Source organism: Vespa mandarinia, chromosome 11 (genome assembly GCF_050613455.1).
Source record: "Vespa mandarinia isolate Hongniang chromosome 11, ASM5061345v1, whole genome shotgun sequence".
NCBI lineage: Eukaryota > Metazoa > Arthropoda > Insecta > Hymenoptera > Vespidae > Vespa > Vespa mandarinia.
The window spans coordinates 7,502,403-7,746,308 of record NC_140820.1 but is presented as its reverse complement, the minus strand read 5'-3'; the positions used below and the strand labels follow the sequence as shown (position 1 = coordinate 7,746,308).

General features: G+C 31.3%; 18 protein-coding genes, 1 long non-coding RNA gene and 1 pseudogene across 50 annotated transcripts; 8 read left to right on the top strand and 12 right to left on the bottom strand.

Moving 5' to 3' along the window:
- Positions 1-18,285: 18,285 nt before the first annotated feature.
- LOC118449145 (histone-lysine N-methyltransferase SETMAR-like) lies at positions 18,286-25,656 on the bottom strand. The gene is made up of 4 exons (XM_085660364.1): positions 25,572-25,656; positions 22,169-22,290; positions 18,653-19,044; positions 18,286-18,550 (listed from the first exon to the last, which is right to left on the bottom strand). The coding sequence occupies exons 1-4, from the start codon at positions 25,654-25,656 to the stop codon at positions 18,286-18,288; spliced, it is 864 nt and encodes a 287-aa protein (XP_085516490.1).
- Positions 25,657-28,504: 2,848 nt separating this feature from the next.
- LOC118449143 (venom serine protease-like) lies at positions 28,505-31,146 on the bottom strand. Its single transcript, XM_035883368.2, has 8 exons — positions 31,027-31,146; positions 30,729-30,949; positions 30,308-30,514; positions 30,022-30,226; positions 29,735-29,929; positions 29,521-29,672; positions 29,292-29,448; positions 28,505-28,844 (listed from the first exon to the last, which is right to left on the bottom strand). The coding sequence occupies exons 1-8, from the start codon at positions 31,034-31,036 to the stop codon at positions 28,819-28,821; spliced, it is 1,173 nt and encodes a 390-aa protein (XP_035739261.2). The 5' UTR covers positions 31,037-31,146; the 3' UTR covers positions 28,505-28,818.
- A 2,014-nt stretch (positions 31,147-33,160) lies between these two features.
- On the bottom strand, positions 33,161-33,742 carry LOC118449136 (uncharacterized; annotated as a pseudogene).
- Positions 33,743-34,146: 404 nt separating this feature from the next.
- Positions 34,147-34,838, bottom strand: LOC118449144 (uncharacterized). The gene has a single exon (XM_035883369.2). It carries the CDS (start codon positions 34,836-34,838, stop codon positions 34,254-34,256), a length of 585 nt encoding a protein of 194 aa, XP_035739262.1. The 3' UTR covers positions 34,147-34,253.
- A 15,392-nt stretch (positions 34,839-50,230) lies between these two features.
- LOC118449142 (glutathione hydrolase 1 proenzyme) lies at positions 50,231-57,425 on the top strand. 2 transcript variants are annotated; one of them, XM_035883357.2, is made up of 11 exons: positions 50,231-50,329; positions 52,647-52,791; positions 52,942-53,066; positions 53,434-53,573; positions 53,839-54,071; positions 54,151-54,311; positions 54,537-54,757; positions 55,328-55,523; positions 55,624-55,789; positions 56,649-56,795; positions 56,961-57,425. In XM_035883357.2, the coding sequence occupies exons 1-11, from the start codon at positions 50,322-50,324 to the stop codon at positions 57,147-57,149; spliced, it is 1,731 nt and encodes a 576-aa protein (XP_035739250.2). In that variant the 5' UTR covers positions 50,231-50,321; the 3' UTR covers positions 57,150-57,425. The 2 variants fall into 2 exon arrangements, with proteins under 2 accessions (XP_035739250.2, XP_035739251.2); XM_035883358.2 differs by lacking the exon at positions 50,231-50,329 and adding an exon at positions 51,756-51,778.
- A 590-nt stretch (positions 57,426-58,015) lies between these two features.
- On the bottom strand, positions 58,016-64,015 carry mus201 (rad2 superfamily protein mus201). Of its 2 annotated transcripts, XM_085660274.1 has the most exons (11): positions 63,714-64,015; positions 62,672-62,698; positions 62,410-62,527; positions 62,100-62,275; positions 61,428-61,853; positions 61,139-61,352; positions 59,812-61,046; positions 59,623-59,721; positions 59,328-59,541; positions 59,007-59,243; positions 58,016-58,922 (listed from the first exon to the last, which is right to left on the bottom strand). In XM_085660274.1, the coding sequence occupies exons 3-11, from the start codon at positions 62,495-62,497 to the stop codon at positions 58,267-58,269; spliced, it is 3,345 nt and encodes a 1,114-aa protein (XP_085516400.1). In that variant the 5' UTR covers positions 62,498-62,527; positions 62,672-62,698; positions 63,714-64,015; the 3' UTR covers positions 58,016-58,266. The 2 variants fall into 2 exon arrangements, with proteins under 2 accessions (XP_085516400.1, XP_035739249.1); XM_035883356.2 differs by lacking the exon at positions 63,714-64,015 and having other exon boundaries at positions 62,672-63,038.
- A 370-nt stretch (positions 64,016-64,385) lies between these two features.
- Positions 64,386-70,332, top strand: Su(H) (recombining binding protein suppressor of hairless). Of its 5 annotated transcripts, none has more exons than XM_085660231.1 (3): positions 64,386-65,412; positions 66,214-66,345; positions 66,986-70,332. In XM_085660231.1, exon 3 carries the CDS (start codon positions 67,087-67,089, stop codon positions 68,605-68,607), a length of 1,521 nt encoding a protein of 506 aa, XP_085516357.1. In that variant the 5' UTR covers positions 64,386-65,412; positions 66,214-66,345; positions 66,986-67,086; the 3' UTR covers positions 68,608-70,332. The 5 variants fall into 5 exon arrangements, with proteins under 5 accessions (XP_085516357.1, XP_085516355.1, XP_035739213.1 ...); XM_085660229.1 differs by lacking the exon at positions 66,214-66,345 and having other exon boundaries at positions 64,386-64,846; positions 65,147-65,412; positions 66,986-70,327; XM_035883320.2 differs by lacking the exon at positions 66,214-66,345 and having other exon boundaries at positions 66,970-70,332.
- Positions 70,333-70,493: 161 nt separating this feature from the next.
- ck (unconventional myosin-VIIa ck) lies at positions 70,494-87,184 on the bottom strand. 4 transcript variants are annotated; one of them, XM_035883303.2, is made up of 28 exons: positions 85,538-85,897; positions 83,449-83,495; positions 80,679-80,792; positions 80,454-80,600; positions 80,114-80,298; positions 79,860-79,981; positions 79,526-79,782; positions 79,230-79,395; positions 79,003-79,133; positions 78,522-78,917; positions 78,071-78,451; positions 77,813-77,968; positions 77,123-77,716; positions 76,840-77,049; positions 76,563-76,760; positions 76,272-76,448; positions 75,158-76,198; positions 74,832-75,076; positions 74,404-74,764; positions 74,005-74,123; positions 73,527-73,923; positions 73,252-73,434; positions 72,979-73,180; positions 72,726-72,854; positions 72,551-72,647; positions 72,342-72,439; positions 72,077-72,246; positions 70,494-71,987 (listed from the first exon to the last, which is right to left on the bottom strand). In XM_035883303.2, exons 2-28 carry the CDS (start codon positions 83,464-83,466, stop codon positions 71,781-71,783), a joined length of 6,501 nt encoding a protein of 2,166 aa, XP_035739196.2. In that variant the 5' UTR covers positions 83,467-83,495; positions 85,538-85,897; the 3' UTR covers positions 70,494-71,780. The 4 variants fall into 4 exon arrangements, 3 of the variants coding, with proteins under 3 accessions (XP_035739196.2, XP_035739193.2, XP_035739192.2); XM_035883300.2 differs by lacking the exon at positions 85,538-85,897 and adding an exon at positions 84,012-84,030; XM_035883299.2 differs by lacking the exon at positions 85,538-85,897 and adding an exon at positions 86,707-87,180 and having other exon boundaries at positions 70,907-71,987.
- On the top strand, positions 84,072-87,250 carry LOC118449107 (uncharacterized). The gene is made up of 3 exons (XR_014982718.1): positions 84,072-85,555; positions 85,671-85,728; positions 87,110-87,250. It is a non-coding gene; the product is annotated as an uncharacterized LOC118449107 (long non-coding RNA).
- A 2,749-nt stretch (positions 87,251-89,999) lies between these two features.
- Positions 90,000-92,761, bottom strand: Wdfy2 (WD repeat and FYVE domain containing 2). 2 transcript variants are annotated; one of them, XM_085660232.1, is made up of 8 exons: positions 92,468-92,761; positions 91,954-92,095; positions 91,670-91,875; positions 91,331-91,570; positions 91,013-91,151; positions 90,731-90,930; positions 90,520-90,662; positions 90,000-90,190 (listed from the first exon to the last, which is right to left on the bottom strand). In XM_085660232.1, the coding sequence occupies exons 1-7, from the start codon at positions 92,626-92,628 to the stop codon at positions 90,524-90,526; spliced, it is 1,227 nt and encodes a 408-aa protein (XP_085516358.1). In that variant the 5' UTR covers positions 92,629-92,761; the 3' UTR covers positions 90,000-90,190; positions 90,520-90,523. The 2 variants fall into 2 exon arrangements, with proteins under 2 accessions (XP_085516358.1, XP_035739218.1); XM_035883325.2 differs by having other exon boundaries at positions 90,000-90,662; positions 92,468-92,760.
- A 332-nt stretch (positions 92,762-93,093) lies between these two features.
- On the top strand, positions 93,094-99,049 carry HPS4 (Hermansky-Pudlak syndrome 4 protein). 3 transcript variants are annotated; one of them, XM_085660224.1, is made up of 9 exons: positions 93,094-93,491; positions 94,046-94,280; positions 94,379-94,609; positions 94,685-94,786; positions 94,856-94,924; positions 95,002-95,172; positions 95,231-96,589; positions 96,666-96,892; positions 97,018-99,048. In XM_085660224.1, exons 1-9 carry the CDS (start codon positions 93,484-93,486, stop codon positions 97,190-97,192), a joined length of 2,577 nt encoding a protein of 858 aa, XP_085516350.1. In that variant the 5' UTR covers positions 93,094-93,483; the 3' UTR covers positions 97,193-99,048. The 3 variants fall into 3 exon arrangements, with proteins under 3 accessions (XP_085516350.1, XP_085516349.1, XP_035739202.2); XM_085660223.1 differs by lacking the exon at positions 93,094-93,491 and adding an exon at positions 93,538-93,722 and having other exon boundaries at positions 97,018-99,049; XM_035883309.2 differs by lacking the exon at positions 93,094-93,491 and adding an exon at positions 93,539-93,722 and having other exon boundaries at positions 94,685-94,779; positions 94,855-94,924; positions 97,018-99,049.
- A 253-nt stretch (positions 99,050-99,302) lies between these two features.
- On the top strand, positions 99,303-105,544 carry Gprk1 (G protein-coupled receptor kinase 1). 3 transcript variants are annotated; one of them, XM_085660226.1, is made up of 16 exons: positions 99,303-99,425; positions 100,144-100,554; positions 101,760-101,836; positions 101,906-101,979; positions 102,076-102,177; positions 102,270-102,344; positions 102,416-102,477; positions 102,550-102,601; positions 102,675-102,866; positions 102,950-103,257; positions 103,359-103,533; positions 103,618-103,995; positions 104,070-104,127; positions 104,211-104,359; positions 104,483-104,575; positions 104,716-105,544. In XM_085660226.1, exons 2-16 carry the CDS (start codon positions 100,442-100,444, stop codon positions 104,872-104,874), a joined length of 2,067 nt encoding a protein of 688 aa, XP_085516352.1. In that variant the 5' UTR covers positions 99,303-99,425; positions 100,144-100,441; the 3' UTR covers positions 104,875-105,544. The 3 variants fall into 3 exon arrangements, with proteins under 3 accessions (XP_085516352.1, XP_035739207.1, XP_035739208.1); XM_035883314.2 differs by adding an exon at positions 100,982-101,036 and having other exon boundaries at positions 99,305-100,554; XM_035883315.2 differs by lacking the exons at positions 99,303-99,425; positions 100,144-100,554; positions 101,760-101,836; positions 101,906-101,979 and adding an exon at positions 101,995-102,013.
- A 317-nt stretch (positions 105,545-105,861) lies between these two features.
- On the bottom strand, positions 105,862-110,182 carry LOC118449103 (uncharacterized). 3 transcript variants are annotated; one of them, XM_035883317.2, is made up of 8 exons: positions 109,998-110,182; positions 109,320-109,475; positions 108,832-109,164; positions 108,408-108,578; positions 108,142-108,326; positions 106,659-106,824; positions 106,382-106,541; positions 105,862-106,274 (listed from the first exon to the last, which is right to left on the bottom strand). In XM_035883317.2, exons 1-8 carry the CDS (start codon positions 110,067-110,069, stop codon positions 105,862-105,864), a joined length of 1,656 nt encoding a protein of 551 aa, XP_035739210.1. In that variant the 5' UTR covers positions 110,070-110,182. The 3 variants fall into 3 exon arrangements, with proteins under 3 accessions (XP_035739210.1, XP_085516353.1, XP_085516354.1); XM_085660227.1 differs by having other exon boundaries at positions 108,468-108,578; XM_085660228.1 differs by having other exon boundaries at positions 105,972-106,192.
- Positions 110,183-110,334: 152 nt separating this feature from the next.
- mRpL50 (mitochondrial ribosomal protein L50) lies at positions 110,335-114,292 on the bottom strand. Of its 2 annotated transcripts, none has more exons than XM_085660426.1 (5): positions 114,153-114,292; positions 113,730-113,845; positions 111,610-111,812; positions 110,975-111,094; positions 110,335-110,766 (listed from the first exon to the last, which is right to left on the bottom strand). In XM_085660426.1, exons 1-5 carry the CDS (start codon positions 114,177-114,179, stop codon positions 110,630-110,632), a joined length of 603 nt encoding a protein of 200 aa, XP_085516552.1. In that variant the 5' UTR covers positions 114,180-114,292; the 3' UTR covers positions 110,335-110,629. The 2 variants fall into 2 exon arrangements, with proteins under 2 accessions (XP_085516552.1, XP_035739220.2); XM_035883327.2 differs by having other exon boundaries at positions 114,124-114,259.
- Positions 114,293-114,411: 119 nt separating this feature from the next.
- On the top strand, positions 114,412-132,972 carry skd (mediator complex subunit skuld). Of its 5 annotated transcripts, none has more exons than XM_085660422.1 (17): positions 114,412-114,548; positions 119,804-120,143; positions 122,304-122,472; positions 122,577-122,719; positions 122,790-123,219; positions 124,553-124,702; positions 126,013-126,580; positions 126,661-126,867; positions 126,945-128,660; positions 128,775-129,129; positions 129,212-129,504; positions 129,608-129,799; positions 129,946-130,257; positions 130,334-130,672; positions 130,764-131,048; positions 131,139-131,410; positions 131,506-132,972. In XM_085660422.1, the coding sequence occupies exons 1-17, from the start codon at positions 114,480-114,482 to the stop codon at positions 131,636-131,638; spliced, it is 5,973 nt and encodes a 1,990-aa protein (XP_085516548.1). In that variant the 5' UTR covers positions 114,412-114,479; the 3' UTR covers positions 131,639-132,972. The 5 variants fall into 5 exon arrangements, with proteins under 5 accessions (XP_085516548.1, XP_085516547.1, XP_035739199.1 ...); XM_085660421.1 differs by having other exon boundaries at positions 129,913-130,257; XM_035883306.2 differs by having other exon boundaries at positions 122,574-122,719.
- Positions 132,973-133,169: 197 nt separating this feature from the next.
- C1GalTA (Glycoprotein-N-acetylgalactosamine 3-beta-galactosyltransferase 1) lies at positions 133,170-139,206 on the bottom strand. Of its 6 annotated transcripts, XM_085660424.1 has the most exons (8): positions 138,922-139,189; positions 138,741-138,830; positions 138,019-138,337; positions 136,564-136,755; positions 136,235-136,410; positions 135,933-136,140; positions 135,437-135,575; positions 133,170-135,266 (listed from the first exon to the last, which is right to left on the bottom strand). In XM_085660424.1, exons 4-8 carry the CDS (start codon positions 136,592-136,594, stop codon positions 134,723-134,725), a joined length of 1,098 nt encoding a protein of 365 aa, XP_085516550.1. In that variant the 5' UTR covers positions 136,595-136,755; positions 138,019-138,337; positions 138,741-138,830; positions 138,922-139,189; the 3' UTR covers positions 133,170-134,722. The 6 variants fall into 6 exon arrangements, with proteins under 6 accessions (XP_085516550.1, XP_035739166.1, XP_035739168.1 ...); XM_035883273.2 differs by lacking the exon at positions 138,019-138,337 and having other exon boundaries at positions 138,741-138,958; positions 139,153-139,206; XM_035883275.2 differs by lacking the exon at positions 138,019-138,337 and having other exon boundaries at positions 138,741-138,958; positions 139,138-139,202.
- Positions 139,207-139,684: 478 nt separating this feature from the next.
- On the top strand, positions 139,685-141,095 carry bug (thioredoxin domain-containing protein bug). The gene is made up of 4 exons (XM_035883277.2): positions 139,685-139,995; positions 140,091-140,287; positions 140,365-140,591; positions 140,660-141,095. Exons 1-4 carry the CDS (start codon positions 139,950-139,952, stop codon positions 141,012-141,014), a joined length of 825 nt encoding a protein of 274 aa, XP_035739170.1. The 5' UTR covers positions 139,685-139,949; the 3' UTR covers positions 141,015-141,095.
- Positions 141,096-141,568: 473 nt separating this feature from the next.
- Positions 141,569-146,021, top strand: LOC118449090 (uncharacterized). 4 transcript variants are annotated; one of them, XM_035883289.2, is made up of 8 exons: positions 141,569-141,770; positions 142,093-142,233; positions 142,372-142,474; positions 142,545-142,879; positions 143,186-143,554; positions 143,673-144,027; positions 144,103-144,401; positions 144,516-146,021. In XM_035883289.2, the coding sequence occupies exons 2-8, from the start codon at positions 142,108-142,110 to the stop codon at positions 145,062-145,064; spliced, it is 2,136 nt and encodes a 711-aa protein (XP_035739182.2). In that variant the 5' UTR covers positions 141,569-141,770; positions 142,093-142,107; the 3' UTR covers positions 145,065-146,021. The 4 variants fall into 4 exon arrangements, with proteins under 4 accessions (XP_035739182.2, XP_035739181.2, XP_035739180.2 ...); XM_035883288.2 differs by having other exon boundaries at positions 142,033-142,233; XM_035883287.2 differs by having other exon boundaries at positions 141,569-142,233; positions 142,545-142,864; positions 144,516-146,020.
- A 535-nt stretch (positions 146,022-146,556) lies between these two features.
- On the bottom strand, positions 146,557-150,110 carry LOC118449091 (ESF1 homolog). The gene is made up of 8 exons (XM_035883290.2): positions 149,845-150,110; positions 148,970-149,613; positions 148,699-148,877; positions 148,237-148,341; positions 147,964-148,164; positions 147,670-147,892; positions 146,823-147,589; positions 146,557-146,752 (listed from the first exon to the last, which is right to left on the bottom strand). The coding sequence occupies exons 2-8, from the start codon at positions 149,598-149,600 to the stop codon at positions 146,633-146,635; spliced, it is 2,226 nt and encodes a 741-aa protein (XP_035739183.2). The 5' UTR covers positions 149,601-149,613; positions 149,845-150,110; the 3' UTR covers positions 146,557-146,632.
- Positions 150,111-151,781: 1,671 nt separating this feature from the next.
- On the bottom strand, positions 151,782-239,402 carry LOC118449084 (uncharacterized). Of its 3 annotated transcripts, none has more exons than XM_035883268.2 (4): positions 237,080-239,401; positions 165,611-166,574; positions 164,775-164,834; positions 151,782-154,749 (listed from the first exon to the last, which is right to left on the bottom strand). In XM_035883268.2, the coding sequence occupies exons 1-4, from the start codon at positions 237,443-237,445 to the stop codon at positions 154,556-154,558; spliced, it is 1,584 nt and encodes a 527-aa protein (XP_035739161.1). In that variant the 5' UTR covers positions 237,446-239,401; the 3' UTR covers positions 151,782-154,555. The 3 variants fall into 3 exon arrangements, with proteins under 3 accessions (XP_035739161.1, XP_035739162.1, XP_085516284.1); XM_035883269.2 differs by having other exon boundaries at positions 165,611-166,571; XM_085660158.1 differs by lacking the exon at positions 164,775-164,834 and having other exon boundaries at positions 237,080-239,402.
- Positions 239,403-243,906: the final 4,504 nt, after the last annotated feature.

The following is a 243,906-nucleotide window of genomic DNA, read 5'->3' as shown; positions in this document are numbered from 1 at the left end:
ATGAATATTTATTTTTTAACAATTCTGAAGTCATACTAAAGTTCCTTTCCATAAAATAAATTTTTTACAGAAGAAGCAATATTGGAGATGATATATCTATTTATAGATAAATTATGCTTTCTATGAAGAACTTGACATGGAAAATATAGAGAGATGTCATGAAGTTTACAGGTACAGTTTATTTTATATATTGTTACGCGCAACCATGCGTTTAAACCATTATTAATATTAATTTGAATGGAGCATCGCGAAATTCACAACAAATTATCAAGTACAGATTTAGACAAATTTTCTTTGCAATTTATTAATCAAAGATTTCGAGTTCGTATTTTGGTAGAATAAAATCTTCCAGATGTAATGGGAATCACGAAAATGATAAAATTCAAATCTTTGATGATAATTACAGCCTAAATGTGGCTTCCTTTCAAATTTCCTATTTGAACGATAAGAATATAGTTCATAAAATGAAAGAATTTTTAATAAGATTTTCTGTAGAAAAACCTTTGGAGATTGAATGCGAAACATGCAGACTAGCTTTATGAAATGTATGGGGTGAACAGCGTCGGAAACAACAAAATATGTGAAAGAAAGTCATATACTTCTTGTAAAAATATAATTGAGTCAATTCGGTATTCTGGTTTTATAGGAAATATAAGTTTGAAGTGGAGAATTGATAAAAAAGCTATTTTAATTTTTTAAAAGGCCATTTAGACTTTTCTTTAGTAGACACTCTTATACCTTCAGTAACAATATAATTGCTCCATATAGAATCTCTTTTGATGCATCTAAGCAGAACGATAAATACATCTCTACTTCTGCTGCATTTAATTCCCATATAATTCCCAACATTCTATTGGGTTGGCAACTAAGTGATTGCGGATTTCAAATAAGAAGGAAACGAAAAAATCCACAATCACTTAGTTGCCAACCCAATAAATGCTTTTCCTTTTGTGTACTTTTTTCATTATGCTGTGGTCAATGAGGTCAATGTGGTCAGAGAAAATTCAGTCTTTTCTTTTCCTTTATGTAATTTAGCATATTCTCTTGAACCTGATACTTACCGAAAAATATTATGAACTACTGCTCTTCGAAATTGGGAACATTCTTTTATTTCTTCCCAAACTGTTCCATTAGCAGCAGTTTCAATGAGTTTGTCCATTACATCATTCTCATTTTCGGAGCTCAATAATTTCTTTCTCTTTTGCCTTCTGCATTTAATTAAAATATTTTCCTTTTCGTTATTCGTGTCTGAGGACTCTAATTTGTTGGTTATATGCAGTAGTATCATTATTCTTTTTATGTAATCTTCAGTTTCAGAAAGTTTTTGTTCATTGAAATCCGAACATTCTTCGTTTATGTTATTTATTTTTTTTAATAAAGTCATATTATAATAAAAATATGTTATATTATATTATATTATTGTATTTAAATGCTTGCACATTTTTAAAACATATATTTACTACAGAATAATACACTAACTACAAAACACAAAATTTATGTCAAAGTATTATTGGTTTACTTTTTATTTCTTCAAATTAGCATTTATAACTTGAAATGCAACGGAAACACTTTAGAACTTTTATACTGTGATGTTCTCTCCTGGAACTATAAACTTTTATTGTGAATCTTACCATGTAATATTGTTATCAACTATTTACGTGTCTAACTTGGTAGAGCCTTCTTTAAATCATGTAACAAAGAGACAGAAGATAAAAAAAATGTTTAGAAGAACTGAAGACATTGGTTTACTTCCTGTTCTAAAAATTTTTGAATTTAAATATATTACGTCATCGATCGTATCAATGACGAACCATTTACCGATCTAGTAACTATAAAATTTGTGAATTCCATTTTTGTAGAATGATTTTGCAAAATTCATTTCAAAAAACTTAAGCAGTTCTTCGTTGACATTTGCTTCATTTTTTAATTTTTTTTTCTTCAAAAAATTTTGCAGAGAGAGAAACAGGTAATAATCGAATAGTGCTAGATCCGGAAAGTATGGTGATGTGACAGAATTTCCCAGTCTAGCTCTGTAATTTTTTGACGAATCACTAAAGCAGCATGTGACTTGGCTTTCTCGTGGTGCTATATGATTTACTTCTTGTTGACCAGCGCCAGTCTCTTTTCCTTGAGTGCTTCTTTCAAATCATTCATTTGTTGACAATGCATTTCTGAATTTAGTCGTCCTTTGGGTTTGAGAAGCTTATAGTGTATTAGTCCTTGAACGTTCCAATATATACATAGCATTCTTTTATTGAGGCTCAAGCTCGGTTTCGAGGTGGAGGGGAAAGATTGCCCAGCCTCACAGTATACTCTTTTTCTCGCAATATTCTCAAACATAATTTACTTTTCATTACCGGTTATCTTCCGGCCTAAGAACGGTTCGTCTGCCGTAGAGTATAGTATAATAGAATGGTTCCGAGCAAAGAGGTGTAAATGACGACTTGGTCATGTAAAGTTTTTTCATAAACCCATCTGAAATATTTATATACCAATCCAAATATCCAAATATGGTCCGAAAGGATTTGTTGTATTGAATCAAGCTTTTCCGCAATCTGCAATGTTATCAAAAAAGGATTTTGTATAATGTTCCTAATAATATCATTATCGATTATAGATAGTCTCCTAGAGCATGGCTTGTCATTAAGGTCGAAATTACCTACTTCAAATTTTTCAAACCATCTCCTGAATATTCTATCGGAAATTGTATCTACACCAAAAACGTTCACCAAATTTGTACACGTTTCTATAGCATTTCTATCTTGTTGGAATTCATACATAATGCCGTAAATAAACTTTATTAATAGACATGTTTACTCGAACGAATCTCACTAAATACTGAGATAATGAAATCATTTAATATACATCTATTTAATATATATCAATCACATTACGGCCAATAACGTAGGCACTTTATAAAATGACCGAGCATATATATAGAATATAATGCGTTCGAAAAGATATTATACAAAACAGCTTTAACAAATTTCGGTCAATCTATAAAATGTCCGGTCATTATACAGAATGTCTAAGGTAGATGTATTGAATCATTAAATTAAAAAATATGTTTGTTATTGAGACAATTCCTTAGTCAAAATCAGCATACAATTATTATAATCATAATTAATCGTAAGGATCATTTATTGGAACAAAGCAAAGAACTGTAACACTTGGTATTACAAAGCTAATAATGGTTTTGCAATTGCATTTCTTATATTACATTCCTTGTGACCCTGACACGCTATTGTAAGATGTCGCCTTCTTCAATTTCTTTCAGAGAAATCAGTTTGCTATCCGTCTTTGCAGTAACAGCAGTTAAGTCTAATAATCTTTCTTTGCAAGGATGTATTGCTGCACATGTGTACTAGTGCTAGCCATGTTTAGAACACAGTGCGTATTAGTCATCATCCACACTCTTCACCACTGCTAGAATGTTGTTGGGGGACATACGAGCCCTGTTGATGTCAGGATTTGATAGACGACGGACTGTCGTTCCCACTACAACTGGAAAAAATTTGTTCTATGTACCCTTTAACATTTTCTTAACCTGATTTTCGAGATATTAGTTTGAAATCTATGATAGCGTCGAATTTTTAACCCTGAAATATTCCCTTCGAGTAAAATCTTCATCAAGTTATTCGGATACACTAATTTGCCAAAGACGATTATCTTCTCTCTTATTATTATCTTTATCTCACCAGCACCATTCATATAATCAATAATTCACTCTATTATTCTTTAATGATTCATTATGATCATATATTTTTAGAGATGCCGAACAAGTACTTACGTTACGCAAATTGATAGAGAAATATTAACGCGCTTCAAAATATATTGATAAAATGAAGGAAGTCAGAAAATGGAAATTGTAAAATGGAAATAAATAAATGAGTAAATAAAGGAGAAAAGAAAGAAAGGAACGAACGAACGAACGAACAAAGGAAAGGAAAATGATAGAATGAAGAAAAGAAGAAGAAGGAAAGGAAGAGGAAGAAATATGAAATACATATTTCAAGATCCGATTACAATTTGTTCTGTCTATTTAATAAACACAAAGAAAGATAGGAAAAAATTTTGGTGCAGAGTGATCAGGAAAGAAAAAAACAATGGGAATAAAAGAAATAATAGACAGACAAATGAACATCTTATATAAGATGTAGCTATTGATTGCGCAAACTTCTAATCCCTAGAAAAACATTTTTCTCCACTATTTGCAAGATTTTCTCATAAAACAATATGAATTTTCGTGTCCGAGATATCGTAGCTGCTTAGTACGGCGACTATTCTTTTATCTTTCCACACTAATAATAGAATATCATCTGATCGATAGGCAGCAACAGTATTATTTTTCGTTACAGCTGATTTTTTAATCACAGTTGGTATATATTTTCTGTTTGTTTTAAGGGTACCAATTAAATAGCAACTTAGTTTTAAAAGCTCCTGCGCTAATGGGATCCCTGTAAAATATCTATCTGTAAAGATATGATATCCCTTTGTCTCAGGAATTGCGTTCAAGAGCTTGTGATATAATTGTAAAACAATCGTTGAACTGACAGGGAGGTCTAGACGGATGAGACATTCTGTACTAACACTTCCGTAGTAGGGAAGCATAACATATATATACCCTGTATGTGCGTCTAATAACACATAAATACGTATTCCCCATTTGGTGGGCTTTTGGGGATTGTATGTTAACACGTTGACTGCCACGTCACCCATATTCGGGTGACAGTAGAATTTCTGATTGGGGCACGTCACCCGTATTGGGGTGACGCTTATTTGACTACTTGCGAAGGATATTCATATGTGTTTGAAAAGATATTTCGCAGAGAAAGTAACAAAATTATTGAATATTAATTAATATAAACTATATTTATTAATATAAACTTAAATTTATAATGAATATACATTAATATAGAAGTAGTTGAATACCAAACTTTCGGTACCACTTGATTCCTTTTCTAATCGTGATGGTATAAGGTATCATTTGGTCGGAATAATATATACCACATTTTCCTACATTATATTCAATAACAACTAGTGGTTTCAGTGTTGCAGATGTCTGTTGGCTTGGAGAAACAGCACGAATGCTACGATTTTTTTTTATTTGGTACCATGATAGGAGCATGTTTTGTTGATAAAATTCTCACGTCCCGCGTATCTCTCCATTTGAGTACCACAATCCCGTTATCATCTTCTTTGGATATCATCTCCCCTTTTCTTAGTTTGCAATGAAGAATATCTTTTGGGAGGAATTTTTTGTTATTCCTAAATGTTCCCACAACATGGGTTTTAGGCGTGATATCGCTAACTCATAACTCGTATAAAAATTATCAATATACAATGTTCGTCCTTAGTAGAAAAGTTTCTCTGCTAGCTGATACATACATTGTGTGCCAATCTCGTTTCTCTAACACCATCAACTGATTTACCAGAGTAAATTTTCATCGCCCATGTATATCCCGTGCTTGAGCATAATTGAAATAATTTGATTCCGTATTTGTGCGCTTTATTTGGTATATATTGTTTGAAGATGAGTCTTCCGCGCCATGGAATCAACGTTTCATCAATAACAATGTGTTCTCCAGGCGTGAATATTTTTTGATACTTTCCCACCAGTTCATCGAACAGTGGACGTATTTTTCCAAGTCGATCGTTACGGGCAATGGACACATTATTGGCAAAATAAAAATTATTCAATAGTAACTCGAATCTATTTCGTGACATTATAGTACCCGGTAATTGAAAATTATACAGTGGGCTTTTCGACCAATAATTGGCAATGGAGTTTACTTTTACAACTCCCATATATAAAATCAGTCCCAAGAATTTTTTTATTTCTTCGGGATTAGTGGGTTTCCACTTATGCATCCGTAAACATGACGTTAGGTCAGATTTATTTAACTTTTGTTCCGCGTATTTATTTGTTTCTGATACAAGTAAGCCTATTATTTCGTCATCAATGAACAGCTCAAACACATCATATGGATTAACATCACTTGGTAATTGCCTAATGAGGCCGCCCGTCCCGGAAAAAGAAAATGACTTCTGCCGACCACTAAATTCATTCCATTCACCAAATTCAATTGTATTTTCCTCGGTATCATCAGTTCTTCTTTCTTCATCAATGACCAATTCTTACAAAATCTCGTCAATGGAATCTTCATTACATTCAGTATCACTACGATTGCACTGATCAATATCCGAATTGGAATCAGACGATGTAATTCTACTTACATTTCTATTTCTAGGAAATCTGATTTCTTCCTCATCGCTGCTATCTGAATTTGTGTAAGCCTCGTAAAAGCTTTCTTGTTCACTGCTATTTGACTCTCTAACAAATAAGTTTTCCATTTTTCTTTTCAACATTTCAACGAATTAGGATAGAAATTTTATGTTATATCGTTCGTTACTCGGCAAAGGGTCAAACTGATCCTGTACAATGGCGAGATGAGAGACAATTGCGAAGTAATGAAAATAAATGAACAAGCATGATACCATGGAAACAAACGGAGCAAGAGATTATTCTTGCAACAACCAGCGATTCGCATTCTTAAAATATCGGTGGGAATACCCAGCAGAATACGTCTCGTACAGCGGTACGCGTGGCCTGAAGGAGATTTTACTGAAAACGTGTGTGGCAGTCAACGTGTTAAAAAACTAACTTTGCCCTTAAATTTGACAATAGATTCATCGATTGATATTTCTCTATCCGGTGTAAAATGTTCTTGGAATTTATCATCAATGTAATCGATAAAATTGCTCACTTTTTAGATTCTTGTCGTTATATTTGGATTTCTGGAAATATTCTCATTCAAATGTAACATCCAAAATATTTGAAGAAATTTTTTCCTTCGAAATATATTTCCAACAAATGTTTCTAGCATGTTCTTTAGTCCAATAACATTTCATATTAGCAACTGGTATAGTACCCATGTTAAGGATTACGCCCAAAAAAGCTATTAATTCTTCTTTCGTCACATCGACCAAGTTGTTCCATATTGATCGATTAGATAAATTCTGCTGTTCTATTTTATTTTTAGCATATTTATTTGTTTCTAATACAATTTTTTCAAGCACTGTATCTGTGAAAAAGGATCTGAAAAAGTCGATAGATTCCATGCAATGAATAGGTATATTAGTTCAACAATTTTAGATCCCGTTGAAAAATTAATTTTTGATTGCGGCTGATCTTTGTGCATAACGTTTCTCCATGTAGTAAATTCATTTATACTACTGTTCTCATTATCGTCATTTTCTTCTACTTCACTATCACTAGATATTACTATTTGTCTCATTCGTCGTTTTAATGGAACTATATTACTATCAGAATTAGTATTAACGTCACTTTCTATATGAAAGTCAGTATTCAAGGAATCAAAAAAAAACTCTTCATCGCTATTTTCAGTTTCATGATACACTTCTTTTGATAACTTTCTTTTTGCCATTTTGGAGTATTATTTCTAAAATATCTTAAGAAGCGAGAATGGCTAATTACAGTAATTACAGTTGAACACAATTTGTGAAATATTATTTGGAATTCTACGAAGTATATAATTTCTTTACAATCGAGAGGCATCTGATTCGCCACGGCGTTTTGCATAGTGAGTAAGAGATGATATCATTTGTTTAAACTGAGTTTTTTTGTTAACAATTGAAATAAGCACCGTACTGGTTCGTAAATAGGTTCTTTAGACATTCAGTTTCATTTAAAGGAAGTATAAATTGATACATGGATGAATACAATGTAAAATTAGTATAGTTCTTTGCTGTGGTGGCTGAGAGCAGACATACGACAGGAACGGTAAGAAAGCTTTGGTAGCTGATACGACCCCAAAGGGTTAAACCACATTTAGACAAGATGCTCTTCTTTTGACAAGAAATACGTAAGTTGAGGTAACTCATAACTGTTTCTTGAGTAATATTACAGTATTTGCGTTATAGTTATTGAATCATGCAGTTTCGTCCTTCATGCCCAATGTCTAAATGAATACTAGGTAAAATATAAAAAAGTTTGTTTTGACAAAATACAAGAAGGATTTTGATTCGTCTATAATTCGTTTGATTAGTTTCTCCTTACCGGTAATGTTAACAAGGTCAAACCGTTCCAAAAGCCAATAGTTTATAGCCAATAATTTATTCTACTATATATTATTACTATTTAAAAAAAAAAGAAAAAGAGAGAAAGAACAAACAAATGTACAATTACATAAAAAATAATATTATTTCGTAATAAATTAATGCTCAGTATGAAAGTTAGTATTTACACTCTGAACCAGTGCACTGTTTGCAATTAATCGTTCCTGTAGTTTGAAGAAGGTATCTTGGAAATTGTTAAATATCTTTAAAAAATTTTTCATTTTATTTCGTTTTCTTAAAATAAATGAAGAAAAATCATTGAAACAACAGTGGGCACAGTTTAGAAATAGGATGAGGAAGGTTTCCCATAGAAAATCTATATCTTCGTCTGAACGTCGGCATCGCGGGTAATTCTTGGAAGAACATTGGCAACAAATCCCATAGTTTAGCTCGCGATGTGATGTTAATTGTTCTCCTTAATCAATACCAAGCTTCCCAGCGGAATAATTGGATGTTACAGAATACATAACTGCTCGGCTTTATCACTTTTTGAAATCTTGTTATAAACGCAGCAAAAATTATCAGCGTGAAAGACAACTGAGCGGCGCAATTGGAACGTTCAGGACGGCGATCAATAGATAAGAAAATGAAAATTCTCTCCTTGTTTAAATTACACACACAAATAAATGCACATCAAGAAATATGATTCCTTATACATTAAATACATTAAATACCTTATACATACATTAAATCCTACAATTCATGTTACGATTCATGTTAGACATGGCATATGTTAGACATAGTTTGACAATTACAGAATTTTCAAGAGTTAATTTGGATACTGTGATGACTCGTAAATGTTGTAATCAATCTCTAAGTCACGGACACGTCCCCATTTTTTCAACATCCGATAGCTTTGTATACCCAAAAAAATTATCTTTTTGAATTAGATTTTATATAGGAGAGACTCATTTCCCCACACATACCATTTATGGTATGTTTTTGTCTCGGTAAATAATATTGTACATTTATTACTAAGAAATATTGATATTGATCACTGCATCAGTGTTCACATCAAAAGAAAAAAAATTCATAGATTAAACTACTTAAACTTTAGCTTAATAAACAATATTAATATGCGATATTAATGCAATATTTAACTCTCTACAATTTTTACGATATTATAATTGATAGAGATATAGACTAAAAGTTCTATATTCCACGTATCACACTAAAATTCTTGTCTTATAGTTGATACTTTTATTTTACATTATTTGTAAACTGCTATAAAGTGTTATCCTAGTCTTACGTTTTTGATGATGTAGTTTATTATTTTAAAAAAATTATTAAACTATTTATATGAAGAAATCATTAGTTTTCAGAATATTTTGATTTAAAATTTGTGAGTTTTCAACTGAAACATTGTTCTGTATTTTTCATAAAAGAACACGATGAATTAAATATCGTGAAAACCATATTTCGAACTATGAATTATGCATAGATATTTTATACTATAACAAATACCAAAACATGTGCACTGTAAGTCATGTTATTTATGGCTTTATTTCGGATTCATTCAAATATCAAAAAACAATAAAAAGTGAGAAAGAAGACAAAACTTTCTCTCTCTGCTTTTATTCATAAACTGTTCAGAGCGTTTTATTAAGGATTAAAAATAATAATCGTACAGTTTCTCTTCGGAAAAAACCCATGTATGAATGTGCAGCTTCAGATCCAATGGGAACCTGACAAACTTAAAAAAAAACTGATTTCTTAAAGCAAACTAAAATAAATAAACAATAATATATTATAATTATTATATAAACATAATTAATTATATTAAATCGTGGTAAAATAATCCTTTTCATTCGAATACCGTGAATTCAAATCCAAAAAATTCATCAACAGATCGGTGCAGTCTCCATTTAGTTCATCATCACTACTCCCACTAATAGCCCGTAATTTCTTTTTAGGAATAATAATATCACTTTCATTATTATAAATTTGACTTAATCATCAGTCCACGATTCCGAGTCAGTTTCACTCCAAATATTAGGCATTGTTTTCACCGTTATTTAACAGAAAAAAAGAAAATAGATTTGAAATATGTAATATTATTACAACAATTAAAAATTATATGCTCCGCAAACGCAACGCGCTTCTAAATTTGTGCTGGACGCACAAATTCTAGTGATTTAGAACAGCGTTATTACAACAGCGTAGTCTTGGCATAAAAAAAAACAGGGGCGCTATCGCGCTCTTCGCATTTTTGGCACAACATAAAAAGAGCGCGATAGCGCTCCTCAGTAGTCAAACGGTTAAAAGTCACGATGCGAACATAAGTACGTTTTGGAGGATTCACAATTGTTCCCAATAATGTAGCTGAATTCCATGAGACGTTGATGGAGTGTTTTCTTCCACAGAGTCATTATCAGTCTTGTTCATGTAACAAGGTTCCAGTCTGTCAACTGAGACGCTTTTTTTCGTCGTTGACATTTATTTTGTAGATTCTGACCGTCAGTCGCTCAGCGACTTTGTACGGACCTTGATATGGTGTCTCTAGAGGAGCTTTTATATGGTCTGCGTAGCCAGACGTGTGAACATGTGCTGAAATTCTTAAGTTGGTGGTTGATCTGCCGAAACAAAAAATTCTCCAGGTATTCTTAGACATGTACTGTATAGCATCTCTGCTAGACTAGCCTGGATATCTTCTTTGAATGGTCTTAAGACCAAGTAAAACGGTTGGCAGTATGTTGAGCTAGGGTTTGGATAAATACATGAGTCCTCCCTTCAAAATTCTGTATATACATTCGACGATGCTATTCAATTGCGGATAGTAAGCTGTTGTGCGGTTTTTTCGGCTCCCACAAGTTGAACCAGAGCTTGAAAAAAAGTAGATTCAAATAATGGATCTTGATCAGAGATAATTGTTATTGGAGAACCGTATCGTCCAATCCAGTGGTTGAAAAATTCTGTCGCGATAGTATCAGCGGTCATGTCCATGATGGGAACCGCTTCTGGCCATCTGAAGAATCGATCGATCATTGTGAGACAGTATTGGTAGCCTTTTACGTTTGGTAAAGTGATGATGACTAGGTGTAAATGATTGAATCTTGAGTCGGGAATATCGATGTGATTTGATTGAAGACTAGTGTGACGGTGTATTTTGACTCTCTAGTGAACTATGCATTCACGAGACCATTGTGTTGCATTTTTTTATATTCTAGGGTAGACAAATTTTTCTCTGAGTAGTCTTGATGTAGTTCTACCACTTGGATGGGTAAGGTTATGGATGACTTTGAAAGCTATTCTACGTAATGATATCGAAATATACGGTTTTACGATTCCGGAGGTGATGTCATAGTATATTTTGATACCTGGTTCAGCTTCTAGTTCTTGCAGATACAACGATGTTGAGTTTTGGATCAGATTTCTTAACTCTAGATCGTTAAGCTGTTCGTTGTGAATTTTTTTTGGGCTAAGTGCTATTGGTATATTTATTGCGTTTACGCGTGAGAGAGCGTCGGCAACTATATTATCCTCATCTTTTACGTGTTCTAGGTCAATGAAGAATTGTGAAATGTAGTCTAATTGCCTGATTTGTCATTCTGCCAAGTTTTTGCTTTAATGCGTATATGAACAGTTTGTGATTAGTTCTGATAGTAAAATGTCGACAGTCTAATAGATGGTGGAAAAACTTAATTGAATCGAAAATGACGAGTAACTCACGGTCGTAAGTACTGTAACATTGTTCTGTTGAAATGAGTTTTCGTGAGAAGAACCTAAATGATTTCCACTCATCGTCAATCAGCTGTTCGATTTTCGCCATTAATGAAGCGTCCGTGGTGAGTGTCAAAGGTGCTGTTGGTGATAGATAAGAAAGGAGAGTTAGATCTGCTAGGTTTTGTTTACAAGTTTCAAATACTTTGTCAGCCTCTGTTGTCCACTGAATTTTCGATTTGTCATTTTTAATCGAGCGTTTGAGATAGATGCTGAGAGGTAGTTAAATGTGTGCTGCTTGAGCTTTGCATCTCCTATAATAGTTGATCATATCGAGGAAGCATCTGAATTTTTCAATAGTTCCGGTTTTTGTGTAGTTGAGTATCGCGTTTACTCGTTCGTCGACTAGTGTATGATCTTGAGAATTGATACTATAACCCAGAAAATTGACTTCTGTTTGGCCTAAAACGCACTTGTTGTTGTTGATGCTAAGTGAATAGGTCATCAGAAGTTCAAAGACTGTTTGAAGATGTTCTTGATGTTCTTGTTCGTTTTTTGACATGATGAGGATGTCATCTATATAGACAAAAACGAAGTCGAGATCTCGAAAAATTGCGTTCATGAATCTCTGGAAAGTTTGTGTAGCGTTTTTGAGCCCAAAAGGCATGACGACATATTCTAAAAGTCCCCAGGGTGTGATAATTGCTGTTCTTTGTATGTCGTTGGAATGCATTAATACTTGGTAGTAAGCTTTTTCCAGGTCGAACTTGGTATAAATGCAGGTACCCATTAGTCGTAGAAAAAAATCTGTTATGAGTGGTGATGGGTACATTTCCTGTTCTGAACTTTCGTTAAGACACCTGTAATCGCCGCAGAGTCTCCATTCGTTGTTGTTTTTCTGTGTCATGTGTATGGGGCTTGCATACGGATTGAAGGTCTGATTATGTCTTTTTCTAGCATATTTGTGAGTTGAACTTTTGCGGCTTCCACTTTTTCTCCCCCGAGCTTGCGGGCGCATGCTGTAACTGGATCCTTTGGTACGCTGAGTGTACTGAATGTTGGTGAGATTTGGTTTGCTTGAAGATTTTGTGATCTCTATATGAGCCGTTTATTTTGAAAGTGGCCTAAGTCCATTTATCTTCAAATCGAGATATTTAAGGGTTTGCATTTTAATGAATTTAAAAACATACGTATAGGATACTAATGAGTCATACTGCTTAAGTCTATCTAAGGGTCTTAAATTTATAGTTCCTATTAAAATAGTGGCAATTATTAAGTGAATAATATGCGTTTTCTTATCAAGAATGGAGTTAGGTCACTTTCAAAATTAACAACCAGATTCATTATAAAATTTGAAGGTCCCCAAGTCCATTCAACATAATTTAAGATGTTTCAAATTGAAAAAAACAATACTCAATTTATTTTACATATCTTTAAAACACTTCGAAAACATAATTTATGCGATTCAAAACATTTTTTAACTACATAACGTACAAAATTACAAACATAAATTTATAACAATACAATTTACTACTCATCTACATTTTATGTGTGTGAAAGGGATTTGAAGAAATCATGATGTTCCGGTGGTATATATCGTAATAGGTCAATTATGTCCTTGAATTTTGCTGTTGTAATTTGTCTGATATTTTTATACAGTGGTGTCAATACAAAATTTTCGAACTTTCTTGGTCTACCCCGACGTGGTAATAAATTCAGGACTTTAAAATTTTCATTTTCATTCATTGATGTCTTATAGAAAATTGTATACGGTTTATTTTTGACAAAACGCATCCAACATATTTTTAATCAGTTTATTGATTCTCCATCAGAATTCTTTAACCTTTTAAAAATTACGTCTTCTAATAATTTTGTTAATACAAAATCTTCTTATCTCATTTCATTTACTATAAAGTTATTACCTTTCCGACACTTTTTAATAATCTTGTAATAATCTTGGGAAACGAACAGTAAATTATTTTTTTTTAATGGCATTTCTAACACGTCAAAATTTCTATCATTTGGTAAAAACGAATGTCCTGATATTAAAAATTTGTGATCTATGATTTCCACATTATTTTCCAAAGTTTGGACAATTTTTAACCACATTAAAGCTACTTTAATGTTTCTATTTTGCCCGGCGCACATGTCACTGTAAGCTATAATGTGTCTTTCACTTCTTAAATTTTTAACATGTTTTAGGATGCATGAAACAATTTCTTGAACACCTCTAGATGCAATAGTTTCATCTCAAACGTACATGTAAACATTATCGTTATGAAAATTGTGAATACCCAAATTTAGAACATACATATTGCGTTTGTAATATGCTACTGAGGTAATCAACTTGAGGTAATGCTTTTTGCAAGTCGAACGAGAAAGCGAAATAATAATCTAAATTACGTGATACTTGCTCCTGATCTTGTTTTAGTGAATTCCTAGCTGATTCTGCTAGTCTTAAATGGACATCGTGTTCTTCTGTAAGTTTATTCTTTTCTTCATCATCATTCGATGCTTTAATTTTGATGTTTAATAAGTCGCATTTTTGACATGTATCTTTACGCGGTTGGTGGAAATGTAAATCAAAATCTTTGTTAAATATTTTTCTGTAAGTCCACTCATTAACGGCTTTTATTTTATTTTCCTCGCAATGAACCTCGTATAAATTAAACATTTTCCTAAGAGTTAGATCAGGATGTAGATATTAGGATTCTATTAGAATTATGAGATCTGGTATAATGGGATTCAAATTTAGGAAAAGTTTTAATATGGTTTTGAGCGTGCTTTTTCCCTTCCTCAGATAATTTTCTTGATGATCCAATCATTATTAAATACTAATTAATTCAAATTACCTTCATCACTGCCTTCAGACATTATCAATAGTAAATATCTTGATTTAAGTATAAATTCAGTTAGGCCACTTTCAAACTACACGGTTCAATTATTGAACTAACTCTGAAAACTTATGTGTTAAGAATTATCGTATTTGCTCGGAATATAAGCAACCTGAAATGCTTTACTGATAAATAACATGAAGTTGTACATGTAACCATGGCAACCGGAAAAAATTGACAAATGATAGGCCACTTTCAAAATAAACGGGTCATATAGTTGTTTAACAGCTCGACGTATGCTGTCAATAGTGTTGAGTTGATTGTTGAGATGTTGTATGTGCGAGTGGCCAGAGTTTCTCCTTTTGTTGAAAGTGAAGTAAAAGGATCAATCAAATGTTGATTCTTTAAATCAATGAACAGATTGAAATGCATCAGAAAGTCTGCTCCGATTATTGCAGTCTGAACATCGATAATAATAGACCAGAAGAGATTTCTGCATAAATTGAGATCCAGTTGAATGGTTTTACAGTCGTATGTGTTAATGGCTGATGCATTGGCTACGTACAAAGCGAATGGATCTTTTTCCAACTGTTTATGACCATAATTAGCAAAAATGATAGATACCACTGATTCAGAGTCTATTAGCAATTTTTGGTTAGTGTTAAATATGTGTAATGTGTAATGCATATGTGTAAGCGCAGTTCCTCAGATAACAGTTCGTTACTCCTATTCCCAACTGCCCGGATTGATGACAGCAATTTGTTTCCCTAATTGGTAGTGTAAGAGCTGTAAATTTGCATGGCTAAACATACTGTCGAGTGTCATTTCCCCACCTGTTGTAGTAAAAACAGTAACTGTTGCGATTCGGTGTTACCGACCTGTTCCTATTCGTAGGAGCCTTGATTGTATTTGATGTGATGCTGCATATTATTATGTAACTGCTGCTGTTGTTGCTGTAATTGAACATCAAGTAATTGTTTTTGGGTTTGTTACCGACTTACTTGTAGATTGTTGATTTCTTGCTGACAGATTTTTAGAGTAATCTTGATCTCCTGTAGCTGCTGCTCTATTTGAGTTAGATTTGTTGCCTGTGACAGTTCTCGATTATGTATCGCGTATACCGAGTCATTTTCCATGTTGAGTACGAGTCGGTCTGTGATTTCCGCTACGTTATTGAGATCGTTGAGGTTGAATAAAACCAGGAGATATGGACGTACCCAGGTTGGAAAACACTCTTTCCATAACTGGTATAAAGCTTCCTCCTCCATTGCACCTCTGGCAAGGTTGCGCATCTTTGGAAGAAATTGGAATTTTTGTCGCCAAGTATCATTTCTTTGAGTAATTTATACAGTTGGATCTATCTTAAATCAGAAAATCAAATGAAAATAGCGTTTTTGATTGTTTGATACTTATCTTGTACTAGTGATGCATTGATGGTGTCCCAAAGTTGCTTAAAGATGTTGAATAGAAATGCCTTGAGTGTCTGGTTATACTTCTAGTTATCACTGGTAATACGATTGGCGATGAAATCTGCTTCTGCAATGGCAAACTACATTCCGTGGCAAATTGGAATAGGTTGAGATTAGCTGTAAAGATATGTTGCGTACGTTGACGTTCCCATTCTGTGGCTGGAGCGTTGGTTTTCGCTAGAGTCTCCGCTGGCGAAGTTGATCAGTTGTTAGTGCGTGGATTGATTTCTACTGGAAAATTCGGCCAATGAATTGTTGCCTGTTGTTTTGTTATTTAACAGAGCATTGTTGAGGTTTTTGTCATAACACGAAAGAATAAATCCTGGGAGTCGCCTAGAGATGTTCTTTCGTGTGATAACATTGTGTGAGTTTTTTTAGTCGGAATTCTCAGCATGTGTTATTATGTGATCATTTTCGCGGCTTCCTTTTTATTTTTTTAAAATGGCTGACAGCGTCATCTTATAAATGAGTAATTTTTTTTAACACGAATTAACCATTTGGTATCACGTCAGGGTCACCAATTATGGTTTCGAGGGTTCTTACCACTAAATAAATAAAATCAGATGACTAATCAGCAATATATAAATGTTTATTCTCATCTAATTAATTATTATTATTAGTTTTATTATTAATTTATTAATATTTTAATTAATTAAAATTTAATTAACAGTACAGGATTGCTCGTGACATTGTAAAGGGGATTTACGTAGGTTGTCGTAGATTGTGAAGTGGCGCAGGTAATTCCATAACCATGGGTTTTTCCCTTCGCTACTGGCATAGGATGATGCAAGCATATGGATAGCTACTGGATATCACTCTTATACATGGAGTGAACGTAAAGTTACTTATAATACATAGGATGTACGTAAAGCTGCGTATACATATTATAATATTTATAATAAAGAAAGTTTCCAATACATTGGACTCGAATTATGCGCAAAGAATGATTAATAATAAATGAATACAATGTCTTCATATGTGTATTTGATAAAGAAAATCCCCAAAATAGTTTAATAGAATGATCGATTATAATAGTTAATTATAAAATAGAACGATTGATATAAATGGTTAATAAAACGACTCCCCATATGACAGATACAAGGTTAACAATTACGCTCGTTAATTATATAAAGTATGAGAGTAGCACTAGACATAATACATGCAATTACACCTTGATCCATAGGATGTCTTAATGATGTTATATCGGCGGCATATATATATATAGGCGGCAAAAAGAAGACTTAGAAACTCATCTTTTTCATTTAAGATATCACAGAATGCATAGCTTGTTGCGTTATCTATCAACAATAAAATTTTCTCTCGCTTGCCGGTTTTTAATTATTATTATTTTACGGGCAACACAAAAATAGTTGAAAACCATTCAATAAAAATGTTAGAATTTACATCCTTGAAACATCGAAGTCTGGACGTTCGCACAGACAAGAGCCATGATTCGATCTTTACCGACTTTATGACACTGTGCTGAACGTTCATGTTGACATACCAAAGTTCTTTCAAGTCTTTCGCGAAAATGATTTCTATAACAAACCAGTTTCATCTGCATTATACACATTTTCCAGCAGTTAATTTTCTTTCCTTAGTAATTCTATAAACTCGTTTTTAAAGATTTCAGCTGCAGGTTTATCCGACGATAGTTTTTCGCTTGACATACACAGTCCACGAATATCACGAATAATGTGATTTGAAATTTGCTAACCAATCCGATGATGCTTTGAAATTACAATCTCCATTCACTTTTTGATTATACCCTAAAGCTTTTCTACATACGATAAGCCCCGATATAAATTCTCCTCTGTCTCTCTTTTGATAAAACCATTTATACATAGCCATGTCAAGAATTTTATTATTAAGTTGGAAACTATGAAAATAAAAAACGAAAAGCGCAATTTTTCACATTATTTATTATATTCAATTGAAATAATTTCCATTTACAACTTTTTGTCAACAATTGGGCAAATCATATATGCTTTTTTGAAAAAAATCTTTATTTTTAGAGTTAATAAATAATTCAAAATCTTTTATAATATCATTTTGGTTATTGTATTTTTTTTCTCTTAAAAATAATACATAATTACGAAAAAGGTAATAATCGATCGGTGAAATATCGGGTGAATATGGAGGATGTGGTAAAATTTCATATTGTAGAGAAGTTAATTTGTCAGTTAATTTGAAGCTTTATGTAATCGTGCGTTATCATGCAGTAATATTGCGCCGTGCCGATTAAGCAATGCTGGTTGTTTTTTCATAAGTTTCTCATGCATGACATCAATTTCACAATAAAACATCGCTGTTATAGTTTCGCCTGGTTGTAAAAAGAAATAATGGATCACTCCTTGGGCATTCCACCTTATGGTGACCATAATTTTTTTTTGATGAAATTTCGGTTTCGGGGTATGTCCTGGGGGTGTATTTTTATCTACCCATTGGCTTGATCGTTTTCGATTATCATACAAAATCCGATTTTCATCACAAGTGATGATTTAGTGTAAAAATGGCAATCGTGTATTGCGAAGCAACAAAGATGCGCACTTGCTTTTGCGGTCGATCATCTGCAGTTGCGTCAATTCGTGCGGCATATATGAGTCCAATTTTTTGACTTCACTTATTGCACGCAAATGTTTTAACACAACTGTATGACTAGTTCCTAGTTTAGACCCAAGTGTTCGACTAGTTGTGTGTGGATCGGATTCCACAGTCGTCCTTAATTCTTCGTTATCAATATGGGCCGGTGGTCTTCCTCGAGGCTCATTGACGATACTCAAATTGCCAGAACGAAATTTTTGGAACCAATATCGAGCATTTTTTTCATTGATGGATCTATCTCCGAATGCCTGATTAATATTTCTTGAAGCTTGAGCTGCGGTATGATTTAATTTAAACTCGTACAAGAAGAGTAGATGTAAATCGCGTTTTGTTTTCATCTGGTTTAGGATAAAAATAAAATAAAAATGGGATACAAACACGAAAAAATTTTACAAAATGAGTAAGAAGAATGACTTTAAGCTTTATAAATTAAAATATCGAGCGCACGTTACAATGTATCTCTCTTAGTCGCAGCTGAACACAGACTAAACAAAAAACGCCCGTTTCATAGTTTCCAACCTAATATTAGCAGATTTCATACTTTTTTTTATGCACTGTGATGAATTCACTATGAAACTTTAGTGTGAAACTTTATTGTAATTCAGAATTTCATACTTTCGTCTTTTAATATCATAAACTGTTGATTTTCTAATTCCACAAGATGCTACATTTCAATTATTGTTTCACCACTATTTAATCTAGTTAGTATTTCACGTTTCGTTTGAATTGATAAAATGTTACGCTTACGTTTCGGTATACTGGTTTATAGAGTAAAGATCAATCGACAATAATGTATTAATATTCTAGCTTATCTCTGACTGCCACATGTGGTCAATATTGATCCAGGTAACCGATGTTCTACTGTATCATAGTTGGAAAAACGAATGCATTTTTACAGAAACATAACATTTACTAACTTTCATTCGTAATAATTCACACACAATCTAGGTGTTTTCTATATTCCATGAATATTATAAACATATTTTGAACGTTTATTACATGTTTCTTTATACTTATTATCATTACATATATAAATGCAACATCTAGTACGTTTTCGGAAATTTGTATCATATTCTCTGTTTCTTTTCAATTTTCTGCCACTCTTTTCAATGACTACTGCTATATGCTAATGCAATAAAATTTCTTAAGTTTCAAATATTGTATCACTTCTTTCAATAATATTACCTAGTAATTACCAGACTAATTTTTCTAAAAAAATCTTTCTTCTTATTTTCATCAAGTAGCCACTTTCGCATATAAGTTATTTTTTATCCATATAACATGTACATTATAAGTAGTCTATCAGAAAGATTGAAGATACTCAAAGATGTGAATAACAATTGTTTAAGGAACAAATCGAGATTTATACAGTGAGATTAGAGGATATATATAACAAATTTGATTCCAGTGATCGAATACCAACATCTTCCGAGATTTTGGTATCATATTGGTATTTGTTTTAATATGTAAGAAATTTATTGTAAGATCAAATAAGATATATTAGAAGATAGAAATAGATCAGCAAGATATCAATAGATCAAGATGAGTAAAAAATAGGTATTAAGAACTATCAAACGTTTACATTAGTTCACCCTAAGTCATCCACCCCAACGACTTGTTATATTCTGGTTTTTACGTCTCTCGAATGTCTTCTCGACATAGATAGTTACCATGGTTTTTATTTTGTATTTCTTGACGTTCACAACCAACAAACACGACAAAGCCATACGCACATACAACCTCGGTAGCTCGGTTACCTTACAAACATTAAACATTGCTATTAGGTAAATCTTTGTAATACCGATGTTACGTAAAAATCTTTGTAATACGATTATTATACGTAATTTTAATTATTCTCAACTTTCAAAAATGTATGTTTTGTGGTTAGTAATAATACTTTTATTTTTGGTTTACCTAGTAAGAAGTGAGAATGCAGTGGTCTGATTTATAATGCAGTGAGGTAAACATGGTTATTTTATATTTATATTATTTTGCTATTTCCGGTACTCTCTTTTGTTCGCCCGGATGGTTGTAATCAAGGTTGTTTTTGTATAAGTAATTTTTTTGGAAGTGGTATACTAGTGAAAAAAGTTATCTATAGTTATATTCTATCTCAGCTCATATGGATCGACTAATTTAAAGACTACAAATTCCCTCAAAGATATCGAAGATTTTTTATCTTTATTCAAGGAGTTTTTATCTTTATTCAAATATGAAAAACTATTTATAATGTACATATTTTAGTTTAATATTGGCTGCTATCAAAATTTTATGCCTAATTTATGTAACTTATACATTGTGCAAAACAACATCGAACTTTCATAGGAAACAATTATATATCAATTGAAAGATTTTCATATGGCTTCTAAGCTTGATATGGTTATAACACGCTTGACTATTGTCTATAAATTTACTCCATGTTTCGAATATTAAAACAAACTTATCTGTACGTAAATGTTTATATCGTTGTTCTTTTATCAAAATGTATGAATCTAAAAATGTCCATAAATTTATCTCTATTGCATTTGTAAAAAAAAGTAAGCCCCATTTCTTGAACTATAAATACGAAACGTTCATTGATTTTACTTGATATGCTCTCCGAATATACAAAATTGCTACAAAAGCATACAATTAACCAGTTGAAATTGTCTATCATCTAAATCTTGTCATATCTAAATCCCTTTTCAAAATTCGACGCGCTTACAATTTTTTATATTTTGAATTATGTTTCTATTGATTATCAATCAGAATTGATTATTTACATGACCTAACATAATACTTTTTGTCGCAATAGATCCTGCGACGTCATCTGCCACTAGATCCGCCTATTTGCAATTTTTTACAATTAACTATCAAATTAGCCGACTCATCAATTTGACGGTATCCATAGAAATAGATATACATCATACAAAATTTTGAAATTACACAGCTGAGATAGAATATATAGATTTGAGTATATAGGATGTTCAAAAATTTTGTATTTCAATATTTACATTCAATATTTATGCAATACATAGAACACACTATACTGAATAAAAAAGTCTTAATAAATATAGGTCGAAAAATCAACTGTTTCTGAGATTTTTGTATGTTATTATTACGATTGACTTACTATTGGCTTTTCGATTTACAGAAGGAGTTTTACATGTTCTTCTTCCATTTCGCTTGGCATCTTCTTCTTATAGAATCACGAACCTTTTCGAATGATCTCTGTCGGATCATTTCATAAGCATTGCAGATTTGGTTTTGTAATTCCTCTAAGTTATTTATCGGCGAAGAATACACTTTGCTTTTCAAATATCCCCGAAAAAAGAAATCAAAGGCTTGAAATCGGGAGATCCAGGAGACCACGAAACTGTCCACCACGTCCAATCCACCTTTAACTGAACACCATGTTTAAATACTTTCTCACATCACGCATAAAATGAGATGAAACCATGAGCCATCATGCAAGTAACATACCAATAATCTGTTTGCCAAAGGCATATCGTCCAAGTACTGAGGTAATATAGTAATCAAGAAATTGAGATAAACCAACTTGGGAGTATTACAAGACCAGTAAAGTGATTTCCTATAATACACATCTAAACATTTAACGAAAAACGATGTTGGTGATTTGTTTGAATAAATACCTAAGTATAAATTCTTTTCTGTCTATACATGATTATTATGGAAATTTATAATTTTATTTTGTGTAAATGAAGCTTCATTGGTAAATAAAATCCAAGAAAGAAAATTCAGATTCGAAACACTCTTTACGCATAACCACTGTGAAAATTCTATTCTTGATAGTTCAGCGAAATGAGTACTTATATTCGTTAGAAATGGTATGGATAAAATAACTGCTCATGGCGCATTCTCTAAACGAGAGTAGTACCGATTCCTTCGACATCGAATATTCTTTTTACGTTTCAGGATTTTCTTCTACAATCTTTAAAATGTAATTCTCCGTATTTGGCATCAATATAAACCTAGGTCTGCTAGAGTTTCAATTACCATGACCATACATAAAATGCATATTTACCATTTCTTCATTAGAGTAATAAGCTGACATTTTAAATATGATGTTTTGTAACTGTATAATACCAAATTATCGATGTAATCTTAGAAATTGAATGGAGACATCGTACGCGTTGATAGAACCCAATAAAGGGTTCAATTATTTATATATTTTTTAATGGTTAAACTATAATATCGTACGGATTTTGATATAATTACCAATAATCATTAAATAACATAAAGTAGTATTGCAACTTTTATGGGTATGTTTAGTATATTAGAAATTGATTCCGGATCATTTGACTGGTTATGAAGTAAATATTGTTTTTTCAAAAGGAATTGTCAATTTATTGTAAGAAATAATGTAGAACATAACTTTTAAGTAATAATAAAATAACCAATTATATATTTTCATTTTTATATGTATTATAAACAAGACATAAATATAATAGAACATAACATAAGCAGAAGATTATAGAGGCAGCGTTTACTTCATTTAGAAGTAAATGAAGGATGTTTTTGTTATCTTAATTGCATTTTTTGCAAATGATAGGTTTCTTCTTTATGCAGTTATCGTAGACATATTTTTTACAAATCACACAAGATTTAATTGTTTTATTATCTTTGCAAAATCGTATCTGGCATATTTTCCGCGAATGCAAAATATTACATTGGCCTTGATGTTTCTTATACGTATTTTTTTTCTTTTTGAAGAAATTTGACATTTTTTTGCTCAAAAGAGTTTGCCGGGATAGACTTCGGCAAACTCTTCTGCTAATTATAATAGAAATTGTTATCTTGATATATTTTGTCTACTTGTTTCCTTATAAAGGATCCATTGATACCGGCCATATCAAGTATGTTGAAAAAAACTGGCACAGACTATTCTAGGATTTAAACTTGATGCTAACCATTGATCGGTAACATCGACGCTGACTTTGATTTTATTATAATACGCAACTGTCTTGGGTATTCACTTTCTATCGTTATTGATTTTTACACGTTTATGCTTCGAACTTTGTATTATAACTTTTTGCTTAGTTTGGATTTATAAATTTTTAGAGTACAATTATTTTATTTATTAATTATTATCGAGAAATGTTTCATTTTGTCTTTTGTTGATTTCGACAGTTTAGACAATTCTCTTCTGTTACTCCGAATAGTTCTAACTAATGTTGTTTGTTTTATTAACAATTTTGTCATTAATAATGCACTCGTGAAAAAGTTGTCTGTCGTAATATGTCTCCAACATTAAGTAAATGGTTCGACCAGTTTGAGAACAACAAATTCACCGAGTGGTATTGGGTAGGATTCGAAAAAATATTTGTATTCTTTTATTGTTATTCGATGCCTTGGTCAGCAGTATATTATTGAGATGTTGATGTCATGATTATTAAAAATGACATTGATTGTAGTGGCTTATATTTTATGTGTTTGATAAGAGTTTATTTCTGAGTGTTTAGTATTACTTTTGATAAATATTCCCAAACCACCATCGGATACGGAATACTGCAATACTATACTTTGCTATAATTCATGAGAATGATCTCTGAACTTCTTGTTCAATAAATATCAGAAGTATTTACATTATACAAAATATAAAATGCTGCAAGAGAGAATCATAAACTTATATCTGTCCAAAATTTCAGCTCAGCAGGTTAAATATGTATAGCTGCATGCATAACAATTATTTAAAAAAAAAGATAAAAGAAAAACAAAAAATCAGGATGAGAAATTGGATATTAAAAAGAGCTCGGTATTCATTTTCATTGCTATTAAATTTCTTCTTTTTATATCCCAAAAAGGAAAGGAAAAATCTTCCTATCACAAAATCAATCTAAATATTTCTTTCCTTTGCTCAGCACTTTTTCTCCATCATCTTTGATCGATGAAATCTCATAAAATATCTCGAATTCCGTTGGAAGTTGAAGATTGCTGTTCTAAAAAAAGAAAATAAGAGTTGACATATATTTTTTCAATATGTGAATACTGTTATGGTAAATTAGTTTAATTTTCCGGACATTATTCCAGATGTGTTTACATGAAAATCACTCTTGCAAAAAATGTCGCAAATTACTTTGTAAAGTATCCGCATCTTAACAAATGAAAAAATTTTATTAGAAGTAAATATATTTGCACCATTTATAGAAACAATATCGTTCAGATTGATATTATATTCGTGAAAAACATTCGATCCTACATTTTTTTAATGCTACAGTTTTATGGCGACCAAATAATTCTTTTACATTTAATATTTGCAATACAATATTGAGACCTTCGTCAAGAAATTATATATTAGTCCTTCAAAATGAAAGATTTATTCATATTACAGCATCTATATTTAGACATATCTTTCCACTTATCTTACAGCGTACTTTTATCATCCATTAGAGAAAATAGTCTACCGTGATAGATTTAATTTTACACATGCTTCCGTCAATTTTTGTTCGTTAATTTTATTCTTTTTTCTGCTTAAACTTTTCAAGTATTCTTTTATGATATTCTTTCTCTAATTGCCCTTTTGTAAATTCATTCAGGTAAATATCACTTAAATACGTTTTTGAATTCATTGATATAATAGAATAAATACTAAAAAGTATGGTAATTAGAATATAGAAATAATTTTGTAAATAAGTACAACATAAACATAATTATAGAATATTTTAATAAATAGAAAATAAATTAAACTTGTAATTAAATTGGTTTCCTGAGAACACTATTCATCACGAAATACCGCTGAATACTGAACCCTTCTATAATATCAGTACAACCGTAGTTAGTTTATTTATATTTATCATTTGTATGAGGTCTTCCAGGCATAATATCATAATTTTATTTACATGATTTTACTAGAATATATTCTTACAGGATAGCAAGAGATTCTGGGTAGGAATGATCTTTTGATGCCATATCAATGATGCCATTGCTACTTTTAATGCCTCTGGTAACATTATTCTTATTATGTACGCTTTTTGGATAAAACTCCTGTCATCAGAAAAAGCTGTCGCCAAAGAGGATAGAGGCTCCTGTCAGAAGAGTATAATAATTGTTTATTGGCTTAAAGATAATTGGTTCTGATTCAAAAATCTTTATGCAAGGATGGCATCAAGTTTGAGAAGGCTAATTTGGCACCACTAAGATTCTCTTACTCACTTGAGATTTTTCTCAAGATTTTTGGAATGAAAACTAATGGCGGGAACGCATAAAAGAATCATAAGCTTCAGTTAATAGTGAAATGCGTCAGCTGTCATCGCACCCGGACCTTTCTTCTACCAAATATACTTATTGCACTTTATGTTTACGAATAAGTCTATTTCCGGATTACTTAATTTACTACAGGTTTTATTAAATGCTTCCTAATTTAACTCGTATTCGGTTTTTGGTCTCCTAGATTCAAAATCCGCAATCTAACTTTCTTTGGATTGAATATACAATAGGCAAATATCCAGATATTTCTTTCCTCACACCATGTCCAAATTCCTTTTGCTGTATTGTTTAGTTTTTTAAATTAAGTACTTCTCATGCGATTAATACAGACAATCGCTGTTATATTATTAACTCTTTGCACTCGAGGCCTTTTTCGTTTGCACGAACCAGCAACTCGAAACAATTTCGGCTAAATTAGGGAAACATTTTACAAGTATTTTAAAATCATTTATAAACAAACAAACGTATACAAATAATAAAATTTCACCAATTTATTTATTTTTATATCGAAAACAATAAAATTTGATAAATATTACACTTTGTAATTAGTTTTCGTGTGATATTTCGTAAAACAATGCCCAAGATGCATCCTAAGTTTACCAGGACACGTATCACAGTAATACGTTACTTCCCGCCTACCTCCAAGCATGTTACGGTCAGAGCAAATCTTGCAGTCCCTTTTCGGCCCTTTTAGTACTATGTGAAGCTTCTCATTTAGTCGGGTTTCATCGAAGTGCGACGTAAACGCTTGCTCACGATGCTGGTGATATGATCCTCTCAATTGTGTCACCTCTCGTAGTCAAATAAATGACATATTCACTGCCAAGATTATTTCAAACGAATGCTATACTGAAACTAACTAAACTGAGCTAAGATTTGGCTAAAAATGTACGAAAATTATAAAAATTGGCACGAAAGTATTTTTGAGAGAGATATCTTATCACACATCGTGAATAAGCAGATCAAGTTACAAAATACCGTAGCAGCGTCGCTTGAATTAACACTTCAAATCTGCCGGGCGCCGCTCGAGTTGACACTTCAAATCAGCCGGGCGCCATATTGGCGTCGCTTGAATACAAAGGGTTAATCCGTAGAAGAATATCGCAATTTCGTCTATTATTTACAAAACATTTTAATCCAAAAAATGCAGTAAGTAATTGGAAACTCTTTATCAACTTTACTCTAAAAATCATTTGTGCTCTGCCTATCACAATGAGCTTCTAACCCATTAGCGACGCATCTGTAAATGTTTCCAGACAAAAACTCGGAGTTCTTATTTTAGGCTTAGACGCACTTTTTACGTCGTTTTCCCCCAAGAAAAATCTTCCTGCAATATAGGAGACAACCTCATTCGAGATTCGTAGTTGTTTCCGTTTTACCTTAGAGCATGAGTTTTTTCGTATTCTAGATCCTTTAAGTGAATCCAGCCATACTTTACTGCAGGGCAACACAAGCTTAAAGTCCCTATTAACGAAGTAAAGTCCCTGATTTGACAATATTTTGCTTTTTTATATTTTTTAACTAATTGCACAATGTTAGTTTTTTTTACTTCTGGAAGTTGGACCTCCATTCTAACTGAATTTAGTATAAAACCTACAAATTTTATCTCTATTTTTGGTAACAACTGGCTTTTAATTATAAAGTCTAGGCTTTCTAAAATTACGTAAGTCTGCCGTATATTATCAAGACATCTTCCGTTTCACCTATAAGTCATATATCGTTTAAGTATTTTACCAAGATGTAACCCTGTGCTCTCAGCCTTACAAAAACCGGTTTTAAAATTCTTTGAAAACGTAAGGTGCTATGTTAAACCTAAAAGACATACACGTAAACTCATAGAGTTTTCTGCCAAATCTATCGCAAGTATATCGTATCTCGTTTATCAATTAGAATTAAGTGGTATGTGTCTTTTAATCGAGTGTCACCATAAGACAATATTTCTTTATCAAGTCTCTAACCATTCTTATGTCTTTTATTTTGAAGTGTTCCGTCGTAATGAACTTATTAGATCTTTTAAATTTTAAATCAGACGCTGCTAGCTTCGGAATGAGAAAAATTTTAATATATTATTAATGGATTGAATATCTTGTAAAAGAAGAAGTATAACGTTAGAAACAAAAAGCAAGATTCTTGTATTAAATAAAAATTACGAGCTACGTATATAAATCATCGAATAATGTAAACCATTTGAATTAATTCAAATAAATATGTAACCGTATACGTAATAGATACAAACTGCGGAAGCACTTTCCTACTCAAATCAATGTTACGTCATTATTTACAATCTTACAGATAACGAGACATTATTTACTAGACAATCAATGTTGATGCATTCTTTTGGATTAAAATAATCTTTATTGAGGATGTTGCTTTTATCACGTTTAAAGAATTAAAAATCAACTGATAGCTTCAAATAATTAAAAATTTCGTTTAATTATTACTATTTATTATTATTTTATTTTTAATTTAGGTATTGAAAAAAATAAGATCATAAAGATATTGAATCACAATTAAGGTCATAAATCAAAATCATTTGGACGATAAGTTAGATCTTTCTCAATCAATCGCAGAGTTTGTTAGGAAAAGGAATTAATTTCTTCATAAGTAAAAATTATAAATTTCATATTAAACACTTTAATGTGAGTTAATATTCAGTTAATGTTAAATTCACACTTGTAATTATAGTAAGCTGTACATTCTATCATGCTATTTTCATCAAGCTCTATTGTACCTCGGATGCTTAAATAGATGATTGAGAATATTAAGCATAATGTAGATTATGCTCGTGAGTTCACTCGTCACGAACAAATTGTTAGACATCCACTTTATATTCCGTGTTAAGATATTTATTTGATATTTAAGTCAAAAAACTTATTTTTCATTCAAACTTTGTCTTGTATAATAATTTAATACGCCTGACAGTATGTTTCTTCTGTGAAAAGAAAGTATATGTGTAAATATATCAATGTCTTAAGACTAAGAAAAATATTTTTGACAAGACAAATGTAATTAATATTACAATAATTACATTAATAATATACACCATTGGATTATGACAAAATACGTATGTATTTATAGATTGTTAGATAAGATAGAATAGAAAATATATTTATCTATCGAATTGGAAATTTAAATTTATTAATAGAAAGTTATGCAACACATGTTAATAATTAAATTATACACTTATAAAATATACACTTATATACAATTATAAAACATATATATTATTGAGTTAATTATTTATAGATTTTAAGATAAGATAAATCAATAAGATTTTTTTATCGAATTAAAAATTGAAATGTATTCCTAGACAAAAAAAAAACAAAAATGATCGAGTAGCCTGTTATGAATCGATGGAATTAAAATTTGAAAATCTTACCAGGTGTTGACCTTCTAATAAAATCTAAATAACTAGTAACTCTTAAGTTAACACCAGGAGCTTCATCGGCACATGTTTTTCCATAATTGATAACTCCAAGAAGAAAAACACGATTGCTTCTTGGATTTTGCCATAAAATTGGACCACCACTGTCGAACTGTATGATTAAAACGTTTGAAGATTATTTTTTTTATTTAATAATCGATAAAAATCGATCAATCAAATTTACCTGACAAGCATCCTTTCCTATATCAAATGTACAAAGTTGCTTACATGTAGCCAGAAAGTGATACTTGATACATTCCTTCATTGAAATTACATGCAAATCGACTTTTCTTAAAACGTCAGACTTGATACCATAAAATTTCGTATGACCCCAACCTATGAAAATTATTTTATAATATTTATTATACAAAATAAAAATAAAGACTCGAAATACCAACCTACAGCTGTAACAACAGTGCCTGTAAAGTTTCGCCACGTGTAATAAAACGGAAGACAAGCTGGACCAATTCTCATGGAATATTCTAATCTCTTCTGCAATTTAATAACCGCTAAATCGTTCAATTTTGGCCTATAATTCGGATGTACGATTATATCATCGATAAGGTAAAGTCGAGTCGTCTTTGTATTATTAACTAAAGATTACATTAAACCAAAACAACAATAATTTCAATAATTTGATTTTAAACAAATTTGTTATTCAAAATTTTTATTTGTTCAAACGTACTTGTCCGTATATTATGTTCTCCAACAATAACTCCTAAAATATATAAACTCTTTTTATACAACGCAACGCAATGAGCCGCCGTTAATACATGTTGTGGAGTTATTATAGTTGCACCACAATAAAGAAAACGTGTATCAAGATGTACTATACCAGCCATCATAGGATATTCATTTACTCCTGTTTCAACACCGCCTACGATTCTCGACTGTAAACAAACATTTGAAATATCATTAATAGATCATTAAATAAATCATCGATGAATTGTGTTCTAATTATGTTTACCTACCGGATTCTTCCAACCACATCTACATTTCTCTTTGACTACTCTGAGAATACATCGAAATTTACCTCCATAAGTATTGTATCTCGAATGGAATTTTATAGTCATTTTCGATGCTATCGATTCCACTGTGAACGAATTTAATCCACAGAAAACGTACTCGATGTCATCGTCGACTTTGACTTTCATAAAATCCAATGAACAATTTGAACTCTATTGATGATGGAATTTATTTATTATTTTGTCTAATTTTCACGTTTTAGTAAAGTCCAATAAATCATTGACTTATTTTTGTTCAACTTTTGCATACAATCCGAACTGAATTTATTTTATTAACAAGGTGTTGATCGATTTATCCCAGAAATTACACATAACAAACTTATTTAATAATAGTAATAACAATATTAATAATAAAGTGAGATCTTACTGGAGGAATATCGAAAATTGTACAATTCAATTTAATTCGACCACTGCTCCTAGCACGCCACCAACAATTATGCTCTCCCATGTAATAATTTGGATAATCAGGATTATACACATAATAATTAACATTTGGTTTTAATTCTTGGTTGTAGTCACAATTGAAATCGACAGTATTCTTGGATTCTATGATCTTTAATAGCATGCAAAGTATTGAAAAAAAATTACCTGTAAACAAAATTATTAGAAATTAATAGAGGAAAATAGAGAAAAAATTAGTACAAAAGTTTGAGTTTTGGAAATACCTAGCTTCATAACGATGATGGTCTTAAAGAAAAAGAAGACTTGGGTACTATCAATGGAGATATAATACTAAAACGATATCTGTGACGTTCCTTCCTATTTCGTTGCTTTTTATATTCTAACTTGAAGTAAACGTTACACGAAAAGCTATAATTTCGCAGACAGTGCTATCACAATTACCTTCATTTTCGTACTTACAATTCATTCTCGTGAATAAATGTAAATTTACGGCAATAGTGGTAAATATTATTGCAATTGTATATATTTACTATTTTTTTTGACATACATACATTTACATATATATTTTCATCGTCGCGTAAATGTTCAATAACAACTTACTCGCATTGACTTTTTATCTTATTATGCATTTTTATTTACATTTGTATAGTCAATAATTCATATCAATTTCGTGCACGTCTTATCTTTATTACTTCTTTTCGTTTTATTTTTGCAAAAATAAATTATTAGTATCTATTATTATTACTATTATTTTTGTGTTGAAGACACACTATTATGGTTAGATTCTTGTTAATGCTCCAGAGACCTTAGTCCGACTGATGCATGATTTACTGCAGGAATGTTCTGACTGTGTGGCGGATGTCAATAATAACTGCCTTCTGCATTTTTGATATTACGTTTGATTCCAAGTGTAATGAAGTAAGATCATCTTTAAAAATCTTTGGTATGATGCCAATACTTGACAATATGACTAGAACTATTCGGACAATGTTTAAATTCCACATTGTTTTTATCTCTACAACTAATTCCGAGTATTTTGATATTTTTTCATGATGAATTCTAATCATATTACGGCTGAGAAATACAGCTATTCAATTAGGATGGCTACTATTGTTATGTCTGGCCTGTTGTGTTCTCTGGTATGGCCGGTGTGTATTTTTTTATCATATTATATTTTAATGTTTTCTGTTTCAATTACAGGTTCAGAAGCATATGAATAATAACGCGGTTGTTGATCTTGCTATTGACTTGAGACTTGGTGATGTCTCAAAGAATGATTAAGAAAGAGATGACAAAGAATGTTTATAATAGTTGGACTTATTTTATATATAGGCAGAATTTCTAGAAACCATGAGTGAGGAAAGGAATTAAAACATTTTTGATAATTTATATAGCAAGCATAGAGATTTCTGGAGATTTTAGTTGCTTAATCTAGTACTACTTGATCAATAGTTAATTATTTTTTACACACTTTTGCTGACACACTCTTTTTGCTTTTCTGCCATGATATTGTTTGTTGCTAGGTGTTCATATATGACGTTGGAGATGCATGCTGTAACTATTTTATTGATAGTATTTAAACAGGTTATTGGTCTGCCTTTTGATGGATCACCATTGAATGTCATCGACTTCAGTAGTAAGTAATTTCCTGGATTAAGGAAACTGGGAATAAATCAGAATATTTGAGGCATTCGAAGAATAGTTCTACTATTTTTCCGTGTATATAGTAAGTCGCTTGTACCAGAAATTGTATACTCTGTCTGGTCCAGGGACTTTCCAATTATGCTTCTTTCAGTTGAATGTTGCTAATCTAATCGATTGAGTCCCATTACTGGCAGGCTCATATGTCTTTGTATTTTTTGTTCTATCCATCTTGAATTGTTATGTTTTTCATCAGCAGATCAAAGTAAAGACCAATACTCATCAACTCGTTCTATGGGAAAAAGATCATTAGGACCATTATTATTTCTGGGTTTTGTTTGAAATTTCTGTAGAATTTTTTCTCGTTATTTTTAAAAGTTCTGTTCCTAACTTTTCTTTGCTTTAATGTCAGATATTTCTTCCTCTTCTGAACTTGTATTGCTAATTTTTATTGCAGGGTATTATTTGGTAGCTCTTCATTTCTTTCATATCGTGAGTGGATATTATGGTTCAGATAAATTTAACTTTGTGTTTATGTCTTTTGGATAGATAATTCGTTTTTAAATAATTTTTAACTAGTTCTTAAGTCTGCTGTTTTCAATCCGCTTTAACACTAAACCTATTGACATTTCATGTATACCTAATCCTACCATGAGCGATCAAATGACCGTTTCAAAATTTAATATAGATAGAGATTTTAGCCAATTGGATAGTAAACAAAATATTTGTTTTCAATTTAGAAAAGTTTATTTACATTTATGCATTTTCAGCACATTTTTTACAAATTACAATATATTGTATTGCACATTTTCCACATACGTATCTTTTACATTTTATACAAATTTTGTTATTCTTATTGACTTTACAATATCTTATTTCCGTCCAGATGATATTTCATATCTATATAGCATATTTATAACTGTATTTGTTATTGTTTCTGATGAATATTCTTTGCTTAGGTGTCTCTCCTTCTGATATTCGGTCCCAAGCTCTTCTGTCAATTGAAATAAAAATTCTTGCCTCGATATTTCTTTACCCGTCGTTTCTTTGTATAAAATCCAAGCATATATCCCGGCTAAATATAAGATATTGAAAAATACCTGTAAAGGCTTTGACATTTAGATTTTATACAATATTTTCTGACCATTTGAACAGTTACATCTACACCGAATTTTGTGCTATTGTAAAATCTAATTGTCTCTGGAATACGAGTGTCACTTTTTTCAATTTCAACGGATAAATGCATTGAACTATCAATACTTTTTTATTGGGTTTAGCTTTGTAAATTGTAAGAATAAAATCATTCAATTTGTATAATATTGTTGAGAAGCATGTCATACTAACCTTTGCCTGTCTCGCTAATTTTGGTAGCTCCATTTCATTTCTACGAATAGTTCCAACAAGCGTAATTTTTTTTGCTTGAAATTTACTCGCTAATGACAAGCTTGTAAAGAAATTGTTAGTTGTTATAATTCTCTCATGACCTGTATATGGTTCTGCTAATCTAAAAGTTACAAACTTCCCAAGTAGAACCGATGATTCTCTCCCTTCCTCTTTTCCCAAATATGGAAAGCCGTTTATTATATACTTACTACCTATGTCGGAAACCAACCAGATTTATTGGGCACATATTAAGTAAATCTACAACGTGCTTTTGTTAGAAACTATTGTTCATCTGTAGAAAAATATGCTCTTAGTTTATAACAGTTTTGACTGTTTTCAACAAATTTGTACCGAACTTCAGAGATCAAAACGAACTTATCGTTTTGTAAACGTTGACTTCATTAATTTTTGTTGTCAAACTGAATAAATCTCATGATTTCTGTAAAGTCATTTAGGCTCATAGTTATCAAGAAAAATGACGGACCCCATTTCTTGTTCTATAAATGTGATTAATCCATATTTTTATCTCATATGCGCCACGCGCAAATAGAAGTCCAATAAATGCATATAATTTTGCAATAGATAAATTCCATTTCGTTTTTAACACTCGAATTGCCTCTAATTCCATATATTTTCTTACATGTTTAATCATGTTATGATCAATAATTAAGGAAAATGTCGACTCAACTCTACCCTTTATAATATTTCGTTTAGCGTATCTTGCCGATCCTGATATTTCTTTGAAAATATTATAAATCGGTGTTCTTCCACGATTAAACCCTTTTTTTATTTTTTGCCGAACAGTTCCGTCCGTAGCAATTCCAATCTCTTCTTCATTCTCACTTTCGGAACTAACTATAAATCTCTTTCTCTTTTGTCCTCTTCTTATATTCAAAATATTCTCTTCGTCCGTATCGCTGTCAAATAAATCATAATTATTTTCCTCTGTATTATTATCAATATCGGAAACTTCTTGGTTATTTTCCGAACAATCCTCGTCGATATTATTTATTTTGCCTAATAAATTGATATTCCTCAAATGTCTTGACATTTTTGGGGATGAATATACAAATGATAAAGTAAAAACTAAAATATAAAATATAAATCAAACGGAGCAAAAAGATGGAGAATATAAAAAAAATTCAAATGTAAACATACCACAAAATATTGTTGGCTCTGTTCACTTTGTTGAAACTAGCACTTATAACACATAATAATCTCTATTATATACTCTGTGAAATTTTGATGTTCTCTATTCGCTAGACCATATTGTCGTATAAAAAAAGCTAGGCATTTGTTCCAATCGCGTGTTTGTTTCCACTATAATTCCACAATTACATTGTGCTTTTGAGAAAACGTAGTTCTCCTGATTATCTTCATCATGGATACTATTGATTTGTTTTCTTGCTGAGTGTCTTCGGCGATAATAATTTAGTGGAAAATTATTGTGGTCTTGGATTAGACCATTTTTATCACAATAAATGAATAGTTCCGATGGAATGTAGCCTGAATTTAATTTACTCAGAATTGAATCTTCTTCTTGTGAAATAAGGTCTGTAATTAAGCTATTGTTTATACGATCAATGTTACTAAAATATTTTCTGGTTATTTTGAGAGAAAAACAATCAATTCTATTGATGTTGGTATTGTAAATGGTCTCGTTTTTTATTCTCTTTTTATAATCTGATTAAGCGGTTCTGTGCGTTCTTAGACATGATCTCAAGCAAGATCTTTCAAATCTTCTTATTTTTTCCATTATAGTTGGACCTATATTCCATAATGTAGGAGCTGCATAAGTTAAAATAGGTCTCACCAGTAGTCCATAGCATATTATGTTGGCTTTAGTAGCAAGATTTTTATTGTAAAAAATTCTCAAATTCAGCTTGAAAACTTTTTTTGCTTTATCTAATTGAATCGAGTAATGTTTATTCATTCTTAACAGATGATCTAGATGAACTCCCAAATATTTCACGACGCGTTTCTTTAGTATCTCAGTTAATTCGTTGGTGTGGATATCAATAGCTGTTAATTTTAAACTATCTATTTTTTTAACTGCAGAGTATTTGATTTGATTTGTCTTCTGAAAAAAATTAATTTTCTTTTACTTGGGTTGATTTTTAAATTCCAGTTTTTGTAATAACTATTTATATCGTTGATAACTGCCTGTAATGTGTATCTGATTTTATCTACATCCTTGTCTGCTTTATAAATTATTAAATCGTCTGTATAAGCGATTAAGTGTCATTTATCCGAGTTGTTCATGCCAAACTTGTTGATTAGTTCACTGTTGAATATGTTGAATATGTTGGATTGATGATGTGACGGTTCCTTGCTGTAACCCCTCTGTTATTTTGAAGGGCTTCGATGAGAAATTGGTGCCGTCCCACGTGCGAAATATCTTCCCCTCAATCATGTTAGCAATCAGTAGAATTAAACCCATAGGAAATTTATAGTCGTCTAGCTTATGTATAAGTCTGTTTTTCCATATAGAGTTGAACGCTTTTTCTAAGTCTAATAGTACAGCACCAATAGCGTATTCATTATGTAAATAGTTATTCAGATCGGAAGTTAGTTCGTGTATAGCATGCGTAGTGGATAAATTAGATTTAAATCCAAATTTATTATTCGGAATGATGTTATGAGTATTAACAGGTTAAATGCCACGGGGGTCACCGGTGACCGACACTTAACTTGGCTGTGATGCCATGGGGGCCATCGGTAACCGGTGTACCCAGATTGAAAAAAAAATAAAAAATTTAGACAAATGACAATACTTATAATTTTTTATTATTATCATAGTTGATGTAGTGATGTGAAAAAATGAATGCAGTATAAAACATCTGAAAATAGTTTTATTTATACATGTAATATAGTTTTATTATGCGCGCACGTTACGATGTATCGTATTGAAACATTCTAAACAAAGAAAGAGTGAACCATCACAGTCTTTATAATATGTCACGACTTTTTTACTACAGTTTTTTGCAATTATTCTTCCTAGCTTCCTTGAATTTTTTTGGTAACAAATTTTACAAAATCTTCGCACCATTCGAGCTTTTCCCGGCATTGCTTTTAATTCATGTCGTGGTCTTCTTAGCAAGCTTTCACGTGGAGAAATGGAAACTTCAGCATCATTATCACGACATTTTGTTAAATACAATGCAACTTTCATTCTGAAGTCGGAAATTTGAATATCTTTACTTGTTACCTGTTTGAATAATATCATTGAATTTATCATACATGTATTCAATAACAGTTCTATTGCTAATTTTCTATACCACTTTAAAGTTTTGCGTAGTGGTGAATTATAATTAAGCTATCATTTGGTCTGATAAATCGCCTAATGATTTTCCTAGATTATATTCCACAACCATTTTTGGTTTTTCACACAAATAAAATTTCTTATGTACAGTAGTCATTTCTGCCGAATATTTCGTTGAAAACATCAATACGTCTCTCTTGTCTTTCCATTTTAAAATTGTTATTCTGAATTTATTTTCGCGAGCAATGAGTTTTCCACGTTTTAATTTTTTGGATACTACTTCTACTGAATTTCCACGTCGATTTTTCCATAATGTACCCATTAAATGTGTATTCTTTGCTATTAACTTTTCTGCCAGATCAACACTCGTATACCAGTTGTCTATGCAGACAGTATGCCCTTTACCCAATATATCTTTGCAAAGAGACATTACAATCTCGGACGATACGGTTCCTGCTGTTTTATCTCTATTTTTTTCTTTTCCCGAGTATACTTGAAAAGAATAAATATATCCTGCACCACAACATAATCTAAAAACTTTAATTCCATATCAATGCGGTTTCAGTTTCAAATATTGTCGAAATATTATGCGGCCTTGGAAGGGAACCAATGATTCGTCTATGCATAATATTTCATCTGGATTGTAGTATTCTTTAAAATTTCTGTTTAATATGTCGATAATGTAAATAATTTTGGATAATCTATTACTAGAATCGTTTTCTTCATTGTTACTAAAATGAATGAACCATAAAAGTAATTCAAATCGATTTCTTGGCATCACTGTACTTGGGAATATCTGGTAATATTTTTCATTTCTACTCCAATAAAGGTGAATTTTGGGTAATTGCACTAATCTCATCCATATAATTAAGCCAAAAAATCTTTTTATTTCATTTGGATTTGTTTCAATCCATCTATCAAGATGACGTGATCGCTGTTCTGATACTATTTTCGCAGCATATTTATTTGTTTGGTTTGCAATTATTTCAAATATTTCATTCGAAACAAAAAAACAATAAAAACTATGCGGTTCAGTAAATTAAAAAATTTTAGAATAATGTGTATTTATCCCCAATGAATTAGAAAATATAATCTTTGGTTAATTACACGAAGGTATATGCGAATTTATATCACGTACCTCTTCTTGTGTATTATTTTCGTCATTATTACCGTCATCTTCAAATTCGCTTTCACTATATGATTCAATTCGACGGCGACGTACTGAATATGATATTATCAAATCAGACAAACTGCTCGAGGAACTTTCCTCACTATCTGACAACACTTGGCATCGTTTGGAAGGATTTGGTAAAAATATATCATCAGTTGAATTGCTTGACGCAGAATCTTCATTTGAAATCATAACTTTATGGGCTAACTAAAAAATTAAATAGGAGATACGAAATACAAAAATTTTTGTAGTATATAAATAATAGAGTATATAAGTATATAAGTATATAATAGAGGTTCTTACCTGATTGTTTAACACTCCAGTAATAATAAAATCGTGACATTATTACTCAACAACGCGAAGAAGCAATATGAGATAATTGACGATCGCGCGAAATCGTACTCCAGCGTCACAGGGATCACCAGTGATCCCCGCCGCAATTAACATGCCAAACATGTTTATACGCTGTAACTTATCTATTGCAGATAATATTTCAACATTATATGTATCGCTAAATAGAAAATTCATCGTGATGCCACGGACAATCCTGGTAAAATTGGCGTGGCATTCAATCTGTTAAGAATCATATATCACCATTAGAAATATTTACCCTTGGAAACCTATTGGATATTAGCTAACAAAGCGCATAGATAAAAAACACATGGCCACCTTTGTTTGGGTTTAGACATTCTTAGTAAAGTATCTAGGTTTCAATAATATGTCAAGCCGGCCAATAAATAAATAGTGAAAGTAGACACCTAGGCGTGACAAGCCAAGGATTGTCTGGCGCCTAGCTTTGAAATATCCATTGACACCCTCTAATCTATATGATCACTAGAACAAAGGGGGCATATTGGGGGAGGATATAACTATCCCCAGTCAATGGGCATTTATTCTTTCCCTTTCCATGCTCAGATCATACTTCAACTCCGCCCTTTTTATTCCGTTTCCTAATCTCACTACAGTCTTCGTGGATAGTTTTAAAGACACTAAAAATTCAGTCAAATTACATCTTTCAGACTCACGACATCTAAGCTCTCAAGTCTTATTATACATCACTCCTTCAGAAACAGTCAACGACTAACTACTACACATCATTATACGAAACACATAAACAATTGTAACTTATTTTATCAAATATACGGTGATAACTTCAACGCACGCAAAGGCTGAGCGCGTTTCGACAAATTTCGGGTGGGCCGTCAGTTGTTTGTTTCGACCAAATACCCTGGCTTTTTTCGACACAAAATCTGAAGAGCGCGAAAGTGGCTTGTGGTCCGCAAATGGTTAAATTACAGTAGTAAAAATACAAAAAAGAATATTGATGGTTATAACCAGAATTTACATCATATTTACCTTTTCTCCAAATCCCTCTTTTCTTCCTTTCATCGCCATCTCTACTTCCTCTTATTTTCCTTTCCTGTCTGCTTGGGCGGATACAGCAAAAGCTATATAGATCTTCCTATATATAAATACGAATATCGAAACCGTAATGTAAATCCAAGCAATTAGTCTAAGCCTAAATATTAGAAATTGATAGTCCAATTTTTCTTTCGCCTTTTTTCTATATACTATAATATTCTAGGCTATGATTGCACTTAATGATTTGCGCTTAACGAATTCCACTTAAAACTATAGGAGTTAACATATAGACTTAACACATTGCACACCGGCTAAATATCAGCCACTAAAAGTCTGAATACCGGCCTCATTTGCTTGTTTCTGAAAAATGAGTAGCTAAGTAAAGTAAACGATGGCAAATGCATACGCATTGATATGTAAGACAAGCATATATACAGGCAAAAAATCCGGCGATCAAGCGATGAATTAAAAATCCCGTATTATCGCGGAGCCGGCGCGCAATGTGTTAAGTGCAATTGTTAGACCGAATATTAAGATAGACTAGAAGAGCTCACGCGGAGCCATTAGTTGTGAGGTTTATGGTTTCGTCCTTTGTTATTCTGTTTTTTTTACATTGTTTTAAAAATTAATTATATTTATTTTCTAGTTGTATGTTCTATTTAAAGAGTCAAATAAACGTATATTTTAGAAGAAAAAATACAAATTAAGCGCCGTATCACAAGACGCCAGTTTTTTTTTAATATTTTTTCATTATTTTTCAGTACTATTATTATTACCAAGAAAAATATTATAATAATATGCAGAAAACCTCTATATTTGAATTCTTGTTTTTTTTAGTTTTGTTTTTTTAGATTTGAACTTTGTATATATGTGTTGTGTGCGGGTGCGCGCATGCTCCACGGAGAAACCAAGGTAACTCACTCGGGCATTTTAATGAGCTTTGGACAGATGATAACTATGATAAAAATAAGGAAATATATGTCCAGTCGTTCATATCAACGGATCTAAATTTCTAAGATGTTCTTAAAATTAAAAAAAATTTATGGTTCCTTTTATATTTTATTGATTAGAAACGCAGAAATTCTATAAGCAATGTGTAGCACATTAGCAACCATCTAGATTAGATAGTCAATAAAACTGAGTAGTAAAATATTTTATGACAAATTAAGTCATATCACATTGTTATACCAGTTTTTGTTCGAGTTCTTTTCCGGTGGTCGGCCGATGTGCATATATAATATAGTTAAAAAATTATTAACCCTTAACGCTCCGCGTATTTCTCGAGTACTGCCTATCAGCAACTCCGGCACATTTTTGGAGCAGAACGCCTGAGATAAAGGAAGCCTTATTTTGAGTGGAAATGATTACACGTCCTTGTGAATGCATCTGATTTTATTTGTTTTATAAATATGCATTTTCCTATTGTAAATAAAAGATCAATTTTAAATTTTGTAATTCACCATGGTATGATATCTTTGGAAACAATCTTCCATGTACATTCTGGATTTACTTGGGCAAGTGTCATAGTAATCATTTGTTTAACGTCTACTATCCATTTGTTTCCTTTTAGAGCACACAACGCAATCCCTCTTTGCACCTTTTCTCATTATGTGAAGTTTTCCGTTTAGTCTGATTTCAGAAATTGATGTAGAAACTCTTGTTCTATCGTGACGAAAATCTCCTACGAGTTGATCGACTAAAATTTTTCTATATTGTAACTGCATCAATGCTTTCTCATTTTTATTGCGCTGTACAGTTTTATAGAGAATGTATGAATTAATTATTGATATCTCCATTCCCAGAAAAACAATTTCCGCCACCACTTAAGCGATTTCTTCAAAAAACATTAACTAGAGGCATATTGATTAGCCCGATCAACTCCACCCATCGACTTTGTGTACCCGACAACTACACTTGGCTTTTCGATTACTTCGTTTATACCACCTCGTATAAATCTTCTAATGGTTATCATTTCAGCATTATGCCAGTTGCTCAATAACAATACTATCCTCTTATCCCTCCAAGCTAAAAGCATTATATTTTCTTGTTTGTATGCGACAGTTCTTTTTTCATATAATTTTTGCTGCCAACGTAGCACCGTAGTTACAACAGCGTAGTATAGTGTAATGCTGCACACACACACACACATTTTAAAATCCTACATAGATACTAGAATAAAAGTTAGAGTGATCCTATCTCAAACAGATACACCGGAACCGGATCTACTCTACTTTATTGACTATGTTAAACAATTAGCTATATCTTTTTATAAATTGCAACTTATATACAACATCCTTATCAAGGACTTGACAAAAATTGGAAGCCATAATGGGCCTTTTAAAATTGAGTACAAATTACCTGAGTACAAAATCTATCAAGCCCTAAAATTATTCAATGAATTAAACGAAAACATGGTAAAATTCTTACATTATATACTATATATTTATATACACAAAGGGAAATTATGAAAGAACATTACGATCGTATATTTCTTCGTAGTTTCGTCTACATTCAGATGTAACTATTATTATAAGTTACGTAACATGTACTGAATATCGAACTACGACAAAGACAGAATACCATGTAAGGAAAATGAATATTTTTTCATATAAGGCCAAAAAACTAAATAAAGCCTACTAGGTAAAAGCTACATAATACTATATAACTGTTATTTTTAATTCAGGAATCGTAGGTTCGAGGCCAAATGATTCCAGTGATTTCTTTACTTCATGTAAATGAAAATTATCAACAAATTTATTTTTTTTTTTCATTATTTGACAGTTTAATAAGGTGTTACTATCCAATCTCCTATATTTATTTCTTCCACTGATGATTGACGTTAGTTTTACGGTGATACGTGCTAGATAGGACACAGCAGCAGTATAATTTGGTGTAATGACAAATGCATATAAAGTATATACTTTCGTCGATTTTTTTTCCAATATAATAATTAGTGAACATACACTTATATATTATATACTATTTTTATAAAGATCAAAACACGAGTTCGTTTCCACATTATCTACGAGGTTTTTCTCCCAGCACTATTTTTTTAAGGTTTCCTCTATAGGAGTAATTTATTTTATATTGTTACTATTATTACTATTATTGTAGGATATGTGTGTGTGTATATATGAGATAAGCCTATAGACAGTTAGACAAGGGATGTAAGGTTCTAGAGTTAGTTAACTGTGTTTGTGTGTATATAACAAATCGATCAGCAGTCGAACAGAGAGATCTGTCCTTTGTAAGGTGCATTGTTGATGAAAGATAAAGAAGGAGCTGAGAGAGAGAGAGAGAGAAAGAAAGAGAGAGAGAGAGAAAAAGAGAGAGAGAGAAAGAGAGAGAGAGAGAAAGAGAGAGAGAGAGAGAAGCAACGAAACAAAGAATAGGACAAAAAGTGATAAGGATTACCGAATGCATATGTATGAATGTGAGTATGAATAAAAAAGACTATTGGGCGTTCATGAGAAAAAAACCACGAAAAGACAGTCTTAAGTAAACCATGGAGAATTCAATTATATTTCACTTACACCCTACCATATTCCACATTATTGTAATAATAATATATAATAATATAATATAGTAAATATATATCTACACACACACGTAATCTGTCAGATAGCTATCTGATCTTGTGCTCTGACTTTTTATCTAAATGTACTATTATTTAAAATAGGTATTCATCATTAACATATACCGGCTATTTTAATATACTATTTCTAGCAAAACTAGTCAGAATGACTGGTGTAAAAAAAATCCTTATTAAGGCTTCCAATTTTTATTCATACTTAAAACATGACAAAAAAGTTGATTAATATCGATTTTAATAGATAAATAGATTCACAGACATTATCAAGAAACAAAACGCTCAATTGTTTACAGTTTGTCTATCACAATTTTTACATATGTAGATTTTTCTGTGTGTACATTTTCCGCATACACTTTTTTTGCATGTATTGCAAATTTTTGTAGTCTTATTGTTGTTGCAATATCCTATTTGACACCATTTGCGTACAGGAACCGTGCCACTTGTAGTTGGTAGGTCGACTTCGTGTGGTTTTTGCCTTGAAGTCTGATATTCTGAAGCAAGCTCTTCTGCTAATCGAAACAAAAAGTCTTTACGTGTGATATTTTCTCCTGTTGTATTTTTGTACAATATCCAGCAATTTATTCCGGCTAAATCTAAAATATTGAAGAAGACTCGAAGTGACCACTTTCTGGAACTTGATTTCACGGTATATTTTCGTGCCATTTGATCAGTGACAACGACGCCAAATTTAGTTCTATTATAAAACGATACAGTTTCAGGTAATTTCTTAGCAGTTTTATCAATTGTGACGTGTTTATGCTTTGTACTTAGTATAAGTACTTTTTTATTTGGTTTGCTCTTGTAAACGGTAAGTGTGCATCCATTGGATTGATATAACAACGTTGAGAAACGAGCTATGCCGTCTTTTTTCAGTTTGCAGGTTTTCGGCATTTCCCTCTTGTTTGCGCGTATTGTTCCAAGCAACGAGGTATTTTTAAATCTTAATTTTAACGCCAAAGAAAAACTTGTAAAAAAATTATCGGTTGTCACAGTTCGACCCGTCATGGTATACGGTTCAAGAAGTTTCATTACAATAAATTCACTTAGGGGGGTTGATGCATCTCGAGCCTCGTCTTTTCCTGAATACGGAAACCCACTTACCACATATTTCGTCTGTACATCAGACGCCAGCCAAAATTTTATGCCAAATTTATGGGGTTTGTTTGGCATATACTGGGTAAATCTGCATCTAGCTTTCATTGAAAAGAGTTGCTCATCCACGGTAATATAAGCTCCCAATTTGAAGCAATTTTGACTGTTTTCAATAAATTTGTCCCAAATTGATGAGACTAAAGCGAATTTGTCTCTTTGCAAACGTCGACTCCTCTGATTTTTTTTGTCGAAACGAATATATTGCAGAATCTCAGTAAAATCGCCATATGTAATGCATCGGTCTCATTATTCTCCAGAAATCATATTTCTGTGTCGATAAAACATTGCAGTACCCAATTGCAGTACATCAATTGTTATAGCTTCCCCAATGTCTTTTTTTACAGAATTTCTTCATAGAAACGTGCACCAGTCATTTTGACTGGTACTGGTATAAGTGTCAATAACAAAAAATATATTTGTATATATATAAATATATATATATAAATATATATAAATAAATATATATAAAATATATTTGTATATATATATATATAAATATATTACATATAATGTAATATTAAGTTCATAAAATGTATTCTCTATTTGTAGCTATAAAAATCACAACATCATTTCGGAAAGCAAATATTACAGTAGTAATTTTGAATTTAAATTGCATGACTAGTCAAAATGACTGGTCTGGTAAATCTAGTGTTAAGAAGGGATCTTTATAAGTGCCAGGCAGCACCTTCAAGTCTTCAGTTGACAATGGTACACTTTTGAGTAAATGTTGAATTTCATGCACGTCGTATTTCACGATGATTATACATAATGAACAAAGAATGTGCATTAAATGTTGTCAAAATATCATTCATTCGTGTTCGGAAACCATCTATATCATTCGTAAAGTATATGGCAATGAATTCATAAATGATACACAGATTAAAGAATAACTTAAACGATTTAAAAGTGGTCGTACATCAGTTAAGAGCAAATCTCGTTCTGGAAAACCCAAAATAACGGCTAAAAATATGTAACTAATTCGAGTTTTAATTAATAAACCTCAGTTAATAATAAAAGACGGTAAATAAAGAGTATTACAAAGAAGTTTTGAAACTATTACTTGCAATGAAAATGAAACGGCCAAATTTGTGGAAAAGATTTGAAGGGCAAAAAGAAGCGTGACAAAGCGGCTGTTAACTATACCAAAATTTGAATATAAAGAATGTTTCCGAAAATCGCCGAAAGAAGATTGTAACTTCCCAAAGAGAGTACTTTGAAGGGGACATTATCGCTATTAATCAAATTTAGTTCTTTTTTATGTTATAGCACAAGGTCGGATAGTTATCTGACAGATCATATATACATACAGAGTTTCTACGGAACTAGGTCGAACTATATCTTTAAAAGAATTGGAAGTAGCGAAAAATGTCATATGACAAAATTAAATGGTAATATGTTACATATAATGGCTATATAATTCTATGAAACTTTCATCCATTTTTATGCATCGATGAAGTTGCAAAGTGCAATTGAACTTTTTTGTAAATAAACCACTAATTTTGAATTAATCGACGCAGTTTTTAACAATGTTATGTCTAAAAATTGTTAGTTTAGGTGTTATTTTAGTTTTAAACATGCTGAATTGTTTCAATGTTTAAATACATTTAAACGAACGCCTAAAAAAGAGAGAGAGATTATTATTATTATTATTATTATTATTATTTCTTTTTCTTTTATTATTATTTTTATTATTATTATTATTATTATTATTATTATTATTATTATTATTATTATTATTATTATTATTATTATTATTATTATTATCATTATTATTATTATTAAAATTTATATACTAATTATTACATGTTCAATTATATTTTTTATTCTTTATGCATTTGTGTAAAACAAATACGTGCCGACACATATCTGACACAAATTACTACAAGACGCAGACTATCACCAAAAAAGATATAATATATGAAAAACTGAAAAGTGTAAGTTTACAGCCTACTAACACTATTTACTTTAATCCACGTGAAACCGATTGTTACACAAGCTTATACTTCGATTATCGCACGGCTTAAATTGCATTCCTTGCTATAATCCTATTAGTTTTAACTAAAGAACATAAAATGACAATTGTTAACAATTTGTTTCTGATACGTTTCGATTAACAGATAGTTAAAAATAATCAAATAGATTGTGAATCTATGATGGCCACCAGTGATTATCAATAAAATAAATACACTATTGATAATAATATAATCTTATTTAATGAAAATGATACTGCGGTTCTCAAAATAAAACATTGAAAATCGTTTTCATTTCCTATTTTGTACATGAGCGATGAGAGAAGAGTAAAGAAAAACTGGTAAAAAAGCTTAAGTACATTCAGGTGAGTTAGATTTACCACCTCAGCTTATAAAACCATTCTTACGAATTACAGCTTTAAAGTAGATAAGATGTTAATAACTGTAGATAAGATTAATATTTTAGATATTCTAGATTCATAGTTATTCCAGATTCATAGAACAATTTTTTAAAAATCTCCAATAACGTCAGATAAGACATAACAATACATTAAAAAATAAATATTTTTATTATTTATTAAATACACCAACATAGTATGTATATATACTAGACATATATATATATATATATATATATAAGTTATTAATCAAATATTACAACAGAAATTTAGTTTAGTAACATAAATACATGATACAGTTCATTGAATTAATAAAAAACTACAAGTAACTATATTAAACTATTAAAAATATTTTTTATATTATGTAGCACACAAAAAGAATATTTTTATTCAGTAATATTTATCATAAAGAAACCTTCACCGCTATTAATATATATTAATAATTAAAGCATATACATGCTTTATTTAGGGAAATTATTAATGCTTAAGGATTAATAAATATTATAAATATTAGAGAATAGATAATATTACAGAAAATAAAAACAAAGAAAAATCATTAAATTTTCATAAAACTTACTATTTATTTTCATTTAAAATCTCTCTCTCTCTCTCTCTCTCTCTCTCTCCCTCTCTCTCTCTCTCTCTCTCTCTCTCTCTCTCTCTCTCTCTCTCTCTCTCTCTCTCTCTCTCTCTCTCTCTCTCTCTCTCTCTCTCTCTCTCTCTCTCTCTCTCTCTCTCTCTCTCTCTCTCTCTCTCTCTCTCTCTCTCTCTCTCTCTCTCTCTCTCTCTCTCTCTCTCTCTCTCTCTCTCTCTCTCTCTCTCTCTCTCTCTCTCTCTCTCTCTCTCTCTCTCTCTCTCTCTCTTGTGGCAGCACTTTGAAAATAAACTATTTTGGAACAATTTTTCTGACAATCTGCAACATAAAAATTGTAAATTCTTTAATATAAATAAGTGTTCAATAATGTTATTGAATAAGCAATACTTCTATTTACCATATATAAAATATAAGTAATTAAACATTACATATCTATTGATGCATCTTAAATACATCATTATTTTAACATGAAATTTAATTAAGTGTAAATTCTACATTTAGAATTATTATCAGTTATATAAACAACAAAAAACACTATAACAACAAGTTATATAAATAACAAGAAACAAATGACTTGGATAATTGACAAGTTAATCTGCGATTGAACCCCAAGGAGTAAACTTTGCGAGTCTATAATGGTATCCTACATTAATTAATTCTTTTTATTTTACTTTTATTTAAATGATTTATATTGCATGTGTACGAATTTATCATAATTTTACTAGTAATTATTAATTCAATAATAATCATGTATAATATTTATTCTTGTAATTCAAACAATAGTTCAATTATTTAAACATTACAAAATTAATAATATACTTTGAACATAAAGTATTTATAATGTGAAACTCTACTAATTGTAATGTCAAACTTTGTATCGATGCTGATATAAATAAAAAATGAACATGTAAATAACTTTAATAATTCTCGAGTCAGTCTTCTGCTAAATTAAATTCTCTATATCAATTTTTGTACTCTTATATTATGCTGTGCTAAAAGAAATTTTCTGACAAACTGCATGCAACATGAAATAATAAAAAATAATTGTATGTTCTTTAGTGCAAATCGACGTATATAATAAGATGAACATTAAAAAATATCTGCTTTCTATGCTAACAATGTCGTCTCATAAATGAAAAAACACAAGCAGTTTATAATATAATTTTATTTTTAAGTAAATAACATTAAGTTTACAAAATTATAGTGTTAATATGACTAACAAGATTTAATATTATTACATATTATTTTTACTATTTTAATCCTGTGGAATAAAAATTGTTGGGATGTTATAATATATAACTTTGGAATAATGTTTTTAACATGAAATGACAATAACTATATACTATTTCATAATAAACCTTTAATTTTATTCATTACTTCGTGTAAATGGTTATAGGTTATCCGTATGATTAATATGATTGATTTGTAGCCGAATTTATTTTTCTATCAAAAAAAGAACCGCGAAGGAATTAAAAACTGTAAATGTAGATACATTTACAGTCATTAATAAAATTAGAACCACTATAATCAAATTCAGTTAACTTTAATCAACAATTAACTCAATTCAGTAATGTAACTCTATATGTCATTCTTAACCTATATTTTCGTGATATCAATAACCATTTTAAAAAATTTATAAATATGGAACAGACAGAATATTAATTAAAATAAATTATAATAATGCATATGTATATGCATTTTACTACTATTTACACTGGCTACGAGTTAATCATTGATTCAAGTTATCGAATTTGGCGAAGTAACCATTAGTAAAAAACCAATGATATCTATCAAAAAGCAAACAGTGTTAGTAAATATCAGTTTTTTATTATGCTTATTTGTAAATTACGAAAACAGAACATAATATTTGTATTAAAAGATAAATAGTTTTTAATTTAAATGTATAATAAATATCCATTACATGAAATTATCGTAGAATAATAAAACATTAACAGAAAATTTTGTATTTCTCTCATAGCATTAGCGCTTTGCACGCAAAATATTTTCAACTTCATAATAAATTATAAAGATGAGAAAACTACCATTATTGGCCTGTTTCTTCTAAATAAATATTATTGGTTAGTTATTTGCTTTTAATTAGATATCATTGGCTGTTTACCACATTTTCACTTATCAAACATCACTGTTATAATTATAACAATTCGCTGTAGAATATAATGGCTGTAGATGTACATACATACATGTTATGCCGTTAGAGCGGCTGATGCGTACATGGAAAGACCATCTGTACGTCGATATAATTGGTGCGTGAAACGGAACACTTTAAAGTTACCATGACAATATATTCCCCTAGGCTCGATATTTTATCAACCAATCATATCGTATTTGTGACCGTCTATCATTCAATTTAAAAAATGCACAATTCAAATTACTATTGCATCATATTATAATATTTGATTTATAAAATTAAAAGCAATTTATATAAAATTCTTGCATTCTTTTATTTAATTTAAATTTTTTATTATTACTCTTTATAACGATTATAATTTTATAATATATTACTGCATAAAAGTGAAAGGGAATTACTTTATATTTACAAACTATATATTTCATCGATTTATTTTATTAAAATTTTAACGCATATAATTTAAAAATAAACTTCAATCTTGACATTTTATGATAATATATGCAAAGAATCTGGTGGAGAAAGTATTCTTTAAACCTAAGAATTTCGACACAGCAGTTCAACGAAATGTTATAAAATTCATGAACATGTTCCAATGAATTATAAAGCGAAATTTTGAAAATAAGCAAATATGAAATTGATAAAAACAAAAGTAGTGAATAATGTGATACTAAATAAATAATATAAAATGTCATAAAGGAGAAACAATAAATAAAATTTTTTAATTATTTTTATCTTGAAAATTTATTATTATCTTGAAAAAGAATGTTAATAAAAATGAACAAGATACAATCAGCATCCTACCGTGTTATAAAAGAAACAGTCAACTCAAGGAAATGTTTAGTCGACGTTAGACGTTTCTCAGTGGCACATTCGCTCCCGCAACATGATCGGGTTGGTAAATTTCTCCTTCTTCGTTCTTGACACGCCTAAGGAAAGTGATTTAATTATCGACTTTTGAAATACTATTGCAACATAGTGCACGTAACGTAAATGTATTCTTTTTTATTTACAAATGTTTATTTACCGTTCTATATTTAGTTAAAGGGAATTTTATAAATTGTCCAAAAACACTTATGTTCTACAATGTAATTAATTCTCGTGTATTCGAAAAGTATTGTGATCAATATCTATTTAATTAATGTTAGTTTAATCTATATTATTTCATTCAATATGAATTATTCGAGCAAATGTTTTCATTATCACGATTGATGCTCAACATTTAGTATGAGACTGATATCTGTATTGTTATCTTCAACATTATTCGATAAATGTATATTTCGCAATATGCAATGATTTAACGAGATATAAGAAAGATCATATATAGAAGGTGACTGAAATAATATCTTATTCTGATGCTACTGGGATATTTTTATCTAATTATCGGAAATTATAGTTAAGTGTTTAGTTAGTATTAAGTCGACAGTTATAAAATAAAGAAAAGTATTACATACATTTATCCATTAAGAGATAATTTTTTTTAGGAAATTCTATGAAAAACAACATTATTAATTCAAATAGAAAAACATTTGATATAACGCGAATATCATTGATTTTGATGTAATATCATTTTCGGAAATTCTTATGATTTAGCATAATAATATAATAATAATAATTAATTTCTGATAAAAAAAGATGTTTAAACACATAAATTCTCTGATAAAATGAATCCAGTAAGGTAAAAGTAATCCATGTCGTTAAAAAATTCTCATGCTTTTACACAATCGTTTTCATCGTTATGGTCGGCGATAAAAAAAAAATAAAAATAGATCTGTGAAAGATAAACAAGGTTGTTGGTAAACATATCTTTTTACAATTTTGTAACTCGTAAGGTTCGTATGTCTTTTTTATAGAAAGGAAACTTCGGCAAATTTATTCGAATCGTTGATTAATTTTTCGAACTTTCTAGGAATATAACAGTATCTAGTTTACGGATAAGTATGCAGTAAAGCAAATCAAATGAAGTGTATAGGAGTTATGTAATCCTTGTGATTTGCATAGTAAACGCTTTCAAGTATATGTGTGATTGCGTGTACGAATCATTCATTTTATACCGATAGATGCGCACTGCATGTTGAATTGCATTAGAAACGCACTCGTATATGTGTACACGTGCCAATATAGAGAGGATGGTTATAGAATTCGTAGATATTTTATTTTTAAATAAAAACTTGCAAGAAATAGTATTTACAGATATATTCAATTACAAACATCATTAAATTATAACGACTGATAATTAAAATAATATTTATCTGATGGCATATTTGTGACTAAAGATATTTTTATTACGATTTCATTTTTCAATGACCTCGATACGCCATTGTCATGCTTAATCATGTATCTGTAATAACTTTTTCCATATATCAAATAAGTATAAGCTTATACAGTCATTAAATGTTTATACCTAAAATATCTTTGCTATTTTTAAAGATAAAAAAATTTATAAAAAAAATATTATTTAATCTAAAAGGAATATTCTGATTAATTTTGTTCAAGGTTATTGATTTTGTTTTAAATATATCATCATATTTTTATTATTATAGTGTTTTAACTTATAAAAATATAATTCTAGAAATTTATTGAAAAATGTTTACAGAAGTTTTAAATTAAAAAAAAAAATTCTATAACATAAATATTTTGTTTTTTAAATAATCTTGAACAAGAAAGTAATGTTTAGCAAAAATAAGAAAATCTAAAATGTAGGCATCTGGTTTACGTACAATTTATTTTTCAAAGCGATTGAAATGATTCCCATTAAATAAAACAATAGCAATATATTTAATTTAGAAAATGATCGAAAGACTTGTTGAGAATTAAGATAATATATAATATCTTACTTATAATTCATTAAGTATATCTACAAGTACATTTATAGTTAATTGGTATCATTTCGAACATCTTTTACAATATATTTATTGCATACATTTTTTATAGACAATAAGTCTACATTTTAGATACTCGTTTCTTTTAAATATCACTCTTTTTTATTTAGTCATCTAAAGATCAAAATATTAAAATCATAGAATTCATCTTTTGCATATATTATTGCTCAATATATTATCTATACAGATTCTGTATCTTATAACTATATTTGTATGTATACAATGTATATATTTCTATATATTATAATCGATATAAAAAGATCGTATATAAAAACGATAAGTTACGCATTATTTAATATTACTAACACATTTTTTATTATGTCGTACAGAGCGAAGAAGAAAGTTCTCCTATTTGGTGTATGTGTCCTGTTAATCATATCTGTAATATTAGCCATCATTATAATATTAATTATTCAACGAGAAGGATGCGACATCAAATTCAATAGTCTTTCGGAACTTGGACGATACAGGCAGGTAATTATCGCTCAATGACGCTTTTGAATTGATAAACTTACAAATGACAATAAGTGAAACGAAGATAGAAAGTGCAACTTCACTGGCAATATCAATGAAAAGAGAATGGATCTTACTGCAAGTCGCGATAATCGATGATCATACAAACAGGCAGCCGTATCGACGAATGGACGGGAATGCGCTCAAATAGGCAGCGATATATTGAAAAAAAATGGAAGTGCAGTTGATGCTGCGATAGCTACTCTTCTTTGCGAGGGGGTAGCTTCGTTGCACAGGTACGTCTTTGAAATTTCTTTTTCTTTTTCATTTGTAGACACGATTGTAGGCAATTCATATAAACATATATAATAAAAAATGTAACAAACAATTATTTCTGAAACTACTTGAGATATCCATTTTGAATCTTTACGATTTGTATAAAATTCATATTATTCAATTTGTATAAAATACCACTTTGTTTTTTCAAAAGGCAAATACCTTAGTTTTATGAGAAAAAAGAAACTCTAATCAAGTAAAATTTTGTATCATTATTTATAATTATTTGTACTCATTTTTTTCTTTTTCTTATTTTTATAATTTATTTATTTTTTACGTGGTATGAGACAAATTTAACATGGATCACTTTTTATTTTTAATTAAAAGTATGGGATTGGGTGGTGGTTTCCTGATGACAATATGGGATGCAAAAAATGGAAGGGCCGACTACTTGGATGCAAGAGAAACGGCTCCTGCCGCAGCCAAGGAAAATATGTTTCACGGAGATGCACATTTGTCGATGTACGGTAAGTAAATATTTTTTAATTTTATTTTTTTTCACGTTATGAAATCAAATACGTACGATTTTTACAATATTACTCGATTAAGAAAAATATATACAAAATTTATTATTATCGTCCGTACTAGTTCCTTTCTTAAATCTCGAAAAAATTCAAACTATTTTCTTTAATCTAGAAGAAATAAATCAATTCGAAAAAATATGCGAATAATACATCAATTATTCAATATCAACAATAACCTCTTGTTTACATGTATTCGTTATTTTTACAGGTGGTTTGGCGGTAGCTGTGCCAGGCGAATTACGAGGATACTGGGAAGCTCATAAAAAATATGGCAAATTAAAATGGAGAGAATTATTCGAGCCGACGATAGCATTGTGTTTAAGAGGCTCCGTTATTAACGATTATCTTTATGCCTATCTCATTAACAAAGAATCTAAAATTAAAGCAGAAAGTACTTTAGCCGACATTCTTATCAATCCTGCTACTAAACGGCCATGGAAGGTAAGTTAACGTTTTAACTAATACATACGACGAATCAATTTATTACAATAGTGTTCAAATAAATTTGATTTCTCTTTAGGTAGGTGAAAAAATAAAAAGACCAAAATTAGCAAAAACGTTAAGACTAATAGCAAATAATGGACCAGATATATTTTATAACGGTAGCATGACCGATGAAATGGTTACTGAAATTCAATCTTTTAAAGGTATAATAACCAGAGAGGACTTTGAAACTTATAGGTTTGTGTATACTACTTCGACTAATTTCCATTAAATATCGTAACGTACACATGAACATTCACACATGTTATCAATCAATCACTATCTTAGAATTTGAATTAATTAATACAATAAAGAGATAATTTATTAAGATATACATATTGCTTGTTTCATGCTAATAAAATTATTGATGTAGACTTTTTCTTCCGAGCTGACAATATTTCTAACATGGATATTTTATTACAGTGTCAAGTGGAAAAAACCGATCGAAATTAATGTCGATGATTTAACAATCTATACAGCACCTCCACCTGGTTCTGGAGTAATTCTTGCGTTCATTATCAACATTCTTCAAAATATTGTATCAATTAATAACCAGAATATTATGTGGCATCGCATCGTTGAGGCGTTCAAATGGGCTTACGCAAAAAGAACTGAGTTGGGTGACCCTGAATTTGTCCATATTGGTGAGTTGCTAAGAAAATGTGTAAATCATTTAGTTAACAAAGTAATTGAATGTTAAATTCAGCTAAAGATAAGATAACATAATTATGACATCTCTCACTCCCCCTCCTCTCTCTCCCCCTCCCCTCCTCTCTCTCCCCCTCCCCTCCTCTCTCTCCCCCTCCCCTCCTCTCTCTCTCTCTGACCGAAGGTACATAATATCGATTCTTACCGACTAAGATAGATATAGATAGTTCATTCGATAAGATTATATGAATTAAAAATAGATAAATTAATTTATCGACCAAATCTTAAAAATTAATTTAATACCATTTTTATTGTCGATTTGATTCTTTTTTCTACAATTACAGCTAGATGAAGAATTGCACTATATTAACACTATTCAATGTTTTCATCTTTCCCAGGAAAATTACGAGGTTAATCGTTTCTTCCTAGGAAAGTTAATTGATCATAACGTAATCATATGACTCGTTAAAATAGAGCAGACGAAATAATTTATGAAAGAATTGACTTATCATCCTTACAACTTCTGTTATACAATTATGAACGAGTTTACTTTTTAATTGTTACAGAACGTTTGTTAACTAATCTAACGTCTAAGGATTATGCAAAAATAATCAAAAATGAAATCAATGACTACGAAACGAGTAACGATCCTAAACACTACGGCGCCGTTACGGCAACAACTATGGATTCTGGAACAGCTCATGTTTCTGTGTTGGCGCCTGATGGTTCTGCGGTATCGGTGACTTCTACGATCAATCAGGTGTAAGTCTGTCGATCGACTTTTATGATGTAATAACAAGATTTTAAATCGATTTAAAAAGTAACAAATAATGACTTTATCTGATTTTCTTTATCATATTAGTTTCGGAGCAATGATTCGTTCGAAATCTACCGGTATAATATTCAATGATGAAATGGACGACTTCAGTTCACCTGATATAACTAACGGGTTTGAAGTTCCTCCATCACCAGCAAATTTTATTCGACCAGGCAAGAGGCCTTTAAGTTCTATGAGCCCAACGATAGTGGTAAATATCTTCTACTTAGATCCTGTTTGTACATTATATCCATATGTCCAATACATTTATTCAATAACTGTTTGCGATACTTGTAGCAATGCTAACTTCGAAAATTTATGATAGCAAGACACGTAATAATAGAGGCATTCATAGCGCATGTTCATAAGTATTAAATCGGTCACATACACGCGCGCGTGCATTATGTGTATATTGCGAAAGTGAACGGAAAATTTATAGAGAGAAACTTCAAGTACCAATAACCAGCACAAAGAAAATAGTTACATAGACACGGTAAAATATACTCAATTCTAAGAATCATTATATTAAACGATGTAATTGCGTTGCATTCACAATGATTATAGGTTTAACTATATTGCTTATGGTTCTCTACATATGTGTCTTTCGTAATCGGTCAGACGCATTCACAAAGTCATCTAACAAAGGATAATGAACATGTACATAAAGACGCACATAGATCAATCGATTATGGAAGATTTTCTAATTAAATGAGAACTGTTAATGAAACATATAACAATGTACAGTAAATCAGAAGTCTACATTTTTATATATACTTGATAGATCAAGTGACTGAGGCCATTATTTATAATACCCGATCATTTTAAATAGTGAAATCGCGCAACCTGATGAATATTGATTAATTTATTAAATGGAACAAAGCTCAATTCTCTTTGAGCAATTCGATTTTTTGAACATTGTAATAAATTTCGACATTAGAGTTGTATCTTTTTACATAGTTTTCTATAATAAATTTATTACGGTCATTCATAAATGTATTAATCACTAAGTCCATAACATATATTATTATTAATAATTATTAATAAAAATATTGTATCAACATTGATTTCAGATAGGTAAAGATAAAGTAGTTCGATTAGTAATCGGTGCCGCGGGCGGTACAAAAATCACGACCGCTATTGCTACCTGTATGATTTTAAATCTGTGGGGTGGATACAATATAAAGGAAACGATCGATTCTTATAGAATTCATCATCAGGTAATAATATTATCAAATTACTATAAAATTAACATCATTATTTATTTATTTTTCCTTTTTTAATAAAAACGAATATTTTAAGATGAAGTTTCATATAAAAGAACATAAATAGATAAATTATATAAAATATAAGATAAAATTAATAAAAGTTTCTTTTTTATATAGTTATTACCGATGACAGCTCAAACAGAAAAAGGTTTTTGTCCCGATATCATACAATATTTGCGTGAAGTTAAACATAATGTATCGACCTTTACGGGAATAGGAAGTGCTATCACAGCAGTGGCAAATGATGAAAATGGTATAACAGCGAATTCAGATTATCGAAGGCAAGGAAGTGTGGCTGGATTTTGATTTGTATCCTTCTGCTTTAGTATCATTTAAATGCCTTTCATACAGAAAGTGCACAAATAGTTAATTTTTATGCACAATTCTTTTTTTTTTAAGTGAATCAAAATATAAAACAAGTAAAATATGAAATAATTAAAATTGTATAAAAAATTTTATTCCTAGACTGAAAACAAAAATAATTAAATATTCATAAAATATTCATAAAACAAAAATAAACTATACATTAATTCATAACATCAAAAAATGTTAAAAAACAAACGAACAACAAAAAGCGAATAAAAACTAAATGAACTGTATATAAATAGTACCTTAAAAATCGAAATAATTATCTTTTCATGACAGTACTACAAATATTCATTATAAACTGTGATTTTATTGTATTATCTAATAAAACAAGAAACCCGTAATTATTTCAAATAATATTATGTATATTAGTATGATAGAACACTAATTTGATTATATGTTAATATAAATGCATTTACCATACACACACATTACAGAATATGCTGAGACATAATATTTTAACATTTGAACTCGTTATATATTTTTTAATAAACTGATACACATTTTTCCTGTTTGCATTCATTGAAATTCATTATACAGTACTTTTAAATAACGTAATAAAGAGGTACCACTTGATAAGGTAAAAAAATGAAACAATGTATAAACAATATATGTATGCACATTCATTAGAGATAGTTGCACTTAAATAGTTGTTTAATAATGTTTACAGACTTATATTCCTAATGTGTGACTTTAGATGAATGGAATCGATTGAATTAAAAGTATAGAAAATGGTTTTATAAAAAAATATATTATATTTTTAGAAACAATTCAATAATAATAAATACAGTTTTACTTTATTCATCGACATATGAAAGAATAATTACTCGCGACATATAAAAGAATAATTCATGCGAAAATATATTGTTATTTGATACTCTTTGTATGTGAAACAAAACAAATACCTGTGTAAGATCCTCAACTCAATAACGACTTCATTGTCGATTTCACATTTCGTAAAATAAAAGTAAAAACTTGTATGGTAATTAAATATAAATTGTACAATACGAATATATATTACATAGTGTTGCATTTATAAATTCTATCATTTACTTTTCTAATTGCTATCGCTACTTTCAGAAAGTTTCGCTTCTTGTACTATTTTTCGAACATTACGTTTAATCTTTTTTGTTTTATCTAATCCAGATTTTGATTTTCTAAATACTTCTATTGCGTGCATCTTTTTTTTCAAAGAATTTGCTTTGTCCTTTTCTCTCTGTGGTATATATTCTTTGATACTTTTTTTATTATCATCGTTAGATACATTAGGTGTCAACTTTTCATTTATACTGTTAGATTTAATAGGATTTACATCGTCGTCATTCTCTTTTTTATTTTGTTTTTTACGTACTCGCTTGTTACCACTTTTTTCCATCTTATTATTCATATCAGTTTCACTAATATCCAACTCTACATTCTCACTATTTAAGCTATTAACAGCTTTTTTAATTCTTTTACTTAGATTCATTTCTATAGATTTTGGTATTGCTTTTAACTTAAAATATGATTCTATTGTTTGTTGCTGTTTAGATTCTTCCATTCTTTTAATTACCGGCTTTATTATCTCATTAAATTTATTCTTACTCCATCCAAACTTTAAGGTCGTATAATCTGACAATAAAATCATATTAGGTCGACCCCATGTAAATTTTTCTTTTGATTCATCTATTGAAGGAAACATATATGCTTGTACAACAGCTTGACTTGGAAAACCTGTAAATCATATTTCAATAAATATAATCATCTCTAAATAAAAGAGAGTAATCGATAATTAACTACGTATAGCAATAGGATTACCTTTCTCGATTTTTATATTTCGTAACTTGTTACGTAAACTTTTTTTACTAGAATCTATAGCTTTATCTTTTTGTATCCATAAATAGAAATTAATTAAACCATGTAATAAGTTATCTCCTTGCGTTGGAAATGCAGCTAATATTTCAAGTGCCGTTACAGGTCCAATACCAGGTATACCTGTAGTATAATCACTTCCAACCAAAAGAGCTAATTGTATCAATTGGTGACGAGTCAATTCTAAGAAAATATATATATCAAAATTATTACACTTTTATGATATTTAAAAATTAATTTCCCAAGGTATACATTTATCATACTTACTAAAATGATGTTGTATATCACAAAATTGAAATTGCAATACTTTCTTGTTGTTATTAAAGAAATTTTTGTAAACACATTGTCCTCCAAAAAGCCAAATATCGGAATCATCTGTAATCGTTCCATCAGTAAGTTTAATCTGTTCTAAATAAGCACACTGAGCTTCTGCTTCCATTGGTGCAATAACATATGGTATACCAAATAAACGTAAAAGCTCCTATAAAATCATATAACATTCTATAATTTTCAGAATTGAATGAGAAATTTCTTATTGAAAAAATTGACCATTAAGTTTTACCTGAGCCTCAATTCTTATTTGATCAGATATGTCTGTAGCTTGCCTCTCCAATTTACTGATATTTTCCGTGAGTTGTTTCTGTTCATCTTCTAGATTTGCCTACATTTAGAAAATCTACCTAAGCACGAGTCAATAGGAAATAAGATAATTATAATCTTTCAGATCGAATAACGTTTTGATTTACCATACCTTTAACTCTAAAAGTTCAGTCTCATTTGTAGGTAAAACTTTTTTTTCATTCATTGTATCCTCAGATAATTTAGCTGTATCAGAAGCAACTTCTGCATTTATAAAAATATTGCTTTTTTGAATCTTCTTAATTTGATCTTCGTCCACGTTACTTGATTGAAATATATGAGCATGTCCTTCTTCATGCAAATCTGTCTTTTTATCTAATGAAGTTTTGTAAAAGTTGCAACTTTTCAATGTTGAAATTTCTGAAACTTCATTGTCTTTGTTATCATTTTGTTTATTTAAATCTTGAGAAACACTTGTTGAAATAGTCCGCTCTATCAATGGAGAGATAACAGATTCGGTAGATTGTGAAAATATATCTTGACTTGATTCTTTAAATACATCTGCGAATATATCATTTTCAATTTTTTCATTGGATTTAAATGATATTTCAATAACATGTTTTTTAGTAATTTCTTTTGAAATACTTGAATTAGGTATTGGAACATCTGGTATTTCAATAAATTCATCAGAATCTGAGTCAGTCGTATGTTTATCTAATGTTATAGGGACAACAATAGGTTGTGAGTGACACTCAATTTTCTCTTCATCTGAAATTAATTTATCATTGTCTTCTACAAACTGAAAATTACTACTATTATTTTCTGTAGAAATATCCAAATTAGAATCTTCTAATGGATATATAGGTATATTTTTCTCTACAATTTGATTACAACCAATTAAATTTTCTTCAGTAATTTCTTGCTGTTCCTCCTTCTCATTTTTTGTATTGTTTATAATTGGTTCTAGCATAGATAATGATTTTGTACTTGTACTTGAATGAGTATTAGTTTTTTTGCTACTATTTTGTTTAGTTTGGTCTATAAGTTGCATAATTTGTTCTTGTGTTAAACTACTATGCTCTAACATATATGTTAAAGCAGGATTAATGATATTTTTGTTCTGATATTTTTTAGGAAGCGGTGAAGATTCATTTTTTTCAGTTTCTGATTCCCAATCACTACCAAATTCATACTCATTTATATTTTCAATAATAGGTACAGAGTTGCTAAAGCTTGTTAAATTACTATCACTATCATCATCGCTTAATTGAAATTCATTTAGGTTTTTACGAGTTATTGCAATGCCACTGGGGCCTGCAACAGGTTCAAATTCCTCATCTATTCTGTTTAAGACATCTTTCTTATTTGTTGTATCCTCAGTGGTATTTCGAATTAACGTATCTTTATCTACAAAATAATAATAATACACTTCATCATTTTTTTTCAAAGAAATAAGAATTTTTGAGTTTTAAATTTGCAAATATTTGTTCACAACTTACCACTAATATAAATTACTCTAGATGTACTGTCTGATGCAATGCGGTATGCATTGTCTCTATTAGTCTGCACACCCTGTTCAGTTAATAATTTTTCTAATTCATCCAAAGTTAAGGTTTTACCTCCCATCTCTTTCTCAGCAGATTCTAGTGATTCTTGTACAAATCTACGTTTTAATAAACGTTTCATTTGAAAAGTAGAAAATTTATTTGATTCCTAAAATTAAAATAGTTTAAAAATATACATTTCAAAATTCAAAATTCAGTATAATTTCATAAAATTTATACATACTTCAGGCATTTCATGTAAACGTCCCCATGAACTCTGTTTTCTAGTTTCCTTAAGATCTGTAAGAATATCGTAACGCACATCGGCAGGCAGTGATTTAAATTCTGCAGTAGACAGATCTACACTATGAATATTGCCCATCCACTTGGTTTGCTTTCTTGGACTTAATTGTATAGACGAATCTGAATCATCGCTACTTATATAGTCCTTTTCATCTACATTAGTTAATTTTGGTAATTTGAAGACATCGTTTACAGATGGTTTACTATAAATATTAGTAGATATTTCAGAAGATTCAATCTTTTTATCCACATTTTTCTTATTCAATACACTTTTCACAACTGTATGCTTTATCAAGTTATTTATCAAATCTGCCTTCATCTTTCGTGCCTTACTTGCAGCGATAGATTTCTGCTTCCTGCGTGCAGCCTGCAAACACAAAAGAATGAGGAGACTCTTTTCTCACTACCTGGTTCCCACGATGTGCTAATTATCTACAGGTAATATTATAATCAAGATAGACGAACAACTTTACTACATATACTTCTCTTGCTACATTGCATGCTACGTCAATCTTTATAAAAAAGAAAAGAAAAAACAAATGCATTACATAAAAATATACTAATAAAATATTTATTATTTTTTATGGCGATTCATACCATGACATATACTTACAACTGTGGATTTCTTGAGCATAGGAACACCTCCATCAAACACAAAGACTGGTTTGATTTTATAGTATAACAGTTTACAAATTCTATTAAATAATCCGATTAAGTGGGCATTGGGCTTAGGATTGCCATGACGATCTTGATATCCTTGTAACACCTGATGAATCCATATAGACACATCTAAAATATATATTCAAGTTGCCATTATATATTCAATTAACAGACTTAAATGTTATTAAACATAAATGTATGATATCCTTGTCCATATAAAAGTAATATTATTAATAGAGATATAAAAATTAATGTTTACCCACCAATAGCTAAAACTTTTCCTTCCAACGTTTCTAAAGGAACTGGTTTTCCGGTAGCTTCAATTAATCGCCATAAACCAAGTACTCCCATGATACCAAAATAAAATTTCTAGTGTGATTACTATTATAATAACGAATATATAAATAACGAATTCGTTGAAAAAGAAAGTGTAAGTACTTCCATAATGTATTTACGACTAACGTTATTATATCATATTGTTATCATAGCCTAACTTATTAAAAAATTAAAAGAAATCGTACTTACATTATCGTTTTGTGTGACAAATAAACGCTAAAAATTATATTTGTATACGTAAATAAAAAATTGTTATGCTGTTATTTTGAAATTAATAATATATTAATGAAATTTATTTTGCAACAATTAATCAAAATATAAAACGATTATCATGCAAGCTGGCGTACCGATCAGCTGATAAACGAAAACAATACGACTAGCGCACCCTGCTAATACTACATGCTATATACCCTTTATATTTAGGTAAAACTAGGTATTCCTATATAATTCATTCATTTTTAATTTCGAATCCTTTTTCTTAAACAAATGAATTAATATTCGGTTGTTTTTTTAACTTGCTTTTTATGAATAGGTTTTACTCTATATATTATTTGTATTTAAATATTATTTTAAAATGGCAAAATTAATAACATTATATAGCAAAATTGCAAAAATAATACACAAGTTATATAAATATATTTATAAATGTATCGTATAAGCTTCAAGAGAATGAATTCAATTTATTCGTACGTATATATATAACGGTATCCCTCTTTTAACACGTTTTTTTCTCACGCTTCGGTTTTACTATAGGGAAGATGAGCGAAGAGCGAAAGAACGATTTTTTTCTTAAAGCAGTATCCTATTCGAATTTTCTATCATATCTTACGAATATACTGTTATACTAATAAAGACACTATCTCTAATTATCTAAATATTTTTTCTAGTGAAAGTTATCCGGTTATTTATAGACAAAAGTTGATCGTATCAAACCTATGAACAATTTGTACGATCTTTTAGATTGTAAAAACAAAAAATATTATTTTGTACAATATAACAAAAATTTCAAAAGATTATAACTGTATAAAAATAGACGTGTATTTAAAAAAATACTATATACATGATTGTAAAGATAATTAAGAATTATAGAAAAAACTATTGCATTTAAATGAAAAAGAAAAGAAAGAAAAAAGATTATAATATAACTTATATCTATCGTTACTGTGAAAATGTAATCATTTCTTTTTTTTATTTTTTTATTAAATCATTATTAAAATCGAAGATAACATACATTTTAAAGACGTTCTAAGTAAGATCATATGAGAACAAGAAAGCGTCCCTTTTTCAACGCCGTTCGCATCTTTTTCATTTATTCGACTATCGATAAATACGCGATCGAGCAACTGTAGTACCATTATAAGCATTAACTTGGAGCGCTCACGCACACGTTCCATATTACGCAGCAAGTCATGGATGCACGTCGTCGAATGCACGCAACGTGCAACAACGCGTGCACTAACACACGTACACATATGCGAAGCATATAAACTCTTTCTTTCTCTCTCTCTTTCTGTCTCTGTTTGCCTATCTGTCTCTCTCTCTCTCTCTCTCTCTCTTTCTCTCTCTGTCTCCGTCTGCCTGTCTATCTGTCTGTTTCTCTCTCCATCCTTCCCTCCCTCTCTCTCGCTCTTTCTCTCTCTCTCCCACCCTTTTTCTCTCCTCACTCTCATAGAGACGCGGTTTATATACATCGTATCGTCATCATCGCAGAAGTGGAGTGAGGTAGAGGCCACCCACTCTTTCCCACAGCAGGTTTTTCCCACGCCCCCTAGGGTAACCCCAACATCCTTTTGCGGCAGCAATTCCACGGTCGGTTGGGGGGAGAGGGGAATAGTTCGTTTCAGGTGGGGAGTAAGAGGGGTACTGGAGGCGCTTAGGTCGGACGGGCCATTGTACAACAGTAAAACAATAGAAACTACGGTCCAGTGGTGTAACTCCGTTGTTCTGAATTATTGCGATATTTTTTTAACTGCTAAGAATTCGTTTGGAAGAAAATTCTAGTTTGTATGAAAATGAGCGTTTCAATTTATGAATTTAAAAACATAAAAAAAATTGAATTTTTCGATGAAAAGTATTCTTTCGGTCTTAAAATCAGTATGATTTAAAGCGCGGAAAGAAAACGATACTTCTTAAATTTTTGCATAAAATAAAATCAATATGTGACATTTTATATCATGATGAATTATGATTGAATTCACGACATTCAGATATTTGAAAGTGCAATTTTTAATGAAAACAAGCGCCTCTTTCCAAAGCACCCTACTGTTGTCAGTTTGGAATACGGCCCTGCTGCAGCCACTTACGCGGCGGTAATAACTCTACGTTGTCGCGCCGAACTTAGTTACTCGACGAGTGTCGGCAGAAGTGAGTGTTTCACGCGTTCCAAATAGCTACACGCGCTTTTTCATTTTCTCACCAAAGATTTTGAGTTTGTCAAGAAAACAAGGAATAGATATTTTTCATGTAGTTTTACGCGCGCAAAATTTTATCCGTATATTTGCGGATTATATATATATTTTTTTTACTTTTGATTTTTTCTTTATATATATTTTCCCTACAAACCAGAAAAAACATTGTATCAGGTGATAACATCATACTTTGAAAAGACATTTAAAGAGTCGCGCGCGCCTGACCAATGTGTATTTCGTTTACTTTGGTTGGTAGGACTGTTCGGAAAATTCGGAAAGTGAACAGGTGTTTTTTGAATGGATTAGCAAGAGAGAGAGTGGGCAAAAAGGATGCGTAAGGATTCGGTGAATGGTGAATGATCGGTGAATTAAAGGAAATTTACAAATGATCAAGACCTTGAAAAATGCGCATGAATATGGATTTAGATTCGGGTTACTGATCAAAATGAGGTGAGTCCTAGGAACGTAACCTCAGTCGTATATGAGCGGTGTGTACCTGTAACCTCGCAAAGCGAAAAAGAGGTAAATAAACAAATATGATATTTTCACACATAACAATTTAAAATCCATGTAAGTTATAGATAAATACAGAATGAGTAGAACATTTTCTATTTAAAAGAACATCATGCGCAAAGATTTTCATTTGTTACTATTCAAGTTTTACTTTGATACAGAGCCGCTCATCAGTATTTGTTTTTATAACGCGCTTATATTTAAAAATTTGACGAGAATCAATGATGTTAAATTTTTACGCGGTTTTTTACTTTCTGTTACTGTGTTAATTATCTGTGTTTGTAATATTTCGATAAATTGCGAATTTAATTGAATGATTTTCTTTCGAAAATTTATATAGTAACAAGTATAGAAAATTTTCTCAATATGAAAGATATATCATACGTTTTAATTTTTAAATCTCTATTCAATATATTTATGATAGAATTAATTATGCTTTGTAATTTCTGTTTTAAGAAACGAAAATGACTGCATTGTAAAATGCAATTTTTTAATATATGTACATCTCATTAAATACTTTATTCGTTTCAATTTATACTACATACATAATTCGTTTTACTATATAAATTATGCAACAGAAAACTCGAAGATATCATGTAAAAGTCAGTAAGAGTTTTTGCAAGTAATGCCATCCATAGATATACATTGCCTTCACTTATATATACATTGGGATTAATAAAATATCATAATGTATTAATGTATTAGATTTGTTTTTATAGAAAGGAAAACAAATTTTTATTTATGATATAGAAATTATGAATAAATTTTAATATAACAATATGTATCTATTAATTTTTTTATTTCTTTTAGTAATTTACAAATATCGCTAATTAAAATATATTTAATGGATATAAATATGAAATATAATACCACAAGTATGATGACCAGAAAGACATTAATTCATAAAAGAAAAATGAGCTCAGCTCGGTTCCCATGGCATGTGTACGTTTACTTCTTCCTGTATTAAGGCAGACAGTTCTCAGCTGCTAGTTTGCAAAAAAAATATTGTAGGTTAATTACGGCTCGTGCTATAAGAAAACAACAATATTTCTCACGCTAAAGCTTTAAAAGAACATACAATCTTGAATTTCATTACAAGGATATAATCACGCAATTCTATATCCTATTATAAAGATAATGTCGTGTTATTATAATTTTACTTGTTATTTTATCATAATAAGATTTTTATGTAAGCTTATAAAAATATTTAAATAATTTATTAAGATTTATGGTATTCATTTTGATAGTACAAAAGTATATTTTGCTTCACTTTAAATTTTGCATTATATTATTATACATAATTGTAAACATTTATTGCAATATACTTATGAAAGTTGCAGCCTTCTTCATTTTGTTATTTATTATGTTAAATAATATGAATCTATCTTAATATATTAAAAAGAAGAACTATATAGTGCCTGTATTTTAAGTATTATAGTGAATTACATTGATTATTGGATTCTAAATTAAGTCTATTTAAAAAAATGTATATATCAATCTATAATTTTACAAAATATAGCATCTCTTATAAAATCTTTAGATTAACAAATTTTATAATTAGTGAAGTTTTTATTGTTCACAGATAAGATCTTGGAAGGATAAAATATGCAAAGGAAATAAGGATATAGCTAGCCACTACGGCAAAATATTGCATAATCTTGAAGGTAGAATTAAAATTTAAATATGCCACACCAATTTGGATTGCCCACAATGGCTCATGGCATGCAGTCTCCTCCATCACCGACTTCAGTCATGTCGGTATATCCTCGCTATGGCTCAGGCATGTATAGATCTGATCATCAAGACCAGAGACTTACTCGTGAAGCAATGGAACGTTACCTACGTGATCGAAGTGACATGGTGATTGTAATTCTGCATGCTAAGGTAGCACAAAAATCATATGGTAATGAAAAGCGATTTTTCTGTCCTCCACCGTGCATTTATTTATTTGGTGATGGTTGGAGAATGCGACAAGAACAGATGCTTCGTGAAGGTGAAAGTGAACAATCAGCTCAACTTTGTGCTTTCATTGGAATTGGCAATTCTGATCAAGATATGCAACAACTTGATCTCAATAATGGAAAACAATATTGTGCAGCAAAAACATTATATATTTCAGATTCTGACAAAAGAAAGCATTTTATGCTCTCTGTAAAAATGTTTTATGGAAGTGGACATGATATTGGTGTATTTCACAGTAAAAGAATAAAAGTAATTTCCAAACCTTCCAAGAAAAAACAATCTTTAAAAAATGCAGATTTATGTATTGCAAGTGGTACAAGAGTAGCACTTTTTAATCGCTTAAGATCACAGACTGTAAGCACACGTTATCTCCATGTAGAAAATGGTAACTTTCATGCAAGTTCCACACAGTGGGGTGCATTTACCATTCACTTATTAGATGATAATGAAAGTGAGTCTGAAGAATTTCAAGTGCGCGATGGATATGTTCATTATGGTAGTACAGTGAAGTTAGTATGTTCAGTCACAGGAATGGCATTACCACGGTTAGTAATCCGCAAGGTTGATAAGCAAATGGCCAGTCTTGAAGCAGATGATCCGGTATCACAGCTTCATAAATGCGCCTTCTATATGAAAGATACGGATCACATGTATCTTTGTCTTTCTCAAGAACGTATTATACAATTCCAAGCAACGCCATGTCCTAAAGAAGCAAATAAAGAAATGATAAATGATGGTGCTTGCTGGACGATAATTAGTACAGATAAAGCAGAATATCAGTTTTTCGAAGGCATGGGACCAGTAAGATCGCCTGTAACACCTGTACCACTTGTCCATAGTCTTCACTTAAATGGTGGTGGAGATGTTGCCATGCTCGAATTAACTGGTGACAATTTTACTCCTAATCTTCAAGTATGGTTTGGAGATGTTGAGGCAGAGACAATGTATAGATGTCAAGAAAGTATGTTATGTGTTGTACCTGATATATCACTCTTTAGAGGAGAATGGTTGTGGGTACGGCAGCCAACACAAGTTCCAGTTTCTTTAGTGCGAAATGATGGAATTATTTATGCAACTGGTTTAACATTTACTTATACTCCTGAACCTGGTCCACGCCCACATTGTCCACCTGCAGATGAAATAATGAGAGCTCCACGTGCCATGCACAATCAAGCTAGTATGTCGTCAGCAATAGCTGATGTACCATGGAATACACATCAACCTCCGCAATCAGGCCTCTGATGTTCTCTAGATAATTATAATATGAACCAAAGTCTAAAACATAGTGATACAAATGATGTTCCATTTGCATCTGTTGACAATATTGAGGGTACTAGTGGTAGTATCTACATCATGAAGATGTTATCGGTGGAAGTCAATAGCGCTGCACGAAATTTAGACAGTATAAAAACGTAACATTTAGCTCACCTTGTAAAAGGTGCGCAAAATATGTACAATACCGTGCATTATTTACATATTAATATATGGACTATAAGTTGTTGATAAAAATTTACAGAGATAATAATTTATAGCAATCTTAGATATAAGAATTTACATGATAAAGATGTGAATATTTAGTGAATTATACAATAAAAAGACAGGTTAACGGGTTTTAAGTGAATGATGCTCATAGATATATTACTCAAATATAACAATATAATTGTATAACATATATGAGAACAATTTTAAAATGCATATTTATAAAGGTATGCAATGTAACTTGTATAATTGCATATCAATAGGGAAGGAATGGTTGTGCATTTAACAGTGATACAGTCACTTTTAAAAGATCTTTATAACTACTGTTATTGAAAGAATATAGTTACACATAAATATTTTACCTGCAGGATAAGATGTAATACAATGTGCAATGTGTCTAGAAATGAGCATAAATAAATATTTTGCACATTTATAGATTCATACAAGAACAAAATCACAAAGAAATTTTATTATTTATTAAAACGTCCATTAATTATTGAAGCTTGAACGAATGTACATGGGTTTGTGTGTAAATCAATATTGATCCAAGATCAGATATTATCTTGTCAATAGAAATTATATATTCTTTATCTGTATTAAAATGACACTTAAACAATTTTGTTGTTTGACATATTGATTTATTTTAATAATTATACGCTTTTAATTAGTATATATATTGTAAAAATTTATGTTGCTTGAATCTGAATGTTTGTATGAATTGAACATGACTCCAAATTTACGTTGAACATACATGTAAATATATATATACGTACATACATATATACATACAAACATACACATACACACACACACACACACACACACAAATCGATTTTGTTTCAATTTTGGTAACATATTTCTTGCACTTACTAATTTTACTGATTTTCTGCAAAATATACAGTATTTTCATATGTTCTTTATTATATACTGCAGGCAAAAAAATAACTTTTTACAAGAACATGGCTTGTATAATCAACAAAAGACAACCACCACTACCATTGATTATAATTAGGAATTTCTCAAATATATATTTAACTTCAATAATATTTTTTCTAAAGAAAAAAAGAGCAAGCATGAGATTTAAAAGCTTGATTACTTATAAAGATCTATACGTATGAGTTTTTATGTCACTATGTGTTTTAGAATAAATTGACATAATTTACATTATATAATTTTTACTTTATGCTCCAAATGTTTCCTAATCCTAAATACTATAACGAAAATAAATGCAATGTTTTTCTACTATTCTTTAGATCATACAAGTAATTTTAAAATAAGAATAAATTTGTAAATAAAAACAATAGTCATCGAAATAAATAATATATGCATAAAACAAAATTTGATTAATCTCAAAATAGAATTATCTGTACATAATTGGAATTTGTATGATTGCAATGATTGCAAAAATGTTTAGTGCATTTTAATAAATAAGTCATATAAAATGTAATTTGGTGTAAAATTAGGTATTTATAATAATATCTGTAACTACTAACAATTATTGGGATTATTGATGAAACCATTAATTTATCTTCATATTTGTAAATGTATTATAGCGTTTTATCTTTCATACATGAACTATCTACAAAACGAAAACTTATGTATGATCTTAGAAAATTTTTTCAAATTTAATCGAATTCGTAAAATTGTTTAATTGCTACATACAAATGAAAATTCAAAACTTTGTACTTAAGAAAATTACATAAACCTGATAAAGTTAACATTTTAATTTAAGATCTAGTTTAAATAAATCTGGTTCATTAGGTTTGCAGAGTTGTCTTTATTTCTTTTCTTTAAAGTATATTTGAACGTAGTCGTCTCAAGGAGGAAATGAGATAACATCATCTTAAGAATGTCTTCCTGAAAAGATCTATTGTGAAGGGGAAACATGTATATGTTCCATGGGAACTTACTCACGATTAACACTTGTATCGCATAATTGAAGAATACGATTGTCTTTATTATTCACAATATATAAATGTGGATTAATAGTAATTATATTCTTGAATATCATCGGACGGATATAAGTTTAGATTCTCTCATATTTTTTTTTTTTTTTTTTTTTTTTTCTTTTTTCCTTTTTTGTTTTATTATAACTTACGAATCAATATTGATAAATAAACACTTTTAAAAATCATTTCGCAATATGTTCATATCCATAACTTACGTACAATAATATTTATTAAATTATTGTCGTTTTCTACGGTTTTATGTACTATTTAAATAATAAGAAAGATATCAGTTATATCGAAACCGAGTAATATATGCTTCAGCACAAAATTCTTTGATTATATATAATATAGAGCAAAGTAATATTTTACAAAATTATATGAAAATCTTATTTGTAAATAAATCATATACAAAGCTTTTAGTTAATTATTTTGTATACACACGAACTTCTATTTCCTTTGTATTATCTGCGTAACAACTGTGCCGCTAATTGTAAATCGAATGGTAAGTATGAAAACAATAAATTTGGCTGTTATATCTATTTATAATGCCACATGAATGTGAAGTGCCTGATATGACGAATTAACTAAAAGTTATTCGCTGGTATTTAAACAATATCTCTATAACCTTGAAAGAATTCATACTGTAATTAAATCACAAGTATAAAATTCAATATTAATTTTAAAAAAATGTGATAAAATAAAAATATATGTGGAATGATAATGGGATGTGTTCTTTTCATTATAAAAAAATATCATTTTAACGCTATTATATAGTATAAATAATCATAAACAATAATATTTTGAAATGGTCAAATTAAATTTGCGCTAAATTTACATACATTTTGCTTTACATTTTGCTTTTCTTATGAAAAGTACCTATTCTTCTTATTTAATCTCTCTAATATTATTTTCTATTACTTATATTTAAAAAATAGAAGAATGTACGGATTATTTTTTAATCGCTTTGGAGAACACGTAGCCATAAATCTATTTTATTCGTATTGTACGTTGCTTATTCATATTTGTGAGCATTAATGAAATATATGACGTTAACAGATCATCCATTTTATAACCAAGTGAAGTTTCACATAAAAGTTTAGAACCTCGTACCAAGTTCCCTATTGTCATATGAAAATAGGTATTACCAGATGACCAATTTGAGATTCTAGTGAAAGGATGTGTTATTAATATATCCTACAAAAAATTATGATGGTAATTAGAACCAAATTATGTTTATGTATATTATATTAGATTTGTAATATGAAAAATCTATGTTAAATTACCTTTGTTTGAGGATGTATAACGCTTACTCCATGTTTATTAATTGCAATTAAAAGTAATTCTGGATAATTTGGTTCTGTACTTTGCTTAACTTCAAAGAATGCAGATCCAAATGTTGGCCATCGATAAACTATTTTCAAAAATGTTATCTTTGCATCCTCTGGGCTCATTCCTATGTAAAAAAATAATCATATTTAATAATAATAAAAAAATATTCAAAGCAGCAAATTATACGTTGATGTTATTACAAAAGTCGTTATAACTTACCAGCATCTTGATTATACGCAGCTATTATAGATCTTTTCCAGTCATTCGAATTTTGTATCTTCACTAAATCGCTTGGTATAAGTTCTCTCAACATTTGCCTATTTAAAATAAGTAATAACATTTATATTTTATAACAACAATTATTAGTTCGTACAAAATACTTTTAATAATATGAACAATTTGTACATATCAGTTTCATAAAAACTTACGGAATCGCTTGAAGTTCTTGCTTACTTTCTCCAAAACGTACTCTATATACCAATGCTGCTAATCTTGAAGCTTCTTCTTTAGTACACTTATGGTATCCTAAAAATTTTTAAATGTAAAAGTACTAGAGATAGAATAATCCATAATACTTAAAAAATTAGTAATTTTAAGATGTACCTCTCAGTAACTTTGGAAGTTCTTGATGAAAATGAAATATAAGATCCGCATTTCTGTCTTTTCCAGGAACTGTATTTGTCCATAACTTTTTCATAAAAAATACTTGATACGTAAACTGAGGAGAAATACCTACAATATATATATATATTTATATATATATATATATATATATATATATATATATATATATATATATATATAATTATAAATTCAATTTAATAACTATTTTAATCAGAAACAATCTGCTACCTACCATCCCGTGATGGTCTAGCTTTTTTAATCCAATCTGTTAGATGTCGCACAAAATCGAAAAAGAAATCACCTTCCGGTACTGAAATGACTTTATCTGCAATTTTTACAAATAAACTAAAACCTTCTGCCGAACGTAAATTAAGCCTTTGTGCAATATTCTGACAAAAATCCTTTGCTCTTGTAGATGAATCAACCTCAAACGCCTATATATAAGAGAAAATATTATTTTACAAATATCATAGTAACTATATATGTATACATTAAATATCCTTACTTCATCAGTATCATCTGGGAAGTAGACTTTATGAAATATTTGTGTTGTTTTATGTTGAATAGCTTCTACTTCTACTTGATGTGGAGCATATTTTCGTTGCCCGTTACGTAAAGTCTTTTGAAGCCTTTGTAACGAATCTTGAGATATGGGATGTCGCCTCGTGCGTAAAAATAATGTTAATTCCTTTAATTAACAATACATAGATATGAATGAAATGCAAAGAATTCTTAAAAAATTAATATTTACACAAATATAAGATCACATTAAAATCATACTTTAAGAAGACTTTGACTACAAGTAAAAAGTCCAGTAGCAAGCCACATTAACTCCCATCCTCGTTCTTCGCTCAATCTATTACAGTTATCCGTTAATTGCTTCATTATTTGACAATAAATCTCGTCTCTTAAAATTTCATTCTTTAAAGGACCGTCAAAAATAACATCGGTGTATTCGTTGCCAATTCGAGATCTTTTCGTTGGTAAATCACCCATATATTTCAAAACAGCATTGAAGGCAAAACATGCTTCTTCCGCAAGTTCTTCCTTAGATATTAATTTCTTCAAAAGTGGTTGCTTTATTGGTTCTCTCGAGTGATGCCATAATTCATCTGTATGACCTCTTCTCGCTGTTGTTAGAGTTAAAGCTTTCGACATTGTCCTCTTTGGCGGAGTTCTAAAACAAATAGATGATATTTAGAATGATAATATTTTTATTTTGAATCTGATATTCATTTCTGCAGCAAAATATATCTACCGAAAGTGATCAATGGCATATTCCATAAGAGTATGAGGTTTGTCTCGAGATTCAACTCCATTTATTTGTTGAGGATATAACCTACGGCCATTTTCAGTACTTTCTACGCTGAATAATGCCTATGTAAGATGAAATATTTTAATATTTAAAGCATTGCATAAATATCTCTGTTATATATATATATATATATATATATATATATATATATATATATATATATATATATACAGACATATATATATATATATATATATATATATACAGACATATATATATATATATATACAGACATATATATATATATATATACAGACATATATATATATATATATACAGACATATATATATATATATATATACAGACATATATATATATACAGACAAATTAATGATATTTACCAATATATCGTTTGGGGGCTTTGTAAGAGATGGTAGAACGTAAACTGTCTCTACAGGAAAATCACCTTTCTCACCAGTCCTTTCACAAGTTCCAACACACCAAGCAGAGCTAAGAACACTTTCGCCAGTATTATCGTCTTCCAAGATAATAAGATCTCCTTTTTGGAAATTTAAGAAAGACGATCCTTCGCCAGGTGCTTTGTAATCTTGTACTGCTATAACATGTTTACTACGTTTTTTCAAACCTTCTAAAAAGTATACAACCAAATCACGAATATCTTCTGCGTTAGGGCTCTGGAATGTAAACTCTTCTCCTCGCACCGTTGACAAACTGAATGTCTGTGTAAACATCTTGTTCGTTCTAAAAACAGTTTAGTAAATAGTTTCTGTTATTCTAAAAAAATTATTAAAGGCAGCATCATACATACTTTTGACTAGACACGGTGGTAATTTCAGGGAAGGACAATTCCAAAAGCACTTGTTCCTGATCATCAACAACGTAAACTCCAGTCCAGTTGACAGCTATAATAACGTCGTTCTTAGGCAAATTTGGACCAGAATTTCTATAAGCTTCATAGAAGCGAGAAAAAAGTAAAGGCCATTTAAATTTTGCATAGCCTACTATATCCTCTTTAACACGTAAAACAGGTACCTTTTCTTTTAAATAGTAACTCTGCAAATATTAAAAGAATTGTAATTCTTAATTGTAATTCTTAACCAACGTGATAATTTTAATTTAATACTTATATTTTACCTTTTTATATGCTTGTAGAACAAGATGTCCCCATCTATCAATGGCCTTATCAACACCAGCTAAACAATAATCTGGTATATAATTAGGTAGTAAGGTATATAATCTGTCTATATTCATATCTGTATGATACTCTATATAGTATTGTTGAGCTGCAATCATTGCCAAATCTTCTTCTTTGTCGCAGCGATATTCTCCGAATTTCACACCTCTAACTACTTGCTGATATATCAGATTTGTTGCTACTTGATCTTCTGTTGGTTCATGCCATGGTGCAAAGATTTCTTTCCGGAAAAATAATCTCCATGGCGCATTTCGTTCCTGTGCGCCCTGTTCCTTAGCATACTGTTCGCACTGAGAAATAGCATCCATAACATGATCACCACCACTACCCAATGATGAAACTTTATCGAATAATGCGATATAAAGAGAGAATCCAAATTGATCCCTTAATGAAATTTTATCTGATAATTGATTGCACAATTCCCTAGCAGTGGTTGCTGAGTCGGCAAGAAGAGTTTTGGTATTTCCATCCATGAATGTAATAGGAAGCATAATTGGTTTTTTGGATTTTGTTGCCTGAAGTTCTAACCAACTTGGAGGCTGATTCCGAGTACCATTATTGAATGTTCTTTTGAGGCGATCTTCACAGTACGGAGCATAGCCTGGTGGCCCTTCTCTTATAAATGCACGGAGATAGTTTACAAATTTTTCAGATGGAGCAAAACAACCAACACAGAGGGACAGTAAAATCCAGCCACGAGCGTGCGATGATTTTGAAAGATTATTGGTTAATTGTTTGCAAATCTGACAATAAATTTCATCTCTTAATTCTGCTCTGAGTATTCCATGACCAATGATAAAATGTAGTTTCTCTAGATTTGAAGTTGGTCTTGCTTCCAACCAAGATTGATAGCTATCTGCTGTATATTCGTCTTCTTGTAGTCTTCTTCTAACATCCTCTCCTAATTTATTCTTCCTTTTTAAGGTCAATGATACTAATTTGTGCCTGATAGATCGTGGTTTCTGCTTTAAGAAGGATTCCTATCAAAGAATAATGTTCTTTAGCTTTTGAACAAAATAGACATCTAAAATGAAACGCGTAATCAATACATACTGGATCCATGCCCATCATTTGTGCTTCCTGGAATTCTTTACTTCTAATGAAATTACGTCCAAGAGTAGCGGTTACTTTAGACATAACAGATGTTGTGTCTCTGTCCATTGTATGAAAACGTGGTTCCGGAAGATCACCGGTAAAACGAAGTATAGTAATCCATAAAGCTTGAGCAGCCTATAAAAGATAGTATTATATCTAAGATGAGGTATATAGTAAGATCGATAAAAATTTATATTTATCATGAACTAAATATTTTAAAAATAATTTTTTAAATACTGACGTACTAACCAGTTGGTCTCCTTGTGTATGTAGAGATAATAACGGATGTTTCAATGGTTTCCTAGAATACTGATGTGTAATATTACCCTGGAAGTAAGTAGCTGCAAATTTTTGAAACTTAAATTCGGATAAGTCTTCCTCATCTTCTGAAGCAGTTTGAACCGGACTAATAATTTCTTGCTGATCAGCTTTAGGAGCTGGAAGATCCTGAAAATCCAAGTAATATATGCATTTTTATGTACATAACATAATTTAATAATGATAAAATATTAAATGAATAACTAACATTAAAAACAGATGTTTCCCTGGCTGGTGTTGGTGCTTCGCTACTAGAATCAGGTAAGAAATCAAACATCGCTTCGACTAATTTGCTATCATCAACTGGTTCATCTTGCTTCTTAGCTGCATCATTAATCAAATTTTTCTTAATTTCCATCCTACGTCTATCTTCAAGTTCCATTTCTATTTCTTTTCTTTCCAATTCTTGCATTCGTTCCTGCAAGATTATTTACACATTAAAAAACTGTCCAACTAATATTCTAATTATAAACTTATGCTTTAATGCGCACCCTATAATTTTGTTCAGCAATTTCTTTAGCTCTTTTATTTCCTTGATCTTTTAGTTCACGTTCCTCTTTCTTCCGTAACCTTAACGCTTCAATATGTAATCTGTATTCATATTTAATTTTCTTATATCTTCTTTCTGCTATCAATCTTCTCACATGAGCTTGAATTTTAACAATGGCCCATAATTTTTTTCGATACATTTTGCGTACCAAATGACCTCTAGCTCGTGCCTGAAGAGCTACTATATGTCCTCGCAAGTGTCTGAATCTATGAGACAGCACTCGTGATCTTATGAGAGCTTGTAATCTCATATAGCCACTCTTCATACGTTTGTAACGTTGTCGTTGAGCGTAGCCTCTCCAATACTTTTGTATTATCATTGCTGCCGCTCGCATACGCATAAATCTTCTTCTGTAAACCCATCCACGTATATTGCGTTGTAATACCAAAATTTTTCGCGTCAAAACACGATCGCGTTCTTGCTCCAAAAATAAATCGTGTGCATCCTTCAAGAATACTTTAGTGTGTCCTAATTGATAATCTGATCTTCCTAGAACTACATGGCAAATTTTTGAAGTAGCAGCTCGACAATCGACCTACCATAAGAACGTTTACTCAATAAAATATATTAATTTGGAAAAGCATATTGTAAATGAAATTCATTGTTAATGAAAATATTTTTGGTAATATACTTTATGCGCAGGAGGTACACCAGGTATAAGGAATCTATATCTTTCAACGAACTCATGAAAGGAATGCCTAATTGGATATCCTGCTCTGCGTATTCTAATTGTTTCCATCATTCCAGAGTATCTTAATTGTCGACAACATAATCCTCTATCAAACATCTAAAATAATGTCAAATAATAAAAATATCTTTTCAATGCTATAGTACATTAATATTCTATATTATTTTTATAATATTTATAATATTTTGTATTGAGACTTACCATAGGTTTTTTATATTCGTTAGGTTTAATACATCTTATGAAGAAAGGCTGACAGCTGCATAACGTCTTCATAAGTGAATCTAATGATTTTTTGAATTGAGTTGACAAAGTCGGCGCTCTTTTTCTGGTTTCGGAACCCATGCCAATGTCCTCAATGAAACACGTTTGCAAGAACTTATTTGAAGATATATGAATGAGTTGTAATAAATCAGCGCTAAATGTATCCCTATTCTTTTCAAGAAAACTTCTAGTGTCATAGAAAACGACACCTGCGAAATGATTCAATCCAAATGATGTATTGATATCCGATTTTGGTTTTAAGTAATTTCTGTGGGTTCCATGAGTCTTATGAATCTTTGCTAACATCGTTTGATCTGTACCCTGAAATCATGTATAATAATATTATAGCATTAAGTTACAAACATATAACGATATATAGAGAAGTACATACTTTTGGAAACTTTGATTCTTCATCAATAAGTGCCATTATATTTAGTTGCTTAATAGCTATTAAATCTAGAGCATCTTGATTGTCGACGAATTCTATATGTTGCCAATTAATACCTTCGTGATTATATTCCTCCTGTTCCAACTTAAAAATATGTTGTACAAAGAATTGCTGTAGATTTTCATTCGCATAATTAATGCAAAATTGCTCAAAGCTATTGTGATTAAAATTTTCAAAACCAAATATGTCAAGCACACCGATGGCACTACGTGAAGTATTCTTCGGTCTATAGATAGCTTCGTTAATTTTTTTAACGATATGTATAAATAATCGACCATATATTCCTTTAACAAAAGCATCTCTTATATCAACTGATTGTTCCCTTGATAACGTGGAAACCTGATCACAAGTTACATACAATTAATGATATAAAAATATTAATTAACATTCATAATTGAAAGTTCATGGCTACTGTAATACTTACTACAGTCTCGCCGTGAGCAAATATTGTTTTTCGTGTAAGAGCATCTATCAAAGATTGTACTGGAACACCCAACAAATGAGCTACTCTCTGAACGTTTGTCGGTTCTGGTATTTCTGTTGCGTCCAAATTATCTATAAGTTATTCACAAATAAGGAAATAAAACCATCCTAGCAAAATAATGAAGAAAAAATAATACTTTAAGATTTTGTTAAATACTAAATTCATACCTACGACGGTAGCTCTGTATTTTATATTTCCCATATGTAACAAAGCTGCGAGGAGCTTTAAAACCTCCCATATTTCTGAATCAGTAAACAACAATACTTTCATGGCTGATCTTATATCAGCAAATTCAGCAGCATCATCTCTACCCTCGCATGTTATACTGCCTCCCTAAATATTAAAAACAGAATATTATTTAATTAATTTACATTTATAACCGTATGATTTTTTTTTGTGAAGTTATACTTAGAATCACATTTCCACAAAAAAAGAAAGAGAAAGAGAATATTTTCTTACTTACTCCCGTTAGATACCTGTACGATGAGGCATCATCAAGTTCTAACTTCTGCTTTTCTTCCTTCGATAATCCAGCCAACATACAATAAAAAACATGATAATTCCTTTCGTCTAAGCTTTGAGACACGATGCGAGATTTTTCCAAAAGGTATTGTTCAATTTTAGCGCCTTCTATTATACCATGCTCGTTAAAATGGATATCTATGTATTTACCAAAACGAGAGGAGTTATCGTTTCTCACAGTTTTAGCATTACCGAAGGCTAAAGTGAAAATAAAATATTGGTGAAATACGTACTATTTATTTAATTTACCTCTGTATATATTTATTTGACAATACCTTCTAATATTGGATTTGCTTCTAAAATTTGTTGCTCTATCCAAGAGTGCTTACCACTGATCGCCGCTAAATACTGTAAAATTAATTTCGTACTCTCGGTCTTGCCCGCCCCGCTTTCGCCACTATACCAACATCGTAATTTTCAATCAATTCTTATTTTCGATATTAATTATTTACTTTTCATTTATGATATCAATATACAAAAAAAAAAGTAAATAATAAGTAAACGAATAAATAAACGTAAAGACCTATACCTAATTACTATACATTGATCTTGACCGTATCTGTTCATATGTGCATAACTGTTATCACCGATAGCAAATATGTGAGGTGGAAGTTCTCCAATTTTACGATCCTTGTACAGCTTTATTTGTTCTGCGGTGTAAATAGGCAGTATCTGGTACGGATTAACGGCGACCAATATAGAGCCTGTGTAAGTCTGTAACAGGTTTTTATTAATTTTGTTTTTTTGTTTTTTTTTTCCTTTTCATTGAATACATCAAAAACCGTAATAAAAAATTAATTAAACGATTATCCCCGCAGAATATATTGACGTAGTATGAAGAAAGGTATAAAATAATATCAATTACTAACATAAATGAGATTCTCATTATAACGAATTAGTAAATTTCTCAAAATGCCGGCTTCATGGAGGTCTCCTAAACTGATCATATCTTCGACACCTTGCACAGATGTAGCATGCATGGCTTTTATTCGTCTTTCCGGAGTCAGCCATTGTTCCTGTCAAAAATAAATATCCCTTTACGCCGTGAAACATAAGCGATCTTTAATGTAAATCGAATCAAACTCTAATCTCACCTTGTTATCGTCGTCCTTAACCTGGATTCGTCTACCTTCTGCCGAAATTACACGTGCTCCGATCGCAACGTCAAATTCTCTTCCAGATATTGGTTCGATCCATATATAATCCCCCTAAAAATAAAAAATAATTATTAAAATGTAAGGTGAACATATAATATACAATGAAAAAAAAAAAATAAATAAATAAAAAATAAATATCCGCCTATTAATTTTTAAATGCATACGTGTACATGACCGTGTCCATCTTTCTATCATACAGCATAAGTATAATCTACGATAGCTAGAATTAATTTTTTTATTCGTAAAGACATTACTATATGGGGAATGATAATGACAAATGTGCTTATAAGAGGAAAACTAATTACGTTGCGTTGAACGCGGCAACTAACTATGTCTGCTTCTAATTCAAACAATTATGAATTGCGGATTATCATTGTTCTTGCCTTCCTATTAAAAGAAAGTGGATTGTTTTATGCAAGGTTATCCGATAAAGTGTTTATCGCTACTCGTCGATCTTGCGTTATGAATTACAAAACCTTCGATTCGTTTTTGATATCTTTTTCTCTTATCAAGACATTCCAATGCAATTTCAAACTAATTATTATCCCGAAAGTACACTGCTGGTAAAAGAAAAAGAAAAGCACGAAACATCGATAATGAATTTTATCTGATAGGTAAATGCTCTAATTTGATTTTAATAAACTGCTCTATTTCACATAATTTAAGAGCAGTTAAACGTTTTAACGTGAATAAAAATATAAAATTTTCGATAATAATCGCACCAGCGGATTTTATTACTTAGTTAGTAATAAGATACACATAATGACCATTCTAAACAAAGTCTTAATATGGTAACACCATTCCCATAGATCTATGATCGATTATACCAAACGCTTTCCGGTTGTTCACCTCATCGGAAGAGCTCTTCCGGTCATCGATTTGAAATAATAAAAACCGATTCGATTGGTTCCTTCATTCATTTTATTTTCTTTGCTATCTATAATGGCTCAATTTACTCGTCAAACGTGAGAATTTAATGAAAATTTTAAATTGTATTTTTATTGTTGCTATTTAATGTTCGTTTATATTTATAAAGAAATCAGTTTACGAATATTTATGAACAGAATATGAACAGACCATTTTTCTTTCTACAGAAGAAAGAAAAATTTCTTACATTTTCGACGATATTTGTTTACTTTCAAAATAGAAAAATTGTTTATTTTAATGAAACAATAACAAAAATAATAAGGAAATTATTCATAAGTTATAATAACTGTCAGAGTTAATACAATAAATAAGACATTTTTCTCTTAAAAATCTCCAATGATAGAAAAAGAGAATTGTCTCAGTTTTTAATTCTTGCTTTTTACATATCTTCAGTGATTTATTTAAAATAAATAGAGAAAAACCGTAAAATATAAATTCGAAGGTACGAATCAAAAGCACGTCCAGCAGACGATTCTCGTACCGTTATACGACAGCTAGATCGTTCGTGCGAAATACCAAGGTGTTGTACAGGGCATTCGCGCGGTAGTAAAGGACCGTTAACTATGCCTAATTAACCGATCGCGCGTCTCAACGTTTTTTATTTTCCAGAAAGAAGAATTTGAAACGGTTGCATAGATAGAAATTTTGTCCTTTACTTTAAAGCTCCTATCGAAAAGTTAATTTTATATTAGCGACAAAAAAAGATTTTTTGAACACTACTTTAAAGTATTGAATAACTGCTGAATGAATTGATTCAAATTTTGCGGTGCATCAACCATTACTTTTTCCCCTCTTAAACTTCGAAATCATTAATTACAAAAAATTATTATAAGTATGTACAAAAAATGTATTTGCTATATCATTTTTTAATTTGATTTCTTCTGTTTTATTTATCGAGAAATCGACATTACACTTTATATATAATAAGATATATATTAGGAGGACCGGAAAATAATGTCACTTTCTTAAATTAAATTCAAACGAATAAATTTTTAACAAGTTTTTATTTTTAATCCCAATCAAATATCGACATGTGCAGAAACGACATTACTTTCCGGTCTATCTAATAAATTTATATGTACATATTTATCTTACAAATAATTAGTATATATGCTCCTAGAGATAAAAAGGGTTAAAAGATAAAAAAGGACACGATGAATGTAACCTTTCATTCAATTGCAAGGACCTTCTTATGTTCCATAGAAATTCTATTCCGATATAATCGCGGACGAAGACGACGTACATAATCGTTAATAAAACTAATCAATCGAGACGATTTATACTGTAACATGATGATATTATTATTATTGATCGATGAGACAGAAAATAACTTTTGATTTAAAATAAATCTAAAATAAATGTATATATACATATCAATCGATTGCCAAAGATGACATCAAAGTATCGACTTTTGAATTAGAAAAAAAAATAGAGAAATAAAAAAAGAAACATTCACGTGAATATTATAAAATTTTAAGACATTCTCACTCGTGACAGAGCCCTACTAACCGTCTTGAAGGAGAAAGACGATGAAAGCGGTAAAAAGTAACGCATCAGCGAGAAAACGCTCTCGCGGCGAATCACGAGTCAGAATCGATAAAATCGATCGAGCTGAACTATACCTGTAATAGATATTATTTACCATAACGAATGTCGAAACAAAATCTTTAATATCCCTTAAAAACTCGGTCCTTTATAATAATGATTTTGTTTCGATGATTTATAATTAGAAATAATTAAGTTAAATAATAAAAGAAAAAGAAAAAAAAGAACATCTTACCCGCGTGACGATGACCATCTCTTAAGTCGTGGTTGTCGGCACTCCACCTAAAGCAAGAAAATGTTTTTATCTTTTTATCGTTTTTTTTTTTTTAATACTCATATATTCAACACAACATCGCATAAACCACGGACTAAGAACATCGGAAGCATAAATACAGGTTATGCGATAAACTACAACGACCGTCTGCATTTTATTTTAAGGATGATGCTAAGGATACTTCGCCTACGCTCCACAATCGTCCTTCTATTCGTTCTAGGAACTTCTATATGTCGCATCTATTCTTTTTCACAATCACCGAAGATAAGATTGATGTACGCGAATTTTAGAACATCGAATAAGATCAATTATTTAAAAAATAAATGTGTGTCCATTAGTAAAATCACATGGAATAATCAAATATCAAATGTTTAATTGTTAAAATCAATAATATTAAATTGATAATCGACCAAACATATGAAACACGTACTCAATTATTAAAAAATTTTTATTAATTGCTAGTTTAAAGGTATATGCATATACGTAAAGCACGGTTAAAGTTAAGAAAAATCATTCTTGCATACGTCGACGTTGTCTGCTCGATCACCGTTACAGTAGAAGCAGCATAAACCTGTTTGTAAAAGTAGGTTAGGTAGTTTATGCTGCCAAGCCATACGGATCCGACAGGATCCACTAAGAATCCTCTCGATCCGATCGATCTTTTTCTTATCGATGGACGTCATCAATTTTCCCGAGAATTGTCACAAATTTCACAATTCTAAAGTACAGAATAAGCAAGACGACACTTATCGGACCGTGGGAATGTAATACCAATGGAATCGTATTCATCAAATGAGAAGAAATATCACACTCCATTCATTTCTAAAAGATCGTTATATAACGATGAGATATCAAATTTAGGTTCAAATGGTTCCACAACAATGAATGCATTCGTGTTAAACGCTAAGAAGAAAGGGGCAATATCGAACCAGGAAGCTTTATTTCAATTGTGTATCGTATGAGATCATTTGAACTAACAATCTTATTTATATAGATAAACAAATTAGACATTATTTAATTAATTATTTTTTCTGGACTTTACATAAACTGATTATTTAATATTTTTATTCAAAATGACATACATAAATCACATCGTAAATAACAATGATAATAGAGATGATAATAGAGATCGAACGTGTTTTATTACGCATCGCTGATGATTTCGAAAGAGATAACTTGATTATTTCTCGAATCTTCGGATCAATTCAATGTCAAATGCGTTTCTTATTTCAATTTCTCGATTTATCATAAGTGGGTTATTCGACATCTGTGTTTATACACCGAGTTCAAATATCCCCGTGACACATTCAAAGTATGTCTCGTTGTAACGTTCATATTTCGCGCTTTTCCGTAAACTTTTACTGCCGCCGGCTGTTATGCTTTCTCTTGAACTGTCCCTTCGAATGAATTTCATTATATATAAACAAAAAACAACGGATATGCAAATATAAATAAATTAACGTATCTCGTATATAAATTTTACAAAGCGTTCGTCATAAGAGTTTATTTCTATGTACGATATCTGACACGCACATCTTTATCGCAGTTTATATTTTACCTTTCCGTAACTGATACATATACACATGCACACGATAATGCACACATGTAGGTTATTATAATAATATATTATATATTATTAGCACAGAGAGCTACAGTTTCACTATGAACTTGAAGTAAGGAACGTATAGAAGAGTCGCAGTCATTGACTTTGAAAATATCTAGTGAGCGGTCAGTGGCGCAGTACCGTGTGCAAGAGACTTTAACGGGCGATCAAACAACGACGCGTGACCAGGAAGACACGTTCCGACGAAATTTTGACTTTTTCGTATGACCTGAATCGTGTGTATATCTTCATTGCAATAAACCATACTTATTTTCATTTTACATTCAGTTGAAAATAATTAACCTAAAATTCATAAATTATTTCTCTTTCGTACATACGTGTCATCGGAAATGGCCGCCATTACAATCTCCAGCATAACGACAGGCCGAAAAAAGTTACTTAAAACCAGACTAAAATAAAATTTATGTTAATTCTTTGCACACTCACATTTCGAGATGATACAACGTACGTATGTATATATGTCATACATTCGCACCTCTTCATGAACAGATTTCCTACTTTTTTCTTCTTCCATTTTAACTTAAATAAAATAAAGGTTTCGCGCTTTTCGTGTAAATAGGAACTATCGATCAACCGATCGGAAAACAATGCGAGGATCGTGTATCATCGATTAATCGGTAAGTGACATCATGCTAGGGGAAAAAATGAAATCACGAAGATTTGAACGAATGAGTTTCGAACGCCTATATCTCTACAATTAAACCTCTCTCTCTCTCTCTTTCCCTCTTTCTCTCTATACGTATTACCGTACATACACATACGTGCATATATACACAGGAACTCTCAGTAATTAAGCGTCGAATAGATGTTAATAAGAACACCGATTATCACGTTCAATCGTCTTAAAAAAATATGTAGGAATCAAACCTTTGGTAAGCGTTTTTATTTTAAAGAAAAGAATGTTTGATTTATTATTAATAGAATTTTCATTCATAAAGAATCTTAATCTGTAACAATTGAGCAATGATAAAGATTACTGATCAATTCTTAAAGAATTTGTTTCTCTCTTATATGCATGCAGGAAAATATGAAAAAATTATAATATGATGTATTCTTTTTCACAAAAAAGAAATCAACAAAAATTAACTTCCACATAAAATCGGCTTTTGTTTGTCATAGATTGTAAAAACATGCAAAAAAACAAATAAGCTGAAAAAGGAAGAAAGAGAGGAAGACTCATCATATCGCCATAGATCTTCATTCGTATATTTCCTTTCTTAAGGACGGACAGGTTAGCACGAAAGATCTAAGAGACATGCGTGCCGACTGCTCATATAAATTTCATATTTAAATTTATACGGACAATGTATAATTCCTCGAAGGTCTGAATAGTTGCATTTAATATGTTCGAATTCTTTCGCTCCGCATCATGAACGTGGCTATTTTTTTCCTCGTACATACGTGGCGGTGAAGAGTACAAAGAAGTGAGAACGAAGAGTGAGAAAGAGAGAAATAGATAGAGAGATATAGAGATAGAGATAGAGATAGAGATAGAGATAGATAGAGAGAGAGAGAGAGAGAGAGAGAGAGAGAGAGAGAGAAAGAGAATCATCAAAGTTAGGTTTCGCGTATTATATTCGACGTAAGTTAATTACCTTGCGCGAGTAACGATAAGCACGACGAAAGCGGGTCTCTGCTAGAAGTTGTTGGTGCGCTCCATTAAACTGCACTGCACTGCACTTTACATGGGCCGGCGCGAAGCTCGTTTTTCATATCCGAACGAAACTCGATCGGTAGAACACCGGCTATGAACGTGCACGCGAGAACAGCTCGCTTTTCTTGTTTTTTTTTATGCGACAGGTTAATGTGCGTTGAGTAGAGAAGAAAAAGAACCGTAAAGAATGGATGACGCGCGCGCGAGAGTGAGAGAGAAGAAAGGAGGGAGAGAGAGAGAGAGAGGGAGGTAGATAGAGAGAAAGAGAGAAAACCGTGAAAAAGAATTAATGATATACGGGAAAGAAGTAATGATCACAGATGTCCGAAAAACATACGTTTTAGAAACGTACAATTGAGAAGACGATACTACGACGATGATGAGAACAACGGAGACAGCCGTGGCTCGTTCCGGAGGATAGGCCACGGTGCTTCTGACCGGCACGTTAAACAACGCGATCACTCTCGGCTACCTTCGGCACGGTTCGGGCGTAGCCAGGTGGAAGTCGGATTATGGAGATGGAAAAGTAGCAGCGGTATCTATGATCGTACATCGGTGTATAATCGTATGGCATGCGTCTACAAAAGGTCGAATTATTCACGACTTTGTCGCCTCCTACCCCGTTTTATTTTCTTAAATTTTATTTTTGATTTTTTTGGCACGCTTTCGGAACAACACATTTGTACGTTGTTACACATCGTTTTTCTGTATGAAGTATCTCTTTTTATTACGTTTTCACTTTACTTTACGGAATTTTGATGATAATTAGGAATACGGAGTTTCGAACGTTTATAGTCTATCATTGATATTTTACAAAGAATTTTACAAAGAACTTACGATTACCTTTATGCGTTATCTTTGTTTTATATTTAAGAATACAAATTATCGACAATTAAATGATAAAGAAGATTTGAATCATATGCCAATGAAAATAATAAACGACGTATCATTAATGTTGAAAATATATTTTTTACTTCGTTTATGATCGGTTTGTATCATTATATACGATTGGATGTATACACATATTTTTGTTCTTTCTTTACAGCTATATATCTTATAATATACATACTAATGCATAAAGTTGATGGTGAAATACAGTGATCGCTTTACCGAAAATGTTTATCATTTAACATTCGCTCAACGTAATACGAAATGTGTCTTTATGTAACGAGAACAATTTTGACAATGAATTCAGATAGCATACATTTCGTTAGTAATAATTGTCATTTTCTCAAACGATTAAATTTTAATAAAATATTTTATCTAGGGACGTAACAGTAATGAAATTTTCATCAAAGAATTGTATAATAAACATTTTTTTTTCAAAATTATCTTACGAATGTACATTTCTTATGTATAATACTTTTGAAAACTTTGTTGATAATACTTATTATACAGCGCATTTTCATCGTAAATAAGATAATTACATTAACCAAGTAATAGCACTTTTTTTATAATAAGAAGCACGTACAACTTATTGTAATAGTATATATTCTTCGTTGGCATACAAAATATTTATGATAGCATGTAAAGATACTATATATGACCTCAACAAAACGAGTACAATTGTATCTTTTAACGTAGTTTGATTGAACTGTAAGATACAATCGAATTTGAAAAATATAAAAAATGAAGAAAATATGATATAACAAAACTTTTAATATTCCTTTATAACAGAGTAACATTATACTTCTCATTGTAACCATTTATACTCAAATTTCAATATGAAAGTCAGTAGTCCCTATTTTGTAATTTAGTGTAATGATGCTTTTTTACTTTCAGGTACAAGACAATCATATAGATTATTTATAAACAATCAATTATAGGGAAAATTTTATAAAAGATATAATGTAATGATATAACATACATTTAATGTTGACATGAATGCCCAATTTTAACATTTTTGTTATTTTTTTGACATATTTTTTATTATTACAATTTTTGCATCACAATTTATGACAACTAGTTTTATGGAAGCACAAGAAGACTATTGTATTTATAATTTTAAGTTTTAGAAACTAGAATGAATTTCGGAAGGACATGATGCCAATAAAATTGGATCTTTCATATAAAAGGAAGAATAAATTTTTCTTCTGAATTTTTTTTATCTTCCATGTTGAAATAAGTGAATTTATGACAAGATGAAAAGACAAAGGAAGGCAGACATGATCAGAAAAGGAGAAAGCCATTTAAAAATAAATAAAAGATTGTTACAAAATAGTCGTGTCCATGAAAAGCAAAAATTCTTACAAAAACTATTAGTTACATAAATGAACATTAAAAAGACTCAACATAATTTTAAACATATTTTGCTTTAAAACTTTTTGCAAAAATCTATTTGGTTAACAAAATTATTGATATTTCATATCCGATTTTAATAGATAAAAATTTTTTTTTATATTTTTTATCATAGCATTCTTGTTTAACATATCTTTGTTTGTATATGTTTAGTAAGAATAATATAACAATAATATATAGCTATAAGTCATAAAATTAATGTATAAGACGACTAGGACTTATAAAAATTATTATATGATGATATCATAAGACTTCTAACTTCACATACATTATATCTAGTAAATTATATGTATGTATATGTCTGTATGATTATATGTTTATAATTATATAATTATTACAATTATTTGTATAAAATTAAATATTTCATATAATTAAGACCTACAGAAAACGCAAATTATAACTTATTTTCTATCATTTTTTAAAGGTTTGTAAATCATGAATTTTTTGTAATATACTTATAGCTATTTAAAACAATTTTTACTATGTAATTAAACAATTAATTAGAATCAAAGTAAAACATAAGATATTAATATCTTTTATCCTCATAGAATATACATAATATATTATTAAAACCGATCAATTAAAAGCATAATAAAGTGAATGTTATGTTATGCAATACTATAAGTATTCTATTGCATACATACATAAAGTATGTGTTATCTTGAAACAATTAAACAGTACGAATAAACTAGATATCTTTATAAAGATTTTAACAGTAACTGTATATAATGTATCAACGATAAAGATAATTACAGATGTATAACGTCAGCAATCAGCACCAAAATAATTAACTGAAATAACTTTAATTTAATTAAAAAGTACCTATGTATAATATAGCCAGATTATAGTTCATATGTAAACACTGCTGGATGTACCTTGCAAAGGTTTGATTATGAAAATATTTAAGAGTCGTAAGATTTATATTAGTAGTCTCCCTTTCTGTTTATTTGTCTGTCTCTCCTCACTCTTTTCTTTTTTATTTTGGTTGTTCCATGTACCTCAGCATTATATTATACCTCAAGTATTAAAGTACTTTTTCTTGAAAGTAATATTATCGTTATCCCAAAAATAGATAGATCGCTTTTAACTTTAGTCTTTCTTTTTTCCAATTGATTGTGTTGGGTCTACTGTATATGAGAAAATATATTCACATCTATTGCTGCTTGTTTTATAAATATACAAGGAATATATGAGTATTTGGTGCAAAGAAGTATCGATGACTTAAACTTTTGAAACCTATAATTACAATTCTACTTTGTGTTTTCATGCTCGCAATATTATTTCGTTATTCCCACAAAGAACATTTTGCATTACACAAAGTATATCTGAATTTGTAATTAGAAATAATTATATAATCACAAAAATACGCTCTGGATAGCACATTTTTCCATTTAAACGTGATAACAGTTTTTCGTGTCATATAATTTGATTTATTTAGAAAAGCAGATATACTTGCAAGTTCACTGAAGCAGTGCAGAAATATCCCATATTTTAATTAAGCGATCTTGTCCAATAGTCAGTAATCTTCGACGTGGAGCATCTAAATCCATTCCAATAATACTATGTTTTGCATCATGAAATGATGCAAGAGATGTTTGGCTATACAAAAAAATATATAAGTTAGTTATAATGGTATTTTTATACTACATAATACCACTAATACCTACTTGGCAGCTTTAAGTTGAATATGGCATGGATCACACACTCGAACTTCGAACTCAAATCCCATAGATGGGATCGGTGTTCTTTGAGAAGTGCAACGAGCACACAAAGCACGCCCACAATGACGACAATGATGTTGCCTTAAGCCTATCTGACGCTGATCCATCATAGCTTTTATATTCCAGAAAAATGGTCTACCACAGGCCTGTATATGACAAAAATTCTAGATGTAATCTATGGTCATATAAGTTTAAAGATCATATAGCTTAAATAATTTATAGGCATACTTGACATGTATCCGATTCAACCCAAGGTGCTGTTTCTCTCCTATTTGTAGCCATATCCCAACAAACAATCACTGCATCTTCTCCCCCAGATAGTAATACACGTTCTGTACTTGCATAGCAAAGTGCTGTTACTTTGTTACTGAAATATTTACATTTCCATATATAGAAGACATTTACAAAAAAGGAAAAGAAGAGAATATAAATTAAATTTTATATATTGTAAAATAAATGCAACATTTTAGGACAACATATAAAATGTATTATCATAAAACTATTTGTAATTGTTCTATCTTATATATTAGAGTTACTTTAGCTTACTGATGGCCTTGAAGTTCATATGCTGTGCCTTGACGTCCTCCAATATCCCACACTATAATACTTTGATCAAAACTGCCAGAAAATAGAAGTTGCTTCTCAGAATCCCATGCTAAAGTATGAATACTCCCTGTATGGGCTTTCAACATGGTAATGAAAGTAACACCATTAGTATCCAATTTTAACATTGCTATTTGTCCAGAATAATCTCCCACAAAAGCGTGTTTAGATTGTGCATCAAATCTGAATTAGTTAAGCTAATATATAAATGTAAATGTTTATTATATAAAATATGATATTTTTTACATTAAAATATATAAAAAAAAATTGAAGAAAGGATACTGTAGAGCAGTATACCATGCATCCGTTTGATATGATCCTAATTTTCTTCCAGTAGTGGAACAATGTAATTGAAATAATTTATCACGGCCTATGCTCAATACCCATTCGCAATTTGGTGCATATATAACTCCAGAAACTCTTGCTTGATGTGCTAAATATTCTCGCATACCAGTCATACGATTATAATCTTGTTCCAAAACAAATTCCTAAAATTATGAATTTTATGAAGCATAAAATATTAATTCTTAAAAAGACATTCCTTAAATCCATTTAGTATCACATACATTTATATTTCCATTTTCAAGTCCAACAAATAATTGTCGTGTTTCTACGCAGTAATGCATAGAAGTTGCACCAACAGCCATGTATTGGCAAACGCTTGGCCAATAATGACCAGAATCTCGTTTTAGCCATACTCTGACAGTTCTGTGAAAACAATAAACTTATTTTATCTATATAAGTTTATCTAAAAATGATAAAAACCATGCAAAAAAATCTATAGATATAATACAAAATAAGTCTTCTAATTAAAAAATGAAGATCAGATAAATTAATAATATGATTAACATAAAATGTTTCATGATATTAAACATATAAAATAATTAATGAAAATTTAAATAATTGAATTTCTAGGTATTAACCGATAATTATGAGTTTTATTGTCAAGCGACAACAATTAAATCTACAAATACAAAAGAATATGATGAAAGAAAACCAATATGAGAACTAATTAAATCAACCATATTATAATATGGATAGATAAGTTGCCAGTTTGTAGAGTACATAAGCGTCACGTACCTGTCATCGCAAACGCTAATTACACCGTCTTCCCGCGGGATGATAATAGCCGCGTTAACGTCGTCATTACAGCCTTCTAATTTCGACAAAAGTATGGGCTTACGACTAGAACTAAACTTATCATGATTCCCTCCGGGTGCGGGTTTTATTTCTGCTGCCATTTCAAAATCAAAGTAGTAACCTTATAAATGCGAATGTCATTTGACAGTTGCCGGACTTCGACGTTATTCACAATTTATGAATCGTCATAAAGTTGTAAGATAAAATTCGAAGCCGTATGATGCCAGAGACCCTGCCGGTATATTTTAGAACACAGTATATTTTAGAACAGCGCCCTATGGTAAAATGGATTACGTTCTAATCGACAATGATTTCCATTCACAGGCGGGGAATTTAAAAAATTATCCAAATTAATCCTATTTAATGCCTTAAAATGTTTGTTACGATGGTTTGCGATAATTTCGTTGCTCTTTTGTTTTATTTTCCGTTCTAAAGTAAATAAAATATAAACTCATATCTATTTTTTTATAAGAACAAATACGAATGAAGGATACAAATTTAAACATTTGTTATTGTTCAATATCAAGATATACCAGCAATATCTTTTTCCTCATTCGAGGATAAATTTTTACCTTCCACCACCTGCTCGCACCTATGTGAGATTATATTACCGCAGCAACAAAACTAATCAAGGATTGCCATCATTTGCTACGATCCGGACAGGATCGTTTGGAATGGCGGCAAAGAACCTGTTCTGTTTAGTTCATTTCAACTTATAATAAGTAGTGATCAGTAGTTATTATCATGACTCGTTTTTTCGCTTACGTAACTATATATTACATTCCTATCAAGGTGAATTTTTTATATCGGCCATATCAGTCTGCATCGTGGTGAACTTCGAAAAGATTAATCGTATGAGGATAAACACGAAAGTGAAGTAGAGATATAAAAAGGAATATAGGATATTAGTTTGACAGTTACGATCGAACCGCCCGAACGAAACGTAAACAATCACCATGGCAAAGTACGAGAAGATTGCGTAATCGTAGTATTATCTAATTATAGTATTGCAAGGCTAATTTTAATTCAATGATAATGGTTTGCTCATTTTTGACATGCTGTTGTGAATGAATGGATTTATATGTATATGTGTACATATGTACATTTTAAATTCATGGATTTATTATTTTTCTCTGATAATGTCTCTCTTTAAATCTTTAATATTTGTTAAAGAAAATAGTGATTTTAAACTTGTGTGAGTCTTTATTTAATGACATCTCAAATTTATTAGATAGTGATATCTTTACTGATAAATCGCAAGCATATAATATTTGATGTAATAAAATAATACGTTAATTTAGATTCTTGTTTTTATGTATTAGCATCGTATGTATATAATAAAAAATATTAACATTTGCTACGTAATGATATACGTACTTGTATAAAATTTCTAAATATTCTATTTAAAATACATTCTGATCATCTTTATTATACAAATAAAACAATACTTACTTTTAAGGATTAAAATTTTACAACAATTTTAAATTTGTCTTAAAATTTACAAGCCACTATTTGTAGGGAAATGATGATAGTGTTTGTCTTTGACACATCAAGATGTTGTAAAGAAGAAGATGATCCTGCAGAAGCAGTTATGTACTTCCATCCTGCATGGGTGTCACCTACTCAAAGGCTTGCTTTAGCAGGCCAACTGATGGGTGTTAATCAGTTCTTAGCAACATCATTTTCTCCACCACATTCAATTTCTCTGCAAGGTGGAAAATTTGTTTTCAAAAAGTTTGGTCAATATATACTTGTAAGTAATTTTCAATTTATGTTTTCATTTTATCAACACTTACTAGAATAAAACATTCTTAGACTTTGTGAGGTTTAACAATCTATTAATAATTCCAGGCAGTAGGAACAGACAGAAATATACATGATTGGGTTTTAGAAAGAAGAGCAAATACCTTGGAATCAATATTGAAATTTTTTCATTGCGATCTTGTAAAAATATCAGAATCTTTCAACAATGATAGAAACAAATTTACTGAGAAGCTATATCAAATGTTCGAAACTTACTTACCAATTCTTCAATACAGTGCCAATTTATTTTCTAATATTCCTGTTATTAAACTTCCAAAGGTTGATACAAATTCAAATTATATAGAATATATTTTAAAACAATGTAAATCAAATATAAATATTTTATACTTACAGAGTGCCAGTAATATATTTTTGGAAGCAATACAAATTCTGCAATATTGTCAAGAAACAAATGGAATTATGGGTGGTGCTCTATTTTATAATAACAAGTATAGGAAAGCATAAAATATTATTTTATAATAGAAATTATCAAAATAATAATTGTGTTAATATCATTATTCCAGGGTAGTTGCAACACAATTGAGTGCAGATTTAACTAAACAAATTGTTATAATGGATCCATATAGAGTAAAGGTATAATGCTTTTTAAAGCATTTATATATATTAATATTTATGTTACAAGCAGACTAACAATATTTTGGAACTATTAGGCACCAGCAGAGAGAGTAGATACAGAATTTCATTTGCCCGTGGGAGTTCAACTACTACGTGTATACATACAAGAAAAACAATACATTAAATTAGTACAGGAAGCAAATAACGAACGTTATTTTAATTCGTATTTAGATTCCATGGCACAGAAATTTTCTTCTCAAAAAAAGGTACAATTAGGTTTAAATGTGTTCTTATTTATATATTTTAATATATATGTATTTACAGATCATGCGTAAGAACAGTATGAAAGAACCACATATATCTGGAACAAAACGCGACACGTCACGAATTTTTACAGTACCTGAAGAAGGGGAGTTAGAACCAATGCACTGTAATAATAGTGCGACTAGTATTTCTTCTCTTCCTATTACTGCATATAGTTCACCAGTGAAGCGTAAACAAGAGTATAAAATAGAACCATATGAATATACGAATCCACAAACACCAAGCGTTTGTTCTACACCTCTTAAAGATGTAAATAGAGTTCTACATGGATCAGCAGTTTTAATATGCAATATGAATGATAGTGCAGATATTTCAAAAGAAAAAGAAGTAAAAGAATTAAAAGAAATAAAAGAAAATATGGATGATATTCCAGACGTTGTCAAAGAAGCACTTCGTTGTAAACATTTAAATAAACTAAGGAATCCTTCTATTAGAAGAAAGTCATGGAGAAGCAAAGACTTAATCAAAAGAAGTTTAAGCACATCTGATTTAGAAGCTTCTTTAGATAAGATTTCTCCTGATATTCCACTTAGAACATATACATTAGGATTACCAAAGTTAAATAAAAATGTGCATATTAATTATGACATTGACATGTTACCAAATAAATTGTCAGAGAATAACGTTTTTCATACAATAACTGATCCGTGTTATCCAGTTTTTCGTTCTGATGGATTACCTGTTTCACAGGCACTATATGAACAATATATAGCTTCACATTATGAGGAACTTAAAGATGATAATACTAATAATTATATTGACAATCGTTTTCTTAATTTACCTGATTCATTGAATAAACCGTCTGAAGCTAATAATGAAAGTGCTGCTGGAGATGTAAAGGAAAATGAAACTGCTGCATCTTTTAATATAGAACTTGATAACAAAAGTAAACAAGAATCTAATAGAAAAGCCATGAGTTTACCTTTGAAACCATTAAATATTTTGGATAATGATGACAAATGTAAATCAGAACCTGAATGTTATAACGAATATAATTTATTGCAAAAAAGAAAACTAGAAGGTTTACAATTAACACCTCTTATGTCTAAATTGACTTTACTTGCTGATGAACGAACCAGTGGTTTTTGCAGTAAAGAAACAACACCTAGTGAATTTCGTGATATATTTGGATTTTCTGCTGCAACGAATCAGTTATTAAAACAGAAATTAGAAGCAGTAAGTAAAGAAACAAATAAAGAGAATGAAAGTAAACTGAATGAAAGTGAATGCATCAGTGCTACTAAAGATGAAAGTAATATAGTACAAATTGAATTATTTCTATGTGGACATCAAAATATGGTCTTGGTTTTATTAATGGAAAATGGAACTGCTAACAATCCAGATTTAATATATTCTCTTGTAAGTCACTTCTTATATATTCATAAATTATATTAATTGATATTACGCTTATTGATATTTATTATTTCTGTTATAGTGGCAGACTTGTATCAAAACACTTGGCAGACTTGAATCTCAATTGCAACAATGTTTAGATCCTCTTCCATCAAATGAAAATAAAGAGTTATATAGCATTTTGAGTGTTGATGCAGAGTGGGATACAATACATCGTTCCGGACTTTGGGGAGTTACAGAATTGGATATAGTATCATGTCTTCATGATAGATTCAAACAAGCCAGTAATCTTACTGACGTTATTGTTCGGTGAGTTTAAATAATTTTTAAGTTTTTAAATTAATTTTTAAGGTTTTTTTATTAATAAAAAAGTATATAGGAAAGCAAAAAAAGCATTATAAAATTGTGACATATAGAGTATGTATATTATATAGGACTGAAGATGCTGTTGTTTATGGTAATCAATGTGGACAGATAGAAGTATTTTATCAGCAAGCAGTAGCTCCAAATATATCAGGAGGTCTTCCAACACCAGCAGATTTAATGGGAATTATATCTTTAAAAGCTAAACGTAGACTTGAAAGAGATCATGGAATTGTATTACTATAAAGTTAAATTGTTTTAGCAAATTTGATTTTTAAAGTGATATATAAATTTAGTTCTCTATTTATTAACATTAAATAGAGCTCTCCAAAATGATTTTATTAAGTATTATATGTACATAGATTTTTTAAGGTAAATTATTATAAGTAAATTTATATATTGAGTCATTGACATATCTGAAGCTTATTCGTACAGGAATGTAATAAGTGATCTATAATAATAATATTATTGCCGCTTATTGTTTATCATTACGTACAGGCCATTTTTATATTTTATGAAAAAAAAATTTAACAATAATGTTTCTCGCTTACAAAAAGTACTTAAACGTTTCATTGACAAGAATGATCAAGGATGTCTTTTTTGACATAAACTCAAAGTACATATTTTTTAATGGAATTTTCGAAATTATAAGTATTGTTTAAATTTTTAAGTTTAAGTTTTGATTATTTTGTATATGGTACTTTTAACTTGTTATTTTAATTTTATTTGTTTATACATGTTTTTTTTAAGTAAAGTGATTTATTAGATCCGAATTAATATTAATAATTAATTGTTTTCATATTTCTATCAATATTATTAAAGTTTATAAAATTTTGTATATATTCAGTTTTATCATTTTTATATATTTATAATTTATATTTTTGTATATTTTACTTCTATTCTTATTGATAACTAATATCTTTTCTCATAATTTCATATTTTTTGTCAACAACATAATACCATTACGTTGCTGACAAAAAAGTTTTATATCATTCGCCAGCAGTATTTGATAATTGAACTGCTATGAAACATTATTTTCTCAAGTACAACAGATACTATATTTTGATACATATAAATAATGTGATTTATATCCATAATTGTTAATACATTCAATAATATAACTGAAAGAGAATTTGTCCAAAATATAACAAAAAAGAGGACTAAATATAAAAGTGTCCTTATATCTCAGTTTTCTACCAAACGAAATCATTTGTAAGTTTATCAGCCTCTTTCTTAAAAGATCTCTGTCAAATTGAACTATGCAATATTTATATAAATGATGATAAAACACATCAATATAATATGTTAATATAACCTATTATACCATTTTGAAAACTGAGTTTAATTCACTTTTACATTGCCTCTTTTACAAGTAATTTTAATGTGCATGTGTACATTCTATATAACGAGCAATCATAGAAAATGTTTATTCTTTAAATAGTTAAATGATAACGTCGCTTTATAATTCCACTTGAAAGTTACATTTAATGTAACAAATTTATACTCGTAGCTGCAATTTAGATCTTAAAACTGATGTATATCGAATGTTCAACAACTCAAGATATTAAATTCAAATTAATATAGGAGTACTCCAATATGAGTGTAGGATAAAAATGATATCATGACTTATTCTTATGTGGTATTACTTTTCAATAATATTCTTGCCATTGCATTGTTATATTATTTTAGAACATAAAATATGTTATTTTATAATGTATACAATACATTACAATAACTAACATAAAAAATCTAGTACTTAGCAATATACTTATGTTCTTCATGTATATGTTTATACCTTTTATTAAATTAGTTTTTGCTATAAATGTATAGAAATGAATGTATAACAAAGTTCGGATAAAATTAATCTGGAGCTTGTTGCTCTATTACTAGAGATACAATATAACACGGATGATTAAATTAAAAAAATTAGTATAAATTGTAGATTTCAATGATAGAAAAATAATCACTGTACTTGAAAGAACTAAATTGTAGATATTCTCGATATTTCATTAAATTGTAATCATTTCTATCAATCGATAGTACTTAAAATGTTTTTTCTAATTTTATCCGTCGTATAATCTAGTCCTCTGAATTACTTTTTATAAAACGAAATATAGTCTTGTCTGCTAAATAATATGCATTATACATTGAATCACCAGACACTTCATAATTTCCAAATTTATGTTTTAATTTAATGATTGTGAATAATTTCAAAATAACAACAAAGATATAAATTAAACTGAAAGAAATTGCGTACCGATTTGAAATTTTGTGGATTGGTGAAAGAAACATTACGTCAAAAGAGGGCATTGCTGTCACCAGGAACTCACAAGAACTAATCTCGAAACGGCCAATCAACGAAGAACGTATTAATGCGCAAAGGCAAAGAGAACCGCGATCTCGCCGACTGTCAGTCGGTGATGAGAAACGAACACTCTGTAAAAATAAGTACGAGTATCGTGTGATTTCTCGAGCGAACGTATGTACATAGAGTATACGTATACGTGCGTAATTTTCGATTCTTGAATTTGATCTGATTGTGCCTAGCAAAGACGACACACGCGTATTTTCTCTCTCTCGTGCGCGCGATAAATATGACCGAAAGCGGGTTTCGACGTTATGCGACCCGCGTAATACGAGCGCATATATGGCTATAAGAGACGTATAATTTCGTGTTGTATAAATCTCAGCTTTGTTTAATACCACGAAGTAGTGAAGGATCGCTGACAGTGACGGAAGAGCGACCGTTTGCATTTGGAAAGAAATACATTAGAAAAAATAGAGAGGGAGAGAGAGGGAAGAAAATCTATAGACGTCGATCTTTTTCCCTCGAAGTTCGTCTTCACTTTTCCTCTACTGTTATCCGTTTCTTTCTTTCTTTGTCTCTCCCTCCGCCTTGAACCGTCTTTTCTCTCTCTCTCTCTCTCTCTCTCGCTTACCAATCGTTTGGACGTAACCTCTGTGTGTACTGTTCGATCGTCATCTACCTACCGGTGTCGTAAAAGATCCTGTGTCCATAGAATTTTTTCTCAAGTTTGGGGGAAAAGAAAAAAAAAAAGAGATAGGAAAGATTGTCGATCCATCGTAATGTTGATATTAAGATCATTCTCGTCCCGGTCTACGTTCATATTCACATTCTCCTATACGTTACCGTCAATGTCGTCTTTCGCGTCGTGCTAAAAATATGCAACTTTAAGGGAAGAGGCGAACCACACACGTTTATTCCACATCCTGAAAGTGCGGATCGACGTAGCACAAGCTGCGTGCGATAGAAGAGAAGGCAGGCGGCAGTAAAAGAGTTTATGGTGGCAACGGTGGTGGTAGTGGAAGTGTTGGTGTAGTGCTGCTGCTGTTGGTGGTGGAAGAGACGGACGGGGAGGAAGAGGAGGCGGCGGCGACGGCGCCGGAGGACACCTCGTGTGTGCTCGCTCCGAGCGGGTAACCGTCGAAGTGGTAACTTTCTTCTTTGCGGCTAGAAACTATCATCGGGGAAAAATGGCGGACCTAGAGGCGGTGCTAGCGGACGTCAGCTATTTGATGGCCATGGAAAAGAGCAAGTGTACGCCGGCTGCACGCGCTAGCAAGAAGATCGTTCTGCCCGATCCTAGGTATTCCCTTCGACCCAATTTCGTTTTTTCTTCCTTAGTACAATATTCTCTTCTCTCTCTCTCTTTCTCGAATCTCTTCCTTGTAGCTCGAACTCATCCTCCTCTTCCTTCTCCTCCTCCTGCTTTACCTCTCCTTTTTCTATCTTCTCTTCATCCCTCCTCAATCCATTGCCTCTCCACCCCTTCTTTCTCATTCCCTCTCCTGTTACTCGTTCGCTCATTCACCTACTCTTGTTATCTCTCTCCCCTCTATCCCTCTCTTTCCATCTCTCTCTCTCTCTCTCTCTCTCTCTCTCTATATATATATATATATATATATGTATATATATATTCATCTCTATATATATGTATATGTGTGTATATATATATATATATTTCTTTCTTTCTCCATGCTCGCTTACTCACTCACCCACCCTCTTGCTTGCAGACTCACTGATTCAGGTTAAATAGACGAATGTAGGAACCAACAATATATGGCCAAGGTATATACCCATGGATGATACATCGTGATGAGAAGAATACATTAAAAAAAGATCTTTCCATTTACGTCGTTCAATATACGTGCACACGTCGATAGTTAGGACTCCAGAAATAATTTTTCTTGCATCCTATTTTCGCTATTTGCATAAATCTTTAATCTCCGAGTTTATACGTATTTAATTTTTTCATTTATTTCACGCCTATGATTTCGAATATAGATAAAAAAATAATTGTTTGATCTCATGGTTTTTATTTGTGTATGTACAAGTACAAGTTTTTGTTTTGTTATTAAAATTGTTGTTTTTTCTTATTTTTTTTCTCTTATCAAACCAAATATTACAAAATATGAAATAAAGTATAAGGTTTATTTGTATCTTCATTTGAAAAAATTTTTGAATTTTTGTTTTATGAATTTTGTAACAAAATAAATCATGAAAATTAAAATCTTATTTATTATAAATTTACAAATGATTAATTTGAAAGTATTAATAACTATTAAAAAGAATGAACAGAAAGTAATGCATTATAAAAAGCCATGAGTACAAGCATAGCAACCACAAAAATATATTTGATAGAATTTACCAAGGCTGATAAATTATACTACCGTATAAAAATCATATTTTTAAATATATACAAAAAATATAATAAAATTAATGTGATAATATTTTGGATTTAGATTTCTTTTAGTAAACATGTGCATTTACTTAGTAAACTTTTTGTTTTAGTGTGAGAAGCGTAATGCATAAATATCTTGAGAAGAAGAACGAAGTAAATTTCGATAAAATATTTAATCAAATGTTAGGTGTGTATAAATATTATTTCTAATATCTATCTAATTTTTATAAAATTTACATAAAATCTTCTTTTTCAGGTTATCTTTTATTCAAAGACTTCTGTGAAACTGTAGCAGAGGAACCAATTCCACAACTTAGGTTTTATGAAGAGGTTTGCGTTGCCCTACAGAAATTAGTTAAATCTGGTAGAGTTTTATCATATTTTTCTATTCAACTTTATACGAAATTTTTTATTTATGGATTTTAGATTAAAGCTTATGAAAAACTTGAATGCCCTGAAGAAAGGAGAAAACTTGCTAGAGAAATCTATGATAATTTCATCATGAAAGAGTTGCTTGCACATGCACATGTAAGTATATTTTGAATGAATATGCATTAAAAAATAATTTTGAAAAATTATAATATTAATTGACATATTTGTTTATTGTGTTTGTTTTATAGGAATACTCAGCAGAAGCTGTTTCTCACGTACATAAGTACCTTATGAAAAATGAAGTTCCCATTAATTTGTTTGAGGTATATATTATTTCAAGAGAAAAATATATCTCTTAAATATTATATTAAAATTAAAATGATCATTGTTTTAGCCTTATATAGAAGAAATTTTTAATCATTTACGAGGCGAACCATTTAAGAAGTTCTTGGAAAGGTAAGTGGTTGTGTTTATGTGTGTCATATCAATATTAAATAATAAACATATTTAATGCAAATGTATTTTTAGTGATAAATACACTCGTTTTTGTCAGTGGAAGAATTTAGAATTAAACATTCAGGTATAGTCGTGTCATTGTATTTCTAGTAAATTTATATCGGTGAAATTGATCACACGAATTTGTATTTTTACAGCTGACGATGAACGATTTTAGTGTACATCGGATTATAGGAAGAGGTGGATTTGGTGAAGTTTATGGTTGTCGAAAAGCAGATACTGGGAAAATGTATGCTATGAAGTGCCTCGATAAAAAACGTATAAAAATGAAACAGGGTGAAACCTTGGCACTTAACGAAAGGATAATGCTCTCTCTAGTCAGTACTGGGGTAAGAATTGCAATAAGATGTAGTAGAAAATATTGATAACTGTATCATTTCCTTTATATTTAATTGTTATATGTATATTTTAGGTGGATTGCCCATTTATAGTATGTATGACATACGCATTCCACACGCCAGATAAATTATGTTTTATATTGGATTTAATGAATGGAGGTGATTTACATTATCATTTAAGTCAACATGGCGTATTTAACGAGCCAGAAATGAAATTTTATGCAGCCGAAGTAATTCTTGGATTAGAGCATATGCATCGCAGATATATAGTATATCGTGATTTAAAACCAGCAAATATTCTCTTAGATGAACATGGACACGTAAGAATATCAGATTTAGGATTAGCATGTGATTTTTCAAAAAAGAAACCACATGCGAGCGTGTAAGTATAAGAGTATTCTAGATAGCCGAGCTTTTATATTTTTAAACATATCTGATATGTTTAATCTTAATTATATCTTAAAAATAATGATCATCTCTTAGAGGTACACATGGATACATGGCACCGGAAGTTCTTTCAAAAGGTACACCGTATGATTCGAGCGCGGACTGGTTCTCCTTTGGATGTATGTTGTATAAGCTTTTGAAAGGACACAGTCCTTTCAGACAACATAAAACTAAGGATAAACATGAAATTGACCGCATGACTCTCACTATGGTTGGTTTATATTTCAATTACCTAAATATTTATCAAATAATATAGTAATTATAAACACATTTTCCTTTTGAATTTATATTCCAGAATGTAGAATTACCCGAAACATTTTCGAGAGAACTGCGATCGCTTTTAGAAGGTTTACTACAAAGAGACATCAATAGCAGGCTTGGATGTCGTGGAGGAGGAGCTGATGAATTAAAAGAGCATCCATTTTTTAACGGGATAGATTGGCAGCAGGTCTATTTGCAAAAATATACACCTCCTTTAATACCACCTCGTGGAGAAGTGAATGCTGCAGACGCTTTCGATATTGGTTCATTCGATGAGGAAGACACGAAAGGCATCAAACTGACCGATGCTGATCAAGACCTATATAAAAATTTTCCTCTTGTTATTTCTGAAAGGTGGCAAGCTGAAGTAGCCGAAACAGTTTTTGAGACAATTAACAACGAAGCAGATAAGGTATATAATTATAATATAATGCAATAATTTTACTCATATATTGTCATTAAGTTTTCAATAAAAATTACTCGCAGATGGAAAACAAGAAAAAAGCGAAACAAAAATTGCGATTTGATATTGACGACGAAAAAGGTGAAAATTTTTTACGCCACTGCAATATTGTTTTTTGCGGTGTATTTACATCATTAATAAAAATTACAATGTAATTATTTCAGGCTCTGATTGTATTTTACACGGATATATAAAAAAATTAGGAGGTCCTTTTGCAAGCGCTTGGCAGACACGTTATGCTAAGTTATACCCAAATCGATTAGAGTTGCATCCAGAATCTGCTACAAAACCTGAACTCGTATTCCTAGATCAGGTTGATATTTCATTATATTTCACTGTATTTTATGTTACATGAAATTTTTTTACTTTTCTACCTTTGTTTTTTTTCCATTTGTACAACGTAAATAACGGATAAGAAATATTTACGAATTTTTAGATAGAGGAAGTTGGAGCTGACCTACAGCATGTAAAAGGAGAACAATGTATTGTTGTTCGTACGAAGGATGCCAAAATTGTACTTACGAATCCTGTAAGTCACTTAACTTATTCGATTAAGCGCTCAAATTCACGTGCATACATGAACATATTTTAAGAATGTTACAATATATAAATGAAAAAAATGTAAGATATAGTTTAAATCTTTAATGGATTAATGAATATTTTCTATAGGACGAGATAAGTTTAAAAGAGTGGGCATTGTCATTAAGATCAGCACACAAATGTTCGATGGAGATGCTCGGTAATATGGCAAGAAAAGCTGGCAAGATTTATGGGACTGAACGTGATGCCGTGATTCCGGCGATGCAGCGTTCAACGAACGGCAACTAGCCCATTATTAGTATGTGTGCATCGACATACTCCAGTCCCACTGCCCCGCAGCAACAGCAGCAGCAACTTTTTTTATACTAAGAAATAATGGCAAAGAAGAATAAGATAAGAAGAAAAAAAAGAAAATTAGAACGGGCACGTTACGTTAGAAGAGCTCGTTGGATTTTCTGTAATTTAAAACTGAGACATCTTTCCCATCTCACACCCTCCTCCCCCAACTTTTGCCCTAATCTCAATTCCAATATACCACATATGGATGATACAAATCGTCCCCAAAGAAGAAGTTCCCTTGTATGGCGGTTAGTACCGCACTGTATAGAGACTCTAGAAAGTAGTGTCGTTTAATAACATACAAGGGCCGAGAGTGAGTCCACACTTAGACTTGGGCGTTCTAGTTTATTCGCTCGGATGCATAGCGTCACGTCATTATATTTGTACGTTAGCTCTATGTGCAATGTGACGTAGTAAACTAGCGACCGAAATCATCGACACACGCAACAGCATACGAAGATTATGGTGATGAAGGAGAAGTTCACGCGATAAAGAAAACAATCACGAAATGAACTTGATAATATGTTATAATATCATTATTACACCACGGAAATCGTATTCTAATTACTCTTCCGCGTTGTACTGTTCATTTACTTAATTTATTTACACAATGCAGGACGGTTTTATATTATCTCTAAGGATAACAAAAAAAAAACGATTTATTATTTATTATGTTATTGTACTAAGAAAGATAAAAAGAAAAATAGAGCGAGTATGTATGTACGTAGGTGTATATGTGGTATGTATGACGCATGCTTGTATGTTAGAACGAACGAAAGAAAGAAAAAGAGTAAAAGAGAAATCGTATATTGTTGTAACTGTGTACGCTTGGGTAGATGTAATACGTGCATCTACCCTGGCAATAAAACATGCGACGAACGTAATGAACAAGCTTCATTTTTATTTTAATTTTTCCATTTATAACATCGACTAATATTATCTATTACGAATTTCTCTCAATAGAAGAGCCAACTGAGAATCTACGCTGATCGAATCAAGTCGTCTTTCCAACATTTCGAAGTCCAGCCTTTCTAACCACGTAGGAGGATCAATTTGTTTGGTTGGAAGAGGACATAACAATCTTTCTGCTGCTGCACATACGCCACACCAGGTTCGAAAGTTTAACGGTTCGGAAATATTCCCTAGAAAGCTGTTGAAACGTGCTTGCTGTTCATCAGTCAGTGTCCTCCCAATTGCATCTTGAAGAGCTTCTTGAACATCGTTTGGGGAAATGTATCGGCTCCCTTGTAAGGTTTCCTCATGGAACCTGATAAAAGTTCGACTGTATATTAACTTTCTTCCGGGATTCACGAAGACGTGCCTGCTCAGATAAACTAGTACCGTGATTCCTAAAAAGAGATTCTTACATCATACATCGATAATTATTTGTATTATTTTTATATTATATTTCGTACCTTTAAAAAAAAAACAAAGAAAATGTTATGCATATACATACCACGTAAACTTTGGCTATCTAGAATCTCAAAACGAGCAGTTTGTCGTGAAAATACACGTGGTACATCTTGCATCGGTGATACTGAAGTTCGGCACGTTCCACGCAAAGCGAAATGAGTTTCACCTTTAACTTTTAGAGCCTCTTCGAATGCAATTTTTCTCTGAAATTTTTTTTTTCGTACATATTAAATAAATTCGGTTATATTTTGATTAAAAATTGTTCTTTCTAATCTTTTTTTTCTCTCTCTCACTCTTATATTTTTAAAATAATAATTTACCTTCATCGAAAATTCCGCTTCGACTTTATCGCGATTTAATTCTCTGCACAAATGTTTCAGAATTTCTATCGGTATAAAACTGGAATGCATCGTCTGTTCTACCAAAGAAACCATTACTTTTTCCGAAGATACTACCGTATAAGAATCACCAGTAAGCGGATGAACTCTGTAAACAATAGTTTCATTTAATTGCACAATATAACGCGTTTTTATACATTATGCAGAACAATTATATAATCATACTGCTTTTGTTAGTCGTACAAGTACATATACAACGTAGTAAGTACATATTTATAAAAATTTATACATATAGGATAGTGGTATGTGTGTGTGTGTGTGCGCGCGCGCGTGCATACAGAGTTCTCAACAAAAGTGTCCACCAAGATTATTATGAAATCTAACGATTTTTTTTTTTTAAAACGCCAAGATAGGTCCTTATAATTTCACTCATTTCAGACTAAACCTTTAAGGAGGATGACAATCCTATCAAAAATCTTAAATAGTAACAGAGGTCAAATAGCATATCCTTTAAAAGATCTTTTAATTCTTTTTACAATGATGCTATTTTTTTTTAATTTTGAGTTAATAATTTCTGAGAAAATGCATTTCAAAGTTTCAGATTGAAAACAACTTCTATTTTATTAAACATTTAAAATATGTATTGCCGTTCATGCAGTAATAAAATCTTTGTTCAATGTTATATCGAATTATTCACAGTACATCCAGTCTAATTCGCAGTAAATCCAATCTAATCTTCTAATAAAATCTAAAGTTCTAATGACACTGATTGAGAGGCATATATTCTGGATTGTAAATATCCCCATAGAAAAAAATCAAAAGGTGTAAATTATCGGGAAAATGATGGTTTAGAAACTGTCATATTGGAGCTGTATAGTATGAAGAAGTTACATCGTGTTGAAAACACACTTTTTCCGACATACTAAAGTCATTTTGAATAATTTCTATGATCAATGAATAAATCTAGCTCTCAAATAAATCAAAATACAACTCTTTTGTCAAATTATTTAAGAAGTGTAAATCAACAATTTTATTACTGAAGATACGAGTTTACAAATTCACCAAAATACATTGGATGTACTATAGAATTGAGTAACATTGAACAAAGACTTTATTACTGCATGGAATTCAGCGATACACATTTTGAATATTTAACAAAATGGAAGTTATGTTCAACCTGAAATTCGAAATGCATTAACTAGGGAATTATTGATTCAAAATTAAAAAAAAATAGTACCATTGTAAAAAAATTAAAAGATTTTTCAAATGATATGCTATTTGACCCTTGATGGATAAATATATGATGAAAAGCTATTTTTATCTTTAAAAAAATAAAAAAAGAATAAAAATGACTTTCCTCAGCGTTTTAAAAAAAAATCACTATATTTTATAATAGTTTCGGTAAGCACTTCGTTGGGACACTTTGTATATATATATATATATGTATATAAATGACGAAACTAACGAAATTCGTCTGGATTCATTTTCAGTTTGCGAGATCTGTGTTTCTGGTGGTTCAAATGGATCCCGAACTTCCGTCTGTTGTCCATAAATCGAATTTCTTCTGCATTTCCTTTTACGTAATTTTTTTCCTCGCCTTCGTACAACCGTAGGTTCATCACTGCTGTTGTTAACATCGTTGTTTATGATCTTAAGATGATACATTTTTATGAATGAAATATGAATTATTAAATTAACATCAATTATAAATAAGTATATACAAAGCTTTACCGTTTCACAGGTTTCAACATTCAAGGAAGAAGGAAAAACAAATGGTACTGGACGTGTTACCGAAGCAAAAGATCGACGTCGAGATAACGGTTTACTGCTGATGATCTGACTCTTTCTAGGGACTGGTAGAACTTCTAAAGTCAATGCATGCCAAGTGAAAGTTTCATTGTCCTAAAAAAGATAGCAAATTTACTGACCATCGTGTCTTATATGAAACATTGAGATTGGTGAGATTCAACGAAGTACATAATTAAATAAAATCATATAATCAAAGTAAATTATAAAATTGTAGAATGAGTGTATTTCGTTGTACGATAAACTATTACACGTACAATTCACTGTGCGATGGATTGTCATGCAATTTTTTTTTTTAAGTTAATACAATCACAGGATTGAGTACGTGAAAGAGAAATGTTTAACAAACCAATTGGGGCTGTGATTTGGCTCGCAAATCCAAAACTAATGTAGTGCGTTCTCGTGGATTGTATATAATTGCTGAAGGATCGTTTTGAATAGGACGACTCGACATTGTCGTTGCTTGCACACTAACAAGAGTAGGTGCCGGTGTAAGAGGTCGAGAATCGGTCTCCGTATATTTCCGGAATAACTCTTCCGGAACAGTTATAGCGTCAACGTTAATTTTCTTAATATCTACATTTCCTGAATCAACGGTAACATCTCTTTTGCCGGCAGCTAATAATCTAGCACGAATCATTTCCATTTCTTCTGATAATAATAAAGCTTTACCTTCGCTTGCCTGCAATAGAATGAAAAGTGGAACGAATATTGTCACCGTATGACCATCGTAAATATAAATAATCATTCCATATTTTAAAGGAATTTTCCAAGTCTTGGTTATGTAATTATTATCTCATAACAAATATATAAATTCATAAAATTCATTTTTTTTACCCATGTGTCCTTCGCACGACGCACTACTTCTTTGGCTTCATTGTCTACAGGATGATTACATAATACGGAGCATCCATAAGAATAGGGATTAAAAAGGCCAGCGTAAGGTCGAAGGGCGAAGGGTGCTGGGTTTGTATGTCCTGAAAGTTCTACATGCTGCGTGCAAAAGTTATTCTCATGATTATATCGATCGTTTCATTTACAACCAGAATATATAACGAAAGAAATGGAATTAGATTAAATTATTTTGAAATAATTTATTTCTAATTTCTATTAATGTTTTCAATTGGTAATTCATTTCGAGTAAGGTAAGAATGTTTTCGTAATTGTATGTTCAGATAAGGTGGATCATTGCAAGAATTACGAACATACAAAGAATATAGTAGCAGGGTAGCATCATGTTAAAAGAGAACGATGGAGCCACCGTCTCTTCAAGATTTTCTTTCGTGATCAGTCTACTACCTCATATGTCCAAAATACAATTTTGCGGTCTTCAAGGCGTTGCAGAATTAGAAATATTTCACTTTTCATATTAACATATCAAATATAAATTTATTTATAAAAAAAAACCAATAATTATCATCGTCCAATGAAAAAAAAAAAAAAACTTGAATTAAAAATAGGCGCAATTAAAAATAAAGAAACTTTCCAATGAAATTCGTCATCGAATAAGTATACCTGCGGTTTATTTCTATAAATAGGTCGAACACGTGCAGAGATGAGACCAGTGGCACTTGCGATTCCAGGCATTTAGTGGTCACTTTTCTCAATTGAATATATCGTGATACTTGTATGTACGTTGACATACGCGTACCTTGCACTTCATTGTTGCACAAATAACATCCTACCTTTCGAAAGATCATTCGTTGCTTAGTACCACGTTGCTATGTGAATTTGATGGGTCGATTAAGTCGATGCAGAAATACATATATATATTATGTGTTACACGATCGATGTAATGGACCCCGATATGTCTAATACATATTTATACTTTTATTAACATTTAAGTATAAAATAAGTTTCATACTTTTTATTGATAGAAATATAGTAGAGATCCTTTTGATTCTTCCACATAATGTTTAATCAAATCTTACAAAATACAATAATATAACATTAACAAATAATTCTTATCATGAAAATATTTTCGCTTATAATAAAGAAAAAAAAAATGTATATATATATATATATACATATATATGGCTAGAAAATTTCACGTTTTTTATTTTTTTCATATATTAAGTAATCCATTTCTCGATACGAACTCGATAGGAAATAATACGAGAATTCTTCGAAATATAAATGGTACAATTTTATTTAATTCGTTTATATTCTTGATAAAATGGATCCTCCAGCTTGAAACCTTTGTATTTCTTCTTGTATTTCAAACCAGTGACGAGAGTCGAGCTGAGCGGAAAAGCCGTCTTGCCACCAAACATCGTGTCTGTATCTGAGAGAATATTATCGATTGAGTAGCTGTTTAAACGGCGCATGGTTCATAGCTATATATACATAGTTATAGAAAACATTCCAATCGTTACCATGTATTCTAAATAATCTCACATTTTTTTCAAATATTAATTACACGATATAGACATGGTAGTATAATAAATACTGTATCATGGTATATTGGTATATTGATGAAATGTTGAGTTTACCAGGATGGAAACGATGGTATTCATATTGTACGTGTAAGTTCTTCGGAAGCTGCATCCTTCGTAATGTTTCGAGTGGTGTGGCAGTGTCCACCGGAGTATGATAAAATTCTTTTAGACCTCCTGATATAGAATAATACGTAAAAATGTATGTGAAAACATTTTTAATTAGGAAAATACATCGGTACGTTATTAATCAAGCATGAAAACGTATATAAACGTATTTCATAATCAAATTGATCATTTGTATACATAAGAAGCTTGTTCGAAGAAGAGCTACTTTATGTTTGATTATTTTTCTGTTCGTAAATTTCGGGAAATTAATTTTAAAAGATAAAAATGGTGACGTAAGATCTTACAAAATTCTGATTGGATCGTATCGATATAGTAGTACAAATATCAGCGAATAAAAATTTAGTGAGCTTCAGTTCACGAAGGCTGAATTCACAAATAGTTTTATGTTCTAGAATGAATTTTCCAAAATATATACATTTCAATATGACGTTGAGAAAAACGAAAGGAAAAAATAAAAAAATAAAAAGGAAAATCTTCGTATATTTTTCTACTCATTGTCAGACAATAGCTATTGCAAAATTTGATGGCATATGAAAACAAATGTTAAGACAATATATACTCACCGACCGTTTCGATTATGCAAAGCAACGAATTTGGCACGGAATGCTTGAACTCTTCCGCACAGGCTGCAAAGATTTTAAAGCGCGAAAGACCGCCCTCGAGCTTCGCCTCGTCCCTCGTCGAGATTTGTTGGCCCGCACAGATTTTGTCAATCCGTTCATTTACGTCGGAAGGTGGATCGTATGACTTTATTGATCGAAGAAATCTAAAAAGAAAAATGATAAGCAGCGTGTTACTATTAACTCAGCTTCCGAAAGATCGTTCGACAAATTGAGTCAATTAAACGTTAATTTTAACAAAAATACAGATGAATTAGCAATGAATTAATGTCATTCAATTTACAGTTTTTTTCGAAGAAATCACGAAAAGTTTTCCACCTTTTTGCAATTGTATCTACGAACGTCACGTTCATGTCCATAATTAGAATCAAGAAACAATTTCAACAGGTATACGGTGCATACAATGATTTTAATTTATTTGCATAGCAATGGAATGATCCATTTTTGTTCGACGCAAGTTAGGACAAATTTTTTCTAAAAAAAGTCTACACAAATACATTTCTCATGAAGAATATAATAGATGATATCCTATCGCTAGTAAGAATTCTATTATATCATAAAGTTCTCTCGAGCTTCCAAATAGTATACAGATCAGTCGATTATTTCTCGCTTGTAAAGTCTCATTATATGCTACGCCGTCGAAGTAGAAGAACGTCCCTTTATCTTTCATAAAGGCGTTGTTCTATTCTAACGGTTCTCTAGATCTTGGTCTCTTACATTGCGAAAACTTTTATAGTCTATACATGGACATCGAGAAGCAATGTAACCCACCCTGCCTTCTATATACTTCAGCAAACCCTTAGGCGTTAGCATGTCTATTCTATTTCGAGATGGAATCGTTTTTGTTGACGATGCGATTGATTTTACATGGGACTCATCAATATCCCAAAGTCGAGATTATCGTGTTATATTACTGTGTTAAACAACATTTTTCTATTACATGTATGTACTTTATAAAAGAGCTAAGCGCAGTCTGCTAAAACGGTCGACGATATGACGTCCCGTTGGCGAGGGTAGAAGGTGGTAACGATGGTGTCGCACACTAGATGAAGGGAGGATCGGCACGGAGTGAAGGGAGAGGGAATAGGAGATCGATGTCCACCGATAGGATGGTAGTGCCCTCAAGTGCACCCTTGTGAAGTACGTTACTGAACGATAGCAGTGCTGTACTATGAAAACTACGTGCCCCTTACTTCAACGAGCCAAAAGATAATATTTTTTAGATTCTAGGCCATGTAGAAATCTAACACCGAAATGACGTTAAAATTATGAGCAGAGTTTTCGACAAATTTTATAAGAAACGATAAGTTGATAAATTAGTCGATTTATGTATTGTAAAATATAGTCACGAAATATTCCATTCAACTAGCGCATCTCGTCTGGTTAGAAGACTCTTACATAGTTGTGTGTGAGCAGAATATAACAAAGCAATGAAAAAGAAAGAAAAAAGAAAAAAGAAAGAAAAAAAGAAAGAAAGAGGGAGAACGCACGCGATAGTGAGAGAGAGAGAGAGAGAGAGAGAGAGAGAGAGAGAGAGAGAGAGAAAGAGAGAGAAAGAGAGAAAGAAAGAGAGAAAGGAGAACGGACGTCTTCCACATACCGTGTTGACAGGTAGACGCAAGACGATTGCTACGTTTCTCGATGTCTCGCGTATTTCGTGAGAAAAAAAAGGGTCAGTGCACTTTCAGCATTTTTTCGAAATTTTGTAGAGATAGATTTCCGTTCATCATTCATTGTTATTAAAACCGATATAAATATAAGAATAATTCCAAAAAAATCTATACGAAAAATGGAATAAAATCGATCATTGAAATTATTCAGTATCTGATCAATTTTGTGAACAGGGCACTGGAGGTCACTCGAGCCAGCCCTAAAAAGTCGTAGACGATCGGAACACGATTTGTGCGCTCGGATAGGCTCGGTCGTTGTGTAAGTAGTGGGAGACAAGCAAAGGAGGTGGGAGAGGAGAGCAGTATGGCCGCAGCCCGTTCTCAGGCGGTTGACCAGCTGCGCGACGTAACGTGACGAAATTACGTTTCGTTCGAAAGCGATTGACCGCTTACCCTTTCGCGGAAAGAGACTTCCTGGTAGCTTCCAACTTCGGATTCTGCTTCAAGGCATCGTTAGCGGAACTCAGCTTACTCGCGAAGCGCGCAACGTCGCGACGTGCGTTCGTCGTCTGCGATAAAGAAAAAAAGTGAATAAGAAAGAAAAACCGATATAGAAAAGGAGTATAAATAAGAGAGAAAGAGAAAGAGACAGAGAGAGAGGGGGGAGGAGAGAGGGAGAGAGAGAAAGAGAGAGATAAATTAAAAATGATGGTGACACATAGTTGGTGTCTGTGTCTAGTGTTAAGAACGGTCGGATTAAAGTATCCGGTCGACATATAGTGGAAATGTCGTTCGTGAAGTGTTGAAAAGAAAAAAAAATAACATATTAGGAGTTTTTCTTACTAACCGTAGTGACCGCAAATAGCGCGGACGTACTTTTAAACGGAATCCTGTATGAGGCATGCCTGATGAGCGCCGCCATATTTTTCATCGTCGACCGTCGGAGAGAGAAACGAAACGGAGCGCACGCAGCAGCGGCAGCAGCAACCAGCAGAAATATCGGGACTGATCGTAAGGGGTCGCCTCGGGCGGCTGCGCTTGTTGTTTCCCATCGTCCGCCATTTTACGGTCGCCATTGAGAAGTGAAAACCCTACTTAAATGTTCTCGAATGATAGCGGTCTCGCCGTGTGATTTTTGGGCCTGAGAGCCGTGTCGCGTCGCGAAGTGTTGCTAATGAGTGTAAGGCGTGCGATGGAGAAGCCATGACGCATCCGTCGCATCAAACGAACGGCGCCAGCCTGGAGGACTGCCACACGAATTTCTTCGCACTGGTGAGTGACTCCAAATCCTTCCTTAGCCGCGTATATATGACCCTGCTCTCTTACCTTATTCATCATCATTGGTCTCTTTCGTGCTTCGTTATCATACTACTCGAGGTCCTGCACTTTTATACCCGTCATTGACTATCCTATCACCCGTCATCGTTTTTCTCTCTCCCTCCCCCCCCTTTTTCTCTACGTCGCGAAGTCGCCGTTCTCAACGACTGATTTACAATCTCGTCCGTTATTCTCACTCTTTTCTACTCCAAATCATCGCTATCGCAACTACCGAAGATCTGCGGCGACAGAAATGATCGTCGGCCGGCGTCTCGCATTCTCGTGCTCTTCTTCCGCAATCATGATTCCTTCCGTACAAGAAATCGAGATATCCTTTGGCAATCGAATCTTCGTTGTGTTAACCTATATATCGAGACAGGAATTCCCCTCTGCAGTACTACTCGATCGAACATCGACTTCTCTCCCCCCCTCTTCCTCCCTCTCTTTACCTATTTATCTCTCTTTCTCTCGTATATCCCATCTCGTAACGCATCGCATTATCCTCTCTTTCTCTCTCTCTCTCTCTCTCTCTCTCTCTCTCTCTCTCTCTCTCTCTCTCTCTTTCTCTCTCTATCTATCTCTTTCTCTCCCTACATAACATACGCCCTTACATATATGCTACCTCTCTTTTCTCTATCGACATAAGAGCGTGTCCTCGTCGAGAAGAAGTGTGTACTTCTTCAGACGCACGTACGAGTATATATATACATGTATACACTTTTACGTATAAGTATGGCAGATACATGTCATTCGTACGTGTACGACCGTCAGAACGAAAAAGAAAGATTGGGAGTTTGTTTTGTACGATAGGATGTAATGTCGCTTTCGGTCAATTTTTGGGTGTTGTCGTCGTTATTGTTCTAAAAGTTAATGTGTAATGAATTATTTCGATATTCTTTTACTTCGGATTTTTCTTATTTTTCATCGTATTGCTAAGATATTGCATCGTATTGTTGCGTTAGAGTAGGAATTCCATTTTCTATAATAAAAAAGGGAGAAACTCCTCTAATCTTTAATGAAAAACTACCAAGGATGCCGGGAAAGCAGCAACCACTATTGTTACTTTAGTTGCTACGTTTGTATTTTTTGCTTTTGTTTTGCTTTCTTTGCAGCTTTGGATAACGAAAATAACGAGATGTAGGAAGATGTAGTCGAGTAGAAGCTAAAGTTCGAGCAGTCGCTACGATCGTCTTAGAAAGAACGAAAACTGTGTCAGTCCGTTGTGTTGTTCCCCTGTGCTTCTCGAAAGTCCGTAACGCTTCCCCTCTTGCGTGCCAACGTCTCTCGAAACACCTAGGAATCCCTCCTTACTGTTGAGATATACCATGAATCTCGCTCGTTTCTGCAATCGTACGCGCGAAACTCTTCGCGTCTTTCTACGCTCTATGTATGGTATGTGTATATATGCGTGTATGTTACATTATGTATTTCATATATACACATATATATATAAAAACTTATGCATATATATGACTCCGTGTGTGTTACTTTCTGGGCCTTTTCTCCTCTCTCTCTCTCTCTCTCTCTATATATATATATATATATATATATATATATATATATATATCACAAAATGCATGTAACTTTTCGTGATAAGCGTGCGCGCACGAGGGTCTCAATCTCTTTCTGTTCCTGGCCCTCCCTCTACGACTCAACTAGCTTTGCACATACAGGGTGCAAGATAAATAGAGACAGTGGTGTACGCACCACTAGTGCGCGCGCGCGCGTGCCAAGGTAGTTACATCGATGTCGTCCTCGTCGCGTCGTTCTGCTCCTCCTCCTTCAGCTCCTCCTCATCGTGCGTGCCGTGCATGACACCGAGGAAAGAGAACAGACGCAACACATTTTTCTTATATTCATGGCATATACCAATACACAACATGCAGCTCGATCGAATATCTCTCTCTCTTTTCCTCTCCCCCTTTTCTTTTGTTTTCTCATGAAATATTGTCCGTGTGTTTCTTTATCTTACTACGAATCTTTGATCGTTCGATCGACAAAGATTTTTGCTTTGATGAGAGGGATAGAAAGGAAAGATGTTGGGAGAGAGAGAAGGATAAGACTCGCCCAGTTCTTGTCATCTTTATTTGTTTATGTCTTTCGATCCATGAGACAACCCAGAAGTTAATGAATTTTCGTTTAAAACTATTTCGGCATCGTCCTGAATTTCTTCGTGTATATCTAAAAAACGCACGAAAAAAGTGAGGTTATGTCAGATGTCATTGACGAGTACGGGACTCGTTTTTTAAGAGATATCAAATTGGAAGTTGTAGCAATTTCATATATAAGAATTATTTTGAATGACAATGATGAGTAGAATATTAGGCTTGATTTCTTTGTATTCTATAAGATTGTTTATATTGTAACATATTAGGAATGCTTCTGTTGGTCAGATTAAGACACATTTTAATCATTGTGATATAGAAGCATAATTGTGAGTAATCGTGAAATGAGTACATCGACTCATTACCATTTATTTATTTTGCGATCTATAAATAGAATCAAAACACGATTTGTGATTATATTTTCGAGGATATATAAATTATTGTTTAATCGCATACATAATCTTTATCAAGTAACATTCGGTCCATTGCGTATTCTCATCCGTCGATCCGTCGAAAAAGAAACTGGAAGAGAAACACAGGGAAACGTGAAATAGTTGAATTATAATTATCAATTAGAACATTAGTTCTGGTTACGTTGTAAAAGATTTATTAATAACCTTCTTTCCCTACATTAGATACTAGATATATTTCTATAGTACGTTAGATACATTTTGTAAACGCTGTCATTAAGAAGATAGTATAAAATCGTTAAACAGTAAAGTAAACATTTTTATCGATAAATTTCATATTGTTCGTTGTTCGTGAATTTTCCAATGAACCAAATCAAGAGAAACTCGTTGCTACGTAGTCAAAGAACGAAGCAAAATCTTATCGTAGTTTATAAAAAAAACGATTATAATGTAAAATGTAAGTTAATGTATTTTCATTTTTATATCACGGACTCAACGTGATACATTCTTAAATAATTTTTCAGTGAGGGTGAAATCAAGAAAAATTCGTTGCTATGTAGTAAAAGAAGTGAATAAAATCTTTTATTGTAGTTCATAAGTGATATGTATGTACGCAAGTTAATGTATTTTCATTTTTGTATTACGTAACATACATTTCTAAAAACATTGTTACAATTTATCAAAATATAATCGAATAGCGGCAGAATCGTTATAAACATGGCTGCCAGACCATTCAACAAGAGCGTAGATAGTACGATTTTTTATCGATTTTCTAGTGTCATTTAGTTCAGATAATAAATTCTTTTATCGAAATCTGTAAACTTATAATCAACTGATTCCATAATTTTGTTGCATCGAGAGTAGAGATAGTTTGCCTCTGGGTACTTTATATGAACGACCGGTAAACAAGTAGATATAACGTTCTATTCTTTAGCGGTCGTGGACGAGACCGTGCTCTGCTTTCGTCTCGACTTCTCCCACAGCTTTCCCTTCTAGAAGTTCGTTAACTCGATCTTTCTCTTTCTAATCGTCTGCATTCTCAACTCCAAAACGAAACCATTCCTTTTGAGCACGATAACAATAAATACATCTTTTAAAATTCTTTTTTTATACTATTAGTTCGATTTTATTCCTTGACTCAAAAAAAAATATTTATATTTATTTATCCTATATTTATTACAGTTTAATTTTACTTTGTTCGTTCGTTATAAGCGTATCGTATACTAACTTTAATGACAAATTATAGGAGAATGACAGTGACATAAACAAAAGCGAATACATACGAATACATAATTCTAAATGTATATATTTAACAAAAATCCAGCAACGTTTTATTCAATATATATACCACATAACAATAAAGGTTACTTCTTCCTTGGTCTTTACCGTATATATTTTATATATTATTTCGTCAATGAAGATTCCCCAACAGTGATTGAGCACCACTGAATCGGCGGCTCGAAGACCGGTGCGCAGGCGTAATCGTTTTACCGTCATGTAAACAAATGAGCGAGTGCCGAGGGAAAGCGCATGCGTGGCGCTTCTCTAGCCGCCGTTTTCGAGGTTCTCAACTTTCCTCTAACGTAAGGATACGCGTTTTACGCTTACTACGACTCATTTTACGGATTAGGTAACGTTTCGTTTCTTTACCATGCATTCTTCTTCAATATATGTTCTCTTATAATTATTTATGTAATGAGAAAAAGAGTCACGAGTCATTCAATCAATCGATCGAAAAGCGGACATTCACGATTATAAAAATATTAAAATAAATTTTATCTATAGTTAGGTTATTGCTCTCAAACGTTTGAACTTTTCGTTTGACTCTTCGTGAAATCAGAAATTTCTGCAGGATAGATATGCAGACAGACAGACAGAGATGGTGGGAAGGAGAGAGGAGAGAGAGAGAGAGAGAGAGAGAGAGAGAGAGAGAGAGAGAGAGAGAGAGAGAGAGAGAGAGGAGGTTAGCGTTCGTAGGATCGCCGTCCAGTGATCTTCGAAAGAGAAGAGTGGGGAATAGGTACGTTCAGTGGTGGGCGCGCTTCACAAGGATGGAACGAGAGAGGCACATAGGGGTTCCCCAAGTTGAACCCACGCGGGCGGCCTTGCACGTCGCCTTGCTTGTATTGATCAGCAAAGCTTGACAGGTCCGTAGCGCTACAGGGCGCTTTCGACGTTTTTGTGGGATTAGAATAAATTAATATTTGCGAATTTTGGGAAAAAATGACTTGGATGTTTAGGAAAAACTCGAAAATACGGGATGTAATTTAAAGAACGAAGCAAAACTTCGTTTAATGAAAGAACGTCTCGTCCATCGTTCTATGGTATCGATCGAAACATGAATTATTTCTGTCGGTCTATAAACTAACACGTGGGATATTTGTATATAACCTTATATAGAAAAATCAATATATGTATATACATATGTATGTAAATAAACATCATGGATTTTTTTTTGTTACATTGTAAATCAAATATTTTTAAGAAATATAGGTTTGGTGTTAATTGTTTACCCAACAAACATTCACCTATTTCCTCATAAAGAATACTTAGTATCTTGATACATACTTTTCTGAGAAGGAATGGGGGCTGTATTACGATCACAAATGTTTCCTTATCTCTATAAAAAAAATAGTTGATTTAATATATCGTTTTCTTTTTCTTTCTTTTTTCCTTTTTTTGTTCCTTTTTTTAGACGGACCTCTGCGGTATAAAATGGAGGAAGCTTGTGTGGGGCGAAGTGGCCGGCGGTTTCGGGGGTACCCCACTCGAAGATCCGGTACTGTCGAGCTTCTCGCGTTGCCTTGCGGGTGACATTCTCTGCGTGTGGCGGCGGGTCGCCGCCACGCCGGCTGCCTCCGCCGGCGGCCCGGCAACCGCCTCTGGACCCGGCCCTGGCATCTTCGAACTGGGCATCGCGCCCTCTCCAGCTCCTCCACCACTCTCTCTGACTGCAGCCAAGGAACTCTGGATCTTCTGGTACGGCGAGGAACCCGATCTTTCTGGTCTCGTCTCGCCAGAGCTCATCGCTTGCGGTGAGTGTTTTCATTCGTTCATGTGATACTATCCGTCACCATCATCATCACCCAATGTCAATCCTTTGTCGTTCATTTAAACAGAGAAAAGAACTCGTCATGGGGTCGAGTCCAGTAAACAAATTTCGTTCTGAAATGTCTTACAGGCGATACAACATCATTGGACGAGTATTGGATATATCTACTAAGATAATTTTCTCTTAAAAAATCATAAAATTTATTACAAATGATTTAGGATATCAAGAACTTGTTTATGTTGGCTAATTATTAATAGAAATATTGAAAGGAACAAGGCAGCAGAACAATAGACCTTATTATGATGTATTTCGTGATGAGTCGATGTTAAAAAAATGAAGTACTTATAAAAATGATCTGATGTTTCATTTTATTAACAAAAGCAAAGTATCACGCAATATGTAGTTAGTTAATTGGAAAGCTATAGAGAATGAGTTTCGAATATTTTCTATCAGTGTCAAAAAACAAGGTAATACAATGTTGGTTCCTTTAAAGGACTTCCTTCCTTTTTAAAACATTTTTTTTATAATTCATTTAAATTATATTGAATGTTTCGTTACTTTAACTAGATCAATTCGTAGACTATTTGTTTAGAAAGTGTTACGCTGCACAATGATTTGAAAGTCACTTTCTGGAGAAAAAGAGTCCTACGATGAGATTCTCGGAAGTTTTCATTTGAAGCAAAGGTGAAAAATATAATTTAGCATGATGATAGACAACGGTGTTCTTCTTTAAGTTCTTCGAAATAGATTGACAATGAGAAAAATGAACAATTGAATTTCGTCGATATATTTATTGATATATTTATTTGATTAAATAAATTTATTCTCCTTAAAATGAAGAATCAAAACGTATATTCAACCGGTGAATAGTTTGAAAAGACGTTAATGATATTATTTTGTATCATATTTATTTTTAAAAAAATTTCATTTACGGTTTGCAAAACATATGATGAGGAAAGCGATGATAGATGTGAGGGAAGAGGAAAGGAAATGATTACAAAAAGCAAAAAAAAAGAAGGAAAAGAAGAATGGTTAGGATTGGAAGGAAGGCAAGCGTAAAAGAATTTGAATTTTCGCATTGATGTATATAGTATGTAACTTGCGAATTAAGTGACACGACTAATTCGCGTTATAACCTTGCAGTACTTCTATCTTGACGAGAGAGAAGGTAGACACACGTTGAAAGAAAGCGGTAATATCGAGCAACGGAGCGGCGTTGTGAGCATCGTGTGCTCTCTTCGGCATGGGGTCGCTGAACCATGCACTTGTCTTGTAGCTTGTTGCGACGCAACCTATAGATCCACCGTTGCGTACCGTGCGCGGGATTACTCGAATCGTGAAACTGTAAACCGTTAAGCCTAAAACACCGCCCCTTATTTCTTCTATCCTTTCGTTCGAACTCTTTTGCAATTATTCATCGTTCATAAATTCACGAAAATTCATGAGAGTAATTCAAACCTTTGAATTTCGAATTATAGTTCGTGCCAACGAACTTTTCGTTTAACAGAATAATAAAAATTCGTTTTGAAATATAACAAAAAATCGTAAAGGCTTGACTGCAAGATATACTACAAGTTGGACATATTTTGTATTTACACTTTAATTATTCAATCAGAGTTACATATTTGTCGAATTACGAATCTATGAGTTTTATCTTCTGAATCATATTCTTTATATCTATTATAATAATATCGAGAATTATCGACGATTGAATAACATCTAATAATTATAGGTAGTATAGATGATTTTATAACAAAAAATAAATGCTGAGCTAGGAGCGAACGCGTGCAGCATTACAAAGTAAAAGGAGTCGAGGCGCGGTACCGGAGACGAGTTCGAAGCCTGTCAAGCGATTGAAGTGAAAGCGATATTTACACGTAAAAGTTAGCGTATAGTGTCGCCATAAATAATCAATATCGCTTCAATGTTATATGATGGAAGTATTCATATTTTGTAAAATAACAACAATATAATGTTTATATAGATATCTCATTATTGCTCTTTAAATTTAATTTGAAAATAAATATGGAGATTGTAAATTAAATTCGTATTTGTAGCTTTACATACAATAATAGTCGCAAATCACACTCTTTGGCTTTGTTAATCATATACAGAACTAATAATCTGTTATCGTTTATTACAGAAAGTGAGCAAGGATCGTGGGAAAGTGGTTTGTCGTACGAATGCCGGTCTCTTCTCTTTAAAGCTCTTCATAATTTGATCGAACGGTGCTTACTATCACGTGACTTTGTTCGATTAGGAAAGTGGTTTGTCCAACCATATGATGGCTTTGAAAAACATCGTTGTAGCAGGTACATGTTTATATTGTCATTGAATATAATGTTCATGTTACATTTGTAAACGCTTTCGACCAGTCTTCATTGAATATTATTTTTCGTTTCTCATTTTGCAGCAGTCACTTGTCATTCTCGTTTGCATTTTTCGTGCATGGTGAAAGCACTGTATGTGCAAGCGTGGATGTTAGACAACATCCTGCAGTGCGACATCTTACTAGGGCATGTTTGCAGCGCACTCAAACATCTCAATCTGGTGTTAAGGGTAAATATAAAGAAAAAAAATTATTTATGAAATTGGTACACAGATTTTATTTAAGATTTTCTTGTCACAGTGATCTTGGCTCCTTATGGATTGGCAGGAACTTTAACAGGCCAAGTTGGACGTATGGATAGTCAACTTCTCGAAGAATGGAAACATTTCTATCCAATTAATAGTAATAACACGGAAACAGGACTGCCACCACTTGTGGAAGTTCTTGTTGGCGGTGTACGCATGCGTTATCCTTCCTGTTATGTATTAGTTACGGATATGGATGATACACCATCGGGAGCTCCACTGTCACCACCAAATAGTCCTATTAGTTGTGAAAATACTTTTGCAACTGAACAAGATTTTGGAGCTGCTACAGAATTACCAGAACGCGTATGGGCAGAATGTACTTTAAGCTCACCAGTATCTGCTTCCAAGACCGAATCTTCCACAGAACTTGGAACCTGGACATTTGTTGAACCAATGCAAAAGGCTTCCTGTACTTGCTCAAAGTAAGTAAAATAATTCTTTAATTGCATATGATAAATTTACCAATAAAGGCAATAAAGTGATATGTCATTTTAGTTATATATGCATTTCCATGCGTATTATGATTTATAAACTAATCGTTTATAAAAACATGTATCAATAATATGATACCTTCGTTTGTTTCTTTATTCAATTTTATGCGGTATAAATTATATTTATAATGAACTTGAATCTTATTAAACTTGTGACAGTCCAACATATATCGACATATATGAAGAAAGTAATACAATTTTGCATATTAGAATTTGAGTAAATCTATAAATGATTATTATATCTATTTTTAATAAATTAGATATGAAGAAAATATATTACTAATAGATCGATTATTTTTATAACAAATCAATGTTATAAAATATGTGTGATTCTACATAGTTATTATTCGTATGATATCAAAGGTGTACTGTTGTTTTAAATGTATCTTTAGGATTTATTTGAAGCATGACTTACACTAGTCGGTTCTGTTATATTGACTGTGTCAGTATTATACAATATAATACACAAAGTAATATTTATTCATCATTTTTTAAATCTACACTATATATGATCAATGGAAAAGGTTGAAAATTTTTGTATTAATAATATGAGTAAATATAAGAGAGTGTAAAAGAGCGAGTAAATATAATAAGTATATAATAGAGGGTTTCTCATGGTTTTTTAATTAAATTCTTTTTTTCTTTTTTAAAGAATTCTTTTATTTTTAAAGAGTTTGTTTATTTTTATAACACTTTCAAATTAATCAAAAACAAGTTTAATTCTTAATTTAGTAAAAAAGTATTACTTTGTGTATACTGATAAACAAATTTAAATAACTGTGAATTACAAGTATACTTGACAATGTCAATGATAGAGCCATTTCTATTTGCATGTTAGAGCATAATTTATAAAACGTAGATCGTGGAAATGTTAAAATGCAGATAGTAGTTTTGAATGGCTGCTTCTGCAATGTGTGCATGTAAGATAAAGCTCTTTGAAAGGGCTTAAGTGCAACTTTTACCTGTTCAAGTAAATTTACATTTTTATAAAATTATATACAGGATAAAGAAATATATGATAGATGTTTATAAATTCTTTTATATACATATTTCGGATTGTACATATCAGGAAATTTTCTGGTAACATAAAAAAAATAAATATTAAATAATAAACATTTTTTCAAATTTCTGATATTATGGTATCGATTCAGCGTATAAGGTATAACTTTTTGATACAAGTTATGCTTCAGGACACTATGGAACCAATGAGATCATAATATATCTCTAAAGGAAAGAAACAAGATGTTAAACACATCGGTTGCAGGTATACCAACCCCGGGGGTTGGAAGGGCCTGGCCTCCTCACAGGTTCAGAGGGAGAGAGTAGATAAAGGTGGACGGAGGGTCGTACCGTTTCATCGACGCTCTACCACCCAGTGGGATGCTTGCCCCTCTGTCCCTGCTAGTGCCCCCAGGTGGGTAATTTCTGCCCCGATATACAGAAATCTATGCTGTATCATATTATCGTGCACTACAATAATTGCATATGGTCGGAAGAGACCATAACATCATCCTTGAATTCACTGCTTCCATCAACTCTGTCATATATATATGTATATGTATATGTATATGTATATGTATATGTATATGTATATGTATATGTATATGTATATGTATATGTATATAATATGTATATATATACGTATGTATATATAATCATACAAGTAACAGAATTTAATGCACTATAATACAATAATTGATTTCATACGACGATTGCTTTTCTTCAGGCATGTGTGTTAATTTTAGCACTCAAATCATAACTAATATGCTGAAACTGGATACTCTCAATATATCATCTTTTTAATAATATGGAAGAGGCAGTTTTCCCCGAAAAAAAAATTGTATCATTGTTTAGAAGGTTAGCATATTTTTTTTTATATAAACATATTGTGAAAATATATGAAAATGGGCATACAAAATAAATCAATTAGTAAGTACACACATTCACAGCAAAAGCAAAACGAATTGGATATAAAGCCTTTTTTCTTTTTTCTTTTTTCTTTTTTTTTTCTTTTTTTTCTTTTTTTTTCTTTTTTTTTTCTAATGTATTTGTGATTTAATTTTATGGACTTTATTTGTCTTGAAATAAATGAGGTTTTCATGTAAAAATTTTATATTCTTTGTACCTATTCATCATGCACTGAATTGCATATACTCTATTCGCATGGCTTGCTATAATAGTATTATATATATAATTTATACTTGAGTGTTCATACATGAACTCTTCGATCATTTAATTATAACGTATTCGATTTTTTAATACATTTCTTTCTTTTTTAGATACTTTATTTGTAAAAATGTAACATCTGCATGGTTATTAGTATATCATATGCATGTTGCTAACAAAATATGAAATTAACTCATCATTAAATTTTTTATATAATTTCCATTATATATCATATACATACTATTAATATATAGGCAATAGATACATTAACATATTATGTTTTAACATGCTTCAATCCATTGTTTGTTTTAAATGCAAAATATTTTAAGTGTTGACGTTAAATCATCCCGTCTGTGTATGTATATATAAAGATAATAATTTTGTAATTATTTATAATCTCTAAAACATGTAATACTGCATAGAGATATGAACTTATAGGAAAAATAATTGTAAAAAAAGAGAAATCAAAAGATATTTATGACATTGTTTTTTTATATTTTTTTGGAAAGTTATATTTTCTTTACATTAATCATTATATTTATTCTTAAAATAAAATAGGTCCGTACTGAGCAGAGTAGAAGCACCAAGTACACCACCAGAAGGACCACCATCTTATTCAAGAGGTCCACCTACTGGAGGAGATTGCCTACCAGTTCCATCAGTGGGATCACCAGGCTCGCCAGCACCATCTCCACTTCCAACCCCACATTCTGAGCCTGCATCTGTTCCACCAGCAGAACCAACGATGCCTACACTCAGCCCACAACCACCACCCAGTCACACAAACACTGCCCCTCCTTTAACTCCATCACAAGGTCCAAAATCGGCATCTTCTGCATGTAATAATCAGGCACATAGTCCTTTACCTGGGCAAACATTAAAACGACCAATCTTAGCCTCTAGAGAATATGAAGGTGCTCTTTTAGAAGATGAACAACCTTTGTCTTGGCTTTATGATTATTCAACACAAGAAGCTTGGCTCAACCATCCTGTCAAGCGTTTTAAAGGTCCAACAAGTGGTCCAACTAATGTTCGAAGTAACACTTTGTATCCACCAATGAATTTGCAAGCTTTACAACCTCAAGCACCAAAACTAGAAATCAAACAGGAACCAAACGTAACAACTGTATGTGTTCTAATTATATGATTTTTTAAATAATATTTATCGTCGCAAATTCATTATTTTATTTATTTAATGTCGTATAGAGTGATTGTATCGGAAGAAGATCGGATCCATATGAATTCGATGCAATGGGAGAAGAGAATAATACAAATGTCGATGGATTAAGGCGGCAAAGAGATGATCCACCTAAACCAGGATCTTTATTTACTAGTGAAGGTCTTCAAGCATCTTATAAGGATTTGGAACAGATTTTTGATAATTCTGATCCTGACACTTCAAGTGACGAGACTGTAAGTATATTTTGTTTTTCTACATAATTATAATTTAGTCATTGTATCTTATGAGAAAATATTGAAAATTGTTTCAGAACTTAAATCAGCTTCAAGTACAAACACCACCTGGTTCTAATAAATCGGGTGGTATGCACGAAGAAACAAGGATAGACGGTACAAATAAGCATAACAATCGTGGTGTAGGAGTATTACGACCAGAAGAACTGTCCAAAATGTTTCCAACACCACCGTCTTTGGAGCATAATCCAGTAGCTTCGCCATGTCAGTTAAACGATCCGCTTACGGACCAAACCGATCTCTCCGTTCCGCAACGTCCACTCAGGCATCTCCCGGATATCTATCCTAATATGGGATCTCCGCAAGAGGAACCAATCGATGATTGGTCATACGTGTTCAAGCCAGCTCCCATCTGCAAGATGGTTGGTTCTTCCAAATATGCTCCACTTACAAATCTACCTAGCCAGTCCCTTCCACCCGTTACACTGCCATCGCACTGCGTGTACAGACCTTCCTGGCAGTGTAGTTCGACTTCCATCAATTCGGAAAAACCTCTTCCACCGTCTAGACCCGGATCCGTTCAACAACAACCTTGTCCACCAAGTCCAGCGCCATTAGGCGCTCCATATCGTACGACTACTCTTCCGGGTAGGCCACCGCCACCACCATATGACCAACCGAGCCCAGCTACTTCCACAACATCTTCATATTTAAATAAAAATTTAAACAGTATCGAGGCAGACACACCGGGGCCAACTCGTGCACCGGAATCTAATTCTCTTGTGGTGAACATACTGTTGGGTGATACAGCATTGAATATTTTCCGTGATCATAACTTCGATAGTTGCAGTCTATGTGTATGTAATGCAGGTCCGAAAGTTGTTGGTAATATAAAAGGTGCCGATGCAGGTGTTTATCTAACGAACTCTTGGGGAAATGGTAGTGCTCTGATTCAAGATGACGATCAAATTAGGTGCAGCTGTGGTTTTAGTGCTGTGGTAAATAGGCGACTAGCTCATAAAGCAGGATTATTTTATGAAGACGAAATGGAAATAACGGGAATTGCTGAGGATCCAGCGGAAAAAAAGAAAGGATCGCTTGCTGCACTTGCATGCGGTGGAGGTAAATCACCTGAAGGATTAGATATTATTCCCCCGAATGTCTTGGAATTACTTCGAGAGCAATGCTTGCTAGTACAGAGTTCTGCGAGCAGTCTTTACAGAGCGGCAAGAATTTACGCTAGCATGAAAAGTTATCCAATGCTCGCACCAACGGTGAATACTCTAGAATTTAATGATGGCAATGAGGTATCACTCGCAGCATTAGATCAGGGAAAGATCGATAGTACACATAGTGAAAGAACTAATCGTGTTAATGGCATACATCGTTGGGTCTTTCTCAGAGCTCGCGGTCCTCAGTGTAGCGGTGATATTGTGCGAATGATGAGAGCCCTACAGCCGCTCCTGCAAGATGCCGTACAGAAAAAGTGTACTACTAGAATGTGGGAAGCACCTTACACTGTTGCTGGACCTCTTACTTGGAGGCAATTTCATCGTTTGGCTGGACGTGGAACGGACGATCGATGTGAACCACAACCGATACCTGCACTGGTTGTAGGATATGATAGAGATTGGTTATCGTTATCACCTTATGCTCTTGGTTATTGGGAGAAACTTTTGTTAGAACCTTACGCTGGCCCGAGGGATATTGCTTATGTTGTGGTTGCACCAGATAGCGATTGTGTAGTCAATAAAGTCAAGTCATTTTTCCGTGAGCTTTCAACAACTTACGAAGTACGTAAAAGTTGTTTTCTAAATCTATCAAAAAATTATTCTTATATGTGTGTAATAATGTTAAAATGAATACATGATATACTATGATATATATTTGTCCTTTTTCGTTGTTAGATTTGTCGATTAGGGAGACACACTCCCATTTCAAAGGTATTACGCGATGGGATTCTTCGTGTTGGTAAATCAGCAGCACAAAAATTAGCAAAGCAACCGATTGACGAATGGTTTAAATTTCTCGGTGAAAATCGAATAGGAGAGTTATTGCGATTGTATGCTCAAGTATGTAATCATCGTCTGGCACCATATTTAACACAGGTTATACAAGATCGAAGTTTATTAGATCCTGGTGATACTCAATTACCAAATAAACAACAGCAGCAACAACAGCAACAACAGCAAACCACTGCTCCTGTTACTGATACAATGCCAGCAACGCCTGACGTGATGACAACAAAGCCAGAATCTGTTGGTATGTATACAATTTATTAGAAATATTCGTAATTTAATCATATTTTATCACGATAAAATTGTTATCATAACAATATCTGCAGAAAGTGAAAACCCAAGAAGCGAAACTCCCTCAAATACATCAAATCCAAATCCAAATATCGGCAATACTACACCGACTTCGCAAATGTCTACTGGAAATTCCACAACGACAATAGGTCCTGACGAAGAGGAAGTTGAACCGCCGGCTGTTGTTGTTTATTTAGTTGAACCATTCTCTTTAGGAGGACCTGAAGATTCTGATCGGCGACGGCTTGCTATATTAGCCCTATTACGAGCGTATTCTGCTGCAGTGAATAGCATGCCTGAAAATATTAGATCTAACATAAATGTTCAGGTAATAAATGTTGCATATAGTATCGAATGACAAAAATAGATAATGCCTGATTACTTCAAGAATTACATTAATTAAACTGTACTTTTACATTCTTTATTTGTAGTTAATATCACTGGAAAGTATAATGGAATTAGGTCGCGCAAGAGAAAGAAGAAAGATACAAGATGAAATGAGAGCTTTGGCTTTAAATGTGTTTCTACAAGGACGTCGTTTGCTGAATCATAATTCCACGGTAAAGAGTCTTACTGGTTTTGGTACCGCAGCCGCCGCAGATCTATTCCTGAAAAGTAAAGATGTAAGGCTTCATATTGTTTAAAGCTTCTCTTCGCTTTCGATTGTATAACACGTTTCGAAACTTTTAACGAAAGTAGTAATGAATAAGAAAAGCTTTGAATCAATCATTTTCAGTCATATAGTAATACTCTTGCAACTCCACATCAGGAACGGAACAAAGCACCGTACCGACTGTACGCACCAGCCTATGTATTGGCTCCTCTACGAGCAAAAAGCGAAGCGCCGGAATCATTTGGAATTGCTGGACCAGAGGAGTGTGCTGTATTGTATTTGAGTTATTGCCTCAGTGAAGATCAATCCTGGTTATTGGCCGTGGCAACGGACGATCGAGGAGAGATCTTTGAAACTGCTACCATTAATATTGATATACCTAATAGAAAACGAAGAAAACGTGCCTCTGCCAGAAGAATTGGATTACAAAAACTTATGGACTTTATCCTTGGTGTGATGTCTCAAGGTGTAAGTATCCAAACAAGATGAATGTCTTGTTTCATGCTTTTCTTTTCCTCGTTTAGAACGTAGGACTTTTTTCTAGGTGCAACCGTGGAGATTAGTTGTAGGTCGTGTTGGACGTATAGGACATGGAGAATTGAAAGGCTGGAGTTGGCTGCTTTCTAGAAAAGCTCTTTTGAAAGCTTCGAAACATTTGAAAGAAATATGTGGACAGTGTAGTCTTTTATACCCATCAGCAGCGCCCTGTGTACTCAGCGCATGTTTAGTATCTCTAGAACCTGATTCTACTCTCAGATTGATGGCTGATCAATTTACACCCGATGAAAGATTTAGCCAAGCATCAGTAAACTGCCAATTATCCACACCACAAGATGTTACATGTACTCATATTCTTGTCTTTCCTACGTCGGCTACTACTCAGGTAACTGGAGGGAAATTTGTTTATGAGAAATTGATTTCTTTTCCACATTTCGTATAGTTGATATTATTTATTATATTGACTTTATTTATAGTCATCCCAGACTGCCTTTCAAGAACAACATATAAATGGACCAGAATTAGGAGATGATGAATTATTTTCTGCTTTGAATGATGATATGCCAGAAGCCATGGAAGGCATGGGAGATTTCAATGACATTTTCAATGTATGGCCTGAGGCAGGTGCAGGTGGTGGTCAAAGTCCTAGTGGAAGTCCTCATCGGCCTGAAGGATCCCCATTAGGAGGAGACGGTGGGGGTTCTGGATTAGGCAATCATGATGGACCAGGTAGTCCGTTTCAATGCAGTAATACATCCAGAGTAAGTAAATAAATATACGTTCTACTAACTTTAAGTTAACATTTCCTATTTTATATCTATGCGTTTTATTATTAAAATATCATATTATAGGTAGCCGTTGCAGAACAATCAGAAGAAGTTGGTACACTTTTACAACAACCACTTGCTCTTGGTTATTTAGTTTCTACTGCACCAACAGGACGAATGCCACCATGGTTTTGGGCAGCTTGTCCGCATCTTGAGGGAGTTTGTCCAGTTTTTTTGAAAAATGCTTTACATCTTCACAGTCCCTCAATTCAGCAAAATAGTGACGACCTCTTACAACAACAAAGTGCACTCACTGCTCATCCACTTGATTCACAATATACCACCGATGTACTCAGGTTTATATCAGATATTCGATATAGAACTTGTATATATGTATATTATATAAAAAAGCTTTCGTTAATTCGTCGATTATTATTTTGTTAATTTTTAGGTATGTTCTGGAGGGATATAATGCATTATCATGGCTCGCAATGGATGCAAATACCAAGGATCGATTATCTTGTTTACCGGTGCATGTACAGGCGCTCATGCAGCTCTACCACGCAGCGGCAGCTCTCGTCTGACCCTCACCCTCTCCCTTTATAGTGCAGCATGTGCACCTCTCTCACGCATTTCTTATTATAATATCATTTGGGGCTTTACGAGAGCAATTGGTTCCATATGGGCAATTTCTCTCATGCATTAGGAATGTAGATATCGTTCGAATACTGGGAACGGTTTTTCGACCAGTTGTTAATGAAACCATAGTACGAAGGAATGCGGCTTTGTTACAAGGAATATTTAAAGAATGATATAGAGTAATGCATTATAAATAACAGATCGTAAACAACAGGCCGAATAATCCACAGCATGATAAGTCCCTTTACAATTTTCTATTATAGCCCACAGATGAAATAGATTTGTAATTTATGTTTACAAATGTGATAAAAAAAAGAAAAAACAAAGAAATTATAAAATCAATGTGACCATGCCAGCAATGATAATATTTATGCAAAAAAATAACATGTGTGTTGTTTGTAAAGGAGCGTATTAATGTGAATAAAGAAGCGTGAAGGAATGAGAAAGAGAGGATATATAAGGAAGATAATTTGCAAAAGCGCCTCTCTGCTGATGATAGATAGTTCAATTATAAATCAGAAGAATCTCTAGAATGTTATGTAACCAAGTTTTTAATTGTAAATTGAATTTTGTACAAAGTTTTTATTAGTAATAACGACGAAGTAATATAAAATGATATTACGTTGTTTTTTAATTTTATATAGATAATATAAAATGGAAGGGAGAACTTCGTTTTTATAATGCCTCGTATAAGCCCCTGGCGTGAGATAAAATATGACAATTATATATTATGCTCGCGCGGAATTGGGTCGCTGTTATCATGTTTCCTAGACCCATTAGCGCAGATTTTCGATGCTGTTTGACAAATTTTATTCGAATTAGGTGACCTCTGATATATTATACATACATTATAGTGTAAAATATTGTTTTTAAATAATTTATGAAGTGAGATATCGCCGAGATTAGATAATTGAATGAGAGGGGGAGAAAAAAGAATGTTTACGAACATAAAGAAATGTGTGTATGTGATTTGCGCGCGCGCGTATGTATGTATGTATGATTGTGTGAACGAAACAAAAGAGAGAGAATGCGAGAGAATGTCTTCTTTTGCAGCTAAAAAGACAAAGAGAGAATATGGGGCTCGTTGAGTGGAGCCATGGTGGCCAATTGCGTCAGTCGCATAGTACAAATATGACTTGTACATAGAAACCTTACTCCCTAACTAATTGGTTAATTTACTCACGCCCACACTCACACTGTATCTATAGTATTTATTACCTGGGTAGCAATGTCATTATTGGGATTATTTTATTATTATTATTATTATTATTATTATTATTATTATTATTATTATTATTATTATTATTATTATTATTAATTATTAATTATTATTAATTAATTATTATTATTATTATTATTATTATTATTATTATTATTATTATTATTATTATTATTATTATTATTATAATTATTATTATATTACGAAATATAGTTTTATGTGTATATATCTATACATACATACATACATATATATATATATATATATTATATATATATTCAATATACGTGTTTTAAATTTATATAGCAAGCATAGTGGAAGCGTGCCTTGTTAAATGTTCTCTAATGTTCTAAAGTTTAATTATTGTACTGATATTCATAAGTTGTGTGCGCAAGTACATGTGATAACATATCGGTGACCAAAATATTACACAATCTATGAAAAATTGTATAAAAGATGTTCGCAAGCTTTTTTTCCATATTATCCGATGTAATACATAAATGATTAATGAGCTTCTAGAAAGGTGCCTATATCTTGAGTGAGTTATTTTTTACACACAAGGATAGTGTTACCATTAAAAACAAGGTCTTATTTCTTATGGCATGTATATTCACATTAGGTATACATCTTTCAGTTCATACATTAGATAATAATTACAATATGTTACCATGTTATGTAACAATATGGTACGCTTAACACGATCCCTAAGAGTGTACCAACTTGAATAAAATTTTGGACTGAAGGATTAGCAAATTTCTGCTATGCTTGCAATATATACCTATCCTCATTCTTATACTATGTTCAATGTATAAACAACCAAAATGTACGTGTGTATCCTGTACATGCGATTCTTCCTGTCAATCAAAAATTATAAATCAAAAATTATAATATTTTTTTAATTTAGAGTGACCTCATTCAGTTGAAGCCTATAATAAATTTATTTTATTTTCCTATCACCAGCATAAGCTGCACATATGCAAATAGTAATTTTCAATTCTTATATATAAAAAATGATTTTATGATATTTACTTTGTTATTTTAGCATGATATTGTGTGGATATATGTGTACACCTTGATTATTTGCACATTGGACATAGTCCAAGGCAGCAAACATAATAAAATTGATAGTGACGAGGTTAACAATGAGACTAGAACGTAAAGCATAGTAATGAGACTAGCAACAAGCAAGCATTCACAGCAATGGTGTATTGTGGCACTAATCTATTAAGTTGTGCTTTTATAGAAAATTTTTATGATACTTTATTGAGATCTCTTAATTAATCTAGTAATCTAGTCTCCTAAATCATGCTTACTAGTAATACTTTCAACAAAGTATATTTCCTTTTTTATTTGGTTAATGGCCTCATCTCTATTTTTATTCATTGTGTTTGCAGCCTTCGCTTATATGGTTATACTTGATGCAACAACGTACACGTATTTAACAATTTACATTCGCTGTTAAAAACAGAATAGAACAAATCAAAATAAAAAGAAATATATTTAAATTTTATTCATTTAATATAAAGAACAACACGTCATTGCATCTTGTACAACTGTAAATTTTAATAGGACCACAATTTCCTGATATTGAAATTACATTCGTATAAACGTGTTAATATGACGAAGTATAATTTATCACATGTTTTTATATTCTATATAATGTTCTATACTATTCATGCTATCAACTTGTTCAAATTGATGCTTGGAACAGACTAGCAATGCATATAGGAATATATATATATATATATATATATATATATATATTTTTTTTTTTTTTTTTTCATATATTCTAATTTTGATAAAGTACAGACTAGTATTCGGTTAATGTATATGGCATTTCTGGCAAAGGATTCTCTAAGCCATGGTTAATGCCATATGGTCTTAAATGATATATTAAATATTCAAGAACATACATCATATTCGGCGAGACATAATGAAATGATATCGCACTATCAGAACAGCAGTCGAGTCCATCTTTGGTGTCATAATAGATGTATTTCCAATACCAAAAACTTTTATCCACATGATTAGGTATCAAATGATGCTCTGGCACAAATGGAAAGAACCTTCCACGACCATGCGAGTCTCTAGTATCCATCGCGCGAACACCAATTTTTTCTAGACACTTTCCCATTTCAACATCCTCTGCACCACCATTATCAGCACGACACTTGGTTTCGTCAGGAAGACCTTCAGTTACAAATTTACGAAGACCTTCTTTGCTAACTACGTATCCAGCACCTCCACTCATATATCCTTGCTTTACAAAAGGTTTGAATCTACATCCAAAATACAATGGCATATTTGGGTTGTAAGACAATAGCATGTAACGTAGATTCTCAACCACAACGTACCTGGAATTGTCGATTACATATGTGTTTAACCAAAATATTCAATATGAAATATGTTATTCTCTCTAATCTTAAAATATGAATCACAATTGTGATATATAGATATAATTTATAATATAAAATATTTTTATGGAATGAAAGTAAATGAAGGTGAATTCACAAATTTTACTAACGTATCATCGTCAGCCTTCATGAACCAATCTACTTGATCTTTGTACTTTTCATAAGCATATTTAAATGCTTCTTTGGTTTTAGCCCACAGATTATCTCTGCCTTCTTTTACTGGCAGTACTACAGTGGGTAAACTTAGATCTGGAAAGAATTAGATATTATATAAATATATTATAATTTTATTTTATAAAAATTGTTCTCTCATAAAAGAAGCTTTGAAATCATCCCTAGTGAAATAGATTTTTATATATTTAATTTAATTGCACTTGTTGCATAGAAATTGTTCTCTCATAAAAGAAGCTTTGAAATCATCCCTACTGAAATAGATTTTTATACATTTAATTTACTTGCACTTGTTGCATAGAAGTTATATATAATGGATTATTGTTACAGAGATGAATTGTTGTTATACAACAGATAAATATTGAAATGAAGAAAAAAGAAATAAGATAAAGTAAAACAAAATAGTTATATCATTTTTAATATTTCATTATATACCTTCTGCAGAACTCATGAATAAAAGAATATTACAGCGTTTTCCCCATGTGGCTTTTACATGCCGAGCCTTGCTTTGATGATTTTTGGGGCCAGTCATAATCCAACAAAGAACACGAACTTTCTTTGCTAATACTTGCGCTACCTTATCTTCTCCTTTATGAAAATCTTCATTATCACTATGAAATTTCACTTCTATCTCAGGCCCTATCTAAGGTAATATACAAAATATATGTCTGTCATACTTTAATAATATATTTAAATAATGACATAGAACAAATGATTAAAGTATAAAAAAGTAATACCTCTGGCTCGAGTTCTGAATAATGATGCGGATCCCTTATCAGAGCAGAACTACCAGGAATTCGTGTAAATATATTAGATACTTCTCCAGTAGAAGAAAAAAGGAGGCATGCTGTTAAAAAGCCAATGATTGTGCCAACTGAGAGAGTTATTACAAAACGGCGTCCACTTCGTCCACCTAAACACAAAGTTTTCTAATTGTTCATTTTATACATTATATAAATACAATAATTAATTTTATATGTTGTTTAAAATATATTAACATTATTGGATAATGAAAATCTTCATTGAATACTAAAGTATAGATAAATAATAAACAATATATATTTACCATCAAAACTTGGAAATCGTTGCTGAACCATGATATTAAATAAAAGAGTTGATTATCTTAATAAAGAGATAAGCATTGCATATATTCTGCACAGCATTTGATAATATTTATTTTTTCTCCTTGTACAATAGTTTATTTACTGATTATTTAATGATTATATAAAATCATTATGTTTTGCTCGTTTATAATTATCTGGAATATTTTGTAAATAACACATACAATTACTAATTATTGAAACACTTTTTTTTAGTCATTATAACATAGTTCAAAGTTAAAACACAGTTATTATATTCTCATAAAATAAATAAATAAATAAATAAATAAATAAATAAAATGCGTACATTTCTTCAGTTTTGAAATTTTTGCAAATTTTGATAATATTCTATAATGTAAAAGAAAAAAAAAAAAAAAAAAAATGAGAAAAGAATGTTAATCGTTGGTTCTGTCGGCTTATCTTATCTAGCCTACTTATGATATGACTTTGTTACTTTATTACTACACCATTCCACGCGTTTTCATGCCTTCCCTTCCGTCTCAAATTTTTGCTCCCGTCACAATATTTTTTAGTACGTATACTCGATGTCACATCATTATTTACATTGAATAGTAACGATAGTATTATACTTTTAAATAAATATTATAATTAATAATATTATTAAAATAATATTTAAAATAAATATTATAAAAAATATTTTTAAAAATAATTCTATAAATTATATCGTCCAGTGCAAAAAGTTAAAAATACTGAAAAATTACAGAATTCTGATTCTCGTAATATTTTTGGATGAATGGAGATAATCAATGTTAGGACAAGTATTTTCTTATCAAATGTTTAAATACTTCAAACGTATAACTTTTACAAATTTCCATTTACTACTATACTATCTTATCACTGTGGTGATAAGTTTGATTATATGTATATATTCTTCTTATTTTTTTTAATGTACTATATTGCTCTGATATTGTAAACTACACAATAAAATTTTACATTATATGACTACAAATACACTTACCTTCTAATAATAGTTTATGTTTTAATATTTATTAAAATAATATATAAATACTACGTATTTGCTGAGAAAATTCAATGTATTATAGATTATTTACATGCAATAAATAGCACATATTAAATCTTTATTGAAAATAGATATCAAATTTTCTACTATACTCTTTCATTTTGTGGAAGAATACATTTATCTTCCATTCTTTTATATTGATAAAATAGCTGATATTCATTTGTTTTAACAATAAACTGTTTTATTCCGAAGATCTATATAACTATTATAAATATATTATTTTAAATTATATTATTTTTGTTGTACATTTATTGAGTTATCAAATTACCAAAAAATGATATATAATTAAATTTTAATAATAATAGAATTTATTTTTATAAAATAATACGGTATATACCATAGTTCTTTTCACTAATACAGCATACAACAAAACTTTTACCTGATTAAGCATACAATTGTGCTTATTCTAGCAGAATCCATTGCTTAACTATGTGAAATATTACCAATATACAAGTAAAGGTAAAATATAAGCTTCCATATATAAATAGTTTTGTATATGTGCATTATTAATATGTTACGTATAATTTCTCTTATGCAATATAATGCTTGTATTCACATACATACAATATAATTTATGTTGTTCATATATGTTTAACGCAAGGTCATGCATGGACAGCTGAATGCATATGTGCACAAATGCATTAGCAGTGAGCAAATGTAACTAAAGGGAGATGACTCAGCTGATTTTGCAACATGCACTAGAACATATTTATATATATATATACACATTTTACTGTTGCTAAATAAATTTTCATTGTTATTAATTCAATTTTATAATTTTTCTTAGTAGAAATTGTGTGTGTGTATACATATATATATATATATATATATATATATATATATATATATATATACACATACACACACACACACATACACACACACACACGAAAATGTATCAAAGATTTGTCAATTAATTAAACTATAATTTTTACTACCTTTTTCACATTAAAGACATACATCAATAATGTTTATCACACAATTATGAACATTAAAAGTCTATATTAAAATTGTTTACAATCTTATTATTATGAAGTATTAAAAAAATGATTATATTACAAATTATAAGGTAATTTATGAGCATAATTAAAATATACGTACCATATTAAAGTGTTTACACATTATGCTAATCAATCGGTCCATAGTGATTTGATTTATGATCATTCAATTGTATCCACTCAGGTACACGGACTTATTTCATGAGAGAAGTTAATAAAAAAAGACATGTTTTTCTATATTTTCAATGGCGAATGAAGAGCACCATAATCACAAAAATGTTTACCTCGCTGCATGATTCTTGATGTGACGTGACAATAATACTGAAATTAATATTGCATTTGTATACATTGCATGCACTTTACTCGTTCTGATTCTTATATACATTGTACACTTATATTCGCATTAAAATTTTCGAATATTTATTACATAATACAAAATATAGATGTTTATCATTATTTTTATTGAAAAATAAAATTATTATAGAATAAAACCAACGAACAAAGAAATAACCAACTTATGCCCACCGTCGCAAGCATCTGCCGGCAACTATTAAATCTATATCGAAAACATTGACAAAATGAATGAAAGACTAGAGAGGTTTCTTCTGTTATAATTTAGACGTCTTTTTTCATACATAACAAATATGGCATTATGATTGATTCGCATTACATTTTAGCTTGATAAAAATTTAATAACATTATTAATTACATGCTTTATTTATTATATGAATTAATAGAGTTATTTAAATTTTGGAAAGTATTATAGACTAATGATAATCAAATTTTTACAATTTACCGCGTAGTATTAAGCCAATCAGTATGTACCATTTATTAGTCATTAAAAATGTTGATAAATATACAATTTTCGTACCATATTTTATTATTAAAACAACAAGTTTTTCAAATTGCATGATAATGTAATTACTTTCAGTAAAAAATATTTTTGTTTTTCCAAAATTTTTTTGTGCATGAGGGCGCTACTGAAATTATATACAGTTTAATCTCAAATGGCTATAAGCATATAATATCGTTGGCGTATCTATTATTGATATTAGTAATGTTTGGCTTGAAGAATCGATCCTCTGTAGATTATGAAAGTCGATGATTAATAAACGATAAGTGAAAATGAAAATAATGCAAATATATTTGGATGAATTGAAATTCGTAAACTATATTTCAAATACAATAATACGTTAATCTTGTAGTAATTCATGTGTGTAACTAATTTTTTGATTAAACTATTTGTTTGCATTCTATATATTTGTTCTAGTAAATAGATGTTCAATTTGTGGTATTAGGTTATATATATAAAATGTATATTTTTGAAAGAAGATTAAGTTTATTTATGCTAGTACTAGGTGAGAATTTTTAGTATTCCAGTTTAATATGAATTAATACAAAGAAAAGGATGATTTATAAATTTACAATTTTAATAATTATTAATATTATTTAGCTTCAATAATAAGTGTATTTGGACAGACAGACGAATGTGCTGTACAAATAAAAGCTGAGGATAATGTCTCTGATAATGATATAAATGCTATTCAAGAAGTTTTAGAACCAACGACAAATGTGTCATTAGAAAATAGTTCTATACTTAGTACAGCAAAAGTAAATTGTTTAACTGATAAGACTTATGGATCAGTGGAAGTAAGACAGTATTATGAATTACTTATCAATAGCGGTAAATTTTAACCCTGTATAATTTTATTTAATATTGCTTATAGTTAGTCAATGCAACAAGATTTATGGAATTGCTGATCTTAGAACCTGGACCATCGAATCGAACTAGAAATGACAAGGATGGTAGACAACAACCAGGAACATGCGTGCTAATTTTGTTTTATGCAAGATGGTGTGTTTTCAGTAGTCAAGCAGCACCACATTTCAATGCATTGCCAAGATCATTTCCTCACATAAAATGTATAGCTATAGATGCAATAAAACATCAAAGGTATGTAATTAATGAACCGCAATTTTAAATATACAATATCTACTAAATTATTTTTTTTTTATTTGTAGCTTTAATGCACAATATGGAATAGTAGGAGTACCAACATTGATGCTAGTACATAATGGAAAACCCATAGCTAAATTTAATGGCACTGTTTACACATTGAAGTTATTTGCAAAATTTATTACACATCTTACTATGTTTCAAACAAGTGGTTCTTTATTTGTTACATTTGCAGATTTCAGTGGTCCAGTACCTAGCACACCTTCCAATGAAACTGATTATTGTTTAGTACTATCATGGGTTTTCATTGCTGCATGTGCTTTATATTTCACATCAAAAAGCAGATGGTGGCAACAGTTCATTGAATTAGTTCAAAATACATGGAGAGAAAGTAATGCACAGCACGAGCATGTAGATTAGATTTTTTTGTAGATAAAATAAATATGTTCATTCAACTAAAGAAGATTAACTAAGAATAATAGTATTGTGATATTTGATATTGATAAGTAAAAATATATATCTTCTTTAAAAACGAATAATATACCGATTATTTTACTTTTACTACAGTATATACTAATTATTTAATTTTTTTTATTCCATGGTCATGACTATAGAAGTAGGAAGTATTTCGTGTAAATTTATATAATTTAATATCTTTTTTGCATATACGTAATAGTTACTATTTGTACAAATTTACTATCGTATATCAAAACTTGGATTACTGATAATTTTATTGCGCATTTTTTATCAATTGAGTATCTAAATAATGATAAAAATTATTTATAAAACCATAGAATGTTAGGAAATGTTAAATATTACGACAATTAAGATTGATAAAATTCATATACTATGATTTTGATATCGAAAAAATTTACATCATGTTTTCATTTGTACTTTTAATATCAGAAGAAGCTACATTATGTTTTTGTTTTGATGAACATGAACTTGACTTCGATAGTTACGCATCGGACTCGCGTTGTGCTTGTAATGGCCGACTTCGCGATTCACTTATCATTTCCCTAACTTCATGATTGTTGTGTACGGCATTTGTTTGCGCTGAAGTTCGTCTCTAATGGGTTTGTTATTACCGTTGATGCCGGTTGAAAGTGGTGATTCTTTTTGAAAACAGAATAACTACAAATAAGTGGACTTTTTACAAGAAAGCTGACATATCAGGTCAGATAAAATGACTTTGTTCCGTGCTTTTATAAATTTAGATCGTGTACATTTTTTATCGTTCGACGTCAGGTTAGCTCCTCTATAAAAAATTGTGTGCAAATCTAATTTAAATTTAGACTAGATTAAGAGACATTATTTGAATACAATTAATAGATAAAAGATTAGATAATTTGTTATAAAAAAGAGTTATAAAAAAAAGATGGGATCATTGAATCTAATTTGCCCGATGTGCTGTGGTGAAACATTTAACGATCCACAGTCATTGAAGTACCACTTGCTCAGCATGACGGACAATTTGTATTGTCCTGGATGTTCGCAGCGTTCAGATTCGGTAATGGCGTTGATACAGCACTTGGATCGATGTGGGCAAGACTCAGAACAGGAAATGCATCAAGATACTGAAGAAAACTTGGAACAAGAAACTTCAAAAGGAACTGTCACAGCTTCAGAAGTTTTAATGGTATATTATGTTTTAAACTTATGATACAAAAATGTATAGTCTTATGCCAATATTATTTTATATTTATCATTTATGAAATTTGTTCATTTGTTATTGTATATATTTTAAATACATCATGTATGTGTTGCTTTATTTCAGGATACAAATATTGAACAGATTAATCAAACTTTTCTAGCAACTGTAAATAATAATGGTATTATGATAGTAGGAGAATCTGAAACTATTCAAGTTGATGAAAACGGTGTGTAACAATTTTCTTTCATGTACATTTATTTTCTTCTATTGAATATTATTTCTGACACAAACACCAGGAGACATTAAAGTAATAGAAAAGATGGATACAGACAAATCACAAGTAGATCATAATTCACTGGACTTCAAGATGACTGAAAAATTAAACAGTATTGTTAATGAAACAGAAGAAAAATCTTCAACTTCAAATTCATTAGTGACTCCATCAACATCTGGCACAGAAGATAAATCGACAGATAAAAATATAATTACCATTTTATCCAGTGGTTCTGAACTTTTGGATGGAGATACTAGTGCCTTGATAAATATGGACCATATAAATGATGTTGGTGAACTTGATGAAACTGGATTACTTCGCGTTAAACAGGAAATCTGTGAGGTAAAAGTAGAGGAGGTACAACATGCTATTGTCTTTTATATCTTCGCACGTGCATGCATATGATTGGAGTCTCCATATACTTTATAATACCTATTTTTATTCCTTCAATCTATTTGTTTAAAATATTTTTTTTAAACATTGATAATGGCATTTTCTATCTATTAATTTCAGAGTTTATACATCACAAAAATGGATGTTTCATTAGAAAAGTACCTTTAAAATATCACAAAAATAGTATTTTCAATAATTTAAGTATGAATATTAAAGTATTAAGTTTATATTTTTATTGGTAGCTTTAAAGAATACTATTTTTTGTCACAGCTAGAACCAGAAGCAGTTTATAGTTGTACAAGTTGCGACATGAGCTTCAATTCTGTTTTGGAACATATAAAACAGTTTCATGATGGTCAAGAAGTATTGCTTGAAATGGCAGAACAATTAGATGATTTATCGTCCGTACCCACGACTTCTGTTCTCCCAGATGAATCTGAAAATGATATTAATACACAACCTCAAGCTATGAATACCCTTTGTACCGAAGAATGTGTAGATAGTGAAGGAAGATTATATACTAGAAAAGTAGTTCAAATAGAAAGATTTTGGGATAGAACTTCAATTGCAATACCACCGACACAATCTACGAAGGCACCGATGATCGAGAAATTTTTTTCTAACGTAGAAGGCGTGAAAGTACAGTATTTTTTGAATAATAAACTATACAATATGTAACTATACAATATAATAGGACTATACAATATCATAACTAAATAACATCTGTAACGATTTAACTTATATTTTATATATCAAGGTGAGAGAGAAAAGAATAGCTCCCACATCGGTCAGAATGTATAGATGTAATCAGTGTCTACAGCAATTCACAAAATTAGCAATTTTTCGAGAGCATGCGTGTCTTCGTGGTAATAATCGCTGTGATAGTTGTGATCAAACTTTTGCAACATCAAAAGCATTACAACTTCATTCAAAAATACATGAAGGTGAACCTGATTCTAATCAACGAGTGTTTGTATGCACTACATGTGGTACTGAGTTTTGTTCGCACAAAAGCTTAAGATTACATTCTCGAATGCATGCGCCAGTGAGAGCACGACACGTTGATGCACCAGAAGGAACTCTCGATGCAACATTTACATGTCCTGAGTGTGGTAATCTTATCTTTTGTGTAAATATTAAATAACAAATTGTATTCTTTCATTAAGTATGCTGTTAACCATTTACAGGTAAAACATTATCAGAATCATATAAAGAAGCACACATGTCACTGCATACAGGTGATTCCGTAACTTGTACAGTTTGTAATAGAAAGTTCGACTCTGCTGATAGTTTGGCGATGCACGCTGCAGTGCACACTGAATTGAGTCAATCACACTCTCCGACTCCTCCTATAGGTGAAGTGAATGAATCCATTGAAAATCAAAAACCCTATCAGTGCCAACACTGTGGTCGAAGATTTACTAGACCACACGAGAAAGTAAAACATGAGCGTATTCATACTGGAGAGAAGCCCCATGTCTGTGAGGTATGTGTTATATCTCCTTTTTTCTCTTTATATTTTGTTTTTTCTTTCGTTAATTTGAATGTAATATTAGCGTAAAAAATGTTTATAAAGAAACAATTATTTTTCTCTTATTAGGTCTGTGGTAAAACCTTTCGTGTTTCATACTGCTTGACATTACATATGAGGACGCATACAGGAGTAAGACCATACGGATGTCAACATTGTGGCAAAAGGTTTAAAGCTTCCTCGGTGTATAATCATCATTTACTTACGCACGGAGAAGAACGTGCTTATACGTGTCCCTACTGTCCAAAAACTTTTAAAACTCGAGTTCAATTAGCTGGTCATAAGAATAGCCATACGAAGCCATTCCGTTGTACTGAATGCTCCAGACCTTTTGCATCTCTATATGCAGCAAGAGCACACATTCAAACACATAAAAAAGATAATAATTTAAAATTTAGTTGTTATATCTGTGGCGCGTCTTATGGTAGAGCATTCGCTTTAAAAGATCACTTGAAACAGCACGGTCAAGATACATTGATTCCACCTGAACCTGCACGAGAGGAAGAAGTACGCGAAGGTGATAATTTTTTGTTTACAGAAGAGGATATGGAAGATAAATTAATTATACCATCTTCTATAACTGTCGCACAATCTTCTGGAGCAGAAGATACAGATTAAAATTGTGATATCTAGTCGGTAAATTGTTTTAATTTGTAGTTTGCTGTTTCATGTGTGTTTATTCGTTTGGGAACGAAACGATTGGATTCCGTCTAATTTCATAGTATTTAAATACTATTAGCATTAATTTCTCTTTAAAATTTTTGTAAAATTTATAATTCTTACAAAAATGTTATAATGTAATATAATTTATAACTCTGATTTGTGATAGTAATGTAATTTTATGGTGTAAACATAATTTTGTTAATGCCATTGCATTGAACTTTTACATCAGTTTGTAAGCAAATAACAAAAGAAAATTATTTTCAAAAGTTATCGTATTTAGTTTACATCAATTAAGGGCCTTGAAGAATGTATTTTTTACTAAATTAAATTCATAAATTTGTATATGCTGATCGAGTTAAATGGAAATTTTAAATTAGATAAATGAATGATTATCATATTAAATTGTTATTTAGATAATCTATTTAACTATATTGAAAGTAAAAAAAATATGTTAGTCAGACTGCTTCTAATTTTATATATAGAATCCAATGTTGTCATCCTTTCTTCCTTAGACAATTTTATTTTTGTTGAATGATTTTTTCAATCTTCCTCATCGTTTGTTTCTTTGAGTGAGAGAAAAATATATATATTTAGACAATAATATACTAAAATTTTCTATCTTCTTTGTAGATAAAAATATATCAAGTAATATTTACTGTATTTGCATTATATATTTTCGAACTCTAAAATTCTTAGCTATGGCCTTGTAATAGATCAGTGATATATGTAACTATTCTTTAAAAAATATCTAATTTTAGAGTTGAAGCGGAACTGAGTACAAGAAAAATTTATTATTGTTATTTTATAAAATACAATAATCCTATCTACAGTACTGGTAATTTCCTATACCTACAAAATATTGTTAACAATTGCTAAAAGGATTACTTATTTCGAAAATAACTTTGAGAAGCAGTGCATTGCAAAAAGAATAAAAGAATAAAAGAATAAAAGAATAATTCTAATCATTGAGTTCTTAATTTTACATGAAATGTTCATTATTTAAATTGTTAAATGCCTGATTTGCTATTATTTCTAGAGATACAATTAAATGAAAAATAATATAAAAATAATAAGTCATTTGTTTTTATAACAAGAGACATAAATCTGAGATTGACTGATTAAGATATAATCTAAATGAGTACAAATCAAATTTTGCTAATTATTTTAGGACAAGAATATTTATTTAATATGTTGGAAAGAATGAAAAAGAATTATTAAATGTGTACAAAAAAATAATAAAAAATAAGGAATTAAATGCCGTTGTAAATAATTGTGTTGAATAATGTCTTTGAAAATAGATCCATATTCATGTGGAATATATAATAGAAAGTTGCTTATAAAGTTTATACTTTAATAAAATATATTAAAAATCATACATTTTTCATGATAAAATTCTCATTATACCAATAAATTTAGTAAAATTTAAACGGTAATAGGTATATGTTCATTATTTGAAAGAATTGAATGAAATAATTTTTAATATGCTTTTTTTATTTTTAAGTAAAATTTTACCATAGAAGTTATCATTTTATTGGTTGAGATATAGTTTTGGTATTTCTTTTTACAGATTTAACTAATGCTTGTAATTCTACATCCAACTTTTTACTAATTTTGGATAGTTTTTTTCCGTTATCTTCCGTTTCCTAAAATTAAAAAATATTATATATAAATGTGAAAAAATTTATTTAAGATACAGTAGTATCTAATACTAACATTTACTGGAGTATCTTCGGTTCTTCTCTTTAATTTTTCTTGAATTAATGCTTCAGTGCCTTTAGTTTTTCTGTAATGAGGATCTGCAGGATCGATATTGAAATAATGCGATGTATAAAGTGCAGCAAATCTGGTGTCCTTTACATTCACTTCAAAATCATCCTTCTCAATCTCTTGTAGATTTTGTTTTTTCTTCAATCTTTTACGTTTAGATTTTGATAAATCTGCATTAGCTTCAATTTTTTTCATATTAAAATGTTTCTTATTTTCTCTCTCAGTTTCATCCATTAAAAGTAATTCTAATTCATCTGCACGTTTCGTTTCTCCATTTGTTATAAAAGAACCCACGTCGCTATTTTCTTCAGCTATTTTTTGTTTTTTATAACGTAATTGGTCATTTCTCAGTTTATTATCTTTAGAAGAATCAAAGTCAGAATCTTCCGAATTCAATATATCATCGTCGCGTAATTCCTTAAATTTCTTTAATTCTTCCTTCCTTGCTTTTTGTTTGGCCTTTCGCTTTACTAAATATTCTTCGAATGGAGTCAGATCTTTCTTATTTAATTTTTCTTTGACCAACTTTTCTGTTTTATTTTTTGTTCCTATGCCCCATGTGAATTCTAATTCAACATCTTTCTTTTTCTTTACTTCTTCGTCTTTGTCTAATTGTTTCAACAAGGTCTTATATTTTTCAATGGGATCATTAGGTTTATTTGGATCATCTTGATTTTCTGTTTTATGTGCATTATTTTGTCCACTTTCCTTATCTAAAATACGGACATATTATATATTATCATGATGTAAAGATATTTATAATTTATATATTACTGTCATGTATGACAAATACCTGTATCATCATCACTAGTTGCATTTGCTAAATAGGCTTGTAAATCATTTTCATTTAATTCATTAATTTTTCCAGAATTAAGCTTATTTGCTATTTCTTCTCTTTCTAGATTTGTTTCATCCCAAGTTAATTCTACCTTCACTTGTTGCAATGCAGTAGTTGTAAATTGACGTGGTTGATATTTTGAAAGTTCTGGTAAATCAGTACATACTTCTCGAGGTTCCTAAAGTAAAATATTTTTTTATAATACACGAAGTAAAGTTTATAATAAATAAAGATAAAGAATTTTTATACTTGATCGAATGTCATATCATTTGGTATAAATCTTAAATCTAATTTTGTTGCTGTGGATTCATATTCAATACCATCACATTCAGTATAAATTTTGTTTGCAGTTTCTACAGAATCACATTCCAACACTGCATAATAATACTTTAATCGATTTAATTGGTATCTTCTTAATTTCTCCATATGATAATCTGAGCCCTCTTCATTCTATAACAGTTAAGGAGAAACGAGTTTTATTTTTATGGAATGTTTATATGTGCTATAAATTATTGAACTTACATCACTTTTACTATGAACTTCTTCTGTTTTATTATTAACCAGTTCTACTGGTCCTTTTATTTCTTCTTCTTTCATACGTTGTAGACCAAACTCTGATGGGTAAATCTGTAATATTGACAGTTTGTAACAATTGTTAACACTCGATTTACTGATCAGTCAAAAAATTGATTTCAGCCGTTTTTCTAAGAATTTCTATTTAGAATTTCGCCGCATGTTTTCTCAAAGCATTATAATATTTTCTATTATATAGATGATCTATATTAATTATCCATTAAAAAACGTTGTTTTCCTCTTCTATTAATTCTAAGATACATGTAAGGTATATCTTAATATATTGGAACAATGTTATTTTTATGTTATTTATTATACTTATTAATAATATAATTGTTAATGTTAATCCGATGTAGTAGTTCTAGTGTTAATACTTCAATAATATGCATGCTTAAAAATAATTAATATTACCGTAATACAATGGATAAGACCACCACTGGGTAAAAATGAATTAAATAGGACCATTAGATCTATAGCACGTATTCTATCCCAATCCATATTACATATAGCTAATCGATGAGTACTTTGTTCTGTCCTTTCTGCATCTTTATCTAATTCACCCCAACCATGTTCTATATCTTCACTTTCATCTAAATGTTAAGTGAATATGTTTTTAGTTATTTATGCAAAAGTTGTGTTATAATCAAGCTGCAATAGCAAGATCATGTGTATAATACATTACCATTGTACTCAGAACTTTCTTCATCAGAAGAACTATCAGTTAATAAAACTCCTTCACCCCTGGCATAATTAACAGAAAGATCTTGTAATCTCTCTTTTATTTGATCTGTTAGTTTAATATTTTCATCTTTATTTTTTACATGTAATTGTTTCTCATTTTCTTTTAAATCTGAATCTAAATCAATTATATCTAATGAGCTATCAGTATTTATATCTATACTTGTTTCTCCCTTTGGTTTTATACGAAGAAAGTTATCCTGATCAGAAATACATTCATCTGAATCATTCTCTTTCTTTTGAATCACATTACCAATGATTTCATTTTTTACTTCTTTATTGTTATGCTTCAATATTTTTTTCTTTCTAGCTTTTTTTGTTTTGGAATTAGTCTCAGGTATAGATTCATCTTCACTACTAGTTAGTTCATAATACTTCCTAAGATTTTCCATAGAAGTTTGATTAATAGGTTTTCCACGTTTATCAATTGTATATTTTATTGCAAATTTTTTATCTTTAAACATACTTTGAAATCTTTTATCTATTTTAATTTTACGCTCAATTTTTGGAATCCGTCTAAATTTGGGATCCCTTGTAATATGTGCAAAGCGTTTATCAGTAATTGTGTCATCCATAATGACGGCTTCACTGTAAACGTATGAAATAAAATAAGAATAAAATATTTTATTAATATATTATAATATGGTTAATACATTATAAATTTAATAGTTCAAATTATCACTTATTTACTTTAGAATATAAATAAAAATCAGCTAAAGTTTTATAATTTAATGAACGAGATATCATGTAATATACAATTTTATATTTTTTAAGATTATTATAATTAGAAAATGATTTTATAATATAAAATATAGTTACCAAATATCATACGATATATGAAAAATTATTGTTTCCTTTCAGGTTATGTTTAAAAGAAGAGCTTTATCTTTAGCAACAACGTTGTTTCGTTAAATCAATTTTAAAAAGATAAATGTATTTAAACGTAGCAAAAATTTATTAATGTAAAATTTTAAAAATACGTGTATGTACTTTTCCACGTGTATTGATAGGTATGCTTGAATGTTTTGTTAAACAAGGTAATAGAAACGTAATGGCGTTTATGTTCTCCTGTTGATAAAGACGATCGTTACAATATCGATCGAAAACATGTAAACTAACCGAACCATTCTGAATATTAATTTCAAATTTCCTACTAGATGGAAGTACTCGTTGAATTTAGTCGTCGAAACAAAATTTAAAAATTTGTAATTTCTGCAAAATTATGAAAATGTGAAGTAATTTAAAGACATGTGCAAATTATTAATACTGCATAATTTGTTAATGAATAAAATCATCTTGATTGTACTTTCTATTGTACTTTTAAATGTATAATATCATCGAAGCAAATTATATCTAAAATAAACTTGCCTGTTTCCTATCTTGTAATAAAGACTAGTCATTTTTATTATTTTTCTGAAAATAATGCAGTCTAAAATGAAAGAAAAATATGAATATATTCGATCGAATAGGAATTGTATATTACGTATACATATAAATACATATTATATATATAATATATATATCATCATATATTTAAATTACACGACACACAAATTACAGCATCTTATAAACATTATGGACAAACCGTAGGAAATCAAATAGGAAATGTGCACGAATGTTCGATCCCACTCTTCTCTCTCTCTCTCTCTTTCTTCCGTTTATGTTCTTTTTTCTTTTCACATAACATGAGGTATATCTCGTATATTAAAATTAAAATAGATCGGTACGGCGAACGAGTCCGAATGTGAAATTCGTTTGCCTGATGAGAGAAGTACATAATAAAAGATGGTCTAGAAGTTGATACCATATTGGATGAGGTAAAATAGGCTTAAGTTATCCATGTTTTGTTCGATAACGATTCTTTATAATAACGAGCGGTTAACGAGAAATGCGATAAAAAAAGATAGATATTATAAATACATAGATTGCGAAAATTTCAATTGTTTTTCCTTATTTTTCTAACGTTCCATCGCAAATACGCATAGTGTAATATAAAGCGCGTATATGTTCAATTATTTTTGATTACTTTTTAATTAGTTTATACGAGATATGTAATGCGAAACACTACGCGCTGTATATTATACACATACGATGCAACTGATGCGATAACAACGATCGACATATTTTCGAATAAATGAATAAAAAATCAATAAGATTTGCCGAAAAATCTAATAGATCAGACTTAGTGCGATTTATTTCATTATCTCTTCTAATTATTTTCTAGGATGCAATTTCGAACAATTTTATAATAACCAACAGACATACGTGGAATAGTTAATTTTTAATATTTGTTTAACATTTACCAGAGAGCGACACCGTATCGTATTAAAGAAAGCTGATAGTTATTATACAGATATTAGAATGTAGAATTAATTTCATGGAACAGTTTGTTTATTATCATGCTTGAAATAAATTGTCGGATTTGATTTAAAAAAAGGATTACAAAGGATCGATTACGAAAAATGTTGAAATTCGATATAAATTTTACCTCGTTGTTTTTAACGTGAAAATTTGTGTTCTCTTTATGAATGAATTCTTCGAGGCCCTTTCGTCTTATCACAAATGCACGTTTCTCGCTGCTCGCTATTAGACGAAGTTTGCGATATCGCGTTCTAAAATAGAAGAAACTCTATAGAAATAGATTAATAAAGAAGAGGAATAGGGCTTGGCGGAGGGTTCAAAGTACACGGAGTAGTATCCTCGTTGTAATACGAGGCGACGCTATACAAATAATATTACACTAACTACAGTGGGTATTAAGTATTTGCAATGTTTTCTTCTTGTTGTCTTCTTGCTTCTTTTTATACACGTATACATACACAAGTGCGTAGATTTAATTTTAATTTTAATAGAGATACGAATCACGAAACTATATATACCGATACGTTCCGGAACGTGTGTGTGGATGTGTGTATTCGTGTGTGTTGTATTTGTGTGTATAGGGTAGTTCTCTCCATTTATTATTCGTACTCGATGCATCCTTAAAAGACGTCTTAAATCTCTAATAATCGTTAAAACCTCTTAAACGAATTTGTACATGAGGCATCACGGGATATCAGACGTTTCGCATCGACATACACGACTTTTTTTCTTTTAGTTTTTCCAACGTGCCTGGGCCTTTCCGATTTTAATAGTTACAAGGACATACACGATGTTCGTTCTAAGTTCACGACATTTTTCTAATTGCTTAATTGTTTTTGAATTTGGTTGACCATTCCTTTTTTTCCTCTTACTAATATTCGTGAAGATAAAACAGTGAAAATAAAATGTTATATAAATTTTTTTTCTTTATTTTTATAACGTTTCGCAAACATAGCACTCGTAGTACATTAGAACGTGAAACGCTTGGAAAATATCTGGACCACAATCCGCGTTGATTATATTCACACGTAATAACGTTGAAATAGTTGTTTACGTCGGGAAATAATCGCGGCGAAAGGAAGCTTTGGCTTCTCTTCTCGAAACCCTTTACACCTTAGGTCACGTTGTCCTAACCTAGTTTACGATCGTAAAACACTTCGATTCGAAAAGTAAGATATCCGAGACGAGATATCTACGGCTAAAGCTTGAACGGAGAGGAACGTACTGCAATATCTGCATCGTCCCTTTCTCTCTCTCTCTTTCTTTCTCTCTCTATTTCTCTCTCTTTTTTCTTCTCTCTCTCTTCTGTGAGAGAGAACACATAACGCTGTGACGAAATATTTCCTCGCAACCACCCACACCATCGGCGTACAATCACGAAGGCATACGTTTCGTCATAACCTCCTTAGCCGGTGAACAAATATCGAGGTAAACCACACGTTGTTGAACTCTCTCGATAGCTTCGTCCCAAGAGTCGAAGAAAATGTTCGCCAAGTTCCGTTAGCCGCCATCTTTCTTCTTTTTCTTCTTCTTCTTTGGAGACAAGTAAATTCAAATTTTTCGAATCATTCGGAAATCTTTCTTTTTTCTTTTTTTTGTTATTTTTTTTGTGGTCCAGCCACAGCGAGCAAAAGCCGAACAAAATATTACGTTCCCGATCTTACGCGATTGTCGATGGAATATATCGATATCTGTTAAAGGATATCATATTTTGGTGAAGCGTTCGTTTTACACGCCATGCTATGTATAACAATGTAATAAATACGATGAGAGAGAGAGAGAGAGAGAGTGAGAGAGAGAGAAACAAAAAGAGAGAGAAAGAGAGAGAGAGAGGAGAGAAAGAGAGTGAGAGAGAGAGAGAAACAGAAAGAGAGAGAAAGAGAGAGAGAGAGAAAAAGAAAGAGAGAGAGAAAAAGAGAGAGATAGAGAGAGAAAGAAAGAGAGGGTAAGAGCATACATACATAGAGTTATATTTATGTACACGCATGCGCGCACGCGTGTGTGTATGTGTATATGTATATACACGTAATGAGAATCTTTTAAATTAATTAAGTGTCGAGAATGAATATTTGTCCGGCCTCTCTTGCAAACGTGGTAATAGTAGTAATAGTAATAGTAATAGTAATAGTAATAGTAGTAGTAGTAGTAGTAGTAGTAGTAGTAGTAGTAGTAGTAGTAGTAGTAGTAGTAGTAGTAGAGTAGTAGTAGTAGTAGTAGTAGTAGTAGTAGTAGTAGTTGTAGTAGTAGTAGTAGTAGTAGTAGTAGTAGTAGTAGTAGTAGTAATAGTAGTAATACATACATACATACAAAACAAAGCGATCGTGCATTCTCGAAATCTTAAACGCGAAATTTTCATAATACCAAGCTTTCGAAAATTGAATTTTTCTTGAAGCAAGGCGACCGATTTTGTTTTTTTCTCTTTTATTTTCCTTTTAATTTCTGTCGATGTCGAATTACCTTTAATTTATCTACGTAAGCGGTGCTATCGAAACGACAAAAAAATCCATTGAGAGTAAAGATCGTGATCATCTTGCAATTGTTTGGAATAAATCGTTTCGTTGAGATACAAAGCGAGTAGGTATATAAGTACTCGAAAGTACTTTTCCTTTCGTGTCTCCTAGAACAACGTTTTTCGATCATTCTTCTGAATGATTCGCAAGAGACTAGACTTACAGATGCAACAACGATAACGATCTGATGCTCTTTGAAATAGAGTAAACATTTTCTTTTCGGTGCGTATTTTCGTTCATTATTAATATGAGAAAAGAAGTTACCTGATTTCAAAAAGCAGGTATACATATATTCATTTTTGTGTATCAGCGTTTATAAATTATTCGTTCTTGTTTTTTTTTTCTTTTTTTTCGAAATAGATAAAATTTATTTTTCTAGTAGTGAATTTATTCGAATATCGGAACGACAAGTATCGTTTGATTTTTCGAAAAGAGAGATCGAAAAGTATCCATTCTAAGGACAAGAAAAAAGATCGAAATGATTCGACGATGGCTCTTTCTTCTTTTCACTCGTTGCTTCTACAATCTACAAAGTAACGTCTCGAATTTTTTTTCTCTATCAACGAGTGAGGAAGCGCCTTCGAAATATTTTCTTTTTTTTCTTTTTCAATTCTCTTCGTTTCGCCGAGGAGTTCGTCTACGTAACCATGGTAGGTAGTTCACTTGGTGTGCTGCTTCGGTAGATGTCGCTTCATGTGCAACGCGAGATGGTCGCTCCTCGCGAACGATCGCTCGCAGACAGCGCATTTGAACGGTTTCGCGCCAGTATGCTTCCGATAATGCCGCGTTAATTCGTCGCTTCTCGCAAATCGCCATTCGCATTCCGGCCACTGACACTGGTACGGTTTTTCTCCTGCAAATATAATTAAAGAAGAATGTCAGATTAATTTTTTTCTTTTTCCTTACTTTTTAAACGAGAAAAACTATTATGGTTTAAATATATATATATATATATATATATATATATATATATATATATAAAAATGTAAACATATAAATATAGCATTATCTATGGTATATATTAGATTTATCGGAAAGTTCTGTTGGTTTAACGCGTCAAATTATTTTTGAATATGAAAGAGTTTTTTTTTATACATAAATCGTATAAAACTTTTCGATAAACATAATAGAATATATGTATGTTAAACGTATGCATTTATACAGGATGAAATGTTTCAAATGACTGGAAATTAATCAAATTGGCTTACAGATAAAAGAATGCCGTTGAAGAAGATATTACTTCTGTAATACTTCAAACAGAAAAAATGCGAATAATTTCTATTGCTGATATTGCCATCATTTTTATTAGTTAGCTTAAAGAAAGGGACATCTATTAGAGAGAACAAAGCGTTTGCTCTTAGCCAGAAGATAGTTGTTCTCTCTCTCTCTTTCTCTTTCTTTGGTGTGTATTGCGCGCGTGCGCGCATACGGCCAAGATGCCGCGGTGACCTTTAACTGTACTCGCATGCTGCAACACGCTCACCTGTATAAGCCTACTCTCGTACAGTGCCGATCCGAGGTAGTTGCAGGATGCAACAGGACGAGAGATAAAGCTACCGCGAACGCGCATGCCTGCATTCCGCTGCGACTCTAACTTTGGCTGATTAACAAAGCCTATCCCTTTTCTATCTTTCCCTTTATCGACACGAAGAAATCGTGACATGTATGTATAACTCTCGTAGAATAGTTTCTCCTTTGTCTCCTTCTACTCTTCTTATATTAAGTCTACGAACAATATTGTCTTTTTAAACAAACTTTTTTTTATTTTAACAATATTTGCTATCAAATAAAGTTGTATTTAAAAGTGATTGAAGAACAATAAAGATTTATTTTTAAAATAAACTTTAAAAAAATGGATAATTTTATTAATATATAGATGTCTACATATATATGTGCGTATATAGCTATACTTTTAAAGATTATTTCAAAAAATATATATACATATTTTTTTAAATAATCTATATATTATCGTATCGTAAATATGTTCTAATCCACGCATGTAAACTACATATATACACGTATTGGCGAGTGGTAAGTTCAACGATGCGGATACGGTTTGCTTACCCGTCCGCATTCCAGTTAACATTTGCCAATTAACTTCGCCAAGGCAGCCGGTCGGGGGCACGACGATTAGGGCGACGTGTATTATACGTACTATATATAGTACAATACAAACATATATATATGTATGTGTGTATATATATATATATATATATATATATATATTGCATGTATATACATACACAGATGCAAGTTAGTTAGTTATACGGTATCGAATTTCGTAAGATTTTCTTCGTCAAGATGTAATCGCGTCTCCATGATACAGCCTAATATTCCCGTTAGATACATTTTGAAATAACAATTTCTCACGCAAAGCTTCGTGAGCAACTAATGATACCGATTTACGAATATCATCGATGTTAAACTACAAAGGTATATGTATATAGTTAGTTCCACGTTAGTATTCCTATATCACGTGAGTTTTTGAGTCCAAATTGACGAATGATCGACAACCTTTTAAATCGAATTCGTTTCCTTTTAATTAATGTCAAAGTTAGATTATGTAACTTCGACGATTAAAAATAAGTAAAACGAAGAATAATACTACCAATATTATGACTACGGAACAAAATTATAAGGATACGTCGTGACCTTTTAAAACTATGTTCAATCTATGTACAAAATTATAAATTCACCTCTCTTGTTGCTCTTAAAAATAAATTCAGCTATTTTTTGGTAATTATCAATGATGATTAATTTGATAAAATGGTAATCCTTCAAATTTCTTAAGAAGGTATTTAAATATTCTTTGGAAATATTTATTACATCTATCGAAAACATCTGTTTGATTATTGGATGAGTTTTCAACTTTCAAAAATGAATCATTTTATCGATGAGGAATTCAGAAGTTTCCATTAAGATGGGAAGTTGTTAATATAAATGGAAAAATAAATTAAATATTAATAAATTATTAATTAAATATTAATAATTGGTATGGAAATGTATTTTTTTTTTATATTACTTAAATAATAGGAAAAACTTTTTCAATAGTCGTAGCATATTATTTTTATTACAAATTTGTTTTATTATCAACTAAATAAATAATATTCCTTTCGCTAATTGAAATAAAAATATTATTTTCTTCTTAAGGTGATCGAGGAACAATCGGGAAACGTCGAAAGTTCGATAAACGTGCGCATACGGAGAGAAAGAATGAAGGAGGAGGTTATGGTTGCAGGGGAGGGGGAGGAAGAAGAGGACAAGAATCTCTCTCTTTCTCTCTCTTTCTCTGTTTCTCTCGATAGCTAAGAAATACACCCACTCATCCCAACTCGTTTCGTCGGCTCGTGCAACGGTCTCTTTCTCTCTTTCTCCCTCTGTCTCTCTTTCTCTCTCTATAGAAAGGATCCTAACCGGTCCATGGTTGGCACACGCATAGACTCCCATACGGTCGGCGTGTTACCACCACGAGCCACGTCCATTCACGGGTAGTACACGTTCGTGAGAATCCGTCAGAATATTTTCTTCCACTCGGCGGACTGTGAGAAGAGATTGGAAGGAGAAAGAAATAGAAATAGCGAGTAAATGTGTTCAACACACTACTCTATTATTATTATTATTATTAGTTGTAGTAGTATTATCATTAAAAATATTATAAAAAATAATTGATTTAATCGATTAAATTGATTAAATTCATTTCTTTTTTATTTCATTTTCTTTCAAAATTAATCGAAATAATAAAAAAATATATATATATTTTATATTTTTTATTAAATCAATAAATAATAGAAAAAAGTAAAAAAACAAGAAAAGAAAAAAGAAGAAAGGAAAAGAAGAAATAAGAGGTCAAGTAGATCAAGATTTTGGTTCGGAGACAGCATCCAACAGAGAATTATTCATTTATTCTTTCTTTTTCCTTTTTTTTTGAGGATGACCACGTGACAGGATCGACGAGTAGCTCGCGCACGAGACTGCGGCGTTTTCTTTGATACCTTAGCGTGGCAAAAAACTACGAGGCTCGTGTCGTGAATGAATCCTGTAGCTATGCGGGGAGAGAGAAAGAGAGAGAGAAAGTAAGAGAGAGAGAATGAGAAGGGGAGGAGGGGAGAATAACTGACAGATTGCCGTTACCGAGAAAAAGGTGTTAAATCATCCGAGCTACGATTGAAATCTTAGGAGCTCCTCTACCGATCGGATTATATTGAGAAACTCGATCGAGTGAATCTCTTTGAACATTGCTTTTTATGATTTTGAATTCTTTATATTTGTTTAAACGAAGGAATAAATTAATAATTAATTGATCTCAAAATAATATAATAAACATATTTTATGTAACATTATAATAACGCAAAATAAACATTATATTTAGTTTTATAATGTTTATTTATTATAAGATTTATTATAGGTATTATTATGTAATGTTTGCACTATATATAATTTATATGATGTATTTTATATAATGTTTATTGTAATTATGTAAATAATATATTATATTATATATACAAAAACTACAATATGTAGGTAATATTAGGTTAATGCAAAAATAATTGAGGTTTACAATAGTGAAATTTAAAGATGTATATAGTTTGTATATCGTTGAATAATCGACATTGAGTTCTGCAATTTCTCGAGTTGTTTTATGTAAGGACTGTTTCAATAATGGCACTTAAATCATTATTGTCAATAACTAAAAGACTCTCCTTATCTTTGAGGCTTTCGTTTCCATCATGAAATTTTTAGAACCAATGTTGAATTGTATATTCATTAATTGTTTTTTAGTCAAAATTATGAGTGATATTTCCAATAGTTTTTCTGCTTTACATCCCCATTTAAACTGATATAATAAAAAAGCACGAATTTTCTTTTTTTGATTAATTTAAGGGCTTACATTCGACAATACTAAACAATAAAAATAATATAAGCAAAAATCCGCAGTGCTGATTTCATTCTTTATAATGGACTATTGCATGACGGTAAAGATAAAAGATACCTAGAAAAACTGGCGCCAAATTTAAAATAATAAAAATTTCCATTATTTTTTCACCAATTTAATACGTAGCTATATATATATATATATATATATATATATATATATATATATATGTATATATATAATAAACATTATATTCAATATAAAATTTTATAACTCACAGTATATGAATTATAAGGTTAAAATTTATTTATTATTATTATAACAAGATAATATAATGGAAAAAAATGATTTATCATTTTTTGAATCGGCGATCGGATGTCTTTGAGATACGATACGATTCGATTATCGCAAAAAGAACAGAAATCGATACACGTAACAAGTATTGTCTGTGGAATTTATCGCGGTTGGACGGGCCATTTTATCTCGCATAGTTTCTCCTCGTTAATTCGATATCGCCCGCAAAGCCGCGAGCAACGATCGAAAGGGAGGAAGAAAAGAAGGAAGGAAAGAAGGAAGAAAAGAAAGAAGGTTCGAGCGTTTGTTCGAAGCATGCGATGATGCTTAATTTGCCTCGGGCCGTCCTCGATAATTTTGGATCACTTTCACCCGGGCCACTATATACTACCATCGATTCGATTCGAATTTACTTTCCGAAGCGATCGATAGAAAATAAAATAGAAAAAAAAAATAAAACAAATAAGAAAGTCGAAAGATGATTGAGACGTTATTATTATTTATTATTTTTTTTATAAATTTGATTACCTTTTTCAATATCATATAATTTCGAAGATATTTGTATTTTAAGTTTTATTGTACTTTTTTTTTCCCCCATGAATAAGTATGGTTCATATTATTGTTATATTTTATATTGGATTGATGCAAAAGTTGGAATTTATTATTTTTAGTAAATAAAATTTTTCTTTAATTTTTGGATGAAAAATGGAACGAACTTTTATACCAATCTAATATATAGATAAACCTATCTATGTAGTTTATATTTTTCAAATCGGAGTGTTTATTGTCTAAAATATTTTCGTAAAGATAAATAGCAATTACTTTGTGCAATAAGTAAAAAAAGGACTGTATAATAATTATGAAATTTCGTACAAATAACTCTCTTTTTTTCATTACGTTTATATAATAATTTTATTGCTCTATAACGTATAGCTTTCATTATAATAAGCTAATATAACTGCGACTTCCTTATCGCGACAAGGAATAACGTTCTTCTCTAATAATAATATTGCAGACCTATTAAGGCCAAAGAAATACGAAATTGAAACGCAGAACAAAAAATTGAAAGATACTAAAATAAAGGATATTAGTAACTATAAATCAGATGAATTTTTTTTAGACTCTGATTCGAACGAAGGGTAATCAATATTATTCTTTCGACGTCGTATAATTATTATTGATAGTGATACCTAATATTGATAATTGTATAGTAGATGAAGAAAATACTATATTAAAAGAAATTTCCTGAGGAAGTTAAGGATCATAATTTATTATTTTATATTTTATATAGTTATTCGATGAAGATAACAGTTATTTCAGAGCTCTGAATTTTGTAATTTTATATAGAATGTTTCACAAATTTGTAAATTTTCATAATTCATATTTAAAGGCTTAATGTTTACTTATTCCACTTTATATATTTGTATATATATAATATATATATATATTATATATATACTTATATACATTATATATATTTATATATATATTATATATATTATATATATATTTATTTAGACAGAAAAAAATAGATTGTAGTGAGTTAAGAGAGCGAAATGTATCATATAACATAAAGGAGAAAAGCGAAGAAGAAGAAAAAGAAGAATTCAGAACTAGGCGCCGTGCAAAGTCTCTTCTTCACTATAAATAGTGTCTCTTCGATTTTTTACAGTACGCTTGTAAACAGAGTTCGCCAGCAGGTCGATAGAGAAAAAGAGATAGAAAGAGTGAGAGAATGGAGATGGGGGAAGAGATGTACGCTAAAGTTGGAAGTGTAGATGAAACAGGAATGTTGCTCGCCTCGCGTACTCACACGTACGTGACTATCATCTTTCTCGACATATACCACCACGCATACGTATATTTCTATTTATGAGTGTATGTACACGTTCAAAGAGTACTTTGAAACACATATTGCTACTCTCATATACGTACAAATAAAACAAAAAGAGAGAGAGAGAAAGAGAGAGAGAGAGAGAGAGAGAGAGAGAGAGATTGTAAAAAAATTTATATTTTATAAGTAAAAGGCAATTATGAGAAAAAAAGAAGAAGAAAGAAGAAAGTACAGTGTTTCATAAAAAATGAAATAGTAGATAAATAATAGAAAAGAGGAATTAGATGTAGAACATCATTTATTTATTATAAGAAAAAAAGCAACAATAAAAAAGAGAATAGCGGTGTAGTCATTCATAAAAAATAGAAAAGTCAAGTGACAATAGAGAAAGAAAGAAGAAATAATGTATTATTTCGTACGTGTGCCGTGTATAAAATTCCGTCTTTATACACGTAGCATGTTATGTACACGTGCGCGCGCGCGTTGTAGTTGAGTAGGAGAGAGAGGAAGGAAGAAAGAAAGAAAGAAAGAGAGAGAGAGAGAGAGAGAAAGAGAGAGAGAGAGAGAGATAGGGAGACTGGGGCGGTGAATGCACGGTTCTTTCGTGAAAAGGCACGTAGAGGATCTCGGCCGTTCATTCAAGAAGAACGCGCCACGTGCCTGAGGCTCTCAAACCGCTAACTACGCCACTGCGTTCCATAATTGAGAAGTGAGATTCTCAAACTGGTTAAGGAGTATATACATATATATATATGTATGTACGTATTTATGTTGTGAGTATGGTTTTTCCTTTTTACATATATATACATATATATGTATATATTATATATATTATATATACATATACATATATATATATATTATATATGTAGTATATATATTATATATATATATATTATATATATACTACATATACACACAGGGTGTCTTAATAATACTGTTACTAATCAATATCTTCATTATTTTCAATGATACAACAAAATGCCGAAGGAACGAATTGTTTGGTTTAAAGGGGTTCACGTTATGATATAAATCAATTTTTTCTTAGTCCATTTGCATCTAAGCGTGAATATATCCATGAGCTGCGATTGTCTTATATCACCGAGCGTGAATATATCCGCGAGCCCGCGATTGCTTTTCATTACCAGTTATCGAATATTCTTCAGATGTCACAGATCATGTCTGATAAAATATAAAATATAAAATTCGTTGTTTGCGATATATCAACTGTTTTAAAAAGTATAATTTTGTTGTCATGTACTACACTTATGACCGACTACGTGCGGTAATACGGACCGACCATCAATTGAACATTGCTGATTTTTGAATATGGCACATTAAGTAGACACATGATGCAAATGGGTTAAAGTCATTTTTTTCGAGATTTAAAGGTCATTGAAGTTTTTTTAAATGGAATTACATATTTTGGTTGCCGAAATATGCTAAACAAGATGATAATGAATTCAATGACTTATAATACTATGATCTTTATGTGACCTTGAATAAAAAAAAATCACGAAAATTAAAGAATTCATGCAAATAATGAAATAATTACGATAGAAAGATTAATGAAGGAAAATTTATTTTAACAAGTGCTCAAAATGATATCCATCAATTGATGGATTGAAATTTCAATACATTTCTTTAAACGATTAATGAACTGGCTCTAATTATATCTTTTTAACCGATGCTAGCAATTCTTTCATGGTTTCCGATGTAGTAGGAATGTTGTCTTTTATGAACTATTGATTTAATCGCATTCTAGAGAAAAAAATCTAAACCTGTAACATCTGGTAAACATTCAATCCATCAAATATTTATTTCTCGATCAATCCAGTATAGCGGACAATTTAGTCTTATACTTGACGGATTATTGATGCATTGTGAGCTAGACATTCGTCACGATAAAACCATATTCGATATCGTTGAGGCGCGGAAATGTTTTCTAACAAGTAAACTTTTATAAAGTTTTTTTATTCAAGGTCATATGAAGATCATAGTATTATAGATCATTTGATTCATCTTCATGAAGATGAATATTTTCATGATGATATCATGTTGCGATGATGGAAATATGTAATCCCGTTTTTTAAAATTTCATTGGCTGAAATTGTGAAAAAAAGTAAACTAAAAAAAATTGATTTACTCGATAATGTGTGCTCCTTTGAAACCAAATAATTCGTTTCTTTGTCATTTCTTTCTATCATTAATAGTAACAGAAATATCGCTTTGTAATAGAACTAGTGAGACACTATGTATATATATGTAGGTGTATAGAGGATGAGACAAACAAAGTGTTACATGTTGTTTTCTCTGAAACCGTTTAAGATAGAGATGTAAATTTTTTGTTGTTTAATTAAATAAAATCGAAGATCAATTATTCATTGGGTAAAAAACAAATAATTATAATATTCTATTTAAGGAGAAGAATAATTCAAATTAATGAATTTGTAGGAAGACATGGTTTCATTAAATTTGTTGTTTTGTGTAAAGATGGTAGTATAAACATTGATATACAAGATTTTTTAAACTTAGATTAAAAACAAAAATAAGGGAAAGGGAAATATTGATTCTGAACTGATCAAAATTATCTTCCAAAATCTCAGCTAAATTGTGGTTCAGTCCAAATTTCAAACATGCAACTCTCGTTATTCTATTTTTCTGTTGTCTGCTTTTCTTGTACGAGTTATGCGTACGAAACGATGACGGTTTACCGCAAAACCTCGAGGTATCAATTCGAAAGTGGTACATCGCACTTAAGATGCCTCTGGCTTGCTGCATTCCGCAAGAAGCTGACGCCGAATGGCCACGTGTGTAGGAATCGCATCTTGTTCTTCAGTGTTCGTTCACCACGTGTGTGTTAATCTATGTATCGAAGAGAGAGGAGTCAAAGACAAAGAAAGAAAGAAAGAAAGAAAGAAGGAGAGAGAGAGAGAGAGAGAAAGAGAAAAAGAGTGAGAGAGAGAGAAAGAGAAAAAGAGTGAGAGAGAGAGAAAGAGAAAAAGAGTGAGAGAGAGAGAAAGAGAAAAAGAGTGAGAGAGAGAGAAAGAGAAAAAGAGTGAGAGAGAGAGAAAGAGAAAAAGAGTGAGAGAGAGAGAAAAAGAAAAAGAGTGAGAGAGAGAGAGGGAAAGAGAAAAAAGACAGAGAAAGTTTGATCGTCAATTTTAAAATGCAAACATTACTTTTATCAACTTTTTCTTTTTCCTGCTTTAAGTCAATTCTTTACATTTTAATTAGTCTTATTTTGATACTTGAACTTTCTTTTTAACGACTCATCTTGATTAATTCATCTTTCTCTCTTTCTTTTTTTCACATATATATATATATATACATATATATATATATATATATATATATATATATATATATATATATCTAAGCAAAGGAGTATTCATGCGTTGTGTTTGGACACGGACAGGATGTGGGTCGCTAGTTACACTTTAGTACTCGCATACCATGTTCCTTATACGTTTACATATGATAGAGATGTTTGTGACACCAAGAGCCAGTAAAAGACGAAGAAGGTATTAGAGATAGATAGAGATAGAGATAGAAATAGAGATAGAGAGAGTGAGAGAGAGAGAGAAAGAGAGGATCTCCATTTATATGTGTGTGCGTGGAAGAGAGAAAGAAAGAGACCGCGCCCTGCCCACGCTAAGAAGAGAGTCGGGACCGACTTGGCACTTTTAAATTCTCCGTCCTGCTTCGAGGATGAGCTACATACCTAATTGTTGAACGGTACATACTACTCGTGCTGCCCTTAGCCGCGCCTTGACGCAATCATTTCGCTAATTATCGCGATTCGAGTTGGTACGTTTCTTCTGTAAACACACACGCAAATACGCATACACACGCATATACATATTCACAAACTTACCCGTATGTATTCTCTGATGGGCCTTCAGGTGCGAACTCTTCGTGTATACTTTCGTACAACCTGCAAACAAGGAAGAGCGAGCGTTTTAAAAATGCCGCCATTGTTTCGTTCTTTTGACCAATCACTTGTCCTCTCTTTATTCGAGTTGAAAAAAAGAAAGAGAGAGACAGAGAATTACGAAGTCAATTTCTCGAGATTTTCAGTTCTGGTAAATATGAGAAAATTATACCAGACTTTTTTACTAGTATAATTAATATATAATAGTGGTAATAAATCTTAAAAACGTTTTCGATTAAGCCTGCAAAACGAGTTTTTAGGATTTTTGTGTCACATGATAATAAACGTGTTTTACATGAACGAGATTCCTCGAAAGCGAGTAAGTATAGTTCGTAAGTATTGTATAACAAGCAAAGGCTCACTTCGTTGTCCTAACACTAATATCTTCTGTTTACCAGGATTTGCCTATCTGCGAGGTAACGCAACGTTGTAAATTTTTGAAAGGTGAGACCCTGAGACAAAGAACGAAGACAACCAGAGATAACCGATAGATTTAGGATGATGATCGTATATTTCGGTTTGTTCAGGATATTCGGTCAATTTCATCAGTTTTGTTTCTTTAAATTACACTTGAATAATGTGAATATGTATCGAGAAGTATCTTTTAATGTTTAGATCAGTGCTTTTTTGATTTTTGACCTCTAAAATCTCTATGCACTTTTAGAATTGAACAAAAATTTTGAAGAGCTTTTATTTGAAACTTTAAAAAGTTTCACTATCAAAAATGTTGGAAAATAGAGAAGGAAAACAGTAGAAAAAAAAAGAAACGTGAGACTAACCTATGAAATCACAGTGGTGAACACGTCGCTTTTCGAGCTCAGGATTGTTCCGTCTGTTAAACTTGGTTGTAATGGGTGGCGGTTGAATCCGATGGGGCGGATTTAGAATAGAGGGTTGCGGATAGGGCGGAGGCGGTGTCCGTCGCGGTGGGCCACCACCGATGGGCGAGCCAGGATCCGAGATGGGAGGTGTTAACGGTGAGATGTACATCAACCTGGTCATCGAGCCGTAAAGCGGTGAGGTCGTTGCGTTACCAGCTTGCTGAAGCGTCTGAGATGATCCGTGATGATTCGTTGAGGTGTCGTTGCTGTTACCGTTATTATTGTTACTGTTATTATTATTCCCATTGTTGTTATTAACGTTACTGTTGTTCGCAACAGAGTTGGTATTGGCGTTTCCTGCATTACCGGAAACATTACTTCCATTTCCAGGATTACCCGGTGGGAAAGCTTTAAAAGGCGCTGTTGTTGTCGTTGTCGTCGTTCGATGATGAACGAGCTGTTGTTGCGCACCCGTTGACACATTTGACTGTCCCGAATTTGAAAAGCTCTGTACCTGATTCGACGCTGGTCCTTCGAGCAAATGTAAAGTCGGTGGCGCTGACAATGGTTCCGTTTTTATTTCGACTGGTGAAAGAACTGGAGAGGTCACGTCGTCGGATTCCATTTTAATGTGAGATTGAGAGCCCAACATGTCCGCGTTCTCCGGGTCAAGCTTTTGAATGCTCGACGTGATATCCTCCCAAAGAGGAGGCCTGAGAAAAACGTCGTCGTCGTTTCCACCTGGTTGATTCCTCGAAGATACGAAACTAGCCTGTGGTCTGCAAACTGGACCACCGACTTCAAAAAAGTCCTCCATGTGTACTGAAGACTCTCTCGTATCCTTATCCCCTTCATCTTCGTCTAACTTTTGCAAACGATCGAGATCTTGTCTGCAGAGAAACGTATCCAGGTCCGATGTCTGCTGAAAGCATAGTTAAGCGATGTTAGATATAATGTATTAGATTGGATAATGATTATTTCTATACAATAAAATTATTGCATCAATTAAAAAATTAAAAAATTTATTAACGATAACAAGAATGTCTTTTTGTTATCGGTCGAGTAAAACAGTCGCCTGTGGGCATTGATGTCTCCAAAAGTCCTACGCAAGTTGTAAGAGATTTCAATGTCCGCATTGAATTCTTACGAAGTCCATTCCATCGAGAAATTGTATCGACTAAGAAGATCTCAAAATGAAATCGATGGATTTATTGTAATTCCTTTATTTTATTTTTTTTTTTAAATTACGAGTCGACCGTCACGTATAAAATCAAAGCTTAAAGGGTAAAGAAGGTGAGGGGTTGTTGAAGTCCAATGACTTGCATTATGCTGATGCACCGATGATGCACGAAGACTGGTACACCATCCTTCGTAGTACGTTAATATGCAACGAGCACATCGGGGGCTGTGCAGCATGAGGTCTCTCCGACACCCCACGCTTCGTGTCCGGACGTTACTACGCATGAGAGGCCGTTGAAGGAAGAGGAAGAGATAAGAAGAGACGGAGAGAGAAAATCGAAAAAGAAGAAGAGGAGGCAGGGTAGCAAGCGATGCTCCGTCATTCTTTGCATGATTTCTATTCGTTCAACACCGCCCTCGCGTACCAACTCTCTTCTTCTTTTTCTATCGAGACGGGAACGTGCGAGCACAACATTTTGAATATTTTAATGCGCCATGCTGGTCGAAGTACACGCAGCAAAACGCCCATTCAACGATCTCGTCTCTTTTTTTTTTCCTTTTCTTTTTTTTTCTTTTCGACTATCGATGATCGATGGATCTCATTCTAACGTTTGCTAAATAATATCTTGCCTGGATCACAATGAAATGAAAATAAAACGGGAGTTGTTATGACTCGGTCATGAAATTTCTAAGATAATTAATACATTACTTATGCTTTGTTAATAATTAAAAATCTTTATTATGCTAAATATTTCATTTTAAGAAATATTTTCAAAATATATATTGATTATGAATTTTAATATAGGTATTTAAACGGCTTTAAAATATGATACTTATCTTAAAATTTTATTAAATGAAGTGGCAGCATGGAATGTATACTTTTCAAATTTTAATGAGAAATTCTATTTGTTTTTAAAACGAAATTTTTATAAGAATATGTTGTTTTGTATTCCCTGACAATCTTTTTGAATAATCTTTATATTATAGTAAATTAATTTATGTAATAAATTAATATAAAACTTCTAACCACTTGCCATTTGTTATTAAATTATAATTGCTTTTAATTGATTTATAGAAAAGTCCATAAAACATTAATTTGTTGAATGAAATTAATGTCTAGAAACCAAATGATTAATTATTATCAGGTACCTATATTTTTCTTTTTCTTTTTAGAATTAAACGTTTCTTTATTAATTATTAAAAACATTCTCATTTGTTATTAAAGTCTACACCATTTTGTCCAATGCTACCAAGTTACTTTTTACGTCCAAATTGTTCAAGTAATATTTGGTCTGGAATGGGAGGATAAAGGTCGTTATCCTAGACACAGGATACAGAGTTGATGATTGACTTTCTTCAAGTGGATTTTCCGTCCAATGTATTTCGCTATCTAATGAAGTAATGAAGTAGAAAAAGATACTTTTTGTTTGAATGCCCTAATTTCTAACATTCTAGTCGAGTCTTAGGTCTATCTGAAATCTCTAGAACTTTCGCAATTTCGTTGTTTGAGATGCTCAATCAAGACGCTTGGATTAGAATTTGTCTTTAACTGAATTTCTCATTTTAGGTTATAGTATCCACGCGATGCAACCAGGAATGAGGAATCTAGGAGACCAAAAAGTCTACGTATTTACGAAAAGTCTACGTATTTACGAAAAATAAAATTTATTTTTCACTATATAATACGGATATAAAATCGTTCTCTAATATTTAGACTTTTTCGCGTAAAAAAAACGTGTAAAAATAAATAGAGAGCTTGGTTTTATAACGATTTGATAAGAATTTGACAAAAATAGCGTGTTAACTATACAACATTGACTTTTAAATAGAACAAGTTATCTCCTTTAGCAACAAGGGTTTTTATAATTACTGGGTATCTTGTAAGGACTTAGAAGATGAAAGTTGTTTAATTAACAATAAAATGTCATTGATTCTGATTTTTCCTTTCTTCTTAAGTCTTTACCAGTTCTCTCTCCTCTTTACGATAATGATGGTTGTGGTGAAATTTGTTGACGGATATGTTGCCATTTTTGTCTTTTGCGGAAGAGTTTGATCTGCCATACGAGTTAAACTGTTCATTAATCGAATAATAGATACTCTTATCTTCCGCAATCTGTCATCAGTGAAAAATATTTTGAATTATTTATTTTGAATTATTTATTTTGAATTATTTATATCAATGCCAAATTCGAAATTAACCGCCTAATTCGAATTACTTGAAACGTACCTTTCCGTAATGATGAAACAAATGTAATATACAGACGATAGTTAAGTAAAATCGTATCAATCGTTGTCAAAATTTCGTAACCATTTCGTCCATTGTTTATCAATATGGTATTTATAAGATTCTTCTATTTAATCACAATTGAAGTACTTACTTAACAAAAACTATTTATTATTTATTGTGATATTATATCATCATTCGAAAATTCATAAGCTTTAAATTAAATAAAATAAAGTCCTTTATTTCCGAAATAAAATAGATACTATATTTAATAAATAAAATAAGTTTTTATTAATATATATATAAAATTGAACTGTTAGTATGTTCTAATTATAAATTTAGTTATTGTAGATAATATTAATTTTATTGTATTAAATATTCTCAATTAAATATCCAATATTCTCTTTCTTTCTTTCTCTCTCTCTATTTTATGTGTCTACTAATTAACATAATTAACTCATTATTAAACATTATTAAACATTATTAAGTTAGATCAATGTATCATAAAACAAATAAAAGAATAAATATTTGTTTAAATATATGAATATTTTTAATAGTATTCTGTTAATAGTAATAATAACTTTTTTATCGTATAGCAATAATTCGACAATAAAGGAATTAAAATCTATATATCTATAGATATACTTTAAAGATTTAATTTAATCTCTTTGATAAATAATAAAAAATGTAAATATAAAGAATCTCTCACATTTATTAGCTTCTCGCTATAGGAAGTTTGCGTCCGCTTTTCGAAGAAGGTCGACGGTAGTCGTGTACGAGAGAAATTAACGACGTTATGGCGGACGTTAGAAAAGCCAACGCGTTACGATCGCCAAGTTGCTCGCGCAGAAATCTCGTGTGTGTCCAGCTGTAATTTTCCGAGCGGCACTCGGTTATTAATCACATGGTTATATACGGTAATGACGAGCCGTCTCCTAATGGATCGGAAGCATGATGTTTTAATGGAATAAAAAGAATTCGTCGTGGCTACTCGTGTAAGTACCACGATGGATGGAATTGGAAAAGAAAAATGCGTTTCTTGGTGCTACTCATGCGAGATACTTCATGTAATTACGTCGTTACGACTATACGTACATACTGATGTATGTATTTATGTGTGTGTATATATATATGTGTGTATATGTGATGTAGGTCGAAAATCGTGTAAACGTAAGAGCGCAGTAGTGTAATAAAGAGTTCAGGGAATTAAGTAAGTATAAGAATATATATAATGTAATTTGAATTTGCAGTTTTAATTTTGATTCGAGTAGTAGTGATGCAGTAGTAGTGTCGATGTGCGCAGTAAAAATAGCGTATATTTATTTGTAGCAAAACGAATACGTGTTTGTTGCATACAAGACAAACAAAGAAAAATTCTAGACATACAATTTTCGAAATCGATTTAAGTTGGTAAAACATTTCGTTGTACGTAAAATAGTTTGACATTATTGAAATAAAAAGAAAAAAGGAAAAAATAATAAGTCATTGTACACCCTGGTATTCTCTTTCAATGAAAACTTTTCTTTACATACGAATTCTTCGGTGGCTCATTTTGTCAACCCTTGAACTTTCGAAATGTAATGCGGACAACGGCGATGACGCCGATGACAAAGGGAGAGCGGTAAATTGGTTGAAACTTTTCGTGAGGAATTTCAAAGTGAGAGAGCGAGAAAGAGAAAGAAGAAGAGACAGAGAGAAAGAGAGACAGACAGACAGACAGACAGACAGACAGATAGACAGACAGACAGACAGACAGATAGACAGATAGACAGAGAGAGACAGAGAGAAAGGGACAGAGAGACAGAGCGAAAGAGAGAGAGGGAGAGACAGAGAGAGAGAGAGAGAGAGAGAGAGAGAGCTCATCGTTCGTCCGACGAACGCGCGCGAGGTGATTTATGAATTATTTACACAATGAATTATTCATCGTCGGAAGATTGGTATACTCGCAACACTCGATCCTACCTGATATGCAATTTGAAAAGGAGTTTGTAGCGCGCTACGACATGCGCTTGCGTGCGAAACATTATATTTAAATCCCGTACGTGGCCAGCACGACGCGAGGGTAACCATCCAGTTGGAGAGACAAAACTTGAATCGGTCGAAGACGCGATGACGATGGTTAAGTTCCGACATTGACGATGAAATCAAAGGGAACGGAATGAAACGTTCGTAGGTCTAACGGAAAGGGAAATCTTGCGGGAGGTCCTACGAGACTCTCTAATTTTGATTTATAATATTTCTTTTCCTTCTATGATGCCAGTTGGCATACGTGACTAATATGGGAGAGAAATACAACGGTGATAGTATCACAAATTTCTTTTTTTTCTCTCGTTAGCGTTGCTAGCATACATAATTATAGGAATACAAAAATTCTTTCTGAAAGTTTTCATAATTTTGTGTTTTTTTTTTAAATTAATTTGTCTTTCTTGTTTCTTTCTTTTATGTCTTTTTTTTTTATTTAAATTATATATAGAGCTAATATACGTGAGTATTTATTATGAAAGCGTAGGAATACGAAAATTACGGTATTTTGATTTTTTGAAGATTATTAGCATACATAATTAATATAAATACAAAATTTTCGTCAGAAGTCTTCATAAAATTATTTATTTCTGTCTAAATAAATTTATCCACTTTCGATTAATTATTTTTTCTTATAGAGCTAATGTGAGTATCTTAAATGAAAGTCTAGGAATACAAAAATAATAATATTTTGATTTTTTTTTTAATGTTAGCATACATATTTAACATGAATATTTAGAAATATGCCTAAAATTCTTGTCGCAAGTCATCGCAATTCTATTTATTTCTATGTAAATTAATTCGTCCATCTACTTTCAATTCGTTATTATTTTATTTTATTTTTTTAAATAAATTATATATATATATCAGTAAAATGTATTTAAAAGAAAAATATATATATATATATTAATATATATATCAATTTTATATATTATCGTACATTTTCATTTATATATTGTTTCATTTGATTTACAGATCTAGTATCGTTCAACTACTAAATATATCTATTTGTGTTTTTTCCCTCTACCTTTACTCGTTCTTTTCTTTTTTTTCTTCTTATTTTTCTTCATCTCCTCCTCCATATATTTCTTACTCTTTCTATCAGACACCTCGCCCCGTCTCTTTCTCACGTTGCAATAATAATAGTGCGGAACCACGAGCAAAGTTCGTCCATCCGGCTATTAATGCGCGTAATCATAGAGTCAGGGTCATCGGTGTTAATAATGCGTTTTCGAATCTGTCAGAGCAAGAACGGACACCCACGCAGTCGATAGCGCGTCGTTATTACAATCGCCGTATACGCTCGAATATCTCTGTGCGTTTGTGTACGTGTGTATATATATATATATGTATGTATATGTATGTATGTATATATATGCGTATGCGTTCGACGGATATGTACAATACGAGTTGAATTTTTTATGCTCGTGATCGTATCTGTATCGTTGCATCCGACAAGGAAAATCTCTTGCACGATTCGTAATGGTACAAAAATGTCGGACGACTCTGATAAAATTCTGACATGATACGTGTTACATATAAGTATGTAGGTATACGGGATGATACATCAATTCTGTCAAATATAATAAGGGAAAATTTCGAAGCGAGAAATTAAAAAAATTATTAAACTTCATGAATATGTACTTTTAAATAAATAAAATCTTTTTTGTTATCGTTCGTTTTCATTCCAGGGGAAGAAAAGTATAAAAACATCCTTATATTTTTATTCTTATTTTTTATTTTCAATCATTTTTTTATGTTTCTTTCGTTTTTTTTCAGAAGTAATTGAACATATCAAACATTTTATTAGAAAAGATTGTTCATTTTGTGAAAAAAATTAAAGATTGTTGAAAAATTCTGATGATCTTTTATATTAATGGAAAATGTTCTGTTTTTTAATGTAATATTGTTTGATTATTATTTTTCACTTTAAAAAGGTAAATAAAATTTCGAAGATAATTTTCTTTTTCGTTTTTATTTTACTACTTGGAAATGATGATAAATACAAAACAATTTTTAAGGTAATGATTGTTATTTTTGACACAGTCTATCATTTTTTTTTAAATAAAAACTTTGATTTGTTTAAAGAATTAAATCAAGATATAAAAATAAATATTAAAAAATATATATTGTTGGTGATTTTTATTTTATGAAAAGTTATATTATTTTAAATTAATTTGTCACAAGTACATATAATGTAATTTTTATTCTCTATGAAAGTAAATATCATTTTTGTTGACTTTATTTTATTTCTTAAAGATAAGTAAATGATGTTTATTTTTATTTCCAGTCTCAAATCTATTTTAAAAAAGGCATATGTATGTATATATTATATGTTTTATTACTATATGTATCTATTCTTTAATTAATTATATATTTACGTAATAGATACTATATATACTATACATAGGTACTTGTTACTATACATACATGATATGTAAACGATATAATGATTAAATATTTTACAATTTTTATAAAATTATATCAATCTTTTGTTATAACTTGAAAAAGAAATCATTTTTATAATGAAGTATTTTATATTTATGGCAATCTTCGTACAATATAACTAAAATAAGACAAAATATAAATGTATATGTTAATGACATATGCAGTTTAATCTAAATATATACAAAAAAATATATATGTATATATTAACGTATTGCAAATATAATCTTTTAGTTTCAATTCAGTCTAAAAAAAGCCAAAATGAATCTTTCTTAAACTGAAAATTGGCAACAAACAAAAATATCATTTTATTTAGGATATTAATTTAAATATCTGTAAAGTTTCATAATTATAGTAGTTTCCAGCTTCAAGATTTTCTCTTATAAATGTTATCCACTAATTTATTAGTAAGAGAGGATAGAACTTTATAATATTAAGTAACTTTCCAATCATGTTCTTTTAAGATATTGATTCCGAATAGTACAAAATCATAATTCAAGGATCATGAATTATTATTATCTAAACGAGATTTTGCGATAGTAGTTTTCACTCACGTCACAGATTTCATACATTTCAATTTCGCTAATCATTTTCGCTAATCATTGATATTGTTTTTGGATTCGCGTGCAAGAGGGAAAGAACGTGTATGTATATATATATAAATATATAGTATATAGATACATAATAATCGCGAATAAGGTTAAAAAAATCGATCGAAAGGCAGGTGGTAGAAGAAAAGGCGAAAAGTCGAAGGTGTTACGGGAACGTTCCGCCATTTCTCATCCCTCGCCATATAACACAAACGTATAAATGGAGTTTGGTGGTAAAAAGGTTAGAGAATTGCTCTTTGCGTGGCACGCCATATATCATAATTATCGAAAGCGAATCGTCCATCGTATTTATGATGGCCGATAGGGTATATATATAGCGACAGCTTTATCGTCCGTTTCGTACGGTTGGTTTGTTCGTTCTATTTATCGATTTCGACGAGCGAAATGGGACGTAGGAAGATGGATGAAAAGCTTGTTGGCCGAAGGAAAGCGGCCATCTTGTCTGTGTGTTCGTGTCTTCGTATCCGTCGCGTGTGTTCGTGGTAACGAAGCGTAGCGCGCAGAAGCGAGCCTCGCCGAATCAATCTGGCGAAGCCACACCCTCTGACCTAAAGCCGTATTATCTCGATAAAACGCAAAGGGAAATGTCAGGTTGTAGAAAAAGAGAGAAAGAGAGAAAGAGAGAGAGAGAAAGAGAGAGAAAGAGCGTGTGTCGGCCATTATTACGAAGCGAAGAGTAGTAAAAGAGGAAGACTTCGATCGTGTTAGAAAGACTCAACGGTTGGCCCGAATTCAAGATTCTCATTGCCATCGGAAGAGAATAGGATAGAATAGGATAGTCCTCGATTTATTAGATTCTGTTTCTATACTTGGAATATCCTTACCTTCGTTGAAAAGTCGAATGGACAGGAACTCCGAAATATGGAACTCGTGCTTTTTTTATCTTTCATTTGATTTTATTCTAATAAACTTTTTACTCATATTTATTTATGAATCAATTCAATAACTATGCAAAATAATAAAATTAAAAATTTTGATTATAAAATATCGTATTTATTAGGTTGATTTATAAATAAATACCGTTTTATTATAATGAATTTCTTGTTTGTAAATTTAGTTATTTATGAATCAATTCAATATGTTTGTTTATGGATAAGAAGTCATGTTATTGATACGAAATAAGAATATTATCTAAAATTACAAAGATCAAGTAGGTACCTATTATTTGCTCTACGTTTTATTAAAGACGATCGCCTATCGTCTTATTTCTACCCTTGACTTTTTTATTTTCTTTAATCTCATTTATTCTTCGATCTTCTTTAAGTTCTTTCATTAGTCGTGTCGAAGGAATCTTGTCGGCGTTATCTTAAATGCGATCTGTCATGAGTATCGAGGATTGTCATGGAAATTATTACTTTATCGCCATTTCAATTTCGGAACGACATTTCTTCTTTTCTTTTTTTCTTTTATTTTCTTTTTTTTTCTTCTTTTTCTTCTTCTGTACCTGTACAAGTCTTCCTGTTCATCGTTCAAATAAACTACCGTCTGAGAGAGTCAGCGACTGACGTGCTTCACGGGGTTGCCGCTCATGATTCTATAGGTTCTTTTACGTTATGTCTCTATAGACCTTTTATTCTTCCTTCTTCTTCTTCTCTTGTGATTCGTCTTTCGACCAACCACTGTCCGCCATGCGTCATTTCTACGCGTGGAAATCATAATTTCGATCCGTCGTATTCGTGTCTTGCGAGTTCCCTTTGTTCTGCTATTTTTTTCTCCAGAGAAATAAATCATGATCTCTCTTAAACGTGTTCTATGTTGTAAGTTAACATTCTATCGTGTTTTATGAAAATATTACTTACGCCTAAGAAATGAATATTCGATTGTTTCGTTTAGTATAACATCTTTTTTATAAACATAAGAAAATCATTATGAATTTTATTAAATAATCCTTCAATAAATATAGCGAGTTGATTTATAAATAAATGTCCTTATAGGTAATAAAATAATATTGTAAAATATGATATTTTTATAATACCAATTTTTATTTTATTATATTTCTATTTTATCAATTATATTTATATCATATAACTATTTTGGCTCGAATTATACATATAAGTGCCGTTTTATCATAAGCACTTATTTATTAATTAATCCAATATAATTAAACAGAAGAAAATTAATTTAAGACGAGAATTGATCAAATAAAGATGAAAATACTTACATGCATCTACGAATGATGTAGCTTTAAAAAAAAGCAAATATCATTTGTAATGTTATGCTGTTATAATCTAATAATCATTATTTATTTTAATATTTTATTTTTATCTCTACCATTATTCTTTGAATTTTTCTTATTATTTTTTTTTATTTCTTTATCGAATCCCTAATAGCATAAATTCTCTATTTAAAATCTTATAGTAGTATGTATATATAAGATTGTTTATTTAGATATAAAATATTAAAAATTTTTACATTACTTATCGGTCAATCCCATAATACGATAATATAATAAATAAATAAATAGATGAATATGTGTGATTTCCCCTTGTAATAAAACAGTCCGAATTATTAGTACCACAAAACAATCTTTTCACACAGTTTGTTTTTTTCCTTTCAATAGAAAATTATTGAAAATCTTCGACTTAAAGCATTTTTCTTTTTTCTGATTTTTTTTTCTGATTGGACGATGTATGTTATTAGAATATGTATAAAGAATGGTCAAATTTTGGCTAACAGTTGGTTTGTATACATATAGAAAAAAAATTTGCGTACCGATTATCTAAATTATATTTTATCAATTTTTTTTCTTATTACTAAATATACAAATCATATCTGACAATAAATATATAAAATAAATGAAGAAAAGGAAGGAGACGTATAGAACAAAAATATATTTATAGATTAAGCATTTTAAACAGACACGCGCGATTCACCTAATATTTTAACTAATTTATATAGTTTTTTTTATAATAATCCAAGTATACGGTTTTGTTATCCATATATATTTTTATATTTTTATAAAAGTAGATTTATTAAAGTTTTTGAAATCTATTTTTATGTTTGTATTGGTTTTCATGTTCATATTAAAATTATATTAAAAAGTAAATATATTTTTATCAAATGTTTCAAATTTTCATTAATTTTCATTAATATTAATAGAAAGAAATTTATTTAATAATCATCATATGTTAAAATTTCAATCTTTTTTTTTTTATAAAACATATTAACATATCACAAATGATTATTTTATTAATGAATTGAATATTTTCTTTTTATCATTGATAAAAACTGCAATAGTACATAACAAATTTTCTATTATTTCCATTTATGAATTAATAATAAAAGTTCCAATTTATACGACTAACAATTCACTATTTAAATTGTATCTTTTATATAATATTATAAATTATTTATAAAAAAAGTAATTTGCTATTTGCAAAAGATTAAACATATTATGATTATCAAACTACAGTTTCTAATTTGAGTAAACCTTTCTACTAAATAGAAAATATAACATAAAATATCATAAATGATATGATTTTGACAAATTTTTCCTGAATAACATGCACACTGTAAATTAAACCAGAATAAAATATTCTCGAATTCAAGTCTCAAATATTTTTTAAATCATTTTTTTAACTTTGATTAATCCAAAAATCATGAAGTCATGAAAAATAGGAAAGTCATAAACAAAACAAAAAAAACAAAAAAAAATTGTTTACATTAAAATTCTTATTATCTTATTATCAATGAATTAAAAAAACATAGATGAAGAGAGAGAGAGAGAGAGAGAGAGAGAAAGAGAAATCAGAATCATTCAGTAGGACCTCAATCAAAATGAATCGAACAAAAATCGATGGTTAAGAATCGAGTTTAAAAGTTTTGGTCTTAAGCTGGGCCCAACAAATGGCTGTAGGATCCCATTTCAGAGGTCCTTTGCTTTTCTCTCTATCTCTCTCTCTCTCTCTCTCTCTCTTTGAAGTGGTTGTACTGCCACGGACACGTTGATTCTATCTCCCCATTCAACCGACTAGGTAATAAAACTCTTGCGTCCATTATTTACTTGCATTATCGTTACTTAACGCCCACATGGACGCGCCGTATTTATGGTGAAATTATTCAGCATTATTTCGCGGATATGAATAAGATTGTAGATACGGCGAAACGATAGATATATAATTCGCAAAATCTCGTGGACCGTTGAGAGAAGAAAAGAAAAATAAGAGGACGAGGAGGATGAGGATGAAGATGACGCGTGCCTCTTGGAGGATGGCGTAGGAAGAGAGAAAGAGAGAGAGAGAGAGAGAGAGAGAGAGAGAGAGAGAGAGAGAAAGAGAAAGAGTGTGAGGGAAAGAAAGAGAGAGAGAGAGAGAGAGAGAGAAGGGGGTCCCCGACAACGGATAGTAAAGCCGACGCGATCGAAGCCAGACACGAATCGCGGTCCTTTGTTTTATAACGCCAACGATCGCTCCCTCGATTTATCGTTATGCTCGCGAGAGAGATGGAAGATCTTATGTGAGAAAAGAAAAGAATATTTGTCTGCTTATTTTTAACAAGAGAGAGAAAGAGAGAGACAGACAGACGGCGATAGAGATAAATAGATTTAGCAGTTAAATGAAATCAATTAGATTTCAGTATAAATTGTATAGTTCTTACGTAAAGAAAATTGATTAGGATCTTTTTAATTTGATCCATCGATTAATTTCGTACGTTATTTGAATTCGTCGAGCGGATTTTTTTTCTCTTTTTTCTCTTTCTGTTTTTTCTTTTTTTCTTTTATTTTTTTAACATTCGCCGTCTTAAATTATTTTTTATGGCTTATCGTTTAGATTTGAAAAAGAAAAAAAACGTGATCGATCATTATGATACGTAATATCCAACGATCGTATTGTTTATCATCATAACGATATTCATACGATATACGCTAATCGCTGGCATTCCGTTCGTATCAATTTTTTTATGTATCACGTTTTTCTATGTGGCTATGTATTTACATATGTACATATGTAAGCGTCGAATGCAGACGGCATTCGTTTCGAAGGTAACATCGTAAATCATATCTGTCTTCGGAGCGAGCTCCTAATGCGAGTTTACTCATTCAAATAGAAAGAAATAGTTTTTGTGAAATTCATAAGATCAGATAACAGAATTTATATTTTTTTAAATTATATGATAATTGTTTAGAAAAAAAAATTTTTTTTATTTCTTTGAAAAAAGATAAAATATAAAAGAATAAAAATTTCTTTGAGAAAAATATAACATTGAAATAGAAATTAAGCACGAATTTAGATACGATCGTTCATTTTTTGACATTCAAGATGACTATACTTTTAACTCCAACTAACATATATAATTTGTTACCTAATTTCGATTCAGAAACGTCGTGTTATCGTCCAGGGAAATAAAGATCTCTTCGAATACCGGTTGCAAAAGTCGCGCAAAATGATCTTGTGTAACAATATTCTCGTAGAAGAGAACAGGGGATGGTGGAGGAGGAGGAGGAGGAGGAGGAGGAGGATCGAAGATGAAGTGGAGAGGAGGCGAGGAAACGAATTACTTTCGACGAGAATATCATTGTTCCCCGTACAGATTTCGTAAGTAGATTGGCATTTGTGATGCAAGCCGAGCTACACTGACCTTTAAACAACTTTCTTTAGGCTACGCGTGACTTGATCTCAGAACTCGACTCCTCGGTTCTCTTGCTCACCAGTTTGATACGTCGTATTCTATACATACATATGTATATGTATGTATTATCTATCTGTTTATACATGTATGTACCCACATACGTTTGTGGATATACCCTATTTGAGAGTGTTGAAGGCACGTAGTAGAAGAAATAACGTTTTGATATTACCACGAACTCTCCTGAACTTCGTTGAGAAAAGCTAACGTATACTTACTACGTGCTTTACGCATCTAAATTATATGTAGGAAGGATATCTGCTTTTGGATCGAAAGACGGCCACCTTTTAAGAGATCTGCGGTATAAGTACTTACTTTGACTAGCTAACTGAGTGTCTTTCATCTTTAATAAGGTCGCTGAGAGACTCTTTGATCTTTTTTAACAAAAAACTCTCTATACCTTTTCTATAGAGTATGTCGCCGCGTTTCCCTTCTTCTTTTTCTCTTTTTCTATTTTTCTCTCTCTCTCTCTCTTTCTTTCAAGTCGCGTTTCTCTCGCAAACGGAGGAGAAGGAAATAACAACATGGCTTACGATTTCTCCGTAAACACAGCCTAAGGAAATTTATGCACGACGATACAGTACAATGATGGTAACTTAAAGAGATCATAAATATGAAATGCAACACTTCGAACGGTCGTGATCCGTTCGAGGGGAAACTTCTTTGCTAGGAACAACATTTCTCTCTCTCTCTCTCTCTCTCTCTCTCTTTTTCTCTCTTCTGGGTTCCCTTAATCTCAAAGTTATTAATAAATTTCACTTCCTTATTCGATATTACTTGTTCGTTTTTCAACTATATCCATTAAATATTTATCTAATTTGATTATTCTGATTATTATTATCATTTTAATGATTTTCAAAGCAAAGATCATCGATCATTTGGAAAGATCTGATGAACAGACATATTAACGTATGACGATACTTATACTGGCAATGACTTTCGGATAGAAAATTACTTAATGAATATGGGGACATGCAACGCATTATGGCGTATTAAAACGCACGTGTGCGTGGGCACATCGTTGTTTCCCTTTTGTCTCCTCCTTCCATCTTTCTTTCACTCATCAGTTCTAACCTCTCTTTTCCTCCTCTCTCTACCACACTAACACCATCACGCTCGTCTTCTTATACATATATATTATCAGACTCATCGCCTTCTAGCTTGTCCTATTTTGACAAGCAGCTCTCGTGTTACCTTCATAGAGCACGTGTCACAGGCACGACCCTTTTTCAACCCCGTTGTGTTCGCTGATGTGACCTCACAGTTGATTCTTTGATACTGTTTACCGATAAAGCTTAACGGTTTTTTTCTTTTTTTCGTTTTTTATCGTTTAGGAAATAAATCGACGTTATAATTCTTCGTTTTTTTTTTATATTAATGCATAATGAAATTTATCAATCTGATGTTCTTTGCTTCGTGAGAAACTTTTTAAGGATTAAATTTATTATAATTCGAGGTTGCGAAAATGTTCTAGTTTAATGGAGAAAATCTTGTAGTTCAACAAATATTATTAGGTTTATGTTCTTTTTGTAATATTTAAGATAGACATAAGGATGAATTTTGTCAAAATTTTTTTGTGGAAGCAATCAAAAATTTGCAGATGCGATTAAAATTTTAATTTGTGATTTTACAAATGATTCCTATCTATCTCTTAGTTTCGTCACAAAATTTATATGTGATTTGTATATATTTATAAAAAATGGCATATTTACCGAAAATGATAAAAATTAATTCAGGAATATATAAAATAGTGATTACACAGAAATATTTTCTATTTTTTATTATTCTTCTTAAACTAATGCGTTAATGTATCGAAACATTCAGATCAATTAGTTCTGTTATAGTTCGATACTGAAAATATTCTACTTTAATATCAAATATATTTCAATTTAATATTATAATCATTATTGAAGTAGAAAGAGAATAAACATTTCAATCAACATTGAAAATACCCTCATTCAATCCTCCTAGTTGAATATCTTGAAGATCAATCTTACAAATGTATCTACCGTCATATATAAATTTCATGTTTTATAATACATTTTTTAATAATTTTTATTTAGATAGATATACGAATTTTTCAGAAGAATTCGAAAAATAAAATGAACGATATATTTGGAGAAATTTAATTATCCTTCGATTCTCATTATACGTAAAAGATTTTTGTTAAGGGTAAAGGAAGAGGCTTACGAACGTATTAATTCGGCGTTACGAAAGGGTTAAGCGGTGGCAAATAGCTATCACGAGGAAGAAAGGCGACGACGTAGCTAAGAGTCGCGTGCCTGACCCCGAACGGCCGTGTCCGGTCGAACGGTCGATTCCATCCTTCTTCTTCCCTTCCCCCACTCCGCCTACTCGTTCTACCCCCACCATATAACCGGCACTACCACCACCAACAGTAACAGAAGCAGCCGTGAGCTTGCTGGCTCACCCGGCACTTCATCATCGATCTCTCATTGTTAGACGCTCGTCTCACGCGATCTGCACATCCCATGAACGTGTATGCTTCCCTCATTAGCTGAGAGGAGCCCTCTCTCTGACTTCGTATATTAAACGAAGCGCATCCTTCGCGACGCATAAATCCAGGTAGACGCACGCGACAACAAATTGCGTTTATCGTCGAAATTCTCCCTTTCTCTCTCTTACTTTCTTTCTTTCTCTCTTTCTCTCTTTCTCTCTCTCTTTTTAACACTTTTTTCTTTCTTCTTTTTTTGTCGTTAACTTTCAACGATGCAATTATAGTTGATAAAAATTTCTTAAAGATTATTTTGCTTTTCTCGTTTACTTCGATATCATTACGTGATTCGAGAAATATCGAAGACAATTTTTCATATTGCTAATGGTTAACATTTTTTTGTTTTCTTTTTTGAATGGAAGATTGTACGCGGGATATATATATATATTTTTCTTTCTTTTTCGTTAAGTTTCAACGACGTAATTTGTATACTTAGATGAAATAGTCAATTAATTATTGACATTTGTTAGAAATTTTTCTTTACTTTTCGTTGACTTCGATATCGATTTGAGAAATATTGAAAAGATTTTTTATGTTTCTTTTTCGTTAACACATTCATCGGCATATAGTTAAGATAAACGTGTATTAAAAATGATCGTGGATTTTTGATTATATGACTGAGAAATAATATTAAAAGAAAGTTTTTCATATTCCGAGTGTTCGAAATTTTTGGCGGTTAATTTTATAAATACATGATAATTTTTGTCTTAATTTTTCAGAAAAAATAATGTATCCGTAGAATCGTTTTATTTTTATTTTGGAAGCTAACGAAGCGAATCCTTGAATTTATTGCGGGATGCAAAGGGTTTAGAGCTTCAGGCGTTAAGGTTGTCCCGCGACTGGGTGCGTCCACGTATTATTATGCTACTTTGTTGTTCCGTGTTATATCGCATCGTCATTCTTGCCCGACGTTGGGACGATGATCGTACACGATCAAAGGAACGTGACGCGTGCGGAAACACGATTTGGTTTGTTACATCACGCGTATGTGTATATATCTATATATGTATGCACCCTGGTTCCTGGGACGTTGAACGTTTAGCTAAATGGGTGATTGTTCTTCCAGTCGATTAGAGGAACTATGTGTTTCGATCATTTTCAATTTTATTTAAGATGATCACAGTTCTTGGAGCATGTTATATAATAATTCACGATTTTGTAAATGTTATTCAGAAAATCAATAGCCAATCAGCAATAATTCAATATGTAGTAAAAATTATCCTATGAATTATCGTACAATAATAAGAAAATAATTATAAAAATGGACAATAATTTCCTATTTTATTTAAAATGGTATCAGTTCTTATAAAGGGTACAGTATTTTTTAAAATGAGTGACCTTTGTAAAAGTAATCTATAGAAACGAGCGCCCATTTACTATGTAACGAATCATTATACAATAATAATATCATAATTAGAAACATGGACGATAATATCTCTGTTTTCATGAACATCACAAAAAATGTTAAATAGCTATTAACTTCTTAATTGACCCGTTTTTTTAGAAAATTGATATTTACTTGCGATTAACAAAAATTACTTAAAATTACTTGATTTACTTAGTTAATTTGTTTAAAAACAATCATATAATAAATTAAACATGTCTGAAATTTTACAAGCAGAAGCTTATTAATGTTTAACAGTACTTGTAAATATATTATTATGTAAAATATTAAATATCTCGAAATAAAAAGGAAGATGGACTTACAGTGGTTAGAAAATAAAAGTAAAAATAAAACAAAATGGGTGAACGATTTGCCAATTATTAAGAAAAAAGAAAAAAATGATCATTATATTAAAAGAGTATTTTGATGAGTTTGACGACCAAGAACCAATTAAAGATATACTTCGTTGAAACGTCTCTATTATTAGTGTGATCATCTTAAATAATTATCTTCGTTCAATACATATATGACAAATGTATTAACTAAACGAGCTTTTCTCAGATTCGGTTCGGTAATTTATCGTTTATCGTCCAACAAATTTTCGGCGATGCTTACGCAAAGAAGTGACTCGCGTGAGTTATTGAAAGAAACAGAAGAATACGAATAAGAAAAACAACAAAAATCTAACCTTAGACGCAAGAGATCGCCTTTCGCTCGCGCGATGCCGCATTAGGTTGATTACATGGCTCGTTCGCGAAGCAGAAGAGTCAGCTGGTGGTAGAACGTTCGACTTCCGTGCTACCTAGGCATCATCGAGTCCCCTACTTGTAATTTGCACCTGGTGCTTTGATTCTATCTTCTCGTTTTACTCGATGCAATCTCGATAATACGACGATGCATTTTGACGACTGAAAGTCACCCTTTTAATTGTGCAAAAAAGTGTTTTAACTACCTCAAAGAAACATGGTTGAATCACAGTAAGATCTTAGCTGTCGAAGTGTTTTTGTGAACGTAAAATATTGTGAAATTGTGATTATTGTAATTATAAAGAGTTGTCATAATTATAATAGTTAAGATATTTTATATTATATTTCCTATTTGATATAAGTATTCAGGTAAATTAATATTCATTTACATTTTTTTACTGATTATAATAAGAACATATTTAAAAATATTCAATTCAATTAACTTTAATGTATTTTATTAATGATAAAAAAATCGACATTTTCAAAATGCAATAACGGCATTATATTAATATTAATGATCGAAGTTTCATCATTATAACTAATAATAGTTCGTTATCGTTATAACTTCTTTATAAATATCATTTAACTATAATTTGCGTTTTATGTACTTTATATAAGACACATTTTGTGAAAGTATAATGAAACATAATAGATCTTATAAAAATTCATTTAATTTTTAATAGTAATTGTAATATATATCTATGTACATTAATAAATGTCAAGAACTTCATAATAAATCTATTTTTATGAAACAATAAAAATATATGATAGAATAAAACTGCACAGTTGAATTATTTATCAACTATATAAATTGCTCGAAACATTACATTGATCGTACCTGATTTTTCAAAGCGTTTAATCTACATATGAAATATATGTTCTGTTTCTCATTTAATTTATACATTTACTATTAGATATTGTTTACATTTAACAATAAGAAAAGAATTGATAAGGTAATAGAAAATAATCATATTGTTATAGGAAAATATCCCAATTTGGGAATATGCTTATTTACATATAAAAAAATGCTGTTTATTATTTGTAACAAACATAATCTACAGAAAATTTCTCGGAAAATCTTTATAGAAAAACATTTTTTAAATCATTATATGAAGTACTGTAAACATTTGACGATTACATCTCAATACGGATACGTTTACATATTTGAAACATTTGAGAAAAGTATAGCAAAGAACAATTCATTCAAATTTACTATAAGTATTGCTTTCATGAAATACAAATATTTTGTCAAGTTTGTAAATCTTGTGTTATGCAGTAATATCTACTTATAAAATTAATAACAGGGGCGTTTTAATATGGGGATATACATAATAGGTTTCGATTATGGGGATTTCTCAAATTAAGAAAATTTGTTTACGATTATTATTCATATTATTATAGTAATGTTATCTATTTCTAAAGATGTCAAAAATAAATTGATATTAAATCAAATGATTTTCAAAAGACTGAACTTTTCTTCTTACAATCATTTGTATTTAATTTTTTATAAATTTAATTTTTTATATTACGTATTTAATTTTAATGACTTTGTTATTACAGAACCGGAGCAAGAACTTAAACTGTTCTCATATTTGTTGTTTATAATTCATATCGTTGGGCTGTTTATTTTTAAACAAAAAATTAGAAATACTGTTAAATTCAATACGTTAATTGTATAATCATCTTAAAATTATAAATCCAACATTTCTCAAATTATCATTCCTCTGATAATTCAATTTCTTGAAGATATTTTTTAAATATATCCTTTTGACATAAAATTCAAAAAATATCGTTTTCCTTCTTTTTTTAAGGTAATTGAAGCAATGTTAAATTCTCAAACCTAAGTTCTATTATTTTATTAGTTTTTTTTTGTAATTTTATTTAAATGATAACCATTTAAAAAAAATTCATTAACAAAATATCTTCCTACCATAGAATGAATTTCCTCTTAATATAAACTTTTATCGACTGATTTTTCACAATTCTCACGAGCGAGTTCGATAAAAAGAATGACCGTAATTAGGAAATTTATACGAACCCGTAATATTTGACATAGATATTTGTTTTTCCCGCGTAAAGAACGATTCACGTCCCTACCATAATAATCATCATTATCATCATCATCATCGACATTGGATATAGGAAAGGGTCGATCGATCCGTTCAAGTCGAAAAGGGAGAAAGCGAATATGGAAGCGTAAATTCCGGGGGTTCTACTCGTGTTGACGAAAGTAATAGCGCCGTTGTTCCGGTCGGAGGATCGTTACGCGCTCGTATCTAATGTCTCGCACCACCACCACCATCAACCACGATCAACTAACATCACAACCACCACCACTACTATCAACCACCACCGTAAACCTGGCGACCCCCGCGCTAATGCACTTTTAATTAATTAAACGGCCTGATGGGCTTCTCCCTCTTCTTTCCCCTTCTTCGTTCATCCGTCGACCTCGCGTGCCGCTCGATCTAGGTGCAAACTCATTCCCGTAGACTTCGTTTCCTAATCTAAATACCTCTTTCTCTTTTTCTCCCTCTCTCTTTCTCTTCTTCTTTCTCTCTCTCTCTCTCTCTCTCCCTCTCTCTTTTTCTCTCTTTTTATCCGTTTTGTTCATTTAGATCTAAACCGAATGAAACGTCGACAGGATTCTAATCTCTCGTTTACTTCGAAATCGTATTTCGTAGCATCTGGTAGACATTTTGCCGCGACGTACAATATCACGTAGAATATTAATTTATAATGAAGTGCATGTTTCTGTTAATTATGGGCATAACGTATTTTAGTAGTAAAGTAACAGAACGACCGGTTATGATCGATTGAAATAAGACACCCGGTATATTTGGATCATCATAATAATTATCACTTTTGTCACTTTTATCGTTAAAAATATGCTTCCGTAACATTTCCTGATTCTTATAATTAGCAGAACATGTTTCTATAATTGAACGTCTCATTCATGAAACACTCGGTTAATTATGGTCGAATGCCGAGCAAACTTTACACCGTTTCTAACCCGGATACCATCTCACTTATGTCCGATAAAAATAATCATAATTATTATTATTAACTTGAATTACATATTGCTAAGTGATAATATATCATTAACTAATAACTTATATCTCTAAGAATTAATTAATGCATCAGCTCGTATTTTTTTATAATAAAATGAAAGAAAAAAAAAGAGAAAAATTCGCTTGGAGTGTTATATCTTTCTTTTCTTGTTTCTTTTTTCTCTTTTCTTTTTTCTTTTTTTTCTGTAGTCTTTAGAAAGTTCAGTATAATTTTTTATAAGGTTAAGGAAGAGTCGACGGCCTATTTGATTTCGGCAGAGTCAGATTGAACAACCTAACGGAGTTCTTGGACCACCCGAGGGTATGGCCAGGCCACCGAGCCTTTTTGTTGTAGCTACGCTCCTGTAATTAAACTCGCCGATGACGTTGATTTAGTTACTACTGCGCTCTACATCCTTGCGAGCGAAAGACACACGCGAGTCTGCGTACCCTTGAATCGCTATTCAGAATAAACTTCTCGCAGCGAGTCATTTTTCAAACTCGACTTATTCGCGTATAATGTTCATGCAAGGATGTAAATAACGCTCGCTGCTATGCGGTTTGTCTCTCGTTTCTTTCTTTTGTCCATTTTTTCCTTTTATTTTGCATTCGCATTTGCATTCGCAAGCGAACATCGTCGTTTCCTTACGTTCGAACGTATTTATTTAACCGATATTTTATTCTTAACAATTGTCTTGCTCTTTATATTAATTATTACAAACTTGAATTCTAATACATGTTAATCTTTACCATGTTCATCTAATTTATTATTATAATAAAATATTATATAATACATATATATACATAAATAATATATATATATATATATATATATATATATATATATATATATATATAGAGCGTTTCACAAATCAATTCTTTTCTTATTGTCGAATATAAACAATATCTAATAACAGATGTAGTAAGATGTAATTATGTTCTCTGATTTATGTAGCTGATAATAATCGAACTAATAGTTTTATTCTTTATTTTCTATGTTTCCTTAAAAAAGTAAGAGGATCATAAAATATTTTATATTAATTTTATGTACATATTACTATTGTTATAAAAAGTAAATTAACTTTTATGTTTTCATATTCATTAAATTGTATCATTATAGAATTTCTTATATCATACCAGTACCTACTTAACATGTTCATTTTCATGCATTTAGCTTATTATATATTGGTTACGTGCTACATGAATTGTCATTAGAAACTGTTGTTATATATACAATATATATACAATCTGTTGTTGTATAAAAAACATTTAATTAATTAACCTAATAAATTATTACAATTTATGTGAAACTTTAAGAAAATGACAATAATTATATTTTTTTATCCTAATATGGTAAAAAGAAAATATTTTATAATCTAGTATAAAAAATTTATAGAAGAATACTTAACAAATTAAAATTTTTTTTATTATTTAAACTATGAGATTAAAATCAAGAATATTAACAAAAAGATGTTATTTAACAATTATTGTACAATATTTTTAATAACTTTATCTATGTTTATATTAAATTTATATATGTATATATAATTTTAAAGTGAATATTTTTGAATATTTTTTTTTATTATTTCATAATTTTTTATTATTTTTTTCATAAAATTATTACTTTTAAAGAAGCTATGGTTTAAAAAACTATTTATTGACATTTTACTGATTAAATTATCCCTTTTACACTACCTGTCAAAATTCATAACAAATTATAATTCATTGTTATAAATAGGTACAACATACTTATAATAATATCTTTAATTTCAAACTATTAGATTGGATCAAAAATAATGTTAAAATTTTCAATGAAAAATACTACTAAAAATAACTAATGTTATTTAAATATACGATTATGAAAATTCTAATATACAATTTGAAGAAAAAATTTGTAATATCAATTTTTAATAAAAATTTCTACCAATTATTCACTTCTATTCTCTTCTACATATCTTCACGAATATTTTCAAAAGACAGAATCACTTTTGCAAAAAAAGAGGTATCTATCTATTTAAAAATATAAATGAGTTAGTGTTGTACTGGAGATAATCGATGGACTTCCTTAGCTCGTATCCTACCACCGAGATTTAATCTCAACGACGATTAAGACCAACCGCGTCCGTATTTTCGTGACCGTTGAGAAAGAAAGAGAATGAAGCACGTGGAGCAAGAAACATCTGGGACGGTATATAATTTTGTGAGCGTAAATCGCGACTTATCTCACTCGACAATAAAGTGAAGGAAGAGGAGACCGCTCGATCTCGAATTGCTTGACTCGTCGAAGGAAAGAAATACGAGGTTGAACAAACTGGATGATGATGATGATGATGATGAAGAAGAAGAAAAAGAAGAAGGAGAAGGAAAAGGAAAAGAAGAAGGAGAAGAAGAAGGAGGAGGAGGAAAAGAAGAAGAAGAAGAAGGAAGAGAAGAAGAAGAAGAAGAAGAAGAAGAAGAAGAAGAAGAAGAAGAAGAAGAAGAAGAAGAAGAAGAAGAAGAAGAAGAAGAAGAAGAAAAGACATTCAAAGGGACCACCTTTATAATATAATATTTACGAGAGTCAAAAGAACGAAAAAAAAGAAAAAAAGAGTAAGAAAAAAAACGAGAACTCACGTAGCTCACGTTCTCGTTAATTAAATGGTTTATGGCCGCGACTAAATATTCGAATTTTTGTATTCAATTAGCCACGGCTACCCTCTCTCTTTTTCTTCTCTTTCTCTTTCTCTCTCTCTCACTTACTCACTCACTCTTCCACCCTCGTTCCTTCTTTTCTTTTGGGGCCCACTATCTCGAAAAGTGCAGCTATATGTATACGGTAGATAGGGATGCTCCGTTCTGGCGCAAGATGCAGGACGATTAGAATGAATGGCCGCCATAAATCAGCTTCCTCGTTGGGAGAGAGAGAGAGAGAGAGAGAGAAAGAGAGAGTTGCGAGGAAGTAGTATAGAGGTAGAGAAGAGGAGCTGCGTGCGAAGGCCATGACGATGAGGATGAGGACGAAGGATACGAGGATCAGACGAGTAACATGTATGTATTTATGTATGTATATGTGTGTGTATGCGTTTTTTTTTCTTTGAATATCTCGACTTTGACTCGCCCTATGAACGTTTATTTCTCTTTTTATATACGTACATACCGACAAATGGACATGGACAAAAGTTAAGATTCGATTAGAAACTTCGATTTATTAAATAATTATGTGTATTTCAAATATAATATTAGTATCGATCTCGGTAACGATGATCTCGAAACGTCTGAAAACTAATTTTAGAAGAATTCTTACCCTCTTTCAACTTTTATATGTGAGAGGTTTTATATGTAAACCCACATACACGTGTGTATACAACTTTCGTTCGTTCGTTTCTTCTTCTTCTTCTTTTTTTTTCTTTTTTTCTTCTCTCTTCTTCTACTTTTCTTTTGGCCCGTTTCCTTGGTCCAAGCTAATCTACCTACTACTCCCAGTACCCAAATAATCCTGATCCACTGACTTCTCGCCTCGTGCTCGACCCACGATCCCGTGTCCACGGAAAATAAACGACCTTAGAAGGGAACACGGTGACATCCTCGGACCGGTCACGAAGCCAGTCTTCTCTTTTCTTCTCTCTCTCTCTCTCTCTCTCTCTCTCTCTCTCTCTCTCTCTCTCTCTCTCTCTCTCTCTCTCTCTGCTTCCCTTCCGAGCCACGTAATTATCTGTGAAGCCTTTATTGATTCTCCTCAGAATGCAACGGGGGACTGCTGCGTAAAGATGTATATCTTTTTAATAGACCGCGGCGAGTGCGTGTGCGTATATGTTGCGTGCGTGCGTATATGTTGTGTGTACACGCGTGTGTTAGATCGGATATTCTTTCGCGCTTTTAACGCCGGAACTTTGCGCCTTCGATCGTTCATTCTTCTTATCATTTTCTTTTTTCTTCTTTTTCTTCTTCTCCTTCTTCTTCCTCGTTCATTCTTATTTCTTTACAAAGAAATAATACGATTCTTTGGAATTTTATATCTTCGATAGTATTGTTTATCTTTCATTTCCTTTTTTCTTTTTTTTCTTTTTTTTCTTTCTTTATTAATTCGTTTGTTTTTCAAGTGCATTAAAGTAGAAATAAAATTTATTAGACAAATTTATGTATACAAATTCATAAGATTAATTTATTGCCAAGTTAACTAAACAAATTTTTCAAAGTTATCTAATATATTTATTTATACATGTTAATATTATAATTCTAATATATTTATTTATATAATTGTTATGATAAGATTTGATAGGAAACAAAAAGATTTCTAAAAGAAATTTTTCAATTTTTAAATAAATTTATCTATACAGGTCGAATAGGAATGAATTGTTAAAGTAAGAATTAATAAGAAATGGGAGGATTTCTAAATGAATACTTCAAAGAATTCTAATAAATATAATTATACAGACCAAGTAGGAATTAATTACTATAATAAGATTTAATAAGAAATTGGAAGGTTTCCAAAGGAATATTTTTAAAAAGATTTTTAATAAATTTATTTATATGGGCTAAGATTCGTTAAAAAGCAAAAAGTTTTCTTAAATAAATTCTTCAATATATTATATTTGAATTCTTAACAGAGGAATCACATGGCTACTTTTATTCCATTCTTCTAAACATTTTTGATGACATTAAGTCATATATCTAAATGAACCGATTTCAAGAAACGAATGATTTTTTCTTTTTCCTCCGAGTCAACATAGGCAAAGTATGTTTGTACGAAAGTAAAAGCCGAGTCGTCGTTATGTACAACCGATCGTACAAGTTTACTTCTTCTTCTTCTTTTTTTACAATTACGGATAATAAACGACACGCTCGATCTCGTACTCGGTCCGATGCCGAGCGATTAACCGTTATGGTCGTCGGTTTTACTCGGCCAGTCTCTGAGTCGGAGATGAAATTTTTTTCTTCAACTTCGATCCGCCGAGTACGGATGTCAGGATCGCGATCCTCGTTACCGGCCTCTGGATTCGGTGTCAGTGTGAGAAAAACCGGTTAGAACGAGGAACCTTCGACGAAAGTGATAGTCGCATTTCTGGATCGGTACCTACCGACCTGGCAGACATACATAGCTGGAGACTTCTTCTCTCTTTGATATTAACATGATACGACGAAAGTCTCTCTCTTTCTCTATTTATCTCTATCTCTATCTCTTCTTTTTCTTAATTCTCTTATTTTTAATCTTACTAGATTATATTGACTTGTCAATTAATACTTGTTTTTACGTTAACGATCCTACTTTGTATGTATCGAAACTTATCGAAACTCGATTCTCGTGTCATTACGATTAGAGCTCGAATGAAACTAGAATTTGTAAATAAAAATTCGTATATAGAACATCGATGGTCTCATACAAGATATATCTGTAAATTGGTCGTCTTCGGTTTTGATAAAACTTTATATATTGATAGAGATTAGGATGAAAATAATTTTTTTTTCTACGGTAATACGATTTTGAAATCAATTCTAAAGTTGTGACTATTGTTGACTCTCTCGTGATCCAATGGTGATAAAAAAAAATTACAAATAACGAAGTTCTTTTCGTCTGTTTTTTTTTTTTTATAATTAATACACAACAGGAAATAATTATTTAAAAATTATCGTTTTTAACAAAATACTTTTTTTTACAATTTTACAATTTTTTACAATAATATTATAAAGTTTAATAACAAACGGACTGTTATTTATAACTGATTTATGATCTTCAAATACGAACATATAATATTGGTATAGTATCGTGTGGAATTGTATTGTGTAAAATTATAAAAAAATAATTCATATTTTCCAACATAAGGAAGTAATTTTCTTTTCTTTTTTGTTTTTTTTTGTTTTTTTTTGTTTTTTTTTGTTTTTTTTTAATGACAATCATTCCAAAAGACTTTAATTCTATCATTATATTAACCGTAAAAAAGGGCTAAATAACATTGTTACTTTATGCACTACCCGTACTTCGATCATTTTAATTATAGTTCGATGCTTATCGATCATTTCAGTTAATAATCGTTATTATTGTCACGTTAGTTGATTTGTATTTTGAAACAAAATTTTTTTTTCTTCGTTCCATATCTCTTCTCGAAAAAAGATTCAAAGTGATCAACGAAGGAGGAGTTCGCGCGAATCAAACATGAAGATCCGAAGCGGATTACCGGCATTTCTCTCATCGATGAGAAACGTTGTCCGATATCCAACCGGTGACATCACTTCACTCGACATTATTTAGGATAAGCTTATAGCGATGGTTAATATACACGGGGCTTATGCGTGTACACGGCCAACTCTCGCGAACCAAAAAAAGGTGAGACCTTCGAGAAAAATACTTTCGTGCCATCGAAATCGAACGATCGTAAATTAACGTTATCTGTCGTGCCGGACTTAAGTCGTCGTAGATATTAGGAAAGCTTGTCACCTACGTGAACTTGGTACCAGACTTTAATACAAAATCTTTCTTTTTATTTTTTTTTTTATTTCGTGTTTTTATAAAAAATTTTTGTTATAGGAAAGAATAGGAAACGGTTTATTTTTTATTTTATATAGAGAAGATATTTTCTGATATATTTTAAAAAGAATTATTTATTGTGATTATATCTTTTTTAATTTCCGAAGAAATTATTATTTTAAAGATATTATTTTTATAGAAAAAAAATAAAAAAAGGATATATATCGATAGAAAGTATTCGTAATTTTCAGAAGAATGTTATACCGATAGGAAAAAAATATTTATACAAAATAAGTAAATTTTTTTCTGAAAAATATATATATATATGTGTATATACATATTTTTTACATTTACACACACATATTCTATCAATGAATATAAATTATATTATATTATATCATATTATATATATTATATTTATTCTATCAATGAAATTATTTTCATATATACCTTGTTATATAGTAAAGGTGTTCACGCTACAATCTTAAACAAAATTCACGAAAAAATAAAGGAAAAGAAATGTTTGATTACATTTGTCCAACTACAAAGTCAAATTATCCGTTCTATTTTTATTACCGGATAGTTTCGTTGACGAAAAGTGAATCATCGGTGCACGTAAAACGTAAATAAGTATAATCGAGGAAATAGACCGCTGTGTCAAAGAAGAAAAAGAAGAAGAAGAAAAAGTCGAAGGAGTCGTCGCGGTGTCGTGCGTGATCTCTGTTTAAACTCGGTGCGGTCTTATTTGTACGTTTCCAACGACTTCGGGGAACGAGAGTTTCCTGTTCCACGATCAACGCCCGAGTCAATTTGACGTCGACTTATTTTCGCCTGACCTCAATATTTTGTAACCACGTTGTAACCCGATCCATTGAATTTTTGAAAACGTTCAATAAAATTTTCAAACCTTTACAAAGAAGATTATATACGATATATTTATCATATACATATGATAGTATCATGTGTATTTACACACACATATATATATATATGTGTGTGTGTGTGTGTGTGTGTGTGTGTATATATATATATGCGTAAATACGATCAACAGAAAAGATTAATCGATTGATCTTGTTCTTCGATCTCATATCAATTTTGCGAGATAATTTTTATTTTATTATTCATTGTGATTAAGAAATCGTTAAAAATTTATGATTTATAGAGACCGTTGTAAATCTCATAGATTCAAATTCCTTCGTTGTAAGACCAATCGCTGATACTTAGTCAGTTAAGTTAATTTATCATAGTTTAACATCATTGGACATACCTATAAGGTTTTTTTCTTTTTCTTTTTTTTTTTCTCCGATCAAGATAAATAAATCTCTTTCGTACCGATCGCACGTACGCCATCGCCAAGAATCGCGAAAACACGATTGACGAATGAAATGAAAAATCGATAGGATCTAATCTATGACAATAAGGACTAAAATGACGCATGACGAACGTCACCGCCCAATGCGGTGAATAGCGTCACCTTGTCCTATGTCATCGTCATGTAAATCATGCGAATATTCAAACGATTATCTTTCTATTGGATCGAAGAAATCGTTCCCTTTCGAAAATTACGTATTTCCTTTCGCGAATCGAGTGTGTCATTTGTTCAAAAAAAATTCATTTATAAGTGGTCCTTTTGAAATTCATTCACGAGTACTCGAAGTTAGAATGAGATTTTCTTTTTTTTTTTACGTTGTGTTTATACATAGTGAGTCACCTTACTGTTGTACCTAAAACTTCTTGACGGTTTCCGAAAATATCGAAAAAATGTCAAAGGAAAAAATTGTTTGACCCAAGGGGAACAATATTCTGATTAACATAAAAATTTTTTTCAAAGTTTTATTTTTTCTAATATTTTAAAGTAATCGATTTTTTAATTTTTTTTCTTTTTTTTTTTAAGTCGATTTACATACTTTTATTAGGACAGTTCTATTATTTATTAAAAGACGAATTCTACGATATTAATTTGGAGTGACTTTTGGTAAAAACGAAAAAGATTTAAATTTATTTCTTACATTGAAAAATATTATATTTACTTTAGAACGTGTTCTGAACGATCGTCATAAATTTCGATAAATTTTATATGATGTTCATATGTAAAGAAATTATTGTTAATCATATCCAAAAATGTATTGAATTTTATACAGTTAAATTTGTTTTCTCATAAGCTGTAACATGGTAATAATAAAAATATATTGATCTATTTAAAAAAATAAAATTTTGATGATCTCAAAACATTGAAAAAAGTGATTTTGATAATATTTTATGTTAGTCAGAATATTGCTCGCTTTGGAACGAAATAATGATTAGGTCGGAGATATTTCAACTTAATTATATAATATTATTTTATTATATAATATTATTAATTATATAATTATATAATATTATTTTCAACTTAAATTTAATATTATTTATTTAAAAAATTGTTGTGCGTGTATGTGTGTATGCATATTATCTTCTCATTGCAAAAATACCAAGTAGACTATATCAGCAATACCTATAGTCTCTAAAATATTTAATTTTTAACAGATAATTACAAAACTGAATGTAAATTGGAAACGAGATCGCTGACATTTTTTTTCTTTATTTTTTTCTTTACATCTACATAAGATAAGTTATTAAGTTAGATTAATTTATCTTATTATTATATAAAAAATTATTGCGTATAATCTTTTCATTACCAAATTACCGTGTAATATGTCAGTAATACTTAAGATTATTATAATATTTAATTTTGACAAAATAATTATAAAAATGACTATAAACTAAAAACGAGATCGTTGATATTTACATGTTAATTTCTTCAGTTATTTTTCTTTCTATTTTCTTCTTGTTTTATATTACAAATTCATCTCTCATACTCTTTCCAAGAGCAACTTTTTTTCCTCCTTCTGATCCTGCCATCTACGTTCAACACGATCGGGAATAGCTTACGGACACGCAAATTTCTTTATATCGGGACACGCAAGCTCTTCTTCGACGTTCAGCGATCTCGATGAGAAGAGAGAAAAAAGAAAGAAAATAAAAGATTGATGAAAAGAATAAAATGAGAGAAGACAGGAAGAAGATATGAAGAAGGAAAATAAAAATAAATATAAAACAATAACAAATGTAAAAATGAAGAGAAATAAAGAGAGAGAGAGAGAGAGAAAGAGAGAGAGAGAGAGAGAAAGAGAGAGAGAAAGAGAGAGAGAGAGAGAGAAAGAGAGAGAGAGAGAGAGCGAGAGAAAGAGAGAAAGAGAAAGAGAGAGAGAGAGCTACAGTGAGTCAGATGGAAACGTCGTTCGTCTTGCACGTGTGCGTGTCGTACGAGTCCACCCAGTATGTTAATTCGCGCTGATGACCCCATCAAGAAACATGCTCACCGCTGAGTGGTGGAGCCGAGTTTTCGTTTCGTGTTGTCTCTCTTCGTCGACGTATATACAACTGACTCGTGCACACGCTATATATATATACACACACACACACACACACACACACGTATATGTATGTACGTTCTTTGGAATATACACACGCATAGGAAAACATACACACATATACGTTTTCGTTGGAGTATACCTGGCTGCCTCCGAACAATCGTCATCCCTGACTACGGTTTACGCCCACGCACTTGCTCAAACATTCCACTGGTACAAAGCACGAGGCTAATCGTAACAGAATTACCGTCTGCTCATTAGAGCGGCTCCGAAAAAGCAACGATTCGTGTGCTGTTTCACTGCATTCGCTCATGTGTTTGTGTGTGTGTGTGTATCCGCGTGCGCATGCGCGCTTGTGGGTGCGCGCGTGTGTACGTACCGATAGATTTATTCGTGTGGATGTTTGTATGTGTATCAGTAACTCCGTTTTGGTGGTATCAGGTGAAATCAGCCGGTTTCGTTGTGAAAACAGACCGACATCGACGAGTTGGCGGCCATGTTCTTTTTTTCTCTTTCTTTCTTTCTTTTCCTTTTTTCTTTTTTTTTTCCTTCACTTAAGTCGATCTTTCGTTTCTCTTCGATTTCGAAACCAAGCCGTCTTTCTCCTTTAATCAAAGGTGCCAACGATATCGGACTATTATTTTGGTTAATCAGAATTCATAGACTCTAAACGTTATCTTTTGTCATAGAATAGATACGTATACCAGGTGACTCGTATTAAATGTATCCCTAATTGAATTTTCTTTCTTTTTCTTTTCTTATATCACCTGACAAGTTAAAATTGAATTTTTTATCGAAGAGATGAATAAATATCTAGACCCTCTTTTAAACCTAAAAGGTTTATCACCATAAATTCTTCGACATTTTGATCATTTTCATCGGACTTCATATATTTCTTCGAACATTATTAATTTCTTATCGGAAATTATTAATTCTTCATTTTTTATTTATTCTAATCGTATACTCTGTATATGATTTTTTTTCTATAAAAAATTTTTACTTTGATGATAATGTTCTATCTGGTTTTATTTCTTATTCATAGAATACCGGATCAAAATATAGTCAATTCACGTGACTTCATATGAAATAATATGGCGGTCGGTCACGTGTATTAATTAAGCTTACCGAAGTAAATCCTTTCGCTGAAGCGTTATTTTCGATCGGTAGGATTGAAAAACTTAAAGAAGAAAGAGAGGGAGAGAAAAAGAGAGAGAAGCAAGCAGCTCATCCAACACTCAACGAGGCAAGATCTTTGGTTGATCTGAATAATCCGAGGAACGACGAGTCATGGTATAATTCGATGAGGTCTCGCAAGCTCTCGTAAAAGATTCTCCGTTCGTTCTTTCTTTTATTTGTCAGCGAAACGGAAATTGATTTGCTTCGACGAATTCCAACGGCACGTAGATCCAAACCTTCTTGTTGGGCTTACCATGCTGGAATACAATAAGACAATTATGGCCGACGGATGGACAGGAAGATAAGAGACGGATTAGACGGTAGTCGGAGCTACGCTACCGGTAAGCTCCAATCAGCTTCCAAAGCAAAGGTATACCTTTGGTTATTTATCACGAGCCATTTCATTCACATCACAACACAACCGAGTATTTTTCGTTGGCCACTGTCCTACGCCCGTCTACCAACTCGACCAAAGGCGTGGAAAAATTTCATCTTGATTGTCATTCTTAGTTTTTTCTTTCCTTTTCCTTCTTTTTTTGTTGTTTTTTTTTTCTATCGTTATTACATTTAATTCATTGATATATAATATATTTTTTTAATTCTTTGTTTTTCATTATTTTTTTTCTTTTTGTGTCTCTTTATTTTTTTTTCATAAATTATAAATGTCCTATTTAACTTAATCTTTAAAAATTCTTTTATTTTTTAATAGATAGTTCAAAAGATATCATTTTAGATATAAATCATATAAAATATTGAATTTGGTAATTGCAAGGCAAGTTTAAGGTAAAGTCAATTTATTTTTATTTATACCTGAAACAAAGGTCGCTCGACGCCAATGCAAAAGGTGCATCTTTCTCTCCTCTTTCTCTCTCTCTCTCTCTCTTTCTCTTTCTTTCTCTGTCTGTATTCGGCTCTTATCTCCGCTCACAGAATTGACATGATGCGTTGGAGTAAGAATCTCAGCGGGATGTTAATACCTAAGACGCGAGTATCTACCGATAGAACGAACGGTCGATCTCTGTCATAGTTTCTGCCAAATCTTGCTAGATTTGATCGTTCTGGCGCGATAAATTTTTTTTTCTTATGAAAGGTTCTATTGACAAGAAAGAAACGATGATGAGATATTATTACATATAAAAACTAAATAATTTTAGCAATTTCTACAGCATCGAAATGTTCACCTTTAAACTTCTTAAAAAGAAGAAAAAAAAATTGGAGAATAACATAGCGTCTCGTATTTTTGCTATCTTTGTATATAAAAAAAGAAGAAAGGAAAGAAAAAAGATACGAGAATATTCACTATCTTGTGGTGAAAAAATTTGAGATGCTGCGTTTTTCTCTGAATTTTTGTGTCACTCGAGAACACAGGCTGAATCCTAGAATAATTTCGAGGACAAAAATGCATTTTTTATCTTCGATCCTTTCGCTTCGTTCCCTTTCTCGATTGGACTTCGTCATTGAGATGTCGTCGAACTGACGCTATTTTTGTATAAGAAAGGTACTCTCTCTCTCTCTCTCTCTCTCTCGTTCGTCGCCCTTGATCGTGGCGACAGTGAACAACAACGCAATATTCCATTGGCGAACGTTTCCTTGAAATCAAGAAGGCGAATTTACTTGCTCGAGAATAATTGGATGTCTTTCAAAGAAACGCAAGCTGGAACACGTTGAATACAAACTTTTCCTTTTTTTCTGATAAAAATGTTTTTAAAAAATACGTTTACTCATTTTTTATTCACAAACTTGTATTTTTGTACAACTTTTTTTTATTAAAAAGAAAAAAACAATTAGATCCTGTTAACATATATAAATAACATATTTTCTTATAGTACATTTATGTTAACTTTTACGTTAAGAAAGTAAGCGTTCGTTATTTTTCTTATTTTATAACTACATATTTATTATTTTATAACCATAATTTTATAACGATATTTTTATTATTATATGCAATACAAAAACTAATTGCTTAAAATTATATTAAATTGTTCATAATGATGACGAATTAAAGTAAGAATGTTAGTTTTCTTGCATGAAAAAGGAAAAGAAAAAGAAAAAGAAAAGAATATAGGAAAAAAGAAGAAAAAAAAGTGACATCGATTGTTACTGCACGCAAATGCAGAAGTAAGGATGTCGCTTTGCTTGCTACGAGTTAGATTTCTTGAAAGAGAACGAGAGAAAAAGAGGAGAGATGCATTCTTGCAAAGGTTATAGCATATTCCTCGTAGTTCTGACATATCACGATCGTTTTATATGCAAGAAAGAAAAAGAAAGAAAATAAAATAAAAGAAGAAAAAAAAGTGAATAGCACCTTCGTGTAACCTTCCACCCCCACCACTAGCCAACTTCGATGCCCGGAGTAGTTTTACGATCGACCATTCTTTTTCTCCGCCGACTTTATTTATATTTCTTTGCAAAACAACGATTGGATGGCTTTCCCATAAAAAAAGAACAAAAAAAACTGGGTTTTTCCTATGATCTTTTCTAAAAACCGTTAATTGTTATTAATTTATTTATTCATAAATACACGAATTTTTTACAGATATTGATTTTAATTCTATTTTGCTTTTTATTGAAGTTATTAGTCGCTTAAAAAGAAAAAAGCACAAAAATTTAGATTTTTATTTTTATGAAAAATAAATTAAAAAAGAAAGAATTCACATAAATTTTATACACACACACACAAGTACACACACACACACATATATATACATTTCCATTATGGACTTTACAATAAGAAAATTTTCTCGTCGACGATTTGTTTTCCTTCGTCGTCCCACCTTAATATTTATTTTTTTCTTTCCTTCTTTTTCTTTTTTTTTCTTCAAAACCCTATCAAGTATAAACTCTTCCCTCTTTGGTATACTTTTTGACAATGGGTGTGTAAAAATTCCTACGAGGTCTACGACGCGTATTTGGAGGGTTGGGGGAGGGTAGCCAGAGAGCAACATATAAAACTCCAAGCGTGGTTTTTCGAATGGGTGGCTAATGGCGCGCCATGGCCATCCTCAGTGTCGACCGACAAAATTAGTGGTCACAAATCAACGAGAATACGAGCGCCATTGTATCCCACTAGCCAGGTTGCGTCCGTATCTGGTCCACTGCTTTTGAAATCGGCGTTGTGCGTTGATCTTCTCTTCTCTTCTCTTCTCTTCTCTTCTTTTTTTTTTCTTTCCTTTTTTTCCTTTCTCTCTCTCTTTCTTTCTTTCTCTCTTTTACTTACAACTTCCTACATCGTTCGTCCTTGAACTTTTTATCGTACTGGTAATTCTTTGTTCCTCGATTACTCTCGTGATTACAAACACGGTATGCCCTTCGAAAATTCTTTGGAATCCATTCTAAATCTTCCAGATTTTTTTTATTTCTCAATTTACCAATTTTTTTTTAAATATGTGTAAATATGTTTATATATATATATATATATATATATATATATAATCTTTCAGTAATCATAAAGTTAATTATATAAATTAAATATATCGGATAGATCTAATATAATATGAATATAAATATTTACTTCTAAAAGTTATATTATTATAAAATAAAAAACGAAGACACAGATAAAGAGTTCTATTGATTCAAAACAAAAAGAAGGGCCGAACACTTGAATTTTAAAAATATTAAATATCTTCATAGGTAATCACAAAATATATTTGCTAAATATGATAAAAGTGTGGATGAAAACGCTAAAGTTTGGTGGATCTTGGCAGGGTACCATCGACGACGTGATTTATGAGAGTATTTATGTTACGATATATCTAGCACTCGAGTTCGCATTGGATACTTAACTCTGAATGCTGCCTTTGTAGAGAAGTAGACCCTGCCCCAAGGAAATAGCATCTCCCGTGGCGTGAAATCACGCCTCTAGCTGTACTACGTTGACTAATCGCGTTAGACCGATCCACCCTTCAAGTGGATTTCCTTTCGGAAATTTGGTACCCTGCCAGCAGCTCGACCACCTGTTGATGATTCCACATTTTTCATCTTAAAATCGATCCTCAAGAATTGACACACGGAAGTCTAAAAACGAATAGGTCGTTAGCTCGGAAATTATGATAATTTGATAAAATCATGTAAACCTTTGAGATATATAGAATGATCGGATGACTACCGGATTAATTAAATTATGAAAGTGATGATTTCAAAGTCAATTTCTAAGGATTAATCTATCTTCTTTATCATCTTCATACTTCTTTTATACCTATACAAAATGGCTGCCAAATTGTATAAAGATTGAAATGATGAATTAATATCAATCATAATAATCAATCAAACACGTCAAACTCATTAAAGTTTGATGAAATAAGACACCGATAACTAAACAAACTGTCTAAGTAACTAATCTATAAGTTCTTTTTCCATTTTCTCGACACAATATCAATTACTTATGCTCTATGAGGTATTGAATTCTTCGTCAATTTTGATAAGTCTATGCTCGATATTTTCTGTTAACTCGAGAGAAGATAAAGAAAGAACTACGTAAATAAATGGATATCAATTAGGTAGTAGGTGTATCAACCCGACAATTTTTTAAATTTTATCCTTTTAAAATTAATGCTTCGTGAGAACGTTTCAAGCCCGGTCTAATTATATCCCACGAAGCATTCACATATTGACATTTCTCGAGGTGTGAGGGGTAAATATAATGATCGTTGGTGAGCATAATGATGGTACGGAGAATCAAAAGGAACCGAACGAATAGTTCTACGTTATTCCGTGTGCGCGCGCGTGTAGGCACACGTAGTGAAAGAAAGAGAGAAATAGAAAAGAGAAAAAGAGAGAGACCCATGGAGAGCGCTCACATCACATTCTAGGCTATTCCGCATTCTGTTCCCCCACTTTCGATCGTCCACAGCCACCGGCTCACCTCTACGCCTCCGTGACTGTTGGAAAAGTTGTATAACGAACACGTACGCGTGTACCTGACACGTACGTTCGGTTGATCGTTTTTACGCGCGCATGTGTATGTGTTGTGTGATAGGGAACTCACAAGTCCCGTATACGGACTGGCATATACCTCTGACACGAGGACTCACCTGTGTGCAACAACGGCACGCAGTCCCGGACAAATGACAGCTACACGCATGCATATTTGAAAGAGAAAGAGAAAGAGAGAGAGAGAGAGAGAGAGAGAGAGAGAGAGAGAGAGAAAGAGAGAGAGAAACAAATTCGAGCTAACATCTCGCCTCCCTTTCAAATAGAAATATTCGAAATCGAATGTTTTTCTCTATATCAAAATAAAATATGAATCATATTTTACGAGATATTTTTTCTTTTTTTTTTTTTTGTAAATTCTCTATAATGAAATTGACTTTTTATTATGATAAATATTAAATTATAACATTATCAATTTTTTTTTTTTATAGGAATCGGTAACATTTGGAGATGTTTCTAAATTGTTTTTAACATATTTAAAAATTAAAATAACTTTTCGTTATAATAAATATTAAATTATGATATCGATTTTTTTTACAGGGAACGGTAATGATAGATGTTACTAAATTATTTTTGATATATCATTGTAATTACTCGAATTAAAAAATATTCCATTTTTACTTGCGATTAATTCTGTATACTCGTATATCAAAGAAATTGATCGTGCGTAGGACGGACGTTTCGTGATCGAGCGAAGGTCAGATATCACCGATTCGTTGTCGTTGCTGTCGTCGTCGTCGTCGTCGTTGTCGTCGTTGTCGTAGTTGTCCTCGTCATCTCGTTTCTCACCGCGACGGCGAACAATTTACATAAATTATAAAGACAATATAGAACTACGAACCTCGAGGGCAGTAATAGTAAGACACTATTATTTTCGCTAGAAAGAGAGAGAGAGAGAGAGAGAGAGAGAGAGAGAGAGAGAGAGAGAGAGAGAGAGAGAGAGAAGTACATATGTATGTAAGTACATTATATATAATATATCGACATTATATATTTTACGATACTTACGAAACGTAGTATGTACTTTTCAAAAAGAAACATAGTACAAAAAAACAGAAAAAACAATTTATTCTAAATGTATCGTACATATACTACTATATATGAGATATTAAATATGTTATATTTAATATAAATTTGAATATTGTTAGGTATACCGAAAAATTTTGACCGTTTCTTTTTCTTTCTTTTTCTTTCTTTTTATTTATTTATTTATTTTTTTTTATTAAAAGAAAATAAGTGTTTGCACACTTCATTAATGTTTCATTAACTAAGTAATTTCCAATAATAGTAACAATCCCGTTCTCATCATGATTATATATTGACATTTTTTTTAAATCGATTCTTTTAAATCAATCTTTCTATCGCTTCAAAGTTTCTTTCTTTTATTTTTATAAGTTGTTAGATGCGTAGAACTTAGGTATATAAGAAATAAAAACAAAGAATAAAAGAAAAAACTAGAACGTGACAATTCTTTTTCAGTTACGTATCGTACAAGCCAAAATTTCATGAAGCTATAGCCTATAAGTAGACAAGCAAGCAGCATCAACTCGTTTCCGGTGTCCTTAGAACCTAAGATATCCTACCGTTTAAAATAAGCGAGCCAGAGAGCGTCTTGACGAGCATTGAATTGGATAACGGTAAACCTTCGGAACCTATTACTCAATGAGAGGGTCAATAAAATGTCGGTAACCGTTATCGCAGAAGCATTCGTAATCTTCTCACCGAACGTAAACTCGCTCTTCTCCGACATGTTCGATATCGATATTTACTTATCGAATCTACCTAAGTATATCCCGATAGAATTCGAATTCGATCGATAGGCTCAACGTTAAGACTTCAATACGAGTTATGTAATCTCCTCTTGATTCATACGATCGCCCTTAAATCATGATACTTAATATGATAAAGAGAGGAATTTATGATAAGAATATTAAACGATTTGGATTTATTCGAGAAACATTTTTCGAACTCTTCAAGTATCGATTGTATCTGTAAATTGAAATATTTATATTGATTGTGCATATATACATATATATTTAATCGATATATCTATACCTTTTTCGTAATTGATATACCTATAGATATTTAATCTATTAAATTTAATCGATTAAATTAATTGATTAAATATCTATATTTCTTTTTATTTCTTTTTAATAAATTAAACACTTTTTTCTATATAAGTATATATGTATGTATTTATCTATATATCGATTTTCTGTATTTATCGATCTTATATTATTTTTCTTTCTTTTATCTTTTCTTCTTTTCTTTTAATAGATTAAACATCTCTCATTTTATATGCACACACACACAAACACAAACATATATATCAACCTATATATCTATTTTTTGTATTTATCGATCCTGTATTGTTTTTCTTTTTTCTATTTTTTTTGTCTTCTATTTAATTCATTAAATACGTATATACACATCCGCGATACATTCGCGCAGTTCGTCGTCATTGAATTCGAATAATTATCTTTCTTTCTATTTTCTATCCTTATCTATCTACCTGAACGGGTGATCTCCGGTTTGCATATCAATTGACGACAGCAGCACGGCGCATTATAATCGTTTCGATTTCCTTCCTCGATCTTACTCCACCAAGTCGATCGCAATAATTATCGCGTAGTAGACATGTGGATGGCAATGAAGGTGACAGCGCACGCGTTTGCCGGATTATATCGGCGACGATCGAGAACAGAATATCGTAGGTAGAAACAGAGTTGTTCGGACTTCCCCTTCTCCTATCCCCTCCCACCTATTATCTCTCTCTCTCTCTCTTTCTCTCGTACAGTGTTCAACGAGCGACATTGATTATTGAAATCAATAGTTCGTCGGCAGGAGTTCGATACCTCGTATGTTTAAACTCGACGTTCCAACATGCATATCGTTAACAACCACGTGCAATTATCTGACTAATTGCACATGGCGAAATCGTTCGTTGTGTTTTCCCTCTCTCTCTCTTCCTCTTTCCATTTGAGCGATATTATTCGTTTGCCGACTTTCAACGATTTCTTCCGCATCCAATTTCGCCTAATCGAATTCTAATCGAGTTCATTTGAAATTCATTTATTTTAAGTTATGATTTACATAAGTGACATTGCGAGCTTAGTTTTTATATAAATCCGATTGTAAATCTACCATATTGAATGATAATAATTTATTGTAGAAAATATATAAATAAATATAGGAAGAGGAGATATTTTTTTTTGGTTCTTTTTTCTTTTTTTCTTTTTCTATTAAATATCACCCATTTAAGGACAATACTTCTGTTACGCGTGTATGAAATAAATTATAGCCATTAATTAAAATAATTATCAAAAGGAATTTGTTACTCCTGTTTCATTTAAATGATATTTTTTTTCTTTTTCTCTTGACCGTCTTCTATGGACTTAAAACAAAAATAAAAACACAAAATAAAAGAAAAAAAAGAAAAAAAAGAAAAAAGAAATAAAAAGAAAAGAAAAGAACGATCGTTACAGATACATCCGAGCCGTCTATAAATCGTTTCAGAAACGAGATCCATATCGATCTTTCGATCTCCCAACGACTTTCATAAACCGCTAATCGCACGATCGATAATCTAACGCCCGTCGTAAAGGCGGCTGGCATTACGCAAAGAACGCGTTACACATATGTAAATATATATATATATATATATATATATGTATACATATATATATATGTATATATCTATGTATATAGAGGTACGCAAGGTAGGAATATTTTCGCACTTTTGTCTCCGCGTTTCTCTCAATGGCGCGCGCATAACCGGCAACGATATCGCGAAGACAAGGCTCTCAGCATGTAACTTTCTCTCTGCGATATTTCCCCTTTCGATTGTGTATGTACTATACTACCGTTCGTAAGTCATCAGATACCACGGTATATTTAATTTAAAGAACACTGCAAATTCATCGTTTTGAAGTTACATTTAGAAAACTAATGCTTTCATAAATTATATAGAGATGTGTATTTATATATATATATATATATATATATATAAATACATATATATATGTATAAGATATATATAATAATATATAATAAGAGTGAGAGAAAGAGAGAAAGAGAAAGAAAGAGAGAGAGAGAGAGAGAGAGAAAGAGAGAAAGAGAGAGAGAGAGAAAGAAAGAGAGAGAGAGAGGTATCTATGTATATAATATATAATATATTATATAGATATGACACATATATTTTTAATAAATGTTGCATATTACATATTAAAAGTCATAATATATAGAATTTCTCACTTAAATTCGTCATTGTTTTTTAATATACTGTTATAAAATAAAATACACAATATATGTTGCATTAGATTTACATAAAAATAATCTTTCCTGTGAACTTATTTTACTATCAAATAATGATAGGATTTAGATAAATGATTATATAAACTGAATACCGAGTGTTGTCCGTTGATTTATGGATAATAAATTATGTATATCTACATATGCGAATGAAATTGTGGCATGTGACATTTTCTTTGGTTATTTTGCTTCTTTTTATTTTTCTTCTTTTTTCTTTTCTTTTCCTTTTTTTACTTTTACATTGTATAGGTATATCTAGCAAGGGATACATAGAAAATATTACTTTACTGTAGTCGTTTTTATCAACCTTCTGGTTATACCTATTCTTTGCCTTCTCGTTCTTATCATGGCCTTGAAATCAAACAAGTAAACCGATAAACATATGTACTTACTTATATCCAAGTTTCTCATCTATCTGCATAACAATGCGACTATACAACGAGTTAAGAGACAAGTCCCTGTAATGATCGAGTTTCTACGATATTTGCCATCGCCATTTCTCACTGCAACCTTTTACCGATTCCAAGTTCCTTTGTATTATCCTACATAACGAGCTTCCTGTTTATTCTTCGAGAATGATCGAAGCGAGCCGTCGTTAGCAAGATCGGCCGGAAATTGTCGTTCCGCAATCAACTTCTCTCGAAGGTAACCTGAATAAGTGAGAATCGATTTTTAAGATTCTATAGTATGACATTGAAGTATCAAAAAAAACAAAATATCTCGAGGCATTTACAATATTATATGTATATCTTACAATATTATATATGAATATAATATTCATTTGCATTATTTATAAATAATCTTTAGTAAATAGGTATCTCGCATATATTCTAATACGAAGTAGTTTAAAAATTTTATTACAATACTTATTACAATATATTAACTATTACAAATGATATGGACAAAATATTGTAATTAAATTAAATCCGCAAATTATTCGTTTTTTCGCTATAGTTTTACATATTCTTTAATAATAAAATTTGGATGTAATACGATATCAATGCAGATATGTATTGAAATAATTTTACAAATTTTTCGTATTCTTCTGATCACATTTATATCTTCATGAAATGAAAAAAAAGAAGTAAAAATAAATGAATTATATCGTAATCATTATTTCATTTAAAAACGTTAATAAAATATTAATAAAAAATACTTAAATCGTTTGACATTTTGCGACATGTGTCAATTGCAACAGCGATACAAAAGCAATGGTGGGTGCACATTTATTATAAGCACGCCATACCGTAGCATAAGTATCAACCTTGACATGACAAGTCGGTGAAGTCCGCGTTCTAAGGACTCGATCCGAGAGCGTGCTTAATAGATCACGGCGTTCTTTAGGCCTGCTTCTCGCGACGTGTTTGCATGAACACCGGCGTTGAACGGTGGCGGCAGTGAAAACGATTGCCCGCAGTCAGACGACATTCTCGATTTCAATGCCGGCTCTCCTAACCGGCCGTTCTTATGGAATTTCTTGTAATTGATAATTACGCCAAACGAAATGTGATTTTCGATAATTCAAATTTCCTTATCGGAACTTGGAACTTGATCAATTTTGGAAGAATTTCTTTTTTTTTTCTATGAAAATAAAAAGAAGAAAAAAGAGAAAGTAGGTATACGGTAATTAATCATATTAAACATAATCGTAGATTTTGGAATACGAGATCCATGAGGAGCAAAAAGTTAAAATACGATATCAAGAAAAAGAAATTCAAAATGGCCGGTGCGATATGCCGGATCTTACAAGAAAAATTCTGCCATCTGTATTTGTTATCGTAAATGTTTGGAAAGATCTACGTGTCATGTTCTTTTTTTTTTGAGAGATATCGTTTGATATTAAAACTTTGACGTTGCAAATGATCGATCAAATATGGCAGATCTGCCGATAAAAATTCAGCCCTACTTTTAGAAAATTATGTACGAAGGTTCATTTTTAAAGATTCGTTTAATTCTAATACGGTGTTAACAGATTACGTTATATAACGATAAAGAGTACTTATGACTCAGTAAGAAGTAACAAATGTTGAAAATTATTTAAATTATTAAAATATGAATAGAGATTAACGAAGTGATTAATAATAATACAGAAAAATTTATCGTAAATACCAAACAATAATGGAAATATGGATATTTTTGAGGATGATCATTATATTATTATAAAAGCACGTTTGTCAATTTTGTGATGTTGCACTTTATTTAATAAGATATTTCATTAATCTTAAATATATTATACGTTAATATGCTTTAATATACGTTAATATACTTTGTAAACAAAAATTTATTTAATTAATATGTATTTTGCAAATATATGTGTAATTTGTAAAAATATTTCTTGAAATTAAATATTCAACATGACAATGTTCTGTTAACCATTAACGAACTATAAATAAAATATTTGATAAAAAGAGTATTTGCTTACCTGAGAATGATTAGCAATAAAATATCTGGTCTGCAATGGATTCAGACGTCGATATTAAAAATAGCTAATTCAATACAGTCGATATATATTTTTGTTTTATGATATAATTAATTATATATTTACGTTTCCGAAGTACTTTCAGGTTTCCTTAAGTAGAAACTTCAGCATGACTAATTCTCTTCTACACACGACTGATTGTCGTGTTGATTAATATTTATGTACTCGTTATTCGATCGTGAAAAGTTCGCGTGATGCAAATCGACGGTGATTTTCAAAGATTGTCGAAAGATCTAACAGATTAATTATCAATATCGATACTTTGTTGCTTATCGCATAAACGTATTTATGTAAATCTAAGAACTGGATTACTGTTTTTAATATTTTTATTAAATGTCATAAATTCCGAATGTAAAATAATAAAAAAAAACTATCCTATACAACATTAATAATTGTTATTAATAGTTTTTTTTTACTAAGCATAAATTAACAAAACATAATATTTAATTATAAAAAATTAAATTTTATGACGAATTTTATTGAACCAGTATAAACAGAAGTTAGATCGATCGTTTTCACAGTTGTTACAATATGTTTTTCATTTTTTTATTAGCAATTTTTTGCAGATATTGTAAAAATAAATTAGTATTTTTAGTACATGAATGGAGTCAGAAGAGCAATCGAACGTATTATAAAGTTACCAATAAAATAAACGTATTGTTGATAAGAATTGATAGTCTTATTAATAATCTTATTTATTCTTATAATCTTAATCATAAGATAGAATAATTTACTATTACAAGCTTATAATAATGACAATATTACAGTAGTCTCTAGAACAAGACATATAAAAAGTTTTTGAGAGTCAATAAATTAACAGAAATCTAATAAATCGATTGATGTTTTTAATATTTTTATCGAGTTTCACAAATTCGAAGAAATTCCATCTGGTGATCACGTAATTCACGAATCGAAGTACCTAAATACGTGTCGTTCGATTTTCGAGCTCCGCTCGACGTACGCGATAAAACGAACGGAGAAGGATGATCCGTGCAAATACGAAAAGCGAGTAATTGCAAACAATCTAATCTCAATGTGACATTGGCCGGAGTCATTCGCAATCTAGTCAATACCGACGTGGATATCTTTTGCGAGGATAGCTTATATGTTTGCAGCAGATAAGGTTCCTCCTCCTTTTCCTCTTCTTCCTCTTTCTCTTCTTCCTCCTCCTCCTTCTCCTTCTCCTTCTCCTCCTTCTTCTCCTCCTTCTTTCCAAAGAACTAAGGAACCGAAATCAATCGAATAACCTTAAATGTTCGATTATTTAATCGTCAAATTTTTCAAATCAAAAATTTGGGTTAAATAATTAGATTAAAATATTAAATTTATAAAAAAGTTCTTAATCTCTCTCATTATCGACTTATTCTTAGTATGTTTAATGATTAATATAAATCAAATTTTATTTTTTAATAATTTTATATACACTTACATATTTATACATACATATATATATATATATATATATATATATGTGTATGTATAAATTTCTTTTTCTTAGTGTGTTTAATGATTTATGTAAATTAAATTTTATTTTTTAATAATTTTATATACACTTACATATTTATACATACATACATATATATATATATATATATATATATATATATATATATACATATATACATATATATGTAACTTTAATACTTTTATTTTTGTTTTAATCCAATAAATAAATAAAATAGCAATTTTGAATTAAACTCGACAAATTTTAATTGAACGTATAATAAATTCAGAAAAATAATCGGATCAAATGCATCAAATAAAATAACAAAGATTTTCTTTTTTTTTTTCTTTTTTTTATCGACGTTTATTTATTTAAAAAGAAAAAAAGATTATTCGACTAAGAAAAAATATAATAAGAATACTTTCGACATAAGTATCTACGAGTCAAGAACGAGCAAACATATAAGTACCTGACACAAAAATCGACAGGCTCGTGTAAACAGACAACGAGCATGTCAGTTTACTCTTCAGGTGCTGTTCTCACATTCCGATAGGTCGATCGTCAAGGAGATGCGATTCCCGTGTCGATGCGAATTTCCTGCGATGCTAGAAACGAAAAGGAACACGTCGTTTCCTACGAGACTCGTTTGAGACTCCTATCTTGGGAGATATGATTTGTGTACACACGTACGTACACGAAGTAACGCACAATCCTACGAGCTCCTTCGTGAAGGTTTTCGTCTCAAAATAATCGACTGGTTTCACCTAACTCTTTTCCTCCATTACCTCATTGAAATTCATTCTCGCTTCGATTCTCGATATATCGATATATGTAAGTATATGTATATAAGTATTATATATGGAATATTGTCTAGTTGTCGAAGGTAACAGGGATACGATCGAAATGTATCGAAGAGATAAAAAAGATCAGAAAGAATTCACTTATATTGAACGTAGAATGTAGAATATAGAATTGCACGGATTACAACTACATACTTTTCAAAGTATTATGTGAGTTACATTTTATATAAACAATTAATATATTACATATAATAAAGAGCACAACTGAATACAACAGATTGAATTTTTTTTTTAATTCGAATCAAACGACTTGATTATTTTTTTGAGAAGTAGAAAGGATTAGATTATTGGACGACGCGTAAAAAGAATTTTCTTTTAAAGGATTAAGATTGATCGGAATCACGAAGAAAAAAATAAAAGTTCCTTTTTACAACTTTTTTATCCGCGCCTATAATGAAAATTTAAACAATACATTTTGATGATTTATTTCTGTTATATACATGTCAATTCAATGTTAATCGATTTCGATAAATTATAACTATGTGTGATAAACGATTAAAAATGATGAAAGTCACAGTTTTCACGACTTTTGTCCTAAAATCTGCAAATATTTTATTTCTTTCGACGCTTATCATTTGTTTCCACATCAAGATATTAGATTATAAGATAATAAGATAAACTATTATAATTCTTATATCTATGATAAAAATATAAGATTATAAGATAAACTATAATAATTTTTATATCTATGTTGTTTAAACTCATAGGAGGAAATAGAAGGAAATATAGCAATCCATAAACTAATGAATTATATTAACACATTGCGAAATAAATATTTTATAAACAACCATATCCAGTAGCTAACTATTATTGCAAGTAAAATATTTTTAAGTTATTTCTTTTATGGTTTTAATTGATTAAAATAAATTATCAGATAATTTATTTATGAAATCGTAGGTTATCTTTAGCTCAAAATCACTTGAAATAAATACTTTCTGTTTTATTGCTGATATAACCATTTCATAATCTCGATCATCATCGATATCGTATGAAAAATCGTTCGTTTAGAAAATAAACTCTTTATCAAAGTTTACTTGCAGGTACATAATTTTATTTTTATTTTATAAATTCCGAGTATTATAATCACCATCATCATCGTCAATCTATCCATATTTTTGATATTTCAAAATATGCATTAAATTAATCAAAAAAATTAATTAACATTAAATTAATTAATTCCCATGAAAAAAAGAATTACTAAATCATTATGTTTATCAGATAAGCAACAAAGTATTTAATCGACAATTATTAATTCGTCAAATCTTTTGAAAATCTTTCAAAATCATCGTCAGTTTACACCGCCGGGCGAAATTTTCACAATCGATTTATAACGAGTACATTAATATTAATATACACGACAACCGGTCGTGAGGAGTGGAAAATTAGTTTGACTGAAGTTTCGATTCGATTGGAGAAATCTGAAAGTGCTGAAAGGGAATGTAGATATCCTATGTATATTATTAATAGGAAAAAAAGAAAACGTATAAATCTATAACCTATTTTCTAATACCGTAGTCTTAAAATAGTATCAGAAAAATCGTGATGTACTCGTTTATAGGAGACTTTTAAGAAAGATGAAACGATCGTAGAAACGGTAAGTCGAGCTTGGGAACACCGTAGATCGCTCGTAAAGCGCGATTCGCGAAGAGAAGAGGGAAACAGTTGCAGAATGGAGTTCCGTTGGTGTGGTGATATTTTTTTCGAGACGAGCTTCTTTGTTCCATAAGTTACGAATGCGCTCAGTCACGTTAGAAAGTTAGTAAACGGCAGTGGCAGCAGCAACGGCAACAGCAGCGATGGCGACGACGACGACGACGACGACGACGACGACGAGAAGCAAAAGTATCAAGAACGATGGCAGCAATGAGAAAGAGAAGCTCGTGAGTTCTTCCTGTGTATATATGCTCTCTCAACGAGAGCTCAGCGAGAGTTCAGCGAGAGCTCAACAAGAGCTCAACGAGAACTCAGTGAGAGAAGAGCGAAGGAACACCGAGGGAACAGCCGAGCAACAACACGCCGCTTTGACCCGCTCGACTCGAGTGCTCGAACGAGTCGAGAGACTTCGGTTATGCTTGCACGCCGTTCTCGGCAGATACCAATCTTGTTTCTTGACCTATATCCGCCTTTGCATCCTTGCGCAATCCTCTCGAAAGGCGTCTTCGAAAATCACTGCGAGAAAACACGTCCTACGCTGTACTTACCTTATTTATTTTTATTTATCTTATTAATTCTTTTTTTCTTCGGTTCATATTTTTCGTTTCATATTTTTCCCTTTTTCTCGATCTTCCTTTTCTTTTGTCATATTTATTTATTTATTTATTTATTTATTTATTTATTTATTTATTTATTTATTTATTTATTTATTTATTCATTCATTTATTTTTCTTTTCCTTCTTTCTTCATCTTCTTCGTTCCCGTTTTCGTTTTCATCTTCATAATTCTTTTATCTTTATATAAAAATTTATCTTCCTCATTTTTATTTTAATTCGTTTTATCTTTACAGTCTTTTTCTTTTTTTTCTTTTTTCTGATTTTTTCAAAAAACAAAACTTTCTAAGAGATTTTTGAAAATGTCCGTAAGTAAGAACGCGCTAGGAAGACATTGTAGACGCGTTCTTCTTAAAGTTAACCGAGCTTTGGCCTTGGCTCGACGCCAAGTCAATGTCAATCGCCGTGTAACGCTCGTTTTGCCTAAGCTAAATCACCTCGCAAAGTAAGTAATAATAATAGAAATGATTCTTAAAGATGAATTAAGCAAAATAATAAAAAAAAACAAAAATGTTAATAACATGATCTTTCCAATAAATTTAAGTAAACAAAAAGAGAAATTTTAATTTATAAAGAGAAAAAACAGACGTGAAAAAAATATGTCAAAAGTGAATTAAATATGGAACAAAAAAATTAAAAGTAATAAATAAATAAATAAATAAATAAATTAATTAATTAATTAATTAATTAATTAATTATTTAATTAATAAATGAATAAATAAATAAATACAAAGTTGGTTATACATTTTTTTTCTTTAATATTTCGAAACATTCTTCATCAACGTAACCATTCATTCTATCGTCCCGTTCAAAAATATTTTTCGATACGTCGTATATTCGCCTTCTGTTCTTTTTTCTTTTGCTTTTTTTTTCATAATATTTATTTCTCTTTATCTTCCTTTTTTGTTTTGTTTCTTTTTTCTTTTTTTAAGTACATTAGATAGGTACGTTTGCGATGCGAGAAAGTATGTATTCGCGTATAAAGAAACCCAAGCACTTCGGCAACGCGAAAGAAGGATTTACATGCGTTTCACGGTGTCCAGCATTGCTGACACGATTGCTACGCAGCCGAGGGACACGTAGAATGCGTGTCGGTACGCATCTTAAAAGTCGGTGCTCGGTAGTCTTCCTGCACGCAGGAGATACGCGTGCGCGCGCGCGCGCACTCGTGGCTACGCGCTCGTAGAAGGCTAAAGACCTTCTTTGGGATCTATGGACGCTCTTGGTATCGATCGCAAAGAAAACGTTCGTTCGTTCGTTCGTCCGTTCATTCGTTCGTTCCTAAGTATTTCTTTTCTTCTTCAAATTGTTCTATCGCCAATCTTTTTTTCTTTTTTTTTCCTTTATATTGTCATTATTTCCTTAACGTTGATAGTATTGCAATGTTTTTTTTCTCTGACTCGTAAACACCTATTCTTATTTTATTTATATTTTTTATCCTTGTCAAATAATTTATTTTAGTCCACAAGCACGAAGATATTGCGCGATTTTTAATGGTTTTCTTTTTTTTCTGCTTTTTTTTTTTTAAACTCTTCGATACCTAAAAGTAAGCATAGTGAGCTTATTTAATTATCAAAAGATTGTATCCGCTTTACGTACGATTATTCGCAAATAAAACTTATTTTCATAAGTAATTCTAAAAAATAAAATAAAAGAAACATAAAAAAAAGGATAACAAATGTTCGATCAAAACGTGCTAAACTCTTTTTCTAACTAAAATCGAATATAGGTATCATTCGTTTCTCTTTTAACACCTCGTGGAATATTTAAATGAACTATCTCTTTTTTCGGTTTTTTTACACATAATTATGGACGGACAAATAACGAGTATATGAAAGAGAAATTTATTAGTTAATCGATAAAGAAGAAAAATAAAAAGAGAGAGGTTTGAAAAGTTAGAGATAAAGAGAGAGAAAGAGAGAGAGAGAGAGAGAGAGAGAGAGAGAGACAGAGAGAAAGAGAGAGAAAGAGAGAAAGGGAAAATTTGTTCTCCTTAGATATTTAGTCCGATAATTCGATGATGGAAAATAATGCAGGTACTTTAGAAGCCGAGCGAATGGAGATTTTATCGCGAACGAATCACGACCGACACGAGAGAGTACGGAGACTCTCTTTTGCAGGAGAGGAACGAAGGAGAATACGACGATTTCGAGGCGCAATTTTGCAGGTGATCAGTATTTCTTTCCACCCGCCATTTTATTCTTTTTTTATTTTGTTTCTTTTTCTTTTGCCATTACTACGAAAAAGTAAAATTCAGTGGGTCTTGCATATCTTAATAATTTAACTTCGAATCATACGAAATATAAAAAAGAAATAATAGTTAAATCTTAGCTATAAAAAATAAAATATTTTTTCATGTATTCAGTACATAAATTGACTTAAACTACAAGAACTAAAAAGAAAGAAAATAGAATATAAATATTTAAGTGAGCTTCGAGAAATTCTTAAAGACGTATAACGTACTAACTGATTTTACATACGAAGAAAAATAAAATAGAAAAAAAGAGAGAAAAAGAGAAAAAGAGAGAAAAAGAGAGAAAAAGAGAGAGACAGAAAAATACAGAGAGACAGAGAGAGACAGAGAGACAGAGAGAAACAGAGTTATACTGGCAAAGCCAAATATATAGATTATAACCAAATTTATAGATTATAACTAAACTTATAATTTACAATCAAATTTTCTTATGGTAAAAATAAATGTTTATTTCTAGGTATATATGTATATAAGATTTTATAAAAATCGTAAAAAATCAAAGAATATCATTATCTCTTATGGACAAAATACGAGAGCTACTCGTTAGTCAGACTCACAGGTCTGCCTGGGTCTGCCCTAAGAGAACTGGCCTCTGCGCCATTCCGCCCGTGCATCATATTTCGTAACGGTTTCGGTCTCATCTGTTAGCAGCGCCTTCGCTGATCCGGTGCACCGATGCGAGGCGGAGTGCGTGCCAACGCAACGGCGGATATAATTTTCCCTGATCTTCAGAGTACCGTAGGTCAATGTTCAGAGTGAAAGAGAGAAAGAAAGATAGATAGAGAGAGAAAGAGAGAGAGAGAGAGAGAGAGAGAGAGAGAGAAAGAGAAAGAGAAAGAGAGAGAAAGAGAAAGAGAAAGAGAGAGAGAGAGAGAGAGAGAGAGAGAGAGAGAGAGAGGATTCCAACGCAGACTCATCACAGGCCGAGCGAGCTCTCTCGCGAGAAGTCCGCGAGAGCTACTACCACGCCTGACGACGTGATCGGAGTCCTCATTCCGAGGTTGCTGCCCGAGGCTTTCGAAAATTTTATTGCCGCCTCGCATAATACCACTTTCGACGCCTCTCCTACGACGTACCTACAAATCCTTCAGTTTTTCTTTTTTTTTTTATTTATTTATTTATTTATTTTCCCATTGAAATCAACGAAGTAAAAGAAGAGTTGGGAAAAGGGAAAAAAAGAAATTTGCTAATAAAAATTTCTCGTCCCTTTTTTTGCTTTTTTTTTCTTTTTTCGTTTTCTTTTTTTCTTTCTTTTTTTTTTTCTTTTTTTATCACGTTCCCCGAACAGAAGACAAAGTTTCTACGAAGTGTGTTCAAAAAAATGTTACGCGACTTTGCGATTTGTTGGCAGAGAAAATGCAAAACACAAATAAAGAGATTACTGGTTGAGTATCATTTGATTTTTTTACTTTTTTTTGATTATCGTTTTGCTGAAACAGGAAATAGAGTCTTTTGGAAAATTATCCATGGAGTGTTTATCGATGGACTACACATGATTTTGTAGTTCATCGATAAAGAAATAAAAAAAAAGAGATTTTTTTTCTTTTAATATTTTGTGATGAAAAATGACGCCTTCTTAAGTTCGAAGAAAGTCATGTGATTTTTGAAAATTGAAAAAAACCGAATGAACATTTCGTTGAAAATTTTGAAAATAATTCGCTATTTAGTTCGCAATAAAATTAAAAGGATAAATTTGATCAAAAAAGAATTTTAATTGACGTTATATCTAATTGAACTCTTTTTTTCGTCGTTTAGTAGTACTTGTATTTGACCAAAAAAAAAAGAAAAAAGAAGAGTAATAATTCCCATAGTCAAATTTTCGATGAGAGTTCGAAATTTTACATAACAGTCCCGGGAAAGTAGAGCCTGCAGTGTCGTACGTCGAAATTCTCTTCTCTTTTCAAAGTCACTCGTTTGTCTTCATGGCACTTCTCTTTTCTCTTCTCTTCTCTTTTCTTCTCTTCTCTTCTCTTCTCTTCTTTTCTCTTCTCTTCTCTTCTCTATCATGGCCGTCTCGCAGAAACCCAGCAAGCCACCCGGGAAGAAAAGTTTATCGTTCAACTTTCACGGAAAACATTTCGCTCAGAATCCACGGATAGTCGTCGTTCGCTGGTCTCATTGGCTTCCACGCTTCACCAGAATGTTCAATTAAACTTCTCGCGTTACTTATTATATATAGTAGTATATGATATGGGTATGTAATATATGGTCGTATATATTAAACCACGAGTTCTTTATTAATACATTAGCTGTATAGTTATAAATATGTATTTAAACGGGACGTCGGCTGAATTATAGGTATAAATTTTACAAGCTTGTAAAATTCGTCGAAAGAGATATAAAAAGAAAGGAAAGGAAAAAAAACAAAAAAAAAAAAAAAAGAAAAAGAAAAGAGATAAAAAAGAAGTTTGAAACGTACCATCGATTTTTGTTCAAATTTTCACTACGTTGTTTACGTCTCGATATTTATATAATCCCAATAAACTTTCCACGAGCTAATTATTTACACGTAAATAAGCGTAAATACTTTCACATGCCTACACGTATATTAGTAATTATTAGTTCATATAAAAATAAAATTTACTTTTAACATTCTATATTTTCGTTAACTCTTAATTTTCTTTTTCTATTGGTCCGTAAAATGGCTACTCCATTTGTATATGTACATATATAGAACAAATACGTTGATGTATGAGCAATATAAATTCATCGAATTTATTCGTGTCTATATAAATGAAATTTTCTTCTTTCTTCGTCCCACTAAAAAGTCGTTCGCTTTGACCGATATCTCTCTCTCTCTCTTACTCTTTCTTTTATTTTTTTTATCTTTTTCACGAACCTATCGCTTATCGACCGAATTCATCGGGACTAATTAATCAAAGTCCCTCGCGTTTATCATCGGCTCGTAACGTCGAGTTAACATCGTTCGGCTTTCTAGCTGTCTCCGAAAAAGTAGCAGCAGATAAATCTATAACGTATTAATAACTGAATTTCTTAGGGCGGTAAAACAAAAGAGAAAAAAATAAAGATTAAAAAAGAAATTGAAAGAGAAAGAGGAAGAGAAAGAAAGGGAAAGATAGGAACAAAATGAAATGAACAAGGACAGAACGAATGCTTGTGATCTCGACAGATTTCGTGTGACATATTTCTTCTGCACTACGTCGTTACCAATTAGAACGAATGTGCGGTAGACGTTGGCGATGTCGAAACAAGAAAAAGATAAAGAGAAAGGGAGAGAGAGAGAGAGAGAGAGAGAGAGAGAGAGAGAGAGAGAAAGAAAGAAAGAGAAAAAAAACAAGAATACAAGAGAAAGGGAAAAAAATATATAAAACACAAGTAAGGATCCAGTATAGGAAAGGTTATAAAAAGCAATAGTATGTAATATATAAACAATAAAATGCTAATAGCTAATGAATGAGACATAATTAAGTAAAAAAAAAAGGCAAATGTATAATCAAATGAGATCAATATAATATGTATGTACATACAGGATGCTTTATCTAATTCGAACGCTTTAGTTACTTTTATTGCTTTTAATATTACAGGAATATTTCGAAAGAAAAAATTGTTCGACGCAAGAAGGATAATATTTTGATTAACAAATAATTTTTTTTTCATGCTCACCTTTCTTGAAATTTCCAAGTATTGGATATTTTTTTTTTGACTATATATATGCATCTATATATTTTTTAAATGTATTTACTATGTGTCTATATATTTTTATTACCACAGTATTAATGACAAGTTATAAAAAAATATTTTTTATTATATTTGTAATGATGTGAATTTATTGACCTTTAAATAACGAGAAAGAATAACTTTTGGAAAAAGCGATGAGATTTAAAATTTGGATATGTTTCGGTACAAAACATTTATATTAAATTATTCGAAATGATTACCATTGATTTTAACGGATTTCCGGATACGAAAATCTTCAATGATTCCTTTAGACTTTCAATCATTTTTGATACTAAATAAGACATCAAATAAAAAATCTTAGTTCTCTTCAAATTTCCTGATTACCTTCAAAATCAGTGGAGACAGGCGAGATAGGATCCTATGTACATACATATATTTAAATCGATCCGGAGGTCGAAAGTATAAATAAATTACTCATTAATCATATCCGAAAATGTATGTTAATAAAATGAAATCAATAGAAATTAAGCTCATATCGTTAAATTAGTTATTTTACAAGTTACAAAAGTATAATAATAAAAATACGTTTATTCGATAAATATCTATAACAATCTAAAAAAAATCCTAAGTTTTGAAAATAATAAAACAATAGAAATAAAAATGTTAGAGAAATTAAAATTAAAACGAAATTAAAATTAAAAAAAAAACAAATTTATTAAAATAATAAAATATTTCGTTAATTAATATTATATATGCTTCGAATATTTATTCGTATGATCAAAAGCAAGCAACTGAAATGTATTTTAGATATAAACATTCAGTGAGAGATTCATCTTACATATATGTGTGTGTATGTATATAATACACGCCATATAATGAACTCGCATAACTACTTTCATATTTACAAAACTAAGGTTAAAAAAGAAAAAAGTATAAAAACATATATTTACCATATTTACATAATTTAATTTTGTTCGCATATAGAATAACTTTGATTTTAAAAGTAATTCTTTTTTTTTAATCCCTTTGCAACAGAGCGAAAGAAAATATATTTGAACAGTATTCTATCTCAAGCAAGTCTTATTAAAAAAAAAAAAGAAAGGGTGGAGGTCGCGGGACTTATGTTCAAGGTTTGGCCTCGGGCAATGGAAGCCACCTCCGGACTTCTGATTCCATGTTCCTCAGCAGCAAGCAACGGCAGCAGGGCATGGTAGGGCAGACCGAGGAAGAAGTAGTAGTAGTAGTAGTATACAGTCGCTAAAGAAGAAGAAGAAGAAGAAGAAGAAGAGAGACCCGGGGCGGGCCGAGTCTAACGGTACTTCGCGGAAGAGTACTGTGCGACACAGCCAACCAAGTACCACCACAAAAATGTCTTTATTTCCGACAAATAAATATGAATGCGCGCGTGGAAACACGAAAGAGAGACGCATCCACTTTTCGACGATATCTTATCCTTCTGACACCTTCGATTTCTCGACGATTTAACCCTTTGCACCGTCAACGATGAGATATTACACGCCCACCGTTATTTTCTTTAAGATTTATCTGCACGTTTACCGATGGTATATTGTTATTATTATTATTATTATTATTGTTGTTGTTGTTGTTGTTGTTATTGCTGTCATTGCTGTAGTTGTTGCTAATTTTATAGTTGTTATTTACATTTTTTGTCGCTCACAACTCATATTTCTTTTCGAAAATAAGTTGCCACGCGCGCGTTAAGAATTTTTAATCAAATCGAAGCCGAGTTTTATGAGTAAAACGAGTTATGCGGTAACCACGTGAGAAAAAGCGCGGGAATTACGAATCATCCCTGATCTAAACGAAAATTCTTCTCTGATTGATGGATAATCGTTCTCAATTCGCATGGTGTATGAACAAGGAGGTAAGGTAAAAGGAATATTCCTTTTTAATCATGTCAAACGTAACCACCTGTTTCTAAGAGAAAGAAAGAGAGATGAGAGAATTACTTTTTTGATAAGCTTTAATCGAGCGACGGTAAAGACCGGTTTTTCACTACTCGCACGCGTGGTTAACAGCACCAGGGCAATCATCAGGCCCGATACTTTACCTTCGATTATACCGCTCGAATGCCACGATTAACTTTCCACTTTTATCGATAACTTAGATCCTATGCAATTTTGTATTACGTTCGCGTATCTAACGTTAAAGGACGACGATAACATTTTTCACAAGAACTTTATGATTTTTCATTTGTCATATTCCAACTATGTCGAGTGATCGTTGTCATTAAATTCTCTCCCATTAGTATGATAAGCACGGTGTCACTTCACAGTTATTACAGGAGATACCGATGCTTTACAATCCGTCCTCGGCGTGTTAGCCGGTAATGCTAATGTGCGTTACACAGAGACTTAGACTTCCGTACTGGCTACAAAGCACTTCTTTACGTTACATTAAGTATGCGATGACACGAGGTACCTCGTATAAGGTCTTCGGTATACTCGGCACAACAACACCCTTCTCGTATATACTCACGCGTGCTTGATTTGCAAGAGCCTGGCAAATAATCATTTTTTCTTTTTTTTTTCTTTCTTTCTTTTCTTTCTTTTCTTTCTTTTCTTTCTTTTTTCTTTCTCTTTTTCTTTCTTCCTTTCTTTCTTTTTTTTCTTTCACTCTCTTTCACAGTGTTTTTTGACATTTTTCTTGTCTTCTTTTTTACTCTAGAATCAATTTGATTTTTATGCATATTTCATCATTAATCATGATACAATCAGTTTTACCCTCTTTTAAATATCATTGAAATAATTCTAAATGTAATAGAAATATTGTTTTGATCAAATGATCAATGATTTTATTCGTTGTCCTATCTCTCTCGGACCTTTGATCTTCTTGATTATGAATTACACAGTATCTACGTATGTAGGTACATATAGTTGGCATTAAATCCACCGACAAAGCATCGCAATACCAGGAGAAAGCACTAAGGAATGGAACGTAATATCGCGTTATTATAATAATGAGAGAATTAGACCTAATTATCGTCGGGAAAACGGGCTCAAATTGGAATCTTCGAGCTTCCCGAATCGATCGACGATGGTTTCTCCCTTAAAATTACGCCTATCAGAATCGGGAGACGCCTAAACGAGTATTCTTTCTCTACCTTTTAAAGAAAACATAAATTACGTTGAAAACAAAAAGTAATATATTCAGCTTTTAAACACTGTAGTAGGTCTATTTGTTTCATATATTATTCATCGTGCGATGTTCCTTTTTTGTTTTGTTTTTTTATGTTTTTGTTTTTTGAATTAATTTATTTAGGATTAAATTAAGTGAGCTATATAAATAAATTATATCAATCTTACAAAGAAAGTAATAAATCGGTAAGAAAGAAAAAATGATAAATTTCAATTTCTCTCTCTCTCTTTCTCTCTCTCTCTCTCTCTCTCTCTCTCTTTCTCTCTCTCTCTCTCTCCCTCTCTTACTCATTATTGTTATTATTATTTTTTATTTTTCTATCCTACCCTCAAAGGTAATTTACAGACAATCTATTGTCCCGAAGCATGGCTAGTTGATAGCGGGCGCCTCTTTAGCGTACATACATCGAGTCTGTCGCGAATTACACCCACATAGAGCTCACGTAGATGGAGGTCAGTGTACAATAAAGTTGCCCGAGTAATTTCCTGCCGGCGGTCTCATTAGTCGGAAAGCATTCCGAGTACTTTTTTCTTTTTTTTTTTATGACGTCCATTTTTTCGAAACTATGTCTATGTCTACCGTCATCGATGGTAGACATCTTTTCATTATCTACAGAGAAGAGCACGATGAGTCACGAAATTGATCTTGATATGTCTTTTGAAGTTAAGTATTTCATTTCTTTATCTTGCTTTTTTATTGGTAAAAAAAAAATATGACGGTCATTTTTACGAACAAAATGATATCACAATAATAAAGGGTAAATTTGTTATATTTTAAATAATATTGATTCTATGTATAGTGTTTATACTGAAAAAAATTTGTAAATAATTGCAATGTATACGTACTACCGAAAGAAAATTAGTGTATTTTAAACAAATTTTTATTGCTTTTAATAGAAATAGAAAAGTTATCGAAAGGTTATTGGAAAATATTGAAAATTATAGTTGAAAGAAAAATAACGATTGATCTTTCGCAAAAATGATATCTTCAATCATTTGAATATTTCCACAATTTAAATGTCATTAAAAGTTCTTGAAGCGATCTTGCACATGCAATTTGCATTGGAAAATATCTATCGGTTGAAAAACTTCAGAAAAACATAACCCGAGTTGTCGTAAAAAACAAAATTAATAATTTATATAATTCATTGTTATTGACTGAATGATCAAAGTCATAAAAAAAAGAAAAAAAAACAAAAAATAAAACGGTATACTTCTATCCCAATGATCTATCTTTTTATCTGGAAGTATATTTATCACACACATCTTTTATTTATCATTAATGTTAATAATAAGATGTAAAAAAAATTTTCTATCAACGTAATAAATCATTCACCTGATGAAATAGTAGCAATAGTATAGAAAAAAATAAAAGAAATAAAACAAAAATAAGTAAATAAATAAAGAAGGTGTGTGTTTGACATGAAAAAGATTCTACCTGTTAAGAAGTTAATTATCGGCTAGGCTCATTTCAAGAGCCATATGTAACGAGAAAGAGAGAGAGAGAGGGAGAGAGAGAAAGAGAGAGAGAGAGAAAGAGAGGAGAGAGAGAGAGAGAGAGAGGCAACTATCGTTCCACGCAATTTCTAAAGACTGAATGGCGAGCGTATGTCGAACGAATAACGGTCTCGACGGAGTTTATATTCCTTTTCCACGTGCCCTGTAGTGGCCAGTAACTGCAGCAGCGAGGCCACCACCGCCTCTTATCCTGCCAACTCGTCGACTCTTTTACGAAGATCAAGGAAGAAGAAGTTGCTGGTCGACGGATACGCGTCTATCTCGAGTGGTGCATCCGCCATTATCGACTTTTGACCTTCCGTCTATCTATTCCCTTTTGATACGCTCGAGATAGAAGAAGTTGATAGTATTTCCGCGGAAGAGATATATAATCGTCCCTTGATTTCTTCAGAAATTAGATAAAATTCAAAGAAAATTATGATCTATGAGAAGGAAAAAGAAAAAAGAAAAAAAATGATTGTGTACGATATTCATTATAAAAACCTGGATCGATTATATTTGTTTTATTTTTCTTTTCTTTTTTTCTTTTTCTTACATTAAATCAAGTATTCAATTTATTAAATCTGAAAACGACTTGTTTCGATGGAGATGAATTTAAAAGATTCTATCACAAGAACGGGGAAAAAAATGTTTGTTAAATAATATTAATAGAAATTACATCGTTAATTAAATATCGATAAACGGTATTAAAAATTTATTAACTATTTTATGTTGAAAAAAAACGGAGAAACCTTGTTGATACATTTTATTACGTTACAAATATTAAATTATTATTTTTATTGTCGACGATGTATAATGATGTAAACAAATTTATAAATTACCTTAGAAACGATGTTGTTTTATAATTGACCGTAAATGGATGTACAACGATGTAAACAAATTTGTAGATTACGTTAGAAACGAATTTATTTTATAATTCGCCGTAAATGGATGTACAACGATGTAAACAAATTTGTAGATTACGTTAGAAACAAATTTATTTTGTAATTCACTGGAAATGGATATAATGATGGCGAATAATGATTTTTTGTCATGCTAATTTATGAAGTTTAAATTCAAGAAGATATTCTCGTTTAGGTTTTTAGATACAAATCGTTATAGAAATGATGAACAATCTGTCACGATTCTTATGTGAAAAAGAGTGAGTTCATAAATGTTAAAGAGAGATAAATAGATAAGATGTTAAAGAGAAAGAGATAGATAGATAGATAGATAGATAGATAGATAGATAGATAGATAAATAGATAGATTGATAGACAGAGAGATAGACACAGAGAGAGAGAGAGAGAGAGAGAGAGAAAGAGAGAGAAAGAAAGGTGTAAAAACGTCTCATTCGAGTTATGCGACACGCGTAGATAATTCACATCGACGATGATGTCTCTTACTAACTCAACGCATTCCTTCTTCGACGTCGATAAATATAGAATCGAGCGGTATCGGCGAACGATGGGAATCCGTTAAGCCGTTATCAGTTACATGGAATTTCGTGGGAAAGTGTAGAGAAGGAGAAAAAGATAGAGAGATAGAAAGAGAGAAAAAGAGAGAGAAGGAGAGAGAGATCTCTCTTAGAAGTTCTTGAACTCTCTCGTGACTTAGAAATTATAGTTAAACGCGAGTGAAATACGATACTTGAGATCGAACGTTTATGCGATTTAGTATCTTACAAAAATGACGATCGTTTGATCGTTAAAACTAATCATCTTTTCTTGAATAGATGTGAAATTATGATTAGAAAGTAATTAGATGGGATAATGTTTAGGACCTTATTTTTCATCAAAAATCATATTACGTATTACGTATTACGTATTACATATAATTTAATTCATATATTTTTTTATATCTAGATCTTGATAATTTATATATTTTGTTTATTTAATCCTATGCGACGTTCAGTATGTCACGATTAGTTCGGATTTTCCCTCAGTATTGAAAGTACTTCTTTCATTCGAAAATTATTAACCGTAGTAATTATTTTTACTTCTCTTTTTTTTTATATACGTAGAATTTGATTATTCATATTTTTTTCCATTCCACGGGATGTTTCTTAGTTTTTTTCAATCGATTTGTAAATTGTAGGAATGTTTCGTTTATTCGAGAAAAAAATGAATAAACAAAACAAAATAAAATAAAATTAAAAGAATTACTTAATTCCGAATAAATTTATAATGTAATTACTTTTGTGAGTCATCGTAAGTAAATACATTATCGAAATGTTCTCGATCGAACCCGAACCATTAAGATTATCCTATCGTTAAACGACCGGTGATTATTTTCAAGCCTAGTTTCTTAACTTTAATCGCGATTAGAGAGAGAGAGATTGAGAGAGAGAGGGAGAGATTGAGAGAGAGAGAGATTGAGAGAGAGAAAGATTGAATGAGAGAAAGAGAGAGAGACAGAGAAAGAGAGAGATTAAGAGAGAGAAAGAGAGAGAAAGAAAGAAAGAGATAAAGAGAGAGAGAAAGAGAGAGAGAGAGAAAAGGAGAGAGAGAGAGAGAGAAAAAGAAAGAGAGAGAGAGAAGAAACGCAAGTCCTGTATGAAGGAAATGAAAAAAAAGATTTCAACGTACGCGCGCATGCACATAAATATATATACACGCGCACACGCAGTCGTATAACACATGTGTGTCCTCCATACGTTGAGCAGTTCATAAATCGGTGGGTGCGTACAAGCTTTTCACGCTTCGTGACGCGCATCATATCTGTTTCCTGGCGATCCCGAGCCGTGACTCTTGTTAACCACCGAATAATGCTTAATAACGGCCATGAGAAAGTCTGAAAGGCTGCGTATCCGAAAATTGAACGATTAAAAATAGAAGAAGCAGATAGAAAGAAAATTAAAATCAAATTTAAAAATTAATTTCAAACATTAGGCAGATTAGAATATATTGAATGAAACATATTTTACGTAAACGAACCAATTATAGTTAATATTAGTATTAGTTATAGTATCGATTAATATTTATAATACTATATTTATACTATAAGAAATTATATATACAATAATTTATAATTTTAGGATAGTACATTACAATATATAGTATTGTACTATACTAACGTTTGGTATAGTATAATATACTATAAATTTATTATTGTACTTGTTTAAATTATTTTGCTTGTCGATTACATAATAATTAATATTTAATAATTTAATCTAATTTACTTCTATATTTATTGTACAAATACTGTAATAGAAATATAACAGTATATATTAATTATAATATAAATTATCTATGAAGACAATTTTATATTCTATATACACTAAATATGTAAAAGTTAAATTAGATAAACATTTTTTTGATCTATATATATATATATATATATATATATATATATATATATATATATATATATATGTAGAAAGAGAGAAAGAGAGAGACAAAGTAAGAAAAAAGTTATGAAATTACATTTAGATATCTAATCACTCGATCAAATCCCGATAAAAAAGTATAGCGTGATGTGTTAGTAACATAATGTAGTTATCAAAGCTATTTTATCCAATTTTTAACGATCTTTTTAACTGATTTATTCGAATACGTAGAAATCCGTACATACATATACATACATTATATATATGCAACGCTGACCTTCTTGGCAGTAAAATCTCGAAAATAATTAATACGACAACCTTGACTTGAGACGTTTGAGTGGAATTTTTGTCGGCTACTCTTTTAATCAGAGAAAAACACGAATTGTCGAAAAAGTGAGAGAAATAGAGATAGAGAGACATCGTGCCAAAACGACATCGCCTTTATGATTACTTTTCTTATCATCGAACGATTCTCTTGTAAAATAAATTTCAACGGTTAAAAACCTAAATATATGACTACATTAAAAAAGAAATTAATATTATAGTTTCTAGTCTTTCATAGACAAAGAATTGCTATTGTCGAATTACCGGTACTATTGATATATCCATTTGTATCCTATTTCTATGATCATGTACGTAAATAATGTCTCTTTGTGTCCTAATATATATGTGTATATATATATATAAATATAAATATATAAATATATATATATATATATAATATAACATACATTCATACACACAAACACGCGCGCGTGGATATATATATGCATGAATATGTGCATATGTATGTGTGTGTGCGCGCACGCGTGTGTGAATATATGTGCATAGGATGCTTACACATTTCGTATCTATTATGGCAATCCGTGAACAATAACTCTTCCTCCACTCTCAGCATTTAATGGCTCAGCGTCCATCTATTTATCGTGGAGGAAGAGGAAGTGGCTGATGGGTAGATAGGTCGAACGTTTTGTAACTAATTTCGCGAGTAAATTGTCCGTAACATTGGTTTGGTGTACCTACTCATACTAAAGAGTAGCGGGTTGGCCTAAGTAGGGGTTCTGGGGTTGTGTCGATGTGCCAACGCTGCTCTAACTCGTTTGCACGTATCGTTATATAAACATTATCTTTTTTCTTTTCTTTTATTTTCTTGTTTTTTTATTATCCACAACGATTCTCGATCTTTTTATGATTTTCCTCAAGTTTTTTTTTTATTCCTCTTTGTCTTTATTCGTATATATTTCTTTTTTCTCTCTTTTTTCTTTTTTTTTTATAATTCGTTAATTTACATAAACGTACGATAGTACGAACAAATTGCTATTATAATCAGAAATCGATCGTTTTTGTAAACAATTGTTACTATTTTAGATTGTTTATCAAATAAAGAAAAATCTTAGCCAACATTGAGAAATATATCTACTATCATTTTTTTGTATCAAACATTTTGATGTATGTTATTGTACATCATAAAAATAATAATATCAATTACATGTAGATACAGTTTGCGAATGCACACATACATCAATAAAAAAACATCGAAAAAAAGCACAAGAGAAACAAGAAATAACACGTTATAATATATATATATATATATATATATATATATATATATATGCGTGTGTATCTACACAGGAAGGTGTTTATGCATTTTAATGTTGTATTCGATCATTGCATATGTGACGTAGATCGTTTTCAGTATCTATGCAAATCAAAAGAATGCATATTGAATAATAAACTAGTAAACATTTTATATATATTGAAAAGGATCAAGTACCGTTGTGCTTCCTTTTCAGAATTACATATTTAGCAAAAAAAAGGAAAAAAAGGAAACAAATAAAAAAGAGATGTTCTTTTTTATTTTTTTTCTTTTTTTGCAATAATAACGCCATATTGTGAAAAAAATATTTGTTTTATAAATTATTGTCCTCTCTCTCTCTTTCTCTCTATCTCTGTCTTTCTCTCTCTCTCTCTCTCTCTTTCTTGAGGATATTACCGACATCTCAATTTCCATCGGTTATTTCTCTTCATCAAGAGATATAAGCACTAACGTATAAACGAGCCACTGACTTTCGATAGGAGAAGATTGTAAAATCAAATCGTTGCAACTTACCATCTGTGGAGAGGTTAGAAAGAGATAGAGAGAGAAAGAGAGAGAAAGAGAGAAAGAAAAAGTGAGGAAAGAAAAAGGATAGATAGAAAGAAAGAGATACGGGACGATCAAAGACGATTTTGCCTACGCGTCGGCGTCGATTCTACGAGGCGTTACTCGCATGAATATCGCTAAACGCTAGATTTCCTTCGCGATTATGCGTAGGTACCACCTATACGTTAAAACACAGAAATAGATAGCTATGGCGCACTGTTCTTTACGAGTATGTCGCAAGTGCAATAAGTGCAATGCAGCTTCGCATAGCCGGATAAATCATAAAAATATTAAAGAAAAAGGAATGTTTAAATTAACAAGGAATTCATATAATCGAAAAACGAATTTGTAATGTCAATGTCCGTGATATCGTTGAATTTCTTCCGAAAATTTGAATTAAAAATGTCAAATAAAATTTTGTTCTATGATATTTTGTTTCCGAAATAATCTACTTCAAAAATTCGATATGGGTGATGATGGCCATGTTCCAGGTGCGAACGGTAAGAAAGATGGCGCGAAATTCAAACGACAGTTAAATATTTCACCTTATTTTTAGAACTAAATCGGTGGCTTGTTAAGTCGTTAACGACCTTAGATCTGAAAGATTTTTTGGTTAAACGCCAAACAAAGAGTGAAACGTAAAAATCGAGAGAAAGCAACGAAACTTTCTTTGCTTTTCTCTCTCTCTCTCTCTCTCTCTCTCCCGTTTTGTTCCTCTCTTTTATCGTTGTTGTTTTTGTCTTACTTTTAGACACAAGGGCCCTATTGTTGTTATCTAATGCGGCCCTGTACGTTGAACGTATGCAACGTAAGTAACTGCACACCCACTCGTCCGCGATTCGACGTGAGTCACTGCGAGTGCCGACTCGATCTATCCCAGGTAATACGAGTCGCGTGCGCGCGAGCGAGCGAACGAGCAAGCGCGTAAGCACACCTAGAGAGATCTTTGAATCGATCTTTACTTCCTCAGGCGCTCATCAAAAACGTCCCAAGGATTTTCTGCCGATCTTGAATCGATCTTAACCAACGATCCGATATTTACTGAATAAAATAAAAAAAAATGGAGATGATATAATGTTTTTCTTTAATTTTTATAAAAATAAATGATCGATGAATTCGACTTTATCGTCAAGAACATGGAAAGAAATTTTATATAATAATGTGGATATATATATATATATGTGCGTGTATATGTATATGTATAAATTTATGCACGCATTCAATATCTTTCTTTTATTTAATTGCTCCATGTGGATATGGATTTTTCCCCGGTTTATATTATCACCGATAATTACTGTTTAATTGATATCTTTCAACAAATTTTTACAAATCTGTTGATCTTTCGCGATCTTCAAGTTGATCATGTAACATTCGATATTGTATGTACATATGTATATATATTATACGATATAAAAAATGAAAAAGAAAGAAAAAAAGAATTCATAACGAAGAAATGTAAATGATCTGCAATTAAATATTGAAAATAACGTACCCGCTAGGATTTAAACGAAGTTTATCTGAAAATCCAGTGCTGATCATCGTACAGTAATTAATTCGTTAAACACGTAGCCAATTACAACGAGACCCGTGTCCTGACCAATGTTAATCATTCGCAATGCGTGCATCTGTAATAATGCTATTTTAATCTCATTATAAATTGAAAGAGAAACTATATGAATAATTAAATGTATGTATATACATATATATATTTATATATATATATATATATATATATATATATATGTGTATACAGATAATATTCGTATCCTATTACCTGTGGATCTTAAATATCAAACGTACATATCTATATCAAATTAGAAATAAACATTAAATACGGATAAAATAATAAAATAATTGTTAAGAGTAAAAGAAGAACGTTACAATTGCTTATGTAGAATATTCATAAGCAATACTTTTACAATCACTTCAAATGGTTATATCATATCGATTTGCAAAAATGTTAATTCTCTTGTACTTATATCAACCTTCGGCAAAAATTATATTACACATGTAATTAATCGCATGACAAGAAAATTGGAATGATCTCGTAAACAATGTTCATCAATATTTGTTTATCAATACTCGATTAAACGTAATTTTAGCCATGTTGCACGTGAATAGAATACGCGATGCGTAAAAACAACATTCAAAATACCGTAATATGAAAATAATGTAAAACAACTTCAACAGGTATATGTAAATAGGCGTATATGAATGCCTATAATCGTGAGGATTTCGTATCGGAAATAAGAATGGAAAAAATGTGCGCTTGTGAAACGAGGACGAGATAAACACGTGGATGCACTTTAGAAATCTCTCATGCTCTCTCTTTCTCTCGTTCGTGGTTACGACTTCGTGTTTATTGATTTATAATTTCGATTTACGATTAAAACTTGACTCGACGTGTTCTCAATCGACGATGACTTCGATCTCTTGAGAGATCGAGATTGAGTGCTTCCTTTGTCGATTATTCTTGTTGTTGAAAAAGACAAGACGCGGTTTCTTAATGACGATCATGTTTCTAGAGTAGAATGCAGTGCAATCGGATGATTCAGATGAGGTGCATTACCATTTATTCGATTATATATATATAATAATATATACACATACATACACACATACACACACATACACATACACACACACACACACATACACATATACATACACATATATATATATATATATATAATGATATCACATCGTTACAGTTTCTCACGTTTCACACGCACGCACTTTTTTACCTACACAATATCACATCGAGATCGCAATTTGTTCGTTCCGAGATAAAGCGTAATTTATGCGTCAATAAACTTTGAATTTTTATAGACGTCATTTGCTGTTTATTTTTTCTTTTTTTTCGTTCCTTTATCCTCCTTTTCCGTTTTTTCATTTTTTTTTTGTTGCCACTTTATTTTTTGCTTTATTTTTAACAAAAAGAGTAGAATACCTTGAATCTCTCGTTTGATCATTCAAGAAATATGACATTTTGTATATATGTTGTTCGACAAAGAATGATATTACATCTGAGAGATATGACAATTTCGGTTTTTCGTCACGAATCTTATCTTTTCAAATATGATTACATAAAATCGAATTAACTCAATAATTATTAATCCTTGAAAGGCATATGAAAAGATCACGCTAATACTATCATGTAAATGAAATTTTATCATAGTATATTAATTTTGTTCATTTACAGACCAATAAAACAAAAAAGAACAAATTCAATTAAATTAAAAAAATAAAAAAAAATTCAATTAAAAGTGGAATAAAATTATAACAAATTAAATTAAAAGTTGGATAAAATTAAATGATCACATTTCGTACATCGTGACGAATACGATAGTTATCAATGACCATTATTAATAAATTCACATATTAATTATTATAAGTTAAATTCCGTCGAATAATAAATTTCGAATAATGCAAATAATTAGGTAAAGTATAAAGCAAAAAAGTATGCTATACAACAAATTAAGAATTGTTATTAACAATTTTCGTTACTGTTATGAGTAAGTAATGAAACTATGAATAAAGAATGTCTTTGTTTATATATTTCTGATGTGAGGGTAAATTATTATTTGATCTTGTTATTTAAAAATTAACAAAAATTAAATTTTCCGGTGAACTGTATTAAAATAGGATAAACAAAGTGTTTACTTTTTTTGAATTGTTAAATCTATAGTTATTTAATCATACTAACTTATAATTTATCATTATACGCTGTTAATAATGAAAGAACTATTATCTTAATACTATCGTTAATAAAATGAATTACTTTAATTAATTAATAAAATAAAATTTCATTGTTATATGAATTTGTCATTTCAGATACTAATAAGAAAAATAAATAGAATTGAAAAATCGATGAAGATTATAGAAAAAAATTAATTTATTACATATAATGTATCGTGTGTTGAAAGAAAATTCGCTTAGGGACAAAATTTCGTCACCATTGGAGAATCTTTAAAAGTCAATTATTCGACAAAAGAAAAGGTTCATCCGCGATTATGGTTTCTCACCGTGCATTGCTACGTGAGATTGTTTTTCTTCGATGTTTCAGAGGAAATCATCCTTTGACTTTTCAACCTAGGTATTATTCCTCCCAACCTCACAACTCGTTTCACATCTAATGCTAATTACGTTCGTCCCCATGGTCCGTATAGCAAACAAAATAATCGTTGGTACCGGTAATCATACGCAGTTCTGAAACGAAGGGCGGTGAACCGTGGAAATGGTTCGTCCGGTGCTCATTCGGATGCCCTTTCTGCCTCGGGCACAATAATCGTGGATTTCCGTCCGCTTATTATCTTACACGCGTCACAATGCATTCGGATTGCGTTTACGGGTTAACGGCTAATTATTATTACCGATCTATACGTTCAATGGATCTATGAGAATTTTAACGATTCGAATATTAGTCCCGAATCGATTATATCCTTCGAGAGGTTCCTTCAAGAGAACCAATTATCGAAATCATTATGGTGTATTAATCAAAATTCCAATTAATACGATTATTTTATATTAGTACGAAACATCGATAATATTTTGACATAGATAGATAGATACCTTATAAAATAAATTTCTATAATTAAATCTAAATAAAATTATTTTAATTTTTAAAGAATTATTCAGTATATTGAACCCTTATAAGAGCAGAAAATAATAATATACTATACTATACAAAATATAAATTAAAATCCAAGATCTATAATTGGTTAACTTTCGATATTACTTTTTTATTTCTCGATTTCTTCTCTAATTACGAAGAGTAAATCCGTATCTTGTCCGAGTCGTATAACGACAGGGAATTTCGTCATCTCGTAAATATAATTATCATGTTCACATGAAAGGCATCCTGAAGTGCGTTGCAAACTCGTCTGTGCTTTTCTTATCGCAAAGACAGATTAACTTCAACTCTGCCTGATAAAACTGTCCGACAAAAATCTACTTTTCTCTCTCTTTCTCTCTCTCTCTCTCTCTCTCTTTCTTGCTCTTTCTCTCTCTCTCTATCTCTATCTATCTATCTCTTCTTTTTTTACATTAAAAACCGGACTGATTGCAGTTTTTTCGACGTCTTTTCAAATGAAACAGATATTCGTGGAATTTTAAAAATGCATATTGCAACTTCGACAACTTTACCTAAGGGTTATTTAAAACGTTACCGACAAATGATTACATTCAAATGTCGCATCAAACTTTCTCATTTTTTTCTTAAATTTCTTCTTTTCACTTTTTTGTAATACTGAGTTTATGATGTAAACGAAAGTTAGATTAGTTTTTGTTTTTCTTTTTTTAAAATAATATACGATTAAAAAAATTAGAAAAAATTTATTACTTTCAGATCAGAGCTCGATCGAAGAAGGAAAGCTTGTAAAAAGATTTAGAAAGGTTCGAGAAGAAGGTGTTTTCCAAGAAGAGTCTCGTTGGTAAGGTGAAAAGGCGTAGGTACGTAGGTACGTGGCGCGTGTGCCAGACGGACGGCGTATCAAAGGATATTTACCCTGTCAACAGCGTAGCTTTATGCCGGCACGTCTATAAGGGGAGAAAGAGAGAGGGAGAGAGAAAGAGAGAAAAAGAAAGAAAAAGAGAAGTCATTCAAACTGAGATAATAGTAATGGGTATTATTACTTCGAATCTATTATCTTACGATCTAACGTTTCGTAGAAATCGATAACTTACTGAGCATGCTCGAGAAAAAAAAAAGAACGCGACTTTCATGATATGCTTGTGTTAATATCTTTCTAATATAAAAATCGATCATTTTCTTGAAATTTCGAAATTTTTCCAATTGAATAATCGCAAATGCTCCTTGACTTTATATATTGTAATAGATAAACAGCTAATTAATCGAAACTGGTAACGAATACTTTATTTATTAATTAACCTTAGATAATTCATAATGATTCAATCAAATACGTTGTTTTCCGAGTTACCTAATAACCAAAAGCTCGTGACAAAAGCCAAAGATCAAGATCAAACGAGGCTTGACCTAGATAGACAACGACTATACCTAAGAATCTGAATTAGTTTTTATAGGATTACAAATTTCCACCATCTTTAGGCGGAATTTTAAATTAAATCCAAGCAAGAACTATCACGAAAATAATAATGAACATGTTTCACTTATGAAATTTGTGCAGATGAAAAGAGATTAACCAAATTCAACGAAGATATCTCCTAAAATGACATTAACATCATTCGGAAAAAAAAATATCAAACGACTATTTCTTGCGTCTAAAGAAAAAAACATAGAGATAAATAAAATTTGATTTGTTCCACTCACCTGCATCTGCAGCCAGGAATAATCAATGTACGCTGTGGTTGTCGCAGTGACACCAGCCGCGACGGTGGACGAGTTTGAGATCTGTTGCCAGTTATTCTGTCCGGTACAGCCGAGTACCGCGAGTCCGTCGGGTTGACCCCGATCCGGTACTATCTGATCGGCATACTGATAAGGTGCTTGGATCGTCGACTGTCCACCGGACGGCAAACTCGCCGGATGAGAGTGCTGGGCCCCCGAGCCGGCACTAGCGGGTAAACAGCACACGCTCACGTCCATCCGTGGTGGCGGAGAGTCGTAGAAACGTTGCTGTTCCGGCTCTGGTTGCACCCAAGTCGACCTCTCAATGGTTAACCCCCGTGGAACCATCCAATCTGAGGAACACCTAAGTCACCTTCGATCTTTCTCTTCTTCTTCTATTTTTCACACTAACTTATTTCTTCTTGATCATCACCATTGATCATATATTATAGTCAGAGAACTTTAATACTTTGGGTTAAAACTTTCAACCGGTATATTATATATGATTAACCGTTGTCTTTGGGTTTGATCTAATTCTTCTACCTTTGATCTCTCTCTCTCGCTTTCTTTCTCTCTCTCTTTCTTTCTATCTTTCTATCTCTATCTTTCCCTATCTTGTTTTGTATTTTATTTACTTTTACCAGTTTGTCACTCGCGAACGATTCGATGAAAATACCGCGAAGAGAGTAGACTTTCCCGTAAAGAGGACCGAACAATTTTCCTCCTCTTCTTATCGGTGAACATGATCGCGGTGGGCCAGTACCACCGAGCGACACGTTCGTTCTGAACTTTCGTATAGAAAAGAGAGTTCGTTTCGTGCGGGATAAGAAAAAATCGGAGAAGAATGGGAAGTGAGAGAAAATAAGGGAATCGATAAGTGGACCTGCCGCTGTCGATGCAACGACACGAAGTCACAGAGCGGCAGGTGGTGCTACGAAGAAAAGAAGACATCTGAGGTTGACCAACAAGTCGATGATGATGTCTTCCGGTAGCGTCTCCTTAAAAACGTCTTCAAAAAGAAAGACGATAAAACTGATGACGATAACGATGACGAAGAAGATGCCTGCTCGTGCTCGCCGACGGCACGCGTACTCTCGGCTCTTCCTCTCCTCGTATTCGCGGCGTCCTCGTGCGGAGACATCGGACGTTCGAACGGCACTGGGGCACGCCTCTCTCCTTCGACTCGCTCGGACCACCTCGACGCGCGCTGCTCTGGGCTACCCACGAGACAGAAAGAGAAAGAGAAAGAGAAAAAGAGAGAGAAAGAGAAAGAAAGAGAGAGAGAGAGAGAGAGAGAGAGAAAAAGAGAAAGAGAGAAAGAGAGAGATCTCGACTACGAGCAAAGTTCTTCCAAGGTTGCGATCATCGTTCAACAAAGGTGTACTTTTGATGATATTCTATGATGATGATGATGATGATGATGATGATGATGATGATGATGATGATGATGATGGTAATGATGATGATCAGAAAGGTAGAGATATTGGTTCCTTGAGGGCTTTCTCTTGTTGACACTTTCCTCTCGTGTAACTATCACTCTCTCTTTCTCTACCCTTTTAAACCTTATTCCTTAGGCGTTACATTCCTAAGGAATTTGTTTACGTTTAACTTGCCGAAGAGACCTTTCAAAACATAAAAAAAGAGAAGAAAGAGAGAAAAGTAGAAATAGGATAATGTTTATTTCTAAGAAGAATTGTCCCATATGGATAGAAGAGTGTAAAATAATTTAGATTACTTTTTGATGGAATATATAATCCGAAAAAAAGATCAACTCTATTAGACCAGATGTAAAACAAGAAATAAGAAGAGTATCTTTTCTGATGTTTCTCAGTGATGTCAACATGTGCTATCTTAGCCACGAGAACATAGTTCAGAAAAAAAAAGAGAGAAAGAGAAAGACAGAAAGAAAAGAAAAATAATACAAAAGAGAGAGAAAGAGATAAAAAAAGAAAGAAAAATAAAGGAAGAGAAAAGAAGAATGATACAAGAGAGAAAGAGAAAGAAAGTGAAGCTGCTACTGATCCTTATGATGGAAATTCTTATTGGAGGATAAGAAAAACGTTAAAGTGATGCTTTGGTGTTGATCGCGTGATCTATCTTTCTATCTGTCTATCTATCTATTTGTCTGTCTGTCTGTCTTTCTTTCCTTCTTTTTTTTTCTATCTTTTTTCTCGTTCTCCCTTTTCTCAAGCAACGACGACAACGAAGATGAGGACTTTCAATGTGCACCCACTTCTCGCGCATACGCGCATGCGTGGATATGCGTGTCGTCAAGGCAACGGTTCCGGAGTAACTGCCCGGCGAACGCAGCCCTCCTCCACTGTGAACCGGGTTCTCCGCGATCTCTCTCTCTCTTTGTCTCTTTCTCCCTTTCCCTCTTTCTCTCTCTCTCTCTCACTCTTTTCCAACTCCCACCCTCTCGTTCTCACCGGCTCACGCCCCGGGCGCGACCGATCTGAACGCCGCGTCTAGGCGGCGGCCATCAAGCACGCCTCTCCTCCTCCTCTCCTCCTACTCTTTCTATGTCTCCGTCTCTCTCTTTCGAAACTAGTATTGGAAAAAGTATTGGTCGATCTTCTCTTTTTATTTCTCTCTCTCTCTCTTTCTCTCTCTCTCTCTCTCTCTCTCTCTCTTTCTCTCTCTCTCTCTCTCTTTTTCTCTCTCTCTCTCTCTCTCTCTCTCTTTCTCTCTCTCTCTCTTTCTCTCTCTCTCTATCGCATCTATTATACCTACTATATGTATCGATAAAATTTATATTCTGTGATTATTTGTTTTATCACCTAATTTTCGTTTATTATTGTCATTATTTTTATTATTTGTGAATTTAGCATTCATTTTAATATACTCTTATATCAAAATTAGAACTAGATTAGGTATTAACTTTATACGGATGAAAACATTAAAATATATTTTCATTAGTTTTCAAATTATCTAAATGAATTTTTGTAAATGTAATTTCTTTTTTTAGGTACATGTTGAGAACGTATGTATGTATACACGCTTGAACCTCTCACTGTATCCCCCACTATCATTCATCCCCACTCTAATACATTGTACGACGAAGAGGGCAGCTCCGTGTCTCTTCGAAAGCACGATTATCGATGAGACCGATTGAGAGGCTCCTACCACCGATCTTTGGTGGCACACTTCTGTCCGTTCGTATCTCCTACCATCTATCATCCCTTCTTCTTCTCCTTCTTCTCTTTCTCTTTCCCTATTCTATTCGATAATCCTTTATTCACCCCACTTTCTCTTCCATTCCGATCGCGATTCAACGAAATGGAAAATCGATCGGACTGCATTCCGCATAGTCCCGATATATCAGAAGTACGTAAAGACTTAAATTCGACGAAATCGTATTTTTACTTAAATTTTGAATAAATCTATATTACAAATTTATATATAAGAATGATCCAGCAAAGGTTTGTCTATTCAATTAAAAATAGATATCACTTACTGTCACTCGATTTCTATAAAAAAAAAAAATTAATGTAATATATGAGGTATAATATGAGGTATTATAAGAGAACACAAAAATTACGATTAATAAGTGAGATAGATGCTTATAACGAATTAGATATATGACTCATCCTGTATAAGTTAGATTGTAAATACCCGTAAACATTTTTCTATCGTGATATCTATACTTAGATATCAGACAAGCCGAGATCCAGTTTTATTCGATACGACGGAGAATCGATCGCCCAAAGAAAATATGGGTCGTCTTTGAAGTCTTCGTTTTACGTTGGAATAAAAACAAGAAGAAAAAAAACAAAAGAAAACGTATCTCTGCGGTTTATTTGCTATCGAAATGTAGCACGTGTTGTAAAAGAGTTTTTGATTGATCCGTTCCGTTCGAATCTGGAACACGAATTAGAAAATGTATAAAGTGTTTAAAATTCAATCAGAAATTAACAATATCTTATTATAATAAATATATAATACAAAAATTATATATATATATATATAATACAAATTATGATTCTATTAAAAAGAAGGAAAGAATAAAAAGAGAGAAAGAGAAAGAGAGAAGCCATCCTTTTGGTGATTTATCATTACTCTACATTGTTTATACATCGAACAATTAATTCTCATATTTTACTTAGTTATCCACAAATATCCACATATATAGGTCCGATGGTTTTAATAATCAGAGAACCACTTGTAACATTTCATTCGGACTAATCTATACATAGATATATATTAAATCTAAAAAAAATTCTGTTTTTTTTCTTTTAGTTTTAGTCTTTTAAACGTTTTACAAAAATTTCCATCAAGACAGGAATAAGTTATTAATATTAATCAAAATTATATTGTTAATGAAATATTAATAAATTAAACATATATATATACTAATAATAAAATAAAATATAATAAACAATAAATAATAAAATAAGAATTATAAAAATGTATTATTTTGCTATACTTGAAAAATAGATATAATGTATTATCTGTACGTACATATGTTCACACGAAAATATTTAAATACACGGAACACACACACACATATATGTAGATACGTATATAAATGTTGTTAGTTCTCTTGTACACCGTTGTGCAGCCGCAAACATCTCCGCGAGCGTCTCCCCTCCCACGTTCCCAGAGATTCCCTTTCTCTTTAGATTGTGAAACGATTTTCTATCGTGGCGCTTTACCACCGTGGATTTATTATATATGCATCGGGTTACGCAAATTACGACAAAGTGCAAATATTTCACATGACCTGCACCTGCGTGACTCCCCTTTCTACACGTGATCATTTAAAGTAAACACGTGAATCGTAACAGCATGCCAAGAGAGAGAGAAAGGGGGGGTCCTTCTTTTACGCGACGAAAACTCATACACATTCACGCGAACACACGCTTTACCCTAATTATCTTCGAATTATCATTCCTGACAATTAACCTCTTTATCTGACTCTAATGTTATGTATGAAATTTATTTGCATATTTCCATGCAAGAAAATAGAGAAAGATGCGTTAAAGTATTTGATCGATCTATTCGTGCTCAATATTAATATTCCTTCTTACTTTTTATTAATTTTTTATCGGATTAGAAAAAAAAAAGAAAAAAGAAACAGTATCATTACGAAAGAACGAAATTTCTAAAAATTTTTATTTTTCTTTTTTTACTATCTTTTTTCTTCCTCTTGGAAGTAGAAATTTAAGATAAAGAGAAGAAATATAAAAAAATATCGTAAGTTAAATATGGTCGAATAATTTATTTGAAACGAACGTTCTCACCTTTTCTCTCTCTTTCTCTCTTTCTCTCTTTTTTACTCTTTCGTTTTTTTTTCCTGTTTCTATCAAAAGTGCCTCCTATAATACCGTAGAAACGACTAACGAGATTTTAAGCTTGGTAATAAGGAGAATCCCCCACTATAACTACAGAAGCCTCGCAACTTATGAATGGGAGTACTCGCCCATTGGTCGCCTTTGATAGCCAATGGCTGCCTTTTTCGCTCCCTCGCTACGTTCCCATCTCTAACGTCGCGTGCTACTTGCAATGTAATAGCAGGGGAAAAAGGCGAGTAACTCGATGTTAAACGCCCTCCTAAAAACATAATACATATGTGCGAAACTTTCCTTTAGTTCGATCGAATTTTATTATTATTGATTGTTAATACGAACTCGAGGTCATATATTTTAATCTACAGAAGTTGTTTCTCTTATATAAGTGTTAAAAAAATTTATAAATGATTATAAACATAAAACTTTCTTGTTTTTGTTTCTATAAAAAAAAAAGAAAAGTATAAAAAAGGAAAGAATAAAAAGATTAAATAGGTAATATTTTTATTAACATCGGTTTACGATCATCGGTAAATCGCACTCGATTTTACAAACTTAGTTCAAAATGGTTATAAAATTCGTTTATCCTCAACATTCACCTATGTATATCATAATAAAAGTGAAGACTATTAGAAAAGATAATCATTAACAATGAATTTTTTAATTATATAATACATTCGATGAATGTATCAATGATATTAAATATCATTTCGACAATTAATGCATATATATATACATATATATATCCATATAAATATATATATAAATATATATATATATATATACAGATCTTTTATGTGATTATTTATATAAACTCTTTAAAATTCTTGGAACAACATCGGCTTATTCGAATAGCATCGACCAATAGGTAAAACGTAAAAAACTAAAGAAGAATGCAAAATCGAATGCGAATTAACATAATGGCCGGCACGAAGCAAAACCATGCTCTACGTATGCTTGAGCGAATAGTAAAGTATAGTCCCTGAGTGTCGGTTTATTATATCCCTCTAACTATCCATCATCAGTTCCAGCAGCATGCCTATGCATCAACGATCAACGATCACGTGCTATTTCTACCACTAAAACAAATAGAAAAATGTCCGCCATTTTGTATGTCTTTCAGATGTTAAACATAATGTATTTCTTCTTTCTCTTCGTCATTTTCTCTTTCTCTTCCCCTATTATTTACGAATATTACGAACAATGAAATAAATTTCAAACAAATGTTACTTTGTAGTAAATCTTTAATACATTTTTATTTAATTCGAAATTGAAATTTGTTTTACTATAAAACGAACAAAACGAAAGATATAAAACGATTTCAGAGACAAGATGTACTCATTGAAATTTTTAAATCACGTTAAATCATCGGGATGATTTCACTCTGACTGGAATATGAATCAACGACGGTTCAGTATGCATATTACTAAATGCAAATGCACTTCGATCGTTGAGGGTTGCGTTGTAGAAGAGAATACCGTAAGGCGATTGTCGCTAAACTTATGTTAAGTACAGGGAACG

Excerpts from the sequence above, each read along its gene's own strand:
- LOC118449145 (XM_085660364.1), bottom strand. The coding sequence starts at position 25,656 with ATGTTACCAGAGGCATTAAAAGTAGCAATGGCATCATTGATATGGCAT. Across the intron at positions 19,045-22,168 it reads CTTTGGCAAACAGATTATTG|ATGAAAACAAAACGCGATTT; the intron begins GTATGTTACTTG and ends ATCCTAAACCAG. Across the intron at positions 18,551-18,652 it reads ATGATCGACCGCAAAAGCAA|CCAATGGGTAGATAAAAATA; the intron begins GTGCGCATCTTT and ends AAAACGATCAAG.
- LOC118449144 (XM_035883369.2), bottom strand. The coding sequence starts at position 34,838 with ATGTCAAGACATTTGAGGAATATCAATTTATTAGGCAAAATAAATAAT.
- Gprk1 (XM_085660226.1), top strand. The coding sequence starts at position 100,442 with ATGGCGGACCTAGAGGCGGTGCTAGCGGACGTCAGCTATTTGATGGCC. Across the intron at positions 102,602-102,674 it reads ATTTAGAATTAAACATTCAG|CTGACGATGAACGATTTTAG; the intron begins GTATAGTCGTGT and ends GTATTTTTACAG. Across the intron at positions 103,534-103,617 it reads ACCGCATGACTCTCACTATG|AATGTAGAATTACCCGAAAC; the intron begins GTTGGTTTATAT and ends TTTATATTCCAG.
- mus201 (XM_085660274.1), bottom strand. The coding sequence starts at position 62,497 with ATGGGAGTACTTGGTTTATGGCGATTAATTGAAGCTACCGGAAAACCA. Across the intron at positions 59,244-59,327 it reads TGATATACAACATCATTTTA|AATTGACTCGTCACCAATTG; the intron begins GTAAGTATGATA and ends ATATTTTCTTAG. Across the intron at positions 58,923-59,006 it reads AAATATAAAAATCGAGAAAG|GTTTTCCAAGTCAAGCTGTT; the intron begins GTAATCCTATTG and ends TATGATTTACAG.
- LOC118449103 (XM_035883317.2), bottom strand. The coding sequence starts at position 110,069 with ATGCCTGGAATCGCAAGTGCCACTGGTCTCATCTCTGCACGTGTTCGA. Across the intron at positions 106,542-106,658 it reads AAGCGGAATTTTCGATGAAG|AGAAAAATTGCATTCGAAGA; the intron begins GTAAATTATTAT and ends AAAAAATTTCAG. Across the intron at positions 106,275-106,381 it reads AGATAGCCAAAGTTTACGTG|GAATCACGGTACTAGTTTAT; the intron begins GTATGTATATGC and ends ATCTCTTTTTAG.
- bug (XM_035883277.2), top strand. The coding sequence starts at position 139,950 with ATGTATATTTTTGAAAGAAGATTAAGTTTATTTATGCTAGTACTAG. Across the intron at positions 139,996-140,090 it reads TTTATTTATGCTAGTACTAG|CTTCAATAATAAGTGTATTT; the intron begins GTGAGAATTTTT and ends AATATTATTTAG. Across the intron at positions 140,288-140,364 it reads AGACTTATGGATCAGTGGAA|TTAGTCAATGCAACAAGATT; the intron begins GTAAGACAGTAT and ends TATTGCTTATAG.
- LOC118449084 (XM_035883268.2), bottom strand. The coding sequence starts at position 237,445 with ATGGTTCCACGGGGGTTAACCATTGAGAGGTCGACTTGGGTGCAACCA. Across the intron at positions 164,835-165,610 it reads TCACCACTGTGATTTCATAG|GTTGTACGAAAGTATACACG; the intron begins GTTAGTCTCACG and ends CCTTGTTTGCAG. Across the intron at positions 154,750-164,774 it reads CCATCAGAGAATACATACGG|GAGAAAAACCGTACCAGTGT; the intron begins GTAAGTTTGTGA and ends TTATATTTGCAG.
- Wdfy2 (XM_085660232.1), bottom strand. The coding sequence starts at position 92,628 with ATGGCAGCAGAAATAAAACCCGCACCCGGAGGGAATCATGATAAGTTT. Across the intron at positions 92,096-92,467 it reads ATTAGCGTTTGCGATGACAG|AACTGTCAGAGTATGGCTAA; the intron begins GTACGTGACGCT and ends TTGTTTTCACAG. Across the intron at positions 91,571-91,669 it reads GCATGGTATACTGCTCTACA|ATTTGATGCACAATCTAAAC; the intron begins GTATCCTTTCTT and ends TAACTAATTCAG.
- ck (XM_035883299.2), bottom strand. Across the intron at positions 77,050-77,122 it reads TTGCTGAACAAAATTATAGG|GAACGAATGCAAGAATTGGA; the intron begins GTGCGCATTAAA and ends ATAATCTTGCAG. Across the intron at positions 72,247-72,341 it reads TGCGTATAATCAAGATGCTG|GAATGAGCCCAGAGGATGCA; the intron begins GTAAGTTATAAC and ends TTTTTTACATAG.
- mRpL50 (XM_035883327.2), bottom strand. The coding sequence starts at position 114,207 with ATGAAAAATATGGCGGCGCTCATCAGGCATGCCTCATACAGGATTCCG. Across the intron at positions 111,095-111,609 it reads TTGCATAATCGAAACGGTCG|GAGGTCTAAAAGAATTTTAT; the intron begins GTGAGTATATAT and ends ATTCTATATCAG. Across the intron at positions 110,767-110,974 it reads ATACCATCGTTTCCATCCTG|ATACAGACACGATGTTTGGT; the intron begins GTAAACTCAACA and ends ATATTCTCTCAG.
- LOC118449091 (XM_035883290.2), bottom strand. The coding sequence starts at position 149,600 with ATGGATGACACAATTACTGATAAACGCTTTGCACATATTACAAGGGAT. Across the intron at positions 148,165-148,236 it reads AAGTTCATAGTAAAAGTGAT|AATGAAGAGGGCTCAGATTA; the intron begins GTAAGTTCAATA and ends TAACTGTTATAG. Across the intron at positions 147,893-147,963 it reads ATGATATGACATTCGATCAA|GAACCTCGAGAAGTATGTAC; the intron begins GTATAAAAATTC and ends ATTTTACTTTAG.
- LOC118449143 (XM_035883368.2), bottom strand. Across the intron at positions 30,227-30,307 it reads GATGTGGTTGGAAGAATCCG|TCGAGAATCGTAGGCGGTGT; the intron begins GTAGGTAAACAT and ends GTTTGTTTACAG. Across the intron at positions 29,930-30,021 it reads AGAACATAATATACGGACAA|TTAATAATACAAAGACGACT; the intron begins GTACGTTTGAAC and ends TGTAATCTTTAG.
- LOC118449090 (XM_035883286.2), top strand. The coding sequence starts at position 141,973 with ATGGGATCATTGAATCTAATTTGCCCGATGTGCTGTGGTGAAACATTT. Across the intron at positions 142,880-143,185 it reads GTGAGGTAAAAGTAGAGGAG|CTAGAACCAGAAGCAGTTTA; the intron begins GTACAACATGCT and ends TTTTTGTCACAG. Across the intron at positions 143,555-143,672 it reads CTAACGTAGAAGGCGTGAAA|GTGAGAGAGAAAAGAATAGC; the intron begins GTACAGTATTTT and ends TTATATATCAAG.
- C1GalTA (XM_035883273.2), bottom strand. The coding sequence starts at position 136,594 with ATGGTTCAGCAACGATTTCCAAGTTTTGATG. Across the intron at positions 136,141-136,234 it reads ATTCAGAACTCGAGCCAGAG|ATAGGGCCTGAGATAGAAGT; the intron begins GTATTACTTTTT and ends ATATTACCTTAG. Across the intron at positions 135,576-135,932 it reads ATTCATGAGTTCTGCAGAAG|ATCTAAGTTTACCCACTGTA; the intron begins GTATATAATGAA and ends AATTCTTTCCAG.
- skd (XM_035883305.2), top strand. The coding sequence starts at position 114,480 with ATGACGCATCCGTCGCATCAAACGAACGGCGCCAGCCTGGAGGACTGC. Across the intron at positions 114,549-119,803 it reads ACACGAATTTCTTCGCACTG|ACGGACCTCTGCGGTATAAA; the intron begins GTGAGTGACTCC and ends TCCTTTTTTTAG. Across the intron at positions 122,720-122,789 it reads ATCTCAATCTGGTGTTAAGG|TGATCTTGGCTCCTTATGGA; the intron begins GTAAATATAAAG and ends TTCTTGTCACAG.
- LOC118449142 (XM_035883357.2), top strand. Across the intron at positions 54,072-54,150 it reads CTACTAAACGGCCATGGAAG|GTAGGTGAAAAAATAAAAAG; the intron begins GTAAGTTAACGT and ends ATTTCTCTTTAG. Across the intron at positions 55,790-56,648 it reads CTATGAGCCCAACGATAGTG|ATAGGTAAAGATAAAGTAGT; the intron begins GTAAATATCTTC and ends CATTGATTTCAG.
- HPS4 (XM_085660223.1), top strand. The coding sequence starts at position 93,595 with ATGAATGGATTTATATGTATATGTGTACATATGTACATTTTAAATTCA. Across the intron at positions 96,590-96,665 it reads CAGATTTAATATATTCTCTT|TGGCAGACTTGTATCAAAAC; the intron begins GTAAGTCACTTC and ends TTTCTGTTATAG. Across the intron at positions 96,893-97,017 it reads CTTACTGACGTTATTGTTCG|GACTGAAGATGCTGTTGTTT; the intron begins GTGAGTTTAAAT and ends TATATTATATAG.